At 44.0% G+C, this 218,466-nt stretch overlaps 1 protein-coding gene across 1 annotated transcript; it reads left to right on the plus strand.

Annotated features, from left to right (window-relative positions):
• Positions 1 to 31,874: 31,874 nt before the first annotated feature.
• Positions 31,875 to 172,028, plus strand: SLCO3A1 (solute carrier organic anion transporter family member 3A1). Its single transcript, XM_050309114.1, has 10 exons — positions 31,875 to 32,150; positions 54,888 to 55,353; positions 136,801 to 136,899; positions 139,795 to 140,058; positions 148,246 to 148,410; positions 150,240 to 150,438; positions 151,333 to 151,471; positions 155,827 to 156,002; positions 158,463 to 158,527; positions 162,917 to 172,028. The coding sequence occupies exons 1-10, from the start codon at positions 31,971 to 31,973 to the stop codon at positions 163,294 to 163,296; spliced, it is 2,133 nt and encodes a 710-aa protein (XP_050165071.1). The 5' UTR covers positions 31,875 to 31,970; the 3' UTR covers positions 163,297 to 172,028.
• Positions 172,029 to 218,466: the final 46,438 nt, after the last annotated feature.

Consider the following 218,466-nt stretch of genomic DNA (forward strand, 5'->3'; position numbering starts at 1 on the left):
AAAACCAACAAAACAGTGCAGGAAAATCAGGTGTCCAATTATGAAATCTCCAAGTGACTGGAGGAAATCTTTACAAAAAATTTTACCAACCACATGTACAAGGATCACGTTATGGGAGTTTGGGAAACACAGTCACCACATCAGTTCAGTATCATAATTTAGAAGCTGAAAATCCCATTCTGGAGTATGTGCCATAACTTTTAATAAAAACAGTTCTAAAATACAGCTGCTGCCAAGCAAAGCATTACCAGGGCTGCCAAAAGGCCTTCTGAGGTGCCAGCCCTGCACAAAACCAGGCAGGGTTTAGACATGGCTGGTAAGGAAGGTTTCTTTAGATAGCTGGTGGATTTGCACAGGAATTCCACAGACTGGGGTGTTTCTTTTTCACTGAATCGGCAGATTTCTGATGGGGAGTGCTCTGGTTTAACTCCAGCCAGCAACTAAGCCCCACATAGACTCTTGCTTCCGCACAGTGGGATGAGAGAGGGAATCAAAAGAGTAAAAGTGAGAAAACTTGCATGTTGAGATAAAGACAGGTAAATAGGTAAAGCAAAATCTGTACAAGCAAAGCAACACTAGGAATGCATCACATGCAATGATGACTTGGGAAGACAAACACCATCACTACAGATGTTCTTTCTTCCTTCCATGTGGTCTGGAATATTCCTTGGATCAGCTGGTTCCCTCCCAACACCTTATGCCTCCCATTCTGTTCACTGGTGGGGTGGGTGAGAAGCAGAAAAGGCCTTGACTCTGTGTAAGCTCTGCTCAGCAAGAACAAAAAAACATCCCTGAGTTATCAAGTGTTTTCAGCACAAACCCAAACCACAGCCCCATACTGGCCACTGTGAAGAAAACTATCTCTACTCCAGCCCAAAGCAGCACAGGGAAAAAAGTCTGTCTGAAAATTCCCAGCCTGCCCTGGTTTACAAAGCAGCTGGGAACAGCTTTTCCAGATGGTTTGAGGTAGGAAAAAAAAAGAACATTTGCCATATGACACAGGAAAGTTCACAGAGCCAGATTATAGGAATGAACCTGGTTTGGGGACAGGACTCAAAAATGACACATGGAAAACATGGTTTTTGCACAGCACTTTCTGGTTTCTGTTCTACTGGGTGAAAATTTCCCATGGGAGCCTCTTGTACTAGAAGATATCCAGACAATTAAAGCCAGACTAACCCAGCACAGGAAATATATAAGCATTATTTAAAAATGCAGCAAGTGCACTGTAAAGTGTTTGAATCCTACAGCTTTTGTTCATGCCAAGCTCTCAAGTAATGGAAACTGGGTAATGAACTGACCAAACTAAAGTCTTGCCAAAAAAACCCACGTTTTTCTGGTACACTTGTGACTTGTATCTTCTGGAGAAGGTCAAGTAGAGTTGGTGGCAGCAAATCCTGGCATCATCTTCTGAGATATTAGTGGCCTCTCTGTTGCTTTGTGCACTGGATTTTTTATCTCATTTGCCAGAGCACCACTGAAGATGTATTGTTAAATGACTGAGTCCCAAACACGTATGTGATACTGGGCCCCTCTTCTGTCTTGATAGTTTATATTACACAATACGGTTTTTCTTTCTATTCTGCATCTTGAAAAGGACGTTCAGTGTTGTGGAGAATTTTAAATTGGCTCACACTGCAGAGGAGATTTCATTACCTACATATCAGCCCTCAAGGTACATAGTAATTCTCTGCCTTACATTACTGAAATTTTTTGTATCTTTTCTAGGAACTAGGTATTGATCCCTGGAAAATGAACAACACTTAAAATAAAATGTAGACAACTGCAATCCCAGTGGTCCCATTAAAGGATGAAATGCTTCATTAGCACCTCATAAGAACATTCGGAACACGAGCGGAGGATAACTTTCCTCTTTCATCACTGGTATATGATATCCACAAAGGAATGGCTCTTAAACTTCCCAGGATTACTCTACATGCAAACTACTGCAGTGTAACCAAGAAAAATGTAAGTTCAGTGTTGTTTCCTACCACATCAAGACATTTTTCCTACTATGAAACTGTTTTATCATATTCCAGCCTAAATCAGTTACTTAGTGATTTAATCTTAAATGAAATACAGAAAAAGTAAACCATCACAGAAACCATAATTAGTTTGATAAAACCAGGTTAAACTATAAATTAAACTAACACAACTTTATACATCCCTCTGCCCTTGAACTTCTTGACTGTGAAGAACCCATATCAAATTGCTGGAGGTGATCTCCCTTGAAGCTTCAGCTTTTAGGTTTTTGACTGGGAAGAAGAGGTAACCAATCTGCCTGACATGTGAATGTTGCAGAAATGGTGAATGTCTAGCCACGACTACATAGTTTTCTTATATTTATTTGAGGAATGATGGGAAAAACTGAGCAATATGCAATGTTGCTTCTGATTCCCGTGGGGCAAAGGTACCTCTGAAAATCAAGTCCTTATGTGTTATGGAAGTCATAGCTTGCAGGTTAAATGGTGCCTATGCAGAGTGGCTGGAAATACACACTAAATTAGCATGATTAGGAGTGTACTATTAGTTTCCAGTGAGGAACCCTAGACAGTGTGTCTCCAACATTATTTTAGGTGCAAAATAAACTGTAATAGAGCACAAGAGTTAATATTCAGTATGGAGACAGGATCCAACTAAGCTGGTATCCTGTGTTTTCTCCTGTGACCATGAGAGGTTGTAGGGGCTTTCCTAACTCTTTATCTATCCACACAGAGCATAAAAGATGCTTGGATCACACCTGTCCTCATGAACAAGTGAATGCCTCCTTCAGAAACTTTGTGTCAGCCCAGAGTGACAGAAAATGGATCCAGCTATGGGTCTGGCTTTCTAACACTCAGAACAATCTCATTCTGCTTTTCTTGCCAAGTTTCTTATTGATTATGGCATCCAGCTAGAGACTGATGACACCTGAGACATCAATGGTGTTATATAAATATCTATCCTATAGAATTAGGGTGATCCAAGGCTTCTGATGTTTCTAGTTTACTTCTCAGAGGTCCATGAAGAGTCAGTTGGCTTAAATTCCTTAGCTGGAAAATGCTCAGGGGGGCTACAAATCCAAAAAGGTTGAAAAAGGAGGCAGTCAATAGACAGATAATGTCAGTCAGTCTGATACTGTTAGTATCTGACAGAAAAAGTATCAATAGCTGCCATGATTGATGGGGAATGAAGGAAATGCCACCCACAAACAAAAAGCAAATAAACAGGATTTGAAAGCTCCATGTTGCATTCATTTTGAGACTTCTTATTTTTCCCTTTTTTACGCTGATTTGATTTCACTCCTTGGTGTAATCCTTTGATCCAGGCATCCTTTATAATAAATTAATAAATATAAATGTACATAGTGACCCTTATCTATGGCAGCACCATTAACAAGGGTTCTGTGTGAGTCCCTGTGCCCACCTGAGTGGAGCTTCTGTGAACTGCCATGGAGGAGAATGGAGATACACTCTCTTATACTGAGTGACACCTGTGTAATCAAGGGTGTGTTGCTTAATGCCGTGTAAATATGTAAGTAAAAAACTAAAGAAAGGAAATTATGGGTAATTTAGTTGTTTTTACAAAAAAAAAAAATCAGATCCTTCTTGAACATGTTAATCTCCTCCTGGTGTTTGAAATTCTGAAGTGTTAAGCCACTTGGAATGACAGATAACACAGAGTTTTTGGCTGGAATCTGGGTCTTTGAGTTCTGCCAGGCTATAAATAAACATAGATTTATTTACATATTTATTAAATTCATTTTTATGAGTGCAAGCGTTTCAGGTTTTTCACTTGCTGTGGTCGAAATGCCAGCAAGGTCATTCTAGGAAATACAGAAATTCACCAAGGCATTTCCCAGTGTTGGAAATCCATCAGTTTAGGAGCAAAGAAAAAAACAAGAGAGAAGGCAATGCTTTAGGATCTGTTGTGAGTACAGGTGGGGAGGAGCTGAAGAAACTTCATGGATGTGTAATATCATTAATAGGCAAGATATTAATGGGTACCTCTCAGTTGCTGTCACTGGAACAGCATGACCTAGATTAGCTTATGGAATAGCAGATTATATTGAAGAGCATGCCTTCTGCTTCAAGGAAGTATAAAGAAATTTAAGGTGGAGAAGGAAAGAAAAGCATATGAATCCAAACATATACAGCTATTGTTTAACATGTGCTACTTCCAGGCACCTTTGAGAAACCCACTTGAACCATGATCTCAGCTCTTGGCAGCAGCACAAAACTGAGCATTTCACCAGGAGGTTTTAAGCAGGAACTCAAGGTGCAATTTCCAAAGAGACCAGAGTCTCTCTCTTTTCCAAGGACTCATATCTCTCCTCATGTGTCATGAAGTGTTATTTCTCAAAAAATACAACTAGAGACTACTTGCATCTTCAGCTGCCTTCCAATTCAGCAAGTCTTTCAGGGATTGTATGACTCTTCCCTTGCAAATGGGGCTTCAGGTCATCAGTATAAACCACACTGTCTCCTTATTGCCTTGCTCAAGGCTGGAGCAAATTACCTGGCTGGCTGTGTGAAGACACTTGGGTATCATGAGAAGAGCACAAGACTTGGCAGGACAGCTGTGAGCAGATTGTGCCGCACAGCGTCAAAAAACTCAAGTGTGTGCTGGCAAGTTTAACAAGGACAATACAAACAGTGCCAACACGAGTTATGTTGGGAGTGAGTGATGGAACTTTCTGTTGCTACTTTTCTTTCACACCTTCAAGCCTTTTGACCAAGCTGTGCCACAAAAATATGTGAGAAACATGTCATTCTCTGGAGGGGTGAGGAAATACTGCTATTCTAAGCAAGAAAGAACAAAGTCAGTCACTGAGCCAATATGTAGATCACTGAAGAGTTTACATATTGTCATCAAGAATGGATGCCAGAATCTGATGTCTTTGATGGCCCATCAACAGCCTAATCAGCAACATGAAGACATCTCAGAACAGAATTATTTGTCACGCTCTGAAAGACTGACACTCGACATCTGGTTTGACAGGTTATGAGGCATCACGAAAGCACCCTCATAAATCAAGAAATTCAGTTAATCCATCAGAGCCTATAAATGACCCTTCTGTCATCCCAGAGGTGCTGGGATTGTCAGGAACAACTGAGTGCTCTGCCACTGCAGCAAAGGTGAGTTTGGCCAGTCACATCCTCCAAAACTACCCAGTATACTGCACCCCAACCCCCACATCAGGAAACAGAATTTCTAATTTCTTCTCAACTCACACCTCTGAGAAGACCCTGAAGCCAAAGGATCAATGGGCACAAAGAAATACAAGAGTAGAGAGAAAATTGACTAAAATGTACTGTGATTAACCTACCAAACACAACAGTGGTGTGTTACTACACTGTACGCAAATCAGGCATTAATTAGTATAGCACTCACTGCAGGACACCCCTACATCCTGACACTTGTAGAAGCAAATGCCCTTTCAGTAGCAGTCCTGGTGTGACTCTCAAGTTTCTCATGGATGTAGGGACTGAGACATAGTTTAGTATCTGGTGCTACGGAGAAATACAGCAGCCTGCAAAGCAGTGAAGCATTTTACAACAGTTATGAAAAGATAAGGTACCCTGCTTAGCAGCTGTAACTGAGCAATAAGGTCATGCCAGCAAGCACCAGTACACCCTAATTGAATTATCTTTTTCCTTTAAAGAGTGAAGCACTCGTGCTCATCTCCTAGTTTTGTGTGCAGAGTTTCACAGCACTGAATACAGTATATAGAAAAGTATACACTGAATTCACAGTATACAGAAAAAGGCTCCATACTCAAGGTCACTGCTGATTTTGTGCCCAGCAATGTTCAGGAGAGCTTTTATGGGGCAAGGACCACAGAATTTTTTCCTCAAGTCAACTGCCCAGATAAGAACTTGCACAAACGGCTGCATGGGATGAGAGCAGAGGTCTGTCTAATTCTGTATCCCCTTCATCATGGCCAAAAGCAAAAGATATGGACACCACCTATTAGCCTGATAGCCTTCCTGGAACAGAGTTGAACTCAAGCACATTTGCTTTGCACTTGTGCATCAAGGGACTCAGATTCTGAGAAAATAACAGGGGACATGTATTAAAAGCTGGGGGCTTTCCAGTAATAACTCCCATAAACCAATCACACCCATTGAAATCAACCAGGCATGCCATTTATTTGGTGTTTTGATAAATTATAGCTCTGGGGTGCACTGAGGGCCAGATTTTAAAAGCTATTCAGCTGTTTAACTCTCATTGATTTCAGTGTAATTGATTTCAGTGGGAGTTAGGGGCCTGCGTTGCTTCACACTTTGGGCCAGGCCCTCCTGTGGTAACTGTAGCAATTAAGCAGGAGAGACATTTATCAGCAGTCCTATTAAATGGAATCAGAGGTGCCCAATTACATCTAAATTACCAGTTCAGCCCCCCGATGGTGGAAGGGAAGGGGAGCTGTAACACTGGCACCTCCATTGACAGGGAGAATGTCTTCCATTGTATCCCGCTTATAGTAACACCCAGGGAAAACGTCCTGCTTCCCCTATTAACCCACAAGGTATTTTTACCCTCCCACCAGGTCACTCCTCCATTGCAACGGCCTAATGGTGTAATGGATACCAGGAAGAAAAGCAGGCTGAGTCCAAACCTAAATGAGTGGGGCTTACATAATTAGAGGGTGAGAGAAAGAGAAATTGGAATCAGAGACACGGTCTTTTCAAGGTTTCCAAGGCAGCAAGTGGCTGCTTCTCACACAGCATGCACCACAATCGTGTTTTCAATTCTACAGCATCAGTTTCCCCTATGAAGAGGAGAAAAGAAATCCCCACTCTTTTGAAATGTGAGTGCTTTTGAAATAATAGAGAGAAGGTCTGGGACATTATGCTCCACACGAGTAGTTGTGGTGATATCTTCATTTATTTGATATCATCTCCTGACATTTCGTTTCATTTGCAGGCAAGTCATTTGTAACTTTATGTACAAAGGATTCTGGTGCCACGACCTTTAACTTTTGCCCTGCATCTAATACTGGAAATCATTCAGCCATGATGAAACCAGCTGAAGGAAATTCCTCTCCTGCAGGACATGAAGGCCAATGATGATTTGAAAGATGTGGGACTGCTTTGTCATTTATTGCTCCATATCCCATATGTTTGATTGGTGAAGGGAAAGGTCTGTTTATTAATACAATAGTTTATGTGAATTGCAAGCAGCTGAAAGAAAAGAAAAAAAAAAAAAGGCAAAAAAAACCAGCCAGGAGGGCAATGCAATGACTGAGCAGGACAGCCTTAAGGGAGCTCCTGGGATGCTGCTGAAAGCCACATAAGAATGGTAAGTCTGGATGGATAAGCCTTCCCTAGCACCATGCTTTGGGCACCATGCAAGCAGGGAAAAAAAAATATCCTTTCAGTAAAAACACTGAAAATTTCTGTCAGAACACCAACAGGTAAAGCAGATGAAGAAGCTGACTCTAGAAGTATAGGAATATTTCCCTGGACAGATGGATGGCTCTATATAGGTCACAATTTTGTTTTCTGCCAGCCTCCTTTCTCACTCCTAGGATGACACCAGCTGCACCACACTGTACTGCTGGTTCCTCGCTCCTGAAAGAAATTTTTTCCAGTTGCCAAACCAATCAGGACAATGTAGGTAGCTCAGGTGATGGCAGGGACCCAGAGCCAATGTGCTAGGAGGAGTAAAATGCACTGACAGTGTTCCTATAATCTCTGCCACCAGGAGACAAACCTCCTGGCCTGTCTGTACCACTCAGTTTCCCAGGACATCCCTCCCAGCTACACATCTTCCCAGGAAAAGGTAAATGCTTACTAAACCCCCTTGCTTTTGAGATAAGCTGTTAATGAAAGTTCCTTGTTACCCACAGCCTTGGTTCAGTACGAGCCAGTTAACAGACTGATGGTGTTTATCACTGTATTACAATTCAGGATTTAATGCTTACTACTGTTAAGGGAAAAAATATGAATAACTCATTTAGCTAGATTTAATTTCCTTACTCTCTGCAAGGTCTACAAATTAATTCCTCAGTGGACTTCAGTTACAGCACTTAACCCAATCTTTTCAGCCACACCAGTGATCATTTCTCAGTTTCTGCCATATTCTGCAAGAAAATAGCTCCAAAATACCCTGCCTTCTCTGATCTACCCTTGATAGAGCTCTCACATAGCCATGCCAGCCAGATCAAAAAACAGTTATATCTATTTGGGTGGAATTTGTAATAATACATTAGTTGCTTTTTACAAGGAAAAGAAAATCCTTGTTCTTCATTGGGACCAAGAGCAAACACCACCACTATGGGGTTTCCCACAGCAGGCACCCAAACACTCACCTAGATTCAGCCAAGGCCAGGGAAAACTATAAATATGACTTATTTCTGTTAAAAGAAATAGAGAAATTAAAGAAAGCATTATTTTGCTTTCTTCCACCATAATACCCCAATCTATTTCTTATCTGTTCTTTACCCAGCTAAATTTTTCATTCACTGTTGAGTCCAACTAACTCTTTTTATAATGAACTGGTCTTGATAGGTGTGGGAAGGAGGGCATGGAGACTAATGAAGTAATTACTCCCAGACTGTTACTTGTGGAATCTGGCACTTGGGAGAAACTTGAACAGTATTTTTTCTTGTGATGAGGAAAGAAAAAAAAAAGGAAAAAAAAAGTGGTGCTGCTTGGCCAAAAGTTTTGTGGTGGAGGAAATTGGCTCCAACCATCCGTAGCTCAGGGTGAAAGCTGGCTTTCTCCTTCCCGATGAGCTAATGCTTTCACACATGAGGCTATAAAATTGTTATGTGGACCATTAGGGCTTCTGGTTTCTCACTGCGAATGACACATAAAGGCACCTTCTTGCCATGGTAACAAGCAAAAAACACGATGTTATAGGTAGAGAATGTACAGCAGTAAAGCTACGGCAGAAACAGTACAGGTGGATGGGAAAGGGTTTGCTCATCAGGGAACGTTATTGAGATACCTGGAAGGGGGGGTGGGAAAAAAGACAAAGTCATCAATACTGCCTGTTCACTGCAGAGAACGTGTCAGGATCTGGTGCTTCCATAGGTGTTGGAGTAGATGCAAAGTGAGGCTGGGATTGCCATGTGCTGAGTGCTGCCACTGAGGTTGTCTCAACCAGGAACCTTGAGGTCTTCTATCTTCAAATGTTTTTTTAAAACATTGTCTTTTAGACTTGTAAAACCTCCATCTATTATCCATCCTTCCTTACTGAATTTCTCCATTTCTCAAGCAGTTGCTTCTGCCCCATCTTCCTTAAGAGAACACTCTCTTGAGCCATAAATATCCCTGTTCAGCCCTTTATGAGAATAAACTACTATTGCACTTACAAAGCACTTGGCCCAAACCAGGAATGATGCCAGATCCAGGAGATCTCTAAGGAGGACTTCAGCCCAGGTTGCTCCTTTTATTTTTACTATTAAGTGAAACTAATCTCCAGTGCCTCCAACAGAGAAGTGAGTGTCCTAGCCAAGAGTTTTAATACTTCCCAAAGGTCTTTTGCAGTTGGTCCATGCTTGCTAACAGGCCTACAGCTTGTGCACAAGCTTTTAAACATCTGCTCTGAGAGCACCATTTTAGCCCTTTGAGTTTGGCCTTACGTGTGCTATTTTTGGCTTGTGCTAGTGACTGACACGTTGTCCTGCTGACTGTGTTATTTCACATCCTGGAAACGCTGCAGGCTGTGAGCTACAGGACTTCTAGTTTGGGAAAAATACAGGTTACTTCTGCAAATCTCCACAGTCTGAGTGTGTCTTGGCAAGAGTCACCTAGCAAAGGCAAGAGGGGAACAAAATAAAGTGGGTACTGAAAAGCATTTATAATAAATAAAACAGTGCCGTAACAGACAGAATTTGATCATCTGGAATCTCAATTATTGGTGTAGAAGAGGAGTATTTATAGATAGGGGCGGCTCCAGCCCTGTTTAAAAATACTGGCAGAAGTTAGAGGGAGAACTCAGATTACTGTGTAGAGTGGAAATGGTCAACCTACAGCGTAACGTTTGCAATTCTCTGGAAATCTTTGGGATTTCAAGCAGCTTGAGGCAAAGTACACTTCACACACATGGTGCCTGCCATGTGTTCAGCCCTCTCCACTTGGGAGGCCAACTGCCAGGATTTGTGTAGCATGTGTGAGTATGTGTTTGGGTAGAGCATTACTGGAAAGGGAACTCATGCAAACTTCACTGAGGTCACCTGAAGATTTCCACACACAGCTCTAACACTGTAGTTGTTTTATAACTCAAGCCCAAGTGACGCCACCATTGAATTTTTAACCTTTGTGACTGTTCCTTCATTTCCAGAAAGACAGGGTGCTTTTCTGTACTTTACTCACTCAAAATTTATGCATCAACAAGTACAAACAGCTATGGTATCTATTTCAGGTTCCCATGTAGGTGACTCCAACCTAGAGCATACAACACCTGCAGCAACGTTGTAAAGATTGTGCCATATTATTTCCAAATAGTTCCCATTTCCTCAGACACATGCAGCGATAAAGTGCTCAGACTATTGGAAGGACAGCTGAGTTTGACACAGGTTTCATCGATTAAGAGGATAATGATCCTCCCTCTGGCAATGCGAATAGTCTTGGCAGTGCCCAAAATGTCTCTGTGAGTGCTGAGGAGGTGCCAGCTGCTGACATGGTGGGAGGTTGAATTCAGCCTGGAGAAGGGGGAGGATCGTTTCTGGTTATGGCTGCAAAACAATAAGGGGCAAAAGGAGAAGGGCAGGAACATCCCTCTGGTTATGTTTGTTTTCCCTGAGTTGACCCCTGTGAATACATTTATTCTGATTTCTCTGAATTTAGCATTTGTTTGCTGGCTATTATTATTATTATTATTTTATTTTCTGTTTGCTTCTTGTTGAGTATCTGAAGGTTCCTGAGATCATTTGTCTTTGCATCCTCATATCTACATGTCTGCCCCTAACCTGACCCCAAACTGTCTCCAAGCTTGAGGCAGCTCTGAGCAACCTGGTCTAGTGGAAAGTGCCCCTGTCCGTGGCAGGGGGGTTGGAACAAGATGGTCTTTAATGTCCCTTCAAACCCAAACTATTCTATGTTCCTATCAAACGTTTGGGTCAAATTCTGCCAGATGTCATCTAAATCTAAATATCAGCTGAAGAAAAGGCACAACCATGATTTTTATATTTATTAGAGCAGTAGAAAGTGTGCTCAGAAAAGAGACACCAATAGATAGGAGCAGAGTTCAAACCTCTCAAAATGCTACCAAATCCAACTGCTCAGCACACTGTTGTAGAAAGCAAAGTTCCAGTTTACAGTGTTTGACTTTATTTAAAAATGCAAATGGTTGCACCCTCCCCCCCTCATCCATCTGATCTGCCAGTGAAGATGAATTTGAGGAGCTACAGCAGAGCACACAACAGTGCTTTCAGTACATCGTGTTATGCTGCAGCAAAAAACTCCAAAATGAAGCCTGAAGACTTCATGTATCAATGAACACGGATTTTGCCTTTCACTGCAGGTACAGAAGAAGCTATAAACACTTCTATAAACTCTGAGGAGAGTCCCTGCACTGTTGTTTGCAGACACTGTGTCCCCAGATGATTAACGAACTCATGGGTCTGTATTCGAGCACAATGCTGCTGGAGTTAATGCCCAGATCCTTCCCTGTTTGGGAAAGGCATTTTCTAGGTGTTTGAAAATGGGCTGGTTAATCATCAAAACTGAAGTCATTCAGGCGAGAGGTGCTTCAGAGATGAGCCAGCGGAAAGAAAAAAGGCTGCTCTGTTTGCTAAAGGTGACAGATCTGACAACATTTTGTTTCTTCTGGAAGAAAGAGATCCTTCATCTGGGTTGACATCAGGGAGTATGGTCATGTGAGACTGTGCAGACTATTTTATTGATACAAGCAAAAAGGTGACTTTTTTTTTTATTATATTTTTTTAACGGTTGCATTTTGCAAGACACAATCTATGGAGAATAAGAAACATTGCATAAGGAACTCTAACAATTAACCAGAATTCTTGCACCAACAGTACGAGCACAGAATATTCCCTTCTCATTATACCCCATTTGGATTTTCCACACTTGATTTGGCTTTCTGCCAGCAAGAGCATTGTGCCAACACCTTCTCCTTTCAACCTTTTCCACTAAACTTGCAAGAAACAAATTTCTGTCAAAGAGCATTGCATTGACTGGCTGGACAGCTGATGTACATTGCTGTTTGTGAGATGCTGTGGAGATGCAGAATGCCTCAGGAATGCTGCTTGTTCTGGATGAGGACCAGAACAGGTGGGGGATGCACACACAGCTTGCCTGCACTGCTCAGGGAGGAGGAAGGGTCTGTTTGGGTTACACAGGAGGCAACGAGCAGTGCTAAGATAAAATGAATTGAAGTGAAGAGCTCATGGGCAACATGGTGAGACATTTCAGAGAGCAGAACTGCTGTCAGCCCCCACTCCAGATTTGAATGCATTTGTTACAGTGACGAGGCTAACACTCTCTCTTTTGTGCTAACTTTGGTTCACTGCAGTGCACATCCTCCCCCTCTCGTTCTTGAGCATCTGCTGAGGTCACATCTTCTCCTCTGCTCCCCCTGCCTCCACATTTCAGGGATGAACACACATTGTTACTTACCCCTACAGCTCTCAGCACACATCCACCCTCTTCTCCAGGGCTGGGATACATGGCATTGCTGTAACAGAGTGGGACTTAAACTGGGGACAAGGACACTGCCAGTTCCAGCACAAAAAGATAGCTAAAGAAGCCTCCACACTGTGCATATTGAGAGGCTTAAGCTGTGCCCAGGCATCAAGGCCAGCTCAGGAAACAGTAACCCTGCACTGTGACAGCCTGGGGAGGGACAGGCTGTTTGCTCAGCACATCAACACAGCTTTGCTGCCACTGGGCCCACCTCAGCACCTCCATAAGGGCGTGGAGACGTGGGATCAAGAACTTCCCACAGCTACTGGGCTACACTGTATTTTGTCTTCCAAATTCAGGATGAAGGGACAGAAATTAAGTGAGAACCAGAAGATACTGCATGTCCAGTATAACAACTGTCAGTATATTTTCTCTGCTACAGGTCCTGGTCTGGTGGACATTGGGCCACCAGCCTTTCCCTGCTGCTTCATTTCAGATGCCTTGCATATGCCATTCAAATTCCTTCCAGTACCTGCTTTGGCACTCGTGCAACAGGTTTTCTCTGCTGGTGTAGGCACCTCAGCTTCAGTTCAGGGACAGCAGAGGGATTTCTATCCTGCACATCATTGCCTGGCTTGTACTTGTCATGATCTATATGTACCACCTACAGACAGGAGCAGGGAGTTGGCATGCTGGTGAATCCTGCTCTAAGAGCGATGTGAGCAGGTAGAATCTCTTCACCAGAAAATTCTCAGTGGATAAAATCTAAATTAAATCCTTCTTAGGTCTTTCCTAAGAGATAGGTAGCCCTTTCTGAGGCTTTTCTTCTTCAGCTTAACTCTTAAAGTATCTTACATATTCTCTACCCAGGGAGTATCTATTAATAAGGTCTGAGCACACTCTTGCAATTTCTTTCAAAGCTAACTAACAGTAACCTATCCCTGCAGGACTACACTTTAATTACTATAATCTTGCTCCTGTTCCTGGCTTATGTATTATTGGCCTGTCTTCCAGCTTGAGGCCTTCTTTCCAGATGGGGCAGGTTCTGGGGTCTGGGGGAGTGGAGGTTGTCTCTGAGAGAGGGTGAGAGGAGAATGAGCAAGAAATGGTCAAACAAGTTAGAAAATTTCTCCAGCCTATCAGTCCTAAAATTTCCAAAAGAAGGGAATAAAGAAAAGCAGAATTAGAATCTCAAGATTTAGGGGGACTGGGGAAGGATCCAGCTGACTTATTTTCCACTAGAAAATTTCCCTAAAAAATAGCAATTCAGATGGAGTGAGACAATTCATATGAGCTGACTTGGGCTAACAAAAAAGGCTAGAAAAAGTGAGTGGAGCAGTTTTTATATCCTAACATTCATGTTCACATTTTCAAAACAATGTATTTCAATGCAGGCATGCCAGTTGCAGGGGTATGTTTTCAAGCTGAAAAGATTTGACTCTTCATGCTGAGACAGGAATTTTTACTGAAAAATTGACCTAGAACTGATTTTTTTTACAAAAGAGAAAAGTTTATAATGGTAAATAATCCAAAGCCAAAGAAAACTACTTTTTCGAAATATCCATTTTTACTTCCCCTAAACTGTTTTTTCCAACGCTCTGATTTTCTATTTCTGCCACTAAATGCCAAAGTCAGGGTTTTACTGTGCTTCAGCCCTTCAGGCTGTGCTGTTCTGACTCCTCAGCACTCCAAGGGCCTTGCAGGAATTAAGTGCATCTCACAAAAGGACACATTTCTAGGGTGAAGGTTTAATTTGAGTTTGGACTGTGTGACTGTGAGTGGATGAAAAAGCAAACAAAGTTTCTCATGCCTCTTCATCAGTTCCACTAATCAGAGATCTAAGAGTAAATTAGTAGATTTGCTCGGTTATGGATGGAATATGAACTGAAGGAATTCTCTACCCACCAAATGTCCAGCCAAAAGTAATTTATCCAGCTAGGAAAGAAGGAAAACTATGATGTCCTGCTGGTCCAGGGCAGCCATATGCTGTTATCCTCCCCAGGTAGGAAGGCAATGCCGTGAAGGTTCAGATCAGCAGGGATTCTGTGGCACCACAGTTGTGTTAGAAGAGCTTTGCAGTGTTTCTGGGTTTAGACAGACGGGTTGGTCATGGCTTTCTGGTGCAGCATATTCAATTTATCATTTGTTGAACACACACAGAGCTGCAGTGATCTACTTCAGCAACTCAAATACCTCATGGTCTTTCTCTTTCCCTCCTTCTAGGGAATCCCTCAGTATTCCTTGCATACAGGACCTATCCAGTGGTAGCCTCCCCAATATGTCCTCCTGGATCACAGCAAAAGATCCCCAGAGCCTGCATTCTGTTGTCAGCTCTGCAGTCCCATGCACAGGTAAGAGGAATTCTGTGAAGAATTCTTTCTAAAACTGGGAAGGGATAGTATTGCTATCCGAGGCAGTTTCCTCACAACACCCATATGAAGCAGGTTAATACCTTTTTTTAATATAATGGGTGAGTTGGGCTGAGGTGGACATCTCAGAGGCACATCCAGAGTGGGCTGTCCTGCTGCCCAGAAAGCAGGGCACTGCAGAGCAGAGCAGGGATGCAGAGGGGTGACTCCTAAAGCAATGCAGCCACATCAATGCTGCCGTGCCCCAGCCCACCTTGGGAACAGCTTGGACAGCAGTTCCTTGGGGACCCCCACCAATGCACCCCTGTCTGGTGCACACATTCCCTTAGAGAGTGAGCAGCGCAGCTACAAGCACTGCCTGAATTTCCTGCTATCTTTTAGTCTTCTTTGTCAGCAAAACTGTTCTTCTGTCCTGGGAATACCCCGGTGATGCATAGCTTCTGCTGATGAGCTAGGATTAGAAGGACTTTATATAAGGCTGTTTGATTAAGTGGCTATTATCAACTAAAAACTTGGTGCTTCCCATTAAGTACTCTCAAATGTGTGTCCTCATTTTACTTATTCAGTGCTTGCATTATGCTTTGGAAGAGGCAGCTTGGCCTTTTTGCTACATCCAGGCCCTTTTGCCAACACTAATAAGATGCTCTGTCTTGCTCACTGCTAGTTTAGAAATGCAAAGCCCTGATGGAGCCTTTCCTTAAAGGTGTTTCTCTAAAATCAGCACATTACCCTGTAGTTTTACTGTGCAAATTAGTCCAGCCCCCGTGAACTTTCTGCTCCCAAACATCTCCTTCAGCGCCTCTCCCCCAAGGCAGCTTTCTCCCTCCAGCAGATCAAAGCCTGTACCACTGACAAAGGGCTAAAACAATAACACTCTCACCTTTTGTCTTTGCTTCTATTGCTGTGCCAGTGCAGTTTGATTTGCTCTTTTGCAGCATCTGTGCTCAGGCTTCCCATAATAGTCCAATATACTTTTCATGATCCGTGTTCAATTTACACACCCCACTTTAATCCTTCTGTCCAGATCAGTTATTTCATACTTTTGTACGTCAAATTGCTTTCACCATCTGTTGGCCCAGTTGCCCTACATAAGCCAAACACTCTGAAGGTATAATTGCAATATTGTTCATTATTTGCTCATTCTCTTTCCTCCCAATATACATAATGACAGCAAAAATGAAGAAATAATTTAAATCTAATTTAAATTCCCTTCGTGTTTTTTTACACTGTGCTGATCAAAATAGAAACTAGGGTCTTCAAAAGAAGAAGCTATCCATCTCAGAAGAGCCTTGATGCCCTTGGATTGCTATCTGTGAAAACAAGTGAATTTTTGTAGGACTGGAGCAGCGTGTACCAGCATTTAACTAAACTGACGGCAAATGCTATCACCACATCAGCACGCTGTTAAATCATTGCACAGAAGAATTCAAATCTGGTTAATCAGGATATGATTTTATACTGTCACTTCCATGAAATAAATGTACTCAAAACATTATTTTTTTTCATATCTGTTTTCATCTCTATTTCAGCCAAAGCTTGTTGTTCTATGGCTGTGTAATATGCACCGTGCTCGGGCAGTTTTTCAAGCATCTACAGAGAGAAAGCTTGCAAGCACCAGCCCTCTTCCCCAGGGATAACTATTGCTTGAGCTTTGATTTAATTTCTCCTACAGTCAGGAGGCCACCCACAGAGCTCCAGTTCTGCCTGACCTGCTTCATTTCTGCCTCAGCATTACTAGCAAGGGCACGGAGGGGTATAAGTCTCTGGCAAGATTTATAGGTTAATTCAGATCTGGGTTTGCATTTACCTTTAGGACTTACAGTGGGGAGGAAACTGCTGCAGAGGTGGGGGAAGTACCTCTGCCCAGCACCAGAGGCACACGCTGCACTGCAATACATTCCACCAGCGCACAGCTCCTGGAGGAGCAACTTCGGTGGAGATAAATAAGACATGTAATTTCTTGTCAGGCTGTTGCATTTCCCACCGCTCATTTTAACAATTACACTCTGTGACTTTTTTTATTAAACAACCGAGAAGAATAGATTCTTGTAACCCAGGAAGAAAAATTGCCTGGAGAAATGAAACATACCCAGACTTAATTTTCTCTCTTGCGCTTTTTGAGGTGTTTGCCACGAATGTGTTTTCAGTACAGCACTCAGTAAGATCTGTGGTCTTTACCACGCTCTCCTTCTCAGCAGCCAATTTCTTTACAACCAAACCCAGACAGAATAAAAAGGCCCAACCAAGCTGTGGCACAGCTTTCTCCTCCTCAAGTCAATGGAAACACTGCCATAGATTACAACAGGAATTGCCAGAATCCCAGAATTATTTCACATGCAGCTTTCTCCAAACCTTATTTTTAAAGCAATTAATAAAAGGAGTGGTTGCCCTTTAGTGAGCGATATCCCAGTGGGAATTGTAATCAATGCTTCTTCCGAGTGCTTCTTTGCACTGACATCTGTACCAATTAGCGGCTTCTGCTTCAGAAAGGTTACACAAACACAATTTTATTTCTTATTATTAATTATTTTTCAGACAGGGCCAAGTTTTAAGAGCATGTCTGGATGGTCTCAAGCTCTGCCAGGGGAGGTCTAGGTTGGATATTAGGTTGGAAATTTTTTACAGAGAGAGTAATCAGACATTGGAATGGGCTGCCCAGGGAGGTGGTGGATTCACCATCCCTGGAGGTTTTTAAGATGAGACTGGATGTGGCATCAGTGCCATGGTCTGATAACCACGGCAGGATTGGATCAAGGGTTGAACTTGATGATCTCAGAGGTCTTTTCCAACCTGATTGATTCTATGATTCTATGACTTAACAGCTTCAATACTGGAGTTGTCTTGTAAGGAACAGGCTGTGCTTAAAACTGACCTGGAAAACACATGCTAAAAGAGCGCTTCTCTTTGTTTTCAAGACCAGAAGTTTGTACATAAAACAGACTCCAGTACTCATGACTACAACTTCAATGCTTTTTTAGACAGTGATGCTTCTGAACTCAAGACCAATCTGTTGTAAACAGATAATAAGATCAATTTGAAATCCTATTTGTTTGCTCAACTGTGGCACCTTTCAAAAGGAAATAAAATGTAGAAGAAAAAAATTGAACTGACTTTGAAAGCTGAATAGAGAAGGATAAAACTGTAAAAAATAGATACTGAGACATCAACCTGCCCTCTAGAAACATCTCTGTTTAATTCCAATTCAACAATATGTAACATGGTATCACGGTGACAGAGATTACTGAAATTGCTGTTTTAACACCAGCTGGCAATTAGGTATCACTCATCCCCCATCCCACCCCATCGGGATGGGGAGGAGAAGTGCAAAAAGGTAAAACTCGTGGGTTGAGATAAGAACAGTTTAATAATTGAAATAAAGTAAAACATGCTAATAATACTAATTATAATAATAACAATAATAATTAAAATTGTAATGAAATTAAGAGAGAGGAATAAAAGCCAAGAGAAACAAGTGATGTACAATACAGCTGCTAACCATCCACTGACTTATGCCCAGCCTGTCCCCAGGCAGCAATTGGTGGCTCCCAGTCAACTCTCCCCAGTTTATATCCTGAGCATGGTATCCTACAGTATGGAATATCCTTTTGGCCAGTTCAGGTCAGCTCTCCTGGATATGTTCCCTCTCAGCTTCTTGTGCACCTGCTCACTGGCAGAGCTTGGGAAATGGAAAACTTCTTGGTTTAGAGGGAGCACTACTGAGCAAAAATTAAAATATAGATGCGTTATCAAGCAATGTTATTCTCATACTAAATCATACAGCTATTAAGGAGAAAATTCACGGAATTACAGGACATTGCCAATGAAGGATTTGTCTTTTTTGGTACTGAGTACATGTTAAAAATGGGAAAGATTGGGAAGGGAGGAAGGTTGGGGAGAGTAAGGGCTTTTGTTCCACATGATGTGCAAGTCACTAAAATGCAACTAGCTATACCTGGAATATTTCTCTCATGAGGGACAGAAATACAATACCTTTGAAACAGCTACAACAGTCTTGTTGGGGGGATAATTTTTTTTCCAGGCAGAGTGACTAGAAGCTTCCCCAGTACAGCTATTTCTTCTGGAACTGGTGCCTGGCAGAACAGGTCCCTCATGGCTGGGGCAGGATGGCTCAAGACCTCCAGGCAGGAGACTGCTGCTACATAAACTGAGGACATTGATAAAGCTGAAGAAAGACTTGAAGGAGTAAGTGCTCAGTGTTGCCACTGCTACAGAGTTTCAGGGTGATTTTTAAGCCAACATCTAGGTTATGAAGATGAAAATATGGCACTTGAGACTTGCAGCCATCTGAACGTGGCTGATGGTGAATGCTCATTTCTATCATTTCTCACCACGGTGAGTATCGATTTAATTTCTCACACTACACTAGTCACTTGACCAAGCTGCAATCCAATATTTAATGTGTTCATCACACTGGATTGTGGGGACTTGGGGGTCTGTAGTCTATCATATGGTGACCTTTATGACTGGCATAGTCTTAATCATGACAGAAAATGCTGATATAGAGGTATTCACATCATTATTTCTAGCACTAGGCAATAGGATCATTGAAGGAGTAGTAAGGCATGAGTAGAGTGGCATTTACTGTTCCCTGTTGGATGAGTGTAGTGATTTGTTGTACAGTTTAATGTGTTTTTTTAAGGACAAGGACAAATAGTTGGATGGACAGGCAGCTGAAAGGAGGTAAATGCTCTGTTTTAGGTGCAGGAGTGCTCAGAGTAGAGGGATCAAGGCTGAAATTCCTCACATTAACTGCTTGCACAGCTTTTCCCAGCATCCTCATTCCCCTCCAAAAGCATTGAGTTTGTATCTCCAAATGAGGGATGAGCCAGTGACATTCTGAAGTCCTGTAAAAGCTTCATGTTTTTTATGCTCAAGATGGAAGATGCTCAAATACTCTGTCAGCACATTAAAAATGACCAGGAGAGCCCAGCCCACAGGGAGTTTGCCATATAAGCAGCTGACCTATGAGCTGGAAGGTCTCTGCTCCCATGTGAGGCCCTAATAGCACAAACTATTTTTCATTGAGGCCAGTCTCATGCTTCAGTGTTCTTCCCATCCCCTGCAAGAAATAAATCATAGAGATCAATATTTTTCCATTCTAATTTTGCCATTTGCTAGCTTTCCTAGTAATCTTCAAACTCTTTCCACCTTCCAAACTGTCCTTCCTTTCTATAAACATTATCACCTGTCCCAAACGTTTTCCAGTTATTACATGAGCTGTATAACACCCCCCAGAGGAGTAAAAAGCTGTGATTGATGGTGAGATTCTCCCCACTGTGAAGGGTTAACCTGAACCTTACATGCCAGTCAAACTCCCAGTTTGACCCTCAGTGAAAATTAATAGCTTGTATCTGTTTAATATTCCTTTCCAGTACTTTGTCAAATCGTTTCATCTGTGTTTAAATGGATCAGTGGTTTTCATCTTCAGTGTTTCCTCATTCCTCTTTTGGGTTTTACTAATTCTTTGCTGTTTGTGGGTGTTTTTAAAATCATAGAAGAAAGTCCTTTTGTTCATTGCTTTTATTTTTATTTCATAAGATTCTTTTAAAGTTGGAGGTAAAGGACACAGCAGGATCTATGTTGTCTTGCTCCAACTAAGAAAGTGGACCACATCTACGCAATATGTAAGTTATATTATAGACATGGCAGTGCCATCATTTGCAGCTAATCAAAACATGCCAGTTGGGCACAGATTTTCTAAACACATGTATCAGTCTTATTTGTCATGCAAGTCATAAATTTAAACTGATGCATCTGTTACAATCATTGGTGCTCGAGATGGAAAAGATCCATAGGGAGGCTTTCAGCTTTCCATTTAGTGCTAAAGTGGAACTGAACTCTATCAGATGTATTATTATTGTCATTATTATTTAATATCCCCCTCTGCCTCCCCTGTGCATTAGCCACTTAACAGAAAACATGAGTACAGACCTCATCTTAGATTGCCTGCCATCCGAGTGACAGACTGATGTCCAAGGGACAATAAAACACATATTGCAAAGACAATGGCCAGGATCCTCCTGGCATGGCTGCACAGGTTCTCAGGAGAGGCAGTCCAGCTCACTGGTGGACACAGAAAGATTTGGGTGTTGGTTTTGCTGCTGAAGTGTAAATATGATGGTATGAGCCATGAGTTTTTTAGAATGGCATAATGGTGAATGCATTCAAGGAGTGTATGTGAGCATGGATACGTCATTAGTACAGACACCAAAGCATGCTAGGAAGAAAGAAGTATAATGAAATATATTGCAGATGCTGAATAACAGAGAGATGATAAACTGACAAAACTGCTGCTGTAAATCCTATCTTTCAGACTGGGTTCACATTCTCTGCAAGCATTGGGCAGTATCTAAGTCTTGCATGCCCTCAGGGTTGCATTAGTCATGCTTCCAAGCTCAAGAACTTCTTTATTTCAGCAGAGCTCATGACAACTCCAGCTTGAAGTCTGTTCTTGTGCTGCTTCTGCAAGACTCACATGCCTGACTTGGAAAAAAATTCCTCCTTCACTACACTCTGCAGGTTACTGAACTGTGGGGATACCGAGTTTCCAAGAAAACCCTCTGTACATCAACCTTGGGCAAAAGCAGGGGACATTCTTTGTGCTTCCAGGTGACCCCTGGAGCCCAGCAATGGTCACATTCATCACCCAGATGAGCTTTCCTCAGAAAAGCGTATTTTGAATTTGTTCAGACCTTAATGAGTTATCTATGAACTATCATATATTTCACATTCCATATGGAGCATCTGAGTTTCCTAAATGACACCATCAGCTGGAGCGACTGCAAACATCGTAAATAATTCCCTCAGTTTAATGAGTTACAGTGCAAGGAAAGGCTCTTTCCTCATCCACCAGGTAATGAGTCACAGCTTCACTTCGTGTGGATCAGCTGAGACACTTGATTTACTGTGAGGGCTACCTGTATTAAAACTAATCAGAGGCTATCGAGGAAACCCAAACAGATCCAACCCACCACAATTTAATTTCCCCACAAATAAAATCCACTCATAAATCAGAGCAAGCATGTAAATGCATCCCTCTAATGCTTCAGCTAGGAAACCTAAAACCACAAAAAGCCCAGCAGGACATGAAAACCGTGGTAATGTCGGCAGTAGCAGACTAATTCATAACATACAAGGAGCTGCAAGATACATTCTGCCCCTACAGCTGGCTAATTAGTCAAGACAGAGAAAGCAATTTGACAAAAATGTTGATGTCTCAGTTTTCATTTTGAAACTTAAAATGGACATATTTTTACACTTGTATTGAACTTCCCAGATAAACACAGAGAAATTTATAGATAAAAGGTATTAAAATCATCATCCTAGGTTTTACTTATTGAAAGGAGAATTCTGATAAAAAATCAAGTGAGTAAAACATACTGCTTTTAGTAAAAACTTATGTAAAAAGCTGAGTTCCACAGTGATATGTGTCATTTTTATGGGTGAAGCATCTCTCTTGATCAGCTCTGGTAACGAGTTATTCTCAAGCAAACAAGAGCATTAGTTCATGGGGGGGTTATTCAGCTTGATGGAGAAAAGACATGTTGATACAATGGAATGACTGTGGTGACAATCACTCTCTTGAATGATCATTACCATACTGTGTTGTCCAGGTGGTAAATCAATTTCCATGCAGAGGGGAGCAGAGACTGAGACTTTGCACTCGGGAGAGAGGTACCTCCAGAACTCCAGTCCACAACAGACAAGTTTGGCACTGCTGCAATTTATGTAAGTCAAAAAGTTGAATATTATTAAAGCTAAATTCTTTTGTGAACACCTCGATTCTCAGTTCCTTAGCAGATGTACTACCTCAGTGCTCTGTTCCAGAATGGCACTTTTTCTTTGGTGCAAACAGAGGAAAGAGTCAAGATCCTTCTCCTTGTCAAAAGATTAATGATATATGCCCAGGTGGAAGAAGTTATTCAAGGAAGTTTCATTAAGTACACTGGTTGTCTTAAGGTGTTGTGCTCCATTTTACTTCAATGTGATGTGCACAGACTATTAATAACAGTAAATGACTGCATTTTGGACAAAAATTCAAGGAAATAATTTATTACAAAATCTGCATTCATGCCATCTCTCAGCTTTCACATACTGCTCATAAATCACTGAAGAGACATTTATGATTGATTTACAGGCATTTTTTATGTTACTGTAGATATATAAAAATAATAGTCGCCTTCTGAACAACTGTCCTTCATCCTAATTCATGCAGCCAAACATATCCTTAGTAACTGATAGTTAGGATGTTCTCAGAAAAGAGGCTTCGAAAGTCAGAAAGTGAGCTAAGGTAAAGGTGCAAAGGTTGATACTGGATGATAGTTTCAAGCATTTGTTATCAGGTAACCAGACATAGTTCCCATCCTTGTGGTGTCAATATTAGTTTTGGTGCCTTTACAGCACCAGATCCCACTGAGATAAAAAAATAGAAGTTGTGGCTCTTCTTCAATGAAAAATAACTGCTGAGGGCTCAACTGCAGGTCACTCTACCCAAACAGCAAAAACTCATGTGAGAGCTTTCAGGATATTTCCCGTAACCCAATTATTTTCTTTTTAAAATAGCAATGAAAAGTGGAGCAGGAATGTAACTTTGTTAAGAACCTGTCAGGCTTTTCCTCTCCTTATTGCTCCATTTTCTCCGTGCTTATTGAACACTCTAGAATTAGCATCAGGCGAGGCTGTGCTTGAGAAGCATCAAGATAACAAGCTCACAAATCTCCTTTAATGACACCTTCCTCTCTCACTCCCTGACTTTTTTTTACAGAAGAGTTGTTCTGTTACTGTCAACCAAAATATGGGCTCTGTTTGCTTCACAGTAAGTAAATGAATTGGATGTTTTTTCTCTGATGGCCTTGCTTATTTCAAGGTCAATTAGATCAACTCTTTGCTGCCTTACTGAGGGGATATCAAATGACATGGTTTTATTCTTGACCTTCCATTGCATTGCCCTGTTTTCATATTGGAGGTCAGTCCAAGAGCAAGCAAATTCCCTTTATCTTTCACTGACTTTGCTAAGTTCCAGCGAGGTCAACAGCTCCTCTCTCCCCTGCATTCCTCCGTCCTGCATTTTTATCGTTACTTCAGAGATATTGGATGCCTTCATATCAACAAACACTGTCAGGATCCTTCCTAAGGCAAAGTTTGGCCTCTATGACCTTAAGGATGAAAAAGATGCAGCAAGACTCTGGTGCTCTTTGGATAAAGTTTGCCTGCATATCCACAGGAATCCTCAGCAAGATCTTCAGCCAGTCTACTGCAGTAGCTTCAGTAAAGGCTCCCCTCACACTTAAATCTTTATACCACATGACCATTGCCTTAAATATCAGTTTGTATATTTAGACATTATTAATTACAAGAGGCTGTTATAGGCATTTCAGTTTCATATGCAGCAATTCAGGGATTCTGTTAATTCTAAAAGCTTAAACCAATAACACAACAATAAACCACTAAAATAGCAGTAAAATAAGTTTTAAAAAAATTAATCACCATTCTTAAGTTTCTACTTGCTTCCATTAGCCTGTGTGCAAACCTTTGAGGACCAAATGCTGTCAAGAAGGCTGAAACTCAACTACAGCAGGCTCTTCCAGTAGAGTACAAGACAGACGAAAAACATTTAATTTTGGTAAAAATGCTCACTATGTTCTCATATTGCTGGCGGTTTTGAAAGGCGCATTGTTACTTATTAATATGAGCCCAAAAGATTTCTACTCAACTCAGGGTTATGTGGCCAGTCAAAAAGATTGTGATTGACCTCAAAGTACCTGAAGACATTGGTATAGCTAAGGTGACAAAAGGGTGTTCTTTTACATCAAGCTCGCTCAACTGAAATTACATAAGTATATAAGGTAACACCCAACAACACTGTCAGCTGCTCCTAAGATGAACCTATTAAACTGAACTGGGGTCATGCATCAGTTGAAGGGGTGAGAGAATTCAGTCCTGGCTAAAAAAAGAGGCAACAAAAAAGGCTGATTTATGGCAGCTGGATTTGTTTTGAGAAGCTTTTCCATAACATCACAGTGCTGTCAGTGCAGTTCCTCCCTTTTTTGTCTGTACTGTCCTACTTGGTGTTTGCTAATTGTCTTGATTCTTTCATGGACAGCATAGGCCACTATTTTAATTGCCATCTGACCACTATTCATCTTCAAACCTTCTTCTCCCATGAATACCTTTACCTTAGCCTGACAGACATTAGCAACCTCCACAAGTGGATATGGCAGGCCTTTCAACTGTGACTACCATGTGTCTTAGAGAGAACCCAGTACTACAAATTCACCACAAAATCACACTGCAAAGCCTCTTGCACTGGGAAGAACCAGCTAATCCAGCAAAGCCCTAAGCCAGGTTTTTAGCACTCAGAGAGGTCAATAAAATCTATTCTGCAAAAAGATACAACAGCAATTTCAATAAACTCAGGAACTAGTATCATGAGACAGATACATGCTGCACATAACATCTAGAGGAAAAATATGACCGCGTTGAATAAAGCAAGCACGAATGTTAGATCGAAAGCATTCATGCCGAACTGCAAGGTCCATGGAGAATGTAGTCATGGACAGTAAATAAAAGGCTCCAGGGGAGGTCAGCCTGTGCACCCATGGCTGGATTTCAAGATGCCATTGAGCATCTCTGTAAACAACTTCTTTATTAAGGAGACAGTTTTATTTACAAGTATTGGGTCCGTCAGGTTGTTATCCAGCAAGAAGCATCAGGGCACAACTGTTCAGTGTCTGGCTGGAACTTCACTTGCTTACAAAGTACTTATAGTTCCCTTGGTCCAAAGCACTTCACAAACTTTCATATAGAAGCTCTGCTGCATTTTTCTATTAAAGAAAGTTACTTACAAAGTGGAAGCACATCGAAGGAACCAAATTGTGTCCAGCTATGACAAAAAACAAACAAACAAACAAAACCAACCAAAACAAAGCAAGGGGTCAAAATTAAATCCAAGCACTGAATTTTGGCCTGGCCCACTAAGATTAGTGCTTGGAGTTGGGCAGAAGTGTCCATGTGTCATCGGCAACTGCGACTGTGTGAGAGCTTGGTGTGACCTCCTACTCAAAAGATGCCACCGTCATTCCTTGTGCTACCCCGCCACCTGGAAGACAAATTCTTACTGACTCCAGGGAACATTGCCTTCTGCTGCATCATCAGCCATGGATGGGTCTGGCCAAGAATGTTTTTCAGAGTGTGACAGAGACAGGAAAGCAGAACATTTGTAATAAGGTGTTACTACCATGAGTAAGTATCTTAGTTGTTTCATAAACGCACATCAATTTGTAAAATACAGACAGATGACATTCCCTTTTTTGACTGACTAAATTAAATTTCTTCTAGTTAGAGCTTCAAGGTCTCATCCTTACAATAAAGAAATTAAATATTTTTATTACATATTGATTTACAGTTGGACAATCATTGCTTTATGAGATGCTGATTAACAGTGAGGAAAGCAGCAGTCTATTGTCCAGTAATTTACTTTTCATTTTCTGATTCTCCAAATTAACTCTCCTACTAAATGAGGCGTTAGGCTGATGTCAATATTTGCAGGTACTTCACAATTATACTGTGTTTGCTAAATCACATTGCTTTAATTCAAAAGTCATTCTGATTTCCATTTAGACCATGATCCTGCTGGGTGCTCAGTTCTGCTGTAAAAGTGTCGCATGCCCTCAGGTCTCATGGAGTCAATGGCACTAGAGATTACTCAGTTGCCTTCAGATCTGAGTCTCATTTGTTTGGGAAAACCATGATTAGAGGTTAGGAGCCAGGTTTATGCAATGTGGATTGCAGAAAAAACACCCAATTCTTGCATTTAAGGCTCTCCTCTCTTTTATTAACTGTTTTCATAGATGGAGATTTCAAGGTGAACCTTCACCTCTTTGTTAAACTCATGTCTTAATTTTCTGCAGTTTTTAGCTTCAGTGAGGTGTTCTCCATCCTTTCATCATCTGGAGGAAGGAACAACTATCTAATCAGCTTGTCTGAAGGAAATGCCTTTTTAATGAGACCAAGTCTCCAGCAAGACTCAAAATAGAAAGGCAGTAAAGTCAGAAGTGTTTATAGAAAGAAACTGCTTTAAAACTGTTAGTGTTGTGGTATCTTGGAAATGACAGCTGCTGATACATCCACAAGCTGTCCCAGTCTCAGCTCTCCTTACTGTTGTACACCCTTGGCTGATGGGGCACTCTTATACCCTCATTCTACACCGGTAGATGATGAAAATCCTTTCCTGTCACCTCCCTCCTGTACCAGCCTATCTGCAGGGTTTTGCACCAGAGAATCAGAAAACAGAATTTCAAAGCCATCCCAAGGAAAAGCCTCTTGGCTAAAGTCCTGGGATTTCTTATTTATTTACATTTTCTTCCTTGTACTTTGAACATATCTGAAGTTGTTCCTTGTTTTCTTAATGTGTAAGCCTTCCCCAAGACAAATGCACCAAGTAGAACCAGTCAGGGGTGCAGATCTGGTGCCAAGGAGACATGATTTACGTTACATGCAAATCTACTTTGGCAGCACAAGAGCTTTCCTTTCATCCAAATGGCTTAAAGCAAATGAAAACTGGCCTCAACATGGATATACTGCCCTGGAAAGAAACCCAAATGGGTGTAGTCTGAGAGTGGTATCTAAGACAGCTGTGCCTCATTTGTAGCTTCACTGTCAGGATTTTGAATGGAGCAGAACATAAACCTCTCAGGAACACTATTTTCCAGTACCTAATGCAGTGCTCTGACATCTTCACAGCCAGGTGAAAGCGTCTCCTCTGCCAGATCAAGGGGCAGAAGGAGTGTCAACCCGGCAGACTGAGACAAGCATGCCCCTAAGGCAGCTCTCACAATGGTGTTCCTCAGTCACTCTTGCAATTATGTCAGATTAACAGCGATTTACAGCTGGGCTGGCACCCAGGGCCACAGGGCAGGAGGGCAACCCCAAAGCTGCACTGCACAAACACCTGTCATAAAACCATAGCCACGGGGAAGGGCGGGGATGCAGACACTTGGGTGAGTATCAAACTCTAATAGCTGCTCCTGACCTACAGCAGTGCAAAGGAGAGTGATGAAGTACAGTTGCCCTGTAGAAAATACCCAGATCAGTTTTGGTGACAGAAGTCAAGTCATGGTTGCAGCACTGTTTTTGCTATTTGGGGTTTTTTTTTATTATTATTATAAACACTATAGGACTGATGTGTTTCCTGTGAGACCATCATCTTCTCTTAGCAACTGCCCCTGGTTTTCTCTGCTGCTTCCTCAGCAGGAAGAGGTACACTGGGTGCCCACCACTGCTCCAACGAGGCTGTACTGGGTGAGGCACATATTAGCTCTCTGGACTGTAAAACATGTCTGGAAGGTTTGGGAATATGATTCCAATGGCAATTGTAGAGATGCCTAATGATACAGCTCAGCTGCTTGCTTTGGCACATTTCACACAAGTGGTTTCCTCCAGCTCTGCTGAAGGAAAATCATCCTCTTCTGTTCCTCCTCCTGTTACCAACACTGCTGATGGTCAAGCTTAGATTTTCAGCTTGCACTTTTGCCCCTTGAGGTGTAAGATACCAGTCAAGTACTTCACTAAGGTCCTCACCCTTCACAGTTCTCCCTTCTCCCTCAGTTCTGCTGTGCCATAACCCAACTCTTGACATGAATCTAAAAAGTTATGCCTGTCTAGTATCAAAACACATGATTACACAGCTAATTTTCAGTAATATTAACCATAAATAGGAGGAAAGAAGGGAACTGATGTAGAAATTGCTTAGTGACAGATCAAGAAGCCTCCAGCTGCTAAGGTTACCCAGAGGTGAATGTTGACACAAGCCCGCAGGTACTCAGCCAGGAGATGTCCAGAGACAAGATGTAATGAGGTGGTCTCAGGAGAGCTGACTCATTACAGATTGTGGTGTCCAACCTTATCTAGGGCAGCACTGCTGCCTCCCAGCTATGAATGTTCGAGTGTTTATGAAAACCTGACAAGGTATCTGCAAGATATTTAATGCAAAATACTGTGGGGGGCAAAGTTGTTAATGCTGGCTTTGGTCAGGGAAATAGCTGGGAATTGCGCTGGCAAAACTACTGAGCCCTGAGGAAAAGGGACTGTTCTAGCTGTAAAGTAGTTTTTCATTCTAGGCTAATGATAATCCAAGGACATTAGTATTCCACACATTAGTAGTTAAAGCTGCATCAATTTAGACCAGAAAAGCTGTTTGAGTATAGCAATAATTAACTATTAAATCCAAACAGGTCACTTGTCCATCCCTGAAGCACTCTACCGAGATCTCTCAGGAATGTGGTATGTTAAAAAGCAAACTCAGGGCTACCAATGGACTTGAGTGGAGATGCAAGACCCTCATTCTTTCTTGCAGCAGAGCAATCAAGGAGGAATTTTTCTAAAGGAATTGAGTGTTCAACATAAAGAAGAGCAAAAAATCCAGGCATTCTGTTTCTTCTGGACAGAAATTGAACTGATAATTGTATTCTGCTGCAATAAACTAAGCAACCAGATGTTTCAGATAATTAGTATTAGAGTCAAATTTTTCTAGCAGCTATTTTCCTTGTGAAAGACAAGCAGTTTATCAGCCTGGACAAACTCTTCCAACAGGATGTCTAAGACGTGATCAAGACAAAAAATGCTATTTGCATATACTTTTTTTTTCCAAAGCTTTAAAGCATAGACTTGAATATTGGTAACTGCAGTAGCACGTGCAGAGGTTTACTTCTGGCTCCAGAGATACAGTTGAGTTATATGAGTTTCCAGAGCTTTGCTGCCTTTAGCATCCAACCTGGAGCAAGCAAAAGCTGACTGGAAGGACCAGAATGCCCCCAAAATGTGGGTTGTTAACTTTTTTAGGGAATTTTAAGACTTCCCCTACCATCACTCTGTATGCTGAAGTATTTTAAGAGACATCACTCTGTTTTCACCTAATTAAAAGTCTGTGAGCTTGTCCATCCTGTTTATAACACGCTACAGCATCCACCTGGAGCAAAGCATCTGTCTAACCATGCTAATTGAATTAATCTGCAAATCTACCCATCTAGAGACCTTGCTACCTTCCTAACTTCCAGGACTTTTATAGCAGAGGTCCATAAATAAACATTTATAGGAAAGAGATGAGCAGTTCTGATGGCTAAAGAGATTTCCAAAAAATGAGCCTTTTTTGGGTTTCTTTGGTGGAAGAACCAGTTTTCTCTGGATGGAAAACAAACATCCTATGAACTGGCAGAAACCAGTATGGATGGAAGAGCCAGTTTTTCATGGCCTCATGCAAAAACCTTGGCATTTGAGGCCTCAGGTAGCTTCTAAGGTGCATCTTGTGAGGCTTGCAATGTCTGAAGGACTGATCTGTATCTCATTAAAATGAAGGCCACTCAGCTACAAGCACCAGACTGTTCTCCCCACTAATTGTTTGATATCGGTGCCTCAGGCCATCAGTGTTAGAGACTGTGTCCCTGGGGTAGATGGGACTATTGACACCTGTTGATGTGGCCCAGACCTGCTGGAAAAGCTGTGGCAAGCCAAAGTTCAGCATGGGAGAAAGTTGTTGGCAGCTGAGGAGCAAAGGGCAGCAAGTGACCGTGCCAGATCTTTTCCCTTCTTTCTATCAATGGTTTGCAGTTCTGCCAGGCAATGTGCACCAGCTGGTCTGGGTAAAGATTCATCAACCTGGGTGGAGACTCTGCTCAAGAGTAATTTTCAGCCTAGTGTTTACTAAAGTTAGTCCCATAAAAGTAGGCCAAAATAAAAAGCCCCCAAGCGATGGAGTATTTTGGGAGACGAAACTCAAAAAGAGTGCAGGAAGGATAAAAAGAGGGCTCAGTTAAAATATCAGTTCCCTTGACTTCCTGGTGATGACTGGCTTATGCCTTGAAAAATTAGAATGTTCTTAAGTTCCATTTTCAAAGGTATCTTCTGAGGTGTTCAGGAGTTTCAAACAATCGCCTCTGCCACCTTTGAAAAGAAATTTATGATCCAAATCAGGAGTTATTTCTGAAAAATGTAACCTGTGTTTCCACAGAAAACTGTTCCTCTCAAAGGCCATGGGCATCTCAGTACTAAATGGATCATTGTGGATTTAAACTTACACATAACTGGAAGGTTAATAACATAAGGAAGTCAGGTAGCAGCCCCCAGTGTGGATCCAGAAATGAACTGGAAAAGTGCACTCAAGGAGTGAAACAGATCAGGTTTTGCTATTGTGCCAGCAAGGAATGTGATCTGTAATAGTAGAAGCGAAGATTAGTGGTTTTTAACAGAAGATATCTCTTGAAATTAGAACTCGGGGTAGGGGTGACCACAAAGGGCACCATTGGAAGGGCTGGGACACGGAGGACAGGAAAGGCTGGCCCACGTGGCAGCGACAGGGCGACGCACACCTTCTGCCGCTCCTTTTTAATGACCACTTAATTTTTGCAGGGCCCCCCTTCCCATTTGCGAAAGGACTCCTACAACTGTATGAAATTAGGGCGCCTGGGGCAGGGGGGTGGGTGACATCTGGAAGGAGGTGCCGGAGAGGCCAACGCGGGGGCACAACCTGCGCGAAGACTCTCCGATCCCATCGCCGCACGGGAGCATCCCCGCTCCCTGCGCTCACGGCTGCGGGTCCGTGGGGCACCCGGGGCTGGAGGGGAGGGGGAGGTCGCTGCGGCCGCTTCCCCCGCGGTAACAAGAACCGGTGGATCCCGGGAGGGGGCTGTCCCGCCCGCCGCCGCCGCGGAGCCTCCGCCAGCCCCATCCACATCCCCATCCCCGCGCGTTCCCCGCCCCTCGCCGGCGGGGGCGCGGATCCGGCCTGCGCGGGGCCGGCGGAGAGAGGGAGCGCGGCCGGGCGAGGGGAGGAGAGAAGCGAGGAGGAGGCGGTGGCGAGCTGGCCATGGCAGCAGCAGCAGCCCGCGGGCGGAGAGGCAGCCGCCGCGGGCTGCCGCTGTGATTGGCACCCGAGGAGGAGGAGGAGGAGGAAGGCGCGGAGCAGCCGCGGGGCCCGCCATCCCGCGGCGGCGGAGCGGCGGCGCCCGGGAGGATGCCGGGGAAGCGGAGCTCGGCGGGCGGCGGCGGTGGCGGCACCACCGAGCTCCCGGGGGCCGGCGCGCCGCGGCAGCGCAGGCGGCGGAGGAAGGTCTCCTGCTTCTCCAGCATCCAGCTCTTCCTGGTGTCCGAGTGCGCCCTGATGCTGGCCCAGGGCACGGTGGGAGCCTACCTGGTGAGTGCGGCCGGCCCGCAGCCCCGCGCCCCGGCGGGGCTGAGCCGCGGGCGGGGGTGCGCGGCGGAGCGCGGGGGAAGTTTGGCCGGCGCCGGGGCGGCTCGGCGGGGCAGCCCCCCAGCCCTGGAGGGTCAGGGCAGCTCGGCGTTTGGCGGCTGAAATGACTCAGCAGTGCCCAGGGGTCACCCACCCTCTGCCTCCCAACTTGTGCGGCCGGTGCCCGGCACTCCCGAGCGCCCGGAGCGCGGCGGGCGGGCTGGCACCGCTGCGGGGCTCTCCGGCCGGCCGGGCACTCCAGTCCGGTGCCAGCCTTCCCGCTTCACACTGAATAATTACCAAGGAATTCTAGCGGGGCATTTACTTCGTGCCTCCCGCCTTACCCGGTTTTGCTCATCCTCTCGAGCGATGCAGCGGTGCTGAGCGCAGCAGCCCCGCCAGTCCCGGTGTTGGGTACAGAACAGCCAAAATAAGACTTCAGCGCTAAATCTGCATAGTGAGATGTGGTGTCAGAGGCAGAAGTATAGTAGAAGAGTTGGGAAGATGTCCATACGGCTGTGCTTGTGCCTTGGAGCATACAGCCTGTGGAAATGTTCTGCTTCCAGCAGATGTAAGTGTATAGTTGATTTAAATTTCTCAAAATAGATTGCTGGATTTGAGAATTATAGTTTCCATGGAAAAGAAACGTATTCATAATCTCTGAGGCTTTTTGAGGCCATACACATAATATATTCTACAGTAAGTGTAAGATCTCTGCTTTCGGTACTTGTATTCAGTATTTAGCATTGCTCTTCTCACATGCTCAAACTACTTATGCAAATTTGTACTGAACGTGATCTATAATTTTTCAAGGTATATGACTAAACTAACCATGGTTAATACTCCCCATTAATATGAAATGGAAGTTAGAATTCATCTCTATATAATAAAACATAAGTTTAGTTTGGAACATATTTGTAATTCCAAAGGAAACTACATGAGATCTGATGAGCTAAATTTAGCAGTTCTATACCCTACGTGAGTATAGGTGGGTATAACTTAATTTGTAGGACCCTGACAAGAACATGCCCCTTTTATGTGAGTAACACCTTAGTAAGTAAAGACATTGTTTCCGATGAGCTGCTTGCAAAATGAGCTGTCAGTGTGAATGAGTGCGGAGTAATCCTTCCTCAAAGTAATAGCCAGGGAAGAGCCCACGGGTGATGTCACTCAGTGGGCACCAATGTGCTGGAAATGTATGGATCTGCTAGAGGACTGTATATTGGCACATTTCACTACAGTGTCTGAGTGTAGGAGCAGCAGCAATAGTCGCTAGTGTGGCATTTTCCTCAAACTCGTTGCATTGCTCTCTCCTCACCAGTTTAGCATTTCTTTTCCTGTTTTCTCCAACTCTTGGGTTGTGCTTTGTACTAGAGTAGAGCACTCGCTCCCTCTTGCTCCTCTGGAGTGTTTCACACACTCCAGCCCCCCAGGCTGGAAATGACCATTGCCATCACAATTCCTGTAGCCTCCTTCCTGCGAGGGGTGACACTCGACTGAGGTGCTACTGTCTCTACTCTCAGCCCTTCTCCAGGTCTGTATCCTGAGCGGCATGACAGCAATGCCCCGTGGCTGGCCAGATCCACAGGCAGTAACAGACAACTGGGCAGTGGAGGGGAGGGAAGAAGAAAAGCAAACTAAAAACAATCCCCAGCATGCATAAGCAGTGGCCCAGCTGCACTGGGCAAGTGTTCCTCCCTTCCCTGTATAATTTATCTGCCGTCATTGCAAATACCATGCAGCTCTTCATACAATGAACAGATGTAAATGTGGAATTATCTTTGGAGGGTACACACGTGCTTAAAGCGAGTCTGGCCAGTGCTGTGCTTACAGGTGCTGCAGGGGAGTGAGAGCAGGAGCAGGAAAGATGCTTGGTGGAAAGTGTGGAGGACCTAATCGTTTTTGCAGACCAAGTGTCCCATGAGGCCAAGTGCTGCTCTCAGGTGCTGTCATGGGGTGAAATCAGTGGAGGCACTGCAGAGCTGCTCAGGTGTAACTGCAGGTGGATATTCATTTACTCAGGCTCCTGGGATGAGTGGGGATTGGCTGTGGTCTGCCGGGCTGCTCCCAAGGGGACAAATTAGCAGGCGAGACAAAGTGGAGAGCAAACAGAAAGACAGACAAATAGGGAGATGCTGCGTAGGACAGGCACAGTCTGTAGTTCTGGGCAGTTGAATAAACTACTAATTTTAGCCTGTCAGCAGTGAGGGAGTAGTGTATTCATACTTCTGCTTTCCTTGGCCACATTTGTGACTTTCCCTAGTTATTTGTAACTCAGGAAGAGAAACCTTTTTTTTTCCTTATACGGCGACAAGTTGGTTTCCTCAGTTATTGTCTGCCTTGTTCTGCACAGAGAGACCATGAGGGCAAAAATTGAGCTTGTTAAGAAAACAAGGCAGGGGCTTGGCTTCTCAGGAGTGATGGAAGAGCTCAGTTTGGATTGGGCTTGGCTTTCATGTCAGTACATTTAGAAGTGGATATTGCTATTTCTTTTTAGAGATGTAAAAAACTTCTTTTTTCCATGTTCACTGTACAATAAACCAGCAGCGCCCACTTGAATATATGTACAAAGTATGCATTCATTCATTATGTGGTTTTGAAGCAAAGATCATTCACTTTTATTTGTTCATAAAACATTGTGCTTGCCAACAGGGCATTATAAATAATAAATGCTGATAAAAATCTATATAAAGTCCAATTCTTTTCCCACAGAACTCAGCAGTGAAAATACCCCAGGACGCCAGCAGTGTCTGTGGTGAAGTAGTACAGTGTCTCTGAGGTTCTTCATGTGAAGTTTTAGGGAGTATTTGATCAATGTCACGTTCCAAAATATTTGTCTATTATTATGCTTGCTGTTTGCAAAATGCACATGTTCCAAAATTACTTGGTGCCATATCCTGCATAGTTTATGCAAATACAAGCCTGTGCTGCTGCCTTAATTTCTGGGGCTGCTGAATACACCCTATTATTTGCATATTCTTGTAAGGTTTTGTGTATGCATTTATTTGGCTTCATCTAATTACTTCTGCGTGCTTTTGGAAACTTGAATTTCCCAGCAACTGCAGTGGCAGTGGGGAAACTGCTGCTTGTAGTCTGCAGGCATTTCTGCTGCAGAAGTTACTCAGGGTTTTCGCAGCAACTTTTAGAAGGCCAGCTGATTTCCCCCCGCGGTTGCTCTCCTGCAGCATTGGGCAGTGGATTAAAGAGCTGAGCGTTGTTGGTGCAGATGGCACCAGGAGGGAAAGGCTGGAACCTCCTCTCTCCAGCCGGAGCCTTGTGCCTTTCGGGTGAATGCAGCAGTGTGATCAGTCATGCTGGCCGTGCAGCGATGAGGATTTCGATAAGGCTGATTCACATACCTTGGCAACGCTTCCCTCCCTGTCCATCCCCCCCTCCCTCCATGAATTCCTACGTGCACTATATTTTGGAATATTTTCCCTGGTAATAACGTTCCAAGTGCTCCTGACGGTTTATCACTGAGGCATTTCATCGCCCTGCCAGTCAAATCTTTTGCCTAACCAGTGGTGAAATCATTGCTTGAGCAGAAGGCGAAGAGCTCTCGGTTTGACAGCCACAGTTTGTGGAGCAGGAGCACAATTTAATTTCCCTCCCTAGCCTTTAGCCTCGACTCACTCCCATTCAAACTGACCTACTTGCAAGCATCTAACATCTGCCAAAGTCATGGGCTTCTTTAGATAAAGGGCATGCATATGGGAAGTGTGTTGGGAACCAGTTCTGTGGTGTGCTCCACGGAGCTGTTTTTACAGAGCTTTACTGAGCTGTCTCTGTTTGCTGCAGCTTTGAATGCAGCCATTCATGTGTTTTATCAAGTGATAGAGGATGACTGGCCTGAGCATGGGATGGAAAGGAAAATAATTGGTCCGTCCCAAGAAGGGTGCATTGGTGTTTGCGTGGGAATGAATGCCAAATTGTTTCTTATTTTGCTGAATGAAAACTTTTGAGCCACACTTAACTTCCCAGGGAGAGCTTTGCCCGTGCAGCAGCGTTTCACTGCAGCCTGCAAAAGCTCTCTTAACATGTCTGCAGTAAAATAGTGCTGTGTGAGTCCAGGTGAGAGTGTGTGTGTCTATATGGTCTCTGAGACAAGCTCCTTCTGTGCGGTTTTATTGCTGCTGGGGTTTGGGATATTAATGAAAATCTTGAAATTCCGTCTTCAGAAAAAAACCCAAATATGAAAGATAAATACAGAAGTTAATCATCAAAGGGTTCCTAGTGGAACAAACAGAAATAGGGGTCCTGTGTGATGAACAACAGGGAGCTGAGGGGTTAAGAGCAGAATTTGGCTCTTGGATTTTTTAAGTTGTTTTGGTGCTCAGTCCCTTCCCCCTGCCATGTTAAATCTGACAAATGCAATTCTGTGTTCCTGTTGTACAGACCTGGTCAAACGCTCCTTGAAGTCAATGGAGAGGTCTGTGTGGAGGATGTTCTTAAGGACAGTTTTTGGGAATACTGCAGTGCTTCAGAGCTTTCCGTTGTGTTTAGCGCTGCACAATAGAATTTCCCCCTGAGTTTTCCCAGTCTGAGTTGAGTGGGTGAGAGAAGTGTCGCAGGTGGGGAAACTGAGGCAGAGATTCAGAGCTTGATTCTGTTGCTGAAGCTAATGATAAAGCTTTTGCTTGGTTGACAGCAGCAGAGCCTGAATGGTTTAGGCATGGGCAGACTTAACTGCAAGAGCAGTTTTTTCCTTTTAATTTATTATTGTTTTTAATATTGTATTTGTTTTCCTAGAATAAGAATCAGCTTTGAAATACTACTGTCTTTTTTTTTTTCCCTCAACATTCTCAGCAGTGCTGAGTAATAAATTAGCTGTAATGTTCATAATTTATTTGTCGCTGAGGTATTTAAGGGGCAAAAAAACCCCATGGAGTGAAAATAAATGTTTTAGTGGGGATGAAGATTGCCAAGCATTGGCTGGTTATTGCTTACCGTTCATTTTCCCTTAATATATCTATGCTGGCAATGTTATTTCTGGAAAGTTGTTTCTAGTATGCCTTTCCCATTAGAGAATATTGTCTGTTCTGCAGCTGAGTTGCACAGAAAGTTATTCTAAACTTGCTCTTTTGACTACATTCATATTTCTTCTCTAAGAAGCCTTTTGATGTTTTTTGGGTCTCTGACTGCAGGATGGAGAAGAAACTAGAGCCTGCTCTGGGTTCTGATGCCTTCAGACTCCTGTGGGGCTTGGGTTGGGAGTGTGGCATGGACACATTAACATAAAAACTTTTAAGAGCTAGTAGAAACAAATTCCAGTCCAGGTATAGGTTGTATCTTTGACTGTCAAGAAAACTTGTGAGTAACTGGAATTTATTTATATTTTGATTTAAAGGTTGGGTGTGGGTTTTTTTTTGTTTTGTTGTGGTTTTTTTTGTTTTGTTTTTTTTGTTTGTTTGTTTTGGTTTTTTGTTTTGGTTTTTTTTTGTTTTTTTTTATCTACTACTAATAGATGAAATGGTGTAGAGATATCATCTTTATCTCTTACGCTGTATACTGTGTACAATTTGCAGCTTACAATCTGATGTCTTCTTGGTTAAAGGCATTTGAAGGCAAAATGCACTTGATGTCTAAGCGTGGACTCACTGATTTTAGTGTTTGAATTTTTTATTATTTTTAGCAGAACGTTTGGCAGTTCTTCCTTTTCTGTAAGGGCCAAGTGATATTTGTAAGCCCTGAAAGAAAGAGCGGCCTGTTAGAAATGTTATGATCTGTCGTAAAACCAATGTCTCATTTCTTTTGGCCAGCCTTTGCTTCCAAAATCCCTTTAGTACTTGCAGGGTGCCTCTGTGAAAGCCAGCTCTCTGGGTTTTAATGGCCTGCAGTATTCCTGCAGCTGAGGTTTAAAGGGATCTTGAATTAGAGCAGAGAATGCACTGGACTGAAGGGCTGTGTCGTTCTTGCTTAGGAGCTTCATGTAGTGTGGCTCTTTAAGTGGTCATGTAGCCCCTGTCCCAGAGAGGGCTGAGTGGAACTGTGATCCCTCCCCTTCTCTGCAAGGAAGGGCAGATATTCCCTGTTTCCCAGAAAGGGATGTCTCTCAGATTTCACAGGCTTTCTTTTCCCTTCTTTCAGGATATTGCAAAGGGCCAAAAGCCAGCTTCTGTCCTGCTACAGCAGTGTAAATTTATTGCTTCAAAAGAATTATTCTGCAATTCATCAAAATGAATTTGTCCTCTGTGTATAATAATCCCTACTTGTAGACTCCTTGGTCTCCAACTATTCCTTCACAGTAGTAAGATCAAACAATGGCATACTAATAAGTGGGTGAGGTTGCAGCTTGGATGAATTAGTGTAGCTGTGTCTTCTGATCAACACCAGATGAAGCTGCAAGTGATATATTTGAAGCATCATCCAAGGAAGTTTAAATAAATGTGATAGTATGTTGTGTCATAACTCCTTTAAGTGCTCCAGTGAAGTTTGGAAGACTTAATTTTTCCTATTGCATAGAAAAGTGGGCCACTGATTTTGATTTACAAGGTTTCATTATAGCTCTGCAGCAAAAAACCAGGACTAGAACCCCAAGAGTCCCGTCTCCAGGTCACCTTGGAACAACCACTAGACTCTCTGTCTCTTTGTAGATACGCAAGGCAAGTAGCAGTGCCTGCTCCACTGAGAAGAGATTTCACGCTGCCACATTCCATACACCATCAGTATGACCAATAGTGATCCCAGGCTGTTCTGGGAGTTTCTGGGGTGTCTGGCACTTTTTCCCATCAGTGCTGGGAGGGCTCTGCCCTGTGGTGGGAAGCAGTGTGTAGTCCTTAGAGGAGGGATGGTCCCTGCATCAAGGTGTTTCAGTTTGAGGGAATGGATCAAAGCATGGCAAAGGAACCATTCCTTTTTTCCCAGATTTTAAGAGGGAATGCATTTGTAATCATATAGAGTCTGTGAAGATCTACAGCACAGGTCTGGATCTGCCCCTCCTCACTTAGCAAATCTAGGAAACATGTCAGAACTAAAACCAGATTTTCTAAGCTCTCCAGTTAGCAACTTTTTTTCCCCAGCCATATTCTGGATGTGATGTGCTTCTGCATTTTGCTGCTTAAATATTCCTTGCTGAAGTGAGGCAGGCAGCCCCCTCCTGCTGTTGCACAGTGCCCATTGCATTGAAGATCTTTTACTGAGCTTGTATTGCAGCAGTGCCCAGATACAGTCAGTAATTTTAGATGACTGCTTGCAGCATAAAAGCAAAATATTTATTTCAAGTTTGCTTGAATATTTATCATCATTGTTATTTTCAATAAGCAAAGCAGTTTGCTTTGGTTTTCGTTTTTCCTCTCTGTTGCCTCTTGCTTCATAGTAGCCTTTCTCCTCACCAAGCAGCAAGCTGATATCCCTGTATTTTTTTAACATCTTTTGGTGTCTGCAGGATGATCTTTGCATGTTTGCAGACCCAGTGACTTTTAGATAAGTTGTTGTGAGGACCAGTGTGGGACCATAGAAGTTGTTATTCCATGCTACATATGTCTCCTGCCTGGAACTGTATTAATTTTAAGAGTCCTTTTAAAACACTTGCCATGCTGCTTACCTGTATAATTCATAATGTCTTAGTTTACTGAAAGTGGAAAGACTTAAAATTCAGTTTTATGGTGATCCATTAAATGACAGTGAAGTTTTTGACAGAACCTGGATAATTCAGTTGTATTGAGGTCTTCATGACTCACCCAGTTTCTGAAGCAATTATGGCAGATTTGCTTTCAAGTGTTTTTTGGTGCTTTGATGTTTGCATCTGAATCTAACATTTTTTTTAGTTGTTTTTATAAAAAAGCAACTACAAACTCTGCCATAAAGAAACTGAAAGAAAGCTTGGCTGTTGAGAAGAGGTGTGGGTGTGGAAGAATACATAAACCTTTCAGAAATGTTTCACTTGTCTCTTTTAAAGATGTGTAGTGGTATATTCGTGGTATTTATTTCTTTGTCCCTCACTAAAAGGTTTTTGGCTGAATTGAAATCAGCATTGGGTTTGGGTCAATATAGAAGAAACAGCCTTGAAGTGTATATTGTATATGTGTGTTTTAGGGTGATATGTAACATTTTAATACCTGAAACAACATGGAATTGCTTTGCAGTTGAAGTGACAAGTAGTGGTGTTCCATGCATTCCTAAAACATAGGAATTATTCTATGAAATTATGTAAGAGGAGAAATAACTAGTTTTCCTGGAGTCTTCTTAGAACCTGTATCAGATGGAGCTCTGCATGCTCTCAGCTGGCAGGGGTTGAGAAAACACCGTAACTTTATAGGATTGCAACCTGTCGTGTTAAACAATGAATGGTATTTGTTTTCTCCGGTAGAACTTCAACAGGAAGAGCTGCAGAAAAGGTTGTTTGGAGTTCTTGTTTTTATTTCTGAAAAGGAGGATGTGAAATAATTGCTACCTCTTTCCACTTCTCAGCTTCATGCAAACATAGAGCAGAGAGTTGCTTAGGAGCAATATGTTGCTGGAGGGTGGACCAAACCTCACACTTTGGCTCAGAGGGAATCTCTAGAAGGTTGCAGGAGGACTGGAATATGCTTTTCTTGGGACAGTAGCAGGGCAAGTCCCCTGCTCCTCTGAAAAATACCAAGGCCTGTGTGTACACATGTGCACGTCTGCACCGAGAAATGTCAAGCGAGAAGAGGGGAAGCATTTGGAGCTTTCCGAACGAGAAGCTAAAATACTGACTGAAAGAAAATGATTTTGAAAAACATGAAGGAGAAATGTCCCAGTGGTGTCCTGCTGCTTGTTGTGCCATGCTAATGACTTTCATCCGCTGGAAACATGCTTACTTCTCATCCTGACGTGAGTCTGAGTGTTGTATGATGTATTGAGGTGCCAAATTAGGGATTGATCCTTTCTTTCCCTGTAATGGGGAAACAACAGAAAATACCAATATGTAACTAGGTTTTGATTTTTAAAAAGGAATAACTTGTGGTTAGACTTCAAGTTTTTCAGTCCTACAGCTTGCTTCTCCTTGTCTCTCTCAGCTGCAGGAAGAGCTGTAATTGTCATGGTTTAGTATACATATTTTCTCCAAGTTATTCTTCAAGCTTTAACTCTTCTTCTAAAGACTCTCTACCTTGCGTGGTAATGTATGGTGGGTTAACCTTGGTCTGCAGCCAGACACCCACCCAGCTGCTTTCTCACTCCTTCCTCAACAGGGTGGGGGCAGAAAATGAGGTGAAAAAGCTTGTGGGTTGAGATAAAGACTAGTAATTACTGTCAGGGGTAAAACAGACTTGACCTAGGAAAATTGATTTTTATTGCCAATTAGAATAGATTTGGATGTTTAAAACAAAGACAAAAATTAGAGCACCACCTTCTCCACATCCCACCCCTTTTTCCTAGGCTCCCTGGGAGTATGTCTCTATTGGATCCTCGCTGTGCTCTGCTGGGGGAGCATCCACCCTCGCCATGAGCTACAGTAAATCATTAATCATGTTTGAGCACTGACATGCTCTTTGCAGAAACATCATCTGGCACTGGTTAAATAGTTTTCCCTGTGCTTGAGTCCCGTTTGCACTTCATGATCAGTCACTGGTTTTCGTGGTGTCCCATTGCTCATCAAGGTTCAGCCCAAGGAGAAACATGGGTCTGTGTGACTCAAAACATGGTGGTATTTTCTGTCCTGTGCACATTGTCTGTAAAATTTGATTTTTGTGGTAATTAACCTTCCCCGTAGCCTGTGCCAAGTGCTGCGGTTTGTGATGGGCAGAGAAAGCGCTGGACGTGTGTGCCCTTTATGAGAAATAGTGGGCAGCGACTTTAGGGCTTACCAGCAAAAGAAAACTGTGTTTTTTGTGTTTGCCTTGTCCAGCGTACAGGGCTGAGAGCTGTTAATTACAATGGGCCTTTCAGGCTCTGCATGAGATGCACACTGTGTTTCCTGCTGCCTATGGCTAGTTATAATGCAGGTCCTTATGTCTGAAGTCAGTGCAGCTGCTGGCTGAGGAACGGGAGCTTCAGCTGAAGGGATGCCTTGTCTGGGGGTGCTTGTTTGTGAAGGGTGGTGATGACAGTTTGGGTGTTCCTGTAGATGGTCTCATCCAAGGTGCTCAGTGCAGTGAATTCCCACTGAGCTCAGTTGTGTTCCTGCAGGAACCTGCTGTGTCTTGTGTTCTCCAGCTTTGGTCCAAAGAGCAGTTCTGTGGCTTTAAGTTTATATTTTTGTTATCAAAAGATGATGCCAAAACCACGTGGCTGCTTGAGCCCTTGGGTCACAGTGCTATGATGGTAGTCTAAGCTGGGTTTTGTGTTCTCTGTCTATAATCTGGGATATCTAATACTATTAAAAATTGTAAATCAGGGGAGCTGCTTTGGGTTACTGAAAAGCTTTCTCATAGTCTTTGGGATTGACACCTGCCAACTTCAGAGTACTCAAGAGCAAAGGCTGAAAGTATTCAAGTATTCCGTGGAGGTAGATAATCTGTTCGCTTCCATGAGTTAATTTGCTCAACGGAGGCCACTTCTGCATTGACAAATCACGCTGTGAATGAATGGATTCCAAAATCAGCTGGGGAGTTATTTGATGGCTATTGAAGTTAAGCCACGCTAGCAAACCACATGCTAGAGGCACAGCTTTGTGGGTTTGCTGTGTCATTTGGCACAACTGCACCAGCTTTCTCAGGTGCTGGCCCTGTACAGAAGTTCAGTGTTTTTCATGGATTATGATGCATCAAGGTTGCTGTGTTGCACTTAATCTCATTTCTCACTCTTTCTTACCAATAAGACAGAAGTTCCAATTTATTGCTGTTTCTTGTGAAAGCATTTGGGGCTTATGGTTTAGCCTCTTGTAGCTGAGATGGTATTTATTGAGTTGAATCATTCAGCTGAATTCAATGCTGGACAAGCTTTTTGCTGGAATTTTTTTTTTTTCTTATTTAAATAGATCCCTAATGAATTACTGTAGTTGTATATAATGACTCATGGGGAATACTAGATGCAGCCTCTAGAATGAGTTCTGTGTGTTTTCAAATTGCAAACTTTTGAAGTATATCTCTGAACAGTGCTCAAGGTCCCTTGTTAATAGACTTCATCTTTGGTATTTTGGGGGCAGGTGTCCAGTGAGCAATGGGTTAACAAGGTAATCTGGATGCCAAGTTCTCTCTGGGATTCAGTGTAAGGTTGTATGGTCTCATGTCTGGAAGATTCTTCCCAGACTCTCCTATAATGTTCCACCTCAGTACTGTATCCTTACCTTCAAAATGACTTGCTTTGAGAAGGCATTACATTTTGGGGAAGTGGTTGCCAAAATGAATAAAAATGTTCTGCAAATGGCTTGTGGCAAAATGTGGTCTTCTGGTTTAGCTACCCAGGCCTTTTGACATGAATGGAGTGTGATTGGTTACTCCAATACTTGTACTCAAGTACTGATGTTACTGTCGAACTTGATCAAATCTTTATGATTTGTGTTAGGCATTGCACTGAGGCTTCCAGGTATGGGATCTTTGAGAGATGCACAGGTATTTGCTACACTGGAAGTGCAACTGAAGCTAAAATGACCCTTGTTTTCTCCTTTATTCGCCCCCCTATGGTGCATAGTGTATAGATTCAGACACTTCCAATTTGATTCTTAGCATCCTGATTGCGCTCAGAACTCTTGGTATCCAGACAGCGTCACAAAATATTAGGTTCATGGAGTGTTTCCAGGAGTCTGTGTCACTGTGTATTTCCCTGACCTCTCCCTTGCCCCTGCTGCTCAAGCAAGTGAGAGATGAAATGATGGGAGAAGAGCAACTTGATTCCTCTGAGCAGTACTGACGAGGCAGGTTCTGTTGATGGTGGCATCTTGGCAGGAAGAGAGGAACTTTCTTGCCACATGTGGGTAATGTTTTTAAGCCAAGCCCTTACTTTGCAGCTGGCTGTCCAGACCTGTCATGTCCAAACTGACTCCCTTTATCAGTCAAGACTAATATTTGTGCCCAGAGAAATCTGGTTTTATTTGCATTTGGACACAGCGACATGTGGCAGGCTGGGGAGAGGATGGCTTAGCCCATGGGGTAATGCTTGTTGGCTGAGGAACAACTACTATTTGTATTTTCTGGTGAAGATACAGATCAGGTTCATTTCCTGGCTTAGTCATGGGCATCTCCAGGCCTTCTTTGGGCTTTTTCTGTCTATCAGCAAATGTACTAGCTGTGGTATTGTCTGGTTCCATGGCATCCTGTGGTCTAGGATGATGAGCACTTTGCTGCTCCAGTGATGCTAACTGGAATGGAAGAGGCACCCAGGCTTGAACCCTGAACCAGTTCTCTATCAATTATCATAATAAGCTGAACTAAATTAATTAATGGGATGGTAATTTTGTGTTATCCTACCTGTGATTATCCTTCCTATGATGCAGCCTCGTTACCAGATGAATGGTATCCCTGCTTCCTTCACATCTGCCTCAAACCTCGGGGTTGAAAAATTTAGCCTTTTGCTGTTTGAGGCTTCACTGAAAAAGACTACTTGGGACTACTTTACTTGCTCTTTGGTAGTGATGGATTTTAAAAGAGCCTAAGGTGTTATTTTTAAAGATGCTTTCTGAGCAATACTCTCATTGACAGAAGTGACTTACTCTAAGTGTCTCTTTGAAAATGGGACTCTTGCTCCAAAGCCACTAAAGTGCTTTTGAAAAATCTCCTTCCCTATTACTGCAGTGGACTGCTTCAGTGATGTCTAGCTTCCTTTAAAGGAGGGCAAAATTTGAGTCTAAATGTTGTGTGCCTGGCTAATAAACTGTATTGTAATTAGTACCTTGGGGAGGCAGGAACCAGGGAAAAGCCAAGTATAAAGAGAATTAACTTCATGTAGAAGCTGTCTGCAAAGGATGAGTGAAGAACTGGAAGGAGATGAAAACACAGAATTTGAAATGGCTGCGGAGGTTGAGAGAAACCAGATTGGGAAAAGTACAAGGAGATGAGAGAGTGCTCATGTTGGTTGCAGTAACCATTGGTTGGCAAATGCTTCTGGCTTTGTATTGAACGCTGAATGCAAAACCATTCCCATTCTGCAGTGCCTGAATGCTGGATTCTTCCCAGAATTTGTTGTGTCCCTGCAATAGGAGCAGTGGAACCGCTATGGGAACCCCTCTCCTGTTGTGCTTTTGCTCACATCAGACTTGCGTAGGTAAGTGGAAGAGGTGGGGACTTCTGTTTTCCTTGTATGTGCTCATTAAAGTTTTGCAGGGTCTGGTGATTCTGCAGTGAATAGATTTAAGATCACCTTCAAGCCCTGACTTGTCTGTTTGCACCATGGCCCCACCTTGCTCACCTCCCAGCCTGCCCCGTTCCTTAGTGGGATGTTTTGGCAGCAGCCGGCACGCGGCTCCTGTTCGTACCCTTGGCTTTGCACAGAGATGATGTGAAAGGAGAAATGAGTTGTTTGTGAACAGCTTTGTAGGAGGGTGTTACTTAGCAAATAAGCAGGATGACACGGACAGCTCTTGTGTGGGCTGCAGAGTGTGAGGTGGGACTAAGCAAGCATCGCATGTGGCTTTGGGACAAGCTCGGGGTGTTGCTAGTTAGGTGCTAGAGAGACCCCAATTCCACCTGCAGAGGTTTACAGGAATTCTGTATTTCTTTCATGAGTCGTTAAAAAGTGCTGTGGATTGCCAATACAGTGTGGCAGTTTTGTTGGTTCCCTTTTAAATGGCTTCCTTCCTCCCACGGCATACTAAATTAAAGCATTTCATATAGCGGTTGAGGAGAAAAGCCTCAAAGTTCTCCCTAAGCCGAGTTCCCATTTCCTTTAGCCAGGCATCCTTGCTGCTGGGTAGGGAGTGGGGCAGGAGAGATATCAGCAGAGCCAGAGCAGATGAAGAGAAAAGTAGTAGGACTTGTCAGAAAACCTCCTCTCTCAGTATATAGCCTTTATATAATCACCGTTGTCCTCCAACCGTGAAACCTGAATTCGTCTTCCTTCAAAGCATTTAATAATGCTGCCTCAGAGTGTCCTGCCTGTGTCACTTCTGCCATGGTTCATGCCTGGCAGCTGGGAATGCTTCTGCAACCAGCTCCGCAGGCCTTGCTTCTTTATCTGCATTCTGGCATAATTCGGATGCAACCCTTAGCCCCGAGTTCAGATCTTGATCATAAATTAAGACAACCTGTCATGCAAAGGTCTTCATGTTTTCTCGTCGGGCTTGCATCATGGTTTCTGCTGTGGTAAGTCACTCTGTTTATAGTAGAAAGCCTTCTCTGCAGGCATGGAAGTGTTGTGTTAGGAAGTGTTTTATTAGATAAACAAGCAAACTTGCATTCAGCTGTGGAGGTGGAGAAGTGAGGGTGTTGCAATGTGACAGCTTGGGATCCCGCCTCTCCAGTGGTAGTACATAGTCCATATGATAGTATATATATCCATATGATAGTATTTTTCCTGTTAAGAGTCTTCTAGAGACATGAGTTTCATTTCCTCCACCTCACTGGAACCCAGCAGGATAGTGCTCAGTTTGCAGAGTACTGGATCCGTGTGTGAATTTTTCTGCCAGTTCTGTACATGGCAAAGAGTGCTGCATGAGCCTATGTTTGAATTATACACAGTTTAAATTCCTCTTCATCTAGCTTTGCACACCTACTTGCTGACCACAGGAAAAAACCCGAGATCCATCTCTGAACGTGTCAAAGATGCTCCAGCAGCTTTCCCTGGGCTGTTTACTTTGACAGAGCTGAGTGGCTGCCCCTTCTCACCAACCCCTGCTGCTGCACATTTATTCTACGTGGAATTCTTCATCCTCCAGGTTTGAAATGTGCTGGCAGCACCGCTCTGTGCTATGGTTTTTAAAGCACACAAACATGCAGATAACGGGGTTGAGGGTTGTACTTCTTTGCATGCTTATGCATTACTTGGCTGCCAGTGAAAATGACATAATATTTAAAAATAAGTAAGGATTCAAACATCCACTGGCTTCATTGTATCTGTGCTACTCAAGAAAAGTGTAGGCTACTAATGGATTCTGGCACTGGGTGTTTTTATGCAGATACCTTGTCAGAGACTAAAATATCACCTGCCTTCACACAGTGAGGTGATTGTTGAACAGAAGACTTGGAGGCAGAAAGCTTGTGTGGACACCAAGTCTGCAGCTGTGATTATATCACTGTAGGTTGAGACTTCAAAAGGTTAAAAAGAATGTAGATTTTGGCCATGGTATTCATCTGTTTCAAAGCAACAGAAAAAGCCTTTCAGGTCTTTCTAGGCAGTTCGGTGTGACCTGGTGCTCTGTGCTTGGATCTGCTTTGAGCTGTTGGTGACTCACCCTGACTTTCTGTGATGAATGTGAGGGGGTAGCTGCAAATGACACCCCAGTGATCTTCTTGTTCACACCCCTCTAAATGGGGCAGTGCTCATTCTCTTCCTCAGGGTAGCCAGGAAAGGGGGTCAGTCCATTGTGTCCCGTGCAGGATCCTTAGGAAACAAATTAGGAAGGTATTGACAGCCCCGCTGCTGTTTGGTGCAATGAGTGCCTGGATTAGAGGTTAGATTTTTATGTAGCACATTTGGTCAGTATGGATCCCAGTTTCACTAGACTAGTGGAAAATACGCGTTTAGCTTTCAGAGGCATGTGATGTTTTTCTGTTTTGAGCTGTTTTGAAGCAAACTGTGGCTTTTCACTGATGCATCCGCTCCTGACCAAACAGGATATCTTCTATGGGTACTGAGTACTCTTTGCTCTGTTTGCAATGTGCAACAGCATGTAGAATCACTGTGTTAGTGGCATAGTTGTGAAATCCTGCAAAGGGTTGACCAGGTGCACTTGATTTGTGCCCTGTGTTGGCTGAGGGCCAGTGGCACAGGATGCTGTGGCTACTGAAAAGTGGGGAGGAGATGCACAGTGGTTTGCAAGAGATGGCAGAAAAGTTTTCTGCACAATGCTGGAGAGAAAAGGTTGCCAGAAGTGTATGTTTTGCCTCAGCTGGGAGTGTGATGTGCTGTTTCTCTTGCTGCATGGTGCAAAACCCTTTCTTCTCAGGCCCCTGAAAATCCTGACCTTGAACGTGTGCTTAATTTGCACTGTGTCAGTAACCTCAGAGCTGATCACTAGAATATAAAATTAATTTTTCACACCAGTGAGGCATAGATGTGAGCTGCAAACTCCTCATGGCACCAGTACAGTAACTTGCAGATTTTCGAGTACTGGCCTAGAAACAGCACAGGCACATGCAGCAACAGCCAAGCTAATAACACCCTACTTTCAGCAGTGGTTCAGCTGCAGCATCTATTATCCCTGTCATGTGAATGCAAATTTCTATACAGAGATGATTTCCAGACCTTGAGCAGAGCCAGCCTGGGTGTGTTCGTATCACCACCCTTTTTTTGCTTTCCCTTATGTTCGTGTGCCCAAAGCCAGCATGGGTGTCGGCATCTGCGGTGAGAACACATTTTGAGTTTCTACTCATTTTACTGGACCAGGAACGTTGTTCAAAGAAATGATCAGCAGCCTGAGTCAGGAGGTCCTGATGCCCTCACTACTTCAATGGAGTGAGGAGCAGCAAGGAGCACAGTTCCCTGGGGCTGGGCAAAGGGTATTAAGCTTGTTGCCCTGCTCCCCATCATCCAGTGGGGGAGGAGTGGGCAAAATGCCAAGGAAACTGTCTGCATTTTAAAAAAAGTGATCATCTCAATGCTGAAATTGTGGAGCAGAAAAACATAAGAGCAGAGGATCAGCACTGTTCCCTTGGGCTTGAAACCTGAGCCTGGTGGCTGTGCTGTCAGCTGGGAGGGTGGGTGGGAAGGAGGACTGAGCCCATGGGTACCAGCTCTATGGGGAGAAGAGTTTGCCTCCAGCTACAGGATGCCGTTTGCTCTGTACCACGTGGCTGCTGGAAGAGAGGAGGAGGTGACATCTGAAGAAGTGGGTGGAGGCGTGTGGAAGCAGTGGTGTTGTTTCTGGCATGGTCACTTTGGCTCTTCGAGGAATCTTGTGTTTCCTGGCTCCGTAATGGAGGCAGTGGGAGATGGTTTGCATTTGTTTTCCTTTGGGAACATAGTTGCCAGGCAATTATTTTACACCCTGTAGCACTGCAGACATGTCTCTTCAAGTCCAATCTATTACCACATAACTGAGAAAATGTATTTTACATTAAAAAGAAGCCTTTTAAAATGGCCCGTCAGGCATAAAGTCAATGTGTTTTCTATATATAACCCTGTATTATTAATACAATGAACTTAACTGTAGACTCTGTGGGTGAATATGACTTGATCTTTGGAGATACGAACAATATGATATTCATTTTCAGTGCACTGTGTCTCTGACTCCATAAAGGTGCTCCCAGCCTTCAGTTCATTTTTTAGTGATAAAGTGGAGCAATAGTGTGAAGCAGGTCTTTGGATTATATTTTTGCTGAGCATTAATAGAAAATAAACAACCTATAGAGAAAACAAATTTACCTCGGTTCAGAAATGCCAAGATCTGTAGATTTGGGGCAGACAGGAATGATGAATGTGAGCATGTATTATTGAAATAAGTCCAGAATGGCATGGTATAAGCTTCTGTGGATTTAGTTACAGGATGTACAATATAAGTTGCTTTGGCTGGAAAATTTTAAGGTGGTGATTGATTTCTTTTTTTTTTTTTGTTTTTGATGTGGGTCATTTATCACTGTGTGCATTATGTGACATATTTTCCTTTCTCAATCGTTGACGACTGTTTTAGGGTGGTGGTAAGAGGCCCCTTTAGCCCAGGCCTTTTTGAAGTTAGTCTCTGAAGTCATCTGATACAAATGCATGTGTGCAGCCTGCTGTGGCTCGGTAAGAAGAGAAGTTAGTGCAATCATGGTATAAGTTTTAATTACTTCTTGTTATTGTATGTTACAGTGTGTTCACATAAAGGCAGAAGGCTCAGTTACATGATCTTTCTAGATCCCCAGCCTGCTTTCTGCATGAAAAGGTGTGATGTGCAGGTATCCAAACTGGTTTAGTTTGTGGTGGTCCAGTTGACTGCTCGGGTGTAGAACTAATCTGGAGGGAGGAGCATGAATTTGTGCAGTAACAACGGCTTCACAGTCCTGCTGATGTCTCTGATGCCATAGCTCAATCTAGTGGAGCTGCTCCTAAAAGCTGGGTTGGAGATGTCTGGAGTGAGTGAAATGGGAATCATGGAAAAAGGCAGTGAGGCTGGCACGACTGAGAGCTGTGTACGGTGCTGCAGGTGAACTATTTGATGGTCAGAGCCCCGCTGGCCTGCAGGACAGACATGAGGACATAAGGGTGGCAGGCAGAGTACAGCTGTCTGTAGCACAGGTGAATTCCCATAGGAAGCTGTAGGTTCAGTACTGTCCCCATTATCATGGGTTTTGGCACTGGCCGTGATTCCAAGTCTGGCCCTGCCTCTGTCCTCATGCCTGCTGTGGACTTGTCTGGTCCTGTGGGTGGTTTTACACCACTGACTTCTTGGGGTCAGACCCACATGTCTGCTGTATCCTGTTTGAGTGAGTTCTGCTGGATCATGGACTGGCTTCCTGGTAACATTTTGATCTTAGATTAGAAGCCTTTTTTAACTAAATATCCTCTCAGTCAATTCTTTCCATCCCTGGCAAAACAGCTGTGTAAGTTGACAGGAGCTGGGAAATAGCAGCTTCACAGCTAATAACGTGTGCTCCTGGTGTTTCCCACTGTGTTGTAGCAGGAGGTTGTTCATCTGAAGCCGCTTCCCTGCATCCCTGCTATTAAACCAGCATCCACGAGGGCTGTGCTCTTGAATGATCAACCTGATGTCAGCACACAGGGACTCTCTATAATCCTTACAGCCTTTTCACATGACGTCAGTATGTTACAGGGACCTGTGTCTTTTGCAACATTTTATGTAACTCTCGATAAACAGAGTTGGTGTCTGGGAGCGGTGATGGCTGATCTGCTGGGGAGTAGGCTTGTGCAAGGAAATATGGGCAGTACAGTCCTCTTTTATTTCACAGTTACAAGGGCACCAGGAGCATCCCACATGGAAACTGAAGGTATTTAGTCAGGTTCTACCTCATATGCAGGAAGTCCCATCAGGATGGGGCACTGAGAGTGAGAGAATGATTCTAGCCATGGGCAGGGACTTATTTTGAACAAATGCAGGTAACATCTCTGCTTTGCTAATGCTGATTTTGTAGTTGGTCTTTGTAAGGTCACAACCAATGTCATAGTAGGAATTTGGGCTGTGCTCTCTGGGCTGCAACCACCCTGGATGTAATGCAGTTGTGTTCCTGTTGTTCTCTGGCTAAAAATCTGCATGTTGACAGTTTATTTCCCGGCTCTGTTTTTATTTTGGGATTTAGGTGGTTTTTTTTTTCCCCTCGCTGTGACTTGTCAGTGTTTTGAGGCTACTCTGCTGACACTGGTCTCAGCACTTTGTACTTAGATGCTCTTTCTCTCTGGATGCTCCAGGATGGTAGGATGGATTTGTTCTTTCACCATACCCCACTGCTCCTCATGACCCACTTAGTAAAGGGAGAGCTGGTACCACTGGGTAGCAGTGCTGCAGTCAGAAGGAGCAAGCTGGGAAATGCAGTGTGGTCTGGCCAAAAGAATAAGAACTGCCAGCTTTTATCAGGAGGGTTGGAGTTTGCTTTGTGTTGTCATCCTCATCCTTCTTTCATTTCAAGCTCTTCACCAAAGTAAAGCAAGAAAGTGCTAGGGGATGGTGAGACTCTTTTTCTCTATTTTGAGTGGTTTAGCTTTTGTAAAAAGGAAAAGAACTACTCAAGTCCCACTGAAATAACAGCAGAATGAGAATTGGGACTCTGCTTTTAGTTCACAGGTTTGTCAGCAATTTACTGTCACTGTGAATTGCACTTAAAAATGGTGTAGTATTTTTATCTGAAATCCAGCTGTCCAGAATCTGACCCTTCTCAGGCCTGGCACCCAAGTGTTTCTAAACACTATCCCACTCTCTAGGCACTTACATGTATGTATGGTCAAAGCCTAAAATTTGGCAGCCAGGTCGAAATGTGGGAGAAATCCAAAGCTAGTTAATACCAGTTGGCCTTGGGAAATCACTTCTGTTGGCTTTCAGTCTTCCAGCCTAAATTATTCCATCAGAAATTAATTTTGTTTGCTGTACTTGTCTCATTAATAGTTGGCTCTCTACCTCAGTTTACACAGCTGTAATGAGTAATCATGAGTTTCCTATCTAGGTAAAGCTCAGAAATGAGCATCACAGATATGATTTTGCCTGGTCAGAGTTACATATTCATCTTAGAGAGATTCCCCATTCTTCCAAACTTGGTGTTCATGGGACCCTAGCTATAGCTGAGTTCCTCTAGGGACATGCTGGAGGTGGTAGCATGAAGGAGGGTTCCTATTGCCAGGGCTTTGCATCGCTTGAAGTTTGGTGTTTGCTGTGTGGTGTTCAGGCCAGAAGTCCCACCTGACTGCACCACCATTAGATCATATCTTTCAGTAAAAGCAGCCCTGTGTTGTGGGTGATAAATCCTTACCCACAGTGAAGGGTCTGGAACGAGGTGATCTTTAAGGTCCCTTTCAAACCAAACCATTTAACAGTTCTCTGACACACGAGTGCCTGGTGGGACTGCCTGAGGCAGTCGGATGTTGTCTGTATCCCTCCTCCTTGGTGTGCCTTGCTTTGAAAATACCAACATAGTGTTTTCTAGCAGTGTCTGTCCCCACCTGCTCTGCTCTGCTGTGGCTCCCATGGAGTTCTGGGAGCAGCAGTGTCCCTGTTAGGTGTGAGCTCGAGCACTGCTTGCAGAGCCGAGGTCACTGGAGCGGGGACAGGCTGTGCTGTGCCCTCGCACAGAGAACATCGTTTTCCCTCATGAATCACAGAGCTGTTTCATCCCAACAGGGACCTGCACCTGGTGTAGCAGGTGAAGTGGTGATCTCTTCTGCCTTTGACACGCACATCCTCACTTGGCTTTGTTGTGGGAAGAATTGTTACTCTTGCACTTCCTGCAGTCACAGGGTTCGATTTTTAGGTTTTTCCTCCTTTCCTTCCTTAGTTCTTGGCTCTGTAGCAGGGGAGGTTTACAGTGGTAGTATAAAATAACAGCCTGTATGAGAAGAAGGCTGAATTTTCAGAAAACGTTATGACAGTCCAGTTTTGGATATCTGACTTGGACACATACCAGGGTCAAGTTTGGAAGCTCTTGCTGATGCAAAGCAGCAGAAGTGGGTTGTTTCCATTTCCCATTTTGTTGCCAACAGGGATGTCTTTGTCCAACTGTGCCCTGGTGTACCCTAGCAGAGGCTAACTGCTCCCGGAGAAGAGCTGCTGTCAGAATACTTTAAAGTCGGTCAGACTGGCTCCTGCTTCGTGAGGTTTATCAGCAAAGATTTTCAGTGCCTCCAGTGGGAGGCTATTTTTATTCTATCCAGGGGCTACCTTCTGCTCTGAGGTCTTTTTCACTTTTTTTTTTTTTTTTTTGAATAGAGAAACCTGCGTCTTTTAGAACAACCTTAAATATCTTCATCTTACCCGAGTCTGAAAAAACTACATAGTTTTTTATTCAAGGTAAAAGTTTTTGGCATTTCTGTGACATGTTCAAGTTTTCTTTTGTTACTTTTTTTACTGTATAAGAGGCACACTGCCATAGACATGATAATGCCCTGTGTTTTCCCTTGAGCAGCCCTAATGGCAGGTGAAGTACCTAATGGTTCATCCTTCGTGCTCTGATCAGTGCTGTGACTGTTGCAGAAAATCCACATTGTGTTTCATTGCACCATGTAATCAAGATTGGAAGAGCTCTCAACAGATGATCTGGTTCATTTTCCCGCCCTGTGGCAAGATCAGTCATACCTGTGTCTTTCCTGGCAGATGCTGGTCTGTGTTCTTTTAAAGGCCTCTGCAGCTTCTCCAGGCAGCATGTTTCAGTGCCTCAGAATCCTTTCCAGTAAAAGTCTCCCCACCTTGTATTTAACTGGAATCATCTCTACTGCAGTTTAAACTTGTCACTTCTTGTTCTGTCCATTTGAATTCAAAGAACAGGTCATTCCTTTTTGCAGCAGTGTTAAATATTTGAAGACTATTCATGTGCTTCTCTCTTCTTAGTGTTAAATAACCCCTATTTGTTAAATCATCCCTTCTTCATGGTGGATTTAAATCTTCTATGTAAACCTTAATTGGCCTGTCTTCTCAAAAATACTCTGTGACGATTCCAGTCATTAACTAATCCACAAACAGTTTAAACCCTTTGATCAGCATTTTATTTATATATTTTAGTAGAAGCTTCCTGTGCCAGCCAAACTGCCTATTCATATATCTCTGTCTCCAGCTGACTTGTGCCGGTGTGCAGGCAAAGTATCCACAGGGTTTTCTGTTGCTCCCTAACTGCAGTTCCTTCCAAAGGGAAGGTTTGGGTGCCTGGCATGATGTGAGGCTTGGTGTGGTTTGTGCCTTGGTTCTGTGGGACCGTGCACTGTGAAGGTTGTGCCTTCAAATAGAAAGCAAGCCCAAAGAGAGAGTAACCAATCACGGAGTCATGGGTGTCTGCAGGCATCCGAAATATACATTGATGGATGCAGGAATTTGGAAATGGACATGTGCTCAGACAGGTGGTAGGCTGTGAAATGTCACTTGGTATTAGGACCTTCTGATGTGGCTGTATTTGAATAGTCAGGTCATGCTTGGAGGTCAACTACTATACTCTGATTTGGATGCCCTTGATGTGTATGCTTTTGACTTCAAGGAAAAGTCAAGGAAATTTACACTTTAGCAGTACATATGGGAAGGGCAGAGGGGAGGTCACATTCCCTTTCAGTAATTTTCTCTGGATTCCTCTGTTGTAGGTGAGTGTTTTAACCACCTTGGAGCGGCGATTCAACCTTCAGAGTGCTGACGTGGGCGTCATTGCCAGCAGCTTCGAGATTGGCAACCTGGCCCTCATCCTCTTCGTGAGCTACTTCGGGGCCCGAGGACACCGACCACGCTTAATAGGATGTGGAGGGATAGTCATGGCCTTGGGTGCCCTCCTTTCCGCGTTGCCTGAATTTCTGACCCACCAGTACGAATATGAGTCGGGAGAAATACGCTGGGGGGCTGAAGGGAGGGATGTGTGTGCTGTCAACGGGTCCTCCAGCGATGAGGGACCAGACCCAGACCTTATCTGCAGGAATAGAACTGCTACCAACATGATGTACTTGCTGCTCATTGGAGCACAGGTCCTCCTGGGCATTGGTGCTACCCCTGTCCAGCCCCTGGGAGTTTCCTACATCGACGACCACGTGAGGCGGAAAGATTCCTCCCTGTACATAGGTAAGGCTCTCTGAACTTCTCACTGAAGGCTTTCCTTGTGGGCTGGCATCTTGCTCTTGTTTCCTGTTTGATGCCAGTGGAAAGGAAGCCTAAAGGTCTCTTCTTCATGTACTGCTGTGCTTATGAAGGCAACTTGGCATAGAGCCCTGTATCAAGCAGCAGGGAAATACTCTGATGTTTGCTCATATTGTAGCAATGGTAAAGATCAATGGCCATGGTGATTATTACTGGATGGCTAGGAAGATGCTTCCTCCTGCTGTTGTGATTGACCAGATTGCTTTAAATTCAGATATTGGTGACTTAACTGCTTGGTTTTGGATGAAAAATTTTCAAGTGGTATGTGTGATGATGATTGAGGTGGGATTTTTTTTTCCCCCCAAGATACCCTAATTCTCTTCCTGTTCCAAAGCATGTGTCTGAGTCATCACTGCAATATAAGAAGACTGAGAGGACATGCATGTCTTGTCACTCTCACTGTCACATTTTAGAAAGGAAGTGCCTGTTAAGGAGTGGGTGCTGTGACCCAGGATGCTGTGGCAGGACCCTTGATAATGTGATCCCTGTGATGGAATGGGATGCGGAAGCTGGTGAGGTCTATTCTGAGATACAATGAGCCTGAAGTAGAACTCATGTTTCTGGTGATCATGTTGCAAAATTCTTTCAGATGGTTAAGCTATGAAATTTGGCTTTAGTTACCCAATGAAACATCACTGTTATTGGGGTAAAGTGCATGTGGGTTTCAGCAGTCGTTCCCCCTCCCAGCAGGTTTAAAGAAGATGTTGTGGGTGAAGCTGTTCTTTAAAAAACCTGCCAGCTTGGCTCATTCTTCTTTCTGCAGGACTTGTCAGTAGATAAACTGCTCCAGTGCAACAGATCCATGAAGTGTGTGCTGCCATAAATGAGACCCTTCTGCACTTGTTAGCATGGTTTCTAGTAACCAAAACTGCACACTTGTCACATCATCCCTATCTTGACGTGACTTTCAACTGAATGGATGATCTCATTACTGTTTGGGTTTTTTTCCAAAGACATTTGTAGCAAGTTCCTAAGCGTAACTGAATGCAGCTGGGTGTGGCCATGGACAGCAAAACTGAACAGTCCTGTTGACTTTGAGTGAAATTCAGTGCCTTGGGATAGGACAGAAGCCTATTGGAAAGCCTATTGCTATGGTGTTCCTGGATGTATTGCTACTTCTCTTGAAGAGGTTCATCTCCCTATTCAAAGTGTGTCCATGTTTTTCTGTAACTGGCCATAAAATCATAGTATTTCGTCATTGAGCCTTGTCCTTGGATCATTATTCACCTTCACTTGGTTCTCTAAGTGCTTGTGAGGGATACACTGCATAAAAAAGGGTGATACATAAAATACAAGATACTGTACAACTGCACAAGTGAATAATGAGACTAAATTCACTGGAGCAACTCTGCCAACACCATAAATGATGAGCTGGAATTAAGAGTGATTCTAAGATTATCTATCTAAAGATTATCTATTATAAATAACTATATAGAGGAGCAGCAACTTCTTTCAGTCTGCTCCATGGGCATTTTTAAGCAATACTTCATGTCTGAGAACAGTCTGCAGGAGGGTGCATGAGAGGAGGATTAGGAAGAGTGATTCTTTTTGTTCCTGAGATACATTCATCTTGTATGCTAAAATAACATCTTTAAAGTTGGCAGTTCAACTGTAGCTGGGAAAATACTGCCAGAAAATGATTTCTGCTTACTATATGCTGCTTTATTATTTTTCCTGCAGAGATATGTTTCTGATCGTGTTCCTTTCTACATGTAGAGTTAAAAAAAAAAAAAAAAAAGAAAAGAAAAAGAAAACAAGCATTTATTTGCTTTCTGGCTTTTGCTATCAAAATCATAATCTGAATTTCTACATATGAATTATGGATTGCATAAGAGTGGATGTGTATGCACACTCAACCAGCAATGAGGTTTAATATCTGCCCTGTCCCAGCCTATCTGTCACAAGTAGAGTTTCAGATATTGGATGATTAATTCTTACATCAACCTACAGTCAACTTGGCTAGTGAAAATAAAAGCTAACAGGAAAAAATCTATTCCATGAATGAATATAAATGGAGAAGAAACTAATGGAAATGTCATCTTATGTTTGTGGATACTTGAGAGCAGGTCAAATTCCTCAGTTTAAGTGTTGTTTGAGAATTATTTGATCAGATTTGTCTTTAACTGATTTTTTTTGTTGATGTCATCAATGCAGTTTTCAGTGGCCTTAGCAGAAAGCTGGCTGAGCATCTTACTCGCTTCATTCTGCTCTGTTTTGCAGAGGAAGTAACTGCAGAGTGGAAGTAACTGCACAGTAACTACTGTCACTGTGCTATATTTATATCAGTTTGCTTTCTCATAATAGCACACTCACTCAGTGGGGGCTACACTGTGTGTGACCAGATACAATGTTTTTGAGTAAGCTCCCTCAGTTGAAATTAGGAGCAAATGTGGCATGGATTGTTCTCTCAGGATAAGAACTTACTCATAACAGTGATAATAGTCTGCCTGAACTTTATGTAATGGCTGGCTGTGGCTGAGAAATGATCGGATTGACCAGTTCGTGCTGTCTTTAGTTCATTACTTACATTGAATACGTACGTGCTGCACTGGGCTGTATTGTGGCTGGGAGGAAGAAACCTGACAGCTAAGGACTAGTCATTGTTCACCTCTACAATAAAAACCCTTGTGTCCCAAGGCAGTGAGTTAGAAACAACTCTGTGCAACGAGAGGGCTTTTTTTTCCTCCTTCTGAGTTGTACAAGAGTTAAGTGGAGTAACAATATCTAATATGGTCACTTTGCAGTGAAATGACAATACAGGAAGACTCCTGGTTATTAAAAAAAAAAAAAAAAAAAAAATCCAAACCCCAAGAACACTCCCCCCAAGCCACCTTCTTTTTATATTAATATGTGTGTGCAGAATAATGCAGATGTGATACCATATGGAATTTAAAGTTATGCTTTGACTTTAATCGTTAGTGCAAGTAGTAGAATCTGTGGAATGTAATATTTTTCTGGCTATGAAGTCCATCAGATCTGTCATGTGGTTTCTCTGTGGTGACAAGCACACAGGAGGTTGTGGGCAGTGCACCTCTGTTGTGCATCCTTTGAGGCAGAGGTCGCTCATGCTCGTGTTCTGCCGAGGATGTGGGGATTCATAAAGTTTCATAATTAGAGAGATGAGTGAGATATTACAGGAGGATTCCTCTGTGGCATGACTTGTAGTTTCATGTTTCTTGAGCTAATAGCAGATTTTTTTTTTTTTTTGGTGCCTGCAATATGTTGCTACCAAATCCAAAACAGATTCTGTTGCTCTAGTAACCAGACCCAGGAAAAAGGGCTGTGTAGTGGTAACCCAGGCAAACTGAATCAGAGGTAAGTGTATGAAATTACTCACCGAAGGATGTTCTAAAGAGAACACATTTGTGCTGTAACAGAGTTAGAAAGACTGTGGGACCGTGCTTGCTCTGGCTAAACATAGAATCATAGAACAGTTTGGGTTGGAAGGGACCTCAAAGATCCTCTAGCTCCAACCCTCCCTGCCATTGGTAGGGACATCTTTCACTAGACCAGGTTGCTGTTGGAAGTTGGGAAAAATGTTCTCGTTTGGTGCTGTTTTGATTGTGTCTCTCTGAGTCTGATTTTGTATTTTAAGATCTGAACTCCCATCTAGAGGTTTCCAAACAAGCAGATTAATTTTATCTGTGTATTTATTGGCATTTGGCATAAATAACCCCTTTTAGTGGAGGAATTCATCACTTCTGCAGACTGTGCAGGGATTGTTACTGCTCCATCTTCACAAATGTCAAAGGATTCCCCCAGTTTGTGGCATTGTTTATTTTAAAGAAGTATGTTGAAGACTACTTACAACATGGTTCTTTTCTCTACGCACTAATGACTCACTTGACTTTTCCCTCTTTAGTTTGTTTTCTGCTCAGTCTTGCTGAGTTCTACTGAAATCAATAAAGACTTTGTCATTAAGAGGGGGATCAGAGGCATAGTGGAGCTGATACAAAAGGGAAAAAACCCTGATCTGACAGCGCTTCTATGGATTTGCTGCCTCTCAGATGAGCAAGACTTTGCCAGTGTTTTCTGGTCACTGGAGTGCCTGTGCTGTTCTCAGCAGTGGTTTGTGTGTTTCATTAGAGCCAGTGCAGTGATGCTAATAAGGTTATTAGCAGTGCTGATACACGCCTTCTGGCCTTTCTGCTGCATTTAACATTTGCTGATAAAAGTTGTTGTATCTTGTCTAGGACATAGTTACCTGTAGAGCAGCAGGAATAGCCTCTGGGAGCCACTGTTTGATCTGGGACAATTAAGGGTTGTATTGTACAGAGGAAGTTGCTATTATTCTGCCTCCTGTTGATGGAGGAAATTGATATTGATGTTGGAAGGAGCTCTGCCAGATTATGGGGCTCATTCAGAAGAATGCTTTGTTGATGTTTAATGCATCAGAGACTCTCTTAAAGTTTGTTGAAGTTATCTCAGTGTTAAAACATTGTGGACAAATACTTCACAAGGACCCACCACTTGCGACTCCTCAGAGACTTGGGCAAGTCTTGAGTCAAGGACTAGGTGATGAGGAGTGATGACTGCTCCTGAGTCATTGGTGTGCAAGGTGTACCTGAGCGCAGTGTGCCCAGGGGCAGAGAGCTGTCCTTGGCATGTTTCATGGCAGGGTGGAGGAATGGAAAAATGGACAACTCAGCTCTGCTGAATGTGTCTGTTTAGCTGCTTTCTTCTGTATTCCCTCCCAGGCTTCTGTCTTGCCTTTTCCGTGTGTATTTTGGTTTGTCAAATGGTTGTTCCAGCTGTTACCCTTGGTGTAAGAGGAGCACTCAACAGGATGGTGTGTTCTTTCCACATCTGCCCAGATGGGACTAAAGGGGACAGGACCCTGCGTTGCAACCACTGGCTTTGACCTTTGCAGCAGCATGGGGTTACTTGGCATCAAATCTACAGAAGCACTACTTGTTTTGTGATGACAGAGAGAAAGCCCGCTCTCACTTCTCATACTTTCTTGCTTGCTCTAAGCACCAACTCAAGATTTGCTGCAGAGAAAGACAAACATGCCCTAGTTGGAATCTTGCTGTCTCCAGGGATAAATTTGTCCATTTGAAAAATCACTTGTGGTAGCTCGTGTCAGTCAAAATGACAGCAGCCATTGTGTTTTGGAGAAGCAGAAACGTTTTCTCGACTGACAAAAATTAAATCTGAGAGTTAGTATCTATGGTGGTGAGTTAATAGCGCATTATCAGCGCAAGATGCTGAATTCATCAGAGTTTGAGTCAATGTTTTATATGTGGTAACACAAAGAAATAGTGCTTGGATTTCTCCTGGGAAGCTCATGTTGGTAAGCTAAGCAGTTACTGTGAATTTTGAAACCATTCATTTACTGTATATCTGATACTGATGCACTGTAATACATGTAATGAATACTAAAAAAAATTAAAAAGGAAATGGGGTTTCTGATTTTATAAATATAAGCAAAATGTATTCAAGTGTCGCCAGTTTTGTCTGTTAACTGCTGAAAAGTCTCTTACACAGAGGATAAATATATTTTGCTCAGTCTTACCCCTTCCAAATATCTCAAATTTCTTGACATGTATGTTTGAACCTACATTTCTAAACCATAGCAAGTGCAATAATTGTGTGTTTATAGCGTACAGGGCATATCACGAGCCTCTTGGGGCCCTCCTTTGATGTGTATTGATTGGAAGGTCTTTAGGACCTACTTGAGAGGTCTGTATAGTTCTGCCCATCCTGGATGCTTATCTTTTCCCTCCTCACAGTGTTTCCCACCATGGCTGTACTCCTTCCTTGTGTGCTCATTTGTGGTCTGCAAACAACATGAGTACTTTATTCACATTAGCCCTTCTTGCTGGAACATGCTTCTCTGAGCTCACCCACTTAGGGCTGTGCCAGCCTTGTGCATTCCTTACCCCTTTTCTGTTTAAAGCCTGCTGCTGCTAAGCCTTTTGTAGTGGATTGTAGGTGACTCCTGTCTGTTGTAGTTCCTCTGTGTGCCCACTCAATACCCACAAGCTACCTGGTGAGTTTGTCCACCCCCGTGTGGGCACACGCCTTGTGAGGTGTGAGCGCTCCTTCCAGAGAATTGCTTTTCTCCTTGCTGGTATAGGCAGTTTTATAGGTATGTAATATTTTTAGCCTGAAGACTTGATGGAATTCTGTAATGGTTTTGTTCGGTAAATGCATCCTCCTACGGGTGATTTGGAGAGCCTTTCCTTTCTGTCACAGTCTCCCAGGGGTTGAGAAAGACACAGTATTAGCGCTGAGCTCCAAGGAGTGCTGTTGCCAGCGTGAGTGCTGTGATGCCTGTTCATTACTGAAAGGTGTCTTTGCATCAGATTCACTGGGTTGTCTTCCCCGTGGACTAACTGTGATCAGATTAAATTACATGGCTTCATGTGGATATACTGGTATTAACCCACTGATCCATTGATAACCTGCAGCCTTTTATAATTATGCCCCTTTGGGAAGAGATCATTTGCTGTGTGTCAGCAGGGCTGGCTCAGTTACACATGTCCCCTTTTACAGCACTAGTGGTAATATCCTGGAAAATTAAATGGAAACACAAACAAGTGTGTAGGGTGTATTAGAGCAGTAGCAATAATCAATTAATGGGAATAACCTTTCCCACTGCAGGCAGGCAGGCTGTTGTGAAAGGCAGTAGCTGAATGGCTGTATTTATTCAATTAAATATATATGCACAAAGTCATAACTGCTGTGGGCTCCATTATTTTACAGCAATTGCTCCAGTTACCTTAACCTTCTGCTGGTAGCTTTTTTTTTATTTTTTTGTTATGAGCTGAGTAAATAAAGCTTGGGTCCAACACAAATGACTTTGTGTGAAAGCATATTGAGGGTGGGAGCTATTTTCATGTTACTCTCTGCTCTCTGTGTACTCTGCAGCTGATTTTTGGCTTTATTGGGATTTGCTGACGCTGATGTCTGTAAAAATCACTCCATTTGTGGAGCACGTTGGTTTCTTTCTGTAGTGTACTTAAAAATAGCCATCAGCTGGGAGAGCCTAGTGAGGTCCATCATTCCTGGGGCAGCCTCTTTGGTGCAGTGGCCTTGTCATTTAAATGGCAGATATGCAGAGGACGGTCCTAAGGTTCATAAAATTAATTAAATAGATTGCAAGGTGCTGAGTTGCTTGTGTCAAGAGCTGAAGGCTGTACTGTACCTTCTTGATGGCACAAGCAGCAGTGAGCTGGTGTGTGCCAGTCTTGGCACTTCTCCTGGGAACTTGACTGGGGCTCCTACAGGACCTGTACCTTGCCAGCAGGATTACAGGCACTGGCCAGGTGTTACTTGGTTATCTGCAGGACAAGGTGCTTGTAGGAGCATATAGGAAAACGCAAAACTCTTTCACACAAGCTCCTGCTTTCCCTCTTTCACAACTGCCTCTCCTGTTGCTGGGTGAGGTGCTTGATCAAGTTTTTTTGCCCTTTGGAGTGGTCACTGGAGGTCTGAGCTGGGTGCTGGACAAGCTGACACTTAACATCCTTTGGGTGCCAAGTAAGTGCTATTTGAGTAACGTCCTAAAAGTGTTTGTTTTTGCAAACTCCCAAGCAGTGCCACAGCATAAACCTGCGGGTCTGTTGACACACAGGGCCTGGCAGTGCTCAGCTGCCAAAGCTGTTAATGTGTGTTTTTATCCTACCTGCTTTGCTGTGCACTGGTGACTCCGTGCAGGTCACTCCCCAGTGTAGCAGCCAAAGAGCAGAGATCCCTCAGGACTGTGGGGAACAGCACAGGGAGGGCTCTGTCCAGAGGCTGCGAGGGACATGGCAGATCAGGCCCTGGTTGAAAGTTCCTCAAGGCTACCTGTGCAAATGGCATGAGGTGTCCAACAGGTGCCTGCCAGTGTGACCAGCTCATTGTATGAACCTGAGTAGTTGAAAATTAACGGTGTTAACACCAGAGGAACAGCTGTGATGCAAGTCCAAGAGTCATGGAATAGTTTGGGTTGGAAGGGACCTTTAGAGGTCATCTAGTCCAACCCCCTGCCATAAGCAAGAACATCTTCAACTAGACCAGGTTGCTGAGAGCCCTGTCCAGCCTAGCCTTGAATATTTCCAGGGATGGAGCAGCTACCACCTGTCTGGGCAATCTGTGCCAATGTGTCATGACCCTCTTCATAAAACATTTCTTCCATATACCCAGTGTGAATCAACCCTCTGTTAGTTTTAAACCATTATCCCTTGTCCTATCTCAGCAGGCCCTGTGAGGGTGTGAGATGGCCCAGCAGTGTGAGGCTTGGAGCAAAACTGCTGTGGGGGGACATTGGTGCAGTCTCACTAAGTGCCAGTATCTGATTATATCTGATGGACCAGCCTGGAGGAACAAGTGTGGACACAAGGGATGGGTACCTTGTAAAGCAAAGATAAAATTCCTTGGCATGCTTTGTGGTCACCTTATAAGCCATGAGAAGAGCAAGTGGACTGAGAGCCCTCCCCTGGTGTGGTGAATTTTGAAATGTTATGAATTCATGGATTTATTTGCAGAAATATACAAATCTGGGGTATTTCAGCTAGGAACTTTGGCTTTGGACAAATGGTTCTGGCTTTGCTTTCTCAAAGTTTAGTTGTTTGGTTCAAAGTTGGTATCTGGTCCCAGAATTGCTCCTTTGAACTTTACTCATTCGAAGGGACTCAAGTCTTCCTTCAGATTTCTTTTTGCCAAGGTACAGCCAGTTCATTAACTGTGCTGCTAATGAGGTATTTGGCTTTTCCTAAGAGAGAAGGAGGAGGCCTGCTCTCACTAAACCCCCTTTTGATTTCAGTAATAGGGATTTTGTCTGAAGGAGGCTATCCAAATTTGGCCCGTTATTTACCAATTAAAATGTGAGGATTTAAATAGTTTCTTGGATAGAAGTTAACAACGTCACGTTGCTCTTTGACTTAATACCTCAGAGAACTTGAGTGTAGCCGGACAAGACTGTCTCTGTGACAAGGTGCAGGATCTGGCTACAGGGTGCAGATCGAAGCAATAGTGTAAATTCAGGAGTTCAAACAGACAGAAAAGCAAGATGCTCTGTGCATCAGTTCTTTCCTCTCTTGTGTCCCTCTGCTTACCTCACTTTTTCCCTGTGGTTTTCTGTACATTCCTGTCTTCGTTGCTAGACAAACCATTCCTACTGTAGCTGTTTGTACAAGACAGAGATAGTGCTTATTAGAGTTTGAAAGAAACAATATTAGTGGGGAAAAAAAGACAACTGGGACAACTTTGCTGTATTAGTCATTGCTGCAGAGACCAATTACCAGTGTGATGAAAGACCACCTGTATCTTGTTAGCCATCAGCTGCAACATATGGATGTCCTAATTCAATCAGACTGATCATCAGAAGAATAATACTTGTTAGGGAAAGCTTTTTCTCAGCAGACAGTTATAAACTGTGTGCTGGGGTTACAGACTGAAGGAGTGGTAACATTCAAGAAGTGAACTATGAAGTCCCCTGGCTGTGCTGTCAAGATGTCTTAAGGACTGATTAATGCTTTACTGGCCTCAGCTCTCAGTTCCCTCTTAGCTTTCTGTTAATTTTGGGCACTTGTTGGTTTTGTGGTATAGAAGGGGGGATGTATGTGTGTTCAGTATTCCCCTTCCTTATTTTACATAAAAACTCATATTCCTGCAATACAAGTGGACAGATGTTTTACTGCACTTCTGTTTTGTCTCACTGCAATATCTTCATGCATGTCCTCTGTAAATGTGCTGTTCTGGTACTGGTGGGAGGCAAGCATGCCGTGTTGTAGACTGTGCAGGAAGCAGCATTGCAGGAAACCAAATTATTTCCAGTAGTTCTGTAAGCTGTGGAGAGTTTCCCACAGGTGCCAGAGGGTAAGAGGTTTGCAGGGAGAGAGGCCACCTATTTGATCAGCTGAGGCAGGATCACATAGAAAACACACATATTCATGCTTGGTGGATCTTGTTCTGACCTGTGTGACTGCTCATAATCAAGAATATTTACATTTTGTTTCCCAGTTGTCACCTGATCTAGTAAAATATACTTCTTGTCTATCCAAACCTTGCTTTGCTTCCTGTGTTACTGAGAATTCTGTATCAAAAGGAAACAGTCTCTTCTGTAATTGTACACCACACCTCAGTAGGAGCATAGTGTCCTGTAGGTACTTGATTTATAAGTAGTAGCAAAATTCGAGTTAAGCATGGGTTAAGCAAATACTCCTGCTCCAGTAATGTCTCCAGGGTTATAAAACAAGTCGGCAGGAGGATAAGAATAGTCCCCAGGAATTCTGACTAGAGCTCTGCAATTGGTCTGAGAACTAAAGCATTTCACTGCATTCCTGCAAAGCAGTGTATCTTCAGTGGCTGCAAACATTCCTTCCTTTTCAGTGTCAGAGGGGTTACCGGTTCTGGCTTTTTATCTGCTACCACTAGCCTGCTCCGCCTCTGCAAACTATGTTTTATTTGTCTCCAAGAGCTGGATGATTAAACTGAGACCAAAACTGTCTTTGCACAGTGGAGAGAGACTATTTACAAGGGCATGTGGTGACAGGACAAGGGGGAATGTCTTCAAACCGAAAGAGAGTAGGTTTAGATTAGATATTAGGATGAAATTCTTTACAGTGAGGGTGTAGGAACAGGTTGCCCAGTGCAGCTGTGGATGCCCCATGCCTGGAAGTATTCAAGGCCATGTTCAATGGAGATCTGAGCAACTTGATGTAGTGGAATCTGTCCTGCTACCCATGATGGGGAGTTGGAACTAGATGATCTTTAAGGTCCCTTCCAACATAAATCATTCTATGATAGTGGTCAGTGAGATGCAAGAAGCATTTTGAGGACAGACACTACACTCTTTCATAACTCATTTTCAGGAGCTACCAGCACAAAGATGTGCATCCCAGACTTATTAAGTCACTTTTGAAAGCTCTCTTATGCTTAAGGCCTGCACAATAGAAATAGTATCAAATTCCACAGTTCGCTGTGGCTTTTCTCATCTCCTGGTTAGGTTGTGCAGTTTTTTCCCCATGTCTGTTGCTTTACTGATTGGATGTTTCGAATTTTCTCTTTAAGGCTATGAAGGTGGTGAAATGGGCACAGAACTTCTGGAGTGAAGATATCTTAGAAGTAGCATCTGCCTGTCAAAAATCTTGCTGCTGCCAGAGATGGCAGTTGTGCCATCACCCTGGCCTTGCCTTATCCCATCACAGATAGGAGTGCTCTGAGAATTCCTTGGACTGTTGAGAAAATGTATTGGGATGAGTGGATAAAGCACAGGCTAGCACAGCTGGCAAAAATTAGGATAAGAAATTCCATTAGGTGACAAATACAGTGTTAAATGGGTTTAGCCATTGTGTCAAAGGCCTGTTGAAATGAAAATTTCAGATAAACAAGAGAAGTGAAAATGCAGCTGTGCTGCTCTCCAGCATTACTGTGTAAAATGCTCCCATGTGTAGCTCCTTGAGTTCATCTCACATTCTGCATCCCCCAAAACTGTGGTAGTGTGGAGACTACAGCAGCTTGAGGGAAGCTTTCTGAATAAATTAGTCTCGCTGTCCTGTGGTTTTCCAAGTCTAAGTAAACAGATGAGACTTGTTCTTTGCCTTAAAATCAGCAAGTTTGGGTTTTATTAGCCCTGGAGGGGCAGTAAATTCTAGAACTGAGCTAGAGGAGCAGAAGGGGGAAGGAGACAAGTAAGGAGCTGTAGCAAAGGATATGCTCGAGAAAGTCCTTCCTGCTTACTGCAGCCTAGGAAGGCAATTTGAAATTGAATCTACAGTGCACCAGGGAGCTGTTTTTAGGTGGCTTAGGATGGGGTAAGGATTTGGGAAATCTGCTTTAGTGAAGACTGCATTCAGCAGAGGCAAGAATAAGGATGTTGGTAAAAGGGAGGAGGAGTGTAGATGTGAGCAGCAGCATATTAAGGCTGGGTGGGCAGATATTGAAGCAACCAGAGTTAAGACAGTAGCTCAGCCGACAGAGAAGGAACATGGAGTGGGCCATCTCCATTAAGTCTACAGAAACCTCACATCAAAAGACTCTGTTGTTATTAAAATTCAGGCTCTTTATTTTAATCGACACCCATGGGTATCAGGTGTCTAAATTGGGTCTGGGCTAAATGTTGCCTTTCTGAACCACAGTTGTTGCACAGTTCCCAATGGCATTGCTGTGTGCCTTCTCCTAGACCACGGGACTCACACGGTCTCCATTTTCTTGCAAAGCAAGCTTGTTTTGTGAATAAACAGTGTGTTTTGATGGTGAGTGTGGGTGGTGTCAGGAGCGGAAGCGAGTGTGCCAGGAGCCTTGTTCCCAAAAAGAGATCCAATGTTTACTGAACATACCAATTGCTGCCTCCAACCCATCATTAATTGTCTTCTGCCCATAGCACGCTGACTAAAGGTGCTGGTAACACTTTTGTTGAGTAAAAAGCTTATAAGGGAAAAAAAAAAAGGTTCTTGAATTTCAGGCATACCACTGGCTGCTGGTTTACTCTTTGGCTGGCATTTTTTTGGAGGGATTTTTGAGACTGAAGGTGGCAAAGGAAGGAAATGCTTTTGGTTTTTTGGTTTTGTTTGTTAATGGCCCATATGGTAGTTTTATTAACTGGAAAACCTCCAACTGTGAATTGGATGATGTTACACAGCTACAGAGAGAAACTCAATCCCAGCCGTGTAGCAGAGAGTACTTGTGCCTCTAATCTGAGCTGTGCCTCCCCCAGCTAGGGTTAGGGGGGAAAATAAAAAGCTGCCTTTGCCTTGTTTTGCTGACCCAAGGAAAACATTGTTGCTTTTCACACTGGGGATATTGAGCTTTTCAAACCAAATGCAAACCTTGAACAAATGAGTTGTCAGCAGGTCATCAAAGAGCATCTCTGTTTGAGTTGAGGTTCTGGGAGTGACAGGTACAGCAAACCCACAAGTTTGGGATTTTTACAATTGCAATGGGTTTATCCTCCACAAAGTAGTAGAATGGCTATATTTTCACATTAATCCCTGCTGGTGTGAGTGGGCTTTTCTACCACAGTGTGAAAGAACACACTGCAAACCAGACTTCTGTAGCAGTGATCTGCGCTCTGCGTTTATTCAGGCACTTCCCAAAGACTGACTCTTGATTTCTGCCCAAGGAGCGTTTCTTCACATTATCTATGGATTTTTATCCCATCTCCCCTGCGAAGACAAATGACTTGCCATGTGTAGCATCTCAGTTGAAAATGAGATTGAGAATTGAGAAATAGCACTTAGTCACATTCATATTTTCTTCTGTGTGTGTATGTTGAAGTTACTACCTCCGTTTTCTGTACAAGAGACTTGGAAAAGAGAATTTCTCAGACCTACCTTTTGACTCGTTACGTTCTGTTGTGCAAAGCAACGAAAAGGAGAGTTGGGACGTCTGTCTTTGTTATCAGGATGTCTTGGTTCTTCCACAATATCCTGGAGACTTTTCTGTCTCTCAGAGGGATGCCAGAGAGAGGAATGGAATTTGTTTAAGTGAATCCCTTTAGATTTAAGGACTTGCTTCCCTGTCAGTTGTAAGCGTAGAAATGGTTTTTGATGTTTAGGAGTGGACCTTTCCCATTTCACATGCCAGAAGTTGTGCCTCTGCTTCTGCTCCTCACAGTCTTCAGAGCTGGACCCAAGACAGCGGAATCCACTCTAGCTCTGTCACGAGTCAAAGTTCATCAGATGATTCATTGTTTTTCATGCCAGCTTCTCTTTGGAGCTGTGCAAGGTACCACAGAACTGCTGTCTGTTTGCCAAAGGTGTTATTTAGGACCAAATGGGCTGGGAAAAGTTCCTCAATGGGTAGGCAGAGCCCCCTGTGCCCACCACCAGCAGCGACTTGGGGCTGTTAGCTCCCTTTCCCTGAAGATGCCTGTGGAAGGGAGACAGCCTGCCAGAGGCAGAACAAGTAAATAAGCTGTGCTCTGGTTATTACAGCAGGTGGATAATATATCAGCAGGGTCCTCACAGCCAAGGGTCTGCTGCCAGCTGGGACAGAAGCTGAGATAACCTTTGGCTGTGCTGAGGCTGCAGGAGCAGAGTCGGGGCTGCGTCACACCACATGCCACTCTCTGTGCCTCTGGGGACAGTGAATGTGCTTGGGTGTCTGCTGGGGTGAGGCTGGCAAACTGCTGCAGGTGGGGAACTGCAGAGCAGTCACAGGCTCGGTTTTGGAGGACCTGCACCTTCTGTTTTGTGTAATCTACGGCCTTCTGTGGGAAGGTGCTGGAAGGGGAGCAGAAGATCCAGTACTGACCATTGAGACTTAGTGTGTCCAGCCCAGGTTAGGGGCTTCTTAGTCACAGCCTGTCTTGTGTAGCACAGAGTGGCTTCAGTTGCCTGAAGGGACCTCACCTTTTCTGCTGGTCACAAATGTGTTTTGGCAGAGGCTGTGGGTTGTGGCTGCATCGATGCCCCAAGCTGTGTTGCTGCATGGGAATCAGTATCCCTTTTTCAACCAGTTGTGTTCATAACTGTTGTGTTATGGCTGGAGAAAGGGGAGATTCGGTGGTGAAAATTAAATTGCTGTTATTTAACAGGCTCCTCTGTGTAGCAGCAGGAGGAACCACCTCCTGTAGAGTTTCCCCTCTCTGGGAGAGGGAGTTTCAATTCTAACCTCGAGTGACTGCATGGAGGGTCCGTGTGGCTGAATCTTTCTCCCCTGTAAGGTGCATAGGAAACAGGTGATTGTTATGGTTTAGCACCAAGTTTGTGTTTCTGATGTCTAGTTCTGCTCTCTCTTAATGGGACTTTTGGGATTTAATTACAGTTACTACCTAACTTCAAGTCCCTGGTGTCCTTGGGTTCACAGTAGTCGAGGGAGAGACTGGCTGCTCTGGAGCTGAGCTGAGAGGCTTGGGGCTCATCTCTTGAGATGCTGCTCTCCAGGAACTGCTCCTGCATCAAAGGATGCTGTCATCTACCCAAGTCTCTGGCTTTGATTTTGTAATATAGGTGGTTAGAGTATCCTCCTTACACACTCACTTCAAACACAGATTGTGCAGGATTACCGCTGGATAACAGCCAAATCCCAGGCAGTAGAGACTGTTTAATCACACTCCTCTGTCTCTACTGGATTAACATAATTAATGTAAGCCCTTTTGGATGGGCGACCTGTTATTTGTCTGGTGCAGCTCCTCATTTGTGCAGTGCTGTGCATATACCCAGCATGCTCTAAAGATGGTGATGGAGGTCTAATCCCACTTGCATATATTTGACCAACTAAATCTCCATTTTCAGGCAAGTTTACTGCTCCCTTCAGGGGAAGTTGTAGACTATTAAAAAAATAAAATTAAAAAAATTCACAATGCCAAGGTTAAATCAGAATGGTTATTTCCCAAGTTACTTCAAGGGAAATTAAAGTATTCCTTTCTATTGTTATTTTTAATGTAATTTCTCTAGGGAGCAAAAAGAATTATTAATAAACTGAAGGTTCATCAGTGCCTTATGGTCCTGACCAATTTCAAGGGTGACTCAGATCTTAATGTGCAGTAGAGATATGAGTGATTATGTCCTTGCACACCCAGCGTGAGCACATGGGGAAGGAGCTGTAGCTTTATCTTCTGCAATTTGTGGCATCTGGAATCATGGCAAGGAGGCAAAAAGTGTTTCCCAGACATCCCATGGGCCCAAAATTCTGTTGGCTGAATTCCTCCCTCTGTCTCTCTATACTTCTTATGCAGCTGAACATGATCTAAACCTCAACAGGATACGCTGGCTCCCTTTTATTCCCACTGTTTCAGAGTTTTCTAGCAGCAAATTGGAGAGAGTTTATGTAAGAAAGAAAATAAACCAATAAAAACAAGCCTTGCAAAAACTGAATGTAAGAAGTCAAATACTTTACTTGAATAATAATTTTTGAATAGAGGAATCCCTTTAGTAGGCTTTTTGTGTAGCAGAAGAAGTGGCAATATTTATTTTTTTAATGAAAGCCAAATTCTTCTTTCATTTTCCCCATGTAACCTTTTATACTCAGCAAAATCATGGATATAATAATTTCATAAGGAGAAAAATCAAGTTTCATCAGTTCTAGTGGATTGTTTTCCAGATCTTGGCTGTACCCATCTGTGCAGAAGGCATAGGCTTTCTGGAGCATTCTGTAAAAAACAAATGCTTGTGTCCAAGCTCGAAAATTAGCATGAAAGTGACATTTAATATTTGGCCACGAGCTGAAAAGCCTGTTATTTTCAGTGAGGTTAAAAGGAACCTCGTTTGGGCAGCTCTGGCCTGCAGGGTCACAGCGTGCCCAGGTCTTAAAGCAGAGCCGCTGTGGGCAGTGGTCTCGCAGGCCGTGGGAACTGGCAGCATTCCTGCTGGGAGCTCTGCAGTGTCCTAGGCTGCCCTTCTCTTGTCCCACTTCCTCCACGTGCCCTTCCAGAAGCAAGGAGCCCTTTCCAGGGGGTTCATGGGGTGAAAAGACTTGCTGAAAACATGAGCCAGTCATTTAACAGGCAATATGTGGTTGTATGTTGCCTCTGGTTTGTATTCAGCGCTAGTAGGATGCACTCATCACCCAGTCTGTGCTCACAAGCCTTATTATAACTAATGTAGAGGCATTTTCCTGTCGTTTTTCTTCTTGGAGCCACACGGGGTAAGGACTTTGGGGTGCTGTGCAAGTCCCAAACACCCTGTGAGGGAGCGCAGAGTGTGTGAGCAGAAGCAGCTGGCAGCATCAGTATACCTGGACCAAAACCTCTGTGTGTGTGTGTAGGATGGGATATCCATTTTTCAGCTGCAAGAAGCCAAATATTTTAAGGTTCACGTGGAGCATCATTTGCAACAGAATAAATAGCTTGGAATGTCTCGGTTTACATAGCAGAAATGCTTTTCTGACTTTCCAGCCCTCGGTATCTGTAACTTGCTTGAAAGAGTTGCTGACATCTGCCCAAATGCCAATATCTTCTCAGCTGTATAAACATTAATATCGCAGCTTAAGCTTTAGTCTTTGAGATGTGCAGCACAGCTAAAATCAAGCTGTGTTTCCAGCACTGAGGGAGATCCTGACTTTTAACCCAATGGCTTTTTATTTATTTTCCTTCTGTGCTTGTTGTTGAATTGCAAAGGCACTTCAGTTCCAGGGCTTCTAAATGGCATATGATTTCTACAAGATGATGGCAAATCTCCTTTGGGCTGTTCATACAATCTGATGCTGGTGACCTAAACAGGGCTAGGTCAGCAGAACAGCAAGCAAGGTACTGGTGTTACATTTCCTTGCTATGATTTCTTTACCTGTAGTAAAAAGGCAGGTCACAACAGTGCTTTATCCCTGCCTTCCTCTTAGTTTTTGCACTCCTTTGGCTTAGTCATGTTTCCTTTGCAACTCCCTGCTGCCAAACCTTCTCCTTTCCGTACTGAGTGGATTTTGCATTCAGCCTTGTATCCCTTGCTGGTGTTGTTGTTGCCTTGCTGGACAGGTGCTCCTGCCTAATGATCTGGCTTTGTTTTTTTCTGGCTGTGGGTGACTAATGGGGGATGTCCCATCTCACCAGGACTCCCAGGAGACCTGGTTGTGTCACTGTGTCTTACTCAGTCAAAAAGATCCAGATTCAGAAGATTAAAGCTGGTACGGATTGTTGTGGCAGAACTGGGTTTGGGGTGATTGTACCAGGAGGTTTTGCTAGGTGCCCTCTGGCAGGGAGAGGTGAGGAGCAGCAGGGAGCAAGAACCCCTTCATAGTGCTCAGGTTCCATGAGAACAGTGCCCATTAACCTTGGGGTCTGCCGAAATGTCTGTCACCGCAGCACCGACACATCTGCTGTGCTGCACCCTTTAGTCAGGGCTCTCCATGGGGGAATTTGAGGTCCTGACCTCTGAGCTCTTTTCCTGTTAGGGCCAAGCTTCTGGTAAAATGGAGGTACAACCTCAGCCCAGGTTCTAACTTTGGCTGCTGCTCTGGTGGAGCTGATCCTGGGACCAGCTGTATGGCCTGGATCTGTCATGATGAACATCAGTCGTATCTTCAGAGGTTTGTTAGACTTTCTGCTTAAGGGCTCACACAGGCTCTGAATGCTGAAACCATTGCAATGAGAACTGTATTGGGGTAGGAGTGGGGGGCTGTGGTGGTCAGCCCTTTTTTCCCTGCAGAGATGCAGCTGTTGGGAGCCAACCCTTGACACTGGAAATGATGACTTCTCCCAGTGAGAGCAGAGGGAGCTGACACCATTCACTGCAATTTATTCCCATTTTCCCCTCCTTTGAGGGCATAGTTTAGATCTTGTGTTTTATTTCTGATGACTAAAGTACCTTTTTACCTAGTAATTAACCTCATTAAGCTCATAAGAGTTTTTAAGACTTTCTTGAAGTCTTCTGTCAACATGCTCACATGTTGTGAATGTCACTCATGGAAGGGTCCTGGCTGTGATTTGTAAGTATTCAGGAATTTGGGATTTGGTGCTGACCAGCTCAACCCAGAGCCCTTTGCATGCCCTGGAGGAGAGGGCAGAAATGGTCTGTGGGGTTTGGTCCTGGTGCCTGAGGTGTGATTTCCCTTGAGTCATGCAAGGAATTGTTACTGCTGTTCCTTCCCATCCCACGCACTTTGTTCAGTGTCAAAAGTAAGATCTCAGAAAAAGAAATTAATTTCATCTTGGTGCAGCTATTAATGTTACACACTGCGGGAAAGCTCTTTAAGCAGGCTGACGACCTTCATCCATGTGGAATAAGTGCTGAATAATGGAGAGCTTTCATATTTCCACAAAAAGAAAGTGGCTTTTTAAGTCAACTGGAGATGTTACAGATGTGGAGGAGGGAAAAAACCCCCCTTAAGTGCATTAGGAAACAGTGGGCTGAGTGTGCATGAGAACAGAACAGCAGCTCCCACCGCCTGGCAGGTGCTGCTGTTTGCAGAGGCCTCTCATGAGCATGTGAGACTGCACTGACCCATCTGAACCTGCTGCTCCTGTGGGACCTGGAGATCTTTGTAGTGTGATCCCTTCCCAGTGTGTTCAGCCTTTCCTCCTCTCCAGCCCAGAGACCTGCATGGTTTCTGCATTGCCAGCCACTGCCCCAGGTTTTTCTCTGTCTTTCCCTAAACTGCTTCATATTGCATGCTTCTCTGATGGCCTCTGGTAACCTGTGATGTGCTTCAGCCATCTATTTAAGGAAAGAAATGCATCTTGAGCAATTAAAAAAACTCTGTTTTGTCTCCCCACCTGTTATTGCTTTGAGGAAGCATCATATCCTGGGAGCAAAAGTCTTGAGGTCTGTTAGTGAGGCTGTTCAGAGTGGCTGTCTGTGAGAAGGATCCTTCTTCCTTACCCCGTCTGTTTTGTGGGGGGTTACCTGAGCTTTGTCACCCTGTTGATGAATGGGGTGCTCAAAGCCTGAGCTACTCGGGAAGGGTTTGCCAGATTCATTCCCTGCTTGCTGCATCATCAGCTAAATAATTAGCAAGATCCATTTGTGCCTCTGTGTCACTCCATGAGGTATGAGCCAGTAGGAACCTGTCACTTGAGATACTAGATGGAACTGGTAATTTTGAAGTGACTACACAGAGCAACCAAAATCCACTGAGAAAGGGTGGAAATTAAAACTCCCACCCATACTTTTGAAGCCAGGTTACTGAATATGGAACAAGTATGATTTGGGGATTATTGGATGCAAACTTTTTGACACCATTTGGTCCTAAGCCTCTTGCCTATATATTGCAGTTGCCTGGTTTTTTTGGCTGTATGTTGGATGGTGGGACTAGCCTTTAACCTGAGGAAAAAATACAAAAAAAAAAAAAAAAAAAAAAAAAAGCAGTTGTGGTTTTTCTCTGTGTGGCTTTTTGTAGTATTCTCATGCTTCTGGCAGCACGACAAGAGAACAAACAGTTTCCTTAGTGCACAGTTGTGTTGAAAGAGGTCTGAGAGAATGAATGTAACAAGACTTCCTTGAAAAGAGTTGAGTGAAGGTACAAAAAGAGGTTCTCAGCACATGAGAAGAGAAGCTGATGTTTGGGGCTTGGACAAAAGAAGCTATTAAAATTTTGGCTTCCTGACAAAGTAGCAGCAGCTACTCTTGTCTTGCAATACTTGACGATCAAGCAGCATACACCCCAGTGTTTCAGAGAGCCACTTGCCAGTGTGCACAGAGGGATCTGCTATTCCTGACCACGTGGGACTGGGTCCCACTATGATATACCTAGAGTGGAACGGAGATGTCAGAGATTAGGAGGTCCTGGATGGATTTTGCAAAATCCTAGAATTTTGCAGCGCTAAGAAGGTAAACAGGAGCTGTTCCTGTGACTCTGCTTGTTTGCAGCAGCAGCGGCAAAGCTGGTTTTGGCTCGCTTCCTACAAGTCACTGAACTTCATTTTGCATCTGTTTCCACCATGTGCAGAAAGGAAAGGCAATAAATATTTATTACTCTGTAGCCTGGATGCAGGTTTTGTTCCTCTTACTATTCTTTCACTGCTCCTGTGACAGTTTGTCTCGTGGCTTTGGAGTTGTCCCAGCAGAGGGGAAATTGAAGAAGGGCTTGCAGGAGGTTTTGAAGGGGCCCTCTGCCACCCCAAGAGACATTGTTCAATAAACCTTTATAATGTTTGTCTCCTGGAACACTATTTGCCTCTGCCTTTCCGCTTTGCTGGTGATTACAAGCTCTCCTGCAGCATGTCAGATGCTAATCTGCCATTTATCATTGCATGGCTCTGCAAAGCACCTGGAAGGGTTTTCCAAGATGGGAATGCTGCACCCAGCCCTGCACGTCCATCTGTGGCCCCTGCGCCCTCTGCGATGAGTCACCCTGATCACTCTCCTAAAAACCCCTCGCTTGGAGAAGTTTTGGGAAGGGGGAGAAAAACTTAATGTTTTATTACTTAGATAATGAGTCATTCTTATGAAATTCATGGTGCATTATTGGCATTGGCGTTTCTCAGGAGGGAAAACCAAGAGAAGTCAGACTTCTTATGCAGTATTGACCTTCTGTCATTGTTTTTTTTTTTTCATGGAATTAAAGCACAATTTCTTTACATCATATGGAAAATTAGAAAATTAAATTCAAAAGACTGTGATGAAGAGGAAGATACAGAGTATGTACCAGTGTCATTTACTACTCTGGGTCCAGACCTCTGCTTTTGGGTTGAAAGCTTACACTGTCCTTTCTCATTTTAAAGAGAAAGGGCAGTATTTTTTGTTGCGTCCATAGAAGCTGCTGCACACTGGTGTTTTGTGGAAAAGCAGGCATAGATTCGTGGTCCATCTTGGTTTTTTTCTCTCTGCAAGTCATTAGACGGTGATTTTACTCCTTTAAACTGAGGGGAGTTTGTGTCCATCTTTCTTGGGTGCTTCTGAATTGCCCTTCCTTTCACACACACATTCATGTGTGGGAACTGGCAGTAGTTCAGCATTTCTGTATCACATTAAACTTGGAGACATCTGTGTCCAGAGTCCTCCTTGGCCTGTATCCTGTCTCACATAGTAACAAATGTTCAAGTGTGGAAGAAACAACACAAGGCGAGGGTGATCCTCTCCTGGATATCTGCAGCCAGCTCTGGCTGTTCAGTGATTTGGAGGCTCCATCTGCACCACTGCTGAATTTGGTGAGACTACACTTTCTAAATTTCTCTAACCTGAGTTTAGTCTGATTTGTATTTTAGGCCTTGCAACATCTTGCAGCAGCAAGTTCCACAAATTAAATTTTTCTTTTTAGGTTCCCTTTACATCTTTTACCTGGGTACCCACAGGCCCAGAGAGAGCAGTTGTTTCTTGTTCACCTCTTCCATACAATTCAGTCATCTCTTGTCTTCACATTAAATCCCCAATCCAGTGGCTGTCTCTTTCCATATTTCCATTCCATATTTCTAATTTCCTTGTCTCATCTTGTCTTGATATGAAAGCATTTTGCTTGTCTGATGACCTTCACAGTGCCACAGCTGTGTCGTGGGGTGGAGCTGGTTGACTTGATTCCAGGGATGTTCTCCTTTCTTACAGATCTCAAAGACCTTCTATAACATGACTCATTTCTGAGACTAAGATAAATACTTAACAGTTGCTAAACTGGGTTTTTTGAATAAAGAGAAGAGAGCTAGAGAGGGGAGAAGAACACTGTAGGCAGAGGTGCCGGTCTGCGTGGAGGTGTGCCTGAATGAAGGTATTAAAGCATTGTACAGTATGAAATAGGTTCTTATTTTGAAATCAATGCACTGAAAAGGCAGAGCCTCAAAACTTAGCCTTACACCTGTGTTCCTGCTGAAGTAAATATTTTTGTAGAAGTCAATGGAGGGAGCCTACTCAGCAGTGTAAATTCTGTGTAATTATTGAGCAGAGAATTACAGTTGTCACGTATCGATTCCCCCCTGCTTTGTTAGAGCTTCCTCCTTTCTGCAGAGCTGAATTGCAGTCACAGTGTCGGTATTAAAGAACTAGAGAAAGGACAGAGTGCACTGCTGGTGATCAATATAAGGCTAAGGAGAAGCATGCAAAAATGCACATGTGTACATAGATTGCTTCAAGAGCATCTGACTCACATAAGGAAAACTGCTTAAGGACTGAAATTTCCTTCTCTGACCCCAGAAAGCTCAGCTGCTCCAGCAGTTCGTGTGAGCTAATGTTGAGCCATGGCTCCAGGGACAGCCCTAGAGATGAGCACTTGTGCAGTTCTCCTTCTCTCCTTCCCACCCTATCAAAAACGTTACAGCCATGTTTTGTCCTCAGAGTCACAGTAGGATGCTTTTGTGGGATGTTAATCTGCTGCTTCACTTCACTGTAGAGGTGTTTGCAATGCAGAAGTGAGTAAAACATTTCCTGGACCGTGTTTGCAGAGGATGAGGGAACCTGAAGGAGAACGTCCCCCATGTGCTTCAGTTTGCTTTTGTTTTAAAGCCAAAGGATTACATGTGTCATCTTGGGATGGGTTATTAACATCACAGAATTGCAGCATTTCTAGTGGTCCATCCTGAGGAGCTACACAGGATTATTCTGCTTTAAAACAAGCAACTGCAGCTGCTCAAGGGAGCATTTTTCCTTCAGCTGCTTTGTATGCCAGAGCAATTTAAGTCCACTAAAATGAAATACTGCCTAGGGATTTGTGGCAGAGTAGCAAAGTCATCCTTATTTTCAAATTCTCAGGAAAGGCAGGTGTAGAGAGGTAGGCATGCTCACAGAACATACTGTCCTGAGAATCAGGTCACACCTTGGTTTGCTGTTCCTTGTGAACATCCTAGAAACACTGGTGGAGTTTCAAACTTAATGGGAGCACAGTAGTTCAGGATAAGGAAGGACTGTGACTGAGGATGCATGCAAGATAGAGCCCTCTTACTTAGCAGAAAGTCAGTAGTTCAAGAGTTAAAAAAAGCTTCAAAAGAAAAATATGTCAAAGTTTTGGTTGCTTGGAATGTTCCAGGGTAGCAGCAAAGGGTTTTTCTGAGTTATGTTTCAAAATTAAATATAGTAAGAAAAGGGACAATCTCAGTCCATTGCACAGCAATTAATGATGGTGTGGAGCCCCTGGTGGTCTAGTGGTAAAGGCGCTGCGCTATCACCGCGGAGACCCGGGTTCGATTCCCGGTCAGGGCCACTCCCGGGCAGGTGGGGCTCGTTAGCCCTTAAAGGCAACCCACCTACGTCCTAAGGACCTCACTGCCACCGTCCAAGCTTGCTTGGCCCCGGCAGATGAACCTTAGGATTAAAGGGTGGGCTCAGTTCCGCGCACACTGTGTCTCACCTAAAAAATCCAATGCGCAGGCTGGAAGGTGGAAAGACCTTCCCCGGATCTTCGCTCGCGAAGACTGGCCATTAATGATGGTGTGTCTTTAGTCAAAGGGGTGGAGGAGCTGCCTTGCTGCTGCCATTCCTCACACCTGTATCAGCCTTCACATTGGCAGAAATGTCACTGTCTCCCAGTCCCACAGCACTGGGGCAGAGCTGGTGTCTGGGGTTGGAGAGCTTTACCTCCCAAAGCTTCCCTAGCACCACCTCTTACTCTGGTTGCATGAGTCTGCTGTGGCTGTAGCACTGGGGCTGCTCCAGCCTTATCCTGCTGTGATGCAGAGCCAGCATGGGATTGGGATGGGGGAACAAAAAGCAGGGATGCCAGAGACTCTCTTGTATACCACAGCAGAAAAGAACTTATCACCTGATCTTCCAATTTTAACCCACTCTGAAGAAGTTTTGAAGTAGCTGCTGTGTCTGAAGGAAGTTGAAGCAGAACTGGTTTGTAGTTAATAAGACACACAACTATTTTAGGCAAGCATTCCTCGCACAGGCTGCCAGCACGGGGTGGGCTGCGGGCTCTACCGCGAGGCTAAATGCAGACAACGCTCTGGACGGTGTTCTTCCTGAGAGCCAACTCCTGCCTACAGTGTCTCATCCTGGAGTGTGGGATGAAGTGATTATTGATGCAGCTTCTGTCTCTGAAAAGTGGAAAAGACTGGAAAACCCTCCTGCCTTGAATGAAAGGATGGCAGCAAACTTCCTAGGGCTCATTTCTGATTCATATGCATATTTCTGAGCTGGCTGAGAAGTGGAGAATCCTTCTTCATAGCACTGTCTGCAGCTCTTTGTTTTCAAATGTAAATCTTGGATGTATGGAGGTGAATTTAAAAAAACAAACAACAAAACACAAAACAAAACAAGAAATTTAATTGTTTAGTTTCTTCTTTATTTTGAGGGAGTGAAAGCAAACTTGTACAGGGCTCAGTGTTGCTTGGCTGAGTACTGCTGGGTGTTTTTGACAAAGGAGGAAGTAGAAGCTTTCCTGTGACTGCAGGAAAATAATTTTACCTTGTATACAGAAAAGCATGGATAACTTCCTTCCTTCCTCTGATTGTGCCAAAGCAAAACTATCACTTGTCTGCCGGCTTCTCTTTTGCCAATGTGTTTGGTTGTGAGCTGTCTGCAAGAGAAAGGCAGGTCAAGGATAAAAATCCCATACTAATCCACTGTCTATTTAATTTCAGCTAAACCCTCCTGCCTTTCTGCCTTTTTACCTCTGCAGGGTCAGCAGAGAGGCTGCTGCTTTACTGTCATGCACTGTCTTGTGCTTTTTAAACCTGATAAAATACCCTGCATTTCTATGATAATCTGGCCACAGCATCTCCCCGTAACCCTTACTGCTGCTGGGCTCCTTCTGTAGGGTCACTCCAGGTAACTAGAGTGTTGCTGCACAGGCAAATCAAAGCAACATTTGTTGGGTATTTTTGCTTTGGCTCCACATTTGAATCCCTTTCTCCTTCTGTCTCTTGTCCTCAGTCCTGAGTCTGCTTTGCCAGCCTACTGTACTCTCTCATCTGTGGCAAGATGGACACTTAGTCCTTATATTTGCTTATCTGCAATTCCTTTTTCTTCTGCAAATGTTACTTAGAGGTCTTGTTCCAGTTTTTGAAAGTACAGCCCTTGTGTAAGCTCAGTTTCCGATCTTGTCTGTGTTTGGTACAGACTGGTAGGACTTACCACCTAAAAATTATTTATGCCTATTGCCTCATTCAGTTGTTTATGCACCTTTTATTGACTACTGAAAAAATACAGATTTTAACGGTGTCCAAGTCTGAAAATGCCCAGTGTTATTTGATCAAAGGAGAGAAATAAAGATGAGATGGTTTTGTTGTATACAGAGAAAAGCAGGCTGCTTATATATGCTGAACATTAAGGGTTATTGCAAGAAGTATCTTTTTTTGGATGTGATACTTAAATGTGAAGAAATTCAGCTTTGTGTTCTGACAGCACAGAAGAGCAAACTGAAACAGAGCTTTGCTACCAGGTTTCCATCCCAAACAACTCTGAGGCTCTATCCAAACTGCTCAGCAAGAGAAGTAGAAACACGCTGATATACATGTGCCACCTTGCTAGAAAACGTAAAGAAAAATCTGAGAATAACGCACTTTGTGCTCTTTTACTGAGCTCTCCTTCCCACACAGTCAGTCATGGAGCAGAAACAAAAGGATCAGGTGAGTGGGAACAGGCTGGCAGGGAAGGAGCTGCTTCTCCATGGGCAGTGAGAAATGGAGGGAGGAAAATTAAATAGCCAAGCTAATGCATTTTGAGGATAGAAATGCTGCACTCCAGTAGAGGGGGAGGCAGGGAATTGGGAATGCAGGCTCTCCTGCCTGGTAGCTGCTTTCTAGAGAAGTCTTGGGCTTCTGTAGCCATGGGAATCAGGGGGAACTTTGCTTCAGGTGTGTCAATTCTTGTAGTTGGCAGAATTGGTCTGTGGGGCTTTTACAACTCTGTAAGGACACTGTGCAGCCACAGGGCAGGTCTTCCTTCCTTCCTGTGGCCCTGCCATGTCGTGCCTCTCCCTAGAGAGGGTAACAGACCAGATCCAAGTTTTTCTTACAAAGTGAACAGCAAAGCTTTCTTCCTGGGATGCATAAGCTTTTATAGTTGCCTCAGGGAGGGTTTTGTCATGCAGGGAACGTGGAGCACATGCTGCTGTCTCTTAACTCTGAGGTTCTCATTCCTTCTTGCAGCAAGTAAACTGAGTCAAAGCTGCAGGCTGGGTTTGTGGAAATGCTCTCTGCATGGTAGCTGTTTAAAAGTGGCTGTTGCCTGAGCAACAGCAGAGATTTATGAAAATCTAGGTCTTGCTCCATGTGCTTCTGACAGCAAATCTGTGTTTGTTACTTTGCATCTTGACTCTCAATAGAAGTGTCGTTGTCATCAATTTAATATATCTAATCTGTTTGTATTTCAGCAGTAAAAGCATATAAGGGACTAGGTTCTTACTTAGTAGAAATCAATGGCAATTAATTTACTCTTCTCCTCCCTGACACCAAAATTTAAAACTCTTGCCTAACTCGAAGCTTCTTGTACTTGAACTATGGGTGTTTTTTTTTCCTGTGTTGAAAATGCTCAGTCTTTGGCTCTTCACCTATGATTTTCTGCAGCTCCCTACTGTAGATCACAGCAGTGCCCTTGTGCTATAATGCAAAGTCATGCTGGATAATCACACATCAGCCTAGGAAACACAGCTTGGCCCCTGATCAAACCTGTTTCACAGTTCTGTGTACGCTGTACAAAAGATTTTTGACTCATATAAATTAGCCTGTGCTGCTCCTGATGCACTGTTCTTTTGGGGTTTTTATTCTTCCAAGTATTAAGGACTTTTGGACGTGTCCTTTTTTTTTTTTTTTTTTTTGAGGTCTTAACAAATAAATCTTGTTTGCTTATGTTCGTGCTTTTTAATAACTAATCCATTTTTCTAGCAGATATGATGGTTATTTAGATTTATAAGAGCAAGATGATGAAATGCCCAGCCCAAATACTTAAGTGCCCTCACAAATGTATTCAAAACAAACCAGATACGAAAACAAAACTGGTGACCACCTCTGCTGTCTACAGCAATAGGTGAGCTCCAGCTGGCACTGGAGAAGAAGGAACCACTGGAGTCTGTCCCAGAGAGCACTGCCAGGTGGGAATCAAACCTCCCATCCCAGCCGTAACTGGTGTATCAACAGATAGGAGCTTTGGGATTTAAGGGCTCTACAATTTCCAGGAAGATCAGTTTCAGGGAACAATTTCCAGGGCATCCCCTGCTTGTGCAGAAACCTGAATATCTAACCACACTTGCAAGTAATGTGATAGTTTGGAGGAAGATAATGTCATTTCACTTTTGGGATGCTCTCCTTACCTGATGCTGCTTTCCTAGTTAGTCACTGATTAAGCTTTCAAAATCCTTTCAGAATTTCTGTGAACACTGAAACTAACAAAGCCTGTGGACTTGGGATTCATTGATTTTTCTCTACAGTTAATACATCCAGTTGAACCCTTTCCTGTTGAGATGAATTTCTAAAGTTCTCTTGTGTAAAATATGGTTTCCCATTGCAATTTTTCTCATTTGAAGAGAGAAGCTGAGCCTTTTGCCTCTTCTGTGAAAACTGTAGGAACTCACTTGTATTGAAACTTCCATCTCTGTATATTTGGTCAAAAATCTCAGTTGAGATCAGTGTGAGTTTGAGCACTGGGCTGAATTTGAGCTGAAATTCCTCTGCCTTTGCATCTCTCTCGCCATGTGTCTTCGAGCAAAGTAGCTGAGCCTGGTGAGCACCCGTGAGCTGTGCCTCCAGTGTGACTAGAGTTGTATGTGCTCAAAAGCATATTTGTCTGTCTGAACGTCTCCAAACTGGCATTTCACTCATGCAGAAATGCAGGTTCATTCTGTTCACCTGCCTGTTTGGACGTACCAGCTTTAATGGTATGTCTTCTTTCTATGTATTTTAGCTTTGTCATCCATGAAATGGTAAAGATAATACTCATTTGCTTGCCTCACAAATTTGTTGAAGGGATTAGCTGATGTTTGGACAGAGTTTTGAAACCTTATGCAAATATTAAGGTTATTGTTAATAGGCCCTGTGGAATAACAGAACTGTCAAATAAAAGAAACTTGAAGTTGAACTATCTTCATGTTTTACAGCAATCTGGGCTTACACCATGTGTGCAGCTCTGGAGGTGGGATTTGTAGGGCTGCCCATGTCCCTGTTCCAAGGTGTGCACCATGCAAGGCTCCTCTGCTTTAAAATACCCTTCACAACCTAGTTCTCATGTCTGTTGCCCAGCTTGTCAGCTTGCAAACAGCTTAGCTTTAGGCATTTTAAGGAGCTTCAGAACTGTTTTGAAAATCCTCAGTTACAAGATTCTTTTCAGTTTTCCCAAATGAAATCTCAGACTGTACTTTTTAGGGATTTTCTTTCTAAGTATAGGTTGGAGGGGGTGAGTTTCCATTTCAGAATTCAAGTTTGCTTGAAATGTGGTGGCTTTTTGGAGAACCCTTTTTATTTTTTCTCCCTAGCTTTGGTAATCTAGATATGCCAGCCCTGAAAGCCTTGAATTATCAACAATGGATATAATTTTCTCAAACCCAAGATGTGTTTTCAGATTTCATGCCTGTACCTTGGTGTTGTTCTTTCCATGTGGAAGTTGTTCGTCCTATAGGAAGGAGCAAGTCAAGCGAATAACATCTCTTCTGAAAATTAGTTTATTGTCTTGTTGCAAAGTTTTAAGAACTAATTTGAAGATGCACTTCAGGTCCCTGAAATGAGGCAGAGAATACATATGCCATATCTATTCCACTTCCAAGCATGCAGGGGAATTATATTTTTTTTTGGTTTTCTGTCTTTCTCGCTACTCTTGGCCTATTAAAATAGAAATCTCTCCCACCCACCATGTTCTGGAAAAAGCTGTTTGCTGTTCTAACCATAAGGCTCTCATTAGAGTCAATGGGAGGTATATGACTAACCCTTGGTGTGAGCCACTTCAGGAAAAAATGTAATTACTAACATGGCTTTTGTGTGGAAAACATTTTTGGTGTAAAGAGAGGACTCGGTTTTCTCCTTGATCTATAACATATTTGTGAGGGAGTTTGCATGTTTCAGAATGCTCTGTATATCCTGGAAGGAATATACACGGATCTCCTCTTAAAATAGCAATGGAGTTTGGCCAAAGTATGACAGCTTTGGAGCCTCCTATTCAGTATGTTCAAAACATACTCAGAGCTCCCTCTGAGCAATACCTGGCTCTTAAGGTGATTGGGGTTTGGTTGTTTCCATGTCCTGCTTGGGGTTCCCCTGCTCTTTGTTTGCTGCCCATGGGAAGAAACCCTTCCCTCACGTGCAAGGTATGAACACTGCTTGTGGATTTACCTGGTTTTGCAAGTCTTTGTCTCTTTATTACCCAGGCAGACTGATGATACGTGAACAGACTCTGCAGATGTTGGGACTTCAGCATTGCTGGCTTTTGCCGTTTTCCCCTGGAAGTTGGTGGCTGACTGGCTTTTTAAATATCTCGGTCGTGCATCAATATCTGGCACCACGGAGGGAAGAAATAAGGCTTTCTGTGAATGTGAAGTGTGCTGAAGTAAAGCCAACAATCTTCAGAGTTTTTAATTACCAAACCATTCAAAACCTGCCACTTTTGAGAGAGATGTTTTGACACCACTTGAAGGTTTTAACATCTGCTCTTTGTATGGAGCTGAGGCACTTGGTGGAATCTGTTTAGTTTTTCACTGGATATTTTCCTTTGCGTTCCTACAACAATAATATAGTTTGCAGGATGGGAGCTCTGTCAGCAAAGGCAGCTAGGTTTTTGTGGTGCAAAAATTAATCGTTACTGAATCCTCAGCCACGGAGTATAAGGTCATGTTTGGGGAGGAGGGTTGGAGAAGAATTGCTTGGATTGTAGCTCATTTGAGACACTCCTCCTCCAAGGCCCTGGCTGAATTATTTCTTTCCCTGTTTATAAAACTCTACAGGGTGTTGTGGGCTTTGAGTAATAATTTCAAAGAGGTAAAAGCAATAGTTGCTACTAGGATGGAAATGTCTGTTAAACCGCAGCTACTAATTGTTCATCGTGGGCTGTGGCTGAACATTTCTTGTGTTTAGTAAAGGTTTTATTTGTGGTGGTGAAATTCTCTCATTTAGGATACTGTCAAATGCTTTAATGGTCATGGCAATGACTGGTATTCAGTTTATCCATTTGTTTTCTATTTGCAGTCAAGGCAAAAAGATACTGAAGTGCTGAGATGTGCTGCTTGATGTGATTTGGAAGAGTTGTAGAAGTTGGAGACAGTCCAAGAAGTTGAGCTACATGTTTTTATACCTGATCCTCCTGCTCATTTCATGCAGAAACTGGAAGATGCTCAACTTTCCACTGGGCTGTAAGGCCCTACAGCTGTAGCCCTGAGGAGAAGGGAGCAGTTGGTACCTTTCCTATTGTCATCTGCCCAAGAGTCAGATTTCCTACTGCTGAATGAGTCAGTGGCACAGCCCACCAACTTCAGTGGGCATCCCTCATGCCAAAGAGAGATATCAGTCATACTCACTGCTTTTAATTCTGTCTTTATAGCACTGGCACAGAGAATGAGATTGGAGCAGAATTCCTGCATCCTGCCTGGGCTTAATCAGGTTCTCTGTAAAACTGTGTCACTGTAAGTTGCTGTAGCTCTCCCTAAACAGTGTGTTTTATAAATGTGGGGTTTTTTTTCTCTCCTTGGCTTCCTACAACTCTACCCAGAGCCGACAGCCAGTTTAGTTTCACACGTAGGAGGGCTGGCTGGGCTGTGGGGTGGGATTCAGGGGGGATTCTTGCATCCAGGCTGGAGCCTTTCTGTTGTGCTGCCTCCCTGTAGAGTTACAGTGATCTTCTGAAAGCTGCTCTTTAAGTCTGCTGTGGAAAGGTGTGGAAATGATGCCGATCAAGTGGGAGATTATAATTTTCCAAAGTTTTGCACAACCAAGCTATGTCTAACTCCCCAGTCTGCTTTCTAGGAGGAAAATAAAGCCATTGCTTCTTCAGCTGTCTGATTTTTGCATGCAGGCTGTTTGCATGTGTTGTCCTCCTGCTGTCAGTTTGAGAGTGGCTTACTGTTTGATTTTGTTCTAATCTTTTCACTTAAATGAGGGCTGGCCTTGAAAAGAAGCTTGTAGCATTTTTCCCAGCTGTTGCACAGAAAAAACCAGCTCCTCCTTGCTCCATTTCCAGGCATTCCTCCTCTACTCGAGCTTTTGGAGACACTGCCGGTTTAACTCTGGCAGCAGTTTTACTTGGTGTCAAGACAAGACTTAGACACTACTGTGTGTCTCGTTTCCTGCTGTAAAAGTAAGCTTGCTTTTCCTAGGAATCTAGTAATAAATTAGGCTGGAGAGGCAGGATAATTGTCCATACTTGTGAAAGAAGCAGCTGATAATCAGTATTTTATACCCAAAACTAACAAAACCCTCCCTGAAAATACAGTGTCAGTCAGGATATAAAAGTAAGTTCTCTAATTATCAGAACTGAACTTGAGGAACATCTAAATTGGATTTTGTATATATTTGCCAAAACTATTTTAGCTATGCAAACAACCGCATTCCAGAACAGAAAAGCTGGTGTCTATTTTCCTTTTTTCCAACTGAGTTCTCATCTGGACACCTCTGCACAGCTCTGCAGGCCATGAGAGTAGCACATGAAAGGCTGAATGCCTTCTGTGTAGATGAAGGTGTGATGACTTTCCATTCCATGACAGTAATTCGCAAATGTTGTTCCCGTTGATAAGGACAGAGTATGCAGCTGCTCAGGGTCTTCTTTGGTATCATATACTCATTTGGCTTCCCTGGATGCTACAGTGGCATTGGCAGGGGTTTGCAATCCTCTGGAAACACTGTGCATGACAGAGAGGATCCTTTGTCTCAGAAGTGTGGCTGGGCTGGTCCTTTGATGTGGTGGCTGCTCTATTACTTTTCCCTGTGCATTGTGTTTTCTTCCTCTCTTTATCTCCTGGATTGACTTTATTTAAAGATTTCTGGATAAAAAGTGCTACCTGTCATCTTACTCTTAGGGTCATATATAGAGCTTTATACCAGCTAGACAAGGTTCAGGACAGAGGCTTAGAGCTCTGGGCAGGCTATTTTACCCTGTTATAGAGCCTCTGTTTTCAGACACCATCAGTAAGTACACTTATTTCCAGAGATAGTTTTTATCAAGTTTTATTAAGCCTGGCACTGATCTCAATTTTATAGAATGTTCCCTGTTTCCTGCTACTCACAGACACTAATCACATTTAGGCAATGAGCTGGTGATTAGATTTAATTCAGGGTTGGTCAGGGAGGCTCCAGTCAGGATGGGCACGTGAGCATCTTGATGAATTTCGGTGGAAAAAGACAGGATATGCAAAGTCAGGCAGGTATAAAGTCTGTAGCAGAATAAGAAAGGCTTGTGGCATCTGGTGTTTACACTGAACTGTGCTCAAATATTGCCTGCCCTTTGGGATCTGATGCCCACAGAGTGATGTCCATGAAAGTCAGGCTACATCTATTTACATCTTTATATATCAATGGAGGAGTGTGAAATGTGTCAGTGAACGCAGTAACTACTCAATACTGTTCAAAAATATTCACTTGCAGGACATGAATGTGATTTCTGGAGAAGTGATGCAGAGCTCTGCAAGTTCCCTTCCTCCTGATCCCAGGAAGCACCTCTGGAAGTGCTTCTGGGGGGCTGATGAGGCATGGATGGATGTGGAGACATCCACTGTTGGTGTAAACTGTCAGCAATAAAGTTGGTGCTCCTGAACTGTAGAGACTGAAAAGGGGAAGCAGATCCTCACAGCTGGAGAAGTGCCTTGTTGACACAGCAGCTATGGGAGAGAATTGCTTGGCCAGGAGGGATAGCTCTTTAGTGATGGGCAGAAAATGGAGAGGTAAAGGAGCTCTTTGCACAGCTTCCTGCCACAACACACTGCTGTAGACTTTCAGTTATGGCAGTAGAAGAAAATCTCATTCCTCTGGGTCTGCAGGTAGTCGTGCTGTTTAACTAACCTTTCCTTTGAAGTCTTGGCAGACTGCAGTCTTTCTAAGAGGCTTTTAATTTTCATTAGGCACAGAGCTGAACTAAGTCAGCACAGCTCCCAAGTGTATTCCAGCAGAGATGTGACCATATAGGCAGAGCTGGCACAGGAGTTGCACAGGTATGGGGTTGCATAGCAGTCCCTGAAAGGATCCTATTGCAACAGCATATGCCATATTTGCATTGCCCTGTAGACCTACAGCCTCAGTCCATACTTCTGTTGCAAACTTGATCCATTTGTTGTTTAAATGCTAACTCTGATGCAGAGCAGATCCATCACCATCTTCAGCAGTCCACTCCTTCCCCTGGATGGGCAGGTTAGGGTGCAGGGATGAGCTGTGCTTATTGCGAGCCAGTTATTGTTTGTAGTTGGTCTTTGTCATAGCAGCAGAGGAGGCCACTGACCACCTTTGCTCTTTCTTTTACTGGTGTTGGATTCAGTCAAAAGGAGAACTGGTATGGACTAGGCTGAGATTCATCAAGTGAGTGTGTCCCAAGCTTATGAAGAACTGTCAGATCCAAGCTTGCCTGTGGATCAGATGGATCCGTGTCATAACCGTATCTTTGATCTGCAGTTAATGAAAGCATTGGAAATGGTCCTCCTGTACCAAAATCTGTGGTGATGAAGAGGCTTCAGATTCTCAGTGGTCAGGCACAAGGATAGGATGTCTCTGTCTGGTTTCTGGGCTGCTGCACAGCTGCTGTTCTCCTCACTGCACGTCACACTTTGGTGACCTGTAAACGACGTGTGTGCAGTCATCGTAGTCAGAAATAGGTCATGTGAAGCCAAGTATTTGGGTCAACTTAAAATGCCACTTATTCTGTTTTTGAGGTTAAAAACCAAACTGAAAAAAACCAAATAGATAACAGTTTCTGCCTCTGGTGGGACATGCTGCAAAGCACAATAGACTTTTATCTTCTGGGTCAAGATCAGCTGTAACTTATGAGCACTTAAATATAACTTTGGTTTTATATTTAAAAACATACTTAGAAATATGCTCAACTGGTATTACCTTTCTGGGCTACAAACCAGCTATCATCTGGCTTTAGAGGCCATCATATTTTCCAGCTGAGTCAGTGTATATATAGTTTATTAATAAATCAGAAGGAGCAGCGTCACTGTGAGTGCCCCTTGGCAAACCACTTCACCTCCACGGTGTCTCAGGTTTCCAAGCCCCCAAATTGGGAAATGATACAACTTCCCCTGAAGATCCAGTACTGAGAGCCATCTGTTGCTAATAACAAAGCCATCATTTTCTCCCTTTGACTTTCAGTCTCAGGTCAGTGAAAGCGTTTTCCTCAGAGCATTGCTTAGCCTTGGCTTTGAAGGCGTGGTGGTGATGGGTTCTTGTACCTTTGCTATCCAAGGTTCCTCTCCCATCTTGGGCAGCTGAAACTATGGTGTGCTGGAGCTCAGCCAGGAGGTGGATCATTGAGTGTCAGCCCTATTTTAAGGGAAGAGGACAGAGGTGAAGGAATCACTAATTTGGACGTAATAGTTACCATAAGGGTTTGTGTGAGTCGTTTTGGTGATCAGACTATGGTTTGTGATTTCTTTATGTCATTGTCTCTTCTTTGCAGGGCTACAAAATTTTTGTATTTTTTGAAGTGATATCCAGCTTCAAGTATAAAAATTGGCCAAAATTTTCAAGAAACCCCCACTATTCTAGTGACAAATACTAGATAAATAATTCATAAAAATATGCTACATCTCTGGTCCTTGAAAAATTCCAGGAAATAAAGTAACTTTGGTTACTTTGCAGGCAATCATGTAGTGCTATTACTATTCAAGATTGCTTATTTCAAAAGCATCTTGTAACTGAAACCAGCTTTGGGGTTGAATTTTAAGATTTGGGTGGCATCTCCAGATATATGTAAAGAGTTTCCATGTTTCTGAGGAGATGAAGGCATCCTCTGTAAACTAGGAATGACATTTTTGTTCATTGATACTGTAGAAGGGGAGAGAACAGAAGAAAATTCATGCCCTGGACTTGAAATAGAAAGGCAAATTATTTTCTTCAGGGTAAATATTTACTTCTGTGTCCTGACAGAGACAGAGCTGCCCAGCATTTGTTAAAATGCCTTTTTAATTGGTTAGGTGTGTTGTACACATTTAAACCCCTATTTTAGGGCTCTCCTGATGTACTGCATTTGGAAGCCCTATTCACATGCACTTGCCTGGGGTCAATTTTGGCTTATACGTCTCTTCCAAATCTTTCTCTTTCTCTCCAAGCTGGTAATAAGATTTCTTATTATCTTCTTGCTTATGACTCCTTCAAGGCTGCTGACAAAGGGGCCTCAGCTGCTCTTTTGATGTTATCTGGGCAGATATCAGTTGAATTTGAAAGGGTGGATTAAATAAGTGCTTCACTAATGTTGCCAGGCCTAACTTTGTTATTGTGATCCTGCAAAGGAGGAGAGGAGAGGGGAGAGAAATGAGCTGTCTGAAGAAATCCGAGTGCCAGGATTGCAGACTGTTGTGCGTGCATATATTTCTGTACATAAATATGTGTATGAAGGCATATGGTACCTATATTTGTAAGACCTTGCCTTCTTTCTTTCAGATACATAAATTATTTATAGATGTAAGTAATATAAACGACATTTTCCCTTGGAAGAAAATACTGGAATTGAAAAGAGAAGTGACTGTTATTCACATATATGCTTTTCCACACATTTCTTCCTGGCATTTATGGTGGAGCTGTCTCTGTGCAGGTATTTGAGCCTTAGCTTATCAGGGAGATATCTGGGCACCTTTTTAGGGGGCAGGGAAGTACGTGTCTGTTCTCTGACTTCTCATGCTTCCTGAAAACCAGATTTCCTTTGGCCTGTCCTGTGTGTTTCATGGGATATTGTGCCTCTGTTGAGGGGAGCTTGGCTGTGATGTTGAGTCTGATCCAGTGAGTAAGACTGAAGCACAGGGAAACAGAGTTGGCTTCCTCATTGTCTCAGTGGGTAATTGTATGCAGGTTCCTTTGCCATGGTTTTCTCTGATGCAGCTTATCTGTCCACTCTGGTCAGACCATAGTCCTGAGCACAGGGATGATGCTGTTTTGTCTGTATCAATTTCCTAATGAAGCCTCCGTTCTCTTGGGTCCTCTAAACATTAACAAAACAAATGCTCAGTGTTGAGTGCTTTGAAAATCTCAGATGAAAGGCAAAGTATTACTAGGAAGAATTAGCATCTCTTTCCCCTCTGCATTTATCGATGGGGAAAGCGGTCCCTTTGGAGACTGGAGAATGGAGAAGCCTCGTGGATGTACTGATTTGTTCTGCATGATGATTTCTTTTGGGGTAATTGCACTGTCGGAGTGTTTATCAGCTAATGAAAACCTACTTCAATAACCTTCCCCCCCCTCCCAAAAAAAAAAAAAAAAGGCTAAGTGAGCCTTGGCTTGCTTGTTTTTTGGTTTTTTTTCTCCCCTGAGCATCCGTTATTCATGTGCCACTTCTGTTGCCCACTCTGGCAGGTTGCAGAGGATAAGGAAACCTCATCTACTGGCCTAATGAAACCCCAGGGAGAAATGGGTATCTAGATAAGAAGAATCGTGCTTATCCAAAAGCAGATGAGGTGGAAGGAGAAACCACAGAGGAAGTTTAGACCCATTTGAACCAAGCTCTAGTTGCACAAGCTTCGAATTAGCCCTTTCTCTCTTCTGTTCTAGAGTCTGGTGTGGGGGCCAGGGCTGTCCCAGCCCAGTTTTGTGCACATGGCAAGTGTACCTGGTGAAGCAGTGTGTGAATCCAGCTCTGAGAGACAAGCAGGACTTGGGTGCTCAGATGATTTTTGCAGTACTTGAGCATGCCCTGACACTGAGCTGTGATCAGAGTCCCCATGCCACATCGACTACAAAACTGCATGTTCCCTCATCTGTGTTGTTAAGCTGCAGACTAATGATAGTGCTGCAGATCCAAGCAGCTAATTACCTTATTTAATAAAGAGGGTGTTGTGGATCCCAGAAACACACAGATCAGATAAACAATGAAGAGGAAAGCAAAGCAGGATGGTACTCTGGAGGTTGTGTTGCCTGCTGGCTGGGTTTTTCTGGAGAAGGGGAAGAGTTGTTTGCATGGATCCATGAAGCCACACCACACAAATGCCATGGATCTGTTTGTAAAGAGAGAGACAGTGAAAAGACTAACAAGCTAAATAGCTCCAGTGCAGAAACTGTGTTGGCTAATAAAATACTCCTTAGATGTGCATTTGGGAGGGTTGAGCAGTGCCACACAGCACTTCTGTCTGCATCGTGACTGTTGGCACCCTTGTGCAGATGAAGGAGGCAGGATTGTGCCCAAGCACACACACACACACACACACACACACAGAAGCTCAGGCTGGAGAAGACATTGCAACCAAATGGATAAAGCAGGGAGTCAGCAAGAGGGTCAGGATGGTGTTTCTGGTTGCCTTGCTTTCATCCTCCAAAATGAAGGTGTCACTTGATGGGAGATGGAATGAATCCCACCGCTCTGCCCCGATGTGTGACATTCCCAACAGCCTTGCTTCTCCCCCAGATGGGATGCTTTGACTGGAGCAGCAGTGCCATCTCCTCTCCCTGTCTTAGCCAAAATGAACCCCTTAAATCTTAATGTTGTGTTCAAAACGCAAGTTGAAATTACTAAACCAAGGATTATCTTTTTGAATATTTATTTACTTTTTAATTTTTCATTTGAAATTTCCAAGCAGAACATTGTGTCAGACTAGAAAAGATGATATTTTTGCATTTTGAAGGCATCTTGGAGAAAATAGAGGCCATTAAAAAAATGTTTCCAAACAGTGTTTGGAAACTGTCCCTTTCAGTTTGCACCATGAGAGACCAAGTTTTCTGATGTGGAAATGACCCAAATAAATTGTTGACTGGGGCTCTGCTCATATGACATCCTGACCAAGGTTCAAAGCTGCTTGAAGAGTAGGTGTTATCAGAAATCCTGTTTTGTGCCTGTGTGTCACACTGTTAATGTTAAGAAATTAGTGTAAAGGGAGCAACTCTGCATTTAAAATTATAGAGTCTTGAGTTAGAAGAAAACTCATTGTGTTATGAGGAAAAGTTTTATTTGCTTTAGGAGAAAGTATATTTCCATGTAGATCTAATTTGGGCATGATACAGCATAGGGTGGAAAATATAGTGGGATGTCAGCCCATTCCCTCCTTTCCTGGGGGAAAATACGCCAAGTGATATCACTCCTAGGGAACTAGTAAATCCATGCAAATTGGAAAGTGAGGTATTTTATCTTCTCTCCTGGTTCTCTGCTCACCTCCTGTCTCTGTAAGTATTCAAGTATTGGCCTATACTGGAAAACACAGACTGATAACCACGTTGTCAGAGATGGGATTTTATTTTTGTACCTGTGGTTTTGTCAGTGCAGGGCTAAGGGGAGCACTGTCCTGTTTGGCCTACTTTATTTTGCTTACAAAAGTGAGTAAGCTGTACAAATGCAATTACTATTACATGCACAACTGCACCCATATTGAGGCATGTGCCTGGCTGAGCAGGACGCCACTCTAACCACCGCAGGCAAGTGAAAGCAGTGAACTTCCTAGCACAGGCAGACCCTTAAATTGGATTGCCTGATCCATGAAATGCTGGTGCTCTGTCTAAAATTTCCCTTGAAAGCCTTAAAGCCCTGTACAAGTTTCATTGGGGTCTTAACAATGTGGTGGTGGTGGATTAGTTTTTAAACCATAGTTAAGGTTTCCTGACTTTTCTGGGAATCTAAGTCCTTTTTTTACGTTGATGCTGTCCTGTCAGTAATTGAACCTCTGGAGCATGGATATTTCTTTTCTCATGAAAATATAACAGAAATAGGATGCTTAAACCAAAATTCACACTTCTAAATTTCTTGTCCTTAGTTGGGCAGCTTACAGCTGAGAGGACTCTTCCTACTTCCCTTGATCTTCCTCTTTCCATGCTGCTGACTTGCATTTGCCTGTCCTGTTATATTTGTGTGACTAAACAGAGGGACAAAGTGTCTAATTAAGATATTTCAATAAATTTTATTAGTCTGAAGACTTTTGGGTCACTTCCTGGTGTCAGGCAGGACTGTTTATGCCATGTGGTGCTGCTGTGAAATGCCACTGGAGCCACTTCACTGGGCTTCATCCCCTGGGGATGGCTGGGGACAGGCTGGGACAACAGGGGAGCAGTGATGAGTACCTGCTGACACAAAACCACCACACCTTACCTGTGCTGCCTGTTCTGCCTTGCTGCTCACAGTGCTCAGCTAATATGGTGAGGATTCCAGTACTGGTAGAACCAATTTTTGTTACATCTTCTTTATAGACTCCTTGTATGACTGGAACAGCTCTGGTGGGCAATAAATGCATCCAATTCTACATGTTTTGAGCAACCAGTATTTTACTAGCACCTCTGGAATACAGCTCTAGATCCTGGTTTTCCTTATTAAGGTGTTTCTACACATGTACCTAGTTGAGAAGATGCAGTGAAAAAGAACTTTTTTTTTCCTTCCTCAGCAGCTGGTTTTTTTTGTTGCTTTGACTTTTGGCATTAAGGAGCACTATTGTCAGAGCAGTGGGGGAAGGGAGGATTTATGTGTTCAGGTCTCTCTCTGTCTCAAGATAACACTAAATCTAAAGGACGAAATCAGGGTGTCACGCTCATAATGCTTAGTCTTTCAGTGATGTGTCATCTTCCAATGCTGAAATTTATGGGAAGGAAAGAAGCTGAGATGGCAAACACTACAAAGTTGGGAACAAATGCAAACTAGAAAACTTGCAGTACATAATGTCACAGAGATCTCATTTTAGCACACAAAATCAGACAAATACTTAGGATTAGGGCCTGACTCAGCCTCATCTCCCTTGTAATCCTCCAAATCTTCAAGTTTTTAGGCCTTTCATTTAGCTCTAAGCAGCCTGCCTATGTGGTCACGCTGGTTGATGTAGGTCACTGCATGGCACTGGACTTCAAAGTGCAGCACAGGGGTCAGCACACACATCCCTGGTGCTCGGGAGGCAACAGGGTCCCATGACACGTTGCCCCTGATGTAGCTGAGGTCAGGCAGCAGCTTCAACTTTGGACTGGAAATGCCACCGTGCCAATTCTGGGAAGCTTCTCAGGAAGTGGAAACTCTTACATCAGACTTGGAGCTCAGGGTATGAATGGAGGATGTCCAGAATGGCTTCTTTGCTGCTGTTGGCATCATCTGCTACTGCAACACCTGACGGATGATAAATCCCTGACCGTTCACCTTTGTCGTCATCTGTGCATCACCGTCTATTTATACCATCACTGGTGCTGTAAGCTTAGAGCTGTAATTTTATAGATCCCACATGGCTGTGGTGTCAGTAGTGAGTGAATGTGGATGTAGAAGCTGGAGGTTTTGCCCAGGGTTTTTGTGAGTAGCAGCCCATTTTAATGTGCTGTTCACTGCCTTTCCTAAGGAGAGGATATGAAGCTTTGGGAATTCCTGTGCTGGAGAACTGCAAGGTGGGAATAACATTTATTATGTGCATGAAGAACGGTGGTGTATTCCCCACTGTCTCACTCCAAATATCTCCCTTCAAATACTAAACTTGCTTTTTGAATCAGTAGTATTCTTCAGTGATATAAAAGTTATGCAGTGGATTATTGTGGGCTGTTGAAGATTGATCAGTGATTTTCCCATGGAAGCCAAACTTGGTGTGCACCAGGGAAAAAGGCCAACCCTTGTTCTCTTCCAGAACCTGTCCTCACTACCAGAGGCTGAGAACCTGGCCTTGAGGGTGAGATAGGGCAGGACAAAGTGATGATATTTTTGTCTTACACTGGAGGGATGCGTTCTTGTGATACTGTATGTACAGCTGGGTAAGTTTGGTCTAACAGTGGACCATTTCTCCAGTTATTCCTCAGAATCACAGTTACTAAACACTCAAACAGGGGTTTTCCCATGACCTCCAAAAAATTCAGTATCAAGGTCATCAGAGACATCTACCTCTGACTGCCAGTGCTTAAGGCAGTTATTTTAGGCAGTCTGGATCATCCCATGCTTGTGTGCACAGAGATGCCGGAAAACTTTTCCCATCCATCGGAACCGTGCACCTGGCTTCTCACTGAGGCGCTTGACAGAGTCTATAGAATACCAGAATCACCAGGGCAAGTTTCCAAATGGCTGATTTGGATCTAAACTGCAAGACAAATACTTTATTTGTTGAGCTCTGAGAGCCTCCCTTCCCCTCTCTTGCTCATGGCCACTGCAGCAGCTGGGGCTTGTGCTTCATCAACAGCACCAGTGCTGGAGGACCAGAGGGCAAAAATTAATCAAAGAGACTCTGAACAAGAACAGATTTTGCACTGACAGTGGTGCTGCTCAGAGGGCAGTGCTGTAAGCTATGGAAGAGGGCAAAACTTTGCTGTGTAACCATCTGCCACTCTATCAGTCCCCACTAATGCTCTCCACAGGCTTGACTGCAGCCTTTCTGTCTGTCTGTCTTCATGTTAGCACTCATGGTTGCTTTTCATCAAACTTCTTCTGGTGCTAGTTGTTGAGCAGCACATTTCAAATCCAATGGACAGGCACCCACTACTTTGAGAGCATATCTCAGATGCTGCCTCCAAAATCCAATTTTATTTTGTTATTTATATCTGAGAGTGGAAGTCACCAAAGTACCCTCAGGCTGTTTCTGGAAAGTGGCATCTGCACTGGACAGTGATGGTGGGACTGGGACTCTCAGTCTCACGTGCAGAAGGAAGCTACCTCTTCTGTGAAGAATTCCCTGTCTGGGAGGCACAGGCATCTTGTTGGCAGAAACCAGAGATGTGATATTGGTGATGTCAAGCTGAGAGCTGAGTGGTTGGCAGCTCAGAGAGGTCTCTCTGCAGATGATGCTGTGGGGAAGGCTGAACTTACGTTTTTCCTGTCAGTGCTGTTCTGCAAACAGTCTTTGGGTGATTTTTCCATCGTGACTATTCGTGGTGTTCACTGTTTCCAGGACATGAAAGCCTTCTAGTTTATGATCCCTGTAGGTAAACTTCTGTTTTCCGTTTTCCAAAGAACAGAGCACTAGCAGAAGTGGCCAGGTGTTTCCATAACATGCTATTATAAAAGGGCAAATACTGGAGTTTGCACATAGGCTGTTTTATTATTTTTACTTATGAAAGGGATGCTATAGACATTATACCTGTAGGTTGCACCCTCTCATCTGTATTTGCTAATACAGTTGATGTCCCTTGGCGATCTTGAGAAGGGAATCAGAGCAACAGCTGTCTGTGGAATGCTGCTACAACATGCCCTTGGGCAAACCTGTCAAAAGGAACAAAGAAGAGAAAACTTAAGGAGCCACTTTACAACAAAGCCCTGCAAGGGGGTAATACATTGCTTTTAGCAAGGATCTTGGAGAAGAGAAGAAAGGAGGAAACATGGTAGTTAGAAACCTTGGTGACCTTTACCCAACTGTAAATTTGTAGATGTTTTCTTCCTCCTGTTTTTTCTGACTTATGAAACTGTTAATACTTTTTCCCTTTCCTGTTCTAAGTGATGCTTATTCCCCTCCCCTGCCATATCTTCTCAGACAAGTCAGTGTGAGTAAGGAGTTGTTCTGCTTGACTTTGTGATCACTGCTTGACTAACTTTGCTAAGCCCTTCTGTTAATGGGGTATCTGGGAAGATATTTGCTTGAGTGAATTATTCTAGTTTTTGTACATGTTTTTATTTTTTTTTCTTGTTCCATAAAGATAACGTGGGGGAAATATGAATTTATGAGTAAATCAGGCTTTTGATACCCATGTTACTTTTCTTGCTTTCTCTTGAATTGATTCTTGGAATAAGGCACTGAGTCATTTCCTCCAAAGGACCAAGCTGGTTCCTGCACTGTCTGTTCTGATGCTCTTCTAGCTACAAAATCACACCAAACCAGCTGCCTTGGGAAGCCTGGAGCTCTCAGGTGGGAGAAAAATGCCTCTGTGCTGCATAGCTTGCAGCATCATTTACTATAAAACACTCAGTGTTTGTTTACCTGCTGGTCTGGCCAAAGGTATACCCATCAAAACCAAAGCAAATATATTTTTGTTGACGTTCTTTGGAAATCTGAAGTTATTCCCCCTGTTTAAATTACAGTTGTGTCACTAGGACCTTACTCTTTAACATCAACTGGACTTACTGGGTTTGTGTTTAGCACCTGAAGTTTTGCAGGTTTGTGGTCATAATTTAGCATTTGGTGCTGCCAATGGATTTTTCCAGCTTTTAAAAAAATAGTAATTTATTTTCATTAATTGTTGTTTCTTTGGCTTTCAGTGCATGTTTGTACTCCAACTGGGCCTGCAGAAGCCAAAATACCATGAGAAGAGTCAATTATTCTCATATGGTGAATTATACTGCAGCAACTCCTACAAACTTGAGTAGGGATGAGAGCCTCACTTTACTTCCTTTGCTCCTTTTTATGAGGTTTGCTCCTACTTTTGGGTTCACAAAGGAAAAAAGAAATCTGCTCTTGGGTATGGAAAAGTGAAATTCTGCTGAATTTTTGAAGCTGTTGATTCTGTTACAGCAGTTGGGTCTCCAGGGCTATTTTTCCTCACAGTGAGAGTTCCTGAAGGGCTGTCCATCTACTTCTAGTTTGAAAAGACTTTGTGACCTTCGTGACCTGCCAAGGAACCCTTTAAGTGTGATCCATGTTCCTGCTGTTGTGAAGGTTTGCCAGATGAATTTAGCCAGTTCCCTTACCTGCAGAAAGCACTCCTTGTGTGAACAAAAACATGGGACCCCAAGATTGCCCATATCAATGATGAGAAGCAGGTAAATGTATTGTCTGTGCAAAAATGGGAGAAGGAAAAGAAGTCCTTTCAGGCAAGATGTTGAAGTGTGATGTAAGGTTTGCTGGGCAAAGAGCAAGTGGGTAATGAAAAGACTTCCTGGCAGGTTGCAGTCAGGGTTGCTGACATCAGGGGCTGAGTAAAGTTTCCTACCTAAGCAGAGGTCCTGTGGCAGTCACACGAGGTTTCCTCAAATCCTGGCTGTGCACTTGACCAGCTGGCCAGCATTAGAGATGCACATTTTCCCTCTATCTTCATAGTGTTGCCAGGCTGGTGTCACCTGCTCTGTGAACTGTGGGATGCTGATACAAGCTGGATAACACTAATGCTTTGCATTAATTTGGCCTCTTGGAGAAACCAATCCATCACACTAATTGAGTGCAGTGCTTTGGTGCCAGGTGGCTGTCTTGAGTCCAGAAAGTTGGAGCACATATGGTCTGCACTGACTTCTAATAAAGGAAAGAATTAATGCTGGACTCTGGTTTGTTTTTTTTCCACTTGCAAAAGTTTAAGAGGATATGCTGAGCCACTACCACTCTGACATGCATCCTTTGGGGGTCATACCTCAACCCTTGCAGTTGTTTGATTTTGAGATGGAAATTTAGGCTGATAGTCCATATCTCCAAAGAAAAGTTACATTTGTGCCAGCTGCCAGCAATAATTAACTGCCCTGATTTCTTTGTCTATTGAACAGCTGGAACAAAGGCATCTGTCCATATCTTTGTGTATCAGCTCCGTCTTCTGTGATGGAAGGAGAAGTTGGAACAGAAGGAGGCACTTTGGGTTTCAGAGTTCTTAACATTGATTATGAGCAGCCAGCCTGTGGGACTGAGACCTCCCAGTGACTTGCATTGTGCTCTCATGGCTGCTGTAGGAAAGGGATGGACTGAGTTTTCTTTCTGAGACTTAAGCAGTTATTGACTTTGGCAGTCACTCTTTCCCTCTCAGATTTCCTGATAATTAATTTTTTTGTCTCTTAAAAAAGTTTTTATTGGGAAAAGAAAAAGGAAATTTTTTTTGTTACTTTTGATAGAAAAACTTCTTCATAAAATAAGATATGAGGAAATTTTTATCATCTTGTGACCTGTGTGTTTTCAATCCATTCTGTTGTCAGTCGTAGTGTCAGACTCCAGTTTGACCATGGCTGGGAGATATTTCCACTGTCTTGAGCAGGTGGTGGAGAAGTGGTTGGATCTAACTGTTCCTGGAACCTGATCACTATTTATAGAGGTGCTGCCTATTGATGAATGACTTCCATACCTGCCCCTGTGCAATGAGAGTTGAGAAGGGAAAAGCTACATATAGCAGTGAGGGACATCTGTGAGTGTAAAGTCAATTGGAGGAATCCTGTTCCTTGTGAATATCAGACCCCTAAGTCAACCATTCCTTAGTGTGTGAAAAGCAGTCAGGCAGTTGCAAGCAGCTTGATGTATTTGAAAGATGAATCACCTTTGTGTTATTTGACCATTAGCATTTTAAACCTGACAGAAGAGTGCTGGAGCTGATTGCTTGGGCACAGCAGTTCCCGAGTAAATAAAAGCTAGGAATGTAATTTGTCTCAGCAAAGTAAAACATTTGATTAGAAGAGAACGACAAAGAAAAATGCTTCTAAGCACAGTGGCTGCAGCCAGAATCCACTTCAAGCTTTCAGGCTGATAGGTCTAAATTACTGGACTGAGGACCCTTGGACTGGGATCCATGTTGTTGTTTCGCTGCTGCCTCATTTGGGACCCTGTGTAGCTTGGTATCTTTGTACCTCTGTATCTCACTCTATATATGGTTGTGCAAAGGTAGTAATGCTTCTTTATTCCCAAAAGCTGTTTGGAGGTTTCCCAGGGTTCTCTAATGCCAGTCAGAACAAAATACCAGCAAACCTGTGACTTGGTACCACCAATACAAGATTGAGAGGAGCACACCTTTCGTGTGCTGTCATGTTTCTATGGCTGTGCAAGAACTTCTCCATGACAGAAGATTCATGGGACAAATGCTGAGCAAATATAAACCAGCAGAGTATACTTTGATCATATAAATTGAGTGTCTGTCTCTTCAAATTCATATGCTGACCAGGGCTGGGATTTTGAATGCAGGTGGCTTGGTGTGATGTTAACTCCCTGTTACATTGCCTGTTGCCCCATCTCATAGCAAGAGAAGTGAAACCCTGCTCTACTCTGTCTGTGCACACACGTACTGTGTTACTTGGCAGTAAAAGAGATGTCTTATTTTGTACAATTGCTTTCTGAATTCATCTAAACTTTTGGCTCTCATCACATGGCAGTGAGTTCCACAACTTCAAAATTAACTGGGTCAAAAAGGTATTTTCTTCCATTTGTTTAAGCTCTTTGGAAATACAGTAACACAAGAAATATTAGAATTAGCCAAGTCTTTCCCCGTGAGCTACCTCCACTCAGAAGCTGACTCATCCCTGCCTGATTACTTGGTGCTTGGTCTTTCTCTTCTTCATTAAGTGCCCTATAATACATTTCCAGATCCATAACTGGCCTTTCTTTTCTTGGGAAGGCATCACTTTGGTTGGCAAAATGGTGTGGATGAGGGGGTGACAGGCTGTGTGATCACAGGTGGGGTGGAGGTTATCTCCAAAGCATCATTTCATTTGATAAAAACTATTGACAATTGTCTTTCTCTTCTCTCCTTCTGAATAACGATCTGATTAGGAAATAAGCATGAGAAAAGCGTAGACTTGTAGATCCTAGATTAAATTCAACAGATTCTCTCAAAGACTGCTTTTGCTAATTGAGGCACTGCATTTCCATGGCCTATGTAAAGGCAGTTTGCCTAGAGAGAGAAAGACCCACTTGAAAACAATCAAGTCCATTATTTTGTAGCTTCTATTCCATTGTATTTACATTCCAGAATCCTTGACCTGGATGGATCAAGCTCAGCATTTTCTGCAAGTGGCTATTTTAACTCTGCTTGTTCTCTTACCTTTCATCTTTCTAAGAAAAGTACATAGAGTGGAATTAGAGAAATGAGAGTTTGGGAATATTTATTACAACAGTGTCCTCTCAGGGTTGAATGCAAGATGATTTCCATCGGTGTATATGCTGATGGCCAATCCAGTCCAGTTTTAAAGACTTACATGCTGAGGTACCTCTAGAGAAGTCAGGGCTGTAGAATGATAGATGGTGATTGACCAACTGTATTGGTCCTGGCTTTCTCCTGCGAGCTGAAGAAGGGGGTTACTCATTTCAATGGTTAATGTACAGAAGAAAATGGATGCTACCTCAAAGCTATCATTTTAAACTATTTCAAATTAGTTTAATGCTCATGCCAGATTATCTGTCCTGAAGAGCATTTTTCTTCATCTGGTGATGGGAAGAGCCCCCCATGTGCAGCTGCTGATGTTCCTCTACATGGTCCTTCAGTAGCCATCCCAGAACAAATTCAAACTTTGCATATCTTGAGACTTTTTTAGGTGTTTTCACCCAGCTTCCAGCAAAGACTCCAGTTAAGCCACAGTAGGAGTGGTACATAAGGCTGTGGCTGGAGCCCTTCATATGCATTATTACATAAATCCATTGATAGCCATAGGATGATAATGATGCCTTGTGGTTACTGATAACCAGGTTCTTGGGTAAATCTGAAACCTTCCATCTTTTGTGATTTTCTGAGGCTCTTGGAGCCTTCAAGCTGTCTTTTCCCCTCATATTATATATATTCATAAACGTGTGTCGAGGGACACATTCTTGCTCCAATTACAAATTATTTGCTCTTTTACAGTGAGGTTACACTAGATACTTCACACAATGAATGGCTAAAGTTAATTGTTGAATCCCAGCGCTGTCTAATTGGAAAAACTTCAGCCAAGTTATTTCCGAGTGCTCATGCATCGCTTCAGATGTTTCTATCTCTTGTCATTGATTTTAATACATGAGTGAGTGCCAATTTGTCCTAAGAGGATTTAGCAAGTATCTTTGCTGCCTCTTCACAAGGATATTTCTAGTGATGACATTGTAGGTTCTATGTTACAATTTTGTTTAAAAAAAAAAATAAAACAGACTGTTGCAAGGTTGATTGCCAGGCTTTTTGAATGCTCCGTAAAATAATTGCACTTCTGTGTTTCCTAGCTAAGAAAATACTGTGTCTTTCAAGTTACCCATGTAGAAGATCTGTGATTTGAAGTTTGCATATTTTTCTAAATTCTTAGTCTTATCTCTGAGGAGATAAAATGATCAAAATAAATGTGTGTCCTTTTCTCAGCACTAGAAAACCATCAGTTTAGCTATATTGAAGAATTTTTTTGTGCTACTGATAAAATTTCACGGTCGAAGTCAACTCTCGAAACACAAGATGAGGAGTGACGAAGCTCACCGTCCTCTCTCCGGAGCCGAGATATCAGTTGCTGCCATTCCAGCTGAAAGGACTTTATGGATCTGTGGTGTGTAAAATGATTTTGGTATTGTACACAGACAGAGTCATCTACAGGCAGGAATGAAAGTATATTGTTTCTGACATCTTTTTTTTCTGACAGTTTTACACTTTGACATTTGGCTATCCCAACTTGTTTTCCTACTCACTGACCCAAAATATCATAATGGTCTGGTTCAAAGGCTGCAACTAGCCTCAAATTTTGTGCTCTGTTGAGCCTTCATTTCAGTTTAGTTTACTGAATTGTCGAGTATCTACCTATGAGAGTCAGAGAGAGATGGAAAGACACCTTTAGAATTCTGATGACTGAGAAACCATGATTGGGGCAAAAGGCAAGATGTCACACTGTTGCTGTTGCATTATTCATGAAAAAAATTCAACATAGTGTTTTGACCTTGAAATCTTTTTTTTTTCTTTCTTTCTTTCTGTGTTTAGAGTTAGATATATAGACTGCAGCCATGGAGCCATTGATGGGATTTAAGGGACTAGGTGAAACTGTCTTCCCCAGGCAAAAACTTTGCATAATTTTGGAGCTGTCAGTTTTGCTGAGTTTTGAGGTCACCCCTGAACTTGGAGAGGTGGGCATAGCTGTGTCCAGCCCATGTGTTGCCCCTTGAAGCAGAAGTGTGAAGGTCAGAGTAGCAAGTCCTGCAGGGCATAACTGGCTCTGCACACAGGGGTCTGAATGTACAACTGAAATATCTTTTTGTCATGGTCTTCTGGTTGTTTTAATACACTTCCTCTAAAAATGAGTTCTCAGCTCAAGCAGAGGCCTGCAGTAGTAGAGATATTGAAAAGTGATGCCTGCTCATTGCATTTTTTTTCCCTGGAATTTGGCTGAATGAGATGCTGTTGCATTTAAAATCCCTTCACAAAACAATACATGTGTTTTGGACCACATCCTAGCTGGCCACAGTCACCAGAACCCTACAAGGGTAGGTAGGGGTATAGAGTGGGACCACCCTGTTGCCTGCAGGGCTGCAACATGGACCCGTGGAAAGAGTGAAAGTGAAAATAAATTGTGGCTTAGAGAGCTGTTGGAATTGTAATAGAAGCACATTACACTGTTTAAGGGATGTTAGATAAATGGAACACTTTATCATAGACCTGTACCTGGCTGCTCTTATGCAGCAAATGTCTTGACTAATAAATTTATTGGTTTTTGCAATCGAATGCCGGGACTGTGGCCCAAGAATATAATGCTCTGTCATGGTCAGACAGTTGAGCTCAGAGTTGCAGTCGAAGGCTCTGCAATCCCAACCAGCTGCAGAGTTTGCTTTAGGCCAGCCATACTTTTGGAAGCCAGGCTAAGGAAAACACAGGAGCACACACACTCATTGCAATGGGGTGTGTGTGAATCCACAGTAAGATTCTTTATTTGTTTCTTGCCGATGAAGCACAGTTTATTTCCACGTGTTGGGGTGCGATACAGGGAACGAAGGTCTCTCCCGAGCCCTTGAAGGTGGGTAGTGGGTGAGCTCTGAGAGGGAGCTCCCCCTTCCCCCAGGTGGGCAGGGTCAGCCCAGCGTTGGGAGACATGTAGGCAGCAAGCAAGGAATCCTTGCAATGGTGGGAGGGAGCTTTCTCACCTCCCGGCTTTGCTTTGCTGCTGGCAGGGAAATGTGCTTTCAAAGCACAAGTTACCAAAGAGGAGCAAGAAAACAAGATGCAAATTAGAGGAGAAATAAACTTCAGAAGAGATTCCTTTGTGATTAAGAGTCAGTTGTTCAGAGAGGCGGACAGTGTAGCTTTGGGTGCATCAAAGGCATATCCTTTAGTAAATTCTTCTCTTTCTGTTCCTTTGGACATGTAGGGAGCCCAAACATTTGCATGGCACCAGAGCTGCTTGCCCAAACACTAGCCTGTTGTTGTAGGTAAGGAAAATAAAATACAGAGATCTTTTGCTGCTTTTTACACTCTACTGGGGATTGATGCCTTATCATCACTTCTGTCTGAGATCGTCACTTCTGATGAGATGCAATAGGTGTTTCTGCCCAGAGGTACAGTATAACATGCTCATCTGCTCTGATTTTCAACCTAAAATACAAACATGAGCCCTCAGGTACACCCATATCCCAGGAACAAGCAATTATTTCCTTTGGTCAACAAAATTTCCCTCTTTCAGTTAATTATACAGGACAGAGGATTTGCTGAATTTCTCCACCTACATCAGTGTCGAGTTGATAGCTCTGGGTTTTTCTGGCATAATACAACGAGGAGGCACAATTGCAGATGGTTTCTTCGGGCCTCCACCATTTGTTTTTGCTGAATAACCCTTCAGCTCTTGGACAAAGTTGTAACATCAAGTGCTAGAAACTGGTCTGCCAGACTGGTCACCAGGTAGCCAGGACATTGCATAGCAGGAAAGCTGCTCCTCATACGCTTTTCCTTTCAGTGCTCTGTCATTTACATGATCTTGTATCTGAAGTTGCTCCCAGACCATTCCACCCTGTAGAATGTTAAAGCTGAAAAGAAAAGCCCTGAGGCAAGTTGTAGCAGGGAAACTTTTCCTGAGCTCCCTCCTGGAGCTCATGTGGGAGGAACAAGTAGTGCAAATGCATCTCTTGTCTACGGGAAGTGCAGACCTCAAGTCCTGGTTACACAGCAACTTTGTCACTGAATGTAGTTTATCATTATGTGTCGCTTGCAGGAGTGTGTTGAGAAAATTGAGGCTTTTTCAGGTATTGCCGCTATGACATTTGAACCAACCTGTCAGCAGGTTGTGTGGCATTGTAAATATAGCCAGCCCAGGAAGTAGGAGTGAAAGAAATGCTTGTATTTCTTTTTACTTCTTATTCTGCCAAAGGCTAAGTCAAAGCAACTATAAAAAGAGTCTTTAGAGCCATGTTTTGAAGGACACTAATTCTGGTTGCCTTGACTTTGGCCCTCATACCTCGCGTTTTCTGGAATCCCACCAGTCTTCTAGTCAGAGATGTGGAGGCCACTGAGAGAGAGGCAATATCCTTTGGACAGTCCAAACTGAGGCAGCTTTTCCTTTTGGGAATCTGTGATGCCCAGCACTTTTGTTACATGTTGCTCATTACTGCATTGGCTTAAGAATAGATTGATGCATTCAGTGCTCTTACTTCATTATGCCCAAACCAAGGGAAAAGCCAAACCAATAATTTTTACCAGCTGCTGTCAGAGTCTTGTGGCAACCTGCCAGCATTGTGGCTTGTTGGTTATTGTGGACAAATGAGAAGGTGTAGGAATTCCAATAAGTTAGCATTTTGCTTGGGTGGTCTTCTGGGTCTTTATTAGCCCCTGAGGCTTTGCTGCCCTTAATTTAGCAGAAACCAGTGTAGCTGTTGAGCATGCATGGATCTGAAGGATCTTAACAGAGAAGCCTGACTTTGGAGACCGGGAAATTAGAGCACAGAAAGGCAGATTTCCTTGCGCAAGGATGTACCGTAGGCCAGTGGCAGGGCTGGAAACAGTAGCTCCAGTGCTAGTGCCATGCTGCATCCACTGGATTACATTTGCCTTTCCCTTCTCCCTTCCCAACAGTGCAGGGCTTTCCTTGTCCCTATGGAATAACAGCTTCATTGCTATGCATTAACATCAAGTTTATCAGGGAAGCTGGCAGAGCAATAGAAGAAGGCAGGAATTTGGAGCATCATTTCGTTTAATCCTCCTCATCCCATATGATTTAGTCGAGGTACTTACATAGCAGAAACAGCCCATGTAAACAGTGTCACCAAGTGATCGTTCTCGCTGCTTTCTATAAATACCCAGTCCTGTGTTAGTGGCTCTGCCCTGCAGACCTCCTGTCAGATGAGCCAGCTTTGTACATGCTTTTAAGCACTATATGCATGTATTGTAAATGTTGGCTGTGTATTTTAGTGGCGTAACAGCTGGAGACCATTATGGTGTGACAACACTGCTCTCGTACACCTCATAGGAAATTCAGTTTGCTTGACCTATATTTGTCTCAGCCTCCATGCGAACCTGCTCTGTAATCTCTCGCTTCTGTTATTGCAAATCTGAAACACTGAATCAGGAAACAGGGGCTTTGCCAAAATTGTTAAATAAGCAGAGCCCGTGTTGTTTGGAGACTGCCACCGTGCTTTCATGCTCACATGGTGCTGGAATGTGTCTCCTGGTTGGGGGAAGGGAGCATTTGTGAATGTAGTTCTCAGAATGAGTCATTATGGTAAATATCTTTAAAAAGAAAAAATAAAAATTGTGAGTTAGGGTTAGATGTTTCTGAAATAATAAGTTAGGACCAGGCAAAAATCCTGGTGTGCCAGCTGATACTGGCCAAGAGGCCTGATGCACATGTGATGTATGAGCAAGGTAAAAAGCATTCTTTTAGGGAAGGCTATTTTTAGAAGTTACAGATCCTACCTCTTCCATGCACTGTCCTATTTTTAACCAGGAGTGCTTCCGAGGTCTCAGCCGTGCTCCCAGCTGTGATCTGCAGGAGCCTCCTGTACAACGTCGCTTTGTTAAGAGCTTGTTGCCTATTATGGAACGTGAGCATTGTGTTAATGGGACTGTGTTAACCAGTGAGAAAAGGGGTACACATTAGTTTCATCTTTCTTTTAATATCCCTTAGTACCGCTCTTGGAGGAGGCGGCTAAGCTGTGAGCAGTGAGCAAATTTGGATTAGCAGGGAGTTAAACACAGACTGGCGTGGCTGGAGCTGTGAGATGTTTGGAGAGTAATAGAAAGGATCAGATACTACAAAACCCTCGCCTGCTTCTTTAGCACCCTCAAGAGATTTCAGCCTCAGTAACAGCCCTGACAGTCCTCCCTTTTAGGAGAAGGAAAAAGGGCAAGTTTTTGGTAAGCAGGGAAGTGTGGGACAGGACAGCCCGTGGCCACGAAGAGGTGCAGTGACAGGTGATGCAGGTTCCTTGGCTGCTGGCAAGGGAAGGAAGGCAGAGACTGGCAAAACCAATCCAATCTGTAGAAAAGATTTCTGAGCAAAAGGGTATCTTTGTACATAATAACTCCTTTTTACCCATACAAGAATTGTAGCACAATGATGCGCATTTTTCCAGGCAGACAGATGTTGCTTGTTGAGAATTGGGTCAGAAAAGGTTGCATCTGTAATGAATGTGTGATTAGTAATTACCCTGAATGGCCGTGTATGAAAAACTTGATGATTCCCTGCAACTCACTATCTACTGGATGCTATTTAATCCCACTTGTAAGCTTTTGAAAGTCTGGCTGACAAAGTCCTTTGCAGGTGTGACGTACTGAGCACCTTTGTAGAGTTGGGATCTGAAAAGAGGGGATAATCACAGAGTAGGGAGGAGTGTGATATAAAGGCAGGTGAACAGTGTGTGTGACAGTTGTGTGTGACAAGAAGGTGGAGAAGAATGAAAGGAGTTTGACTAAAAGCAAGAGAGGAGGGTGTAAGATAAAGATTCTCTAGGAGAGGGGAGTGGATGGTTCAAACAGAACCTGAACAACCTTCTTAAAAGCTGCTGTCACAAATTGCACAATCTGCCTGGGCATCTCTGCTTGAACGTTTTCTGCAGCTGATTCTTCTCACTGTAAGTCTTCTTCTGATTCATCCTTGCCATCTTTCCTGAGAGTGCATTTCAGTATGCTCATGCTGACCCCAGAGCATGGTCATCTTGGGCAGCTTGTTGGGCTGTCCCATCTCCTGCCTTTTTTAATCTCATCTTCTGTATCATCTCTTACTGTGGTACACACAGCCAACAAGTGATTTTAACAGGACAAACTGGGGCTTTGAGCAACTTTGTCTGGGTGGAAGGTGTCCCTGCCCATGGCAGCAGGACTGGAATTAGATGACCTTTAAGGTCTCTTCCAGCCCAAACCAGTGTATGATTCTGTGAAATATCCAATAGCAGTGGGGGTTGTGGCTGAGCAGGAGGTGACCAAACAAGATCCAGTGGCTGGAAACTGAAACTTTTGGCATGAAATGAAGTAAAGGAAATACGGGCTGCCTTTTTTCTTTTTAATGCTGAGTTTGATTTACCACTGAAAAAAAATGATGAATTCTCTGTCATAAGAAATCTCTCAGTTCAGGCCTAGCTGTTCATCTAAAAGAAGTGCTGTCATCTGTAGCTCAAGCAGGTGCTCCGGGGGGTTGCAGAAATTGCTGGATGATGTTCTCAGGGTTTGCACAGGCTGTCTGGTTTATGTCCATAATGATTCCTTTTGACCTTACATGAATCCCCCAGAGGTGCCATCAGCTCTATCTTTTTTTAAGCTGTACTCTTTTTTAATGAGTGAGAGATATTAGTCTAGAAAAGTCTTTAGGGGGAGAAGAGTGGGGAAGAAGGCATCAGGCAGAGTTTTTACCTTTGCACTCCTCCATGTGTGTGCAAGAACTTCTCTGTCAGTGTCTCTGTGTTGTTCTGCTCTTCATGATGTGTTTGATGCCCCTCCTTTAGCTGGACTAGATCTCTCCCTCCTGTCCTCCCTGCCCTTTCTCTTGTGTTTGCAAAGATAAACTGCATCCACAGTTTTCTGGAGAAGAGGAGGAGAGGTAGGGATAGGTGATTCATCCAACGTGGATGAATTTCTCAAATTTGATTTTACTTTAGGTCCTCTCTGTGAAATTTTCCTCAAGAGAAGTGCTCTGAGGATAAAACGGGTGTAAAAAAAACTTTCAAATGGCTCTATTAGGCCATCTGGACTTTTTTTACAAAAACCTCCTACAGTCTTTTTGAGGGTGATAGTGCCAAAGTGTTATGCTTTTTTTTTTTTCTCCATTCAGTTCTGCTTTTCCGTTGCTGTGCGGCCTGGGAATACAATATGCTGCTCTGTGATGGCAGAGGCTGTTCTCACAGTGTTTCCATCACATTCAGAAATAGGAAGAACAAGATGTACCATGAACAAGATTATTTCTGTGAGACTTCACTCCAGCTTTTCAATTCCAAGTGCTTCAAAGATACGTCTGATCTTTGGCATGTTTACATATATCAAACAAGCTTTGAGGGTCTGCCCATTACTGGCTGTACAATCTTCCACCCTGTTTCCCACCTTCCTGTTCCAAAGGTGTTTTGCTTCTGACTCCCACCAGGAAGTTTGACTTGTCACTCCAAGCTAAGGTTGGGATGAAGGGTGGCCTTGAGACATCGTCATGTGAAAGGACAGTCTCAATGTCTGGCACTTCTTCCTGAGCTGGAAGGCTGTCTATGGAATCTGTGAAAAGAAATGGGCATTTGCAGAGGATGGTTTGTGTCTCAGGTGGACTGATTTGCCTCTGAGCATGTGCCTTAGTCTTTGGAGGATGGACTAGCTATGGATATATCATGTATATGTCTAAGCAGGAGGGATACTGGAGAGAGGTACCACATATTTGGACAGTTCATGGGTCAGTTATATCTGTGAATTCAAAGCAGACGAGTTCCCTTCAGCAGCAGTAATTATAAAAGTACTGTGGGGTTCTTTGTTTTCAAAAGCTCCAAGAATGAGGATCCTGTGTATTGGTATCATCACTCAGGAGCTGTGGCTGTTGGTCTTTTTGTGCAGCTCCTGTTTTAATGATACACTTCAATGGCATGTCTCATCAGAGACTCAGACTCGACATGTTGGGGAAGATGGCCTCTTCTATTTGATTGTTAATTATCTGCCTTTAATATAGTTCAGGCACTTGAAGCTTTATTTTTAGAGACTGATTCCTTTTTGTAATTAGATATGATGGCTGAAATGACCCAGTTCTCATCAGGAGTGACACTGACACCAAAATAAATGTTCTTATCCTCCTTTGGGTTTCTGTCTTCCTTTTTCTGAAAGTCTGTGGTGAACCTTTCAGGTGAGGTTTGTCCAAAAGCTGGGGAGCTCCAGGAAGGTAGAGCCACATTTCTGTTGGACTTCTGCTGCTCTGCCAGGCCAAGGCAAGAGCAGAGCCTTGACCTGGTCTTGGCAGACAAGGTTCATGGTCATCATCATCAGAGATAACCCTTCAGTGCTCCCATCCAGGAAAAGCATGTGTTATTACTGTGCAGTTGCATTGTGTTTAACAGTCTTCTTAACTGAAGTGTTGTGAAACTCATGACCCAGAGATGAAGCCTAAGAAGGGGTTTGTCAGCCCAAATGTTTTCTGACTCTGTCTGGTGACCTAAACCGTAAGTAGGAACCTGGCCTCCTTGGTTATAAAACATTGCAAATAATGATGCCAGGAGCTAAGCTTTATCAGCTGCCTCTTCTTAAAAAAGATTTGTTTTATAATGGTGTGCCGGGTGTTATTTTGCTGTGATTTAGGGGTCTGGGTCTGCTCGTTGATTTAAATATTTTCCAAGAGCATTATAAACCTGGATATTGGGTCAAATTTCTGGCTTGGAAACCTTAACGGTTCAGTAACTCACAGGCTCTTTTTAATAAAAGCCCTCAGGAGAAGAGACGTGCCAGGGCGCAGTGAAATATGTGCTCTGTTCACAAAGGCGGCAGCAGCTGCATCAGATGATTAATACTTTGTACATCCTGACACTGAAATGCAAGGTTTGGCTGAAGGATCCAGGTATTGTTGTGTCACAACCATATTTTATTACATTTTAAGCTACAGCCACTGAAACAGCACAGTTGCTTCCACATGATAAATAATGGAAATAAAAGCTGATTAAATAACAGCCCACCAAGAAGGGAGAAACCACTAGGAGCTTTCAGCCTTCTGATCTGCTGGTTTGCTTTGTCTTTGCCTTTTTTTTTTTGGTTTTTGTTGAGGTAGTTTATATTATATGGTAAAATGTTCCCTGGGAACTGAATTCTATAACTTTTAGCAGCGTTAATGTGTGATGAAATGAACACTGAGCCATTCAATTAACACTGCACTATTACTTACACTGATAGACACAGACATATTAATGGCATCTGCATTGATACTGGGTGACTGTAAAAATACTGCCATTGTCAGCAGTAGGAATTGCTGGGTGGATGTGCAGAACGGTCGACATAAGATACAATAAAATCCTGGTGGTGCTGGTGCTCAGCTTGAGGTGATCCCTTGCCATCAAGGGACCTGCTCCACGTTCACAGTTCTGCCAGCAGAATAAACCTCAGATGGGAACTTTCCATGTTGCTGAGTAGCTATTTTAGCAGCTACCAAGTTCTTCTGTTTGGGTGTGTTTTTTTCATTTTATTTTTTAAAAAGGAGGTGTCAAACCCATGATCAGCCCTGTCCAATAGTCCATCTCTAAAGGCTGCAGTGATGAGGCTTCAGAGGAAGCATAGGAAGAGCTTGACATTTGTATTACAGAAAGCAGGAACTGCACGGGGAAAGAGAAATCTTTGATTCAGCAGGATAAGTGGAAGAGAACCTCGAACTGCCTTTTCCTCTCCAAATTTCTATATGTGTGAGGAAATATATGAGATCTCTGATAAATACACATGGGATAACTTGTCCCTGATACTTGGTTTTCTAGAGTACACAAGGGCTTAAGGACATCTTGAGTTAAGTAACCTTTTCAGCTTTTTTATTTAACATTAAATTCTTATACAAATTTTGTCATGTCTCCCAGTTCCTTCTTCCTGAGAACAAGGAACAAATTGTCCTTCTGCATTCAAGCACAAAATCCTAACATCAGAGACATCTGAAACCCCATCACAAAGGTCTCATATGGCCATAAAATACAACACACAAAGTAATATGCTCCCAGAGGCTGCTGGTTTTGCTGGCTGACGTCGCAAGTGCTTGGCAGATCTCGCAGCTCTTAAACAGCTTTAAAAAAACATACCAGCAGCTCTAGGAGATGAACAAGAGGTAGTCTCCCTCCGAGCCTCCCGTTGCATGTGTCGTGTTTGCATAACTCCCACCAGCAGTTTATGTTACCAGATTTATGGAGCTGGTGTAGATTTATGGCAGGGGAATAAAACACAGAAGCCCTGGGGGACAGTGTCAGTTCCTGCCCCGGAGCAAAGTCCAGCCCTTATCAGGGAGCCCCGAGCCAGGTGCTGGGCTGCAGAGAGCACCTGGAGCCCATGTGGAGTCAGCTGCTGCTTGTGACTCCTTCAAACACAGGCTTGGTGGGCTCCTGGCCAAGCCCTGTCCAGTTGCATGAGTTACTTTGGGTGCATCCCAGAGGGAGGCCCCATTTCTGCCAGGGATTGCAGTGCTGCTCTTGCAGCCTCACCTGCCCATGATCCTTGGAGCCTTATAGGAAAAATCTGTGGGTTTGTTGTGGTTTTGTTTTTTTTTTTCCCTTTTGCTTTCTTTTGAAAGTGTTGTAAAAAAAAAGAAAAAGGGAGAGAGGTTTGCAAGAGGCAGGTGGGTCAGTGCAATGTCCGAAGAGCTGGCTTTCATCCTCTCTGATCTATTGTAGGGGTCATATTTGTCATGTCTGTTAATAACTGGCTTGGCCCCAAATCAGCAGATTACACCTGTCAGTGGTTTATGTTGATATCCATCACCTCAGTTTCACAGGTAAGGTATTTTAACCCATGCAGTGCATGGATGCTCAGCATGGTGCTTTCTCACCAGTGCAGCACTAACTGCCCATGCCATAAACCAGAGATCCCACGCTTGGAATTCAGTCACCAGCAGTTCAGAAACCTTCCCATTTTGCATTGACTTCGCCTCTGTGTTTGATGTCTGGGCTTAAAAGACACCTTTCAAATACTTCAAGCTTTGCAGGAGGCTGGGTGGTCTGCATGATCTCCTGTTATATCTGGGCCCTGCAGTGTTGGAGATGGAGCAGGCAGCATTACAGCCAGTCACATCCCTTTGCACTGTGCTGGTTTTAGTGCTTATAACTTTGCCAGCTTTCAAAACTTGACCCCAAAGTATCTACCTCAGGGTTAGATTTTAGGAAGAAATATAATTTTCAGTGCAAACAGCTGTGGCTCAGTGATTTTTGGTTGAACACATGTTATTTTATCATATTCAAATAGTAACATAATTCTTACAGTTATCGCGTACTCCCAAGCTTCTCTTGGGAAGAGAGATTTTTGTTGCCTTAGAAGAGCATTCTTTCATCTTGAAGTGGGCTGAACTTTGAGATCTGAAAGACTTTCTTTTGTGCTGAACCTCTGAAAGATTTCAATTTGTATATGTTTTGTGGAGGTCTGGGTAACGCACCTTCTCAATAATCTTCATCTGCAGTGGGCATACACATGCCATGGCTGCAGGAGCCAATGCAGAGGGTTCTTGTTAGTCTCTCCACTCATTTCTCAATGGCTGAGGGAGCAGGAGCCAAGTCAAAACCCCATTCATCTCCTCCTAGAATTGCTTTAGTTTGTAGTTTGCATTTCAACCTAAAAAACACTTGTTTTTCAGATCTTCTGCATGGTAGGATCAACTCCTTTGAGTGCTGCTTTTTGAACCCAAACCTGTCTTGTTTAATATCAGATTTGCCTGACATAACCTAGTTCTGACTAAGTTACGTGTTTTGGGTTTTTTGTTGTGTAAGAATAAAGGTGGATTTATTCATTTTTTTCCTGATAAAATAATGAACTGTAAGCTGATGTTTACGTCTGGACATTGTCTCTGCCATACTATATTTTTTCTTCCAGTACCACCTTGGCATCGTGCCCATGTAATTAAGTCAAAACGAGTAAGCAACACGTGCTTTGACTGTGCCATGTGGCTCCCTATTGTATGTGTTACAATGGAGCTTCTCAGAACATGCGGGTTAATTAACATCTTTTAGGGACCTGAATAATAGATAATGGTGCACAGGGCTTTACCGTGTTGGGCTCTAATCAGTTTATTAGAAGACAGATGAAGACAACACAGCAGGGCTGTATTATTCTTGCTTCTAGCCCTGGAAATTAAATTGCATAGCATTTATTTGAAATTAACCAAATGCGATCTGTTTAAAAATGTAGTAGGACCCATTTTGTTCAGGTCTATACTTTAGTTGTTTGTTTGTTTTCCCTCTTTCTGGAGGGGAAAGACAACCACATTCAGCCCCTTCTAGTGCCATGTAGCACTCATCAGTATTGCTTTCAAAAAGTCCCCCTTAGCTTAATTAACATTACAGTCTGTACCCAGGCAGCATTAATTAATCAGTTGCAAATGGCAATTTCGAAGATGGCAGTGGCCACTACTGTTAGCAATCTGCAATCAGCTTGTGCTGCCCACACGACAGGGACAACACAGAGGAGCTCTGAGTAAGCAGCAGGCTTTTTGCTCTTTTTTTTGGTTTTGTTTTTGATGTCAGAGGTGAAAAATCACGCTTTATTCTGTGCTTCCCTCCCCACAGGGCAGAATCCAGTAGTGGGAAGGACAGACTCTGGCAGTTTGACACTCCTGCATGCTGAGTGAATCTCCCTTTCTTGTTTCTCTCCTATCTTGCAGCATGCTCTGCACAAACCAGAGGGCTGTCACATTGCCTGCTCTCCCACATCTGTAGAGCATTTCACAACCAGATGGAAATACCTGAGCACTGACCCACACCACCTGTCATTTTAGGACAGAGGCTGCTCTGCAATGTGACAGGGGGCTGAACTGCCTTTAAACTTGCCTGATGCATGCCAGGACTCACAAGCTGAGAGTCAGGTTTTACTTTCATCACTTCAGTTGCTTTGGAGATGAGTTCTCTGACCCTTTGCAGGCTGCAAGTGCAGGGATACAAGTGCTGGCAGGCTGGAGGCCAGCTGGAATGACTGCACTGTAGTCAGAACTTTGTCACAGCCCTGTCTGTGGTGGCAATATCCTGAACTTGTGCCCTTGTCACCCCACCACTGAGATGACTTGCAGAACCTGTGAAGTACGTGGTGGTACCCAACATGTCCTCATTTACAGTGACAGCACTGAAACGTGAATCTTTAAACTCCTGGGAATAAGAAGGAAAAAGAAGGGAAAATTGTTTTCCTGCAATGCTTTGAAGGGCTTTGCTAGTTGACTGTCCATTTTTACACCATTTGTATTTGTTCAGAGCCTCTGTGGATGCCCCAGCCTGGCCAGCTTATGCCTTAGATGGCAAGCTCAAAGCTTTTGCTCAAAACCCTGGTGCTTCCTGGCTTTACCAGAATGTGGCAGCCTCCATTCTTGAAGGGCTTCAGTGTGTGGAGTGGCAGTGGGATGAAACAGGAGCTTTCATCCAAGTGAGGAAAGCATGGCTGGAGGAAATCTGTGTGATGGGGGCAGATGGACCCTCAGCTTGGTTGCTGCTCTTGTGTCCTTATAGGAGAAGTAAATGAAAGATCTAGCATGCCAAAACCAACAGTGAAATGGTATCCAAGATAAGGTGTGGGAGATGTTTGGTGGTGGAAGTCTGGGGAGACCACAAAAGCTTGGCTTGTATCATCTCCTCTGTTGTTTGCCAGTTTGAAGCAAAGGAATACTTTGTTTTTTCTGTCTTCAAAGAGAAGAAAGGCAATATTTTGATTTCTTTTTTTAATAACCTGACAGCAAGTGCTGCTGTGGAATGTGCAGTCCCTGAAATGAATGTTGTTACTAAACCGAGGCCACAGAGATGTGACCTTTCTAGCCCCTACCATGTCAGCTGCAGTTTATTCCTCTAGCTGGTATTTAGGAGATGCTGACCCTTAACCCCAGCAGGCAGAGTTGCTCCTCTGATTCATCCCTAAACCAAAATGAGCCAGGTGACCGTGAGCATAGAAACAGGTCTTTGCTAATTTGGTTCCTCTTGACCAAAATGAGGTAGGATGCCTTTACACTGATGGCTCAGCCAGCTGGCCTTCCCTGCCTGCTAGCAAAAGGAATAGTGAGAAGTAAAAAGGAGTCACAGCTGCACTTGAAAAGGAATATTGGTCTGTGGCTCAATTCTTACAGCAACATTTGCCCCTGCTGTTGGGCAGACATGGTGGTGTAGGCATGGAGAACCACCCACCAAACTGCTCCTAAATAAGAAAAGAGGTTTCAGTGTGATTTGTACAGTGTAAATACAGCTCCAGGTAGCTGGAAGCAGAATATGGAACTGTCTCCTCTTTTCTTTATTCAAGCCGCCTCTAATTTTTCTTACAATGACAAGTAAAGGGAGAGGAATTTGCATTCCCTCTGCCCACAAAGATTACACGAGGCCAACAGGCAGCGCAGAGTCACTTTTCAGAAATGACAGTGCCCTGTTCACATATATTAACTTCTTTTGCCTTCTGCCTCTGGATTATTCACGAGCCAGACAGTATGCTGCCTAAATACCAATAGTGAGTAATGAGGATTAAGTGTTACCTCTAATTCCATCGTTATGAATATTTCAGAACTTCCTGTTCAGGCTTAACTGCTATTTTGGTACAAAAAAAGCAAGTCTTGGGAATTGAGCTGCTGCTGGCCGTGACATCACAGTGCTGTGATTTGGGTCTGGCGTGACACATATTCCAGAGAGTTAAGCTCAGTCAAGCCTCTTATGTAGATGTGTCTGAGAACCTCTGTGTGGAGAGAGAAGCGCTCGTTAGTGAAAGAGGTAGATTTTTAGTGTGTAACAAATATGATTTTTCTGACTGTTCCTGCCACTTTTTCTTTTTTTTCCCCGCAATTTGCTTCCTGAGCCATAAAATTCAGACCATTAGCCTGCATATAGGTGGGGAGAAGTTTGGGAACCCTTGGCTTGGTTCCAGTTCAGGAATAGTCACATACGAAATCTGGGATCACATGGGGAGCAGTGCACGTACTTCCCTAGCAAGGAAAACAACTGAGATGTGGTCTCCTGGAGGCAGGTGAGGGAGGAATGCTCTAATGCCTGGACCTAGTAAATGGTAATGTTGCCTCTTTTTCCTTTGGAAGGTTATAAAAAAGTAGTCCTCACTGGGAATTTTTTCTGGAAGTGCTGGTTCAGGAGCATCCAGGAAGTTTGGAAGTACAGTTTCTCAATCCGAAGAGTTTTTCAGATCTCATAATCACCCATAACAAAAGCTGTGAGAACAGTGAAAGGAAAGAAAACTTTCCCATGCAAAGGGATGGGCTTTCAGTGCCCGTCTCTGGGGCAGGTGAGGAGATCTGTAGGTGTTGTATCTGTGTTATGCAGCATGGCTCTCATCAAGCTCCTTTTCCCCCTTTCAAACACATTAAAACCTTTCTCTAACTCCAGCACTTCCATGCAAGCTCAGATTTATTTCAAGTGCCAGTATTAAAGGGCTGTAAAGGTTTGTGGAACGGCTTGTCTGCGCTATGTAGCAAGAGGTGACCTGTTTTCCTCCCCATTATCTTTCCTTGCTGTGACAGGGCCACAAGCACTTTGCAAGCCGTGGTGGAGGAGGAATGGCACAAATTGGTGGTTTGGGAGACAGGGTTCTGTTCACTGTCCCTGCCGTGGCTGAGTGGGGAGGTTGCAGCACATTTCTTACCAAGCGTGTGGAAAGCAGGATCAGCGTTAGCAAGCAGTCAAAAGGCAGGATTTGTTTGTGGCAGTGCCTGTATAATGTTGTCACTTCAGGATGGATGAAGGGCCCTTTATAAACAGCATCATAGATCTGCGTGTCCCCAGAAGCATTTTAGAATTTCAGACTCTGTCAGTCAGCACCTTTTTTTTTGTATTACAGCACCTGCTATTGAAAGGAACAGTGGCTTTCACAGGCAACATCAAGTACATTTTTTCCCTATCTCCATTTTCTCCACTTGTTCACTAGTTCAGTATTAACAATGAGCATGAATACTCAGTTCTGCATAGTAAAATTGTCCATGTGAGCACTTGAAAATTATCCCCTTGCAAATACCAGGAAAAGCAGTCCTACACTGACCAGGGTGATAAAATAGGTGTGACCCAACAGCTTTGCCGTGATACTGCTGAGCAATGATGCACTTTCCTGAAGTCATGAACTAGATGGACTCCAATCTGTTTGGACTGTGAAAATTGCATATTCCCAAACTGTCCTTTGTGACACATAGTTAAATTATCATTCTGAATGGCTACTATCCCTATTAGTATTATGTGGTTAATGGTCATTCCGTTTCAAGGAAAACCTTTCCCTTTCCTAAGTGGAAAGGTGTAATAATTTGCCTGAAGGCTTCAATTAGTGCACTGGAGATGAATACACTCCATGGTTTCAGTGCCCAGGTAATTTCCTTTAAACACATGCCTTGCTACAATCTTGTGCATAGTCTTGCCAAGATGCCTTTCTGCTACAACCTCCATTTTTAAGGATGATCATAAAGGTCACTTCTGGATCAGAAGCCCCCTTTATGATCCCTGCACCTCTCTGCTGGGAAAACAAGACATCTCAGGTTTGCACAGTGAACCTTGCAGGGAGATTGCTGGGTTGTGTCTGCTGGATGCTTCTCACTGTGACAGTTTTCTATAAGGTTGATTCTTTCAAATTGAGATGTTTTGAATCACATTTATCCAAATATTCAACATTATGTCATTTGGATGGAGGCAAAAGATTTTTTTATATAATGCAATAATGAGATGACACAAACTCTAGGTAACTGGTTTTCCCCTTTATCAACACGTAATGTTTCGATAATTTCAGTGAAGCATTTTGGGAATGTTTTTTGGCAAAACAAATCACAGGGGCTGATGATTTGTCTCGACTAAAGAAATTATTTTCACAGGGATGGAAAAATCTTTTCTTTTTACTGAGCTGCCTTGCCAGACTTTCCATAGAGCAACCTAAGCCTCTAAAGCTGCAAGTGTTGTGCTTTCCTTCTCCTGGCGACTGCACTGAGGAACTTCCATGCTGTGTGTAAATGTTTATCTCCATGGAGTGCAAACCTGATTAAATCATGGATTGGACCAGTTAAAAGAAAAAAAGTAATGAGAAGATTTAACTTTCAATGTTTTTAGAATTGCAGCTTCATTGAGAATAGGAGCAGAACTAGGATAATGTAAAAAACCAAGTCTGCTACTCCTCCCCCGAGTTCAGGTTACAGTGGCAAAGCATGAAGCTTTCTGGCAGACATATGCCTGCTTTGCAAAGCAGAAATGATCACAGTTAATAATGAGTGCCTTCAATGAGTCCACTCTGGACTCCTTATAAACATCATGCCAGTTTTATTAATAAAAACCTCTAGGAGATGATAAAAGAATGAACAAAAGTGAAGGTGCAATGTTCCCCTGAGATGACCACTTCATTGGTGATGCTTTACCACAAAACTACATTTGTAATTTTCATGTATGCCCTGCGGGATGCAGATTTGGTGACATATGGCAAAGTATCACATTAATTTTTATCAAGATCCTGTGGGTGGCTTTATTGAGGTCTGCTCAGAGGGAAGCTGCAAACCAGCCCTGGCAGCCTGCAGCTGCAGCCTGAGAGGATGGGAGGATGCCATGGAAAACCTGGCTGGATAAATCCTGATGGCTTTGAAGGAGTGAAATAGTTGTCAGGAAGCTTGATAAACCCTGGACAATATATACTCATGACCAAGTCTACAAAGAAATCTGACATTGGAGTGGCCCTAAATCAGGATAAGTGGGGTTTTTTCTTGGTTTTAGCTTCTATGCAGAACATCAGCAATGTTGTCAATTGTGTTTCCTTTAAAATTTTGTACCTGTACAGAATAGAAATTCCTGTTGAGTGTAATTGTGATTACTCTCTTTGGGACTGCTGCTTTGTAAAGGTGCCAGGCGTCTGTGTCCTTTGTGCCTGTGATGTGTGCCAAGCCCTTGACTTGTTTCTGTGCTTGATAACTGAAGATAAAATTAAGACTTGATTATTAAAAGGAGAAGGACATACAGTTTTATAGGTGACTACACAAACTATGAGAAGGGATCGGTCAGAGCAGACTGTAAAGTATCTAATGTGGAATCTGGGCATTTCTGGATAGCAGTTCTGGAGAAAAGAGGTGTAGGATTAGGATCCTCATTCCCTACAACCCTGGGAATATCCTTGGTCACATCCCTTAGCCTCTTTGGTGCCTCAGTCCTCTGTTATCTGTGGTTTAACGAAGAAAATACCTGAAGTGTGTGATATGCAGTGACAGAAGCCTCTTACTTGCCTTCAGCAAGAGAAGGTGTGAGCTGTCTTCGTGCAAGGCTTGATCCCCCTCTTCCACTGAACCATCATTTCTTTTTTGGAAACTAGGAGATGGTAAAAATCAGAAGAGAGAAATTAAAGGGTGGAGGAAATGAGAGGTTTTCTTTGCACTGAAAGACCTGTTCTCCTGCCAGGGCGAGCTTGCTACATCCTACAAACCCACAGATGAACTTCTGGCAGTGCTTTGAGATCTCTGTGTGATACCACATAGTAAACATCTACAATACCTTTAAATACAGACAACATTTGTGGCCAGGCTGTTGTTACTTTGGAGCTAGCACAGAGCTATTGCTGCTCTCCAGTCATAAGAATTTAGGATGTTTGAAGACCTCTGCTCTCTGTCAGATATAAATGAATCTGTGAAGTCAGTGTTTGTTGGGAGGAGGCAGTCAGAAGTTACCCATATACCTGCAGAAACCCAGCGCTTTCAAGTCTCTCATTTCCCAGAGCCAGCTAGAGCACAAGAAGAAAATGGGATCCTGATATTTGTTGAGTCAAAAAGACCCCAGATTTTCACAAGATGTTTTATTTCTGGTTTTAGATAACATTAGCATGAGGTTGCTCATATCATATCAAAGCTGCTCAATGCGGGAACACTGGGGACAAGGCTCACAAAAGCACGTGCCATTGTACAAAATCTCCATGGGTTCAGACCTTCCCAATTGCTGTCTTTGTTGCTTATGGTATTTCCCTGTTCTCCTTTCAAGCCTCCCTCTCCCTGAAGCCAGCCTGGTAGCATAACCAGAAAGGGTGGTTCTTGCAATGGCTTTCAACAGCACATTAATAACTAATCAAGGCTGGAATCATAGCAGGTGGTTAAAAAGGGCCTGTTGGTCATCGTTTCGAGCTCTGGCAGAAAGCCTGCCCTGGAAAATGTAATTACTGTCCAAAAGAATGCGACGAACTCTGCCAAAAATAATGAAAGTAGATCATCGTCCAAAGCCACACCAGCTGAAACATGTGGCAGTTTGTGGGGGCCAGCCAAGCGCGGTCCTGCAGGGCTTGGCAGCGCCGGAGCGGGGCAGGACGCGGCGGCTCTGCTTCCTGAGAGGGCCTGGCTTTTCATGAAGTGGGCCTTGGTTCCTCTGAGTGGAAGAAAGCGGGGTAAATTTTGAAATTTTCCGCTCAGAATATTTTCAGAATGAAGCATCTGAGAGATCAGTGTTTTTATTGACTCTTCATTTTGTATACGGCTATATATCGTGCAGTGTGAAAATTTATCACATAACAGTGACAGTGTTTTTTTAGCCCCCAAAATAACAATGTGTTCCATTTTAAATTCTGAGGAGGAGAATTTTCAGCATCCTGTGCTTTTTTTTTTTTTCCCCTCCTCCCAAAAACTAAAATAAAGATAAGCAGCCATAGTCTCATAAACCCTCCTGACTTCATCTGCTTCATTTTTCCAGTGGCGCACTTGTCCATCAAAGGCTTTCTGACCAATTCCACTTACCAGGACCTTGCAATAAAAATAAACCTTGTGAAATGATGATAAAAGAGGCAGCTTTATTTGCTGGTTTGGAAATTGCTGTTTCCAGCCTCCTGTCACATACTTTGTAGGATTCCTCTCTGTAGCAGTTCTTTCAGCTGGATTATTTTAAAAGTATGAGTATCTTAAATTGGACTGCTTTGCAGAATTGAGCTTGGAAATGCCAGCACTAGCAGTTCAGCTGGCAGGACTTGCAGCATATGGGTGCTATAAACCTCTGAATCCAGCTCAGGTCCAGCCAGAATAGCTTGGTTGCCTGAAACTGGGTTCATTTTCTGAGCAGTTGCCTATACAATCCTAAGGGGTTAATGTCTTGCAGGAGGTGATTGCTGGAAGTGGGGTAATAAACAGTCAGAGAAATGAGAGAGTCTCCATTAATTAATTAATAGAGCCACACTGGAGATGGGCAGGAGCCAGTGAGTGACAGCACCAGAGTGACTCTTAGGAGTACTACTGAGATATTTGCAGTTACTCTGTTGGTTGCAACCCCTTTTTTGTCTAACCAGGATGAAGGGATGCTTACAAAGAGAAGCAGCTTGAAGCCAAAGATTTGGGAATTAAGGGACTAGTATTCATTTTAGAATTTGGATTTAATTTACTTTTTTAAAACCAAACCAACCAACAAAAAAGGCAGAACAAGCCTGCACCTCCACCCTCTTGAAAACATAAAGCCCATCAAAAAGTAGCAAATTCAGAAGTGCACATCTCTGAACAAAGTGGAAATTGGGTATTTATCATTAAAGCCATTACCTCCAGGAGAGTGACTGTGCAGAGCCACACACCTCCTGAAAGGTCACTGTGGAGAAGTAATAGGAACAATTTTGGACAACTTGTTTCAGTAACAAGAGGTCATTATGAACCTTCCTATGTTCATCCCACTTGTCCAATTAGGGTTGCTTCCCTAAGGCCAGGGCAACATCCTGTTAAACACCCTTAACTGGGCCATCCTGATGTGATTGATTTTAAATGGGATATTAAGATTCTTTTCATTCCCTTCCCAACTTAAAAGGCAATTCCAGGTCTATTGGGGGAGAATTTCTGTTTTCTCTCAGACCCTCCATCCTACCCCTTTCCTGGAGGGCTGGAAAAGGGCTTTGTTTCATCTTTCAGCTGTGGTTGTGGATGCTTAATTAAGGGAGACAAGCCCATAATGATAACAGCAGCTGTTCTCTCCCCTGGGCAGAAAGAGACTCTTCAGGGACATGGTCCTCCTTGGCACAAAGGAAAATATTCTTATGAAAGCAGCACTGAAGAGGCTGGCAGCTCCCCACGGCTTCTGATTTGAAAGAAACCTCAGGAAAACATCCATGTGGCCTGTAGTTTTGGCAAGTGGAGGGAAGGCTGTGCACTAGGGATGAAATGCGGAATAACATTCTCTCAGGAACATGGTCCCCTGGATCCAGCCTCCAGGGTTTGTGTTTACAGTGCAACTGACTGCTAACAATTATATTGGAAGTAATCTTAGATTGGGGGATTATCCTGCATCCAGCCAGCCTCCCCATCCCCCCGGACAGACTGGCATCTGGCATCCCTCACACTTCCCCACGTGGGGTGAATGGTGGGGGATGTTTGGATGTGGTTGTTCGACTGGGCCACCCCCACTGCCTGCCCTGGAAGGTTTCGTGGGAGCATAGTGCTGTCCCTCTGGTAAATAGTATGTGTTAAGACTTCCCAGATTTCTCTTGCTGAGAAGGTTGCATAGAGCCTGCCAAGAAGTAACATTGCCATGAAGCAAAGCACAGCTGGAGTCCCAACCCCGCGTTTCCCACAGCAATCCCTGCAGATACTTTGGGGACACCTCGGAATACTCTTGTCACTGTCCAAACGAAGCAGGTGGAGCTGTGACCTGGGCACAGCTGAGGGCTGAGCAGCGAAGGACCTCAAAGGGAGGAGGTGGGTGGGAAGGAGGTGCAAGGATGCCTGTGTGAAGCCATGGCTGCTCACTAGTAAAAGTCTGGCAAGTCCCAGAGCAGCACCCTAAACGTCTGGTCATCTGCTGTAAGAAGCAAATGGTAGATTTGACCCAAAGCCAGAGTTCCCATAAACCTCAGTGAGATTTGGGTCAGGGCAAAGAATGACTATTGTCAAGAGCAAATGCTTTTTTCTGATGGCGTTTCCAATGTAAGGAAGTGGAGCAACACAAGTTTTGTTTTTAATTTCCTTTCCTTCCTGACAGCTCAGCCATTACCAGAGTAGATTAAATCTGTTGTGCAGAGGAAAGCGCAGCACTTTTCTAAATGGTTGGTGCAGATAAATGTTATCAGCACTGGGTTCCCAGCATCTTGCCTGATGTCACTGGGTGATTCCCAGGCCTCTCCTTGCTTCAGAAATTTAAGATGGGCTTACCCAGTGGTAGTTGCCTGTGAGTCATCCTCCACTGTGCAGCATGGTCTCTACCTGAGCAGCAGCCAAGCAAAGGGAGATCTGAAGACACATCACAAAATATATGAAAACTGCTCTTGCTAAAAGTGAGAGTTTTGCTGGTGGTGTTTGGAAGGACAGGAGGTTTCCAGGCAGTTCTTGGGAAACTGTTGCTTTTTGGACACTTTCCCTGCTTTCCTTCACAGAGGAACAAACCATTTATTATGGTGCTCTTTAATTGTCCTGAGTTTTTCTTCCCAGAATTTTTGAAAAAACATGAAATAAAGGAGAAAAAGAAATTAGAATCTCGTATGTTCCCAGGGAGCCATCAGCTGAGCTGGAAGCATTGGAGCAGGAGTGATCGGGACTGTGGGGCGATGGGAGGTTTTCCTTGGTACGAAAATGCCTGAACAGCAGGAATATGAACTTTTCACCCATTGTTCAGAATCAGATTCTGTGGCAGGTGCTGTGTTTGGGCTGGAGAACTACACATGTCTGTGTGTGTAATAGCTTGATCAGCTGGGAGGAGAGGGGGATCTGGGGAACTGTGGGCTGTTGGGGTAACCAGCACCATACCAGACCGAATGAGTGTGTCCTCTAACCTTGTAAAATCCCTTCTCTGGATGATGCTAGGAGGAAAGGTCTTGAAATCCCAAGTGCCGTCAGCACAAGGAAGAAATGGCAAGCACTGTTAGGGGCATTAAAGGGACTAGAAATGCAGCAGTGGCCCTCTGCTGCTGTCAGGTGAGATGTGGGAAGGAGCAGTGGGGAATTTTGCAGGGAAAATTCAAACAGTGAGACAGGCGTGTAGGAGGTCCGGCAGGTCCGGTAGGAAACAGAGCTGAACTTTTCTCCCTGACTCATCGTTGCTTAGAAAAGCAGCAAGCTGTCTGTATAACATAAAACCTCAGTTAGAAATGGAATTTGCTGTGTTCTCATTTGAAGTATGTGGGATGGGAAGGAATACCCCCAAGACTGAGGTTAAAGAGAGAGAGGGAGGCAGTCCTGGCAGCCTTATCTTCAAGCGAATGTGTTACGTCTGTGCCAAACTCAGTACACAGCTTAAATAAATAAATAAATAAAGAGGGAAGGCGGTGTTGCATCAACCTCCAAACTGACAAATGCCAAAATTCGCATTTCACAGGCTCTTGAGGATCATGTGTGGGAATAGCTCATTGTACTCTCAGTCATATGAGCTGCTGGGCGTTTTTTAACTAGTGTATTTTAGAGTATAGGGAGGATGAGAGGTGCTGACTGTTGCAGAATTCAAGTGATGCAGATTAAAGTGTGCAAGAGCCTCAGAAGGGGCTCATGTCTATTGGGCAGACACAGGCTGTGCTCGCAGGTGGCATGGACAGCTTACCCAAGCAGGGGAGAGAGATGGGAAGAATTTCATGCAGATCTTTAATGTATCCATATACTTTTTGATCCTATTTAAGATCAAAACCAGCCAGTGTTAAACAGGACATCAGTCGGCAAACTCAGAGGGGAGTTGCAGTCCTGTCAGGGAGGGAAAAGCGCCCTGAAAGTACATTTCCATACAAACCTACAGTTGGCACAATTCTTGGGAAACAACACAAGGAAATGTGCCTGCGTGTAGCTATAGCAGCATCATGGATTTGATGAAACAGGTGTTTGTGTTTAGCAGCTGGGAGGAGATGAGCACAGCTCGAAGGCATGCGACTTCAGCCCTTCAAAAAACTGCACTTGGCGTTGGAGCATGTGGGGTTTTTTTCTTCCAAAGTCTCTTTGGTGGCTGCTTCCCAAGGCAATTAGCACGGAGGAAAATTGCTTGAAAGGTGGAAATTGCTGGTTCAAGCCCACGGCTACGGCTGTTGTATTTGCACCGTATGTTGAAGGTGTGGAATCTGCAGCTTGTGGGCTCGTACATCAGGGTGCGCACAGCCTGCCCTGGATTTGCATGCTATAGTTAGGTACGTGCTCATACCCACTTCTTAAAATGGGTTGGCTTCTTCTGAGGTGATAACAAGCGAATTTCAGGGACAGGAATGTGAGCCAGCAGGGGAGGTGGAGCAAGTGCCTTGTCCTTACGTTTGAGAGATCTCTCAGCATCGGCTTTTTGTGACACACCTAACTAGGCAGGACATGGGTTTGGGCGTATTTTTATTTCTTTGTTTGCTTTTTGGAGAAAGTGACAGAAAAAATGACCTATTAGGGCTTTTTTTCAAGAGTTCTCCTAACCCAGCCTGATCTCTAATCTTTTGCAATGCATGTCCAAACTACTTGTAAATCCTTTGGAGAAAGAGGCATATCTTTTGTGAGCATTAAGCAATATGTGTATCCTCAAGGATGCTTGCTTTATAGAAATAACCCCCATGAAGATGAGCATTTTGGCAGAGGGTTGATGGAGGCAGCATTGGGTGCAGGGAGACCTATTAAACCACCACGAGGTGTGTGGCTTTTTGTAGGCAGTGTCTGACCAGGATGCTTGCATGTGATTCTGCAGGCTGTTTGTATGTAGAGTGTATGTAAATATTAGGAGACAGGGCATCAGAGTGATTGCAGCTTAAGTAGGGAAACACTGCTACAACAATGCCGCTGCGTTCATAATCCTCCATGAGTGTTCTCTGCTTTAGTTAAATATGCAGAGACTGATGGAGATTGCCAGTGGATTAGCTCTCGTGTGACTGGTGCCAGGGATTGATTAGCATAAACAAATTTCTTCTCCGGCTTCCCATCAGTAAGGACAGGAATGCAGCAAGCGGTCCCTCCACTACCTGGAAGGGTGCTCAGATGCTGGGGAGGAAAACTGGAATGGGGAACAGTTTGCTCCCAGTTTTAACTGTGGGGACCAAAGTAATCCCAAGAGTTCTGTAGTGAGCACATCCCCATAGTTTACCTTGCAGAGCTCACAAATTGGCTGCTTTAATTTTTGTTGTGCTTGCAAAGGCAATTTTGAGGGTTGTGGAGCTTTTATATTGTGTGATTTCTTTCTGTGCCATCTTTTCAGTGATCCTATTTCAGCAGCTGAGTAAAGCAGGGACCTGAAGGCCAATAGAAATAGGGCTCTGGGCTGGGTTTTTGGTTGGTTTGGGATTGGTTGGTTGTTTTGGTTTGGTTTTTTGCTTGAGTTTTCCTTATTTCAGTTCTCATCAAAATGAGGGCACAAGCCCAGTGATGGGTGTGGTTTTGAGTGGCCACAAGTGTACCTAGTCATTATGGAAAATTCGGGGCTCAACTCTGAGCTTGTGCTCCCAATGCAAAAGTCTAATCCCCTTTTTGTGCCTCTCCACAAACATTCTGTGTGTGCATCAGGATCCCTGGGACTGTCAGTTGCTGGTATAATATTGATCCTTTCAAATGTAGCCTTGATGGTGCTGTGGACAGGGATTTTCTGACCAAACAAACTTAAGGCCTGATAATAATTGAAAATGCTGGGTGGTTGACCAGGCAAAACACCTGCTTATAGGAATCAGATTTCGTCTCAAAGTCAGCAGACATTTCCTTGGAGAAATCCTGAATTCTGATGGAAATCAATATTTAAAGGGACACTGATGGTCTGGGGAGAAACCTCTATGTAAGGTGCTTTCAAGTCCTAGCAAACTCTTTAGGGAATAACACCTGAATGCTAAATATAGACCAGAACAAAGAACTGTGCTGTGAAGTAGTGAAATAGTCTTTCCCAGCAGACAGGAGGAAGGGCATTGTCAGGGGCTCTTTCTGCAGCCCTGGAAGAATGACATTAGAAGCTTGTTATATCTGTAGCCTGCATGCATTTTTTTTATTTCCTCTTGATAAGTAAATGAAAGCCCCCAACCAGCTTAAGGTACATTCATTAAGTCTTACTAAATACAGGGGTAAAGAAGTCATTCTGCAGCATTTCCATAGAGAAGTGAGTAGCTTGCATTAAAAACACAAATCTTCATGGAGCAAGAGCTGATTTTACAGGGTGCAGAAAGTGATTTGGTATTTCAGTTGAAAGGTTTGATCAGAGAAGAGGGAAGAAGCTGACAGGAGATGTTCAAGGCTGCCTAATTTCAAACTCGGTAATAATTTCTTTCACTGGCTAAAGGCAGGGCAATCAAATAGAGAATCCCTTCACGGCTCTCCCATCACAAGTGATCCCATGGAAATGGGAGAAGTCAGATTCAGTCCAACACTTCTGCTTTGTGGGTTTGCTGCTTGCTGGAGCTGTTTTACTGGCCAAAAGCAGCCACAGGCCTGTCAGTGAGAAAAAGGATGTCTTGGGACAGCACTGTCAGATCTTTCTCCAGGTGTTGTACTTCACACACAGATGCAAATGATGAGCTGTTATGGTGGAATCAATGAGAAGAGCTCAGAACCAAAGCTCAGTTTGTCCTAATGCATTTTGTGTCCCTGATTGCTGAAGCAGTGCACAATATTTGTGCATCTTGCAGCACTTCACAGTGAGGGACTAGCTTTTGTTAAAACGTGGAAAAGTAATGAGATGCAGTGAATGGTCCATGGGAAGATGATGACTGAGCAGAGAGTTCAGCCTCTCACTACCTTGTGAGTGCCAGGACATACATCCCTGTATTTGGCATCACTGGTTTTGAGCTCCTAAAGGCAAAACTAATAAATAATAGGTGTGCTACTGTACAGATGGGATGAACCCCCCAAACTCTTCCCTCCTCCCCACCCCATCTCATACCAATACAGGTCTGGAACTGCTTTGATCCCCACCAGAACAAGGACTAAACATTAAAGTGAATTATCCCAAAGTTGCTCCTCATTAATTGAAAACTGCAGGCACTTGGGAACATCTGTCCAGATTGTCTGAACATTCCCTTCGCTTCAGTAGTTGCACTGAGGGAGCAGAACAAATCAACACACACCAACACCACCCATTCACCTTCCCTGTGGTCAGTCACAGTGGTGTGAGTGAGCAGCAGCCATAAGGGAGCCGCAGGTAGGGATGGTTGTGTAGACAAGGAGTCAGATGGAAAAACAGTGTCTTTCCATGGTAAATGGGGGAAGCTGGGAAGGAGAGACCAAGGGGCTGAGTGGGAATGCAGGCATTCTTACACTCGTATGGGCACTGGGGGGGCTTATAGGCACACTGTCTGCCACAGAGGAGGGGCAGTGCTGGAGGACTCCAGCAGGTTGTGCCGTGGGAAGAAACCATCTGGCTAGGAAACAGCCTCCCTCTACCCTTACTGTGCGTTTTTGAGGTTACATCAAGTGATAGAAATCAGAGAAAACCCACTGAAACAACGAGCTCTGCCCACTGAGTGAGAGTGTGGAAGGTTTTATCCCAAGCCCTTGAGGGCCAGTACCTGGTGGGCAGGAGGATACAGCATCTCCAGTCTGTACCAGCATGCCTTTGGTTCCCACAGGCTGTGCTGGGGTGGTGTCTCTTTAAGGGCAGGTTACAGAGCACATGAATTACGATACTCCAGTAATCCCTTCACATTGCCCAGTCCTCCATGCAGCAGGAAATGTGGGACAAGCCGGGTTTTGAGATTATCTCATGCTTTGCAAAGCCAGTTCCCTTTGTGCTTTTAGAAAGAGCTTGCTCCTGCAGTGGGCAGGGGGCTGGGGGTGACGTTCCCAGTGGGATGCTGTCCCATGCCCACAGCGGCACCTCCAGGGCCATGGCAGTGTTTGTGTGGGCTCTGTCCTCCTCCACATATCCCAGTACCTGTCTTTTGTGATGGTTGCTGAACCACCTAGTTCCTATCATCCTTGACAGAGATCACGTTTACCTCCCAGACCCCTTCCTCCACGGGGATGTAGTTACTTGATCCAAGGACAACACTACCTTTGCACTGGAGTTTCCCACAGCTTCCAAACTGGTCGGCTTTTTGCCCACCAAAGCTGGCTCTCGGGATGGTGCAAGGGGAAAGAGGTATTGCTCTGGCCATATGCTTTGCTGAAGATGTGCAGATCCTTAGGAGCACAGTGAATCATCTCCTGCACTCTTTAATTTCATGCAAATGCCAAGGCAGGAGCAACCTGGGTCAAGAGAACCCAGGAGATACCAGTGACATCTCCATAGCTAAATAAAACAGGATCCTCTGCAGCACCAGGGATTTGCCTATGGTTGGGAAATGCTGTGTGATTCACTGCTGATGGTTGCTACTCTGATAGCCCTGTGTGCAGTCCCGCTGTGGGAGATGCTGCTTTTCCTCCTCTTGTCTCACCTACCCAGCTCACCTTTGCCTGGCACACGTTGGCAGCTCTCCAAAATAACTTTCCTCGTGTCCTCAGCCCCTGGTGAGGCTGAGATTTGAAGAGAAATGACTTGGTGTTCTTTAGCTGCTCATGTATTTTTTTCTCAGCCCATGACTGCGCACTGAACCTGCTCTTATTCCTCAGTGAACTGTACCTGAGATGCCTCCCCACTGCACCTTGGTGAGACTGGCAAGCCTTGCTGCCTCTCCCTTCATGCCTTATTTCCAGCCAGGAGGTTTTCTCCTGGGAGTTACTATCCCTAGTTAATTCATTACACGGATTGAGTTGATGCTTCACCTGTTTCACCCTGCACACAACACAGGTTTGCTCATGTTTCAGGATCCTGTTGCTGCTGGAAAGCAACTGGTATCACCAAGGGCCAGCTCTGTATTACTGAAATGCTGACATCCTTCATCCCTGTCTTTGCAATTTGGTTCTTGTGCACTTTGAATGACTCACTGAGCATCTCTGTGCCACCTTCTCCCCACAGATGTGGTACCTGCTGCTGCTCCTTCCCTTTGCACTAATGGAAAACTGCATTATCAGTCTTGGGCCCTGCTAGTGATAAAATCTCATCACAAAATGTCAGATCTAATACTCCCCTCTGTCCCAATCCTTTCCTCAGCCCCTGGAAAATGTTAGTTGACAAGAGAATTTGGCAAATTGTTCTATTTGAAAAGGTGGGGAGGAAAATATTTCTGATTTCTCAGTCCAGCCTGTCTTGCTGCCTTTTTTTCCCTGCCTTTTTGGGAGGCAGGGAGATTGACGAAGGGGATAGAGCAGGTAAGCTGAAAATTGTTAGCTGTTTTGAAATTACAATGTAAGTGTGTTTTTAAAGGACCCAAACTGAAAGGAAGTATTTGTGAGTTATGAAACAAAATATTTCAATTGTCCTAAGGCAGAGTCAGTTTAGTTTTTAATTTGCATCTCTGGAGTATTTATAAGAATTACCATTATTTGTTAAGAATTAAAGAAAATACTGTAAGATTAAATACTAAAAATACCATCAAATTGCTGTATCTATACTGATTACTGTTTTTATTGGCATCAGTGGGAGCTTCCCGAGAGGCTGGTAGAGCTAGGGTTGGATCTTTGATCTGTTTACTCCTGCTGTTATTTACCACTGGCTGGGAAACATGGGAAAAGATCGAGCAAGTGATATTAAAGCTGGCCCCAAAATGTATCCCATCTTTATCCTTAGCAGCAACCCCAAAACTGGGAAGAGAGGTTTTGCAAGACCTCTTTCTCTACTAAGCAGCAGCTTTGTGGTTGCATGACTAGGTGGGTGATGTGGAAAGTGTTTTCCCAATGAGGGGGAGTGGCTAGCCATTGTGCAGAATTTCTGGAAAGAGGAAGGATGTCTTAAGCTAATTCTAACTTTCCTAATTTCCTCTTGAGTCCTCAATTCCACATAATTGTTCAACCACAGGCACTATCCCAATTGCCTAATAGCCTAATTCTTGTGCCCAGTAGCATGCTCTGTTGATCCTTGAGCATAGTTCTGCTCTGTACAGACCCTAAACTATCCATTGTTTTTCCACAATCTACTTGCTTTGTGAATTAAAGTGTAAAATATTAATATTGCAACAGTAGGATTTTGTTGGAGTCTCAAAAGAAGATAACAAAAAAGGGATGGGTTGAGACAGTTATTTTCTTGATTTTAGGACATAGAATAAGAAAAAACACAATTAACATGAGGGGTTTTTAAGGTAACCTAGAGGTGAATAATAATTTAATAGCTTTTAAAAGATCTTAGATAGGTGGATCCTCTATCCCACATTGCCCTCTAGTGAGGACATTGCAGAGCAAATTGTGCCTTCCTGCAGCCACCAGGATATGAAATGTGGTATTTTAATAACTGAGCTTGTTTCTCAAGCCTTGTAATGGCTCGTTTCTGATGTGGTGGTGGTGTGATACAACAGTGCGAGGAGGGGCACAATTCATCTGTCACCTGTGCTGTCACCTGTACGTGCACTGGCCACAGCTTTCTTGACATTTGCTTCATCTGAGCTATCTACCTCTGCAAGCATTTTCCTCCTGCTGCTTGATTACCAGCCACAGGTCCCTGCTCTCTTCTTCTTTGGGAAAAGGGGAAAATATTCCTGGGGGACAGTTTGGTGAAGGATGATCTTTTTCTGTGTTCTTTGTCTTTTGTTCTTTGTTCCGTGAACATACTCCAGTTCTGTGGTTTTGTCTGTGTGTATATATGGCCTGTGGTTTGGAGATCATCATGGGACAAACTTCCATCCCTCTTTAACCCAACACTGGGGCATCCAAAAGTGTTGCTTAGAGGATTAGAACTGGCCCTTGTCCTTCTGCCTGCCTAGCTATGTGACAAGACACATTGGTGCCACAAGACAATTTTGGTGTGTTCCCAGAGCTGTTAAGCACAGAAAGTCATCAACCAGTAAAAGGTTTTCAAAACAAAACAAACAAACAAAACAAAAACCAAAACAACAATAAAATAAAACAACAAAAAAAAAGAGATAACAGAAGGAAAACAAATATCTGCTGCCTCTGGAGTGCAGGTCATGCAAGGTCTCACCTAAAGCTGCCCTGTGGTGCCCAGAATTGACCACTCCTGGTGTGTGGGTGCCCCAGATCAGCTGTCTTAATGGCCACACAGTCCTTTTGCTCACACACAGGTACCATCAGGGCAGTGGCACAGCAGCTCAGCAGCCCCCTAGGTTCCTTGGTGCCTGTGGGAACCTGTTGCAGCCCAGTGTGCTTTGCTGCCTTCCCTTGGAGGGCCATCCCTGTGGATGGGAACCCTCAGACAGCTCTGGGTGCTGGATACAGGGGTCTGGGCTGAGGATCTGCGTCTGGGAAAGAGCGAGATGCTCAGGTCTGCCTGAACTTTCCCTTATACCTTCTAGGGCAGAGAAGAGCAAAACAATGTCCAGAGTCCTGAAGTCCAAGGACTCTTCATCCAAAACATAGGCTCTGTTTGTCACTGCCCCAACCTATATGTGTCCTTATGTGCTTGGCCATATTCATGCAGAAATTCATAACTCATCTTCAGCCATCAAAAATTAACCTGGTTTTTGATTGCTGGCTTGTTCATCAGAGTAGTAACCATGGCCGTCTCTGCTAGATGCTGTCTGTTTTAGCTCTTTGACTAAAAACTTAGCAGTTTTAGAACAGTTCTAAAACCTGTGAATTCCTGCATGCAGACACAACCTGACTGGGCATGTGGCAAATACCTGGGTGATGACAATGCCCTGTGGCCATTGCCATCCTCCCAGGGGCTCTGGGACCCCCAGGAACACCATCATGTCGGGGGAGCCAGGGTGAGCAGCACTGTCACCCAGCCTGCTCCACATGGCACTTATGGGCTGAATGACAAACACTAATGCCATCTAGTGACCAAAAAAAAAAAAAGTGACATGGATATTTTATGAAATACCATTATAGCCCCAAGTGAGGCTGACCTTGAGGGCTGCAAAGGAGGGAAATGGTGCTGAGTGTGCTGGGAAAAAAAAATACCTTTTTCTCTTTTCTTCCCAGCTGTCTTTTCCTGCATTTCACATTTCATGAAGTGCTTCTGCATGTAACAAGGGACTGGGATCTCCCACACGAGGCTTTATAGGTACCCAAGCGAGCAAGGCACAGGCTTCCTAAGCAGCTCTGTTGCTCAAGGAGCACAAACTCCCCAGTTTACTGATGGATCATGGGGCACAAACCCAACACCCCAGGACAAGGTGACTGCAGATGGCTGGTTCACTAGTGACATGGACAGCATGGGCAGAGACCCTGGGGACTAATTTAAGCTGGCAGCACAGCTGCCACACAGTGCCATTGCTGCAGCTTTGAGCTTGGCTGAAATAGGGCAGGGGATGGCAGCTCCTGCTGCTGCTCTGACAGCAGTGACTCCTTACTGTGGCTCATACAACCTGTCACTTTTTTTCCTCCCAGCACCTTTGTTTCCTCCTCTTGCTGCTGTAGGTGGTGAGAGCCATGAAGGCATAACACGCTGGGTCTCTGTGTGAGCAGCTGGCTGGAGGCACCGCTGCTTTGTACCTGGTTACTAATCCAGCCAGGTCCCAGTGCCGACAAACTGGAGGACTTAGTTTGCACCTTGCATTTTAAAAATGAAGGTGCAGTTGTTTCTGACCATACCAGCTTATTCTGCTTGACTAAGCCGTCACCAGCAGGTGTGGTTTGCCCTGTGTAGGGCTGGTGGTCTCCTGGGAATATTCTGCAGTTCTGGTAATTTCTCCAACTCCTGAGAAATGCACAGAGAGAGAACTTGGGAATTAAAAGTTTCCCGATAAGGAAGTTGAGGGCTGAGATAGCTGCGATGAAGTGCATTATGGATGCACTGAGATGCCAGGCAGCACCCCCGGAGAGATTTGAAGAGAGATGTGGGATGTACCCCGAAGGAGAGTGAGAAAAGCTCCCAGATGCAAATAATCTCCTTCATGGGCCATTTCTGAAGTGCAGTGACACCAAGACTGGTGCCAGCACAGGCTGTCCCCCCTCACCAGGAACATGGATCCATCAGCACTATCTTGTTCCAGAGGGAACAAGCAGGCTCTTGCTCTGCACTGGCCAGACCTTGTCCCTGCTTTCTTCACAAAGCCATTTACAAGGGTCCTTGAGGGCTTTCTGTTGTTTTTCCTTAATGTTGTTGTTTTCCCAAATGTGAAGGTATCAAATATGTTCTTATTGTCTAATTTACAAATGTTTTGTGTTATTTTTGCTGCTTCTGTTTCTGGATTATCCTTGTGTCCCCCTGCCTTTCTGCCCTGGATAATTGAGAGCTGGCAGTGTGCCTGTAACGTTCCTGTTTCAAGGCCAAAATGGGAGTGAGAATAAATGTTTCTAAATACTGTATTGAAACAAGTAACTAATTTACTCATAATAGCTCTTCTTCTGGCATTACAGTGGTAATTTCATGCAGGTTTTGCAGGGGGAGTGAGCAGTTGTGAGAGGTTGGAAGAGCCATGTGCCTTGGGGAATATTTGCTGTGTGTGTATAGTGGCGAGAAGGGATTCACGGATTTGGAAAAGTGCTCCTACTTCTGTAAAGGGACTTTATCCAGCCAGCTGTGACAATGCTTATTTCATAGATTTGCTGGTCCTAAGTCTGAAAATTCTGCCTACCAGGAGTTTAGCTGGAGGAGGCAAAGGCGAAGACAAAGATTTCCCCATGGGGAGAAGGCAAGCATAGCCCTGTCTATTTGGCATCCTGCATCTTTCAGGAGACAAGCAGAACAACTTGCAATGAATAACCAGTGCCTAGTACTAATTTTGTCTTTTCTCTCTCCTTGTAGGGATCCTGTTTACGATGCTGGTATTTGGACCAGCCTGTGGATTTATCTTGGGCTCCTTCTGTACCAAAATCTATGTGGATGCTGTCTTCATTGACACAAGTAAGGAGAAATGGGTTTGATTTCAAATGGAATACACTACAGTTGTACCAGCAGGATGTTGATACTCACAAGCAGAAAACTGCCTGTTGTTCCATCTTGAGTGCCTCCTGCATGTATGGGTGTCACTTTTAGAGTGGTTTTATGACTGGGATTCAAAAGTTTTCAGCTCTGTTCTGATAAACAGATTTGCAGTCATTAAAAATTGTCCTCTTCCTTTGTTTTTTCTACTGCGAGATGAGTTTCACCCAGCTCTTAGAGAACACCTTGAAATATCACTGTGGCAGGGCAGATGGCTACACATGCACATAGTCATGCCAGGGGAGCTGTGTCCAGAGCACAGGATGAAATCTGGAGAACTGCCACCCCAGGAGCTGTGGGAACCCTCCAGGTTCTGGTGGAGGTACCACCAGTAAGACCCATGCCCAGCACCTTCTGCCAATGACCTTGCTTCAGCCCCACAGCATAATTCCTTTTTCCTAAAGCTGTGCTAATTATTGCTCACCTTGACTGCACTTGGATAAATCAGATTGTTTGTTAATTGATTTTTTTGTTCATTAAGACAAAAATCTGCCTATTCTGCTTTTACTCATACCTGCACTGTGTGCTCTTTGCCATGAGAGGGCAATATGTAACAGGCAGTTCTCCACTGCTCCCTCAGCCCTCTGGCTGCAAACTCGACGCTTTTCTTTTCCCTCAGTTATTCAGATGTTTTTTCCATAGCTCCATCGAATCCTCCAGACCCTTTTTCATGGGTATTGTCCCTTTTGAGGTTGCATTTCAGCTCTGTGATGTTGCAAATACATCATCACAGAACTCAGAACAGAATTATGCAAATCTGGAAGAGAGCTACTGCCTTTTCTTGGTCTCACATAGACACGGCAGCTGAAGAAATATAAATAATATCAAATGAAAAACAAGTATCTTCTTTTGATGGCTGAGACTTTTGGCTGCAGTTTGATTCAAACACCACCTGGCCCCTTTTCATTCCTTGGCTTTACCAAAGCCTTTTTTGGTTCTGTAGGCAGAGAAACTTGTTTGAACCCTGTTCGATATTTGACCATTAAGTATAATTTACACTATAATATGAATGTAGAGAAGAAAATATTTCCTCTCCCAGAAGGTGAAGTTGTGGAAGTCCTCACCATGAAGTATTAAAAATTGACAAATGGATTAAAAAAAAATGGGGCAAGTTTATAGAAGAAAAAATGAACATGACAAAATCTAGCTTATAAAGCCCCCAAGCCACAAATCACAAGAATAATATCAGGTATATGCTGACTTTATTCTTGTGGTCTTTCTGGGCAGCTGCAGCTGGTTACCATCAGAGCAAGATGCTGGCCTAGCTAAAAAGTTAATTTGATGTCTTCTGGTCATTTTTAATATGAGACGTTGCTCCGTATTTACACCTCCAAAAGCCCCAGACAAATATGGAGCCACGAAGGAGAGTAGTGGAGTGTTTATCACTGAGAACACAGAGGGGCTGTGGCTCAGCCACCTACGGGGTGGTTGTAGTGCTTCCCAGCTGCAGGTCCAGCTGGCTTTGGCCATGGTCCATTGCTGTCCTGCAGAGGCTGGGACACACATGGCCTCTGTCTGTTTTTGTATGGGAGCTTCCATGCTGCAGCTGGCTCTGGTTTGCAGCTCGAGGTGGCACGAGGAGACCAAGCTCCAGGGGGTTGAGCCTTGTCCTGCTCCCTGTTTTGGGCAGGTGTGGGATGCCAGGGCTTGCTGATGCACTGGCCTCCATGCAGGAGCTATTTTAGGAAGGGAATATAAAGAGCATCTTGATTTACCTGGCTCTTCACAGTGCTGTGTTCCCAAGATCCTGAAGAAGATGCACTTCAGGCAGGAGAAAATAGTAGCAGAAGAATCCAGTCCCTCCACAACACTATTTTTCAAACTTTATCTGTATTTGAGAGCTACGTGTTATTTTCCCTTAGGAGAAAAGAGTTTCCTTCTGTCTCTGCTTGAGAGACAACTTGATTGCCTCACTTGAGACAGATTTTTCAGAGTGGCAGTAACCAGACAGACATCATGAACAGAGGAGCTTGTTATTCCAGCCACGCAGACCTGGGTCTCCCCCAGGAGTCAGCTCAGCACTGGGCACCCTTGTGGCTGTGGCAGCAAGGCAGCTGTTGGGAACACAGCTTTTCGTGTCCTGCTGTTTATTTTTATTCCCCTAAACTGACTCCAGACACTTCTTTTGCCTTATCACTGCTGAGTGATGGTCTACAGGATACTTTTGCCTTTCACTTTGCTTTTCTTCATTTTCTGATTATTTCTCTACATTCCTGAGCCCATTTGATGCAGCGTGAGTTTCTTTTTCAATATTTAGGATTGTTTCACCTTCCACAGGTGCCCCTAAAGCCCATTGAAATGCCCATCTGTCTTTTGCTGAAAAGGGCTGTGAATTCAAGGCTAGGAGAGCACTGACTTCCTGGGAAAAAGGGGTAAAACAGGGTGGAGATGCAACATCATTGTCTGCACTGCTGCTTCTCTGTGTAGATCAGTAGGTGTGTTGGCTGTGTGTGAACAGGGGAACAGGCTGGGACAGGGGTGCCAAAAGCTTGATGCCAGCACAGGGGACACTGACAGGAATATGGTAGCTTTCTAGAGCTGGCAGAGCCAAGACAGTGGAGAGAAGCTCTTGATTACGGGATGTTGCAGAAGCAGGATGTACCATCCATATAGAAAAGGTAATGGGAGCTTGTCCTAAGGATCTCTTGGACCTGGAGGTCCTTACGCAGTGGTGGCTCACATAGTACAGGTGTGGGGTGGGCTGCAGGCCCCCACCTTGCGTCTTGTATCCCTTATCAGCCAACAAAGCCCCCAGCAACTGTCCCCCTACAGGATCATCACACTGTTGTCTTCCCCTCCCCGTGTGTGCCCTCGCAGGTAAGCTGGACATAACCCCGGACGACCCTCGGTGGATCGGTGCGTGGTGGGGAGGCTTCCTGCTGTGTGGTGCCTTACTCTTCTTCTCGTCCCTGCCGATGTTCGGGTTCCCGCAGTCGCTGCCCCCGCGGCCGGAGCACGCCGGGGAGAGCGAGCAGGCCATGCTTCCCGAGCGGGAATACGACAGGCCCAAGCCGAGCAACGGGGTCCTGCGGCACCCGCTGGATGGGGAGAGCAGCACGACCTGCTTCCAGCAGCTGCGAGGTGAGGCGCTGGCTCTCGTCGTGTTTTCCGTGGGGACCACCAGCAGGTTAACAGCTGGTTGGATTTATAATTGGTCTCTGATTCGGGCTGTCTACCTCTATCCCCGAAATTCCAAAAGAAAAAATTACTATCCTGAAATTTCAGTCCCTAGCTTCTAATTATCTCTGGCATTGTCCTCATTTGAAAGAGAGACTTTGTTCCACTTGAAAGCTTTGTGTTTTGGTTTTTTTTTTAGCTGCAAAGCTTCAGAAATGCGCGATAGTCCTGTAGAGTTGATAAAAAATTGAAGGGGAACACAGTTGCCAGAGCAATTTGTGAGCTTCTCTCCAGTCTACTGTCCTGCTCCCCTCTGCCTCCCAAAGTGGAGAGCGAGCTGGCAAGGGCAATAAAAAGAAATTGGGAGCTCCCAGCATCTGAACTGCAGATTAGTGCAATCCCAGATACAAAGCGATCAGTCCTGGGCATCACCACAGCTCTTAAACTGGGATGGGGAAGAGGTAGATATCAGCCCAGAATAGCAGCAGTATGACAGGGCAGAGCATCACTTGTGGCAAATTAGAGAGAAAATCCCACATCATGTCCTGCAGTGATGGAAATGGAGCTGACTCTAATTAAAGTCAGCTGAGGATCCAGCATTTCATGGGAGAGTGTGGGCAGATCTCCTTTCTGTAGGCTGCACTAGAAAATCCTTCATCTGAGAGGGTGGTTCTGTAGCACTGGTGGCTGCTTCCCACTCCCTGTCACTGTGGCAGAGCGAGTTTCATTACTGCCTGATGTATTTAGATAAATGAGGACAAAATCACTTACTTCCCTTGCAGTTGCCTTAATTGGGAGTTGAAGGATGTACAGGGGGGAAGGAAGAAGAGACTTTGGGGAAAAAAGTATTTTCTAAACATAAAAATACCTTGAATAGTTGATGTGGTAGTTCACTAAGGGAAGGTCAAAGATGTGAAATTCTGACTTGATGAGAAAATTCAAAAGAAAGGTAAAGGGATAAATTGTTTGAAACTTTGTCAGTAAAATTAATTTCTTCATCCTTTCAAGGATTTTCTCTGTTTTGAGGAATAGATTTTTCCCATGGTATGTCCATCTGGATAATTCTGTGGCTTTTGTTGTGTATACACCAGGGTGTCTACTTCTAACCACTGAGTTTTTGGTGCGGGCACTAGACATTTTTTCAGGTTTTCATATAGAAAAAGGAAAGTATGACATATCCCTGCTGCATGGAGGGATAGCAGTTCAGCCTAAGGATGGTGCTGAGCATCTTGCACACAGGGAGGCCATGGGGGGGTTCATTGAGCATCTGCTGCTCATTGAAGTGGAGAAATTAAGCTGCCACTTCCATATGCTTCAAGTATTGATTACATCAGGAGGCACCACAGTCTTCCACATTAGTACTCTCATTGCAGGTAACCCCATTTTGGATCTGTCAGTATTTCGGGAGTCTTTTTGTAGATGGACTTTGAAATATAATTTATATCACATCAAATAAGACAAGGAATGACCTTTTTAGTTATTCCTTTGAGGCTGTCACAGATGACACGGTGTTGGTGGCTGACACCTCCTTTCAAGTCCCTTGCCACTACTGTTGCAGTTGGAATGTGGTCAAGAGTTGTGTTGCTAAAGTGCCTGCCTGGAAATGTTCAGGCACGTTCCACAAGGGAAGGCAAACACCCCTCATCATTCCTGATGAACAGTGCTTCAGGTGATGGTTTAATCTTTCTGTGGATGTACATTATTTTGCTAGCACCTGAAATACCTATATGCATTTCTGTGTGGCGGGAGCTGATATCCTTAATCTATTTGTCAATTGCACATATTTTCCTTTGGGGAAAGTTGGACTGTTTAGCCTTTATCCTAGGATAAGAAGGACTCTTTATTATATACAGAGGTTAAAAATATATATGTGCATGCATAGTCATGTCTTCTGTCCTAATATGGACCTTGAGCTTAACATAAATTTGGGATGCTGAACAGAATCATAGAATCGTAGAATGACATGAGTTGGAAGGGACCTTAAAGATCATCCAGTTCCAACCCCACTGCCATGAGCAGGGACACCTTTCACTAGACCAAGTTGCTCAGAGATACATCCAACCTGGCCTTGAACACTTCCAGGGATGGGACATCCAGAGCTTCTCTGGGCAACAGTGGAGAATTTACCTGTGCATGGGTTTGGGGGTGGAGATGCTCGTTGGGGTTTGTATGGCCATAAATGACTTCATTTCTAGCAAGCATTGTGTCTGTAGCTTGTCCTGGGTGGGGCTGTGCCTGCTGTAAGTCTGTGTCTGCATGGAGGTGTGGATTGTCCATCTCTTGGGCGAGTGTGGGGAGGAAGAGCTGTTTCTCTGGACTGATTGTGTGAATACCCCTTGTATCAACAACGCATCCTTAGAGGCTGAACTGCATCTCCTTTTTGGCTATTGAAGGGGTGTTATTGCTTTTTGCTCTATTTTTTCCAAGCCTTGCAGTGACTGCCACAAGAGGGAGGACATGGTAGGAGAGGGAGCAGGGCGGTGTCAGCTGGGGACACGCTCCAAGCCGGGTCACGGCTGTCAGCCAGCGACACGGCACGGCTGGCACGTGGGAGGATGCTCGAGACACTACAAGATCTGCTGAAAGTCAGTGAGATGCAGGGCTGGCTGAGATTCCTTGGCTTTCCTTTTCCTAGCCTTAGCACGCAGAAAAATCCAGGACTATTATAAAAAGAACACTCTCAAAGTATCGATCTTTTACATCTCTGTCAAGGTCTAAGCAGGAGGGAGGGCCCAGCTTTGGGGGAGCCATGGCATCTCTTCCTGTGGGGTATTTTCATGCCAGGGAAAGTAGCATCCTCAAGAGGAGCTTCAAACTTGAAAGAAAAGCAATGCCTTTGAATAGCACGAGGTGAAGAGGCAATCAAAGGCAGTGGAGGCGGCGGGGGGCTGCCACGGCTGCTCTGCACAGGGGCACTGCAACTCAGGCAAGAAAGCTTTGGGACAGTCCTGGGAGCTGCTTCCTGTTGCTAAATTGGCATGTGAGTGCTGCACCACTTTGCCTGACTAGTATTTCAGTTAAGCAAAGCAAATCCATTTGGGAGCTCAGAGAAGTGAAGGATTAATAGCAGGGAAAGGATGGATAAATGCTGCCATTGCTCTCTGCTCTCGCCTGGCAGCCTGGAAGGGTTATTCCAACCCTGGACTCTTTGTATGGTCTGTGAAAGCACTTCAGGCATGGGCTCTGGTAGTCCTTGCTCTCCTGGGGGCCACAGCTTTGCTTTCCTATGTCTGGTCTGCCTTGGGGACCTCTCTGCTGTTTTGGGTCAGAGATGATGCTCGATGTCAGGGCACCTGTGCCCTCTGCTTGTGTCTGTCCAACATCTGCCCTCTCACTCGGTGTAACACGCTGCCTCTAACCCACCACCTGCTCTACAACGTGCTTGGAAATATTTTGTTAAAATCCTTTTTTTTTCCTACAGAAATGTCACATCTACTGAATTGAGCGGTCAGTTCTGATGACATTTGATTTCAGAATGCTTCCTTGGCTTGATCTTTAACACCCCTGAAACGTTCTACTCTAAATATATTTTGGTTTGCAATTATTTAAACCATAAATTTGTTACATTCTGCCTGTCTGTCTAGCGAGAGAGATTAAAACCCTAAAAGGATTGAAATTGATATGGAATACTTCAGGTTTCAAGAGAGAAGCTCATTCACAAGGAATTAAAAGAAAGCTCACTGTGGAATTAAATGCATTTCAAAACTGCAAGTTCCCTAGATTTGGAAACATTTTGGTTTCTCTTCAGCTTCGTTTTCAAGAGCATAGGAGAGCTGGGATGTACAGCTGACAGCTGTCTTGTCTTCTGTTCAGTTCCTTCCTGCTCTGTGTTCCAATCTGCTGAATACCTAGGGAGGGAGCTGCTCTGAATCCAGGATTTCTCTCCCAAAAAGTGCTGTCTGGGAGCAGACATGTAGTGCTGTGCCAGAGGTGCAGATGTGCAGGGAGGGTCTGGGCCGTGGAGAGCCTGTTGTGCTCTGAGATGAGTTCATAGGACTGGGTGGGATAAAGGGTGACAGGATCACTTTCAACTTGTGACTCTAATGAGTGATAGTGGCAACCTTTTGGAGAGGGCTCCCTCTGTGCCTTCATTCAGTGATGAATCTTTGGCCCAGATCAAGGCAGGTACCAAGATTTTAATGCCGTCTTGGATTTGGGTTTTGTCCCTCTACCAACATGTAAAAAGCTTGCTGAGAAATCCAAGTCTTAGGTGAGAGGGCGGTGGGTGATCATAAAACACATCAGGTCCCATCAGTCTCCAAGTTTCCTTTGGCTTGCTTTTTGTGAGGGTGTGGGCATTGTTGTCCAGTTCTTCTGGGCTGTTTCCAAGCCAGTGTCCTTGTTTTCAGCACCTTTGATTAAATCAGAAAGGCCTTCAGCCTGCACACCTTGGGACCAAAGCTGAGCAGCAGCCAAAGTCAGGCAGAGCGTGTCTCTGAAAAGATACTGTGCCTTGCCATGACCTCTGTGTCACAGGTGAGGCAGGTTCATGTCCTCCTCTGAAGTCCAGCAAAGGTGGTTGCTGGAGGCAGGTTGATGGACTAAAAGGACCTGCTTCCCTACTGCTGCTTCAAGCTTGTGTCTTGTCAGGAAGACTTTTTGGCATAGGTGTCATCCTTTTCCTTCACATCCTTCATGATAACAATTTTGCCTAGGCCACGTGGTCTTCAGCATATTAATCTGACCTGAGATATCTTCAGCACCTCTTGCCTTACTCCATCTTCTCTTCTCCAGGAGCTACCTCTTTCCAGAACATATTTTCTTCTTGCTGCCTACACTGTTTGCTTCATCCCTTTTCCTCAAGTCTCAAGGTGGAGATTTTGTCTTTTGTTTTGTATTTAGACCTGAGGCTTGCTGCTGACACTGGTAGTAGAAAGTTGTATTTCGGCTCAATGCTACATTTTGCCATTCTGTCACCGCACTGTCCTATGTGGACTGGGCTGTAAACCTCTCTCTAATTTATTACTTTGCTTTCTGTGTTCCTCATCTTTACTGCAAATTGAAAACATGTCTCTGTAGGGTGCTCCAACCAGAAACAGGGGCCTTGGTGATTGTAATGTTCCAAACAATTCATTTCAAGCACCAACGTGATGATTATAGTTTGTCGTTTCTGGAGAGTAGTTAAACCTCATGTAATGAGGTTGCCAATTATCCCCTGTACTCCCCGATGTGCAGTGACAAATCAGAGCTACTTGGTGCACATAAGTGTGTGTGTTTGTCAAGCCTGTGGCCTGTCACCCACAGCAGCCCCACTGTGGGAGACAGGGAGGATGCTTGATGCCTTGGCATGGGTGTTGAGTGTTAAAAGGTGGGAAGTCAAGGGATTGGTGGGGGTGTTGCTGAGCTTTGGGACATCTGCCTGGGTCCCTTGCAATCTGTGGATGATCCTATGACTGATGCTGCATGTGAATGGTCTGAAGAGTTGGGTTTAAAGTGCTTCAGCAGTAAAAAGAGGTGTCACGTTCTTTTCAGTGTATCTTGCCATGCCAGTAAGAATTGCTCTTCTGCCGTCATTTCTGGAGCAGATCAGGTGCATTAGGATAAGGATGTTAAATGCGCTGGTCCTTCCGAGAGTCTGGCACAGCTTGTGGGTTCTCCAAGTAGACTTTTGACTCCAAAAGACCTTTCCATTCCCCCCTTTGGCAGATGTACTTCAAATGTTTATCATGACTTCTGCTGGGATCGGCTCCAGTGGGGAAGTGACATCCTTAGCTGTTGTGTTCCCCAGGGCTCCACTGTCCCCCATCAGACATTTTCTATTCCCCCTCTATACCCAGCACCATATGCCAGGCAGTTGAAAGCATGTCACTCTAGTCTACTGAGAGATTTTTAAACTTCACTGCTGACTTTTAATATCTTGTTCCCAGAGGTATTTCACCCCAAGAACTGAGACAGATAAGGCAGCAGCAGGTGTCAAATGATTGATCTTAACAAATGACAGCAGCAAGATGAAAGTATATTCATTTCTATGGGGAGCCTCCTGTCATTTCCCTTAGAAGATGAAAGGGAATGAGCTGACCCTGGCTGAGGAGATGGTGGAGGCTGCCAGGCATTGCTTGAGTTGTCTGTGCACTGGGTTTTGTGTTACACCTACCTGCTGGTAAGAGACCTGTTGCAGTAGACAGTGGTCAAAGAGGCAGTGGGAGACAGTTCCTGTCCTAGAAAACTCACAGGGAGGAGATGCAATGATCATGGAATCATAGAATCACAGAATATTTTGGGTTGGAAGAGACCTTAAAGGTCATCTCGTTCCAGCCCCTGCTCTATGGGCAAGGACACCTTCCACTAGACCAAGTTGCTCAAAGATGTGTCCCACCTGGCCTTTAAGACTTCCAGAGGCGTCCACAGCATCTCTGGGCAACCTGTTCCAGTGTCTCACCACCCTCACAGTGAAGAATTGCTTCCTTATATCTAATCAAATTCCTTCCTCTTTCAGTTTAAAGCCATTACTCCTTGTCCTATCACTACCTGCCCTTGTCAAAAGTCCCTCTCCAGCTCTCTTGTAGCCCCTTTAGGTGATGAAGTGGTGTGACTCGTAGCCCAGCACTGCCAGGCAAGGCAGTCACAAGGGGCTCCTCTCTTGTGTAAGACAGCGCAATAACTCTGCAAAATTTTTGCTGTCCACCCCAAGCACAGAAGATGGATTTTGACCTTGGTAGTGCATGATGGCTGGGTACCAGCCTTGCCAACTTCAGAAATAAATGTGCATGATCTTTAACTCCCTTCTGCAAAAGGCAGGCTGTCATCACTATTATTTGGTGGATGAAGTTAGAAGTAGACCTTTGTGTCTTTGGAGTAGAATTGGCACAAAGCTACATCTTGAGGAATCCATTAATCTTGAACAAACTGAACTCCAGAGGCACAACAGGCATTAATACCTTAAATATGGCTTTTCAAGCTCAGCACTGCTAAGTCCCCTCTTGCATTTTCTATCTTTTTCCTGGCAAGAAGGGGAAATTCTGTAGGTGGCCACCAAAGAACTGAAGGAGGCAGCAGGTGGCTTCTGAAATTTATCCATGCCTGAATTCCCCCACCCCCATTCCTCCCACACAGTATTTTTTCCTTTTTTTCCTTCCCCCACCACCCTGTTCTACTAAAAATTACTATGCCTCTTGCACCTCCATTATGTTCAGCAAATCCTCATGAAGCAAGAATTTTATACAGTATGGAAAAACATTTGTGATATAAAGAGACCTGAAACTGTGGAGTGGCCCTTTCCAAAAAGGTTAGATCTAATCTAATTATAACCATTTTTCCCCTCTCCCCAAGAAAGAACCAAGGGCACCCAAGCAGAGCCTTGACAATGAGCTGTGCATTGACTTACTGAGGCCAGTGCAAAAAAAAAAAACCTAAGGGAAAACAGAAGCCAACACCAGGGAAATGTCATCTGCCAGACCCTGGTACACCATAGGGGATGCGAGGGATGGATTTTAAAATGCAAATAGGGGTCTGCTGAGGCTTCACTACACTTCAGCAAGGTAATTTTGAAACTTAATGATTTTCACATTTAATTCAGGGAGAAATTAGTCATCAGGTATTGAGACAAAGCAAGGCTCTCTTCTGTACTGGGATCCTCTCCTCTTCAAGCTGTGTTATCTCGACAATAATTAAAATGTGCGCTGAAGTAGAAAATGTGCGATCTGATTCATTAGCGTGATTTCCCTTTGTAAGGTAACTCGTGTTTGCTTATCAGAAACTGAGACAGGCTTGGAGGAGAGAAGACTCTGGACACTAATGATTTGGGAGGGGGTAGCCAAGGGATCATGAAACCAAAGCCGTGTGTGTGTTCATCCTACACAGTGAACAGCTCAGCACGTCCTCTTCCCTCTCAGGTGTCCTTCTTGGGGCTGTCCTGTGCAGGGGCAGGAGTTGGACTTCAGTGATCCTTGTGGGTCCCTTGCATCTCAGGATATTCCATGATAACAACAGGTTACTTCTTTTTTCACCGTTCTGGTATCTGAATTTTTAGATGGCACTGTTTGGGCGTTTCCTTTTGTTCTGGCGTTGCCACATTGCAACCAGCTTGTCTGTGCAGGCAGTAAATGACTCCTGATTTGAAGCAAGTTTCCCCTTCAGGAGAGCAGAAAGGCACCTCCAGCACCTCGAGTAAAGTCTGCACAAACACATCTCTCCCTTTTTCCTCTCTTCTAGTGATCCCCAAAGTAACTAAGCACTTGCTCTCCAATCCTGTCTTCACCTGTATCATCCTGGCAGCCTGCATGGAGATCGCGGTGGTGGCCGGGTTCGCTGCCTTCCTTGGAAAGTACTTGGAGCAGCAGTTCAACCTCACCACCTCATCTGCCAACCAGCTCCTGGGTGAGTAACCACAGGGGCCACCAAATCTCCAGCATCCAAAGGTATTTAAAAGTGTTCAGCGTGGCTGGTAACTGCACCCAGTTTCACTGGTTAGGCTGCCCATAAAGTGACTTGGCTGACATCTAGAAATGTGTCCGTGAGCAGGAGGGGTGGGATCCAGCTGTGCCGTGGCTGCAGAGCACACAGGAGATCTCCAGCATCCTTTCTTCTCAACTGTGCTCTCCAGTGTATCCTGATGCCATCACTTCCCCTGCAGCCGTGACCATTGTGTTAGAAGTAGTCTGGGACAGCCAGGATATGAAAGTCTGTGATAGCCTTAAATGCAGCAGAATTGGGCCATTTGGTTGCCCAAGGCTGCAGTGGCTCTCTGCTTGTTCAAGTTCCCCAGAGTTCTCCATTCCACATCCATTTGGGTTAGGAAGCCCAGTTTCTCCTGTTGGTCACTCCTTTTCCCTTGGCCTGGAAATGATGGGATTGCCATCAGCAGCTAAAGTACCTGACTTAGTGCAGCTTGGTTGTCTTTCAAATGCCCCTTCTCTCTGACCATTCCATGCTGCTGTAGTTTCTCATTTATATATTTCTCAGTGTTCATTTGTTCCCTGTCAGGACACTGATGGCAGAATCTTCATTTATTTGCTGCTGCTGCTCATTCCCAAGCAGGCCCAGCCATTTGTTTATGACAGCCCTTCTCTCAGCAGCACCCAATTAAGATATCTGCAAGTTGATCTTGGATGATCTGCAACCAGAGCTCGCCAGATGGGCAGCTGGCAGTGATCTGTCAAAAACTGGGACATCAGGAAATGGGTGGATCTTAATATCAAAATAAGGTGTTTGCAAGCTGCTCTCCTGACAGTTATTTATTTTCCTATTAAACTCATCAATATCTTCTGGTTTTGCCCTGGTTTCCCAAAAGAAACAATCCCCTGCTGTCAGCCTTGCCTCCCCCAGCAACACCAGAACTCGCTAGTGAATTTTAGTATGATTGGACAGAAGCCCAGAGGTCTCAAAGATGTTAGGCTCTTCTATCTTTTCTGAAAATTAAAGGCTTGGCAAAAGAAAGCAACTTCACTGTTGATCCACTGGGAGAAAGAAAAAAGCTGTTTGGTGGGAGTTGCCTGGGCAGTGGGAAAGGAGACTTTGATACCTCTGTGTTTCTCGCAGCAACTTGTTTAAAAAAAGTTGTTACCACATTTCCCACATGGCATCTAGGAGAGTCCAGAAATGCCAGGATTGGGATGCTCTTCTAAGCTTAGTCTAGGTAGGTGAGATCTAGAGTATAACTGACAGCAAAGGTATAATAGTGAGCCCAAACAAACATGGTGTGATAATGCCTGTCTGTACCTGGAAACGGAGTCACTTCTGGCGGTGATTTTGTATCTTACAGTTTAAAATTCTTTAAGGGAAAATTCGTATTTTCAAATGCAACTCTTGCCTAGTCTCTGAAGTTCAGACTGCTGTGAATTATACCAAGCAGGGCTCATCCAAAGCTTCTAGACAACTTGGAAAATTCTTTATTTTTCTGCCAACTGTTGCAGGAAGCATTAGAGAAGCTGCTGGTTAGGTTAGCTTGGGCCAATCTCAGCAAGTTTGGCATTTCCCTCCAATATGAATGAGAACTGGAAGAAGGTCCTGGTTCTTCTATTCAAAGCAGCATACCTATTTTTATCTGTTCCTCCTTTTTTTAGGCAAGCTCAGCTTGGTGCTGCTCCAGCAGTTGGTCATTACAGGATTTCCCCATGCACAGATCTTGCTGCTGGAGCATAAAACTCTGTTGTAGTGTAGTTCACTGAGCCTTACTCCTTCTTGCTAACTGATTTTTCCTCTTGCAGGGATGACAGCAATTCCATGTGCATGTCTGGGCATATTCCTGGGTGGCCTCTTGGTGAAGAAGCTCAGCCTGTCTGCTCTGGGAGCCATCAGGATGGCCATGCTGGTGAACCTGGTGTCCACAGCTTGCTACGTGTCTTTCCTGTTCCTGGGATGTGACACAGGACCTGTGGCAGGGGTTACTGTTCCCTATGGAAACAAGTGAGTCCCCAGACAGTTTCAAGGTCTTACAGAGCTTTACCAACATAAATCCGTGTTATTGTCCTCAACAGGCAGTGCTGGCCCTCAGACAACCACAGAGCAAGCATATAGAATGCAGTTTGATACAGGGCTCTTACTTTGGGATGTTTCCATGCCACTCCTTGCTGTGAGAGTTGAGTACCTGCAGCTGACTGATTTTAGTTTTACTAAAATCGGTCAAACTGAATCAAAAGGTGCCAGACCTGCTTCTGTGCCCATGGCCACCTGTGTAGCACTTAGTCCATCACACCCTCTGGTTTCCCCTGGCAGTGAGGGACATGCAGTGCTTTGTACACTGATTTAAATGCCCGAGGGGAATTTGTAGAATCAGGTTTTGGATGCCTGGAAATACAGATATGGTGAAGAGAGACTGTTTGTGGCTCCAGGTCTTTTAATGTGAGAAATGAGGCCCATGGTGCCCTGTAGCACTCACAGGATTTGGAGAGAGTTATTCTGTGTTTTCTTTTCGAGTGCTCCTCAGTATGCAGTGGCGACTCTTTAGAAGATGAAAACTTCAGCCTCTCAGCTCCTCACAGTATTACAGAAAAATACAGAGCAATCTCTTGATCATCTCTTTGGGCTTCCCTGGGGCTTCTCATTGGGGTAACAAGGCAGCTGAAGCCTTGCATTAGATTCCCTGTTGCAGAGGGATAGTGGCCATGGCATTTCAGTCCCCAGGGAGAGGCTGTAGCCTGGATTTCTTAAAGCTGGAACCCAGCTAGCCTGCCCACTGCTTTTTTGTAATGTGTTTGTCTTAACTACCCCCTCAAAGCCATCTTTGTGAAGCAACAATTGAAAAAGCTGGCTGATATCATCACACTGTCCATTAATTTCTCTTTTTGTTTCTCTTAACAGCTCAACTCCAACCTCATCTCTGGACCCATATTCCCCCTGCAATAACAACTGTGAATGCCAAACTGATTCCTTCACTCCAGTCTGTGGGGCAGACGGGGTCACATACTTATCTGCCTGCTTTGCTGGCTGCAGCAGCACGGTGAGTGGGCTTTCCTCGGGACCTCTCGCCTGTAGGAACAATTCTGAGAGCTCAAGTGAGCGAGGTTAGTGCGTGTCTGGTAGAGTAGCTCACCCGCAGCCAGCAGTGGTTGCACCCTCAGTAGCTGACCGCACACCTCAGGTGGGCGTGAACCCTTGTCGTTTCTCACTCTGTTGCATAAATGCCCACTCTCTCTGGCAGCAGTGCCAGGGTTACCCATGGAGCAGGATGGGATTTCATATCCTTCTCCTCCTCCTCTGGTCTTTCTCCTCAGCATGGAAGCAAGGAACATGGAGATCTGTGCGGTTGTCCAGTGGTAGAACCCAGATTCTCTGTGAGAGCTTCCTGGCCCAGGCTGTGGGACCAGCTTCTCTTTTGTCCTGCAGCTCCTCATCTCCCCTCTTCTCCACCTGCCCATGTTTGCCCTGCCCAATCCTTTTATTCTTTTTCCTCTTGCTCTTTCCCTGAATCTGGTTCCTAGACACCTACAAGCAGATTCTGGTTTTATTCACCCTTTTTTAAGCTTTCCTTTCTTTCCTCTCACTTCTCTCTCTTTCCTTGCTTTGCTCTGAGCCAGCAGCAAGAGCAGTTGTCAGGGGAGCAGATGCTCCATCCAAAGGCATTCTGCATTTTTCAGTTCTCTATATCTAAGAGTTTATTTCCCTTAGAAAACTCCTAAAGACCAAACCATCTCTGTGTAAAGAAGATGTGGGGAATTTTTAACAGTATCTTAAAAGCCAGCTTTTTCATTTTTGCTGCTGAAATGTTAATGTCTTCTGGGTTAGGCTGAAAATGAGTGCCTGCTGCTCCCGTGGGTGGGGACTGGTTGAATTCCTGCATCCTTGCTCCTTGCCTGGGGCCGTGCCAGGCATGGTGATCGCTGCAGCACTGCCTGTGTGGAATCTGTTGGAGGTCAGCCTGGTCAGAGGGGCTGTTTGTGGCAGCAGGGACATCAGTGATCACCACATGCAATCCCTCCATGGCTTCATCGTTGCTTTTTGAGGAGACATCAGACCTCCCATGCTGTGCTAAAGAGACAAAGCACACGCCAGTGCCACTGAGCAGAAGTGCACACTCGCTGCTGGCAGCGCAGCCTCACAGCCCAGATCACCCGGGAGCTTGTCCTGCTTAAACCTCTTCTCTCCTCCCTTCCCTCTACAGCCTCAGAGATGCAGGCATCCCTTTGAGATACCACAGTTTCAAAGTGCTTTCAACAACCCCACAAGGATCTCCATGAGTGTGTGACATATGTGAAGGTGTTACCTCCTGCCCTCTTCTTCCTCCTCCTCCCAATAAGTCAACACCTGGGGCGGCAGCAGGATGATTTTAACAAGAAGCCAGCTTGTTTTGAACACAGAGAATAGTGTCTTGCCATTTCACCAAGCCTTTAGCAAGAATACATCTAGTGTGGTCCGTGGCTGGAGTGTGGGAGTGACCTCCTCACCGTGCAGTTCAGGTCAAAGCTCTGGCTCCTCTGGAAGGAGCATGGTAATGAAAATTCAGCTCTGCCTCCTCAGTCTGCAGCTGCCTGACCTCATGCTCTGCAAGAGAAAAACCTCTCAGCAAAAAACTCAGTGTTCCTCACCCTCTCTCTTACTCATTCCTTCTTATTTTGCCTTTTCGTCATCATCCTGGAGTTCTTTTCATTGCAGTAACTTTTTGAACACAAATTAGTGAAGCAATATAGTATCCTCTGGAAAAGGCATTATCAAGAATTATGGACCAGTTTGGCCATGCAATGGCCTTGAGGCAAAGCCAAATTGCCAAACCAAGTTTTAAACCCATAATCCAGGTAATGACCTGTCTAGAGGGTCTTGTGAATGTTATATGCTTGTGATGAGCCAAGGGTTGCTTTTTACTGGGACATAAAATTCTCTGAATGCTTTATTTAACTTTACTACATTGGATGTTTCTGACTGCCTTGCTCCACTTTTCCTCTGTGAACAATTTCTAAAAGTGATATGTAGCTCAGTTAGTTTTTTCTTTTTCATTTCTTCTCTCTTACTGAACTGGTTTCAGAGGTGCACCTGTCTAAAAAGCCATAGGAATATCGGTGCTCATAGGCAGAGCTCTGGCAACCACAGGAATGTTTCTTTCAAGCCATTCCTGGGAGTGATGCTTGCATCTTCCTTGCTGGATGCCATTGATCCTCTCAGCCTTTTGGTTGGAGACACATGAATTCCAGCCTGGCATTACTGCGCTGACATCTCACAGCTTTGCATTGAAGTACCAGCCTGTCCCTTCCCTGCCAGAGGCAGGGCTTAAGGAATGAGTAATTAAAAACATGCGATTTGCATAGATAATCACGACAAACTCAACATGCTGTTAAAGGTGTAAACTCTGCATCTGTGTAGCCTCACATGCACGCAGAAATCTGGGTGTGCAAGCTGCTGGGCTGCAGAGGGTTGTGATAATATGTGGTTGAATGCAGTGGGGTTGCAGACAAGTGGATCTATAGCAATTTTGGCACAGGTAGCAAAAAGTTGCCTCTCCACAGGACAAAGTTATAACTCCATCTTTGATGTTTCCTTGTTTGATGTCTGCGGGTTGTGTAGTGTGTGAGTAATAAAAGATCAAAGATCTCCCAGGTAAGGATGAGGTGCAGTGCTAAGGAAGCAGATGTAGTTGGTTCAAACTACTGGCACTGCTTCGGGCCAGCACCTTGATGCAAAATTGTTGAAAAAGTGGATCGAGAGGCAAATTTTCAGGCAATGCAGGTGGGGATCTGCCTTGTGGTTTGTAAAAAAATCGCACCAATGGGAGGAGAATCTGCCCCACCATTGCCAGAAACAGGTACTTTCTGTCCCTTGATAAGAACCCACAGAAAATAAGCACACAGTTCTGCATGTTTGCTGTGATAGGAATTTTGTCCCAGGATTTTTCAGTGCAGATATATATTTGTCTAGACTTAGATGGGTTTTGATCCATGGGGCTGAGTCCAGGTTGGTGGATAGCAATGCACTGCAGTAAGAGCCAGGACCTACCAATTCCTGTTGTCTGTGCAAACACCACATCAGTGGTGCTAATTGTGACCATTCTGAAGCCTTCAGGTGTCAGCTTCTAACTCACAGCACAGGAATTTGTTATGTTAATTACTGCTTGCTGTCCGGAAAGGCACTGCATGTCTGCTCCAGCTCTCCTGGAGTTCTGCACAGCAGTCTCTCTTGCCCTCTATGCACTTAGTTGGAAGAAAATCATTTGACTCCTAAGCAGAAGAAAGAGATTGGTGTCAGAAAGGTTGGAGTAGTATCCTTGGCGATCCTTATCTTAGGAGGCAGTGAACCAGTAAGTGTGCTTTTGTATGGTCCTAAGGGAACCCCCCTTTGCTGAAAAGCAAAGGAATTTCTGCTCAAACATGGTAGAGGGAAAGGGGAGGGGATTTAGCTGGTTTTCAATATGTTTTATTTTATGGTGTTACTCCTCATACAAGCATGTGACCTGCAAACCCAGCGGGCTGATGAAGAAAAGCCATGAATCATTTATGACCGTTTCATTCTGTATTCGTTAAGGGATTTCTTCGTGGTATTGTGTGCCTTAATTGCACTGCCATCCCCCACTCAGAAATTCAGGAGGGTGAGTTGGAAAATAAGAAAAAAAAAATAGTAAATCCTTAAATCTGTGACTGGCAAACAAAGCTTCTTTTCACATCCTGCACTTGCCGGGCAAGATCAAAGCAAAATGCAGTTATTCCACCCTCCTTCTGATCACATATTGATAAAGTTTATCTCGCTTGACTTCAGCTCTTAGCTCAACACAAATCCCTCTGAACCAGATGTCATTTATTAGCCCTGGAGTGCTTTTGAGTCCGACAGTGTCTGTGGTGCCAAGCGGTGGTAGTTCAGCCCTCAGTGAGCTGCAGCACCCATCTTGGGTGGCTCCTTCCCAGGATTCAGGGTGCTGGAAGCAGGCACCAAACCTGCAGCCAAGAACAGGGCTGCAGATTTACCTGCATTTAACGTACTTCAGTTTAATTGCAACAGCCAAGAGGACGGAAGTAAATAAGCAAGTAATTAGAACCATAATTGGGGGATCTTGCTTGTCGCAGAGACACAGATTGTTTCTTTATTCCCCTCCAAAGAGGTATAACTTGGTAATAATTTTGTTGCAGTGACATTTATGGGAGAGACTTGAAAGGAGCAGAAGAAAAGAAACAAGCCAAGGGACAGCTTTCCCTTGCTGGTAGCATGCAGTCAGAGCTGGCGCTCCTGAAATTCTTTCCAAACCCCTCCAAACAAGCACTTAGGAGTCACTTAATTGACCATTAGAGGATTAGGAGTTGCTGTTGACAAGCCCCCATTACAGAGGTCAATGATGGGGATCACAGCTCTCTTTTCTCTCCCTGTGCTCCTCTGCAGAACCTCAGTGGCTGTTCGTGCCTCACCTCGGTCCCTGCTGAAAATGCCACCGTGGTTCCTGGCAAATGCCCCAGCCCCGGCTGCGAAGAGGCCTTCCTGACATTCCTCTGCGTGATGTGTGTTTGCAGCATGATCGGGGCCATGGCACAGACACCATCAGTCATCATCCTCATCAGGTAGGACCACGGCCGGGGAACCAGTGATCCCAGAGGGGCTACTCGGGCAGTGGGAGCAGGGCTGGAGGGGCCATGGGAACCACTGGGATCTGCAGGGAGCTGAGGGTCCCATACAGCCTGGAGACCATAGAAGCCACGGAGAAGTGAAAAGCTGTGGCAAAGGCTAGCTTTGGTCAATACCCACCTGTCCAGAGTTTTAACTTCTCCCACTCTGGACCAACTCCAAGGACATAAAGAACTTGGAAGTCTGAAGGACATGTCTTGGGTTAAGCCAATGTGAATAGGTGGGCAAAAGTAGCTTACTCAAATAACTGACCTTGTGTTATTTCCAGACACATGGAACACTTCATCTTATGATATACATATATATCTAAGCCCACATTTATCCAGAATTACTTAGCTGTCCAGGCTGTCACTTACTGAGAATAATAACCAGAGGCATAAATAGCAGATCCATTCTGCTGCCTGGAAAATTCCAATAAAATTCAATCAATAAGGTCTGTATTAGAAACACACTCTTGAGTGGATTTTGGACAGAACAGCTCTGTGAGGGCATGTCTCCCTGCAGGATACAAAATGAGATATTCCACCTACTAGTTTGCTTCTCTCTTTGCATCTCCAGTAGCTAAAGGGAAATCAAATTTCTCATGATAAATATTGTGGCAGAAGTAATTTGAAGTTTGAAGAGTTCTTTGTTCAGGGAAGCTGCCAGCACCTTTAGGATCGTGCATGGAGACATCTTAGTGTTGCCTTCAAATGAGATAAGCCTGGCATCAGCCAGGAAGAAGAATGCAAGAGAATAAGAAAACTGAAGGGAATATTAAACATACTCATTTCACAGCTGTAGGAAATAAACAATTCACACATCCAGATTAGTAACTTCACTCAGAGTCACTGATAGCTACCAAAAGGTACAGGGAAGAGCTCTTAACCAAGAGAGCACTTCTTGCATCGCCTAAAGGGAGTTTTGATGTATGCATGTGTCCCTGGCTGTCCAGGGCAGGACAAGTGGCATTGGCAGCTTCTATGATTATTTAAAAATGAACCCAGTGTATACAAATTAGGTGCTTTGTCTGGGCAAGTCATTTGTTCACAGGAAAAGGAGATGTCTCCCAGGTGGCACCATTTTTACCTCCACTCTAAGGCATGGGAGTTGACTTTGGTATTAAATACAGAAAAGTGAATGGAAGGACACCACCACCAATTAAAAATCTACTGTGAATATTTCACATGATAATTTATTTTTTCCATAAAATAAACTTTTAATACTCCATTTCCTTCATTTCCCACCCAACTGTAGAATCCTATTTGAGCCAAGCCATTAACCACTGGAACATTTTTCCAAGGTCAGATATTTCCTGGCATAAAGGCTTTCTATAGAGCCTGGGGGTCTGCCTGAAAACTGCTGAAATTCATCCAGATGTCACAGGTTCATGCAGGAGTCATGGTGTGGTGTTACGTGACCTGTGAATGTGTGAAAGGAGGGCAGGTGATCAGAAGGGTCTCCTCTTAACTTAAAACCACTTGCTGGTTCTGTTTTATCAGTTTTGTCTGATGCCCCTACAGTGTATTCATATAGAGGACCCCCTCTGCCACCATGGATGCCACTAGCAGTGATGCCTGCAGACCTCTGTAAGGAGCTGATGGAAGAGGCAACTTAAACCTTTGAAGTTCCCCTGTGTGATGAATCTATTCCCATGGGGATCACTGTCCTGCTTTCCCAGCCTTTAGATTCTGTAGGAAATAAAATGCTATTATAAGACTCAAGACCAAATTAATGGCTTCTAAAGTTCCAAAGGCTTTGCTGAGCCTACCCCAAGAGGATGATGCCAGTAGCATCCTTGAGCTGAGCAAATTAGAAAGCTGTGGATGGTTTTTTTAAAGCGCCTTCGTAGGATAACCCTAATACAATAGTGGGTTGTGTTCGTAGCAAAAGACACTGCAAACACTGCTTTCCCAGTATAAAAAAAAATTGCATGCTAAACTCACACCCACGAAAACTAGTGTTGAGCACTTCCTCACTGGAAGACTTGAATTAACAGGCTGACTGAACCTTTTGGTCTGTCATCCTCCCTTTCCTCTCTTGTTCTCAGTAGTCTGGGGAGTTTCAGAACCAAAAGTTTCCTCTCCCTCCAATTTTGAACATCTGGAGCCTTGAAAACATGACGGGGAGCTTGTAAACAATGATTTAATGGGATGGGAATTACATTTTTCCCCACCCAATGACAAGATTAGCTGCTGTTATTAATGACTTAGCTAATTCCTGAACCTATCACATATGCAATTACTTTTGGGGCTGTAGGCAGTTCGGGCAAAGGCAGAAGAAAAACCCCATTAATGACTTTTCGAAAGGTGGTGGTGGTGGCATCCTGGCTGACAGCACAGAATGGCCAGGGGGTGTGTTAATCAAAGCAGAACAACAGGAATTGATTTCACTCTCTCCCTCCCTTCTCCCTGCAGAACCGTAAGCCCTGAACTCAAATCTTACGCTCTTGGGGTGCTTTTCCTGCTGCTCCGGTTGCTGGGTAGGTACAAAAATTGTATGTCCTTTTCTCCCATCCTTTCCTCCCTCATGGTAAACTCTGTGTTTAACATGCAGAAGTTCATTTCTATTCCATGTAGTACTGTGGCTGTCGTCAGTGTGGTCTGACACACTGGGGTCCAAGCCCTCTCTGTGAAGGATGTTGCATCAAGGCTCCTGAAGGCACTTTTCCTGCCATTTGTATTGTACTAATGGAAGAAAATGCAGTGTTGCATGAGAAATGACTGTTTCTCCCATGGTCCCACACAAACAGTTTCTCTTCTATAGCTGTTATTAACGTGTCAGCAGCTTGCAAAATTACTGCTGTATTGCATATTGCTGAAGTAGAGGGATATGTATTTTCACCCTCCTCTGAGGGACAGGACCTGTGTTACATGGTGTTTTTGTCCCTTCCTTCAGGTCTCTCGGAAACAAAAACAGAAAAATGAGACAGGCTGAGTCCTTGTATCCTCCTGTGGGTTAATATTCCATTAAAATGCATATGGTTGCTCCTCTGGACCAGTATGTGCTTCTCATGTATGAATTAAAAGGAACACACCAGGCTGTTGTTTGCCTGCTGTTTGTTTCTGGGTGGAATTTTTTCCCCCTCTGGAAGAGATGGCTTCTATTTTAAAGCTCTTCCATTTCAGCTCATTAATCTCAGTGATTCAGGACAAAATCCTCTGATCCATCATTGTGTGGGACCTTCTCATGCCCAGGGTTTCTGCATGTTGTGGGAGTGGAATTTACTTTCTTTTAGCAGCACCTTCCCTGCATGGCTCCCCCAGTCCCAAAGGAATGAGCAAAGTGCCATCACTGAGGCTACAGCAAGACACTGGGAAGTACAGGACTGAAAATCCAGCAGTACCATACATTGCTTTGAATAAATTACCTCATTTATTTACTTACTTTTTTAACACCTTATTCCCCATTAGCTGAAAGGGAAATGGTGCTCCCAGACCAACTTACAGTACAGCTGATTAGATTTCCATTGTTTCTGGTGAAGTAGCTGCAGTGATACAAAAAGCTCCATCAAGTAAACTTATCCAGAGCTCAGATAAAGGGAAGCTTCTGGGATGACTTGGGTCAGCTCTGTTTCAAGCTTTGCAAACACAGCATTTTCTTTAGCTGCTGGTGCTGCTCGTGGGTTTTGACCTGTCTTCAGCACTGACTGGATGAATGTGGAGAGTCAGCAGGCGAGTGTGGGAGGAGGATGGCTGTGGGCTGTTGTTTCCAAAGCAAAAAGTACTTAAGGGGAGAGATTATTCTCTTTTCTGCCTTCCTTTTGAAAGAGAGAAGCCTCCTGAGATAGCGGCGTCCTGAATTCTGCTAAAACCACGCTCAGACATATATGCTTAAGTTGAACAGATTTCTTCTTTTCTTAACAGTAAAGAAGCCATAGTAAGAATTGAAACTCAAATCTTTGTATGTTGCTCTGTCACTAAGGGATTCCCATAAAATAAGAATACATCCTGAAGCATATCAGCAATGTACCTTAGAACACACAGAAAATGAAGAGAAAGGTACTTTTCAATATGAGCAAGAGTATCCAAATTGTGCCCTTAACAACCTGAGGTTTGAGAATAGCTTTACTGATTTATTTTAAAAGCTTTTCAGTTCACCTTTAAGCTTTGACTTAAGAAGACAGTGATGATAGCTGTTTCTTGAACCAAAGGAGAGTATTAAATACAGGAGGTATGAGACCCAAAGGTGCAATCGTAGCTAATAGATTTCAATAAGACAGAAGCAGCTTTTTTATGCAGCGCTACAGTTTCAGCAAAGAAATATATATATATATGAAATTTTTGTAACACTTTGCAGTAAGAGGTAAGACATGATTGACTCTCTTTAATATTCACTGTAATAACATGAAACATGACTGAATTCTCCTGGTATCCTCCTGCATGTGTTGTCTTATTTCATAGGAATTCTGCTGTGAGAGGGCAGTGGAACAGTGTCTTCATATAAAAGCATTACTGCAGTTTCTCAGAGAAGAGAGTAAAGCAGTGCCATTGGAGCCAAAGGCATGGAATGGAATTGTCTGGAATGGCAAAGAGTTTCAGACTTGTAAGATCCTGGATGCATCCTTTCTGGATGGTGTTCACCATGCATCCTAGTAAAGCCTCTGCTTACCAGGGCACTTCCTTTGATTTTTTCCTACATGCCCGTGTTGTTGTTTTCCTCTTCTTCTAACGTGACAAAATCCCAGGAGTTTCCCTCTCAGGAGTTTCCAATCTACAGTGCAACCCCTCAGCTCCCTTCTCTTAGGGAGTCTTGTCCTCTCCTCTGCTAAAAACAACCCGAAACACTCACTGGTTGCTAAAAGTTTTCCATATCCACATCCACGCCTGCATTCACCGAGGAGTAGCTTTGGAGTTCAGTGAAAACAGGCCCTTCCTCAAGTCTTACGAGGAGCAATTTCCTGGCCAAACTATTGTGGAAAGCAGGCAAGCCAGCTGAAGTCAGCAGATGGGGATGGTAGCTCTCTCTGAAGTTCAGCCTGTACATCTCCAAAGCTTTGTATCAACACCTCTCAGCATGTTAACAAGGAGGCGCTCACACCTCAAATTATGATCCCAATCCATTTTTCTCTTGTTCCAGAAAGCACGAGGTTCCTCACTGCCGCGTCTGGATGTTACCCTCAGAGGTGCCATCCAGCAGCACAGTTTGTGGGCGCACAAGCTGCAGTCAGCAGCACATCCTCTTGCTTACCTGTGGCAGAAGCCCAGCTGAATTTTTAAAATCCAGGTTCAGTGTGTGCTTGTTCACAGGTTTCAACAATAAAAGAGTCTTTTAACTTATACGCAGAACCAGCCCAGTCTGGAATTTCCAGTCATTGAAATGACAAACTGAGAGCTAGCACTGACATTTTTTTCAGAACATAACCAGGTTTTTAGATGTGATGTTTAGAAACTAGTGTTTCTAACAAGCAGATTGTCTTGCTTTCGTATCATCTGGTTTTATTTACTACATTTGTGCTATTAATGACTGGTTAAAATGAGTACCAAAAGCCCATATAGCCTTTCTTAATTCCTGCATTTATTAACATAGAAGGAAGATCAAACAAAATCTGCAGAGCTCTAGTCATCAACAAAATAAAATAAAAAGATCTTAGTTACCACAGGGAACAGTGAAGACAACCAATTTATTTGTAGTCTTAGGATACACGTCATGAATGTCACTACTTTGCTCATGACAAGCTGAAGGAAGGTATCTTTTTTAAGCCTGGAAATCCAGGTTAATGATGAAACTGGATCTGAGATTAAACACTTTCCTGTCTAAAACCTGCAGTCCTTGTGTCTGTTTTCACGTATATTTATAGAGCCTCAGGCATCACAGCACCTATGGAGGAAGTGATACCATCAGGGGTATGTTGTGCCTACCTGCTGTTGGATTTCAGTAGATATGTTGCTCTCCTTTGCTTGCTGTCTTAACCCACAGCAGTTACTTTATCAATCAGGGTCTTTTCCCAAGGGTTATCTGCTTCCAGCCTCCCCCCATAAATACAGCAGAAGGAAGAGAAATGATTACATTATGTAGAATGTTCACATTTTCTTCTGAGTGCTTCACTCCTGGTGCACATGTGCTGGCTGGGGAGTGCAGAGCTGGAGCGTGGATGTACTAATCACCATCAGGGTAATGTGAAATGGGGAGGGGGGCTGCTACAGTGTCCCTGCAGGGTGGGGAAAAGTAAAGAAGAAAAACATTGGCTTTATTAGTTAAATGAGATTGGAGTGATTACTCTGCTTTAAGATTGCAGCTCTGCTGCAAGCTATGATTGAGAAACACTCATTGGTAGTTAGCTGCAGTGGCTGTGGGAGAATCCTGCTGCGATATTTCATTTAATGGCGCTCTGAAATTTTCCCTTCATTGCAGAATGCATCTCTGATGTCTTTCAGAGGTCATTGTTTCTTTTCCTTAGACCCAGAGAAAACCTTTCCCTGTGTCAGAGAAAGGTCCAACACTCTGTGTCCCAGCTGATTTCAGGCTCTGAACTGGAGAACTGTGGCATCCTTCGGGTGAACACCATAAAGTGCAGAGTTGCCAGTACCTAAACAGAGAGCAACCTGCAAGGCTGTCCTCCTCCTCTTTCATTTACCCCTCTCAGTCTCATTAGGCAAACAAGAAGCTTGATAAAAGCCACTTAAACTTGAGTAAAATCCTTGCTGCATGTTGATATCAGCAGGAATTCTTCCGTAGATGTTGAGTCCAAGCTAAAAACTCATCCACAGACTTGGTTTAGGTTGATTTAGAACTTTAAAAATTAGAATCACAGGCTGCAGCTGGGACCATTAACCTTGATAAAGTGCCCTCTTTCCTTTCACTGCAGTCACGTCCTCTCTCTTTATCATAAGGCTCATAAAAGCATAATTTGTCTCTCTTATTTTGACAGGTTTTATCCCACCTCCACTGATCTTTGGGGCTGGAATCGACTCCACGTGTCTGTTCTGGAGCACGTTCTGTGGCGAGCAAGGAGCCTGCGCCCTGTACGACAACGTGGTCTATAGATACCTGTATGTTAGTATTGCTATAGCCCTGAAGTCTTTTGCATTCATCTTATACACAACCACCTGGCAGTGCTTGAGGAAAAACTATAAAAGATACATCAAGAACCACGAAGGTGGTCTCAGCACTAGTGAGTTTTTTGCCTCTACTCTCACCCTAGACAATCTGGGGCGGGACTCGGTGCCCCAAAATCAACCACATAGGACAAAATTTATCTATAACCTCGAAGATCATGAGTGGTGTGAAAACATGGAGTCTGTTTTATAGTGACTGTGGAGGGGTGAACTATATTAATAATACAAGGGTCCTTTTTAATAAAAACAAGGAGAGAGCACGAATGAAGATACACAACTGCAAAACAACAACAGCAACACAGGAAACTTTTGTCTTTTTCTCAAAGTCAGACCCAGCCATGATTCTTGAGAACAGCATCTTCTGATGGGATCGCTTGTGACATCCTGCAGGGTGATGGAGAAAGCAGGGAGCCATTTGTGGCTGGGTACCAGCCCCCTTGATGACAGTACGAGCTCCCAAGGAGGGCATCTGCAGAGGTTCACTGGAGAGCTCAGCACATGGACAGGCTTGGGCATGAGGCGTAGAGAAAGCGAGGTGATGATGGCAATAGGTGTTTGCAGTTGCAAACTGGGGTCCTGGGGGTGTGTGGAGCCCCCACAGCGTGGGCTGAAGGGTTGGCCAGTCTGGGTGCTGCTGCTCAAACCTGCTGTGCTCTGCAGTGGTAAAGAGGGAGCGATGCTGGATTCGTTCCACCCGTCACACTCTGTCACCAGCCACGAGTCCACGATAAATACCTTGAAAGCTGCTGGAAACCTTCCCGGTGGCGAGCAATGCTGTCAGGGGTATCCAAGTCCTTCCAGCCCAGGCTTATTCGCAGATTGCAGCTCTGTGGCTGTCTGTGAATAGCTGCGCTCAGATCTCAAACCCAGTAGAGTTCAAGACATTTGCTCACACTTGCCAAACATGCTGTCATTTTTAAAGGGGGATGAGTTCCAAATACTTATCTGCGTAGTCCTCTAATAAGATGTTTTTTAAAATTACTTTCAGATCTACATTAACCCTTAATTGGCTGACACTTTTCCATAGGGAGGATTTATTTATGCTAGTTTGGGGAAGGATCCTGTTTAATTCACCCAAACGTAACGTGACTCAAGGGGTTTGTTTAATCCTCTGCGTTTTTTATCCATACGCCTTCATCCTAATATGCTACCAAGCCAATGAAGACACATAATATGTTTTTAAAAAAGAGAACGAATGCACTGTGTCTCTATAAAAACAATTGTCAGTTGGAGAATTATAGATAATATGATGATTTACATAATATAGTTTTTTCATATTCTATGTGACTCAGTGAATACATATATATGTGGAGAGGCTGTTTATGTTCTCTCCGGTTTTTAAAGATATATATATATATAATTTGCAATCTAGAAATTGTGTGGTGGATGTTTTCTTTAAAGTGTGTGTGTGTGTGTGTGTGTGTGTGTGTATGTGTACAAGATGAGAGGAATACTGACCTTAATCCTTTAACCCTCACAACTGGCATTTTATTTTCCACGTGAGAAATTCTACTGATTTCAGTGGAAGCCCTGTGAGGAAGACGGAATAACCTCCCCTCCTGGAAGCCACGTTTTGCCCCTAGATGTGGAAATAGTGTTCCTCTGGAAGGCTGGGTTATGGGAGCAGAGGCTGGCCAGCATTGAGCAACTCAAACTTTCATTCAGCTCCCTGGGAAGCATCCATGCAGGAGCAGATTTGGCTTTGTTCTTGCAATGCAGTCTTACCTAAGCCTGTAAAAATCATGGGGGAGCTTTCATCTGATTACAAGAAACATGGGGGTCAGGCTTATTTTGTATGCATATTTTTGTTTTCCAACACATTCCTACCGGGAAGCAATACAAATTGGTGGTGTCCGATGAATCTTTCCCCAGGAACCAGACCCACTTCCAATGGACTAAATGTCAGAAGGGTTTTAAGGGTTAGCATCATAACAAAGAGCTCCTTTTTTTTGTTTGACTTTTGAAGCTGTTGTGAACTTGAGGATGTTTAGAAAAAGTATCCTGGCATGTCGAGTCAAATGCTGGAGGTCACTTTCGTGCAGCTGGTGGAGGGGCCGATCTTCCCCAAGTCCTTGTCCATTGCTGGCAGTGGACACCCCAGACCTGGCACAATTACAGAGGGTTGATAACTTGCCACTCATATTCAACACCTTTTTAGCAGACTTTACTTTCATCTAGGCATTGCAACATGGGTGTGGGGTATCAGACTGCTTCCACTTGACTGACTTTACATGTGTCTTTGTAACTTATGCACAGCATTATATGTTCAGCAACAATAAGGGCAGGAAAAAAGGGTGTATCAAATAAACTCCACTGTGCCAAATACTCCACAAATATTGTAACTGCAGATATTTGATTCTTGGGTTTCAGCCATGTTAAGAATCACTTGATTGATGAAGGAGTTTAAGGAAAAAAAAGGGTTATTAAGCTATGCAGTGCCATTGTTACGCTGGGTGGTAAATGATGCTTTTTAGATCATTAGGTTGGTTTAGTATATCCTGTCTGCTAAAATAGAGATACTGCATCCATAAAACAATGAATTTACAAAAGGCACAGGGTGCATAACTGTCTCATAGAATATATATAATTGTCAAGTATAAGCCTTTGAAATCATTCTGTACAGTTCCCTTCATTCTGCAGATTTATTACTTAGACTGCTGTCTTTTCAAATGTTAGCTCATAATTTTATACTATACACACACATTCAGACTCAGAACACAAATGTCACAGAATAGAACCTTTCTAAAAGCCTGATTGCTTGAAATTCCATAACCCCTTTCACAGTTTCATGATTTTCCCCTCTGAAAGTCCAAGGTGAAGGAGAATAGCATGCTGACATGATGCAAACAAAACAAACTCCCAGTGTTCACAGGCTGTGGTTTGTCAGTACAGTCAAAAGTCCCCCTTGACCGGAGTTATAGAAACAGGATTCCAGGGCACATAATGGTTTCGTTTCTATTTTTGTTTATTTTTTTTCATTTGATCTCTTCTCTTAGTATGCATGGGGGATGCAGTTGAATGGGGTTACTTACATTATTTTTAAGCTCTAACTTGAAATTCGTATGTGGTTGTTATTTTATTTCTTTTGATAATGCAACTTTTGAAAAGCTTCCTCCCCATCCCACTCTTTTTTTTTTCCAAGGTTGTATCCAATGCCCGCATCATGAAGGGCTTTGCTGTCAGTGCTTTGGTATAGACTTAAGAACAGAGCTTTAGCTTAAAGAAAATACACAGACCAAAAGCTTCATCCATCCCAGCAGGCATTTTGGGTTTTTTTCTGATTTCAAAACCACAAGCCAGTTTTTCCTGCAACCCAGTTTTTGTTATAGAATAATAAATTAAGAGTGTCACACTCCTGCTTCCCAAATTGCAAGTATGGGCCTTTGCCTGTCAGCACTTGGCTTCCATTCCTCAACTGCCTTAACAATGCAGGAGACTTAAGAGCAAGGATGGAGTTAGAATGGAATGGTGGAATTTTTTTCCCCATATTCACAGGGAACTGAAATTCAGGGGTTTGTTGAGACCTCAGTCTCAGCAGAAATGTTATTTTGACATTTCCAAGCACTGTGTTCCCTGTGTGGCTGTCTGCTAAGGAATGGGATTTTTGAAAAAATAAATTACTTGAGAATCCCAGTCTTTCTGGGATTGCGCAGTGGCCTTGCATGACTTCAGGTTGGGGTTTCCTTTCCCTTGCACAGATCCCACCTTGGTGTGGCCCTGGTGAAATCAGAAGGGCACCCCAATCTAAAATTGGTGCAGATGACACTAGAATCAGTTTCTTTGCACCCTTGTTAAAAAGGTGATGCATTTACAGAACCTTCTTTTTATACATACAGAAATCATCCACTTTCCTGACTTTGCCCAGCACATCTTGGATGTAGGATGGGCCCGAAAAGGCCATCACTTGAATTACCACTTGAATATCATAAACCTTCCATTCCTTGGGAATTCAGCTAACAGGGACCTCCCACTGCCATACCCTTGCAAGGTCCCTTGAACTCCTCTGTGCTGCTATGGTTTATCTTGATTGGGTCTCACCTTGCTCAGAAGGTGAGAAGGGAAAGATGCAGAGAGGAATTAGCTTCCATTAGGTGACTTAGCTGTATTTCAAAATGCTTCTGAGTTGAACTGATGGTCTGCAGACATTTGGAAAGTGATTGGAGTATTTCCAAATGGCTGAGATGCATTGACTTATTTTTCCTTGAAAAAAAAAGAAAAGAAAAGAAAAGAAAAAGTTTAAATTAAGGGAATGAAAGAGATTTGGAGTCCCTCCTATCCCCATCAGAGTTTTATGTTCATCACATTGCTGTTGGAGGCAACGTACTTAAGGTTCAGCTTTGTGTCTCAGATAGACACAGTAAATGTGGTCCTAGGACACAGAAAGGCGACTCCATCTCAAAACCAGCAGTTTTACTCCAAAGCCAACCTAAGACAACCTAAAGCTACCAGCTAAAGCTACAAGCTTTAGCCCCCAATCCAGCCATGGCTGTTGCTGCCATGCGAGTTTGTCACAGCTCATTATGCTGGGCCTGGTATTTTCTTAAGACTTAGTTAGACATTCTTGGTTTGATGTTCATTTTATTCTTGGCAGGTGATGTGGAGAATTGTCAGTATAAAACATACATGCAAATGCTTCACTGGACTGATGTGATAACAGCTTTGTCTCTTTATTGACAAGGGTTTCCAGACTTAATTCCTGCTCTCCCTTTAGACACAGCCATGCTCATCTATCCCCCTAATTTCATGTGAACTGTGTTTGCAGACAGAACCAGGTTTGTTCTTGTTCTCTCTCTAGATCTGATTAATACATGCAAAGCTCACAGGCTTTCTGTGCATAGGGCAGAGCACCCCTGTGTATAAGCAATAATACTGACCTCCCATCTGCATTAGGAGTTCTGGCTTTTCTTACCTAAATCTGAGTTCACCTCTCCCAGTATCCCATACTGCTGCTGGGACTCGCCTGTTTTGTTTGGAAGCAACTCCAGGAGACAGGCAGCCAAGACCCAGTTGGTGGGAACAGAAGCAGCAGTTTATTAATATGGACAATCATATGACGGGAGCCTTTGGCGTGAACCAGGCTCAGTTGTGTTATCCGATGGTTGAGATTGATCCGAGGAGGAAAGGACATTGTAGCTGAGCCCTTTGGTGTCCCTGAAAGGATTATCCACCCTTCTGAGCTCCTGGATAGCCCTGCCTCCCCCAGACCCATTTCTTCCTTTCTCCAGCCACAGTTCTTCCTTCCCCTTGCTGGCAAACCACAGCTCAGCAATACCAAGTCAATACAAGGCATTCAGAGTTACTGAGTGGCATTTACATTTGCCTGGGATGCCAGCAGGTCTCACTTAGTGTTACAGATGCTCAAAATATTATAGTTTGTTCTGCTTATATACACTAAATCTATTTCTTCTAGGCTGCAAATTATGTTTTCTATCATTCCATTGACTTTTCTAGCCAATCTGGGTCTTAATACAATTGCTTTGCTGAAAAATGTCCTTTCAGCAGATCTTAGACATGAGGTACTTCTTTATTAACTAGTGATGCCAAGTAAAATCTTTGGCCATTGTCTGTTCCCTGGATCCAGTGGAGCAGGAGGAAGCTCTGCCTGCTCAGAAGCAATACTGGTATTTTCTGTGGCAGAGTATGAACCTGGACAGCTTTTCTTTGAGCTTTAGTCTCGTCACAGCTGCTCATCTATGGGCATCCCTTGGTCCCAGAAGGACACAGGGAATTCAGGAGAAGTCACATGGACAGAAGAATCCATTTGGATGGCTGCACAAGTAGGACCATAGGATGTTTGTAGTGTTCATGCTGTTCTGCTTGTCAGAACCTTGCTTCAGTCTCTGCTTGTTTGATGAATGGAGTGACCCCAGGGATGGGGTCTTTGGAGTACAATGAATTTGTGATATTTAACCCACTTTATTCAGATTAAGTGTGGCAGAGAAGGCTGTCCCACCCTAGGAAGGAAAATATTAGCCATGCCCTGACAGTTTGGAGTGCTGGGCTTGTTCTACACGAAGCTGGTGTCTGCAAATGGCAGAAAGCAATAAGAAACTTGTGAGCTCCAACCCAGCAAATAATCTATAGCAACTTCATAAATGAATTTTCCCTTTTATTTCTTTCTTGTAAATTGCTGAGAGAACCAAGAAAATGCTTCCAAGTGCATTTGCAAGGTCGTTTCTGCATATCATCTGTGGTCTGGAGGGGTTGGAAAAGCTTTCTTGTAATTCATACACATTGGTTTGTTCTGGCTGGACACAGAAATCACACGGGATATTTCTGCTCCCTGAGTTCCCTATACAGGAATTTTCTCATCAGTACAAATGTTTAGTTCAAAAGTATGTGATTAGGAATTGAGTAAGAGGATCCTTGCTCAGTGCCAGTGGGCAGGGCACCACTGAATGCACACTTGCTCCAGGACAGCCAAAGTGCTGGCTTCCAACTCACAGTCCCCTTTCCAGGAATATTCTCTCACAGATGCTTGAAATTCTCAGCCTTTCCTAATGTTCCTACCAGTTAACACATTCATTTGAGTAATTACTGAAAGCAAACACCAGAAGGGTATGAACCCAGATGAAACCAAATTGCTATTGAGGTGAAGCAGGTGGTGTAAATTCTATTTGCGATGTTTGCACAGCTCTTGGATTGGAAGCAAAAACCTCTTGGGAATTAAGAGAGTTGTATATGGCCTAACATCTTAGTTCTTCCCAACTGAACTGCCCATTGGTGGGACAGCAAAAGACATCTTTCCCTGCCACATATATCTTAGCCCTTGAAACCCCCTTTTCTTTTGCAGTACGGCATCGCACAAATACCAGTGCATTTACCCCTCAGTGCTATGTTTTTGGTGCCTCACAACTCTTTAACTGTGAACTTGAAGGGAAGAAATGACCCCTGTTCTTCGCCCACAACGCTTCCTGCCTGATCAGAGGAGGATGGTGATCCCTCTGGACGACTCACAGCCGTTTCCCTGAAGTCTTATCCAACGGTGCTCTGTGATTGCAGGTGGCCTGTTCGCTGTGCTCAGGGGTCTGTAACTTATCTACAGCCCCATGTTGCCTTCACTATGTTCTTGGTGCAAAGCACAGTGAGGAGGTTGTGCATGACTGCCCCTGACAGATGCTAAGGGCTGCTGGTGGTCTGGGACCACCAGGATTTGGGAGTCTCCATGTTAGCACATGGAAGCAGCTTCCCTCACCTACTTTTGGGAAGGAGCTGTCTCAGAGCAGGTTCAGTGGGAAGCTGGAGCAGCGCTTGGACCGCACAACAGGGGGCCTCTCCGTTCACTTCGGTACCACATCTGTAGGGAGGAGGGGTGGGGATGGAGCAGGGGAAGAGCTGTGACCTTTTAAAACCCATAGTGCCTACCACTGCAAATGGAACGCTGTATTGTATTATATTATACGTGACTACCATGTAAATAAAGTACAATAAATGTGGTGTTCGTTAGGATTTTGATACAAGTCAAATGCAGTCTGCAGAAATGTGGTTTTTTTCCCTGCTGTAGGTACTTATATCACATTCCAGGCACGGGGACGTTTGGAGTTGTGTGAGCTAGCAATGCATAAATGGCATTAGATGGGGAATGTTTGCAGTAAGACTGTTTTAAAATTCCTTTTGCCCTGTATAGATGAGACCCAAACACCATCTGAAAACCAGCCAGAAGGGAGGGAGTGGGGGCAGCTTAAACAGGCAGGAGGAGAGCAGCTTGTGATGAGGTTTTGAGCAGAAGCAACTGCTGCCCATTCAATCCTTAGCCATGCTTCATTCATGGTGGAGGGAAAGCAAAGTTTCAGTCTGGCTGATTTCTCCTTGCTTTGTTTTCCTGCTGCAGAGGTTGACCAGCAGCAGATGCCCTGCCTGTGTAACCTGGTCACCCCCCACCCCTGAGATCCCTTAGTGGCAGCTACAGCTGAGCAAACTTGACAGCTTAAAATTCAAAGCAGATTGAGAAAGAAGTTCTGTTCTTAACCAGCTGGCTCCTCTGTGTCTCTGGCAGAGATTGAGGAGCTTGTGTTTTTGGCTAATAAGAATATTAGGAACTTACTTTGTTCCTTAACCCACTCCCTTCTCCATCCTTCTGTTACTCCATGGTGTAATAAATAACACATTTCTGAGAGGAAGGTCTGCCATGTGCCCTCCAATCCTGATGAATCTCTTAACTGGGTTGATGGTGGGAGTTTCTCCAGGCTTCAGAAGCTCAGGACTTCTCTGACAAGTGTTTGCAACCAGTGTGTGGCTGTAATTTTCCATTGGTGCTTGGAGGATGCTTCCACACTGATTGTCTTTTTGGAGAACAAGACCACCCCATGCAGTTTGTTACACCTATGGCTCAAAACTCCCCTGCAGAGCTCTCTGCAGGGTCCACAACACTGGAGGAGTATCTACCTGCCTCTGTACCAGACCAGTCCGTGATGTTTGTCCCTCATACCATTGCTGTCCTTTACAGTCACCTGGGCAGAGCAGCATCTGTGGGTGGTTGGTTGTGGAGAAGGTTCATCCTGCACAGCACATCTCCCACAGATGGTCTGTAGCAGCTTGTGTGGGACCTGGATGAGCCCATGTGCCACTGCCCCTGCATCACGCTGTGGGTTACTCTTTTCCTACAGTGCCCAAGGAAAAGAAGTTCTTAAAAAGGTCTTTGAAGTGTGCTGTTTTGACTGCTGGTAATTTTGCAGGTGTTTAGCAGCACTTCCAAAAACAACCAAAACCTGGTTTGGAAAAGGATATGTTTCACTGTACAATTGATTTAAAGAAAAAAAAAAAAAAAAAAAAAGAAAGAAAGAGAAACCACATGCTCGATATATTTTGAGTACTGTGTTCTGTATTTTTGCAGCTTATATTTTCCAGATGAGCAGTTTAGAAATAATGTGATGTGAAATACATACTGTAAGTTTGCTGTAAATTATATTAAAATCACTATTTTCATTCTTCTGCTGTCTCACTGGATGATGTCTTTGGTTCTCCCAGGTTGGCTGGCTGGGCTCGTACTCTGTTCCAGAAAGTTTTCGGTTTCAGTAAAAGGAGGATGATTGTTCAGGTTGGAGGCTGGATGTTGAGGTTGAAAGTTTGCTGGAAATGACAATGGGGGTGAACATGTTCCTATGCATGTGCAGTGCCTTCAGAGGAGAGGTCTTGCTGAAAAGTGGTTGTGACAGATTTTTGGGAAAGGACAAGATGAAGTTTAATTAATGGAGAAAGGAAAGGGAGAATGAGGACATCCTAGATGGTTGCAGAATGGAGGAGCTTGAACACCTGGAAGTCAGTAGAATGAGGAGGAGCTCAGAGGGAACATGAGTTGAGCACTTGGGAAAAATGCTGGATGTCTCCGTGGTGACAAATGTGTCTGACACTCTTTGTGTCAGTTCAGCTGTGGAGGAAAAAAAGAAAATGAGCTTTTAGCTGAAATAGCAACAGCTCAGTAAAGTGGCTGAGCCCTGCAAAGCACCCTGAGCCCCTGCAGCTGTAGGGACTTCTTCATCTCTGTCAACATGCCCTGTGATGTAGGATCAGGCCACGTTCCTGAGAATTCAGTGATATCCACTTCCATTTACTCTAGCTGCTGCATTGATCAGAATGAAAATAAGCACTTTTTTGACCCATTATTTTTAAATGTTTCGAATCTGTTGTATGAGAAGAGTAGTTTTCTCCTGAGGTTCTACAAAATGATGCTAAACAAGGCAATTACATTCCAACTGAGCTGAATATTCAGTTATTCCTTGTTTGTTCCATTTTTTATCTTTCCCTGTTCTAATTCCCTCTTCTGGAAGGTAGAGAGCAAAACAAAGATTAAAAGTCAGAAAAAAAGAAACCCAAACATTTTACTGCAAACAAGTTCAATCCAACCACTGTTGCTTTGAATTCGCTTTCTAACAGCAGAAGCTTTGGAGAACAGTTCAGGAGTGAGGGAGGAAGGCTGGGAAAAAACGTTTTGTTAAATGTTGACAGCAAAGAATCTTTTATTTATTTCACTTTATTGGTTTCCCTCAGCCCACCTACTGCTGATGTTGGAGCCTGCACAGGCTCCCTCTAAGGGCATCATTCCTACTTGCTCCACTGGTCCTTCCTGGCAGGTCCCCACTGTCCCCCACAGTGGGTGAGCACATCAGCACACATCACACCCAGTGTTTTAGGACCTCCCCTCAGCTGCTGTAGACCTTGTGTTTTGGTTACTGCATCTGACAGAACTGGGCTAATTGGGTATTTACTGAGCTGAATTCTGTTGTGGATGCAGATTATTAACCTTTATGTCACCTAGAAGATATTACACCTGGTAAAGTTAATGTTTTGAGACTGGGAGGTTAATGTGTCAGCGCTCAGCCCTCCCTAATTAGCAACAGGGCTGTGTGTGGCTGTGCTGTAATTAGAAAGGACTGAAAGATGGGTTACATCAGTGGCATCAGTTTATCGCCTCCTTCAGCCCTCTCTGATCCATCTCTTCCTTGCTGTTCCAAGACCTTGGGTAAGTCTTGATGTTGTGGTGCCCATCCCAGGGAGAGTGTGATGCTGGAAGCCTTCCCAAGGTTAGCCTGAGCCTGAGCTGGGTCTAAGGCAGCAATGGTGATGATGTCTGGGGAGCTCCAAGCTGAGGAGGTTGAGGTGTTCCTATCAATGTGCTTAGCTGAGGCTCTTAGTTCTGCACCAGTTTTGCTCAGCTCCTGAAGCCTCGGGTGCTCTTTAGGGTGCTCCTGAGCTGGCTGAATGGCATGGAGTAGTTGTTAGGGCTTGGAAGAACTTGTTTTAGTTTTGCATTCTGGTGTTCCATCTGCTTGCAGCCAGAGCTTGCCGTGGGTTGTGTATCTACTGGAGCGAGGACCATGCAAAGAGCAGTCTGGTGGTCAGGAGTGGGGAATGTTGGAAGATGAAATATGTCGTTAGAATTGTGAACTTCTGAACCACAAACATTATTTGAAGAGCCTTGCTCAGCCAGTCAGAGAAGAGAGACAGATCCAATGTTGTTCATGGCAGGGCAAAGTTAGGTATTTATCCCTTGTTTCTGGTGTCCTATCACTCTTGTGACAAATATGTGCCAGGCAGGAGCATGGGTTTGTGCCTTGCAAAACCAGGAATTGCCTGTCTGTAGAAAGCTGTTTGCAGCTTGTGTCCAGGCTGACCCTAAGCAGCCAGAACTGTACTCTCTTTTCACTGCACATCCGTGGAGGTCTCCTGAACAGGAGAAAAGGGTTGTTCTGAAAGAGGCAGCTGCCTCCTGATCCACAACTCTTCCATTTGTGCCTCCTTCTGCTTGTCTCTCAACTCGGTAGGGATGGATCCTGCCTCACGTTGCAAGTGTCAGGTAATGACATCAGACATCCTCCCGTTCACTGCTCCCAAATGGGCTCCCTGTGCCCTGCATGGCAAAGGACACCTTATGTCATGCAAGTAGCTGGGAGAGGTGCACATGGAGCTCAGTAAACACAGGCACCTGGTGTAAGGCAGCTACTGCACAGGGCAGAAGGAAACTGCTTGGCACATTTCCAAGTGATGCTTTTCTCCATGAGCTGCAGCAGAACCTCCAGTCCCTGACACTGCATGAGCTGAAACTGAGACAAGTGCTCTGCATCTTTGACAGCAGGCGTGCCTGTGACCCACACTAAAGGTGACCAGATGCAGGCTGATTAATGAGAACTAGAAGGAAAAATTACTAATCTTTTCAGCCTGATTGGAAGAGGTGTTGCCCATCAAGACCTCCCTTGGTTTTGTGAGCCAAACTTCAGCAGCACGAGGAGGAGCCTGAGGTATCTGCACATAACGTGCTGAGTCTTAGCTCCTTCATGAGGTAGCAAGTGCAGGAAAAGTGCAAAACCAAACTGCTAAATACAACCAGTCAGAATATTCCCTGTGAGTAAAAAAAAGTCATTTCCTCCAAATTACTACTTTTTGGTGGGAATGTCTCCGTTTCAGTGGCATTTCATGCAAACAAAAGCTGATGAGCTTGCAGTGTCTTGTTGGAATTGAACCATTTAGAGTTTTCTTTGGGAAGCTGTAGCTTGAATTCTCTCCGCAAATAAAATAAATTAGAGTATTTGGACCTTTATCAAAATTAAATGTTTCTATTGCCTTTGAGCAATATTTTCTGCTTAACATTATACTTGTGTGGAAATTCTGAAATTCAATGTTTTGTTCTATTTTGAAACACAAGTGAACAAAAACCTTCTGTAATTTTTCACAGATGCCTTTTGCCAATCCAGACCCCACCAGAAAAATATTTCAGGTACACAACCAGCCTGGTGGTCACCTGGGACGTGGGAGCAGACACGGCTGCTGCCAGGGAATTGCAAGAGCACACAGTCACCCAGTAGCAGGCCACGCTCTTGCCAGGCAGTGTAAAGATAAATCCTGCTTGTAAGCAAGTAAAGGTTTATCCATCGCTCAGTTTCTTTTTCCCATTGATCCAGCCTTTGATAGAATAACTAATGTATTTAAAAATCAAAGCTAATGGTGCATTTTCCCTGTTAGCTTAAGGCCAGCATTGGTTTTAAAATTGGCTTTGTGTTTGTTCTTTCACAAATTTGCATCTTCCCTCTCTGGTCTTCCCAGCAGGGGATGGGAAGATGCTGCCATTGTGATGCTTGAGCTGGGCTCAATCTCAGACTGGGAATATTGTTCAGGGGCTGAGCTTGCTCATGTCCCACTGCCTTTGAGCACGGGCTGTGTAGCTTTACCCTGAATTTTTTAGAATGTAGAGTAGGAGGATCCTTATTTTAAGGGTGAAAATCCATGGAGGTGAAGGGCAGCTGCAGAAATGTGGTGGTTTTACTGGCCTTGTAGATATGAAAGAGCTTCTTGAGGAGAACAAAGTGCAGCTCAGGAGAGTTTGCTCCCTGCCTGAGGTCTGTGGGGCTGGCTGTCGTGAACATTAGCTGGGGGACCTTGCTGGCTGCCACAGTGCTTCTCTGCAGAGCCATTCCTCCATCTCTCAGGCTGTTTAGTCCATTAGTCACCTCAGTGGCCTTAAATAAAGGAATTTGAGGTTTTCATTAAAAGCCTTGAGCCTGGGATGCTGATGCTCAGCAGAGGTCCCATTTTCACCTTTAGGAAGTGGCCAGAAAGAATAAAAATGGTCTCATTATACAGCAAATTAGGAAAATTTTTGCTGAGAGGTGGGAGAGCAAAGGAGATGGAAATTTTTATCTTATTCTTGGATGGACTTAGGAAGGCAGTGAGGAGTGAATGTGCAAAGTGAACAGGGGTCCTCAGGCTGCTGCCAGCAGACAAACACAGAAATTCAGCAAACAGAAATCCAGGAGGCTAAGAAATGCTTGGGATTGAGTGGAGCCTCATCCTGCTTTTCTCTCTTAGGGATGGCTTCTGGAATTAAACTTGTTATCTCTCCAACCTTCCCTTCACATGCAGGAAGAAAGGGGCTGCTGAGCCGATGGTTTGAATGATTGATACGATGATGTTGCTGTGGCAGCCCTTGGAGGATGCTGAATGCTACCCTGCCCCTCAGATTAATTAGGAATGCTTCTACCTGAAATCCTGGAGACCTTTTCCTGCAAGTCTTGGGTGTATACAAAGGATATCTTCTCAGTTCAGAACATGTACTAATTCCCCACTGAAATCAGCGCTCATCCAGTGCTAACACCCACACAAGCTCCAAATGGCTCTGGAAAGGAGCAGAGCAGCTTGAGAAACATCTAGATTTCTGGATAAAGCCAGAACATAGCCCAGCCTTTGTTGAAATGGCATTGGAACAAAAAAAGTGATTGATTTATTTTATTATTTTACCGATATTGTGGAAACATTCTGCTGAACCACCTTCTGGAGATGCAGAAGAGGGTGCTGAGCTGCAAACCAAGATCTGCTCAGCACAGGAATGCTCTTTGGAGAAGAAGATGAGGCTTGAGGGGACTCTCTTTGCCCTTCCATTACTTCTGATCTGTTTCACTGTGGGTCATAAAGCCTGGTGTGCTGCGTTTTTCAAGTGCCATTAGTTTATGGGCTTGTTAACAGAAAGAATTTTGTTACCTTTCATGATCTGAATCTCATTGAACCAGAGATCCCTTGGTGTAATTTTGATGGCAGAGTAGAATCATGTCAATAACACTTAGGATCATCTTTCAGAAAATATTATTTGTGCTGATTCCTTTTCCCCTCCCTCCTTTCCCTGCTCTGTTATTGCCACCACTGAAATTAGCTACCTGGTATTACTGTAGCTCTATTTTTTTTTTGTATGTAGTCATTGCTTGGGTTAAAGCTTTAGAAACAAGTAAGGCTGCCACCTTTTTGGGGCTATGTTCAGAAGAGGGTGAAGCAGTCTTCAAGATGCATGTTTATTTGGTTTTGCATGTGTATCCCTATTCAAAGCTTCAAATGGGAATACAAGGGTATTTAAAAGGCAGGAGAGGCAAAACAAGTTAGAATTTTAAAGCATTGTTAGAGCACAGCAGGCCCAGTGATAGTGGAGATGTGAGACAATAAAAGGGTGAATCAGTTAATTAGGATGTTTAGTTAATATACTGCTACAGTCAAAACTCTTCTACTGGCAGTGCTGCCTTCCAGTGTGAATGGAGGAATTGTTAGACACACCTGAAGAGAACAGGTGTGTTGTGTGGGTTGGAAATAAAATTGTGTGTTTCAGCAAGGGCAGGAAAAAATATCCAGAGGAAAGTCTTTATTAGCAAGTGTAGCTTCCAGAAGGGCTGGAGTTTGCAGGTTACTCTTGATCCACATCATACGTGCTGGCTTGGACTTTTCATAATGCTGCTTCTGCTGAGGAAGCCTTTTGATGGTTGAAACTCAGAGACAGCCTGGCCTGGCATCATTCACCTTTTAGCTCTTCTTTTCCAGTTTTCTAGTTAAGTGCAAAACAAGGCTGCAGTGCACCAGGAAGAAAAGTTTTGGGTTATTTCTGGGGAAAGCAGTCTGAGAACCTACTGCCTGCTTTCATTCATTGCCTTTCTTATATGAGAGAGGAGCAGAGACCTTGTTGATTTCAGTAAGACATTTCTCTTAAAAGGTAACAACCTTTACAGCAGCCTGTTTTGATGGGACATTCTTAAGATCTAATGCACAGATACTCAAGACTTTCCTTTCTTTAGAGAGGTGAAAATGAGGTTTTGCCTTCTAGAAGCTCAGTATTAACTAAACAACCTATTGACTTCCCTCTACAAGGTGTCTGCTTTCTCAAGATGTATTAAACATGACAGACACTCCTCTAGTCCCTAGCAGTGCAGCATTAACCATGTCTGTGCTCTGCCTCTGCTGCAGGACGCTCTTCCCAATGACCAAATTGGCATGAAGGAACAGAGAGACACTGTAGCTTCAATGCTGCAGAAATAGGTCAAAAATAAATGCTTCTGAGAACAGAGTAAATTACTTCACTCTCATCTGTGCTCCCTCACACACCACTAACTCATCAATATCTTCCTCTCTATGACAACCCTGAGAAAAACAAGGCAATTGAGGAGTAAGAGAGGTTATTTAAACAAGTATGCCGAGTGGCTTTCTGAAGTAACTCTTGTTCATTATTGATCTGCTGGGATTTTTTTGGAAGTTCTCTAGAGAGCAACGGGTAAAAACAAAAAGAATAAAACAACAACAAAAAAAAGGAAACCAAGAAACAAAAGACTATAAATCCTGAGTGGCTCTGTTCTTTTCTAACTCAGGTTGCACAGAGCTGCACATCACCATGGAGGTGAGATGCTGGGAACAGGCTGGGGTAGGCATGTAAGGATGAGTCCAGAACCCTTAGAGATGTCTTTTAGACTTCTTCCATTGCAGATTTTATTTGATCTTTAAAAATTGCTTTAGCTGGGCATGAAGGTGCTGTGTTTATAAGAGCTGCTGTCTCATCAGGGTGAGGGCAGAATGGCTTTGTCAGATGTGTCCTGCAGAGCTGCTCTCCATCCCATATAGGATGTGCCTCTGCAAATCAAGACATCTCTACCCCGAGCTCCTAACTGTTCTGCAGTAAATGTTACAATCTCATTAAGCCTAAACCCAAACTCCTCTCTGAAGGAGGTCATGCCATTGCCTCCTGGCACTTTGGCAATCCTGCTGGTGGGTTCAGGAGTCTGGGATACGCTGGTATCCCTTTGGTAGCCTTGGCCCAGACTTCAGCCCATGGACAAACTCATTACTGGCCTCAGCAGCAGAATAAAGTGAAAAGCCCCCCCTGAAGATGCTCTCCAGCTTAGTAACAGGGGGGGCTCAGCCCAATGGAGGTCCCATCCCTAGTCACACGTCTGTGCATAAGGGCAGAGCGTGCTCTTCCACAGTAGCAAGGAAGTTCCTCTTCAGTTTAATCAACTTTATCTTTTCTTTTTTTTTTTTATTTAAAGGGTTGTAGTTCAAATGCTGCCACAAGCCCAGACAGGTGCCTGTTTCATAGTTACAGTAAATAATTTACATGACAAATTCAGACGTGTCCCTTGGTCCTGTATTATTCATGAATGAAGGGCTTTTTTTTTTTTTATGACAATGTTCCTTATTCAAACACAGTCTGTGATGTATCTCAGTCCTTGAGTTCATTTCCATGGCATCTGGCTGTTTGCCAGCCTTTTGTTGCTGTTTTCTGGTTTGTAAAATCTATTACCTAGATTGTATTTCTTCAGTTTGGTCACTAAGGGATTGAAACTTTTATACACCACAAAGATGTCTGTGTGGCTGTATAAGCCCCTTTGTAGTGAAACTTCACTCAGATGCAGATTTCTGAGCATTTCCCTTTGCACAATTATTCTTGCACACAAAAATATCATTTGTATGAAGATTCATGGCAAAGGGCAGAAATATCCCCAAGGAAAACACTCAAGAATCATTTATATAAATCTTCACAAACACTTCACTGTTGTTTGCTCATTTTGGCTTGCACAGATCTCACCCACGGGCTTTATAGATGTGTGGTTTTGGCTCCCTGGTGACCTCTGGGGCACCTGTTATCTCTGAGCATCTCTAATTCCATTCATTTTGTTGAAGGTGGGGAGGGCAAAGCTGCAGTTTCCCAGATGCTTGATGAATTTCTGAGGTGTAGAGCTTCTTGAGAAGACACACCTTGTGTCTTGACCACAGGATTCACCTCTCAGTCCTTTATACACTTCCACTTGGCCTTGTTTCCTGAGACCTTCACTCTTCACCCATAAAATGGGAGCAGTAACAACTCCTTCTTTCCCAGGTACTGTTTCCTTGTCACATCAGCTCAGCCTGCAAATGCTACAAGAGACAGATCCAGCATCATCTTTACACCCACTCATACAAATGAACTCTCATCCCAACGTTGATAAATAAACATGTGATATCTACGTGACACCAGGCAATGTGAGAGGACTGAAACACAAATCCGTCCTTTTGTATTCATTTATATACTGCTGAAATATCTTAGGTAGGGGCATAATGGACCCTGGTGCTCATATGAGCAGTTTGCTCAAACCCAGCTGATTTTCTGCCTCTGTGCTTGATTGAATAATTGATGGTGCTTACTGTTTGCATTCATCCCATGGAATAGAAGTGTGTATAAAAAGTAAATTATATCTGCTTCTCCCCGTGAAAATAAGCCCATTATACATTAGTGAGAAATTAAAGATAACATTATCTATTTCTTCTTCTGGGAATGTGTGGTCACAGCCTCGAAAAAGTTGAAATCCAGGTGAGAAAACTGACTGAGCGTGTTATTAATGCCCTCTCTGTCTTGAAAAACCACACTGATTAATTTGCTGCTAAGCTCCCTTTGGATGAAAAGGGTCATGGGTTATTTACAAACAAGTGTAATTTCTGCAGCTGCCATTACTCAGAAGTGGGGTGGGGGGAAGAGTGTTATTGTCTTTACATTTCTTTCTGTATTCAAGGAGGCTCCAATTTGTCAGATCTCTGCTTTTGATACAGAATTCCTTTAAAAGAGAGAGGATACACCAAGCCCTCTCAGGAGGTGATGAGACTGCTGATCTAATTAGGAAAGGATTCAGAGCATTGCAGCCTCCTCAGATGACTTCACTAGAAGTTGTGGGTGCAGAGATGCTTTTGAAATTCAATCTGCTCATCCTTTATGTATCTCTGGTCCAAAGACCTCTGAGAAAGCCCCAGGACTCTGCAGAAAGTGGTGGCATCAGCACAGGATTAGCAGAATTTATGGTTTCTGAAGATAGTTTCGGCTTTCACACGAGACCAAAGGAAGTGCCTTGATCATTTCAGATCTTGAACCATCCTCTACCATTTCTGACAAGTGCCGGGTGCTAATTCTAGCTTAAAATGCCCTGCAGTGGAATCTGAATAATTTATCTCAGTATACACGTTCTTTTTTTGTGCTTTTGGGCAGTGAAGCTACTTTGGTTACAATGGTGCCAATTTTTTTTTTGTTTTGTTTTGTATATATTTTTTTTTTTTTTTTTTTGGCCTGTGTAGCTACTTCCCAGCGAAGGACCAAGGAATTTGTGTTTGTAAGGTTTGGGTCCTCGGAGGAAAGACTTTATGTAAACAGCAAATCCCAGCTGCAGAAGTCAGATAGGGCATCCTACCCAAGTAGATGTTGTGCAGATGTACTGCCATGCAGCACAGCTGAGCTCAGCAGCACTCCCCTTTTGGGCTCTGAAGGATGGAAAGGATAATAAGGATAATGCAAGTCAGAACCGAAGGGTATCAGTAGGGACTTGGAGAATCAGGTATGGAGCAAAACTGAGGTGTGTTGATAGAGTTGTTTTGGGATCTTGGAGTTGAATAAATGCAGCAAATAATTTTGCTTTAACTTAATGAATGATCAGAGCTCTATAGTGCTCCAGGACAAGAGGAAAAAGGAAAACCAGGCCCTCCCAGACCAGAGAGCAGGACAACAGCAGGGACAGCCATAGGGTGCATGTTGGGAGCGAAGCACATCTGCAAGCTGTGGCAAGTGGGTGATTTTACACAGAAATTTATATATTCCAGCCTGTGCTATTTCTCCCTTCATAAACAGCATCGAAGCAGCAAACTCAGCAGGCATGTGTGTTTGCCCAAGGCCAAATTCAGCTCCACTCTCATCACTGCCAGTAAGGACTACCTGCCTAATTCATACCCAACTGTTTATCCACAAAGCCACTGAAGTTTCAGGAGCCTTGAGTCCTTTCAGTGCTCCTGTGGATTCAGCAGAGGAAATCAAAACCCAACACTGTACGCAAACATCTTGTGCTTCTGCTGCTGCTCTGCTAACCAGATTAGGTCCCCCTGCTGCCTTATTCATTTTGCACTCATTAAAGCTAAATTTAGAAATGAAGGCAACTCTTCTCCCCTAAGGGAAAAGTAGTAGGGAGAGTCCTTGTTGCAACAAGCCATGAGGAGGCAAAAATAGCATCTAGATTTTCTCTCCTGTGAGATGGAAACGTGCATGTTTCTGCTGAGACAGAGAAAGAAACTTGAGCCCATTTCACTTCTGCACAGAACACTCGCTGGACCCTGGGTCTAAAGGAATTTGTGCAAATCATTGCAAGCATGTAGCAAAAGGTTTATTTGACACAAATCACAGGCATGTAGCAGTGGCAAGAGGTGTGATTTCTTCTGGCCAGATCTAGAGTTTTAGCTCACTGCTGAATTTGGACCCTGGCAAACAGGCAGCAGCTCCCAGATTTCAGCTAAAGAGACTAATGCAAAGAGATTTCTTCCTCTCACTGACCTTTAATAGTCAATGATGTCAGCTCTTTATGAAAAAAATAATTGTGATGTAAAATCTGCCTTCAGGTTCTTGGGAGCAAGAATTGGTGGGCAAGAGGCCCAAAGAGAGCTGAGCCCCAACCAACTGGGCATCCCTCCAGCTGTGCCTTTGCTCACAACACAGCTGGAGTGAGGGGGAAGAGCTCAGGCCTTCTGGGCAGTCAAATGGCATCCCAAAGGCAGAGAACTTCAGAAAGACTTTGGAAATTTGTGTGGGTAGATAAATCTGAGCTTCAGTGTAACTGACCATAATGAATGTAGGGAGAAACAATCTGAGCCATCTCTGCATTTGCTGAGCTTGGACTGGGCATAGTTGGATTTAATTTTGACAGCTCTCCAATATCATTAGCTGAATGTGCAATGGCAGCCAAAAAACCCCTTGCAAAATATCAGGGAGGTCACTGAAAAGGAGTCATTTTGCTTCTATGTGAGACCTTGGGATACCCCTCACCAGGGGTATGGACTCCAGGTACTTATCTGTGCCTTACAGCTGTGGACAGCTGCTGAGTGCTGCTTTCACACAGCAAATTAGAAAAAGGATGGGTTCATCTTGGCTTTAAGAGAGAGGCCAGCCAAGCCTGAGATGATACCACAGCTTAGCAGCATTCACAGATGCTCTGACCAGGAGAGACAGGCTGTCACCAGCTATTAAACCCAGAAGGTGGAGGTAACTTGTCAAAACGAAAGCTCTGTCTCTGCATCTGTATGAGATCCTGGAGGGCTCTCAGGAAGCACTGCTCCTTGCCCCAAAGGTACAGGCTGAGCACAAGTCCCTCTGATACTGTTGGGACCTATGCAATGCAGCTTTGCTGGTGCAGGATTGCGGGCAGCATCTCTCAGGAGCAAAAATTACATGTTTGACCATCATAGGGAAAAAAACCAAAACAGTGAGAAGGTCTGTCAGCACTTGATTAATGAAGTATTCCCCTGTGGAGAGATCTGTGCACAGCTTTCTGCCAGGGACTCTGGCAATGCCAAGAATGAGGCATGGGATCAGCACCTCTTCCAGAGCTGAGAAATACAAATCCAACAAACAAACAGAGCCAGCCAAGGGAAACTGCACTTATCAGCACAACTTGATGGGTAGCAAAAGTTAGAGGAAAGAATATTGTTGGCTGAAGAGTGTCTTAAGCTCAGGTTTTAATGATTTTAATTATTTTATGGCTGGGGTGAGGAGACAGGTGCAGACGCTCCTGTTCGGCTTGTTGCAGGTCAGCCTGAAGGTGCACATTTTGACAGATGTGTAGCAGAAGATTTAAATCAAAGGCAGCAACTGGGACCCCCTGAGCCTTGTGCTTGTCCTCCATGGAGGGCTGTGTCTCTCCAGACATGGACAGCAGTTCCATGTGTGATCCATCTCCCAGCACACCATGGCTTTTGGCCACATGCTGATCACAGCTCCAGTTCACCCTCACAGAGAGGTAGAAACTTTCCCTGGCTCAGGAGCTGGTTCACAACAGGATGGGTATCCCTGGCTTGGCTCTTGATGGCTGGAGAAGTAGCAGCTTCCCACCATCTGGTTTGGATCTGCTGCTGTATGTTGCCTGGAGCCTTTCAACAGCCTGAGGTTTCCTCTTCGTGTGATGAACTTCCTCCTGGTTCGTTTACACTTGGTTAGCACTGGGCTGCAAGATGGGCTGAGAGTGCCAATGTAATTCCTTTGGGGAAAAAAAAATCTGCTTTGACTTTCAGGCAGAGATAGTGATTTTATTTCTAGAAAATATAGCTATAAATTCAGCTGATGCCAAACAAACACTATGCAATGTCTGTATTAAGGTGGAGTGGGGGAGTAATGTCAGAAGAGGATGATATTTGTCACTCACCTGTCTGAGTGCTGAAAATGCTCTTGTCTTTATGTACTGGCTGCTTGATTTTCACCCTGCCTGCATCTTGGCCTCACTTTTTGCTCAGATGAATTCTGATCTCAATACTGCAGAGCTCAGTAGAAAAATATTTCCTTTTCAGCTCAGCACATAGGTCTGAAGCAAGAAGAAGCTGTGGGTAGAGTTGCCAAAGAGGCAAACAGAGGAACGTGCTTGGGGTAGTTTGTGCCCTCAATAGACCATATATAACAAGAAAGAGTAAGCTAAAAAATCATATCTTTAAATGTCCATCTACCTGACAGACACCTAGATGAGGACATTAGAAACCTGATGGATAAAATAGAAGAGGCCAGAGCAGCAGGCTGTTAAATTACACAAAGTGCAGCCACAAATTGCAGGCACAAAAAAAAAAAAAAAAAAAAAAAAAAAAAAAAAGACAGCTTAAAAAAAATTATAGCTGAAGTATCCATTTCTAGACCAGTACTCGTGGTGCTTGCAAACAGATATATCATTTGAGTCCGAAAGAGATGAACTATTTATTTAGCTTGAAGATTGCCCCCGGCAATTGTGAATCGAAGGTTATCTAATGTCTTTGCCATAGGCTGTAAATGTCTGGACAGTTAGCATATGCAAGGGAATTACTCACAGATAAGCATCCAGTAATTTATACAGAGCATTCCAGATAGAAACCTCTCCCATATCAATTTCTGCCTGCTCTGTAAACTGCTCCCATTTATCAAGCCAGATAAATTCACAGGCGGGCTGTGAGGGTGTGCTGAGACCTGTGGATGCTTTATCAGTTAATATTCACTGAGGTCCCTTTGACATGATTGGAGTAAATCTTTCTCTCCTTTTCTTTGGTTATGACCACTCTATAATCTTCCAGGCTAAACACCATTCCCATGAATGAAGAATTATACTGAGAAATAGGGGAAAAAATAATACGTAGAAAGAATGCATTTCATCTCAGTTTGGAGGTAATGAGGCAGTCTAGTGTGACATGTCATTTAAAACCAGGCTTTTCTTTTTTATAGATTCCATATCCCTGAAGAAATGACTGACAGATCAGTGCATGACATATTTCTCCCAGGAAAAAAAAAAAAATTGAGGTTGACACAAAGGGGAGGCAGCAGAATCGTGACAATCTCAGGAAGACAAAGGGACAAGTCTTCCTCCATCAGGTAAATAACACAGACCTGAATTTATGCAAATTAAGCTAAAAGCTTCAAACCCGGTGTCTGTTAGATCAGGAGATGCCTGCGTCCTTTAGCTGTCACCTCTAAGAAGTTCTCTGCCCAGTTCTGCAGTGGAGGCAGCCCCATCCAATGAGCCTTGAAAGCAGTAAAATCACAGATTCATAGGATGGAGGTCATCTGGTCCAACCTCCTGGCTCAAGCAGAGTCCTCGAGAGCACGTTACTCAGGATTGTGTCCAGGCAGCTTTTGAATATCACCAAGGAAGGAGGTGGATAAGGCTCCATTTGCCCTTTTCATGGGCCTTCTCTGCAACCTGCTGCTATTTACCAGAAAATTCCTACTCCGTGCTCCATTTTCCCTGTGCTGTGGCTGCCCCAGGAATATCAGCTAGGAGAGTGTTTGAGGTTTTCTTTGGCTGGGAAAACCTACTGAGACTGGGAGTGCACTGAGGACTGGATGGATCCCAGCAGCTTCGTTTTGTGTAGGCTGCCAGCAGCCCACTCCAGGCTATCCAAAAGGAATGCACAGCTGTTTACTCCAACCAGACAGATGCTTCACTCCCTCTGAGTGTGAGTGAGGACTTGGGAGCACACTGCAGGCGAGACGCACCTTCGTTTTACAAGGAAGGAGCTACTGCCATGATCCCAGATGTGAAAGATGTTGCCACATACTTGGACAGAGTCCACACACAGCTCTTAAAAAAAGAAAAAAAGAGGTGCATAATGAGTCCTGGCACGTGTGTACCCAAGGCCATCTGTTAATGTGATCCACTGCCAATTTGCAGAGCTAGGAACCAGTCTCTGCAGGTCATGCCTGCCAAGATGAGACAGGCTTAGAAAAGGCACTTGCAGAATGTGCTAATGGTCACTGTTTATCAGAAAAATCTTCTTAGCAAGGAACACCCTCAAAAGAGACCATGCTGCACTTTGGTATTTGGGACCATGTCGGCTGATATGGGCGGAGCATTCCTGCCATTTCCTGATGTCTCTGCCCCTGCAGTGAAAATAGGAAAGTTGTGAACATTTGTAAACACAGAAAGAGGAATTTAAAATCTATTCTATAAGTTATTTTAGTATTTATCCTTCTGCTGCATGACTAGTGCATGGGGGGAGGCTGGAGGGGAATTGATGCACAGCTGAGCATCCCTAGGAGCTGGACACAGAGATTACAGGATGCATAAAGAGCCATTTCACCTGGGGCAAGCATAAAAACACCCTGAGCTGTTCTTCAGCCATGCCTGGAGTATCCCTTGCAGGACACCCTGAGAGCTGGAGCCTTCCCTCCTCTGCTAATCTCCAAAGCACTGAAACAAACCTCAGCAGACAGCCAAATAAGGAGGAAGGAACCAAGGTTACAGCCAAAAGATATCTTAAAAAACCAGAGGATTGTTGATAAAAAGGGCCTTAAGCAAATCAGATTTATTTTCTAATCAGTGCCTGTAGTGTCATCATCATACATTTGCATAAGGAGGATGTTTTATGCATTGTTTTTCCTTGAGCAGGTACCTTCTCATTTGTGTGCATTTGCTGATGTGCTCTCTTAACCTGCCACAGGCTTCCCCAAAGCTACTGTCTGTGAATGCTTCTCAGATAATAATTAGGAATATTCACCCTCTCTACATTCTTTTTCCAACAAAAACTTTAAAAACACAACATGATTTTGATCGGTTGTTGTTTTTTTTATTTTATCTCTTTCCATCCTTGTTCAGGTAGTGGCTGCATGGAGGGCAGGTGCCTTTTATCAAAAGACAAGGAGTCATCTTCTCCTTAGGAAATGTTTATGTGCTTTCCACAGCACCAAATTGAGAAAACAGATTACCTCTCAGAAAGCCATCTGTTCCAGCACCGTGTGAGCTCTCAGGTTGGTTCTTGCGTTTTATAAGACATTTGAATCCTCCTGTGATTCCTCCCTTTCACCTGTCTGCCTGTCATAAAAATTGTTCTGAAGGCTCAGCACACCCATTCAGACACATCAGCGCCTCATTTCCAAATGTTGTTTTGGGGTTGTATTATAAAAAAATCAAACCCCACCCAAAAGAGCCCTTCCTATTGTGCTTTAAGATGGATGAGAACAAACTAACTGGATGAGAAAATGAGAAGATGCGGGAATCTGGGAAAACTTTTTTCATTATTTTGTAGTAAACCAACATTTTCCATCCCTAAATAACAAATTACGAGAAGAAATTGATTTCCATAGACAAATCCATAGCTTTCCAATTAAAATTTGAAATCTTGGGAAGATGGCTGATGTATTGTTTGGAAGGAGATACTCTGCTGAGAACACAAAGGATTTTCCAGAGAAGGGCTTCAACTTGCACCAGCTCCTGTGTCTTGCTTGTGTACCCACCACTAGTTGCAGAGCTACAGGCTTTTTCTTGGTGTAGGTTGTTACTGGGGAACATGGAGATCCTCCAGACTCTAGAGTGGTTCTTCTTACAGTCTTCTTTGAGTCTTGAAAAGTTCATCTACTCCAGTCACACTTTATTCCATTTGCTCACCCTCCTCTACTTGTGTCACAGCCACTTAGTCTCTCCTTAAAATCTAAGTAGACATAAGATGGACTAATGCCAAAAAAGCACTCACTGTATACTAAAAATACCCAATAAATAGCTTTTGCAGCTTTAAGACAATACATTTTCTGCATAAAAATTTGGAACATCTGAAGACCCTATGCTGGAAATAGAGTTGTCATAAAGCACATAGAAATTACTATTAATTTAAACATGTTGTTTATTTTTGGAGTCAATAGTTGATGCAAAGGATATGACAATGGGATACAAAACTTTTCCCATCTGGAGCATGGGTTATACTGTGATACAGAGAATTAGTGACTAAAGTAATTAACAGCCACTATTTGTTTGGTAGCATAACTGAAATTGGATTAAGCTTTGTCCCTCTAACTCCAAACAGACCAGTGTCTCCATTACCAAAGCCACCAGCACATTTAGCATTAATGGACATCTCCTCCTGAAGAGATGTGGTACGTGTGCTGCAATTTTCTCTGCAGAAAAGTTACTTAAGTGGTAAATTTTCATCCTGGGATCTAATTGGGTTGCTTTTTGCTGCGAGGGAGGCTCAGAGTAATGCTCTGTAGTGCTGTGAGGAATAGGAGTGTGGGTGGGGAGACATGGAGAGGTTTTGTGATCTGGGGTGGTGTGTCCAACCAGGAGGGATGGACATTGTTCCTACCCACAGTGCACAACCCTGGCCAAACTCCATCATCCCTCTGGGGCTCCTTCCCTTTGTAGCCTTGCTCTCCTCACATCACACTGGCCACTATTTGCAAAGAAGCCCCTCACACCCTGAACACCCTTACTCCCAACATGAGATCTTTGCAGTTCACCTTCCTCCTGCCCGATACAGCAGCAACACCTAATGGGGCCATTATTTTCATCTCTAATTGAGTGATTTCTCTCTCTCTCCTTTTCATATTTTTTTAAGAAATGTCAGTGAAATCAGCACTTAAAAAAAAAAAAAAAAGAAAAAAAGGAAATTTTAAAAAACAGATGAACTGCAGCATCCAGAGCAGAAGTGCCAGGGCTGCTATTTTTAGCAGGGTCTCCCCTGGCCCAGAACCACAGCAGGCAGGAGGGTCTGGGAGGTGACCCAGCAAATCCTGGAGGTGGGCACAGGAGGATAGTTGTTTGGCAAGTATAATGACCACCAGTCAAACAGCAACATTTTACTCTGCTTCAGATGAAGAACCCATCATACCTCGACAGCCCTCTCAGCCAGGGAGATGCCAGCACTCCGATTAAGCCACGCTGGGTGGTGCCCACATTATTATCTGTTTTACAGGCAGAGAAACTGAGATGCAGGCAGATTAATTGACTTGCTCAGATGAGGTGAAACCGGAGAGAAACCCCAGAAGTGTAATTGCCTGCACTAAGTCTAATTGCCAGCACATACATTCCTGTCTGGGAGAGGCATTAGGAGGAGCAGGGCATCCCCAGAACAAAGCACAAAGCCATGACTGAGGTACCAGTGAGGAGGAAAAGAAGCTTCTCTTTCTGTATCATGCTATAAGTTCTGTGACTGCCTGGTATCTTGAGCATTGTTTAAAATATGGGAATAGCAATAAACAGATTTTTTTATTCTTTTAACTAAAACTCTTGCAAACCATTCCCTCTCCCCGCTCTGCCAGCAGTCCCTCTTTCTTTCACTGTTGTCATACAAGATTTTGTCCCCACCCCCTTCAACTTCCCCTTCAACTGGTTTCACAGTTGCTGATTTTCAGTCACCACTTCTTAACTTTAAAAGAGACATGAGCAGAGCAGCCAGCCCTCAGCCCCACTCAAACTTGTGCTGTCCTGTCTGGATGCACCACTGCATCCCTTCTGCCCCTTTGGAGCAGCTTCAGAGCCATGACAGAGTTAATCTTTCGACTGGAATGTTTTGCCTCCTCCCAGGTAGGAGAGAGGAGGAATTGTTACACTGGCAGCATCCCACTGAGCCAAAAGTAGAATGAAACCTTGTAAACACGGCACAGCAGAATCCGGGTGTCTTTAGGAAGGACTGTGAGCCCCCAGCACTGCCCCTGCCACCTGGCCCTTTGTGCAAGGCAGGTTTTAATGGTGCTTTGGCAGGATAAGGGGCTTTTGGCACCATTGCTAAGCAAAGACCATCACCGCACTGCTGAGCATCTCTTCAGGCTACAAACACGCCTCAGACCCACGGGGTATCTGCATTTACACTTTTGGTTAGGGAAAGGTTTGTTCTCCACCACTGGATTGAGGTAGAAGGAAAAGGAGAGAGGCTTTCTCTTCCCATTCAGCACCAGATGATGGAACAGGCATAAGTGGACATCAGTCCCTTGTCCTGAACAATCAGAACTGATGGACGGCAGCCCCTTGGTGTCCTAGTGGAGAGCTGGAATCACTGTGAGTTTCACAGAGGTCTGTCCCCATTTGAAATCCTGAGTTTTGCTGTGCAAAATGGATTTTGTGAGAGCTCTGCCACTGTTGCTGCAGGGGCTGTGACAACTCAGGAGTGTTGGTTTTCATTGTACACTGTTATAATGAATGAATAAATCGATAGCAATTAAGGCAGATAGTTTATTGATTGACATCCCAAGGCAAACACTACATTTATTGCCAGGAGTAAAACACACTCCACCATATACCCCAATAACCACGGAGCCATAATTTGATACTATTAATGTATAACACAGTAAATCATGGCACTGCCTCCTGCTCTGTCCAGCTCCATCACAGCGGTACAAAACCTCCCAGAAGATGATGTTTGTCTATCTGAACACAGCAGCTGAAACTGTATAAAGCTCCTCAGGGACTTTCCCAGAGGTCACAACATTGCATTATGTGATTTTTGAGTACAAGATTTTGTAGAGGAACTTCCCTTTCACCCTTGCAAGCCATTCCCCCTTCCCGCTCTGCCAGCAGTCCCTCTTTCTTTCCCTGTTGTCAAACAGGATTTTGTCCCCATTCCCTTCAGTTTCCTTTTCCACTAGTTTCATCATTTCTGATTTTCAGCCATCATTTCGTTTGGACAATTCTCATATCTATTTCTCCCTTCCCCCAGTTTTCCCTTTATTCCCATCAAAGTTGGGAATCTGTTAGTTTCTCAAATCTGTTGTTTCTTTGGTATAGCCTCTAGTCTATCCTTCTGACACCTCACATTCAGTGTATGCTGCCTTTTTTTTTTTTTTTTTTTCTGCCCACTATCTTCCTTCATTCTCCATCCTGCTTAGCAGGATATATACACTTGGCAAGAAAATGGGGTTCTTAACTTGGATTTATTAATTGGAATTAGCCATCCTTAGGTTCGGTTCAGGCAAGCAAGCATTTTTCAGCTCCAGGTTTCCCTACAAGCATCTCTAGCACTCTCCTATATCTCTTTTTGGTTTGGTGTATGTGGGGGGGTTATTATTAAAGCAAGTCCTGGTATTTTAGCTTCTTACCATTTACATTCTATTTAGTGAAACCCTCTTTTTCTACCTGTCAATATCTTTTACTTCCCACAAAAATTTTTCCCAGCCTCAATCTGCTCTTCCACTGTCCTGCATCTTTCTTGCATTCTCTCTCCTGATATCTGTCTTCCTCCACAGACAACAGCTTTGCCAAGGGATGCTCTGCTCCTTGGAGGTTTGCACTGTCCTATGTCTGTGCAAGCTGCTCTGGAAGTGATCCGGGTACAGCTGGAGCAATCTCCAGCTCTCCTTGGCAGTGACAAGGTGAAGGCTTTTGGGCACTGCCATGTTATCTTTGCAAGAAGCATTTGCAATACTTGTCAGGGAATTAATTTGTTTGAAGTGAGGTTTCAGCAGGGCTGTGGTGGAAGCACAGGACGTGTGCCAGCTCGGCACAGACCAGCAGAGGAAGGATCCTATTGCCAAGCCCTGAAGCCTCCTGCCCAGGTCAGTCTCCAGCTACTGGCTGTGACCAACAAAAGAAATGTGAGAGCATCAGCACTTTACATCAGTCGTATCCCAGGGCCATCCAGGGCTTGGCACTGCTGTTTTAACTCGGGCTTCTCCTCACAAGCTGCGGGGTAGAGCATGTAAAGCAACAGAAAGGAAAGAAGCTGGGAACCTGATCAGAAGAGGAGTAACACATAAAGGTGCAAGTGGCCTCTAAGAGACAGCTCCAACAGCTCATCAAAAAACACACCCCCTCCTTCCCTGCAAGAGGGCCCAACCCAGAGTCATAATTTCTTTAAGGTGTTGAAGAAGCGGGGAGAGGTTTAATTAATTTTTAATGGACACATTTTATTTCTACCTTTTTCTAAAGCCTGGTCACTCAAAGGTTTTTGGTAATTTCTTATGTCGTGGCTCCACAGTCATGCACTCGAGACGGGTCCCTATTAGATGTGGAGAAGGTCATTTGTGGTCCCACAGCAACTCACAAAGACTTTGTACTTAAATAAGGTGCAAGCAAAGAACAGATCTAATACGCACACCAGTGAAACTCACTATCCATCTTCTCTCATATATCAGTATCCCAAACTCATCTGCTCCTGGCTATATTTTGGTCTACTGTCTCACATCAGGGATCCTCTTCACCTTCCCATTTGAGCAATAAAAATTTAGAATTAATGTCTGCAGCATTTTCCCTGTAATTCCCTGAGCTGGTTCTTGCTCAAAGCCACAGTTGAAGAAAAAGAAAAAAAAGTGCATTTCATAAGCTTTATGCCAGGTTTGATGTCCTCCTGCAGCAAACCCCACCTTGAAAGTTAATTCCAATCTCCATCCAGGGTATTCTTTCAAGTCTTGGTTGAACAATTCCAGCTGTGAATTTGACTCCACCTCTCCAACTCAGACTGACTTCTGGGCACTTGTTATCTTAGATCAAAATATCAAGTCATTCATCCTACCTTTCTGTCTAAACATTGCTCAGGTTGTAAAACAGATATTCTGAGAGTGCTCAAAACCACTGTTGGAATAGAAATAGGGGATCACATTAGAAAATCACTCAAACACAAGCTCCCAGCACAAAGCTGCAGCTGAAAGGACAAATATGAGCCATGAATGAATAAGGGAAGAGATTATAAGTAGTGCAGAGATGTTACATCTAAATGAAATGTCAGTGAGATGAGTTTGGTTCTTTCTTCAGTTTGGACATCTAAAACTCAAAGAAAGATGCTGGGAAAATGGGAGAGAGTTCCAGGAATGATTTAAGACCTTGAAAACCCTCTTTATTGTGAGTGGCTTAAGCCCTAATCTATTCAGCTTATCCACCAGAATGCAAAGAGCTCACTCAGTCACCGTTTGCAGCCTTCCACTTGGGTTAGAGATTGCTCACATTTACAGCTCTTTAATCCTATCTCAGTGGGAACTGATCCTGGATACACTCAGACTAGCAATGTGCTGAGCTTTAGAGGGGCAGGTGAATAAGCCTTTCAACGGCAGACCTACAGATGTGATGAAGTCTCTGTCACTTGAAATCTTTAAGTCAAGATTTAGCATCTCTTTGGAGGGTGTGCTATAGCACAAACAGGACTCACAGGAGAGCCTTCAGTGTAGATACTGCTGGAAAAGGTTCTGTGGTCTAGTTAACAAACGCTGCATAAATAAATTAGCACAGTCATTGCTTCAGGCCCTAAAAATCTATTAATACTTTCAATTTCTGATTTTTTAAACATCATGCCTTCCTCTTACAAACCACATGCCTGAAACTGCGGTCAGATCATGAGTTAATTATGCTTGAGAACAGCTCTGGATTGTACAACTGAGAAATCCGAGGCAACAAAACTTAATTGGCTTTTCCAAGGGCATCCAGCAAATCACTGGCCAAGCCAGCCACTGAACCCAGGGGAGCTGGTGCTTCCTCCCTGCATCTCACACTTCCAGCTGCTAATAAAAGTGATAGCATCGGGCAAGAAGTGAGGGCCTTTGAAATCTCCTGAAGGGCATGGGTTTGACTCAGCATTATCTGATCCTGTGCTGAGGGGAATATCTTGCCGGTGACAGCCCGTCAATGGTAATTGATGATCCTGGCTCCTGACACAGACGTGTCACCTCTGATCACCCCACCCCTGAACTCCTGTTCTGATGGGCAGCCTTTTATTTGGATGGAGGAGGGAGTGTCACGTTCTGGCCTCTCGCCCCTCAATTTTAGCAGCTGCCATCGCATTCTGCTTCTTTTTGACCGTGTAATTTCTTGTGTTTAAGATTGTTCAATTTATTTCCCAGATCCACTCAGTCATCGAAGGTTAAACAGCCCTTGGTTTATCTATTAAAGGTGGAAGCAATTAGTTCCCCCACACTGACTCTAAGTGAGAGTTGGGAGGGGACGAGGTAACCTTGTCCCCAAAACTGCTGCAAGAGGATGGCACAAATACCCCAATGCCTTTGTACAGCTCCACAGTGATCACCCACCTTGGACAAAGGGATTTTTTTCCCACCATGCAAGCAGTGGAATGAACATCCCCAACAGCCCAGCTAAACATCTGCTCTGGATAAAAACTGAGGGAGAAAACTGCAAGTTTGGCAAACTTTACTGCAGCCCAGGCAGGTGCCTGGGGGTTGCTTTGTGAAGGGACAGTGCTGGGAGCTGGACTAGAGCATGTTGTGTCGCCTCTGCCTGGCAAACCCAGCAAAGGAGAAATGTCATAGAATTGGCCTGTCAAAATGACAAAGCTGAAAAAGCTTCCACGCAGCCAGAGTGGTGCAGAAATTCAAGCTGTTGACAAAATGCTTGAAGGGAGCCTGCTGGGACCAGAGCCCATGAGGATGAGGAAACTTGGGCAGGGAAAATACTGGTCCCATCAACAGCACTTCCCCTGGTCTGGCCAGGGAAGCATCTCCCATAGACTTGAGAGTTTGTGGTTTATTACAAGACTGATTGCTACAGTGAAAGACACACATTGGCTCCTCTGACCCCTCTGGAGACAATTCTCCAGGGTACCACAACCTCCCTGCTGAGAGGGTAATTTTGTGCTCACTTTTCGCTGGCACACTGCCATGCACCCACCTGAGACTGTCAATCTTTGACCATGATATTTTATACTTTTTCAAAGAGATATGCATTAATTCAAGACTAAAGAGTTTTCCAGGAGGTTTAACCAAAAGCAACAAGCTCTGCAGGGAGACTCCATTGACTGGTGGTGGGATGGGATGCCATGAGGAAGGAGGATATCAGTCAGGCACAAAGACTTGAGGCAAGCAATGAAATGTCCCCATCTGTGTTAGGTTGGATGACACAAAGTTCCTTTCTGGCTTTAAGCACTACTTCTCTGTGAACCTGTAAAATGGAGCTAGAAACCATTCCTTCCCCACAGGGATATGGGAAGAATAAAGACTGCCAGGCAATGGATGGTAAAGTAATCAGGGTTCCTCTAGATATGTGAGATAGTTAGATTGACTGCCCTTGCTAAAGCAGCAGAATCATTCTGCACAAGACTGGTGATAAATTGAATGAGAAGCCTGATGCAGCCCATCTATTAACAGCTGGCCCCTACAAAGGCTCCAGCAAACAAATGCTGTGGATGAAGTCGCAAGATGATCTCTTTTCACAGAAAAAGAACCTCTCTCCCTTTTCCCCCTCTTTATATCGAGATCCATCAAGAAGCAAATGTACCGCCAGCTTTTTTTAAGTGGTTGTTTTTCAGAAACACTGGATTGCTCACCTGTTGGCTCTCCAGTTTGTTGGAAATGGGGTTAAATGTAGGAGGTGAAAAACAAAAAAACAACCTGAGAGTGCTTTGAATATACATCAGGACGAATGAGGAGCATCAGATGGCAAAACAGACGACATCCAGTAGCTATCAGCTCTCCCATCCATCCTCTTTCTGAGCCAACCAATTCCCTCCAAATGACAAAAATACATGCTATTTTTGCCTTCCTGATTAGTTTGTTTCAGTAAATCCCACTTCACAGATAGACCCAGCTCACTTTAATTAGCTTTGGCACGTTGACAAGGAGAGGAAAGAAAACACCACAGGACAGTGCTGTCTGGACACACATCGCCAAGCAGTGACAAAAATAAACCATTTTGCTACATAAGAGCTAAGTGCTTCCTGACTGACTGCTTTTATCCCTGTAAGCTTCTACCTAGCTGGTGAAATCAGCCTGACCAATCCAACACTTTACTGAACAAAACCTGTTTTTCATCTCTTACTAGTAAAATATTCTAACCCCAGCAAAATCAGTGGCCATTTGGAGTTGGATTTTCTTTAATATTATTTTTCCTTCTTCACAATCTCTCCCTGGTTCCCACATCCCATAGTATATTTTATCTCCTGCCTGTTCAGGGCAATCTGGTCATTGCTAGGCAACATGTCATCATAAATATTTCATTGTCAGAGGAGCGTTCAGAGATGCAGCCAAAAATCTTCATCTGGAGCTGCCTCCACAGTCCCTTTTGCTCCCATTCCCTCAGGGATGTGGCAACACACACCAGCTCTGGATACAACACAGAAAAGGGATGACCAGGGCTAAGGAAAGCCAGGATCATGCAAGGAAGAGGTGTGGGCTTCTCACCCAGCATCATGCCCAGCTCAGCTCACAGCAGTTTTTGCAGGAGGCCCTTCAGTTGCAGAAACCGGAGAAAGCTGGTGCACCCTGCCCTGTGCAACATCCAGGGGCTTGGACTTGATACTGTTCCCCAGAAGCTGTTTTTGGCAATTTGCTGACAATTTTGGGCATTTGTGCATGGTGGGGAGAAATGGGGTGGGGAGAAATGGGGTGGGAAGACAGAAGATGGGTGCTTATAGACGAGCACTCGTGTTCCTCACCTCGCTGAAGGTGCACTCAGCATCTTCCAACAAAGCAAAATATAGGCCCTAACCAGACTACACAGTGCCATGGGCATGTTTATTCTTACTTACAGGACTTCCAGAGCTGTCTATCCCAAAAGAGCCACATCTCTCACAAATTCCACTTCCGGTATCCTTTTCCTTGAAGAATCCCACCTGGATGGCATCAACTGAGAAAAAACAGCAGCTGAAGCTCTGGAGCCAACCAGGCAGCTCTTGCTGGGAATTTGCAGCATTTTGTCAGTAGAGCCTTAACTGTGTAAAGAGTTCTCTCTCGTGCAGTTGTCTGTCATGCTGTCATTTTTCACAGTTCCCTTATCTAAAATGAACCTGGCCTGCCCATCTTTCCATGGCTCTGTGGCTGATTACTGCTGCTGTAGGAATTACAGATTCAGTATTTGGAGCCTGGCATTAAAGTGGGATCACCATACCTGGTGGGCTGCCTGTTTCTCAGCAGTGCACGCAAAGTGGGGTCCAGAATCCCTGGTGACCCCTAAAAGGGCTTGTGTTGGCTGGTCTGTGCTCAGAGCCTGTCTGGGACTGTGGGAATGGGATGGTGTTACGTGACAGCAGCCGTGTCGTGGCCACTTTATGACAGAGGTCACCTAACGTGCCAAAGAAGACACACCAGGAGGGTGGCAAAGAACAGCCTGGGGGTTGGAATTACAGCAACTCAGAGGGCACTACAATAAGATGCAGCTGTTTCCAGTCACTGCTAATGTTTGCAAGCAGCAAAGGGATCCAGCTTGGGTCCCACTGGGGTTCAAACTCAGACTGAGGTAAGACCCAGTGTCTTTCATGGAAATATCCTTTATTATTTATTATGGACTGTATGTAAAGCAAAGTCTTGCTGCCCTAAAAAGCAACCTATCTGTTAATTCACACTGGCCTTAGCAGCTTATTCACCAGTCCTTTAACTCATGATTTGGAGAAAATTTTTGTGGTCATGACACCCTGAAAGGTCTCAGCCCTTCTCCAGAGGAAGATGAGCTCCTTCCTTTCCAGCTTCCAGAGGAGTCCTGGCATGGTCAGCCAGGACCTTTCCTCTAGGCTGCTCTGCAGCAAAGCCTCTACTTCAGCCTCCCTGCAGGACTGAGCTACGCCTTCAAGGCACCAGCTCATTCAAGATTTGCTCAATACACAGAAGAGCAATGGGAATTTGACAGATTAACAGAGCGCTCTTCTGTCTAGACTCCCTGTCAAGCCAAATACAATCTTAAAACAAATGACCTACTGCAACAGGCTACTGCTCACGCCTGGATGTTAACAGGAGGAAAGACAAGTGCAGGGAGGTATTTTGAGTTTATCTATTTGCTCTCTTTGGCCCTATGACTTGAGCTTGTGGCTGCTCATGTAGATCTGTTGGTGCAGAATTTTGCCTGCCAGAAGAGCAACCTCATCACTTGGTACGTGCTGCCTCCTGTGGGCGTGGGAAACCCATTACTCAGGCACCACTGTTGTTCCTCTGATTGGGATGCTTTCATCACGTCTCCCTGCGATCATCAATCAGGATTTTTATTTCTTTGCAAGCCAAGAAATAGGTGATGCTGGAAGAGCTCCTCTGGAGATACTGTTAGCTGAAAGAAGCAAGCAAGAAAAATATGAATATGTTACTAAGCATGTGGGAATGTAATGATTTCAGATCAAAACCTTAGTGTTTTGTAACTTTGTGATGTTTTTATTTTGAATGCTTCAAGAGGATTTTATTGCCAGATGAAATCGTCCAACACTTGGGCATACAGAAGGGCTATGATGCAAAGCCATGTTTTAAGTAAAAGATACAGAGATAGGAAAATCAACTTTTCCCAGTCTCCTTCCTAAGTTCTCCAGAACAGTGCTAGTGCAGTGGTACCTACTGGCTGTCCCATGCTAAATGGCACCAGGTGATCTCAGTCTAGGTAAGAAGAGCCAGCTCGTTAGTGAGAGTATTTCACCCTTGCCCACAGTGAACGTGAGGAGAGACTTGAGGCTACCCCAAAATATGACTCACCTAAGCTGCAGTCTACGAGTGAGGGCTTTTAATGTGGCCAGACATTGCTCCCTGGACCACCTGGGACCAGCATGGCACCAGACAGGCTGAGAGGGCTCCTGCAGGCTGCTGAGGAGGTGACTGTGCATGCAGGGACCATGAGGAATGTGCTGCTTGTCCTGCTGAGCTTCACCCCAGAATCTCATGGTGCTGTGCCAACAACTGAAGCAGTAAGTCTGTATTTCTGGTGCGTTGTTAATCCTACCAGTCTTGCTGCTCACCTTCCTAAGGCTGGCAGAGAGTGCACAGTGTGCAGAGATGGCACAGCCCAACATGGTTGTTCTTTGCAGTCGTTACAGTCTCAGCAATGAGCCAAAGGGGAAGTTAGACCCCATCACCATGAGCTTAAAATTAAGCAAAGGTGTGTCCCCTATGGTGCAAAGGTGGAGGAGGCACCAAAGTAGCCCTCTGGGTAGAAATAATGATGTGAGCTGCCAGGGAGCTCCACGTGCATGCGGCTCAGATGCCAACAGTGCAGATGCTGCCTGACTCAAGCTGGCTGACACAGCTCTGCAGAGCACTGAATTATGCTGCATAGACACAGCCATGGTGACAGCAGTAAAATGTCAGGGACCTGGGCAGCTGAGGAGCTGAGACAGGCTCCTCTCAGTCTGCTGGCTCACACTGAGGGACAGGAACAGAGACCGGAGAGTGAGGAGAAGCAGCAACGCTGTTCCTGCTGCATCAGGACATGGGTGGCACTGCTAACATGGGGCTCATCTATGCTGGGAGGGCTCTGCTGGGAGGAGATGACCTTTAGGAGTCCTGGTAATCCATTAGTCTATGGAGGGACTCTTGGGATTAATTGTAACCGGACAAGAAGACACTCTTTGGCCAGCATCAGTCAAAGGCATATCTGATTAGTTTCCAAAATTTGTCAAAATGATATCTGGAGATCATGAACTTCCCCAGAAAGGACAAGTCCATGAACAGAACATTTTTTTGTTTGTTTTTATAGGGGTATAAGAATGGCTGTACTCATCTGAACCAAACATGAGCTTTGCTCTGTTTTTTGTCTGTAGCAGTGATCAGCAGTAGAAGCTTTTTGTATAGGAAGAGAGAAAACACCTCTCTGTGTCCTTTCACCTTTAGGCAGTAGTACTGTATGCGCTTCTTCAGGCAATGTTTAAGTCTTTCTTTTTAATGACTCTTGACAGGTTTTCCTGGCCATGAATATTTTTGGTCTCAGTGTAATCCTGTGGCAGTATATTCCAGTTTAACTATGTGTGCAAAATGCTTATTTGCTTGACTCTGCAATTTCAGAGTTTCATTTGATGATCCCTTGTTCTTCTGCTGCAAGAACAGTGAATAATTGTTTCCTACTCACCTTCCCTCTGGCACACTTTGCTACAATTCCAGTTCTCCCCAGATTTTTCTGTGCAGCTGTGCTGTCATGTGGACAGGTTGATCTGGCTGTGCTTAATCTACCTAGTGCAGGTACCAGCGAGCTGTGACAGTGGAGGGATGTGGGTGTTGCCATGGGTCAGTAGACTGTGAGTTTGTATATCTTACACAACTCTCTATTCCATCAGACCCCTACTATTGTTGTTGTCTGTGCTGGATACATCAAATTTGGCATAGATGTGCCTCCCAAGACTGCAGTCTGTCTCCATTAGGCAGGACAGGATTCCAGTTCAAGAAGTCACTCTTTTAGTGGGGTTGTCCAGGATGTGAATGTCTATTAGTGTGACATAAAGATATGCTGGGGGCCCACCTGATATTTTAAGATTCGGGCTGGATATTGACTGCAAACAGCATCTCAATATGGGAATTGGATGCCTTGAAAACCCCTAATTTTCAGAAGTCCTTGAAGACTCTGTGCTAACCTTTAGCTGACTGTAAAAAATGAATCCAGCCTGCAAAGACTCTGCAAGCATACAGCCTATTATTGCCACCACTTTCCTGTACAATACCAAAAAGTATTATACCAGTATTAAAGACAGTATTAAAGACACTGGTAGTTTCTTGCCCCAAATAACCACATATAACATATAGTACATGCTTGAATTTCTGCCTGCCTGCTTTTGTATTGTCAGAAGCTCAGCTGAAGTCAACACTTAACTTTGCAGAGAAGAGACAGCCTCAAAATACCTCCAGAAATCTCTGTGTTGTCACTCCTGGAGTTAAATGCCTCCAGATAGTGAGGGCAATTTAGGGCTGAACCCATCCCGTGTCTCAGCTGGAGAAGCCAGTCATGAATCATCGCAGCTTAATGAACGCTGTGCTGAGGATTATGCATGGATGCAGGAGGCAGCATCCAAATTCTCCACCAGAAATGAGCTGATTGCTCTGAATTTTTCTTTTTCTTTTTCTTTTTTTTTTTATTTTTATTATGCAAATGAAGGGAGTTCTCCCCAGCCCCAGAGTTCAGAGGGATATTTTTATGTTGGGATCTCAGTTATGTTACAACATTTTATTTGGGAGGGCAGCCTCACCTGCTGCTAACTTTTTGTAAAGGCAAAATACAGACTTACAATGGGGTCACAATCCACTAAAATTTCTGTTTAAATTGTCACCTTTAATTAAATCATTTCATGTATTTGGAGGAGTACTCAGTTCCAGTACAGTCTCTTTGAAGGGATTTTTTCCAAATATTAGACCATTAGACAAATGGTTTCATTTTATGCCAGCTGAGCTTATTTCTCAGAAGAAACACAAGAGAGCTTTTTGTTTCTCCTAATTATGGGGCATGGGAAGGCACTGGGAATGACGTGGTATCCCTGAGCAAGGCATGGCATGTGATGCAGGCACCTTGGGAGAGGATGTCGGAGAAGGACGTGGTTTCTAATCATGTAGTACCTTTTTCCTTTGACTGAAGGAGAGCAGAGGAATTCTGGATGGAAAAGTGCCTGTTGGTTCTGTGGTCCATCTTTATTCTGTCTGGTCTGGAGTCATCCTGGTATAATCTCCAGTGGTTTTCTCCCTTCCAGTTGCAGGGTTATGTCCATTCCTATCAATTATAGGACTATTCCTTCATTGACTTCTCCCATCTGTCTCAGATTTATTTGATTACATCTTACCCTGCCAGTGATTTTTCTTCCTTTCTCTAAAGAAAAATCCAAGCAGGACCATTTAGAAGCCTATATTGGCAAGAAGATGGAATAAAAATGGCCTTAAAGCACTGGAATAACTGAGGAGAGAGCTCTAAGCTAATGTCAGGGGAGCAGAGAGCTTATTCCTGTGACCTTCTCTCAGGACAACTTTGTCTCCAGTACTTCCCAAGTTCCTCTCGGCTGCGGTGGCTGAGTCCCTCATCACTCCACAGCAGATCAGCAGTGTTTACCAAGAATAGGTGGCTCAGATGTCTGGCAGAAGGCAGAAACTCTTGGAAGTAAAACAACTGTCCTCCATCACCTCAGCATCCTGGAGGAGGGTGGCATCCTCGATGCTAAAGTGAAGTCAGACAACACTGACTTCCACCTGGAGCAGAACATCCTTATTTGTTACAAGAAAGAAAAAACCTTTTTAGCCACATCAGTGAAGTGATGGCCAAGTGTTCTCTTTAATCCTCCTTAATCATGGTGTTGCTGATTAACATTTGAATAGAGCTTCTAATTAGAAAGAAAAGACACAGACAACCTCACCCTGCTGAGGAGGTGAATTCTCAGCTCCTACCACTCATTCCTGCATATGCTGTCCTGATTAGGGCTTGAATGGGACAATGATTAAAGAGGCCACTGCCACTTTGCAACCTCTCAGTAGCATAGCTACATTCAAGGATTTATTTTCAACTGAGACCTGAATAAATGTTTTGCAAATGTGAGCCACTCCTGCAGAATGGGAAGAGCTTTTAAACACTTCTGAAGCACTATTCCATCTTGTTCCTGGTTTTATCACACTGATCTCCGCCTGTGTAGAACATGCCCTATTTGACCATAATGTATTTCAATTAGGATCGTGGTTTAAGCGTATGTATTTCACTTGTTCATGTATTTCATTATTCAAAAAGCAGCCAAAGCCTGCTGAAAACCTGGAAAGTGTGCTATTGAAAAATCATTTCTACTTTCTTGGGCGAAGTGTTTTGTTCAAGTTCTTCCATCCATTATATAATTTATTTTGCTTATTAATTTGCAGTAGGCCAAACCAAAGTCAGGGCTCTGTTGTGCTAGGAACTATCTGCATTCAAAGAAGAACATGTTCCTGGTCTCCTAGGAGTTTTTGATGTCTGCTTGAGTCAATTATATCAATCTACTTAGAAAGACAGCTTTTCTATGCCTATTCCCATTACAGAGTTGGGGAACAAAAATCACAATTGACCTAAGTCTTGCTGGAAATGGGTGTACAGCCACATACTCACTGGGGCCTCCTGATTACAAAGCACTGCCAGATGAATTCTTGCTGCAACAGCTTAGGAAATTACAGCCTTTGGCTGTTTTGCTGCCTATCTTCAAAGCTCAGCACCTGAGCCTCTTCTGCACACAGATTTGTTTCTTACACATGGTGTTGGTGGCTTTGAAGAAGGATACCACAACCTGGTTGGCTGCAACTGAGGTCCAGGTCCATGTTTCTCTCTAAGGAGGAGGAAACATCTTAAACCACCACAGCAACATTCACATAAACCCATCTTTCAAGTCCCTTTCTCTCCCAAACATGCTGACTTGAGACGGTGGAAGATCTCCTGCAGCACAATACACTGTAAGCTTACTCTTTCTTGTAGGCATTAAGATAAAGAAGATGGAAAGTGTTTTGTGGCCTGCAGCATGTGGAATAGATCTTTTGTAGGTCCTTCTGCACTAAATTCCCTTTGTTGTCCTCATAAATAGAACTGCAAAAACCATCCTTCTTTTCAGAATTAAAGACATTTTTATAAATGGGTTCTTGACAATATTTTCCATGTAGGTACCCAAAATTAGGCTTTGTGACAGAAGTGGTCTCATTATGAGGAAGGCACTGAGCTTTTGTATTTCGAAATCATTACCAGACTATGTGGAACAGAGGCAGAAGCAGGTGAAAAGGGAGAGGCAAAGCTTGCAGTGTAAGATCAATGATCTGATTCAACTGTGGGGGAGAAGCAGAGAGATTTTACATAGAGCTATAGTAAAAAAATTATCTCTAAGAGATGCTTTACTTCAGAAGAGCCTTTTCAGCAGAACTGGGCCATAGGCACCTAAATATACAAAAAGGCAACTAGCCAGATGATTTTTTTTTTCCCCCCAGCCCATCACAAAAGCAACTTTGTAATAGGTGTTTGGGGAGCGAATTGCAGCTAGTAACACTTGGGAATGAATATTCAGCTTTCTTTATGCTGGAACTATCAGCTGTGCCCACTCCTGAAAGCTCAGCAAAAGCATGGTCAGTGACCTCCGCATCCCACCCTCTCCCTGTTCGTAGGCAGATGCCAGCAGTAGATACACCTCCAAGAGACACCTTGAGGTGCACTAACCCCTGAGCCTGCTCTGAAAAACTCATCTGTGGCACATTCACCACCTCTTCCTTGGCTCTGCAACAAGGTCTGGTCTTGAAGGTGCCAGCACAGCTGGACCCACCAGACAGAAAAGACCTGAGCAGTAAATAATGGTGCTTTACCCTTGCCATTTATTTTGTCTGGCGTCCCGAGTGGTTTACTGAGCATCACCCCATTTCTGAAAGCAGGAAGGTGAATGTTTTCTGTATCACCCAGATCAAGCTCAATTCAGAGCTACAGCCCTCCTGCTCAGGGTTATAAATCCCTACAAGGAAATGTCCTAAGCTGGCCAGCAAGTGACCTCTAAGCAGAAAGACTCTGGTGTCGCACTCATCAGGACCTACCAGGAACACCACCAATCTCATCTGAGAGGGAGACAGTGGTCCCTTGACCTGATCCATCACCTGGGCCACAGGAGCTCCAGATGGCCCCAAGTGCCTGCAACTAGCAGGGCAAAATGGAAAAGTGTTCAACTGACTTGATGTTTGACTTCCCACAGCAACAGCATGGGAGTAGGGAGGAGAAGAAAAGAGAGAAGAGAAAGTCAGGGGAGGAAAGGCATAATTTGTTGAAAGACCCTTTCTGAAGGATGAAGCAACGTAATGTGGCACCCACCCACACTTAGAGCTTATCTGCAGGAGCTTGAGTTCACACACTCCAGTAATGATCATCGTATAAATGCAAAGACATCTCTGTCATTTAGCAGCTGTTTCCTGGATTTCAAGATAGTTTGCTCCTATGGGCTAGAGAGTGACAAGCTCCTGCACAACTGCAGCAGAAAGACAAGTAAAAAGGCCTCTCCTCACCCGTTCTCTGCCCCCTGAGAGCTTCCCAGCCCTGCTAACTGGGTTTGCAGTCAGCCTTCCAGCTCTGGGGCTGCTCATGCTCAGTGGCCAAGGAAAAAGGAGTTTAGAGACCACAATACACTGGAAACACACTAAATCCTTCCAGGTCTGTTCTTGGGGAAGTAACATGCATCAGCACCCCACCTGCCCACAGAGGTCCTGTTAACCTCCCTCAGGCAGCTGAATCCCCTCTGTGTTGTGCAAAGGCAAGAACCTGCTGAGTCCTGTGCTCAGTTCACTGCCTCTCTCAATACATGTGATTTTGGGAGTCCCGCTGTCCCTGCTTGAAAGTCAAAATTGTCAGTGACTTCTTTCCCCTTCTAGTAACTTCCTAACATTCCAGCTATTCTGGGATTATGCCCTGTCAGGACCAAGGGCTATTCTTGGACCGCTCTGCTTATCATACCCAGCAACAGCAGCCTGCACTGACAGCTCCTGCTGTTCCAAAGCATGGAAGGGCAGGCAGGAACAACTTCCCAAGCCAAGGCAATGTGAGGAGTGCTGTGGCTCTCTCTGTTCAGATGATCCAACTCCAGAGAGAAGCAGCTCAGGTACAGCAGCAAAGTAGGGAAAGAGAATTTGGAGTGTAATGCCTCTGAAAGCAGAACCAGCAGCAGTTGAAAAGCTGATGTAGCGGTGAGAGTTTCAGGCATGTGATGAGGTGGAAGGTCTCTGTCTTAACTGTTCTGCACCCACTATGCATGCAAAGATGTTTTTAGTGACAAACTTGCTCTCTTTAGAAAGGAGTATGCTTCCAATCTATGCTAACAGGGAACCAAATTACTGCCCATGGCACCGGGAGGAGGTCCGAAATAAATTGACCAAGGGAACCCTTACTTTTAAACGCCAAAAATAACATGGCATATAATGTAAAGGTCGAAGTTGAGGATTGAGGCTATGGACTCCTGTGCAGTGTAAATTAAAGTGTCATAACAGAGCAAAAGTGGAGCAAATTGCTGCAAAATGCAGGACCTGGTAGGTAGCAGCAGGATATTGAAGACGAAGCTCGCAAAGTGATTTTAACAGGTTTTGAAACCTGCTGCCATAGCTTGTTTTCGATTGCTGTGATTTTATTTGGGCTCGTTAGAGTGTCAGATGCTTGGGCTCTCTGTGGAGGCAAGGGGTGTACTCAGCTTATGCTCATGCTACAACCAAATCAACAATAACCTAATAAATGATAACTAATAAAACCAAGGTTTAATTATGTGAAACCGTGAGCATGTTATGAACGGAGCAATCCTCCCAGGAGCAGAGGCAGCCAGAGGAAGGATGAAAGAAGAGAATGTGCAACTAGTGTTAAAATAGCTGCTTTGCTGCCATTTCATTGAGCTCCTTAGGTATGTGTGTGCCATGGTCAACTTGGCAAATCGTTCTGTACAAGACATTAAAACCACAACAAAATAGCTTAAAATGTCTGGAGCAGGATTACAGGTACCCCAGAGAGAGAGTAAATGTGTGCACCTCAATACTAGGGAGTATTTTTGGTTAAATCCAAGTGCAGCTAGTCAGAAATCCCTTTGTAAGGGATTTCTCTTGTCTAGGTAGGCTGGATGCATCGTGGGAGGATATGTTCATTTTGCTGGAGATATGCTCCAGGATGCAGAAGGGCATGACAGCTCATGCCTCCATGACCCGGACATGGAAGGTGCAGTTCCCAGGCTTTGGCATTTTAATATACCCTGTTGTGAAGGGGAAAGTGATAAGGGAAACTCCAGTAGGCCCTGACTGTCACTAAAGCTGGATCTAATGGCAGGAGAAGATGGAGCTGAAGTTATTGTGGGTGAGCCTGGAATTAGATTTTTCTCTCCCAACCCATTCGTGCCATAGGTTGAGCTTTGCACAAGCAAGGAATAGCAGCTCTGGTTCTTGCTTCATGGCAGCCAGGATGGCCAAGTGGCCCAGGCTCTGCCCAGCCTGGCTGCTTGGTTTCCATGCGGGAAGGTGACGTTTTTATTCCCTGCCACTTTACCAGGCATGCTTTCAAACCTAATTAAGCTTAGCGTTATCATTGTTTTTATCACATTAAGATCCCACTTGGCTCTCAGCAGCACAGACCACAAAGTCAACACTGCATCTTTAAACAGAAACAACAGATTTTGGTTCAATTAAAAATTCATTAAAATGTAAATTACTTTGTAGGGTTTTTTCCTTCTAATGCCTGTTCAGTGTGGCACTCTAATGGCACAAAGCATTAAGGAGAGGTTAACTGGCAGCACAGAGACAAATTGCTCTCCATATACTCACCTGCTTAAGTGATCTTGGAAAAGAATTTAACCCTTTTCTCTCATTCACTGGGGTTTTCACCTTATTCCAGTTGTTTGCTATGATCTTTCTTTGTCATAGAATGATGGGATGGTTTGGGTCGGAAAGGACCTCAAAGATCATCTCATTCCAGGTCCCCAGCCATGGGTAGGAACATCTTCCACTAGACCAAAGCCCCATCCAACCTGGACTTGTTGTCATGCTTTCTAAAGTCTAAACTGAGGCATTGACCTTATCCTGCAGCTCTGCCTTCTCTTTTCCTCTGCAGTTCTCCTACAGCTCTCAGGGAATTCTTTTCCCCAACATGACCTATCCTGAAAGCCAATTGTTTCCTCCCAGACCCTGGTAGATGTACCAGAATAAATTTCCTGGATGTTTCCCTTCCAGAGGCTGCACAAGATATGATGATTTAACCACACACTTATTAAATCATTTGTTGCTTCTAATGCTCTATGAAACCACGTGTGAGCATTATTATTATTATTTCCCTTATCACTGTAAACTCAGTCGCTATTGCAAGTTCATTAGGTGTCGTTAATTGCTAACAACATATTCAGAACGTATGGTAAACGCAATTTAATTGAGAACTAATTAACTTGTTATAGTTATCTCATTACATGCCAATTAAACTTTTCAACATCCCTTTTCAGTAGATAAAGGAACAGTGAAAATCCCAGGGACCAAATTCTGAGCTGGGGTAAGGGGGGCAGCTTTGCTGCCTTCATCTGTAATGCAGTGGCTTTGCGTCTCGTGTTTCTGTAAGATTAAGGGAAGCCAAGGGAGTTCAGGTTAATTTAGTGTGTCTCTGAAGAGGCTGAGAACTTGGAAAAAAAGTGCCTGTGATGGTGGTTTTATATTTCATGAGAGGAACTGAAGGACCAGGGTTAGGAATTTCTGCTCTGCAGCTCAATCAATCTGCAGTTTTTGGTAAAACAACCTCCAGCTTTTCCACGTCTGAAAATTATAGGGAGGGATATATACACACTACACCAGATCCAGAGTCCATGCAAAGATACCCCTTGATCACAGGCTTTGGACTGGCACCTTTATACTGCATCGTTTCTTTTCAGGGGGCTCTCTCCAAACAAACTCCCCCTGATCGCACAAAAGAGAGTTCAAGGCCGTGTGATTGCCTGTACCTGCCCCCCACCAGCTCTGTGATCAAATCATATTTGCCTAGTTTATGTTTCTCCCCTTTCTCTGTGTGAGAGTGTCAAGCAAACAAAGGAGAGAAAAGTAATGGAGGAAAAAAGCAAAGCCATGTGAGTACAAAGTGCTTCCCAAAGACACAAAATAAGCAGCCAGAAAAAATTTGAAACAATATTACCTCTAATCTCTAAGATAACCAGCTTTAGTCGTCTTAGATGTTATGGGTACATCTGTGGCTTTTAAAAAAAATATAAAAATCAACGTGTAGCTGAGCCATTAGGTCCACAGTGTCACTGTAATGATGGCTTCAAACCCAAATGAAAATCTTTGAAAGTGAGAAGAATTCAGGAGGCTCTTATTAAAGTGAGAGACTATTCTGGCCAGAATATTGTGTCACTATTGAAGTGAAGGAGAAAGTCACTAAAGGGATTGATGATTAATTTCTGGTTTGTTCACTCACTGAAATAACTGTGTGAGAAACTTGGAAAATATGTGAAGGGACCAGTGGGCAAGTTCACTGGCCAGCTACACAAGGCTTTGACCTCAGCAGCTTTCCCCAGATAAAGGAGTCACTGCCACATGGGGTGGGAAAAGAATTCCAAGAGTGCTACTGCCCTGCCACTGATACATCAGTGCCACACAGTGAGAGCCAGCTGAGATGAATCACAGCAGTTTGGGTGTAAAGCAGAGTTCACGTGGACCAATATCAGGGTGCAGAATCATCCCCCTATTGCAGGTTCAGGCTGTTGGTTCCTCCACAGTGAGCAATCCATGCTCCACTAGAGCAAGGATTTATGGAAAAGTGTCAGGGAAATGAAGCGAGAGCAGGGAGGCAGAGCGAGTTGTTTGCATCCTTCAAGTCAAGCAGAGGACTGCCTGTGAAGATGAACTTTAATTTAAACCACAGGGAAGAAGAGTGTTAATGCAACACCCGTCTCACGCAGCTTTTCCAATGAGGGGTTATAGTACAACAAAAGCAGCTGAAGGGGCTTTTCTCACACGAATTTTCTAACTAACTCTGTAAAGCAAAGAAGGCAAAACTCTTCTGGAGATCTTTCATGTTCTTAATTTGCTGAATCCAAACATTTACGTGCATTTTCCATAACTGTTGTCATTTAAATAGAGAGCACTCCTCAAGAGGGAAGGGTGAGTGTGATGTAGTGCTAAGGAGCTTACTAGTACATACCAGAAGTCTCAAGAACTCCTTGGCATTTCCATCCAGGATGTGCTAAGATGGCAGTACTTGCATGGTGAATGTGTTTTTACTGTGTGATTTTATGATGTTTTCATTATGTGCTTTTATTATGTGGTTATAAGCTGCTAGAATGGAAACCAGAGCTATAAAGCTTGATTGATTGTTATATTCCCATACATAAATGGAGATTATTTTTTTTTTCTGCTAGGAATCTATGAATGACAGGTAAGTTTGACTGAGATGCAAGTCCAAGGATTGAGTCCACTCTTGGAGTAATTAAAGTCAACTCCTCAAGTGAAGTCAATGCTGATAGAATCATAGAATATGCTGAGTTGGAAGAGACCCACAAGGAACTTGAAGTCCAGCTCCTGGCCCTGCACAGGATAAGCCCAGTGATATTTCTGAGACTTCCTCAAGTCATCAGACCCTGAGCTTTACACAGCTGGAGAGGCAGCTGGGACAGTTGGTGCCCTTTGTCCCCACAGATCTCCAGGAGCTCAGACCACCAGGGTTCTGCAATCCCTAAAGCTGAAGCAGAAACTAAGTTCAGATACAAAATGGTGTGTTGCAGGCTTTTGTTTAAGATTCTGTTTCTAATGAGGTCTATTTTAGACAACAGAGTCAAGAGCTCTGAAGTGAGGCTGTGTCCTCCTTTAGGGTTTAATATTTTGTGATGTGCAAGTTCTGATGAGTGCTACCAAATACGCTGTGTTCCCCCTGCTCTCCCCACACCCAGTGCAGACCCTGCTGATCTGCTCCAAGTCCTACTGGTGACTGCAACATCCTTGTGGAATCAGGGTTTACTCCAGCTTGAAGTGTTGGTGGACCACTTTGACAACATCTATTTATGGTGGCCACGGTGATGGGCTCTTCATCAGGGCTGCAGGGACACAGCACCTCACAGCATCAGGCCTTTCAGTGAGTTCAGAGTTCATCTTTGTGCAGTTCCCTCCTGCAACACTGTACTTTGTAAACATTCCCATCTGCCACTGCAGGTATTTGTCAGGCTGATGAACATTGCAGCTGGTTTCAGATGACACTGACTCTGCCTTTTTTTGTGCTATATTAGAGGCCTGCAAAGGTCCTTTTGTTGTTCACCTACCCTGGAGACAGCAGCTCACTGTGAAAGACCTCTCTCAGGCATCTCATCCCAGAGCCTTTTCTCTGAACTGAGAGGGCTATCAGCATCCAAAATTCCCTGCAGAGGCCCTTGAAGTTGCTGGCCAGAGCAAGAGGGAAGCATGGTGAGGTGTGTGCTGGAGAGGAAACACCCTGGCTTTCAAGGAAGCAAACCCAAGAATCTTCCTGTAATTTATTTATAGAAAAAAGCAAGGGAGATCTTTCTTGTTCCTCTAAATAAACCTCTCTCCTTACTTGACTCAAACCATTTAATAACCTCACAAGGAGTGAGAGTGGAAGCATTTCCCCATCCTCTGTAGATTTTGTTCCTTGTACTCTTGCTTGCTAAATATATGCCAGCTTATATACACCACTTACTGCAGCACGCAGGCTCGTGATCTTTGCATGGCTTCTTCCCCTCTAGGACTGCCATAAATAAATCACTAGGTCAGGAAGGCTGTTACATGCCTGTGGTCTCTCTCTCCCACATTGGCTCTTTTTCTCTCTCCTTTCTCCTTCTACATTAGTACATGGCACTTAAACCTTCAAGGAGTGTTACATGCAGCCTCCCCTTCTGCGAGTATTTGCTGTGCTAAGTGTGATCTGGCAGCAGATCATTCATATTCTTCACCACAGAGGACACTAATGATCTCAGATCAGAGCAAAAATCACATTTAGGCACAAGCTGCACTAAAGTTTTCCTTCCCAAGGAATGTGCTCGCTGAACTGACAAATCAGACTCCCAAAGAGGTGGGTGTTCAAGCATGTAGTGCTGCACAGCCAGGGTGAAGTATTCAAAAATTTAATTTTGGAATCCAGAAGGGGAGTATGATCTTGAAAATATCCTGTCCTGGCTGCTTCTAATGTAATTGGGATGTTTGCAATTCCTTAAGAGTTTTTTAGATCGATATAGGTGCTTTTTTCCTTGGTGTTGGCCACCAAAAGGCAAGGTCTAGCCAAGAAGTTCTGTTCTTGCTCCCACTGAAGGACCTAACCTGGGGGCCATGCTCTCCCTGCAGCTTCTGGCTAGAGATCTTCAGGGGAAATCCTTCTGCTCTACTTTACTCTTTCAAAATTCCCTTTATTCTGAAGCCTAAGCAATTCCCTCAGCAGTTCTGCCCACTACAAAGGACATGAAGGATGAGAAATATTAGTAGTAAAGAAGAGAATAAAGCATTTATTATTGATGGGGGGGCAGAACGACAGTCACTGTAGTTACAGAAATAAAGTGCCTTTTAGAGCTGAAATGAGGTTTCACATTAAAGGCCTTTTGCACAGAAGTTTTTTAGTTGTTAGAGAGAGCTGTAGAGAAGAAAAAGTCACATTCTTCATGTTACACTTAAAGGTTTTGTCATTTCTGAAAAATGGAACATATTGTTGGATCTCATGTTTTCCTTGCAGAAAAGTTCTCATTTGCAAAGGACCATGTGTGCATGCGAATTTTTTTTTCCTTTTCTTTTTTCGGTTGTTTTAATTGCTGTTGTAATGTGCACATTTTGCAAATATTTCAATCAAAATTTTCCAAAGCACCATAAGAAGGCAAGGAAAAAGCAAGAGAGCCTTCTTGCAGGTTTTCTCAGGTGTGCTCATCACCAAGGTCATAGATTTTTGAGTGGCTAGCAGTGCTGTTTTGCATGGTCCAAAGGATGGTTATAAAGATTTCCCCTTCTTCACCTATTCCTGTGTTATCATCTTCAGCCCTCTTTTTCACTCTGACTTCTCACAGGTGGGAAAAATCTGAAATCTCGAGTTATTCTTGCAAAAAAACCCTCCCACACCTTGCAATACCCATACACAGCTTGTTCCTTCATCCTACATGTAGGATTGTTTATCCAAACTAGTTAGATTCACCTCCTCAACATGAACTGTGGAGAGTAATTGGTTTTCTCTCAAGTATAGGACAAAATTAATCAAATCTGCCAGCCTGCAACAGGTCAAAACTGGAGTCAAATATGACCTGTGCTTTAAGGGCCATGAAATGCAGAAGTACCGCGCTGGAGGTACTGCGGAAACAAACCTGAAAGAAATGTCATGTCTTAGCAACTTTGAACTCACATAAAAGGCAAAATTCAGAACTCGATGAGGTCTCAGTTTGGCATCTGAACCCTCTATCTGTTTATCAGCCACTTCAAATCTACCATTATGAGTGCGAATTATGTATCAGTTTGGAATTATCTCAGAGGGATGTGTTGTTAAATTCAATTTGTCGGTTGTGTGCAAGAAATTTGTGTCCTTCATACACACCAAGCACGTGAACATCTTCTGAGTCACTGAAAACATGGCCTTGCTGGGTTAATTGTTCATCTATGAGGTGGGAAGAAAAAGAGTGAAGCATGTGGGTTTGGGTAAAGGCAGGGAATAGGGCAAGTGTCTTGTGCATTCTCTTTCAGGACTATCAGCAAAGGGATTCTTTGTTCCTCTGGTCACAATGCAGGACAAACAAGGTAAGTGTAGGTTTGCAGGTAAGGCTGGGATGTCTTGGATCAGCCTGGAATGCCAACACTGGGACTGATCTTTGGGCACTCAATCTTCCTGGCTGTGGAGCTTTGCACAGGTCAGTGGAAAAGTGCAGCAATTGTCCATATTCTTCCACGATGAAGTATCTTTCAGCCCTTCCTTCCACTGCCTTCTGCCTTGGGCCACGCAGTGGCCTTCAGTGTATCAAGAATGAGCAAAACTTACCCAGCTTCATGACACCCCTCAAAAAGAGGGGACCCCCCTATTATGTGTGTGTATGTGCACACGTGTACACACAGCACTGCTACCCAGTGGCTTGCTAACCACAAAAAGGGGTGCAAACTTTTTTTAGGGTGATTTTTTTTTCCTAAATGTCATTAATATGGTATACAAATTTAATGTAAACACATATCCAGCTCTGTCTTCCCAACCTGGAGGTGCCCGGTTTGGCAGGGACATGCAACCAGGCTGTAAGGGTGAGCCAGCTGTGCAGCTGCATTGGGAAATATCAATACCTTGGCATCAGGTCCAGGTAACAGGCAATTTGCAATTGTCACACATATTCTACCTTTTCCCTTTTTTTCTACCTTTTCCCTTTTTTCTGTGTGTGTGGTTAATTGCAAGAGGGAGGACGGCAGACCTTATCTCTCGTGACTGGTGGTGGCAAAACTGAAAAATTGTTTTCATTACCAGGTGGAAGGCTTTTCTCATGCAAATTATCGATATCATTGTGAGGGTGGCATTTTTATTAATCCACACCAGCTTATCTGACCAAAAAGAAAAGAAAGATCATTCTTGTTTTATATCAAACATTTTGCTCTGACAACGGCGAGTCATATTTGATGAAATGTTGCATGGATCACACCATTTTTACAATTTAGTGCAGGAGAGAAAGAAATAGAAAGGACTAATGGATGGGGCTGGGTTTGGGGATTTTTTGATGGGTTTGGGATTGGAGTTTTTTTGGTTTTGCGCTTTTTGTCTCTAAGACACTTCTAAATTCCAGTCAAGTGATGCAAGTTCACGTAAGTATTTTAACTTCTTTTCTTCAACATCAAAGAAATTGGTCTGGTTTTATAGGTGTATTTTTATCTCTCTATTGTGTGCACTTCCCCTTCAGACACTGGGAAAATAAGGTCACGTTCCCTACTGTGTCCATCCTTTTCTATTGATTTTACTTTCTTAAAATCCTAATAGAGCTTGAAATTAATACCGCTTAATTTTCTTCTCCCTTTCTTGTGAACCAACAAAGCTTTCTTATTGCTGCTACACCACTCTGGGTACAAAGAAGATGATAGAGTTGGCATCCTCCTTCTAATGGCAAGAATCCCTCAAAAGAGAAAATCAGGAGGGTATTTGGTTCTTTCTCCAAGGAAGTAAAGGCTTTTCCTTCGAGCCTAGAAAATGATGAGCAGGGATACTTCTTCATTCAGTTCAACAAGGGATGGATCACAGAGAGTTACAAACCCCTCTGATGTGACAAAATTCAGATTCACTGATGTTAGGACAGGTCTGCATTCCTCTTCTTAGGCTGCTTTCTCAGTGCTGTCTGCTCTACAAAAAACCCAACCTTTTCATACTCCCCTGCCTGGGACAAGCAACTTGTCTAGTGCCAGGGAGCTCCCCCAGGAGCCAGGTGAATGCTGTTCCATTCCATTCAGTACTGGAACTAGCCACTTCAGGATCCAGTTGGAAAACATTTACCCAGGGGTAGATAAAGCCAGGTGAGGAGACTGTCAGCTATGGAAGCTGCTTGGTTGTTACCAATGTTCTCCATTCATGAGCAACGATGCTGGAGTGGTACTCTCCAATTCCTTGCTCACAGCATGGAGACCAGCAAGAGCGTACAGGAGAACATGGAAGTCATCACAGCTACTGAATCAGCGACCTTCCGTCCTGCCAGTGAAATTACTGGGGAGGAAAAGACACTTCATGCCCCTTGGAGGCACTTGGCTTTTGTGGGAGGGACTGAGGATTTTATTGGTGAAAGCACCTGGAGGCAGGTTCGTTGCCAATAATGGAACACGCCCACCCTGATTAGCACGGGCTCCTGTTTGCCATGCCCCATCCTCACATCACAGCAGTGCTCAGCTGCATAAAATGGGCTGTAAACCCTGCTCGTTTTGGCTGGCAGATACGATAAAGGTTATGTGTGCTTTACAGCATTAAGAATTTGATGGAGAAAGTTCCCCTGAGACCTCTTGCTGCACCAGGTCTTAGCATTTGCTACAGCGTAGCAGAGACCTCATGGGTCATCTTCCCTGTCCCTCCTTTGCTTGTTCAGGATTCGCTATCTAGCTCAATGATGCTTCTCACATAGATTAAAAGCATTTTAAATATGTATTATTTTTGCACTCTGTGTATCTGTGCCTTTCATACTCACATCTTAAATTCATCGCCTCTGTGCCAGTTGTTTGTAAATGTCCCCAGGTGCTTAACTCTTATTCTCTGAATCCTCTGAGCTATTGTTGGTGAGTGTGGCTATTACATATTCCTGATATTTCTCAAAGGTCAAAAGAAAATGTAAAAATGCCATTTCTTTTCTCTTCTCCCTACAAAGCAGAAAACACAATATTGTTCTGGTGCAGTTACTTTGGCTGATATGCTAAGATTTTATTTTTTTAAGTACACCTTATTGTATTTACTACAAACGTTCTGGATACAGAATTACTTCCTCAAATTATTAGGAGCTAGAAGATATAATCAGCTTTTATTCTGTTTTAAAACATATTACTCTACCCCAACAGTCTATTTGCGACAGTTTGCTCTCATCTTCCTGCAACCCATCTTAAAAATGAGACATAAAATTGAGGCTGTGGATGCTTATGGACCCAATCCTGCAACATTTATGCACCTGTTTAAGCTGAATCATGCGAGGATTCATAGTGAAATGAATGTGCAGAATGACTAACATTTGAGGAACTATGGCAATTGCTCCAAAGCAGTCTGCAGCTCTTTGGGATAATGAGCAATGCATGAAACTGGTGCATTATCGAGGTGGATTATCTGCTCCTCCCCCAAATCTGGCCAGGATGCTATAAAGGATGGACTTGGAGTGCATGCAGGGTAAACTGTCCTCTCCTGTAGTCAGTATTATTATATTAATTTCTTTTTATCACTGCAGTAAGGCTCCTGACCGTGTAAAATTTAGCCCTCAGCAGTGCAACAAGATCTCGAGGTTTTTGTCGCAGAGTCACACTTGGTGGTGTTATACAGCCTCGTTAATTGATTACAAAATAATTCAGCAAGCTGCACTGTTCCTGCACCTTCTATACCTTCCTGCACCTATCTTGCTGCCTACTCACCCCAAACCAGCTGCACTTCAAGGTCCTGGTGCCCATGTCTGAAGCCCAATCAACTGAAGAATGACCTTTCTCTCTGACCTACGTTTTCAGGGGAATAAAGCAACAGATGACACCAAGTAGAGGATTCACAGAGCTCTTTGTGTGAACCCCTTGCAATGGAGCTCTCCAGTGAAGGGCATCAAGCTTAACTTCCAGCTCACCCTGCAAGGAGGATTTTTAAAAAATTTCAGTTAACAGGAGCATTTCCATTGATTTACACAGGAGCAGAGCCAAATCCCAGCATATCTTTTACGACAAGCTACTCCCCAGCAGAAGCAGCATCTCAGCAGATAGGATGTCCCTGCCCCTGAGAGTCCTTGTCCAGGAAAGCCAACTCCCACCACACACTGAATGATCCCCCCACTCTTTCCTCAGCCTTCATTGAGATTTCTGTTCTTGCACATCGCCACTGTGATTGGCAACCGAAACAGAAAGATCAGACAAAGGAAGCTGAAACACCACCTGGGATGGAGCTGAAAAAGATGCAGGAGCAGATATCTCCATCTGTATTCTTGAGGGTGTGTAGGAGGGGAAGCCAGCTGCGGTGTGGTGCTCCCGAATCACAGGGGACTGGTGCTCTGCCCCGCTGCATCTCGGGAAACCCCGATGTCAGTCCCTGCACCAGCAAGGTCACCTCAAAGCCTGTTTCCTTATCCTCAGGCCAGTCACACTGCTATGAAGCTCCAGACAAGGGTGGGCAAAAGGAGTCCAAGAATAAAACAGAAGGAAAATGAGGCTTTTCTTAGATTTATGCAGAAGGTGAATTATGGGGCTACTTACACCACCTAAAATCACTTTCTCCCCAGGGCCCTGAATACGCTCAATTATGAAAGCTGTATACTGGACTGTAAATTTGCCATATATACTACAGTATAATTGTACCAGACTCACCTATGTTGTATTTTTTACCTATAAATGTAATGGTGATTTGTTTGTCTCCTCTTTTTACAAGAGTTTCAGAATCCCCAGGAAAGCACATCGGCCGTAACTTGCTCCTTCCACCATTTAATCCAGATAAAGAGAAGAGTCTTCTGCTAAGTGTTCCCTCCCATACACAACACTGGGGTTAGGCATCCCTGTACATATGGGCACGTTTATCCCAGTGCAAGGCACCTCGGCAGGAATCGCACAACATTGACAGCATATCGCACCCTGAGCAACATACTTTTGAATTGATGCAAAAGCCGTGCACAGAAGGGAAAATGGCAGCTTTCCAAGTGGCCCCAGTTAATAGCTCTGTTTTGCTTAATGGTGCCTCCCATTCAGACTAAAGATGCTGTTTTAAATATGTAAGCAATTAGTATCTCTCGCTCTCAACACATCTGTGCTGCTTCTCTCTGCTGCATTATAAATCTGCCGCGTCCCTCTCCAGCTTGGCGGTGTGTATATCACCAGATATTCTGATTTTCAGCAACTTTCTGGCCCTAAAGAATTATGCTTCGATTTGATGATGCTCTGCCAGGCTGGCATTGCCTAAACCCTGACACAGCCGTCCTTTCCTCTCCAGATCTGGCACTTGACTTAGAGACAGCAGAGATATGGAGAAAGCACCTTTTGGTGGGCTTTTTGGCCACTCTTCAGTCCAAACATTACTTTATCCTTTTTCCAAGCTTTCACACACTTCCTGAATAGAAACTGCAGCTTTTTCTCTCCATAACAAAATCTAAGGGTGCCTGTAGCCTGCAGGAGGATGCTCGCAGGGGTTGTGATGTGGGT

The sequence above is a fragment of the Myiozetetes cayanensis genome, unplaced genomic scaffold (genome assembly GCF_022539395.1).
Source record: "Myiozetetes cayanensis isolate MyiCay16 unplaced genomic scaffold, myiCay2020 scf14, whole genome shotgun sequence".
NCBI lineage: Eukaryota > Metazoa > Chordata > Aves > Passeriformes > Tyrannidae > Myiozetetes > Myiozetetes cayanensis.

What these genes read in the sequence shown, in the direction of transcription:
- SLCO3A1 (XM_050309114.1), top strand. Translation starts at nt 31,971, where the DNA reads ATGCCGGGGAAGCGGAGCTCGGCGGGCGGCGGCGGTGGCGGCACCACC. An exon ending in TGCTGTCTTCATTGACACAA is followed by an intron (nt 136,900 to 139,794) that starts GTAAGGAGAAAT and finishes GTGCCCTCGCAG; the next exon opens with GTAAGCTGGACATAACCCCG. An exon ending in ATCTGCCAACCAGCTCCTGG is followed by an intron (nt 148,411 to 150,239) that starts GTGAGTAACCAC and finishes TTCCTCTTGCAG; the next exon opens with GGATGACAGCAATTCCATGT.